At 45.8% G+C, this 288,358-nt stretch overlaps 3 protein-coding genes and 2 pseudogenes across 6 annotated transcripts; 2 read left to right on the forward strand and 3 right to left on the reverse strand.

Annotated features, from left to right (window-relative positions):
• Positions 1-16,241: 16,241 nt before the first annotated feature.
• On the reverse strand, positions 16,242-171,097 carry SMOC1 (SPARC related modular calcium binding 1). 2 transcript variants are annotated; one of them, XM_065871009.1, is made up of 12 exons: positions 170,746-171,097; positions 105,602-105,767; positions 104,359-104,471; positions 70,340-70,439; positions 68,181-68,228; positions 53,770-53,826; positions 51,653-51,733; positions 34,300-34,492; positions 33,662-33,744; positions 31,791-31,896; positions 21,860-22,104; positions 16,242-16,626 (listed from the first exon to the last, which is right to left on the reverse strand). In XM_065871009.1, exons 1-12 carry the CDS (start codon positions 170,842-170,844, stop codon positions 16,613-16,615), a joined length of 1,305 nt encoding a protein of 434 aa, XP_065727081.1. In that variant the 5' UTR covers positions 170,845-171,097; the 3' UTR covers positions 16,242-16,612. The 2 variants fall into 2 exon arrangements, with proteins under 2 accessions (XP_065727081.1, XP_065727079.1); XM_065871007.1 differs by having other exon boundaries at positions 16,242-16,629; positions 170,746-171,062.
• Positions 81,349-81,998, forward strand: LOC136143064 (coiled-coil domain-containing protein 115 pseudogene; annotated as a pseudogene).
• LOC136119502 (U6 spliceosomal RNA) lies at positions 102,071-102,170 on the reverse strand (annotated as a pseudogene).
• A 63,392-nt stretch (positions 171,098-234,489) lies between the features above and the next one.
• SLC10A1 (solute carrier family 10 member 1) lies at positions 234,490-257,065 on the forward strand. Its single transcript, XM_065872743.1, has 5 exons — positions 234,490-234,845; positions 245,278-245,488; positions 252,912-253,090; positions 254,642-254,838; positions 256,959-257,065. The coding sequence occupies exons 1-5, from the start codon at positions 234,490-234,492 to the stop codon at positions 257,063-257,065; spliced, it is 1,050 nt and encodes a 349-aa protein (XP_065728815.1).
• A 3,389-nt stretch (positions 257,066-260,454) lies between these two features.
• SRSF5 (serine and arginine rich splicing factor 5) lies at positions 260,455-265,726 on the reverse strand. Of its 3 annotated transcripts, none has more exons than XM_065871281.1 (8): positions 265,617-265,726; positions 264,578-264,719; positions 264,178-264,248; positions 263,942-264,040; positions 263,592-263,661; positions 262,294-262,367; positions 261,732-261,842; positions 260,455-261,276 (listed from the first exon to the last, which is right to left on the reverse strand). In XM_065871281.1, exons 2-8 carry the CDS (start codon positions 264,701-264,703, stop codon positions 261,012-261,014), a joined length of 816 nt encoding a protein of 271 aa, XP_065727353.1. In that variant the 5' UTR covers positions 264,704-264,719; positions 265,617-265,726; the 3' UTR covers positions 260,455-261,011. The 3 variants fall into 3 exon arrangements, with proteins under 3 accessions (XP_065727353.1, XP_065727352.1, XP_065727354.1); XM_065871280.1 differs by having other exon boundaries at positions 260,455-261,279; positions 265,613-265,714; XM_065871282.1 differs by lacking the exons at positions 260,455-261,276; positions 261,732-261,842; positions 262,294-262,367; positions 265,617-265,726 and adding an exon at positions 263,280-263,330 and having other exon boundaries at positions 264,578-264,703.
• Between the last annotated feature and the right edge of the window lie 22,632 nt (positions 265,727-288,358).

Consider the following 288,358-nt stretch of genomic DNA (forward strand, 5'->3'; position numbering starts at 1 on the left):
GCTGTGGCTGGAGCACAGCTTTCTATCGAGCTTCTGTCGAAATCCAGTTTAAAAAAAGAAGTCATTTTTCTCTTCCCTGCCCGAGCCTTTCAAATTCTGTCTCATTGTGTCAATGTCTATATGTTTACCCTTCTGCAGGAAGACCCACCAAACAGGAGATAGGGGACAAAAATAGGAATGGAATATGATGACATAGGGCAGCTAGGGGAACAGAAGGGCTATATGCCTTCTAGAACATCTTTGGCTTCATATCTGAGGCAGGAGAGATGCGACGTCCACCTAGTGAGATCTTTAAGGGAAAAGATTATATGTAAAATGTCAGTGCTTCTGAGAAATGTCAGCTTTACCACACCCTCACTTCCTAATGCACCAGACTAAGAGCTCTGACTGTGTCTCTTGATTTGATGCAAAAACTTAAAGTTTTATAAGAAAATGAGGGCCTCCTTCCACCTCTCCTGGACTCTCTGGTCACATTTGAAAGTATTTTCACAAGACAGGAACTGGAATTCCTCATCTCTCCCACATTCCTGCTTGTTTTTAAACCTCTTGAAGCTCTTTTTCCAGCCTGTGGGCTATTTCTTGCCCCAGTAAGAGGAATCTAAGCTGCCATAATCCCATGGAGCCTGGGTTTATAGAGAGATTGGCGTGCCCTACAGACCTTTTCCCAACAAATTTTGAAAGGACCTGGCTTTAAAACACGCATACACGTACACGCGTGCGCGTACACACACACACACAAATAACCACACATATGAAATCACCAAAAGACTGCCCACAGACCTTTAGGCTTTCTGCATTGACATAAATACATTTTTTAAGGGAAAAGAAGAAATTAAAAACCACCTGTTTAATTTTAAACACATTTTTTAAGAAAAAATAGCTGAAAAAGAAACAGTGTTCATGTCATAAGCTATGTTGACAGTTGCCAGTGGAAATGTTGGGTCGGTTTAAAAAAAAAAATAAAAGCTATACTTATATCTCTCTAAAGACAGCTTGCTTCTCCCCATGTTGCCTCAGGAAAAGGTCTAGGGGGTCACCTTGGGTTCCTTCTGGAGCTGAAGTGGTTGAGGTGAAAGTGTCATCTCCTATTTGTGTCTCCTATTTGTATCCGTCATGTCCTCAGATGCCAATGTGCCAGACCCAGGATATTTAAAGCAAAAAATGCTTCAGGACAATGCTACCTGTCAAAGTCTGGACTTTAAGATGCTGGAGGGCGTAAGAGGTGGAGCTGTGATGACTAAAGGGGAAAGAGCGTTTTGTATTAGAAAGGCCTGGTAGGGCAGGATTCCAGCTGGACAAACAGCGTCCTGTATTAATTACCAATAGGCACATTCATTCACTCATTTATTCATGACTCTTTCAACAAATGTATTTTGAGCACCCTGTGTGCCTTGAGCTACATTTTGGTGCTACCATGAAGCGTAAGATAGAGTTCCTGACCTCCAGAAACTCACAGTCCAGAGAGGCCGGTAGAACTTCTTTTAACCAAGGCTCTTTTGGTTACAAGAAGCAGAAACCCATTAAGCTAGTTCAAGAAATGAAGGGGGCGGGGGCGATACTGCGAAGGCCTGGTGGGGGGCTCTTGCGGAACCCAAGGCAGGAGCACGGCAGGCCGCGGGGGCCTGAAAGCCCTCAGGAAGCAAGGCCACGTTCCACCTCCCCGAAACCGCAAGGTGTCCCCCGTCTTTCCTCCTTCTGCCTGTCGGGCCTGTCCGCTTCCTCCGCCTCCCAACGTGTTCTTGCTTTGTTTGTCTTGTACGTGACCAGCACTGCCACCGGCCCTGACGCTCTGCCATGACCTCACAGCTCTGTTCCCCACAACGAACTAGAGCGTCCCTTTTTAAATCTGAGTGCGGGTTCAATGGAGAAAATGTGGCCAATTTTCCATCCCCAAAGGCAGAATCCTTGTAGAAGGCTGTGTCAAAGGGGTTGGGGTGCCGCGTCCTGATTACTTTGTGTCATGTGTTCACTCCTGGTCCGAACAACACAGGTAAGGAGAGGAGGGTGGCGACCACGTTGTATGTACTGTCACCCTTTCCGAAAGCTAAGTGACAGGAAGAAGCCTATGAAGCGCATGAGCCATCAAGGTGTGAAGAAAAATTACCGTTCTGTGCCATGAGTGGTCAAAGAATGGCATAGACAGGGCATCACAGGGACATGACAGAAAGAAACACTGACTCAGCCTGCAAGAATTGAAGAAGGCTTCACAGAGAATGGAACAGTTAGGTAGGATCTTGAAGGAAGAATAAGTAGTGATTTAACTTGGGGAGGGGGCTTGGTGGTGAAGAACATTCGAGAAGAAACAGCATGCTCGAAGGCACAGGGGTGAATCAGGGGCTGGTGGGGTCATGGGTTAACAAGAGTTGTCACGGCTAGAGGATAGCGTTCAAAAGGACACAAAACAACACCAAAAAAGCAGTCCGGGAGAAGGACTTGGCTGGAAGACTCAATTTTTTGCCAGCCACAAAGTTGATAATGAAAAATGCCCTTCAGCCGATGAAATAGTAGATGCAGAATCAAGAAATCAATTCCTCCCCATCTTTCCCCTTTTGTGAGTCATTTCTGGGTTATCCAGATGTTAGGCTTTGTCAAGAGAGAAGCTGGGATGAACCACAGAGAACGAGGAAGAGGAATCTGAGGACCTGGTACTAGTCGAGACGCCACCACTGACTCGTTCTGTGGACTTGAGCCAGGCCACCTCCTCTCAGCTTCCTGAACTACAAATAAGGTTTTAATAGATGGCCTCTGAAGCCCATTACTTCTACCTTTAACACTGAGATTCTAGAATATATATACAAGAGCAGTGTGTGTGTGTGTCAAACTGCCCGTCAACCTCATCAGACGGAGCACAGCAGATGTCCATTCGCAATCCACTGGCTCCACGTCCTGTCTATTAGTGTGAAAAAGACACGGCCAGCCGTGGTGCACACGTCATTTTCAGCATTTTTTCCTGGCATAGCTGCAGCATTCCCATCCCCTTGACTCATTTATTACTTAGAGCAATGTTAGCTGCTCTAATAAGGAAACCCCAGTACGTCAGGGCTGAGCAAAATGAAAAGTGCATTTCTCACTCACGTAATAATCCAGTGAGAATGGTCCCAGTCAGCAGGTGGCTTTCTTCTACACGAGGCAGCGGGCTTGTCAGTGTTTTAAAACAAACATTTTATGTAAAAATCTGGATTTGGGCTCCTCTGGCCACACTGTGTGGCAGTGGAGCTGATCAGTGGTCACCCCATGTAGACAGGCTTTATGTTCTCGATTCACCAGAGTCCCTACCCAGCCTGCCACTTTCATTCACAGGACCTCCTGGTCCCTGGAGCCATTATGCATGTGACACCTGCTATGGGGTCACGGTCTGGGTTTTGCATGTTGGCCTTCCACGTGTTGGTGCTAACCTCCAGTATTCTGTGAGGTTTGAATCCCAGTTATACCACTTTTACCTTTCGCGGGATTTTTAAACAAGTGACTTTAACCTCCCTTAGCCTCAGTTTCTCCAATCCAGACGTACAGTTGTTGCAAAGGTTAAATGAACGATTTTTCAAGGCAGTTACCATAGTGCCCTACACCTAGCACGTACCCTGGAAATATTCCTTTCATCTCACATTAATGGTTTGTGGTAAAATCCGTTACAGCTGGTGCCATCAGGGTCTGACATGTTCCAGGGGACTGTCAGTGTTTGGGGTGGGGTGGTGGTGATGGATGGCCTCAGGCCACTTCATCCAACATACCGTCCCTCTATATGTTGGTCCAGGCAGGTTCCATGGAAGTGGAGAGAAGCTCTCCATGGTCTTGCTTCTGTAGCAGGAGCAGGTCTCTAGCTCCTCAGACTGCATGGGGCACAGAGGTTAAGATTTAGAGGGATGGCCAAGGGGCACCAAGACCCCCAGGTCAGGCAAGCCCCTTGGCACATTGGAGAAGTGGGGCAGATATATTTGGCATCAAAGAAAGAGTGATAAAGAAAGGGACAACAGCCCATATAGGGTCTTTCATGCTAATAGTAAAGTGGGTCATGGTGGACAGAAATACCTGAGGGCTTGCAGAAGGAGGTGAAGCCTTGGGAGAAGCCACGTAGTCTGGCCAAGGTCGTCCTGCAAGTGAGTGGCGGGGCAGGACTTAACTACATAGGTCCACCAGATTTCAAAGTCACTGCTTATTAACTGAATATGCACCTGTTGGGTGTGTAAGACAAGCATTGTGTACTTTCATAGTGTTGAAGAAGAAAGTTAGGAGCATAAATAGGATGACTTGTCTTGGTTTCTCCAGGACTTTCCTGGGTTTAGCACTGAAATCACATACTTTAGGAAACCCCTCAGTCCTGGGAAATAGGGATGGTTGGTCACCAAAAAATATTACAACTGTCTTACAGAGTAAGACTTAGTACAGAATTGCTACTACTAGTAAATGGTAGTCACTGCACACACACCTTCTACTATGTCATGCTGTCATCTTTTCCCAAACATTCCACGTCCCATTACTCTCAGCTAGCACTTCAGCTGGATGAAGTGGTGTGAATACCTCGTGTGAATACTCAAACCTTCATCCCACAGAATTTGAATTCTCGGTGCATTGCTCCAGTTTTTCATTGATCAGTACCCTCAGGAAATGGAGTATGAAAAGGCACCCCCAATGAATCCCGGGGTTCCAAACATAGTCCTTCTTACTCTCATTGTGTAGCAGCCCAGTTCCCCCTAAGTAACTGGGATAAACACCCTGCCCAGCTCAGTGATCTCTTCTGCCTGTTAGCTTCTTGGCGTAAATAATCGGAAATGGCTAGAGAGTAGGTTCAGCTTCTAAATCATCAGAACCATAACTGTGTTCCCTGGTGGAGGCATTTCTCCGTTAGGCATTAGGACCTCCAGACCTACTGAGCCCAAGGTTGTAGGGGCAAAAAGTAAAATTCTTCAAGAGGATTATTGGGCATAATGATGAGAGGGGTCACCCCACCTCTACTCCTTGATCCTCAGACCTATGCATCCTGTCTAGAAGAAGTCATCACTGTATACTGGCCCCCAATTTAAAGCATACGCTGCATTCGGTGGGATAGCATCCCAACCTCACAAGGTATTGTCTCCTAGCTGGTGCTATAATTGAGCCTGCAACAGGTCATTCCAATATTATGTCAAGACAGCCAGCTTTGAGTGAGAAGAAATGTGCTAAGACCAGTGCCTCTGATGAAAGGCTGTGTTAAAAAGATATCATGGCAATAGATAAGGCACTCTGAGTCCGTGAAAGATGTTAGCAGAAACACTATGGCCAAATCCCTTAAGTTTGTTTTCTATGTCTATGAGTCTATTTCTGTTTTGTAAATAAGTTCATTTGTATCATTTTTAAAGATTCCACATGTAAGTGATAGCGTATGATATTCGTCTCTGTCTGACTTACTGCACTTAGTATGATAATCTCTAGGTCCATCCACATTGCTGCAAATGGCATTATTTCATTCTTTTTTATGGCTGAGTAATATTCCATTGTGTATACATACCGCATCATCTCTACCCATTCATCTGTCGATGGATACTTAGGTTGCTTCCATGTCTTGGCTATTGTAAATAGTGCTGCTATGAACGTAGGGGTTCGTGTGTCTTTTCAAATTATAGTTTTGTCTAGACAAATGCCCAGGAGTGGGATCGCTGGATCATACGATAACTCTATCTTCAGTTTTTTAAGGAATCGCCATACTGTTCTCCATAGTGGCTGCACAAATTTAATTCCCACTAACAGGGTAGGAGGGTTCCCTTTTCTCCACACCCTCTCCAGCATTTATTATTCATAGACTTTTTGATGATGGCCATTCTGATCAGTGTGAAGTAATACCTCACTGTAATTTTAAAATATCAAACAAGCAAAATCTTTTCACCAACTCAAGGATTTTCATTGACCACTCCCCAGTGACAAATTAAGAAAAGACGCTAAAATACTGACTGCAATTTTCACTGTATTCCTCCTGGAAGCTCAGGGCCATAGCTAGGGTATGATAAGGGCGGTTTAGGAGAATTCAGGAGGAAGCACCAAGTGTCAGACTGGGTGAGCCAAGTTTAGGAGGACAAGACATAATTAGCTATACAAGGAAGACAGGTGAGGACACACATCCCAGGCAGTTTGACAACACTGTATGGAGAAGTGATGGAGAGAAGACAGTGGCTTATTTGTGGAGACCTGGGTTCAAGTTCTGCTGTCATATCACCGGCAGAGTGACCCTGGCTATGTCACCTAAGGTGCTGAAGTCTCATATTTTTCAGTCCATTACATAATTAAGGTACTTTTACCTCCTCTAGAGTTTGGGGGATTAAAATATATAACTGATATAATGTATGCATCTCACTGCCTAGTAGATTTCTCATTATTTATGTTATTATTGATATTGTTGCCCCAGGAGAAGGCATGAGAAGTGAAGGCACTGAACAGCATGGGGCACGGAGTGGTGTCATGTACACGATTGACGAGTGGACTGAATGTGAAAGCAGCAGGGTTTAACTGGACGTACACCAGTGTGTCGTGCCAGCATCACAACAATGAGATGTGCACAATTTTCAGGAGAGTGTGTATGGGAGGAGTGGTTGAAGATCACAACCAGATCAAGAGATTTAACTTTGTGGGCTAAACTAAGGCAACTATATTCATCTCCAAATCTATTGTATTAGTCTGTTCAGGCTGCCATAACAAAATAACACAGACTGGGTGGCTTAAACAACAGAAGTTTATTTTCTCACAGTTCTGGAAGTTAGAAGTCCATGATCAAGGTGCTGACAGGGTTGGTTTCTGGGGAGGTGTCTCTTCCTGACTTGCAGATGGTCACCTTCTCACTGTGTCTTCAAATGACCTTTTCTCTGGGCACTGAGAGAGATCTCCGGTATCTCTTCCTCTTCTTATGAGGACACCAGTCCTATTGGATCAGGGCCTCACCCTTATGACCTCATCTAACCTTGATTACCTCCTTAAAGGGCCCATCTCCAAATATAGTCACATTGGAAGTTAGGGCTTCAACGTGTGAATTTGTGGACGAGACACAATTCAGTATCCCCCCACTGAGGGACTTTGAGCAGGAGGGTGACATGATCTGATTTGCCTTTTCATTAGCTCAGTCTGAGCTGTCTGTGTTGTGGAGGATGGTTGAGGTGGGGAGTGGATGAAGGGAAGACCAGAGACCATTTACAACTATCGACCACTGAAGGAAGCAGATGGAATGGTGGCAGTGGGGGGGTTGGAGAGGAGGTCCCAGGGGAGAGAGAATTAAGAGGGGGAGCTCACGGGACATGGCAACAGACTGGATGGACAAGGAAGGGAGGACATTGTAGGGAGGAAGCAAGCAGGGCTCTGGGGTCCCAGGCTTGGGGGAGTGGCTGGCTGGTGTGCCCGGCACTGAGGAGAGGTGGGTGGAGATGGCGTGTCCAGTTTTAGTTATATTGAGTTTTCGGGGCTTGTGGGACACCCAAGTGGAAGTGTCCAGGAGCCTGGATTCAGCAGAGACCTGAGCTGAGTCTGGAACAATCTCCCTAGCAGATTTCCAGAGCAGTTGCCATTCTCCTGAGAGTCTATTCTGAAATTACTTAAAATAGCCACACGCTGCCCTGCAGCCCTCCTTAGTCACCAGTGTGAAAACCTCAAACACCAGCAACCCAGCAGAGACACCTCAGCCAATTTCCAGTTTGTTTTTCCAGTTTGAGGTGTCTCATTCTTCCCAACCCGTCTTCCTCCACCCCTCCCCCAGGCCTTTCATTCCCCTCACACGTCCCCTCCCAGACCATAGATTTTTCCCCTGAACTCAGCCTATCTTGGCTCTTTTTTTTTTTTTTCATCTTTATTGGAGTATAATTGCTTTACAATGGTGTGTTAGTTTCTGCTTTATAACAAAGTGAATCAGTTATACATACACATATGTTCCCATCTCTCTTCCTCTTGCGTCTCCCTCCCTCCCATCCTCCCTATCCCACCCCTCCAGGAGGTCACAAAGCACCGAGGTGATCTCGCTGTGCTATGCGGCTGCTTCCCACTAGCTATCTATTTTACATTTGGTAATGTATATATGTCCATGCCATTCTCTCACTTCGTCCCAGCTTACCCTTCCCCCTCCCCATATCCTCAAGTCCATTCTCTAGTCAGTCTGTGTCTTTATTCCTGTCTTACTCATAGGTTCTTCCTGACATTTTTTTTCTTAAATTCCATATATATGTGTTAGCATACGGCAGTTGTCTTTCTCTTTCTGACTTACTTCACTCTGTATGACAGACTCTAGGTCCATCCACCTCATTACAAATAGCTCAATTTCATTTCTTTTTATGGCTGAGTAATATTCCATTGTATGTATGTGCCACATCTTCTTTATCCATTCATCCGATGATGGACACTTAGGTTGTTTCCATCTCCGGGCTATTGTAAATAGAGCTGCAATGAAGATTTTGGTACATGATTCTTTTTGAATTATGGTTTTCTCAGGGTATATGCCCAGTAGTGGGATTGCTGGGTCATATGGTCGTTCTATTTGTAGTTTTTTAAGGAACCTCCATACTGTTCTCCACAGTGGCTGTATCAATATACATTCCCACCAACAGTGCAGGAGTGTTCCCTTTTCTCCACACCCTCTCCAGCATTTATTGTTTCTAGATTTTTTGATGATGGCCATTCTGACTGGTGTGAGATGATATCTCACTGTAGTTTTGATTTGCATTTCTCTAATGATTAATGATGTTGAGCATTCTTTCATGTGTTTGTTGGCCATTTGTATGTCTTCTTTGGAGAAATGTCTATTTAGGTCTTCTGCCCAATTTTGGATTGGGTTGTTTGTTTTTTTGTTATTGAGCTGCATGAGCTGCTTATAAATTTTGGAGATTAATCCTTTGTCAGTTGCTTCATTTGCAAATATTTTCTCCCATTCTGAGGGCTGTCTTTTCATCTTGTTTATGGTTTCCTTTGTTGTGCAAAAGTTTTTAAGTTTCATTAGGTCCCATTTGTTTATTTTTGTTTTTATTTCCATTTCTCTAGGAGGTGGGTCAGAAAGGATCTTGCTGTGATTTATGTCATAGAGTGTTCTGCCTATGTTTTCCTCTAAGAGTTTGATAAGTGTCTGGCCTTACATTTAGGTCTTTCAACCATTTTGAGCTTATTTTTGTGTGTGGTGTTAGGGAGTGATCTAATCTCATACTCTTACATGTAGCTGTCCGGTGTGCCCAGCACCACTTATTGAAGAGGCTGTCCTTTCTCCGCATCTTGGCTGTTTATCAGCGTTGACCCCTCCCCACGGCTCTCTCAGCCGCTCCTGATTTCCCTCTTGCCTCTCTTTCCCCTCCCCCTGCACATCGCTTTACCTCTTGGTCTGTCTGCATTTTCTTTCCTCTCTAAAGCATACACATCTCATTTTTTTTCTTCCTTTGCTGCCAATCACAGCCCCATAATGTGGATCCCCTCCAAGGAGGCTTTCTAACTCCTGTCCCACTCCCTAAAGGTGCATTTGTTTCATCTCCCCATTTTGCACCCGCCCCGCTTCACGCTGTGGACCCTCAGCGTGTCTTCCCATTTGGTGTGCTTCCTCATCCCCTGAAACGCACAAACCTCCTGCAGTGCAGGACCTGTTTAACTGTGCACAGAAGAGCAAAGAGCCCAGACAGAAAGGATCTGTCTGTGAAAAGTGAAGGGAGTTACCTGAAACCAAAGGTAGCCCAGTGGCTGAACCAGGATGAAAAGCTGACCTTCTGACTCTAAGTCCAGGACCCTGGGAAATTTACAACACCAGGTGCACTAGGGTCTACACAAACCCTGACGTCTCACCTCAGCTGGGCTCCTGCTGCCTCCCAGGGGTCCTCCCCACCATCTCCCGCTGACTCCCCACTACCCTCCCCAAGGAGAATGCTGCAAAGCTTTCCCAAAGCTCCTGCCTCAAGTCAGTAGACCTCCTCTGGTCACTGAGCTCTGCTGGGTCCTGGTCTCCACCAGGCCATTCCACACCCAGTCAAGGATTTTAAAGGGACCTAGGTTTAATGGGGTCAAATTAAATACTCTGGAGTCAGCTCTGCCCCGCATGGCTCGACCTGGGTCTCAAGGGAGACCCCTCAGAAAGCAGAGTTCGCGTCTTTAACGGGGAGGAGGGATGCCTAGAGAAGAGAGTTGCTAAACACTGGGCGGTGGAAAGGATGGGGGACTGAAAAACCTGGGGTTTCTGTTTGCAGCTACATAGCACATGTCTAAAAGTACTCACCTTAAAAAGCTCCAACTCCTTCCTCTGGGCATCACAGGGGGTTAAAGAATAACAGAAACAGGCCACTCATGGGAATTTAGGAGATGTATTTATACAGCACAGAGGTCTGTGGGAGGAGTGGAGGTGAGTGGGTCACCTGGAGTCTTACCTGGTCCTGGGGTCGACGCCCCGAGGGCAAAGTTGTCTAGGACGGCAGGCCCATTAGGGCTCTGAGATGGTGGGAGCCTGAAGGTCCCTGGGCCTGAAGTTGGAGCTACTGGGAGATTCTCTCTGGGATCATCTTCCCTTGAATCTATCACTAAACCCACCATAATAGGACTTTGAGGGGGGATCATTTTCTGCTTTCCCAGAATTGGTGATAAGGGCCCAAAATGAAGAAAAAAGAGATGCAAAGTATCCCATATCATAAAGAACAACAGCTAGGGCCTGATACCCTCCCCAAAGAGGGCATGATACTTGAAATAGCTTTGTAACTAACCACCCTTCCCCACCCCATTCTATAAAAGAAGGTTGGGGGGAGAGAGCGGAAGGAGATAGACAAGAACCTCTGGGTGGCTTCCTCCCCTCATTGAAGCTGAAAAAAGCAGGGAGGCTCTGAGAGAACTGTCCGTGGGGATTTAAGCTGGCTGCTGGCCTGACACCTCCTGTCCCAACTGGGCATCTGTGACGCAGCCTACTTGCTGATCAGTCCCCTCTACCTAGTGAAGCAGGGAGGGGAGAAGAGGGAGAGATGCAGAGCCGAGAGAGGAGCCATTGAGGATCGACCTACACCCCATCAACTGGTACAGGAAGGATGTGTAAGTCTCCCACGGGTGAATGGACACCCCAGCAGGGAGCCTGGTGCGAGCCATAATTCAGGTACCAAACCCAAGGCAGGGTCCTCGGAGCAAAGTGGACACGGGGTATATTGCTGTAGGGAAGTGTGGAAAAGGTCAAGCCAAAGCTGGACTTCCCACATAAAGGCCCTGTGCAGTGGGGGGGCCCTACCCAGACCCGGCGTGGGGTCCATACGAGGACCAGTATTTGAGCATCTGCTACAGAGAGGGCGAGCAGCGCTAACCTGAGAAGCTGCTATAATGAATGGGGAGGACTACAACTGTTGTCTGTTAGGAGGCCTCCACGGTGTTCCTTTCCCTCTTCCCTACCCCGTCATCTCAGGAGAGCTGCATCAGGATAAAGTGGAGGACGAATTGTCTCAGAGCCTGACCGAAGCCCCACTGCTCTCTCCTCCAAGCCAGTTAACAGACTGTGCCAGGGCAAGGAGGGGAGGAGTATCTAAATCAAGCTGGAGATTGAAGCTTTGTCATTGGCTGGAACTGAGCATGTAAAATACCTGAAGTAACCAGGAAGTTATGGGAACTGCCCAAGTTGTCCTAAGGGATCCACTACACGGAGGAAGGAGGATATGCCGAGGAGCACAGTGAAAGCGATGACTGCAGAGGGAAAGTTTCACATCTGTACCCCAGGGTACTGCTATTCCCCAACTGCTTTCACCCAGCGTTACTTGATGCCCCACCAAGTTCTCAAGCACTGGGGGCATGGCTAGTTACTCCAGGGCCTCAGTTACCTGAGAATTAGCTCCCAGGTGGGGTGGGGGGAGCTCACAGGAGGGAAGGTGCATTCACCCTCTGCTTTACCAACGACAGGGAGAACGGTAATTACCGTAAATGTGATAGATCTGTCAGAAATAATAGACGTAAAATGCACCATGTAAACTGTGAAAAGCAAGTCTTTTTATTCTTGGACAACGTAAAAATTGCAGCTTTTTTCATCAATATGGAAAACACAAAGATAATCTACATTGTGATAGTCACCAGAGCTGTTCACCAAATATTTCTAATTCTCCTTCTGGGCACTCACCAACTGCCTTTGAGCTAGATGGGACCATGTGATTTGCTGTAGTCATTGAGATGTGAACAAAGTGACGTCACTTCCAGATGGAAGCTTTAAGAACAAGGGTACAATTTAGCATGTTCCCCCTGCATCCTCCCCGCCTTTTTTTTTTTGCGTTTTTTTTTTGAGCCTCCCTCAACCTGGGTCCCTGATGAAGAGCAGCGCCCCCTGCTGACGTATGATGGATATGTTCCAGGAGGGAGAAGAGTAGCTTTGTGATTTAAGGGTGCGGGGGAAGTATGTTATTGCATCTCATCCTGGTCTCTCCTGATTCTTATGGGTAATTCACCAATGTGCCCATCATCCAGTGAAGACACCACATCCAAGTATTCAATGCCCCTGCACCACCAAGCATGTGGATGATCAAGGTTGCCCTGGTTGGGTGTGTCACATACAGGATGGTGCACCATTAGCTGTAGTACAAAGCTTTGCTACGAAGACCCCAGGCAAAAGGACCTTCACAGAGCAGCTGAGGGAAGAAGGGAAGCAATGCAGACAGTGGGAGGGATGAGGCTACACCGATGAGGTGTTGGCTGGGGTGACACAGAAGAGTATAAGGGATGAGCCAGATTTGACAAGAAATGACGAGCGATACCTGTGTCACACACCTAGCACAGGCATTCATTGGCAGGCATATGACCAAGGTCATGACCCTTCCCTGTATTAATTCAGGAAAGTCACACAAAGGAGAGTAGTGATCCAGGCCATAGGAATGAGGGCTTGATTTGGTGGTACTGCATGAAAAAGGTCAAGTTTCACCTGTCACCCCTTGTACAATTAAAAAAAAAAAAAAAAAGTCAAATGCCACAGACCGGAAGATCACGTTGCCAGGAAGCTCTTCCACCTCCTTGGTGGGCACACCTGTGGCCCTGTGGGTCGTTCAGGAACTTGGGAGTAAATGGCCGGATGAGCAGGCTGGCTCTCTCTCTGGGTTTTTTCTACAAGGGCTCTGGTGCTGCCAGCTTCCCATCCCACCCAGATCCCCCGGGGAACCAGGGATGAGTACCAGCCTGGAAGCCCCTCCTCTGATGGCATCTGAGGGACCCTGGCAAGATGCCTGGCCCCAGCAGCAGTCACCTCTCTCTTTTTTTTTTTTTCTTTCTTTCTGGTCGTGCTGTGCGGCATCTGGGATCTTAGTTCCCTGACCAGGGGTCAAATCTGCGCCTCCTGCATTGGAACTGCAGAGTCTTAACCACTGGACCGCCAGGGAAGTCCCAAGTCATCTCTTGACAACGTCCCCAGCCTTCCCCTCCCCACAGAGGCCAAGCATGGCTCAGGAGACTTTTGGTGAAGGAAGAAACAGGATGGACCTACTGTTCACTTCTCCTTGACCGCTACTGGGAATGGCCCTCCTGTCTCTGGAGAGAGCAGAGGAAGGCTGAGCGGGGCTGCAGGCTGGCTCTGCCCCCTTCCCACATCAGCCTGGATCTCTCTGCTGGAGGCTAGGTCAACCCCAAGTCTCCCAATGAGGTCCTGCATGGGCAAATACCTCCCTTATTTCTCTTCCCCAAATCCCTGAAGCCCATGATAGACCTCTACAAATTAGTGGTTTTTAATAAGACTCTAAACTATGCAGAGAAAAAAGTGTACTCATAGCTGAATGCAGCCACCCGGGGTTAAGGAGGGAGAAGTCTGTTGTTCTAGCCCCTCCAGGAAGGCATCTGGGCAGTGGGCAGAGCTCCAGGCCTGGAGAGGAAGATCTGAAGGTGACACCCAGCTCTGCCTTTCCCAGCTGGGTGTAACCCAGCAAGTCACCGAGCTCCCAAGTCTGCGTCCACACCTGTGAAATGGGATTGATGACGCCAGTAGCACTGGGCTGGGGTGAGTATTAAGTATTTCAGGGCCCGTGGACAGAGCAGCTCAGTGTCAGCACTACAGAAGGGGGACCTATATGACCCCATTCAAAGGCTGACATCCTTTCCCGGGAAAAAGCTGAAGGAGGCTAGGGGAGAATTTCTCAGGGGCGTTATCTTCTGTTCACCTGCAAAGGACAAGGGAACAGAGATGACAAAAAGAGACTGGTGAGGAAGCCACATCCGGGGACAGCTGCGTGTGGGCAGGGGTGGGATACAAAGGGAAAAGACACCCCATAGCACCAGACACGATCTAGAGCCTCATCTCTGCTGCAATGTCCACGCTGAAGGCCTCCAGCAATGCCAAGCAGGCCAGCAGCCTCGACCTGAATATGTGACCTGAACGTGTGTCCCACAAAAGTGGGGCACGGATGGTGTGACCCTCACTGGGGGCCTGCTCCCTGTCTACGGCTGCTTTCCAGCCTGGGGGTCTTGTGATAAGGATCATGGCCACAACGCCCACTCCCACCAGCCTGAAGCCACAGAACGGGCTACCCCCAGCCCCGCCCCAAAAGCACCACCACCAACATCCCCTACCTTCCTTGTGAGGGCAAGAGGGAGAATTACAAAGAGGGCACCAACACTGCAGGTGAGGGCCCAGGGCATCGACGTCCTAACCGCAAAGTGTGGCGCCACCTATCGGCCACTTCTGGGTTCCTTTCCCATCTAGCACCTCAGACTTCCCAAGATCAGAGTGGAGGGCACCCGGGCCACAGAAAACAAGTAACCTTTTAAGGAAATGCAACCTTTCCATCAGAGGAAGCCACCCAAAGAAAGAGCCACCAAGATTGACTCATTTTTATTTTTTATAAAACAAGCTACAAATAGTCTCCCTCCCTCCTCACAAAGGAAAACCACAGAACACAGCCTCCACATATGTGTGAGAGAGAAGATGCCCAGGGGAGAGTCTGACTTTCTACAAGGAGGTGCTTCCTCCTGGCCAGAGTAGGGGACTGGGGTCTCCTGGAAAGTCCATCCGGTTCCAGCACGCTGAGCTTTCTGGTCCAAACTAATGGTCTAGGGCTCCCCTTCCACCTTACCGCGTTGGGATGGGGCCTCCAGTCACCCTAACACAACCTCTGGGACTTTCATCCAGACAGCAAGAACCTTCTCCAGTCAGAGGATGGGATACCGGGATGGGGTACGAGATGCACGAGACGTGGCCAGATTTCCAAAAGCAATCCATAGGGGCACCAGTCCTGGGCTACTACCCAGCCTCCCTCACTGCTGCCGCACCTGCTCACGGAAGGGGTGCTAAGTGCCAGGTGTTGCTCTTTGATGACTGTCAGATAGGCACGGTCACCCGGGCAGAAGAAGCTGGCATCTGACCCGAAGGCTGCCCAGCACATTGGATTCCACGCTGGAATCACAGTAAAACGTCTGCGGAAAGCTAGGCCTGGATTTCCCCACAGCCGGGTTATTATCTCTGCACTTCTAGGCGAGGCAGAAGTGGGAGGCCCAGGATGAGCTTTGCTCTGGAACTGGCCTCAAGCCTGGAAGCCTTTAAGAGCATTTAAGGGAACAGGGAGAACCTCAGTACTGAGTTTAAAAAGAAAAAAAGGCTGAGTCTCCCACAAGGTGGCCAACACAACCCTTCCCTCAGGCTTACGATGACCAGAGGCCGGCAAGGGGAGACAGAGGGGAGTGGAAGTAAAAGCCTAGTCTGACCTTGGCCCTGGGAGCTGTCTCGGGAAGCCTCATTCATGGGTTTGCAGGAGATGAGAAGCCTCCTGTGGGCACTGCACTCACCAGGGCAGGCCTTCTGTCCTCTTCCCTCCGCGGCTCAGATACTAAACAGCTACTAAATAAAAGGCCCCTCCGTGTGTCTTTTCCTTCTTTGGCTCCCTTCTCATGCTTTACGTGGAGGAGATGCTAAACACGGGTGGAAATGTTTCAACTGACCCTAACGCAAATCCTTGGGGGACAATTTGCTCAGTGGGCCACCAGGACACGGTGCACCCACGGGGTCAGGGCCACTTGGGGATCCGGACGGCAGGAGCACATGGGCACGGGAGCCGTCCCTTCAGGGGCCCCTCACATTGTCCCACACCCAGCCTCCCTTGAGAAGGTCAACCGCCAAGTGACTTGCCAGCTCTGACAGACACAGCAAGAGGCGGTGCCCTCCTCCCACTAGAAGAGAACTAATGGAGTCTGCGCTCTAACCACAGGGGTCGTTCTCCAAACAGAATCCAAGCGGGCTGGAGATGGAGTTCTGGGTTCCAGAAAGCTGGGCCGTGGGTCCAGAGCCCTCACAACCCCGAGCAGGAACAGGGAGGGGAATAAACAGACAGCAGTGCCAATGGCTGTACAAAAGAACTATACAATTTACATATATATTTATATACAGTATATAAATCTCTTTCTTCTCAGTCCCAACAAGACCCTCGCCCCCTCAGAACCCTAAAAGTTGTCAGTAGTAGATCCAAAACCTTAACAATAAAAGAGAACGAACGGTCTTTCTTCCCTTTCCTTTTCCCACCGTGGTATTAGATATTGGTGTTTAAAAATGAAACCAAAAAGAAAACACACAAGTAAGAGTTATTAAAAGTGCAAACACGGCGGGCACCACTCATGTTACATGGGACGTGGCTGGGCTGTGGGCAGCGTCCAAGGTCAGGTGTCCGGTGATCCATCCTGCCTCCCTGGTCTCTCCACCTGCCCTTTGGTTTTCTGCTCCTTAGACGAGGCGTCCTACTGAGAAGGGAGGCATAAGTGAGAAGTTAGGGTTGGGTTTACGAGCAATCCAGCTACACATGTCCATTTCCTCACCGGAGCAGGCTTTTCTACCTGCTGTTAAATACGGGGCTGGGTGGGACACAGGTAACCTGGATTTGCAGACAAGCCCATGTTTTACCAGCCCATCTTTGCCACCATGAGGCATCACAATGGCAGCAACATGAGGCTGCCATTCCAGAGAACTAGGTTTTGCCCAGTAAACACAGTTGGGGGGCGTGCACTCTGTACAAACCATCCTACTCCCAGATGCCGGCCTTTCAACCTGGGGCTGGGGCGGAAGTGGTAGGTGCTCGTTTATAGGTGGGAATGGTAGGATCCTTGTAGCACTGACTAACCTTTCTCTTGTGTCCTCAGCAAACAAATCGAACATGGGAGTCCAAGTAACTTGGCCAATCCCAACACTCGGCGGCACTACCGAAGCTGCATCAGGGGCCCACAGAAAGGACCCCAGAAAGAAGGCGACTTCCTGAGTGGGTTTTTGCCTGATCATTTTCCCTGGGGGAAGATGCCAAGACTACCACCTGCCAAAACAGGAACTTAGGACGCTTGAGGGGCCTTGACCCAGAGAACTGGTAGGGCTTCTTCTATACCTGGGCCCCTGGCCCCTCTAGCCCCAGAATGAAGAGGGCACTTGGGGAAGAGCCAGAGATTGTGTGGCCAGGCTTCCTGTTCTACCCGGGTAAACCCCTTGTTAGCCAACACCTTTAAACACAGTCCCTGTTCCCTAAGGCCAGGGCCCCCTCATTGGCTGAGAGGGGCTTTAGTGCTGATGGACATGGGTCCTGGCTCCACCAGTCGCAGAAGGTCAGGTGGAAGGAACCTTAGCCATCATCTGGTCCAGCCCCTTCACTTAACAAATCCAGAAACTGATGCTCAGAGCAGTTGAGGAGCTTAACGGAGGTCCAAGGCTTGTTCTGCGGACACCCACTCCACCCCACAGGGTGCTGATCGGTTTTGGAGGCTCTGCAGGGCCCAGGTCTCCTAAGGGAGGAGCAGGGAGCTGCAAGGCAGGCACACCAAGAGCTGGGCCAGCTCCACGTGGGCCCTGGAGGCTGTGTGATGTCGTGCACCGCCCTTAACCCCTCTGGGTCAGTCTGTGGAGCAGGAATTAGGACCACAGCTGTGCTGCTTCTACGGTGCCTCTCACAGGGTTGCCTTGAGGATGAACTGAATCCACGGAGAAAGGGCTTGGAGGAGCGTAAAGTGCTGTGGGGACACACGCCCACCCTCAGCTCACACTAACATTCCTTAAGACCGGAGAAAAAAGACAGAACACAGGGTGGGGTGGGGTGAGGGGTAGATACTGGTATATCCAATGTCACGGATGAGAAGACAAACTTGGAAAGATAGAGGGACAAGCCGAAGGCAGGTGGGTGGGAGGTGAGCCAGGTTGCCAGGCCCTGAATCCCATCTTTCATCTGCTCCGGCCAGCAGCTGCTTCTCTCAGGGGTGACAGGATCTGCACGTACAGAGGACCTCAAATAGTCCCGCCCACCAGGCTGAAACTCAGGAGAGAAAACGTACAGCCAGCGGTAACCAGCTCTCACCCTGAAGGCTTGCCGCACTAATCCCTTTACCAAAATATCGCTTCATCCTCAGAGCAACTGTATATGGTTCTAACAAAACAATCAAATTATCCCCATTTTATGAGGATGAAACTGAGGCTTGGAGATGGCGTAGCTTTTACGTGGTGAAGCAAACTCAGACCCGACTGTCTGCTTCCAGAATCATGCTCTTAACTACCAAGGAAGGCAGGGGAGAGAAAAGGTCCGAGCCCGGAGCAGGTGCCATCCTTGGGCAATTCATTGGGAGAGCCAGCAACATTTTTCAATGGAAGAACTGGGCTCCAGCCTACCTGCTTCACAGGGTGGTGACAGTAATCCTAACGATGGTGCTTTATATACTGGGAAGGGCCAGTTAAGAAAGACCAGCCCTCAGAACACTGCGCAGAGAATTCAGCTCCCCAGTGAGGAATCCGGTTGGTAAAAATGCCTGTGTTCATGGGGCATTTCCCGAAAATTCAGTCCCTCACACCCAAAGCTACATTCACCCCTAAACTCTGTGTCCGCCCCACACCCGACTTCTGCCCCCAACTTGGTGTGCAAGCCCCTTTCAGCCCACCAGAGGGCGCCGCACACCAGATGACCAACATCTGCTCCATTCCCTACATACCATCTACCCAAGTGGCTTTTCTGCTGCTCCGCAGAGGAGAGGGACCCTGCGAAGCTGCCGGCAGCCTGGGGGTGCGTTACTCTACTACTCCCAATTTCTTCTGTGCGTTCACCACTAACCACGTACTGGGCTAAGTTCTTCACGGGCACCAGCTTGTTAAACCTTCACACCGAATCTGTGAGGCAGACGCTATCATCTCCATTTTGCAGATGAGGAAACTGAGGCTCAGAGAGATTGGGTAGCTTGCTAAAGATTACAGAGCTAGTAAGTGTCAGGGCTGGATGCTTCCTTTGGGTTCTGTGCACCTGGTGCCCCACAAAGCTTCAGAGGACAGCCGGGAGGCCTCCTTGAGCTCGGTGGACCCGAGGTCACCACACTCAGCCTCCCCTTGGCCGCTGTGTGCTGCATGGACCTGAACTACCAGCACGGGAAGGGGGTTGAGGGCAGAGGGGCTACAGAGCTCTGTGATTCCAACCCCACTGAGCCCAGAAGTGCTCCTGGGTGGGCCTGGGGTCTATACTAACATACAGTCTCTTTCCAATACTGGCCCTCAGCCTGTGCTCTGAGAAATGGGCACAGATTCCAAATGCCAAAGCGTAATGTCACCATACAGGACAATCCCTCTCCTATCCCTTCATCATTTGACAAGGGTCTAATGCACTGTTACTGGGCGCCGTGCACCGTGCACTGTGCACTCTGCCTGAGGTTAGAAATTGAGAAGGCACACCCACAGCTACAGGGGAGCTGCAGGGGAGAATCAGGAACGTGAACTGCAAATGCAGTGTGATAAGGCTTCCGCCAGCGGCAATGATCTTATGAAGGAGAATAGTAATATTGAACTGCCACGGAGTTGCTTCAGTGTCTCAGGCACTATGACAACTGCTTTGACTCACTGTCCCAGTGAATCAGCAGAACAGCCCTATGAGGTGGATATTATGATTATTTCCATCTTACCGATGAAAACACTGAAACCCTGGATGGCTGAGTAGTTTGTACTCGGGTGAAAGAACTAGTCTGTGGCTGAGGCAGGGTCCTGGGGACTCAGAGTCGTGGGAACACAGAGAGGCACCCTCATCAGACAGGGGTGCCCAGAGTGATGAGGTCACTCACCCAGGGCCACACGCCCCAGAACAAAGGCCAGAACCCAGTGATGGAGCGGGCAGGTCCCGAGACTGGGTACCTCATGGTAACTCAGCCACTTCCCCAGCTACCTTTTGGGTTTACACTGTCAAACAAGGGTTAGAATGAGGAAAAGCCCTTATGTCTCCTCCAAGGCAATCTCAGCATTTCCCAAGCTTCCATTTCAAATAAGTCAGCACCACCCGAATTGGTATCTTCAGCCCAGACCTTCCACTGGCACTACAGACCCTCTAATTCTTTGGGTGCATCCAACTTGGCACGTCCAAGCCATCCTCGTCACCTTCCCTGTCCCCCTGCACCCGCTCGGCTCTTCCTCCCACGTTGCCCATCTCAGTGAACGGACCCACTGTCCAGTTGCCCAAACCAACCTTCATCCCTCTATGCACTCAGTCACCAAGGCCTGCAGGTCTACCTAGTCACCTCTACCCACTACTCTGCATCCCCTACTGGGGGATGGCCTCCATCACCTCCTGTCTGGACAGCCACAGCCTCCTACGGGGGACTCTGCCTCGCTTATCCCCAGTCCATTTCCCACACTGCACCAGAATAATTTTTAAGCAAAACTGACGCTCTTGTTTCTCTGACTGAATCCCTTCAACAGCTTCCCCACTGCCCTTGTACAGCTGAAACTCTCTCACCTTGCCTCCTACCCCTTCCCCTCCCCTTCCATCTTCAAACATGCATCTCAGTCACACCGACATCCTTCAGCTCCTCTAGAACTCTCCTCCCTCACCTCTGCAGCTTCACTCTTCATTTGCCTCAGCTCGGAACACTCTCCCCTCCCCTGATCTTTCTGCTTGGCCACCTCTTACTCATTGCTCAGGGATTGCTGTAGAGCAGGGGCAGAAAACTTATCTGTAAAGGACTAGCTGGTAAGTATTTTGCTTTGGTGGTCATGTACCATATACAATAGTCTCGGTTGTATATACTTCTTTTTTGAAAATTACATCCCATTAACAATAGAAAAACCACTCAGCTCACCGGCTGTACAGAAACAGGCCGTGGACTAGATTGGGCCCATGGGCCACGGTTGGCTGACCCCTGGTCTAGACATCACCTCCTTCCCAAGGTTTTCCAAGCCCGTCTGCCCCTGAGCTGATGGGGGTGCCCTACGTAGGTTCCTACAATACTCTGCACTTGTTCCACTGTGACAGAGATCATTAGGTGTCCACCAGAATTCACGCTCTCCTCCTCTTCCTGGGTTCCCAGCCTTCCTTACTGTGGGGTGTGGTCTAGTGACTGAGTTCAAGCCAGTGAAATAGGAGAGGTGATGTGTGTCACTTCCAGGACCGGCCCATCAACCCCCCACCACAGGCACTGCTCCAGGCTTTATGCCATCTGGCTGGCTGGGAAGGGAGAAGACCCCCAGGGTGACCCTGGATGCCACATAATAAAGATGGCAGCGTCATTCTCAGCCTGAATCTCAGTGACTGCACACGAAGCAATCCCCACTCCTATTCCTTCCCCTGCATACACACCCCCCCCCCACACACACACCCCTAGGACCTGGAATCGTGGTGAACTATTATATGGGCAAGATGAACTAATACCCACTTGTGGGGCTGAGCTGAGCTGAGCCATTACATGTGTGGTTCTACTTGTCACTGCAGCCTGGCCTATCCTAATACACCCTCATAACACTTGCCACAAGGTATGTAAATACTTTAGCATCTGTCTCCTCCATAGACTGTGGAAGGATAGGGACCTTATCCATCCATTCCTCCACTATATCAGGCGTCTAGCATGAAGCATAACACACTCCCAGTAAGTAGGTGAATAAACACGCACCTGGGACCTCATCTACTGGGGGAGCCCTTGGCCCCCGGGCCCGGGCGGGGCAAGTCCTAGCGGGCCAGGAGCATAGGCGAGCACTCACCTTCTGTGCTGACACCCAGGCAGCCCTTCAGCTCGGCAAGTGAGATGACCTTGTCCTTGTTCAGGTCACAGTAGTCAGTGAAACGCCGGGCGCATTTCTTGGGCTTGGCTTTCTTCTTCACGTAGCGCTTGAAGGGCTTCATTTCCCTCTTGTTAATGTCGTCGCTGCTGTTGCTGTCCAGCTGGCTGAAGTACCAGTGCACCACTCGCTCCTCCAGGGTGTGGCTGGGGTCTGGCTCTGAGAACCTGGGCCACGGGCAGACACCCCCATCCCCAAGCACACCGCTCAGGATCCTGCAGGAGCCACCAGCCCAGCCTCAGTTCCCTCCCACGTGCTCAGATGCCAGGGCTGCCGGCAGCCGGGCAGAAACGGCTTATCCGAGCCCAAGCCCTCCCAGCCCCAATGAGCCTGCAGCCGAATCAAGCCATCCTTTCCAACTTTGAGCCACAAGACTGGACACTTCGTTCTTCAGGGGTCCCCAAGTAGGTGAGCCCGCCACCCCCTCCGCCATAGCCAGCAATGTTCTCGTACAAGACGGATGCTCAAGACATATTGGCTGGATATAATTCACCTGAGAAACCACAGGGATCCAAACTGTCCTTCTCCCAGCCTAGTGTTGCTGCCACACGAGCTGCCCGTTACACATGAACTTGGCATCCAAATGAACGTGACTATGGGAAAGGGTGCTCAGAGCCTGCACCACCCACCCAGTGCCAGTCCAGGTCCTGGGAGGGCTTCCAAAGCAGGAGGCAGAGCCCCTGGCTTGAAACTGCTGTCTTGGCGAAACAGAGCCAAAAAAGTGAAACCGAGCGGCAACAGGTCAGTGTGAAGTTCCCATGGGCCGTCCCTGTCAGGTATCAAGTGTGGTAAGAATTGAGGAAAGAAGGCAATTGAGATGGACGCAAACAGAGGTTCTACAGCTGGCAAGTCCAGACCTACTAAGTGCGAGTCTGTCCACATAGAGGTTTCAAGACAGGAGGCCCAGGGTGGACCCAGGAAGCCACATGTTAACTAGAACCCCCAGGGGATTCTGCTAAGAAGCACTGGGCTAGAGTAACCAAGAAAGCTTCCCGGTGTCGAGATGCACAGCGGTGACCGCATCTAACACAGCCCATGTATGCATGGTGACCGTAACGTGACAAGAGCAATGCCTACACATGTAATGTACACAAGGCCTACCCATCAATTTCATTTACTCATGCCTCATCTTTTCCCAAAAAGGATTCAGGGTGTTAGCTGAAACTTTTGAAGCCAATGATGCGTCTCTTCTAGAGGGGGTGACTGGGGTCTCTGGCCAGGAGAGCAGAGTCACACGAGTCCCATGGTTCCTGCTGCTGGGGCTTGGCACGGAGTGAATATGGTCCAGGCCCTTTTGTTTAAAGCCCTGGGTAACTTTCCTTTGGTTGGGGGACTAAGGCTGAGGTTGGGAGGTCCATACATTCAAATACTTAGTCTGCAGGGCACTGGGACAGACTACATGACGACCATGGGTGAGAAGCCTGGGCAGAGGGGCTCGCTGTCACACAGGGATCCTACACCAGGGATTCAGCGCCTGCCAGCACACTCTGAAGGTGTACCTGGCAAGAAAAATATTCAAGGCACTTCCCAGTGCCTTGGGGTTCTTCTCTAGGCTTTGCCGAGTTTTCTGGGAGGGAGCGGACGATCCCTGACACCTCCGCCATGAATGAGCCAGCAAACTCCCTCCCCTACCCCAACCCCCAAGAGGCCTCACCATTTAGGGAAAAAGATGTTTCATTACCAAAAAAAAGCCAAGCATCCCTGTTGAATGCCCACTCCTAATTAAGTGGATTGCAGTCTTGGGCAGGTCCCCCTGGGCACCCTGGACCAATTCCAAGACAGCACAATTAGTGGATCTGCCAGCAGGACCTCATCTTGACAGGTCTGGTGCAGGGAGCACCTGGGGAAGGTGTGAGGGACCGTCTGCTTCTGGCCCTTGGGGAATCTGCTAGGTCTGTCATAGAAACCAGGCTTGGAAGGGCTTTCAAACAGGCATGGCTCAGACTGTTGTCTCTGCCAGTACATGGTTCTTTGGTGGTTTTAAGCTTCCTCTACTTTCACTGCAACATTCACTCTCGAGCCTGCAGGGTATACCAGGCGGGCCCCAGAAAATTCCCTATCAGGATGCTCGTGGAGCAGCAGGGAGGGTGGCCAGCTCACTCGCAGGGCACCCTGCCTGCCCTTGCCTTCTCCTACACGCGAGGGAGGACCCAGCTGCGGGAGGAGAGCCGGGAGGGACCCAGGGGAGACGCTCCAGCTATTCCCACCCAGGCTTTCTAAGGCGGCCAGGGGAGGGCCTTCCCCCTCGGCCCCTCCCGTGAGGGGGCCACGAGAACCAACCCCCCCCCCCCCCCCCCCCCGCCGAAGGCAGCTCTTCCTTTAACCTTTAGGCTCAGCATAGCGTAATGTCTACCTAGAGGCTGGAATAATAAAGCCTCACTTGCTGAGACGGAAAGGGATGAGGTCATCCCGCCTAGACGCCCAGCCAGGAGAGGCTCGCTGCCCCCAACACGTGTTCCTGGGCTCCCGCCTGCCTGCCCAGTTCTCAGCGACTCTGTTGTTAGAGCTCCCCGCACCTTCCTTTGTGCTAGGCTCCAGCAAGAAGCAGCTCTTCTCCCGCGCTACAGCCTCTAAGTGTTTCCTCTTACACCAGAGAGTGACTGTCATTTGGGGGCTGCTCCGTTTTCCCTCCCTTCCCTGCCTCCTTGTCTGGAGAACCGTGTTCCTGCCGTCCTCACTCCCAGCAGGAGCTCCCCAGCCCAGAGTGCCCATGCCTTCTGCCTGCTACCCCCCGTACGTCCCCCATACCCCGCAGCCGAGGACACGTCCCAGGAGACGTCCAGGAGACGTCCCCCGAGAGCCCTGCAAGCAGTGCCTCTGCCTCCCTATAGCACTTCCCCAACCGGCAGCCTGCTCTGTGGGCCTGAGGGGCCTGCCTCTCCCCGCCCCCGTCCCCAGCTGGCGTAAGACACTCTGCTTCTGAAATCCTTTGACTTCCAGAATCCCATGCTACCCCCTCCCCAAACATCAGAGCCAGGCTCCACACGTGTAGCTAGGCAGCACTAGGGTCCTACTTTGGAAGCCAAGGCTTTGTCTAGGCCAAGCGCCAAGTACATTTAAGGCAAGAATTTCTTAGCGAGGGTGCGGGGCAGTGGGGTGGGATCATGGACCCTCAGAAAACGTAAACAAAGCCATAGTCCCTCTCCCTAAAACGCACATGCACCCAGAACTCTGCAGATTTTAGGGGTTTAATGGACTCCCTAAACCTCATACAAGGTCACGGACTCAAGTTAAGAACCCTCGTCTAGAGGGAAGGAGACTCCAGCCATGACCCCAGAAGAATAAGTCTGAACCTTCTGGAAGAAGATTGGGTGAGACAAAAGACAGTAACTGGGAGGGGCTTGGGGGTAGTTTTCATGCTTCCAACAAAACACACTAGAAAAAAGAAAACTACTGAAGGCATCTGGCTCAAAACGCTGAAAATGAGGTTTCTGGCTTCACAGCGGCCTCAAGTCCCCAAACTACCGTGCTTCATGCAAGAACTAGTTAAGCCTGACATCTATCAGGAGTCCTGATTTAGCCAAACCAGCAGTGGGCACGTGTGAAAGAAGACACGAGAAGCCTCTGTTAACTAAGGAGAAGCTAAGGTTTTCCCAGGGGAGTGCTGGATGGGGTGGGGCAAGAGAGCCTCCCTGAGTCTCCAGAAACCTCTCAAGCAGTCTGTGCTGGAGTCCTTTCCATCACCGCTGGACTCCTCACAATTTACCCCTGACCTCAAAGCCACAGCCCACTGAGCCCTCCAGCTCTTACAGCTTTCTAGCAGTATCCTTTAAAAACACTGGCAACCTGCACTCCCAGTTCTAGGGTTACACTGGCATCAGACTCCCGGCCTCTCTCTCACACACGCGCACAGAATTGGGAACAGAACCGCTGGAATTCAAAGCTGCTCATCAGGCTAGGGCTGGGGACCCTACGCTAGAGAGTGTGATGGTTCTTTAGGATCACTTAACAGTGATGCCCAGGCCCTTGCTATGGGCCTCCCTACAGGTACAATTCCACTTCCATTAAAAGGGCTTATTGGGTGTGTAGAGGATCCAAGTTCCTCGGATATGGTGCGGAGAGACACGGTGCAATGTTGGCGTCAGCCCTGCCTCTGGGCTGTTTTGGTGGCCGTCCTGTTGCCTCCCGTCTCCAGGGATGAGGAAAACCACTAGAGCCAGGTCCCTCCCTGGACTGGCCGGGCCCCACCGAGTCTTCTCCCAAATTAAGAGGCGGCAGGTGCCACCCTTCCCCTGCAGCCCTCTCAGTGTCGCTTCTGCAGCCTCAGCCCGCCGGGCCTTGGCTGCAACGCACAGCTGGAGAGTCAGCCCCTTTTACCACAAGGAAACTGGCGCTGGCCAAGATCTTGGGCCCAATTCCGCTGTCCCAAGCAGTTTTAAACAAGGTGAGGTGGGATGGCCTGGAGGCACGGGCCAAGCCAAGCAGGCCAACTGAGCCCCATCTGGAGCCGGGTCCAGGCCCTGCCAGCTGTGCGGGTGGGTAGAGTTGGGAAATGCCAAGTCAGCCGCATTCCAGCCTCCTCCTTGCAAGAACATCAACAAGTCACCACACTGGGCAGGAAGGAGGAAGCCTCAAGACCCACAGTCTCTTCTTGCAGGACCACGGGAGGGGCAACGAGGCTCACGTGGCCCAGCCCAGCTCCTCTCAACGTTGACTTTTTCTAGGGTGGAGTGGAGAAAGGAGAGGGTTCCCCTGCTCTAGAAGGCTCTGCCAGCTAGGATCTCAGAACTCCCCCTGTGGGACTGATAAATGCCGATGGCGAGGCTGATGTAGCCGGTGGGGTGAGGAGCTGGGGGCGGAACTCTGCCTTCTGGAGCGGGAAGGACCAAGAGCATAATTCAGGGCTTCCCTGGTGGCGCAGTGGTTGAGAGTCGAGAGTCCGCCTGCCGATGCAGGGGACGCGGGTTCATGCCCCGGTCCGGGAAGATCCCACATGCCGCCGAGCGGCTGGGCCCGTGAGCCATGGCCACTGGGCCTGCGCGTCCGGAGCCTGTGCTCCGCAACGGGAGAGGCCACAGCAGTGAGAGGCCCGCGTACCGCAAAAAAAAAAGAAAAAAAGCATAATTCAATGATCTAGCAACCCTTCACTGAGAACAGCTCTCATCTAATGATACCTGCAGGCCACCCCCTCCCAGGCACTAGCCACAGATGTTTCCATGGATACCCCATTCTACTTTGCCTATTTTTAGATCTGGGCAGCACTGCTTTCCCCCTAAATCAGGCTAGAAGACCAGAAAAGGAAGTAGATATCTCCCTCTTCCACTCCCTACATCCAGCAAGTCTTCAAATCCTATTGATTTCATTACTAAAGCTTCAGTAAATCATCCCGTCCGCCACAGCTTTAGTCCACATTCTCACCACCTTTCCCTCTGGTGTGGGCTGTAACCTTCCTGCCCCATTTAGCTCCCCTCCCCCCATCTGGCTTCCATAGGAATGCCCATCTAGTCACATGCCTCCCTGTGGCCCTCTCTGGCGCGAATCACAAGACCCAGCATGATCTGGGCTCTGCCCAGCTCTACAGTCTCATCTCCTGCCTGTCCACAGCCTGCCTCCCAAGCTTAAACCTTACTCCTCACAATTCCTTCCACAGACCCTACCTCGTTCGTACCTTGCTACCCCTAGGGTCCCTCTGCTGGGATACCCTTATTCCTGGTCCATCTAGGTCGGGGCATTTTCTCACTTGTAAGTGAAGATGTGGCTGAAATGTCACCTCCTGTGGAAAGCCTTCTCTCACACGCCCTCCCTCCCCTGAGTCCCTGCAGGACTCCATCTGCCTCTGTTGTCACATTGGCTTTACAGCGCACTCACGTGATTACATAGCTCTTCTCCCAGGAGCTCCTCCAGCCCGGAACCATGCCCTCATCCCTGTATGTCCCCAGAACCCAGCACAGAGCTTATGCCAGGGGTGAGATATAAGAGTTTGTGCAAAGCTAAAATCTCCAAGCCTGACAGGTGGTGGTTTGGGGGGAAGACATCCGCTTTTCTGCTCAGCCCAAACTCCTCCCTGTCCCTTCTTCCCACTGTCCCCAAATGGGACTGTTTCCCGCTGGCCCCAGCTGGTGTCCAGCTTCAACTGCCAGACCCTGAGAGGACGCAGGAGGGATCAGCTGTGGCTTCTCTGACCTTGCGCTTGCAACCTCAATTCTACCTGAATTCACAGCCAAGGCCCAAACCCAGGGACCCTGGATTCCATAATTCTCTTCGCCAGCCCTGCTCCAGATGTGCTGCCCTGTGCCTTGGCCCTCCCACTGTAGAAGGGTGCCTGACCAGGGGCTGTCCACAGGGTGCCCAAGTCCCTTGGTCCCAGCCAGGGCGCAGTAAGGCCCTGGTGACAAAGAAGCATTACAGTGAACTTCAGGGCTAGATCTGGCCTCATAATTAGTCTTGAAGTCGTTGCTGGAGCCTCTGACGTGTGCCAAGAAAAAGAGGCCTTATTGAGACATCCCTCTCTGTATCTAACAGGGATCCATCCACCTATCCACCCATCCTTCTGGTTATTTATTCATTTAACAGATATTTACTGAGCACCTACTGTGTGCCAGGCACTATCGTGAGTTCTAGGAATACAGCAGGGAAGAAGGCAGAAAACGCTCCTTCTCTCGTTGAGTTCAATTTTCATTGGGTAGCGGAGACAGATACAAATAAACAAACCAGCAAAACATCAGATAGGGACAAGCACTAGGCTGAGAATTAAAAAGCGGTGCTGTGGGCTTCCCTGGTGGCGCAGTGGTTGGGAGTCCGCCTGCCGATGCAGGGGACGCGGGTTCGTGCCCCGGTCCGGGAAGATCCCACATGCCACGGAGCGGCTGGGCCCGTGAGCCATGGCCGCTGAGCCTGCGCGTCCGGAGCCTGTGCTCTGCAACGGGAGAGGCCACAGCAGTGAGAGGCCCGCGTACCGCCAAAAAAAAAAAAAAAAAAAAAGCGGTGTTGTGATAGAGGGTGACAGGGCTGCTCCTTTAGTTTGGATGGTCATTGAGAAGATGATATTTAAATGGAGCAGCAGGGCCAGTCACGGGAGGATGGGGGACTCACATTCCAGGTTGAAGGAGCACCTGGCTTGGAGGCCCTGGGGCAGGCCAGAGCTTGGCCTGTTTGAGGACCTGAGAAGGACCAGTGGCTGGGACATAATGACAGGAGGGAGCGGCATATGAGAGGAGGGTGAGCGCCAGCAAGACCATCCTGCACGGCCAGTTCGTGGTCAGAGTTCGGGCTTTTTGCTTTTTCAAAATATATTAGGGAGACCTGCGAGGGATTTAAACTCAGTAAAACCGGTAATCCTGGCCAGCCACCTCCCTGTATAACTGATTCTTTCTCCTTCTCTCCGCAGGCCCACTCCCACTTCCTTGATTTCTAAACTATTTCTTGATATATCTTGTCTGTCTTTTGATTACAAGTCTAGCCTCCAGGTAACACAATTACCAAACGCAGTTCAAACCTTTCATTCTCATCAAAACCAAACACGGTCGGGCTCACATGAGCTTGAAATGAAAACCATGTTTAGGAAAGAATTTTTTTTAAAAAATTTCTCCCAACATTATATTATACCTAAAAGAGGTTTTTTGGAAACCACAGCAACAAAAACTCCCTTCCCTAATGACACACTGGGATTAAAAGCATTTACGAACTTCTTAGTTTTTATTTTCTGTAAAAATGTCTTCAGCCTGCTATCTGAGGGTCAAGTGTCCATCCGAACTTGCCCTGGCAGCAGGCCCACCTGTGATTTTGGCCTCCCGGCCCAGGATCTAGCTGGGTTTGGTCCTTTCCCTGGCACTGAAGGCTGCCTGGATCCGAGGCCAGGCCGGGCTCAAGGGCTGTGCTCCCGCAGAAGCAAATGGGGTGGAGGGTGAAGTCCTGTCTCCTTAGAACCCAAGCAGAAGCACCAGGCAGGCTCCCTGAGCAGTGGGTCAGAGCCAGCAGCCCTGGGGATTTGTGGGTGGAAAGCACCCAGACCTGGAATTGTTAAGGCCATGCCCCTTTCTCGTTTCTTTTTTCCCTCTCTTCTAAAAACCATAAATAGCTCATACCCATTTCTGCATGAAACATCAGGTATGTTTTCACATTCCAAGCACTAATAACAAAAAAGCATATAATACTGAATATGCCTTTTCATAATTTCCTCTCCCTCCTCCTGGAGGTTCGGACAGAGCCCTCTCGATTTTAGACTTCCAGTGGCTGAGCACCGTGGGCTGCCTCTGGGCAGTTCTCATCTGCCGACCTGTCAGACCCTGTCTCCATCTTTTCAGACTTATTGCTGTGCTCCTCCCAGGGGAGGCCTGGACCCTTCCACAGGGTGAGCAAAACAGAGCAGGGCCAGAAACCAGCCTCAGAGCTCACAGGACCATGGGGCCTGCTGAGAGCAAGCTCCCTGAACAAGCAGTTTCCTAGAGTGGCAACCCACAAGGCAGCCACTGCACTCACTGTGATGTGACATAAAAGTGGGTTTTCAGGATTGCTGCCCTTGTCTGCCTCGGGACACAGAACCACTGACAGCTGTGTTGGGAGTCCTGGTGCCCACCCCAGATACACGCCCTGCGGTTGTGCTGATGCAGTCATGCTGGGGCCCTTCCACCAGCCTGGGGACCTGGGCCTGTCGTGGTGGCACTCCTTGCCCTCTGACAGCTCTGCCTCTGGGGAGATGCGGAGGGACTAGCGCTCCCTCCTTGGTGAGCCACGTAAGCTGAGAGTCAGGCTGCCCATCCCTGCCAAGCACATGGTACTTCCCGTTGCTAAGGAGCCAGAACTCTCCCTACTCCTGCCGTGCCTCCCGCTCTGGCTTCATAATGGGAAGCACATCTCACAGGCCCTTTGGGACCTGCATCCTGTGTGTCATCTACCACCACTGTCATCTCCTCCACCCCCTCCTCCATCCACCCCAGCTCAGCCATACTGAACTACGGACGTGCACTTTCCTGAGGTCACAATGTTCTTTCCTTTTTCCTGGAATGGCTTTCCTTCTTTTACTAGCTGAGTCCTACCTATCCTTCAAAACTCAGTATCACCTCCTCCAGGAAGCCTTCTCTGACTCCTCCAGACTAAATTAGCAAGCGCTTCTCTGTTCTTTCACCTCGGTTCTAGCATTTACCACACAGTTTGTATCTTTCTACAGCCTAGTATCCCCATTAGGCTGCATTCTTTGAAGGGAGGGACATGCCTCGCATCCTTGGATTCCCAATCCTTAGCCCAGTGCTTGGCGTGCCACGCACATTCAATAGTTCTGAGCAGAGGACAGATGAATGCATGCGTGCTCCGATCAACTGACCCAATGGGCCCAAATTAGTGAGCACCGGCGATGCTGGTCGCTGGGGAGCATGTACGTTTCGGCCTCGGGGCAGGACTGCCTCGGTCAGCATATCAGCTCCTGAACTAAGTTGGATTTGGCTATGGCAGTGTCCAATCCCACTGCCCAGAGTCCCTCGGGATTCTCAGGAAGCCAAAATGGCACGCGGCTCCTGCCTTCTCAGAAAAGAAGAAAACCACCAAATGCTCTGGACTCCCTCCCTGCCATCCCTGTTCCCATCGTATGCCCATCCCCCTTCCTGCCATTCTGGACTCACTCCAATGCATCCATTTCTGAGACTGAAGTGCTGGAAGTCTCCAGACACTCCCAGACTTGCCTATAATCAGGTAACTACAAGCTAGAGAAAAGCAACTCCCAAAGACTAGAAAGGGGAGAGGGGCGGCGAGATTTTGGGTGGAAGGTGAGACAAAGTCACAGCTACGCAGTTTCAGGAAGAGGATCAACTTCCAGCTCTTGTTCTACCCACCCCTCCCCACTCTCCCAGGGACCCGCAGCATCTGAAAAGTCAGGGGCCCCCGAGGTCCCACTGGGCTTGAGTCCCGCTCGCATTCTCACCTCCCACCTCCAGTGGGTGCTGCTGAGTTAATGGCCTGCACCATATCAGTGGTGAGAGCATCCAGTAGGCTGGTGATAAATTCCATTTTCTTCCCTTCTGGACAGCCTGAAAGACAAAGTGAGATTTGAAGGCAGATGCCAGGTAAATGATCAAGTAAACAGCTTCCTCAACTACCACTGTTTCCTCAACCTCTCCAAGTCCTTCTTGTCCAGCTAAATCCACTTTGGGAATTGTCCACAGCTCAGATGATTCTCATAAACCTCCATAGTTCCTCTACCCACAGCCCGCAAGGGACCAATAGACCCAATGGATAATAATACTCTCAATGTTCTTCCATTCCTCAAATTTTTTGCTGAGTATCAACTCAGGCACTATGCTAAATGTTAGGGATATTATACACATGGTTCTTCCCCTCGTAAAGTTCATAGTCTACTGGGGAACTCAAGCTAGTTCTGGTACAGGAGGACGGAGCGACTCTAGCAGCAAGGACCAGGTGCTGAAGGGGCACAAGGAATGCAGAGAACTCCAAGGTCAAAGTTGCCTCAAGTAGATCTACCTGTTTACCTATCCAAGAACCTCCTCCTTTTTTCACATCTCTCCTCAACCAGCTTAGATTATAATTATCAACCCTCCCTTATAAGTACTCTCAAACCCTTTGTTTCTCTATTCTGCACTGTGTGATTCCAGCAAAACCCCAGGCGTGGACGAACCTTCTCACCGATATGCCTTCTCCAAGTCTACACCCCCATAGCTGAATAGTGCTAGCGTAAACACCACCATGCAACTGGAGAGACGGTTTTCCTGCAAATTCATGACTACCAGCCCCAAATGGGCCCTCAACACTACCTACGATCCTCCTCTCTGCAGCAACTATTTCATTCTCTGCTCTCTGCAAACCCCCTAGGCCTCCGGTTAAACGCTACCTTCTCAGAGAAACCACAGATTCTTCCTGTCCTTCTCCCAGCACCTCACTCTTTCCCTTCAGAGTACCTGTCACCACCTTTTATCTGCGTTTGGATTCATTTATTTGGATACTGTCTCCCCCACTAGACAAGCTTCACTTCGGTTTTGACCATTAGACAAACCCAGCGCCTGGCACACAGGGGAATCTCAATGGACATTTGTTGAAGAGATGGCTAGAAGGAGGGACCCTGGTCTCTACGACTCCATTCTCATGACAGAGTGACCTACAAACCTCACTTGGGAACCCCTAGACTTTCAGGAGCCTCTGTTTTCAGTCCTCCTTCGGAGTCCTGATGGGGAATAGTAGGCCCAGCTCCCACCAGCGCTGACCTGCATCTGTGCTGATTAAGACTACAGTGTTCTGAGCCATCAATATTTAGCGCTCTTATTGTAACTCACTGGCAGAGAACACTATAAATAAGAGAAACCCAACCCAGCAGCCATTTAGAGGTCCTGGGTCCCTGCCTGTGAGTCTGTGTCATATCCCAGTGACAGTTCTGGGCCACCAGGAATCATTGCTCCTCAGGACAGCCTTTCCCTGTGAGCTATCTTCTCTTTGCAGCCCTGGGGAAAAGGGTCCACAGCCCCCGATCATTTTCCCAGTCACCCTTAGAGAAAGAACTGTAGAGCTTTTAAGGGTAGGATTGTAACCCAGTGACTACATTTTAAAGATAAAAAGGTAAAAGCAAGGAGGAGAAACAGTGCGCTCAAGAGCACAGGATTAATTAGGAACAAATCCCAGACTGGATGCAGAGCCCATGGCTCCTGCGACGCCCCTGCCCAGTGTCCCCGCTCCACCTTACAGATGGGGAAGCAGACGCAGAGGAGGACGCTGCTTCTGCATGATGAGGGGCTGGAGGAACAGGAAGAGGTGAAGGCACCAGCAAGGGGTAGTGTCGTCTCCCACCTGGCAGCTCCCTGTCCTTGAAGGGGTCGTCCACCTCCGCACTCTTGGCCCTGGCGTCGCTCTCACAACTGGGCATCACGTAGCTGAGAAGAGAGAGATGCAGGGGGTGAGGAGGGGCTGGAAACTGAGCTGACTTCAGCTCCTACTCCCAGCAATGATCCGTGTGGTCTCGAAGCCTAGATCTCCCAGAGCTGGTAGCAGAATATCTCCTGTACTGTCCAGCAGCTACAAGGCAATCCCAGCGTCGGTGTTCCCACAGAGACATGTTCAGGCATGTCATCCTAGTCAGTCTAGTAGAGCGCTGTTACCTTATGTCTGCACACAGGATCTTTTTGATCCATAGAACCTAGTGACTCAGGCAGGGCAATCACCTTCTCACTGGTGAACTGAGGTTCAGAGAGGTTACCTACTTTCCCGAGGTCGCCCAGCTAGGAAAGGCCAGACCTGTGACCAGAATCCAGGATACTGGGACCTCATCTGCCCACGAGCAGAGATGCTGCTCCCCTAGTGCCTCGACTGCCACCAGGCCAGGACAATAAAGCCAGGAGATGTGAGGTGACAGTGTAACAGGAAGCTGGCTCTCCTACCCCAGGCTTCACCTGAGGGCTGAGGGGCAGGACGGGCTCTGGGGGACTTACCGTGTGGAGGTCCCGGGCAGCGGACGCCCCGTGTCCACCAGCACACACCAGCAGTAGCCAGTGGACTGGTGGCACTGCACTGGCTTATAGAGCCCCCCTGGGGCACACTCGGGGATGACAATGCCCTCGCGGGGATTCTGCCGGGCCTCTTCCAGGGCGCTCTGTCTCTCCTGGTCACAAGAGTGAACTTTCTCTGCAAGAGAAGACACAGCCTGTGGTGATTCCCACTCCTGTGCCTTCCCTGCCAGGACCTGGCCTGGCCCTAGGGAACTGATGGCTGGCTGGTGAATCACCAAGGGGAGCTGTGTCTCCCACACCAGCCCTTAGTGAGGGGCTGGAGGCCCAGAACCTCCCTGCGGCCCCCTAGAGGCGGGGGCAGGAGCCTGGCTGCCCTGCGAGCTGACAGCTGATGCAGGAATGCCCGTGTGTGTGGACACTCTCCCAAGCCCAGACGCAGCAGGACAGGGCCAGGCCACTGTCCTCAGGGCAGGGAGGTGCTCTGGTGCTTGGCACCCAAGGGGAGCAGAAACAAGGCCCAAACCCACTCCCTTCCAGGCCTGAATGGAGCTGAGCTGATTACACGGCACTGCTTCCATCCGGTGCGAGAGAGAAACAGGCCCTCAGGAAGGTGTCTGTACTCAGCGGCCTCACGAACTATGTCAACGTCTCTGAACAGCCAAACCTGGTTTCTCCAGAGTCAGGCCCAGGCTGAGGCAGTGCATGGTGTCCTGTGCCAGGCCTGGGGGCCTCAGACCCACACGACCCCTGACCAGTCAACCTGCCTGACTTCCCTTTCTTGTTTTTTTGTTGATTCTGTGGGGATTTTTTTTTCTTTTTTCTTTTTAGTTATTAAAAATAAATAGCATTAAAATAAATAAATAAATAGCATTAGGTTCCTTTTCTTGTTATAAAGAAAAATTTGAAAAAACCCTAATCCCACCAAAGTTAAACACTACTTGCCCTGGACCTTTTCTTTTTCATGTACACACACATAAATACATATGCACACATCTACTGGGTTGTTTTGTTTTTTTTGTTTTTTTTTTTTGTGGTACGCGGGCCTCTCACTGTTGTGACCTCTCCCGTTGCGAAGCACAGGCTCCGGACGCGCAGGCTCAGCGGCCATGGCTCACGGGCCCAGCCGCTCCGCGGCATGTGGGATCTTCCCGGACCGGGGCACGAACCCGTGTCTCCTGCATCGGCAGGCGGACTCTCAACCACTGCACCACCAGGGAAGCCCACTGGGGGTTTTTTGACAATAAAAGGGACCACATCGTATACCTGTACTATCGTTTTTTTTGATCTACTTATTTATCCCTTTATTTACTTTATTATCACTTTATTTCTTTTATGAACAAAATTCTACAACTTTCCCCTTGAAGATGATGACAGGAATCGTCTTGGGTATCCCATGATATTTTCACAGTGTTTTACAAAAATACCATTCCGAGAGCCAGGAATTTGGTATCAGCAATGTGGAGATTCATTCTCTTCACTGAACAACAGCACAAATGATGAAAATACAGAAGCTCAACTCTGAAGGAGCCAAACCCTTTGAAATAATGACTCTGGTAATGATACACATATGAACCGGACAGATGTTGAAGCAGACTGTAGGTGCACACAGAGACGCAAAGCAGCTCCATGCTGTCTTAGAGGGAAGTCAGATGATGGGAAATGATTTTTGTCTCACTCTGAGGAAAAATGCTGAAAAAATTCTCATTGCAGGGTGAGGGAATATCCCCTTAAGCGCATAAAAACATCTGAGATTCAGGGGACAGGTATGAACAGTACATTTGCTATTAAAATATAATACTGATCTGGAAAATGAAAGAAAAAAGAACTATTGTTTTCATAACGCAAACACAGTGAAACTAAACAGAATCTCCTTAGCTAGAGGAACAGCAGTTTAAAACAGTTGACAGGCACTAGACTCGAGATTCTGAGCCCAATTATAACTACCACCAGAACTGTCCCTAAGAGGCAGCTTAGGAAAGAGACATAAACTGATTGGAAGAGAGGGGCCATGGGGAGACCTGGCCTGAAGACCCAGAATTTTGAGTTCGGCCCCTGGCTGGAATGGAGCCTGGCACCTTCCAGGGGATTACGCAAGAGTTTTTCAATAGCTCTCCCAACCCCAAGTTGGTAACTTTCTTTTCCTACCTCATGGTTCATGCCACAGAAAAAGTGACAGAGGAGAAAAACCAAAGGAAAACAGCTTTTTACCGGCACCGCGTTCGTGTAACAACGTCTGACAGAGGCTTTAAATTAAGATCTTCCAGGCCAACATTCTAAAGCCATAAATCAGATAGAAAGCGAGATGCGAACAGAGGTGGAGAAAGCTTCCCCAGGGACAGAGCAAATGATGGACCTGACTTCACAGCATTGGGGATCCTGAAACTGCGGGCATGTGGAGACCAGCCAGCCGAGGAGAGGTGGGAACCTGTGGTTTGGGGACTGTCGACAGATTTCTGGAAGTCCTTGAAGGCTGTTCTGAAAGGTTTGTAGCCCGCTTCCATAGAGGTTGCACGGAGTTCCACGGAGAATACTACAAACCATACAAACGGTGACGCTCGATAATTTGGAAAAACTGGGGGTTAGCGTGGAATTCGAGAGAAGGTGAAATGCAGGGTTTCTTGTCTTTATTCGTTTGCTTATTACTTTATGACGATCCCTGCAAGTTCAAGTGCTCCTCTAAGAAAGAGACAGGAAAGGTTTATAATCATAGCACCAACTGTTTGTGAAGAAAACACAGAGAGTTTGTCTTCCGACAGAGACAAAAATCTCCCCTAAGATCCTCTTTATACTACTAATAGTCAAAGCAAATATTCATGGAGGAGCGTGAGCCAGGCAGGCGACAGACTAGGGGCTTTACTTGCCAAATCTCTTTGTCCGTGTGAAGTAGGCACTGTTATTATGCCCATTTTGTAGACAAGGAAGCTGAGTCGTGGAGGGATTCATGAATTTTCCCAAGTTCACTCACCCCGGAGAGAGGAGGGCTGGGGCCCCAGTCAAGGGCTTCTGACGGTCAAGCCTGTCTTGCTGAACTCTAGACAGAGGTCACTGTCTCTAATTATTTGCTTTCGGGGAAAAATACATTTATTTTTATGGTGTGAAGATCCGCCAGGCCAGTCGCTTTGTAGACTGCCCCAGATCTGCTGCATTTGAAAGCAAATGTGTAAAAACATGTGCTTATCCATTTGAAACAGCACTGCTTCTTCTGAACCAACGATTTTCTCGGCCTAAGCACACTCCGAACCTTGTACCCTCATATTTTTCCCTCTTTGCCTTGGAACTGGAACACCTAAGGCCAGATTTGTAACTCACCCACCATTTACAGACAGTAACATGAATAATAATGGCTAACAGCTACCTGAGTATTTATGGTGTGCCCAGCTCTGTACTGGGCACTTCCACTAACTCACTTCAAACTCGTCACAAGCCTCTAAGAAAAGTGTTATTATTATCCTCACCGAGCAGACTGGCTGTGTGATTTCCTCAAGGTCAACAACTAGGAAGTGGCAGAGCCTGGATTCCAGCCCAGGCAGTCTGCTCCCAGGCCATGGTCTTTACCTCTCTTTAATATCAGCTCTCACTGCCATGTGCTAGCCTGAGTTTTAATCTAATCTATGTTTTTCTTTCACTTGGTGTGGTAGATCGTTACAGAATGGTACCAGTGAAATGCACCTCCCTGTATTCAGGGTAAACCCCTCCCTGCTGACTCTGATTTGCTTTGACCAGTGGAAAGGACGGGGGTGACGGCGTGTGGCTTCTAGACCTCGGCCTGAGGAGGCCTTGTAGCTTCCACTTTCCCTTTCTTGGAATCCACCCTGAGACCACCACATAAGAAAGCCAGTCCAGCCTCCGGGAGGATGAAAGGCCACATGGAAGAAAACCAGAGCGGCTCAGCCCACTGCCAGCACCAACTTCCAGGCGTGTGCGTGAAGTCATCTTGGACACCCCAGCCCAGCTGACCCTCCAGCTGGACAAGTCCAGGAGTCAGTGCAGGTAGAAACAGGCAAGGAACCACCCAGCCAATCCACAGACACATTAGAAAGAATAAATTACTCTTGTTGTAAGCCACTGTATTTCTGGGTGGTCTCTTACGCAGGAATAGATAACTGAGACACTTAGACTGGCTCAACTCTTTATCAATTTATCCCGTAAGTATTTCTGCAGCCCTCTCAGACCCTTCAGCCAATCAATCAATCAACCAATTATTCCTTCAGTGCTTCTCCAGACCTCATGCGAATACTAAACGGTACATACCAGGGGGCATAAGCTTGTTCTGTATCTGAGGACCCAGAAGCCAGCCCCATCCTTAGGGCCACTGTCACCCTCTGCCCTTCTCAGTCACCTCCCAAATGAATCTTAAAATTCACAACTATCAGATTTTCCAGATACCAAGAAGGCACCTTCCAGAATGCAAGCCAGGGGATCTATTTCAAGGGCCTCTTCATGACCACTGGTCCAGAGAGGAAGCTCCTCAGAAGTGGATACTCACTGTTCTAAAACATTCAGCCTCTGCTCAGGGAAGTTCAGGGAAAGATGACAAGATTAGAAGGTCTGGCCTGATAACTATGAGAATGGCCCGGGACCATCTGTAAATACTTGGAAGACATAAACAGCGGGGGACAGGGAAATATCAGGGCTGTCCAGGGCGACACGGGAATACCTAGCCACACGTTCTTACACACCCATGCACACCCAGCCCCTCTAATCCTATTCCGAGAACCAGTGAGAGCCGGTTCGCTCCTCACCTGGCAGTGGGTGGTTTAAATCTCACTCACAAAACTCTGACTGCCTGAGAGAAGAAACACAACAGAAAAGTAGCCTGTGGAAGGAATGAGAACATGGTCCAGCCCTTGCCACCGGAAAGCACACAGCCCTCTATCCCAACAATCACACAGCAGCCGAGCAAAGCGGGGCTAAGTCCGGGTGGGAGTGGGCAGGGAGGGGGACCGGGGAGAGGGAGACCGGGCTGAGCCAGACAACACAAACCCTGTGTGCAGGCCCAGGGCACGGGTTCTCAGGTGTCCAGCCAAGACGGGAGGAGCGTGGAGGACAGCCCCGTCTGCTACGGCCAGCCCCTGCCTCTGTGCCTCTCAGTGACCTGTGGTAATTAGGAGCAAAGGAGAGCGTGGACAACCTCAACCCTCGGCTAATCCCCAATTTTGATTTTAGCCCACAGTTTATCCTTTGTTTCTGGGAACTTTTTCTCCTTTATCATCTGTTTCTTTTTTCTTCTTCACTTAAGAAAAAAAAAAAAAATGTCCAACAAACATGAACATTAAAAGATTCGAGTTTCAGGTCGTTGGACTGGTCTTTCTTTCTGGCTGCTGCCTTCCAGAGGAGAAGCTGCTGCAGGAAGGAGCAGACAAAAAAGCTGGGATGCTGGGTAACCCAACACCTGAGTGAGCAGGTATTGGTGAGCCAGTCATATCTTGAACTCTTGGGAGAAAGAGCAGGGGAACCTTATGGTGATGGAGGCCAGGGGAGACGGGAGGAGAGAAAAGGCAGTAGTCAGAGAGGATCACCAGCAGTCAGGGCTCTCCAGAGAAACTGAACCAATAGAAAAAAATAGATAGATAGATAGATGATAGATAGATAGATTTTAAAAATATATATGTATGCATATGTATACGGAGAGAGAGAGAGGGCTTCCCTGGTGGCGCAGTGGTTGAGAGTCCGCCTGCCGATGCAGGGGATACGGGTTCATGCCCCTGTCTGAGAAGATCCAGCCGCAGAGCGGCTGGGCCCGTGAGCCGTGGCCACTGAGCCTGCGCGTCCGGAGCCTGTGCTCCGCAACGGGAGAGGCCACAACAGTGAGAGGCCCGCGTAGCGCAAAAAAGAAAAAAAAAAAAAGAGAGAGAGAGATTTATTTTAAGGAATTGGCTCCAGGCTGGCAAGCTGGAAATTCAGGTAAGAGTGATGGGGCAGTCTCAAGTCCAAAATCAACAGGTCAGGCCAGCAGGCTAGAAACTCAGGCAGGATTTCTATGTTACAGTCTGGAGGCAGAATTCCTTCTTCAAGAAATCTCAGGTTTTGCTCTTAAGGACTTCAGCTGATTGGATGTGGCCCACCCACATCACAGAGGGTCATCTGCTTTACTTCAAGTCAACTGATTATAAATGTTAATCACATCCAAAACAAATAATACCTTTGCAGCAACGTCTACACTAGTGTTTGACCAAACTGGCTACTGTGGCCCAGCCAAGTTGGCCCCTAAAATTAACCATCACTAGGTCCCTATGAAACATGAGACCAAGAAAAAAGCCAAATCTTACAGAAAACCATACACAGAGAAGCTGAGAAGAGTCATGGGTCATAGAGACACGAATTGGGAAGATGCCTTGATGAATGATGCCATCTTCCCAGAGAAAGAACCAGAGGCTCTCCTCTGAGTGGCGGCTCAGTTGCTAATTAAGGGCAGCTTCTCAGGCTGCCCTGACTAAGCATTGCCTCTACTACAGACAAGGGAAGTGGGATGCTGACAGGGCTGAGGGCAATGTCCTGAGAGAGGATGGTACTCCTGGCGTCTCAGATCTAACGTGGGATCCTGAGTAACAGAGATTAGGGCTCACAGAGAGGATGCAGAGGGGGTCAGGGGCCTTCCTGGCCCCAGGCCCTCACACAGGCTGGTACTGGGTGTATGCTGGTACCATGGCAGGCTCTGGAGAGGTCAGAAAAGTTTTGTAAGACGTAGCAAGAAGAAAGAACTAACCACAAGATCTTAACTTACCCTCACTCTGGGCCTCCTCCATCCCCAAAGCTTTCCCTGGCGGGGTCCCACCTAGAGCAAAGCCTCTCTCTGCTGAGTCTGAGTATCTGTTCCCCTCCTGGACCCCTCACCCTTAGCACCAGGACTTAACAAGACTGCAAGCTATCGCATACTTCCTGATCCTTCCCCACACCCATCCCTGACCTGCGGCGCCTCACTCATAGGAGAACCACAGAGTCTTGGGTATAAAGGATCCACAGAGTATTTAGCCCAAGAGCCCCTCTATTGCTGAATCTCTGCTGTTCCATCTCGAGCCGCAGAATTCTGTTCTAGCCTGACACTTCAGAGGTGGGACCACCCACCTCTGAGTCAAGGCCAAGTTATGGGGGATGAGACCACAGAGGGCGGAAAAAGAAAATGTGTCCCTTTGACTCATCCTGGGAAATGCCACATTCAATCCTCAGACCATCCGGCACTAGATTTTCTTAAGGGAAAAATCAATACACAGTTACCCGCCTGAAAAACAAGAGGAGCTTATCTATGTTTCGTTGCAAAAGGAACCATCCCACTGGGCCAAGAATATTAAGGGAAACACTAGCGTTGTGTCGGCTACAGTTACCCTGAAGCCCCTTCAAATACCTCACACCCACTTAGCCTCTTATCAAAAATGAATGAAATGCTGAAGGATAACCCAAAATAACAAGCCTTCTGTTAAAAACAACTTTTCCTGAATCACAACATGAAATTCCAGAGGCGTAAGAAATCACACGGCTCCTGCCTCGGCAGCCCCTGGGTCGGCATGAGTGGCGTGCGCTGTCGGGACAGTTGCAGAGAATCTGGCCGAAGAGGAGACTGCAGGAGCAAAAGGAGGGACCGGGGGGACCAAGCTTGAAGGCACTGACTCCCCTCTTTTTGAGGGCTTGGCCCAGGGACTGGACACGTGGTCTCCAAGGAGGAGATACTGCAGAGTTCACGATCTTGGGGAGTGATTCACAGGACATCACCGAACAGCCCTTTCTGTTCATTTGGCCACACGGGGTTCAGCACCCATCCCCCGGAGGACTGCTTTTCTGCCCTCCCATCATGTCTGGCACCAAGCTGCCACTTGGCCATCACCAATCCCCAAGTTTCAGAGTCATCCAGGGACTCGGAGAAAACCCTGAAGAGGAGGGGACCTCAAAGAACCATTCCTCAGGGCTCCCTTTGGAACAGACAATGGTCAAGAAAAGAGAGGTCCTGTCAGGGCAGGGAAGAGGCAGACTCCCTGATAAACAGAACAAAGTCAGTCCTTGAAATTGTGCTCAGGTGTGCATTAAGTAGGGGTGGAGGGAGTGAGAATAGAAACAGAATATGCACAAGTTTAAAATGTCACCTCTTCCATTGGAATGGGTTTCTCCGTTTAATTTCATCTAAAGGCCCTTTTCCCCATAGAGTAGGCAGGTAAATGACATGAAAAAGGTAACATCACCACCCAATCTTAACCTACAAAGGGACCTTGGACCACGTCTCTGGAGGAGGGCACCCCTTCTGGTGAACTCACTGGCCAAGTGAAGAGATGCTGTTCAGCTCTGGTCATGGGAGAAATGAGGATGGCGTAAAAGCTCAGTCAGACGGCTGTCCCCAAACACCAAGGGGAACTCCAGCAGTCAGAGGGAAGAGCTTCTAGGAACAGGAGTCAGGGTGAGATGGGGGTAAGAGTAAGCGCCTAGCACGCCAGCCCAGGCCTGGCACCTGGGAGTCACTGCTCACGGAAGTCAACAACGATCAGAATACAGGCAGAATAGCTCGGTGATCAAGAGCGCGGGCTTGGGGCCAGAGGGACCAGCCTCCACCATTTGTTAGCTCTGTTTACTTTAGCTCTCAAGTCCCGGGTCCTTACCTGTAAAAGTAGGGTAACCACAGCAGCACAGGCCTCACAGGGTCATTGTGAGGATGAAACACAATAGTATATGTAAAGCATTGAACCCAGTGCCACAGTTAGCTGATAAGTGGTAGGTTATTAGCTGGTCTAGGGTAGCAGTGTCCTCAGCCAATGTACAGCAAACCCGGCCTTCCTGACCCATCCCCGTGAATGACCAGTCTCTCAGGTGGACTGCAGGGATGACCAAGGGCGGGGTAGCGGGAGCAGTCTGCTCTAGGTACAGGCAATGAGGGGCACACTGTCTTTAGTTTACCTAAAAAAATAACAACATAACTAAGAACCAGTCTACTTTCAAAGATCACTATGTCAGCAACTCAAAACAATGTCTGTGAGAGAATATCCCTCCCCTCTGGGGTGGACCATGCCTCCGCCCCTGTCTTTGCCATACCACTGCCTGATGGTCAGCTCCTTCCTTAGATGCTCCTTATGTTTCTTTCCTTGGCCCCCTTAGCACCAAGTAGAGGCCTTGGCACACGAGAGCTAGTGATGGGCCTGTGGCCCTGGGCAAGGTCCTTGCTAGTCAGGGCTCCTTTTCCTCATTTAAAATGAAGTGGTGGCACATATGGTCACCTCGTCATTGACAAAGGACGCAAGAATATATGATGGAGAAAAGACAGCCTCTTCAATAAGTGGTGCTGGGAAAACTGGACAGCTACATGTAAAAGAATGAAATTAGAACACTCCCTAACACCAGACACAAAAATAAACTCAAAATGGATTAAAGACCTAAATGTAAGGCCAGACACTAAAAAACTCTTGTAGCAAAACATAGGCAGAACACTCTATGACACAAATCACAGCAAGATCCTCTTTGATTCACCTCCTAGAGTAATGGAAATAAAAACAAAAATAAACAAATGGGACCTAATGAAACTTAAAAGCTTCTGCACAGCAAAGGAAAGCATAAACTAGACGAAAAGATAACCCTAGGAATGGGAGAAAATATTTGCAACTGACAAAGGATGAATCTCCAAAATATACAAGCAGCTCATGCAGCTCAATATCAGAAAAACAGACAACCCAATCCCAAAATGGGTAGAAGACCTAAATAGACATTTCTCCAAAGAAGATATACAGATTGCCAACAAACATGGAAGGATGCTCAACATCATTAATCATTAGGGAAATGCCAATCAAAACTACAATGAGATATCATCTCACACCAGTCAGAATGGCCAGCATCAAAAAATCTACAAACAATAAATGCTGGAGAGGGTGTGGAGAAAAGGGAACCCGCTTGCACTGTTGGTGGGATTGTAAATTGATACAGCCACTATGGAGAACAGTACGGAGGTTCCTTAAAAAAACTAAAAACAGAACTACCATATAACCCAGCAATCCCACTATTGGGCATATACCCTGAGAAAACCATAATTCAAAAAGAGTCATGTACCACAATGTTCACTGCAGCACTATTTACAATAAGCAGGACGTGGAAGCAACCTAAGTGTCCATCGACAGATGAATGGATAAAGAAGATGGGGCACATATATACAATGGAATATTACTCAGCCATAAAAAGAAACGAAATTGAGTTATTTGTAGTGATGTGGATGGACCTAGAGTCAGTCATAGAGAGTGAAGTAAGTCAGAAAGAGAAAAACAAATACCGTATGCTAACACGTATGTATGGAATCTAAAAAAAAAGAAAAAATGGTTCTGATGAACCTAGGGGCAGGACAGGAATAAAGACGCAGACGTAGAGAATGGACTTGAGGACACAGGGAGGGGGAAGGGTAAGCTGGGACGAAGCGAGAGAGTGGCGTGGACATATAAAATAGATAGCTAGTGGGAAGCAGCCGCATAGCACAGGGAGATCAGCTCGGTGCTTTGTGACCACCTAGAGGGGTGGGATAGGGAGGGTAGGAGGGAGACGCAAGACGGAGGGGATATGGGGATATATGTATACGTATAGCTGATTCACTTTGTTATAAAGCAGAAACTAACACACCATTGTAAAGCAATTACACTCCAATAAAGATGTAAAAAATAAAATGTAAAAATAAGATGTAAAAAATAAAAAATAAAATGAAGCGGTGGTACTAGAGGCTACGGTTCCCATAGCCCACAGTCTTACTACTAGCCCAGAGCTTCCCCATGGCTCAGAGGGGGATCCAGCTCAGCCTCCCCCACCCCAGGGGAGCCCAAGCACCAGCAAGCGGCTGAGTGAGGCGCAAGGCTGCTGGGGGCCTTCAGATTCGCCCCCATGCCTGGCACCCCTCTCCACGGTCATACGGTGTCCAGCCGTCTGTGGCTCAGAGGCTCCCCCCGGAACAAAACTAACAACGCCTGCCCCACGTCCCCGAAGCACCCACTCACAGGAGCGTTTGCAGGGGGCTCTGTAAATAGGGCACAGCGTTGGGATGAAGTGTAGTGGGTGAGGGGGTGTAAGGGACAATTACAAACCAACCAGCCTGTCTAAATAATTTCTCCCTGGGGCACCTAAAATGGCCATGCACTGTTCACTGTTGTCTGAAGCAGTGACCTCGTCCTTCCCACACAGACATAAACTGAGAAGTGGAGGAAAACAAGATATTTCTTCTAGGATGGATTGTCCCAATATAGTATATAGGCATTTTTTTCAAACTTTTCCCCCAAAGCATCACTGACTCACATCCACTCAAATTTTAGAAAAGGCTCCACCTCTACTGACTCACGCCATTAAGTGAGCTCATATGACCCTTCCACCAAAAAGAATACGAAACGCTTCAGAGTGGCTTTGCAGGGACAAGTACTGAGAAGTGGCAAGCTGGCGTCTTTCTAGTTTTTCTCAGTAACTTTGTTGACCTTGACCTGATAAGCTCTGTCCTTTAAGGACAAGAGCTAGCAAATAAAAATTCAGGCGAGAAGGAAGGAGGGGTCACGGGCCAAGGTGGGGAGATGGAAGAGATATTTTTCAATTTGTCAAATAAAGTATCATAACTTCACACTTCATCCCCCAAACAATAATGTTGCACGTGTGAGTGTGTTAGTAAGATATATACCCTGTTTACTTCCAAAGCCCTTTTACAAATAAACACAGAATGAGGACCCTCGGACCAAAGCAGAGATAGTAGTTGCCTTCTAGCAAAGTGGCAGAAGCCAATTACAATACCTCGGCAGGGCCTTCAATTAGGTCTTTTTAGCAGCAGAGGCCAAAGGAGAACATTGGGATGTGGTGGGTTTGCCCTTAACGCCACAAAGCATACATACTCAATAAAATCTTTGCTGGTGGAGCAAGTTCCAGACCCCCCCCCAGCCACCACTGCACCTCTGTGTTCCAAGCAAACAACATGGGGTGCAGGAGCAAGGCCACTGGGAAAACTAATTTTAAAACCAGGTTAAGTTGGACTGTGGAGCCAGGCTCTCTGGGGCCTCCAGACGTGTTTCAGTTCCTCCTGGCAAAGGGAGAACTTGAGAAAGGCCTTTGTTGCCAGGGAGAAAGCCATAGGGATGGCCACCCATGCCTGTCCCCGACTCTATTCTACTGGCCCTGGTGGACCAAGACACCTGCATAAGATAGATGGGCAGACGTCCAGAAGGCCAGTGATAAACACCAAGGATCTGTTTTTATACAGGTATTTTAAACGCACACGAGCCCAGCCCCATCCGCGGCGGCTAACGTTCGTGGATGACTCGTTCTTCCTTCCAGCCACGTTGTGTGTGAGGTTCCAGGTGGCTGTGAGGTATTTGCTTACAACAGCTACCGCTGGTTTCCCTGCGAACTGTTTATTTTTCCAGGCCTAAGGTTATTACATCACCCCACGGTTTCTGGGCAGGCCAAGAGCACTGGTTTGGGGGGTGGGGGATCCAGCCAGGAGGTGCTGTCGCCTCTGTGACCCCAAATCCCAGTCCTAGCAGCAGCCAATCCAGCAGGAGCTTCCAGGTGAGGGAGGAGCATACAAAATGTGACCAATGGGCCCAAAAAGCAGGCCTAGAAGAGCACCGATCTGAGCCTGGCAGGTCAGGACAGGAGCCTGTAAACAGCTTCCTTGTGATGTAGATGGTGAGAGAGGCAAACACTCTCACTTACCAGGGGGACAGGGGTCACTGTCATGGCAGAACTTATAAGAAATGCATTTCCACCTTGTGCCCCCGCTGATGGCTTGTCTGTGGGGAGCAGAGTTACCACCAGCTCCTGCATTCACAGATCTACAGAAGGAGGGTCTGCCAGGCAAGGAGGTAAGGAAGGAAAGGCGTGGTCCTTTTGGATTTAACCCACAGGGCCAGGTTCTAGGGCTTCTTGGAGTCCCAGATCAGATCGTGAAGGAAGTGAACTAGAAAAGATGGAGAGAAAGGAAAGAAAGAAATGGGGGGGAGGAAGGGAAGTCCAGTGACCTCAGAGTGGCCACAGGAGGGAACCAGGCGGAGACAGAGGCAAGGGGCCTTCATACATGCCTTGAGAGCATGGTTTGCAATAAGAAAAGAGTGAAGGCTCACGCGACCACATTTCCTGGGAGATGGCCTTTTCCCAGAGGAGAAAGCACAGAGTTTTGTCATACAGAAAGAGAGAAAAAACAAGACTTCTATCAATCACAGCTGTGGGAAAGTCCCTGCATGTAGTAAAATCCAAAGCAGTAAGATATGGATGAAGGATGAGATGAAGCCTAATTTTTGTCATTTCCTTAATCTCTTTACTCTCTTCTCTAAGATGTATTATAGATGATCACAATGTTTTGAAATTCTAGTTATATTGAGAAATGCCTTCGTCACCAGCCCCTGATACCAAAAACTCAGCAAGAGTTCCTGTTTCCTTATAAAAGCAGAACAGAGTCTCTGGCCAGCTTGCATAGGAGAAGATGCTGTCTCCCAAATTCTAGGATGTTCGCCGCCAGGTGTGCTGTCTGCCTGGTTGCAAGAAGAACTCCTGGTACAATGGAGGTGAGAATCAAACAGAAGTCCAACAGGCAAACCTGCTGTCGCTGACCCTGCCACATACTCAGAAGGAGACACTGACCATGATGAACACATGACAAAGCCTTAAAAACGAGGGCCAAAACCTCCAGGAGGAGGGAAGGAGACAGGATAAGTCTGCAGGCATATGTGTCATGTTATTGCAAAACTTCAGCTGCCCAGTGGAACCTTTCCAACATCAACAGTCCCCAGGCCAGAAGACAAACCTGGCGTCAGAGGGTCTGAGTGTGAAAGAAGGATGTTTGGGGTGTAAAAGAAACTGGGATGCCTTTTTGCCTCTGAGAGAGAGAAAGCTGAGAAGAAGAGCTCTCACTCAGTCGGCTCTCAGAGTCCCACTCCAACCTCCCCAGAGGCAAGGGCAGAAGCTCTCCTGGACCCGGAATCTTTCATTAAACTCTAATGGGAAAGTGTCCCAGGGGCCTGACTCAGAGGCTCTAGTCCATACCAGAACCAGCCGTCCAGACCCAAGTTAACATACAAGTCTATCTGACTTCTCATCAGACCAAGTGAGATCATGTGAAAAGTGGCTAGCACAATACAGCAGGGTATTCCACTGAGTTTGTTTTCAGTAATTTACGTACACCTACTGTGTGCCAGGCATTTTAGATACATTGAATTCTCAGAAAAATCCTGCAAGGCATTAATGATTTTAACTACTAAGTAAGGAAATCAAAGCTCGGGGTAGTTAATTAACCTGCTCAAGGTAACCCAGCCTCTCAGTGGGAAGCAAGCATCAGAAGCCAGGTCTATAGGTTTGCCTGATACCAAAGCCCATGCTTCTACCATTACGTGGTTGATCTCGTCTACGCACAAAAGATTCCCTACCCCCCACCTATGAAGGCCAAGCCTCAGGGTGCTTCCCGGGCAACGCACTTGTGAGAGCACACACAGGACAGGATGTTAAAGCTCACGTGAGAGCAGAAAGTGCAACGTGAGCTGCCTAAAGAGTCTTGCGCTAATGCAGGCTTCCCCAGGCGTGTCAGGAAACGTCTCAGGAGGCACAGTCCCTACTTCTAGGAAAGGGGCCCCAAAACCTGAGAAAGACACACCCCCCTACACACGCTCCCATCCAAATGCTTCTACTTCAATCTTATATAACGGGGCCAGCAAACTTTTTTTCTGTAAAGGATCAGATCATATTTTAGGCTTTGCAGGGCAGACGGTCTCTGTCACAACTCTTCAACTCAATGGTGGTAGCACGGAAACAGCCATAGACAGTATGTAAAGAAATGGACATGGCTGTGTTCCGATACAACTTTGTTTGCAAAATCAGGCAAGCGGCCATTTGCCAACCTCTGTTACATGCCTATGTGACACAGTGTCCCTCACACCTAATTACATCAAAAAGGTTGACGGGCACTCAGTCAGTTTTACCACCTGATCATGATGGAGAATGTCCCTAGTTTATTAGAAAATGCCTATGGTATCAACCTCTGATAATGATTGCTGGTCTCAGTTACTCCCAGGGAACCTTTAGCCCTCCTCCAACTATCCTGTCCTATACGCTAAACATACAGACATAACTGGGGCAAACCAGGAAAAAATAAAGGTGGCTGGGTGCCTCTCACAAAAGGAAGGGGATTGTACCTGCCTGGAAACCATTTTTCAATATGATCCCATACTCATGCAATTGGAAACTACACAGGGGAAGAACGAGTGGGAAGGGGAAGGACTTGAGCGGAAGCAAACATCACCAAACTTGACACTGCCTCTTTACTACACACAGAGAATGCAGCCCAAGAAGACAGGCGCTCTATTCCCAAAGAGAAATCATTTTCTCCAGCCCCACCACTTACTAGCTGTGACTCAGGACAAGTTACTTCCTCTCTCTCATCCTTTGACTCTTCATCTGTAAAATGGGGATAATAACGATACTTATAGGGTATGGTGACACTCAAATGAGAAAACACATAGCTGATATGGACTAGCTATGATGACACTGATGATTCTGACTCTACTGACGATGATCTTTTCTCCTCATCCTTCTCCAAAGCAAACACGTTGAGCTAGATTCTCTAATAGATGTAACAGACAGGCAGTAAAGCCCTTGCCTTCACAGAGTATAACTTAGATAGAGAAATTAAGCACTGGTAGGCGGAAAAAAATCATGGAAGCAGTTGCTAAATGTCAAACGAATGCTTCAGGCAAAAGGTGCTGTGTAATTTCAGAGAGAGCTCTCCCTCTTATCTACCCCTTGGTCACCGTATGAGAATTGAGCCTCCTACTGGGGCTCTGCAGACCTGCTGGGGGCTCAGGGAATGCGGGGACCTTTTGCAGATATCACTTCCAGATACCACAGGCACCAAAACCACTTCTCTTTGACTTACCATATTTGCCTAACAGTGAAGGGGGAGTGGAGGAAGGATCTAAGAAGCTTCCTAATAGATGTTCTTGCTTAGGGTGACAATCACAAATTCTTTCTCGATTGAAGAATTATCACTAGAAGAAGTATCGTCAATAGTCCCATTTTCCCTACCAATGATGATGATAATAACAAATACAATTGTACCTACAATTTATCATGCACTTACTATTTATCACTTAGCCAGACATTGGTTAAGTACCATACAGACTAACTCAGTTAATCTTTACTCACCGTCCTTTAAGAGAGAGATTATGATCCTGGCTGAGAACTGAGGCTCAGTGGGCGTGGCCGGGGCAGGGGTGGGGCAGGCATTTGACTTGACTGGGTCACTTACTAAGTGTTGGAGCCAGAACGAGAACCCCTGTTTGCTGATTCCAAAGCCTGTGTTTTAACCATGGCACTCTTCTGCCAAAGACTCTGGCCCATGGGATGTCACATGGGCTCCTTCCCGCCCCAGCATCCCACACCTCCTCCGGCTTCTATCATACAGGGAACCAGACACATGCCGAGGTACTCAGCAGAAAAAATCAACCAGGGCTCTGTGACTTCACCTCATGGTCTAAACCATTCCGTGCACTCCAGTCCCCATGACCTTTAGGACAAAGCTGGCATACTGTACAGAAACCAAAAGGGGGGCAAGGACAGCACACTCATTCATTAATGGTCATGCAAAACCCTGCCTGCCAGGTGAAAGGGATGTATCTTTAGTTTACAGTCCTTGCTATCTGTCAGAAAACGATGATATGGCTAAATTCAACAACCAGGCATAAATATGCCAAGTAGCGTTTCTCACAACGAAGTCTGAGGCTGAAAGAAGGATGATTCCACCCCACCCCCCCGGAAAGAGATACAGATTGGATCTGTTAATACATTTTCCTGTCGATGGACATCTGGTCTTTTTTGATGGTAAATGAACTTTATCAACTTTGGTCTTCATTGATGGTAAATGAACTCTAATCTGACCACTCTTCAGAAATTACCACCTTTCTATAAGGGTTCAGCCAGTACCAAAACCTGTACACTCACAAGATCCTCAAAAGATCAAACCAGAAAAGATAAGATTGGAGGCAGCTATTTAGAGCCTTAAAAACACATAGATCCGAGGCTCTTAAGGTTTGAAGTCCAACTTCTCTATGCCCAGCCATTCCTCTTTCAAATTCTTCTGCATGGCATATAGAAAGTCAATTAAAATATTAAAACATACCATCAAACTTTTTTTAGCTAAAAGGATCAGCTACTCATGAAAGACGATCCCTAAACTATTAATTGAAGACAAAGTTGGAAGGGAATAATCCCATCTCATCTCCGCATTTTACAGCTGTGGAAGAAACTGAAGGCCAAACTTGTTAAATGACTTGCCCAAGCCCACACAGTGATGGTCATGAAACAACCATATGGCACCCACGGACAGATCAAGTACATATCAATACATAACCCAAGGCAGATTATTTACCTGAATTTCTTACATTGGTATTGTTCAGTTTGGAGTCCTTGATTACCAAGTGCTTAATCCAGAGAGTGGGAGCTGTGATTTCTGAAAAAAAAAAAAAAAACAAACAAAAAAAAAACAGAAGAAGAAGAAGAGAGAAAATAATGTCTGGGCAAAGAGAGTATGTAACTTGGAGTGTAACCCCCAGACTTTTTAACAGCTTTTTTAAAAGCCTGAGGCATCAAGGCTTGAGCCATCTCCCTCGTCCCATATCCACTTTGTCCCAACACCCTCTTGCTTCCTTTCTATGGAAGATCATCTCCCCATCAGCTCATAGGAGCCAACCAGGGCCTCCTGTGCTGGGAAGCCGAGTGGTCAGAGTCCAGAGGCACCGAGCCACTCCATCCAGGAATAAAAATATTATCCCAGGAGGTGAGGAACACGCGCCAAGCCAAGCCTTTCTCAGCTGCTTCCCTGGAAGAAGATTTAAAGGGGGTAAATCAACAAACGAATGCCGAAGAAACCACAGAGACCATTTTAGAGGAAACAGCTGAGCCGCAGCAGGTTTTAGCTTGCTGAGATTCTGCTTCACATGGGGAAGAAAGTAATGGGTCTAATGTGTGCTTCAATCCCCTTTCTAATAGTTTCTCATCGAACAGAGGCTGAATTCCTCCATCCAGAGAGTTCCAGGGTGCCTCCAGGCTCTCCAGGGGCAGGGTCACCCAGTGGACAGGTGCCATGGAAGTCTGAGGATGACCTGAACACACTGTAGAGTGACGAGATCTTCCATGAGTGTGTTGGGAAGGTCTTCCAAGCTGACATGGTCTCCATTCCACTCCCCCCTCCCCAGTCAATCCTCCAGGGTCCCAGACTTACCAATGATCTAGGACATTTGTGGATCACAGAAACATTTTAACTTCTAGGCATGAACACACACATATATTCCACTCCATGACCAGTTGCAAAGCATATTTCGCATTTCTATCTAAAGCTGAGCCTGGGCTAGAGACATCCTTAGCCACAGAACCAACCAGTGGCATCATTTCTTTTTATTCCTCTGTCTCACTGTCCAGTCTTAGGACCCAAGCCCGGATATACTCGGCTGACAGCTGCTGAAAGGTTGCCTTATATTTTACCGAGCTCCACATCTCATTGTCAGACTTTCTAGACACCACACTGCCGAGCTTCCTGCCCCTCCTCATGGGAGCCTGGAGACCTTAGCAAAGCACACTGAAGAATGTAGGCCCCGAGCAGCTCAAACTCAAATCAAAGCCAGTCTTCTGCACCCAAGCTCCTCCTGTCTGTTCCTCATACCTCCAGAGATATCCAAACTCTATTTTGCCACCAACCACCACTATTTCTCTTGACCTAGAATTTCTCCTCTCCCAAATGTCTCGACTCAACTCTCAAGGTCCCTACAACTCAGCCAAACCAGCTCCATACACCAGTCTCTTTCCTGCTACTTTCCTCACTATACCCCGTCTCCACCATATTCTCTCCTTTGCCCATGCCAGTGCCCCTGCCTGGAACACCCTGATTCCTCCCCCACGTTTTCAAGATCCAGCTCACGTTCCCTCTCTTCACAGAATCTTTTCCCATACCACTGTGATTTCTTTCTTCCATACGTGTCTTTTACAGAAAACAAACAAACAACATAGAGTTCCATACAGAAAGTTCTCCTATAGTTGCCGATCTCTTGAGAGCAAGGGTTTCCATCTCATCTACTTCTCCTTTGTCCCCCAGAGGCCTCCCACAATGCTGGGCACAGAGCACTACAGGAACTTGTTAAGTGCTGATTCATTTAGAAAAGGGATGCTGCTGGCCTGTCTTTCTCAGCCCTGGCTCCTTGGTCTTGGCAGCCCACGGGGTCCATCCAGGCTGTGTTATTATTGGACGTTAGAGCCAGGGAGGAAGGCTGGCAAGAAGAGTGGGCCTTTCCAGAAGTGGAGGGTGTCCCAGTTCCTGGGAGGGTTTGCATTTTTTAAAGGTTAAAACAACCTGGCTTAAACTGGGAAAAATTCAAATTAAAAAAGAAAAAAAAAACAATAATAGTAAAGCTTAAACAAACAACTGAAGGAAAGACCTCCCCAAATCTGAAAATGGGTGGGAGAATTCGAATCTGAAGTAATACAAGAGCTTACCATCTCCATCGAACACCGGCTGGGTCTCCATCGTGGGTGTCGGCTTAGACCCGTCATCTGAATTGAGGGTTAAAAAGAATCGAAAAGAGACTACCATTATTGAGGTAAATACTATCTACTCTCCAGCACTATTGAATGGTTGGGGTTTGCACATGGCCCGGCCAAGTCCCAGTGAACAGACCAAAGAGAAGGAAAAGAAAGAAGAAAAGAACAAGAAGGAAAAGAGAATCACAGAGAGACACAAACAGTAAGACAATCCAGGTGTGTGCTTGCCATTCCAGGGAAGGGACCCAAGTTGTCATGGCTCTGGAGGGCCCCTTCTCATAACTCTGTACCAACATGACTCCGTCAGCCCTTGTTCTTTCCTCAGGAAAGCTGGGAGGGCTATCTTCACCAGCAGCCCTGAGTTTTGGCCAGAAATGTTAGGAGATGCTGGCATACTTGTGGCATCAAATGCTGATGTCCCCAGCTCCTTCCTGCCCTCTTGTGAAAGGTACTAGCTGGTACCTTTTTAGTGGCCTTCACTGAAGAGCTTAAGGAAAGCAAGAAAACATGGTGCCATTTCCTCCCAAAGTCCTAGCTATTTCTCCACCCTCATCTAAAAACAAAGTGAAGGTAAGAAGGACACTTCTCTCTCCAGCATGCTGAACTAAAAAGAATGGGGAATCCTTAGAACACTTTGAACTCCCAAGGAGAGGTTGGGGCAAACAAAATGGGAGAAAACATGAGTAACTGCACCCTGGGTTTGCTTTGAAATTTCTAACATAGATGATAGGAGCAGGGAGTTCTCAGTAACAAAGTTCTAATACTTATGGTCCTAGCAGTGTTGGCAGCTCTCTCTGTAGACCAAAAACCTCTACGGATCAGAGTAAGTTCAGACTTTATTTACCTTTCAGGACTCTGAATTATGTTCATCAAGATCCCAAAAGCTTAATTTTTAACAGTGTTTCTCAACTTTTTTTTTTATTGCCCATCTATAGAGTATTTTTAGACTTTTTCTCCTAATTAATTTCCTAGTGAAATGTTAATAACAAAGATACATTGTATACCTGTTTGTGTACTGTATGTAAATCTGTGCTTTATATGTAAAAAGAGCAAGTGCTCTTTTGTGCCCTAAGAACCAATTTCCACCTCCTTGGTGAAAGCTGGGAGAAGGTATCTTTACCTGTTGAGAACGCATACTTCCGAAATTTTTCTGTTTTCTCCCTTGGGAGGGGGAGGGAAGAAGAGCACCGTGGTCTCAGACACCATGGTTACACAATCCCTTCTTCCCAAGACCCCCAGAGATCTTTTAGGACTGAATGCTATATTCTCCAAGCATTAACTATGGAGAAGGCAAGTTCTCATATAGCCTGCAACGCCAGTCAGATCATCAATAACGACAGCCGTCACCATTTGGAGCTCCCAGAACTCTTGGCAGAGTTCCCTGCATCTTATCAGGGGAGGGAGAGAGAACACAGAGTCCTGATCCCTTTCTTACACCAAACACCCCACCTCTGGAATCTTAAGATTCAATAGCTATGGAGACCCTAACCCTCGTTTGAGGCTGAGGCCAGCAACCTGGCAGTCGTGTGACACCTGACCCTGCTATAATTCTCATGTGCCAACGTAAGACCCGACTCCCGCAGCGGCCAGGGTGATCCTGACCTATCCGACAATCACCCGCAGACATGAGACGTGGCAGGAGGAGAGGAGTGATGAAGCTGAATATCTTATTTGCCTCAAACCGGGATCCAGAACAGCCATCTTTTGATGCCAAACTGTGTACGTTTGATCTGGAAGTCATTGAGGGAGAAGAAACACAGAGCAGAGCCACACGGTGTCATTTTAAAAAATGGCATCACTTCCCTGACTCTATTAACACCTCTTTCCATTGAATTCAGTGAACCACTGAATGAAGTTTTTTGGCAGCTGCAATGCACGTTTGGTTGCTGCTGCCGGATGCCGAGTTCACAGTCTAAATAGACCTGCACAGCGTGCTCAGCTCCTCCACGCAGGGTGGCTTCATTTCAGGAGTCTTAAAGGGAACCAAGGGAAAGTGAGAAATCAAACATTCTCAGAGGGACGGCAATGACCAGCCAAGTGAGAAATGGCTTATGAGATATTTTAATATTCAATTAAGATCCTCCCATACTCCAAGAGCTGTATCTCCCTCTGGAGCAGGACGACAGAAAATACTCTGTTTACTTCTCCCATCATCCACGTGAGAGTCTGGGACTGCCCATCTGGTCCAGCAATCAGTAAAGAAATCTGCTGCTCAAGGAGAGGAAGGAGGGTTTCCAGTCTCCCCGGGGAAGTCGAGGACCTCCACAATTGCCCAGATGCAGGGCCAGAAGCCCACATAGCATGAAGCCACGTGCAGGGAGTGAATCTTCCTGCAGGGTAGGGTCACCGAGGGTGAAGACATACAGCTGCACTGCCACCATGGAGGCCCTAGCTGGAAATCTTTATGAAGTGAGAAGAGATAAAGTGCCCTGCTGCCAGGAGAGCCACCTGTGAAATCCAGCATGCCCCAAGGATGGGCAGCCAAGCCAAAGCCAATAGGACCCTCTGACCATCATCTCCGGGCACCTGGGCACCTGGCATCCAACCCAGCAAACAAGCGCACCCTTCTACCAAACATAGGTCCAAGGCCTGGGTCCAAGGTCCACATCAGGCCTGCTTCCTGGCAAGCCCTGGGGCAACACCAGGACCTACACTGGGCCCGGGGGAGAGAGAAAAGCTTCCGCATGTGCCCCTGGCCTCCCGGTCTCCAGTGGGGTCACAGTGCAGATACCGGCTTTGCAACCAACTAAGTTGGGTAACCTGAACCCCTCACTTTTCTTCTCTGGGCAGTGATATCCTCTTCTAAAAGTGAAGGATGTCTGCACTCCTAGCCTCGGGACACTGGGTAGCTGTAAAAGACTCTAAAGGCCTCTTAAAGAAGGTATTAAATCATCGAGTGTTAAATCATCTTATCCAACTGCTTGCTTTTAAAACTGGATTTGTAGAATTAAAATTCTATAAAGTTTTAAAAATAAAAAGTAAAGTAAACCTTACAGCTCAATAATAAGACAAACAGCCTGATTTTAAAATGGGTAAAATATTTTAATAGTCATTTCAAAGCTGCACGGACAGCTAATAAATACATGAAAAGATGCTCAATATCATTAGTCGTTAGGAAACCACAAATTAAAACCACAGTGAGATACCACCACATACCTACTAGAATGGCTAAAATTTTTTAAATAGACACTATCAAGAGACAAGGATGTGGAGAAACTCAAACCCTCATTCCTTGCTGATGGGAATGTAAAACTGGGTAGCCATGATGGAAAAGAGTCTGGCAAATTCTTTAAAAAGTTAAACATAAACTTACCATTCAATCCAGAAATTCCACTCCTGGGAATCTATCTAAGAAAAACAAAGACATATCCACCCAAAGACATGTATACAAATACTGACAGCAGCATTATTCGTAATACCCTTGAACTGGAAATAATCCAAATGTTCGTCTACTGGTGAAGAGATAACCAAATTGTGATATACCCATACAATGGAATATTACTTAGCAATTAAAAGGAGTGAATTACTGATATGCGTAATAATATAGCTGAACTTCAAAAACATTATACTAAATGAAAGAAGCCATGTGCAAATACTACATATTGTTTGATTCCATTCATATGAAATGCCTAGTAAAGATAAATCTATAGAGACAGAAAGCAGATACATGGTTGCCTGGAGGAGGGAGTGGGGTATAACTATAAATGGGTACAAGGTTTCTTTGGGGGTGATGGAAATGTTCTCTGGTAAAGACCGCACGTCTCTATAACGGTACTAAATTCATTAAATTGTACATTTACATTGGGTAAATTTTATGGTATGTAATTATACCTTAATAAAGTTTTTAAAACGAAGCGGGGATGGAGTACCAAAGTCATCACAGGTAAATCGTCAGGTGGCAGTAGCTAGATTATCTGAGCAATCCTTAATTTGGGGGGAGACTCTCCTGTATATCTTAAAGAAAACTATATCTGAATCTCAGTTTACATGAATGCATATGATGATTTCATGTGCGTGTATGTTTAATCTTGGTGATTCTTTTAGACCTCAAATAGTAAGACTTTCTTTCTCTTTGATACCATAATACTCTTTCAGACCGAGAAGAACACAGAATACTGAAAAAACCCGATTCAAAGATGACCATTTCTTTTACAGGGAGAAAAAAGTAAATTAGGAAACATTAAAAAAAAAAAAAGGCAAATCTGAGAGAATTTCTCAAGGATGATGTCAAGATCAACTATAATAAGTGTTACCACATTTTGCAACACTCAGAGTTTCTGGCAGGTGGCTTTCTTCATCTATTCTCACCACCGGCCAGGGCAGAGGAAGTCACCAGGCAGATAAAAAGAGATTGAGTTTCAGCGCAAGAAAGTGATTTGCTCAAGGCTCCAGAGGCAGTGAGCAAACAGCGCTGGAAACCACCCAGGCCCAGAGCGGGGCGTCTGGCCGCAGGAGATCCCCCAGCCCCCAACCACGCCTCTCCTTGCAGGTGCAGCCCCAGAAAGCCGCAGCCCCCGCACGGGCTCTGCGAGCCTATCCAGACAGTGGGTTTGTGTGACAGCACAATTCTTTGCCCTGCGAGAAGGCCTGGCCCACGCACAGACAGCTGGAAGTCACTTCGACCCCTGATGACACCGTTTAAAGCCTCCTCTGTTTGGCTTTTTGATTCCTGATTGACATTCGCTGGCGAGTGGAGATAAATGCGGGGCTGAGGACAATGTTGACCGGCTCTGACTATTCTCAGGGAAAGACTTTTCAGAATAACAAACAAAACAAAACAAAACCCCCAAAACATTGGTGTGCTTATGGGACTGAATAGAGCCCAAGAGGTCCAAGGAAGCAGGGCCGGGCCTTTCAAGGGGCTGGCAAGTCCATTGAGGAGTTAATTGTTTGGGTGTACAATGAGTTTATTCTGACCACATACAAAGAGCTTTCTCTTCCAGGTCCTTCAAAAGCAAATGTGTCAAAGGGGCCAGAGGAGGAATCTGTATTAATGGCATCTCTTGGGGTCTCTGAGACTGAGGAACGTTGGAGAATGACAGAAAAAGAAACCACCACCCCCGTCCTGAGACTCGGAAGGTCTCTCAATGATCCCAAGTCCCCTTTAATTCTTGGGCTCTGCCCAAACCATGTCCATCACTGGACACCCTCCCTCTTGTATTCATTTAGGCTGCCATTGGCCGTCTTTAACCAAGACATGGAGATACACTTCAGCCTGGTAGAAGTGCTGGAAGGTTCTTGCTTTTGAAGGGACCACATTTATGCCAGAGCCATCATGCCCCTCAGCATGTGACTCAGGGACCCAGTGTGAAAGTCAAGGTGACTTATTCTGGGCCTCACAGGGAGACAGTGGTGCCTGTTTGCAAAAATGTCCCTTAAGAACCTGGCTTGAATCATACCAGGAGGAGGATGGAATGTTAGTTAACCTCCACCTTTCCTGAGATGCATGTCCCATGACCAACGGGAAATATACTGTGAGCTGTCTTGATTCTGACCTTTGAGAACACAAGTTATCTGGGTACTTCGGGTCCTTTCCAGAGCAAGAGATGACTCTTTTACATTCCATCTACTCCTTCCCCAAAAAAGCTTAAAGCTGTCTTTTTGCAAGCAGTTGCCCACACCGTCAAGCTCCACATTTTCTTGAGTAAGTACGGAAACAAGAGGCTGGTGAAAAAGGTAGACCAGAGATGGAAGAAGGGGGCGTGGTGACAAAGCGGAGGAGAAGTAGGGGAGAGGTGGCACTGGCAGCAGCAGAGTTGGTTCAGGGCTGGGTTCACCCAGACACGGGGCTAATTTTTTAAAAACTCTTTACTTTGAAATGATTATAGAAATGATTTTGCAACAGGTAGTTGCAAACAAAGAGGTCCCATGTACCCTTCACCCAGTGTCCCCCAGTGATAGCATTCTTATAGTTAACATAATTATACGGATAACATCATAATATTAGAATCAGGAAATTAATATTGGTATAATCCAGGGACCTTATTCACATTCCACCAGTTTTTGCATGTACTTATTTGTCTGTGGGTGGGTGGGTGGGTGGTGTGTCGTTCTATGCAATTCTATCCATGTGCAGATTCATGCAACCACCACCACCATCAAAATATAGAAGTAGGGCTTCCCTGGTGGCGCAGTGGTTGAGAGTCCGCCTGCCGATGCAGGGGACACGGGTTCGTGCCCCGGTCTGGGAGGATCCCACATGCCGCGGAGCGGCTGGGCCCGTGAGCCATGGCCGCTGAGCCTGCGCGTCCGGAGCCTGTCCTCCGCAACGGGAGAGGCCACAACAGTGAGAGGCCCGCGTAACGCATAAAAAAAAAAAAAAAAAATATAGAAGTAGCCCATCACTACAAAGATCTCCCAAGTGCTACCCTTTTATAATCACACTTCCTCTCCTCCACCCCGTCTTTCACCCCTGGCAACCACTAATCCTTTCTCCATCTCTACAATTTTGTCATTTCTGCAATGTTATATAAATGGAATCATGCAGTATACAACCTTTGGAGGTTGGACTTTTTCACTTTGCATAATGCCCTTGAAATCCACCCAGTTGTTGCTGCATGTGTCAATGGTGTGCTCCTTTTCATTACCGAGTAGTATTCCATGGTATGGATGCACCTCAGTTTGTTTCACCCATTGAAGGACATTTGGGTTGTTTCCACCCTTGGCCATGACAGATAAAGCTGCTGTGACTGTCTGTGTACAGGTTTTTGTGTGGACATAAGTTTTCATTTCTCTGGAATAAATGCTCAGGAGTGCAATTGCTAGAGTATATGGTAAGCATATGTTTTGTTGTTTAGTTTTTTAAGAAACTTCCGAAGTATTTTTCAGAGTGGCTGTATCATATTACATTCTTACCAACAATGTATGAAAGATCCAGTTCGTCTGCAGCCTCATTAACATTTGGTATTGTCATTACTTTTATTTTAGCTCTTCTAATAGGTGTGTAGTGATATCTTATCATGGTCTTAATTTGCACTTAAAAATTTTTTTATTGAAGTATAGTGATTTACAATATCATGTAAGTTTCAGGTGTACAGCACAATTCAGTTTTTTATATATGCTATATATATATATGTATATATATATTCTTTCTCAGATTCTTTTCTCTTATAGGTTATTACATCATATTGGGTATAGTTCCCTGTGCTCTACAGTAGGCCCTTGTTGGTTAATTTGCACTTTTTTTTATAGCTAATGATGTTGAACACCTTTTTGTGTATTTATTTGCCCTCTGCATATGTGCTTTGGTGAGATGCCTATTCATTTATTTTGCCCGTGTTTAAATTAAATTGTTTTTCAACTGTTAAGTTTTTTAGCGTTCTCTGTATCTTCTACACACGTCCTATGTCAGATAGGTGGTTTGTAAGTATTTTCTCCCAGTCTGTAGTTTTTTAATTCTCTTAACAAGATCTTTTCAAGAGCAAGTTTTTAATTTTGATTAAGGCCAATTTATCGATTTAAAAAATTTTTGGATCACGTGTTTGATGTCCTCAGACACCAAAGCTCAAGGTTCACCTAGCCGTAAGTTCTGAAGATTTTCTCCTATGTTTTCTTCTAAAAGTTTTAATAGCTTTAGATTTTACATTGAAGTCCAAGATCCACTTTGAGTTGGTTTTCGTATAAGGTGTGGGATTTAGGGAAGGTCTCGGGGAGTTGTTTTTGTTTTGGTCTGTGGATGCCCAGTTGCTACAGCACCATCTGTTGAAAGGACTATCTTTCCTCTGTTGAATTGCTTTTGCACCTTTGTCAAAAATCTGTTTGCCATGCTTGTGTAGGCCTACTTCTGGGCTCTCTTTCCTGTTCCATTGATCTCTAGGTCAATAGGACAGTGAAAATACTCTGTATGATACTATAATGGTGGATATCACTACACACGTGTCCATTCCCCCAGAGTGTACAACACCCAGAGTGCATCCTAATATAAACTGTGAACTTTGGGTTATAATGATGTGTCAATTTAGGTTGATCAGTTGTAACAAATGTACTCACTCTGCGGGGGGGATATTGATGGTTAGGGATGCTGCACATGTGTGGCGGCAGGGGGTATATGGAAACTTTCTGCACCTTCTTCTTAAATTTAAAACTAAGTCATTAAAAAACAAAAAGAAATAAAATAAACATTGAACAAGATGTGGAGTCACCACATTTGTTCAGATGATCGAACGGAAGCATGGATTGAAAATTCATAAAGGGTCATGAAGGGAATAAAACACTAAAGATCTCTTGGTTTAAAAAAAATCACATAGAGTGCCTCCTCCCACTTTGTTTTTCTTTTTGAAAATTGTTTTAGCTACTCTAGTTCCATTGCCTTTCCACATCAATTTTAGAATAAACAGCCCTTGAAACTCATGGCTTTCTTTCGACGGGTGCAACAGGACCGGAGAGTGACAATTCCTCGGCCTTGACCACAGGAGCTACGTGGCGCTTAGAGCTGGAGAAGTAGTTCGGATGTGGCCCTGAGGCCTGTCCACCCACAGGCTGCAATCGCTGGCTCCCTCCAGCTTGCTGGGCCACAGCTGGGACTGAACTCATTCATCCAAGGAACAGTGAGCAAATGGACATACTCTCAGCGGCCTGACAAGCTCTGGGCTGTCTCACCTGGACTTTGGGGGCACCACAAAGGTACCAGGCATAGGAATCAAGAACTTGCCGGTGGGCCATGCTCATCCCAGGCAGCCTCCTCCAAGGGTCTTTCCTTAGAGGCTCTGGCCGTGGGAGCTGCCGACCAGGGCGTTTGCAGGCGCCACCTGCCTTCCCTCCCCTGCTCCCAAGCATCCCAGCATCTAGAGGTCTGTGCCCCTCTGGGAGGCTTCACCTCCACCCGACGATACCCGCTACAAGAAGAGGCTGAGAACCATTAGAATGTGAGCTCCACGGGGCGAGGGCTCTTATCGTTTCACTTGTCACTGGATCCTCAGTAACTACCAAAGCTGGTACTTAGTAAAGTCTCAATGAAAATTTGTTGAACGAAAGAACAAAAGAGCCAAGTATAAAAACACTAATGGTTACTAACAACGCCAGGGACTCATTAGAATCCATGGCTAGAAGGCTTTTCCAGATCCCTAAACCCCATCTCCTCTCTAGTCCTTGGAAATCAGGATACGGCAAGGATTCACACTCTTCGTTTAGCATCCTCCATGCATAAACTTTCTTTTGGAGACCACAGAATAGGGGCTGAGATGGAGGGCGGGGGATGAGTAGACGGAGCCCTGCTGGGGCAGTAATTAAGCGTGGGTAGAGAGAGATACGGCACATGCATGAACACTCAAGCACCCTCGCACACACCCCTTTACAACCCATCTCTTCAAAGCCGATATAGTGATAAGCCAGGCTTGGTCCAGGGTGGCTCAGACACCGGAAAGCAGCAGTAACGTGCATGCAGAGAGGAAAAGAGCCACCTCTCATGGGCCTGGAGATGCTTAGGAACAGTTTGTAGTGGGCACGTATCAGAATGAATGCTTCTCCACAGGGAATTCCAGTGTGAGCCGAGGCCAACCCACAGAGGTCATTAGCTGCCCAGCTCCATTCAAATCCAGCCCAGAAGCAGCCGCATAGCACAGGGAAATCAGCTCGGTGCTTTGTGACCACCTAGAGGGGTGGGATAGGGAGGGTGGGAGGAAGGAAGACGCAAGAGGGAAGAGATACGGGGATCTATGTATATGTATAGCTGATTCACTTTGTTATACAGCAGAAACCAACACACCATTGTAAAGCAATTATATCCAATAAAGATGTAAAATATATATACATATATATATTAAAAAAAAAAAAAAAAGAAAAGAAATCCAGCCCAGCCTGGTAGGTAATCGGACTTGAGCTATCTGATGGCAAGGCTGAAAGATCAGTTATGGATCCAGCTTCCCCCTCTGTGCTGGGGGAAGAGAAAAAAGAGGTAGCTGGGAAGAGGTTAAAGTCACATGAACAGGGGTGACGGTCCATGTGTAGAATGCCCTGAGATAGCCAGCCTTGCACACCTCAGCCAGGCTTGAGGCAACGAAGTAAACCTCCTTCAGGTATGCTTAACCACCATGAGGGTGGAGGCTAGAGGCTGCTGGGTCCCCTTCATCTGGGAGACCTGCCATCCATCATCCCTGCCCTAAGCACCTCCCTCAGCCCTGAGTGAGAGTGAGGTTAGCTCCGTCACTTGAGTGACAGAGGTCTCCAAGTTGGCACCAACCTGTAGACCAGACGTCAGGAGAGATTCTAAAAACTGAGACCCAGAGAGGGACCTTGGAGAAATAACTGTGACTCACTCTTGACTTGGAACACAGACTACGGAGTAGCCAGTGGGGGAATAAAAGAAGTTTCAGCAAATTAAAGGTAGGTTGGAGTTTGGAAGTTTCGCTTCTCTCCAAGACTGGTTTCACAAACACAGAAGCCCATGCAGAAAGTGTAGGCAGTTTGCTATTGTTTTCATTCTTCTCTCATTTTCCTTACACTGCTCACTCCCAGACCTCTAAGAAGCAGGAAAAGAGAAAATTGCAGAAAACTCCCAATAACCCTAAATTTTCATTTGCCCCCTATCGAAGCATCACCCTGGGATCTATAAGGTCCTGGGCGCTCGGGAGAAAAAGTTCCCAGAGAACTGCCAGAAATCACTGCCCAAGTGCTCTCCCGCTATTCTCCCATTTAATCATTCTTCACCTGCCCCACCAACACCCCACTGGAGGCTGAGAACTTCCCTTCCACACCTCATAAGTAATGAAGCCCAGGACCAGTCCCTGACTTTGTGTTTGGTTATCCTGGAAACCCCCCAACTCACCCACATTTGTTAGCATCAAGACCCCTACTTAAAGAGGCACCTCAGGAAAATCCACAAGCCTTGGGGGGCCAGGAAAAGCTTCTCAGGGTAAAACCACCATCTCTAAACATATTTTGCTTCCCATCCACTTTCCTGTTTCAATGGAAACCCAAAATTCCTTTCTGTCTCTCAACTTCTGCAGCTTTCGACTGTTTTAGCAGCAGATCGTCAGAGCTCAAGGGGCTGCTGGGGGTCCTTTCCTCTCTTCTGATATTCCTCTGTAGCATCAATAAAACACATGTGGATGCACGTGTGCCCTCCACCCCCCAAAACACACACATACTCCTTCCATCTCTCTCCAAGGGCGAGGATCGACGGAGAAGGGAGGGGCAGCAGGATGGGAGTGCCCCAGATCAATGGATATTTGAAACTCAAACACATGGCCCGGGACCTACCCTGCATGTGTTAATTACCACACATGTGCCCATAAAGGAGTCTGTGAAACACAAGGGGCCCAAAGAACAGAGCGAGGCAAGGACATTCCAAGGGATTAAGTAAATAGTCTGAAGTTCTGACCCTCCTCCCCTCCCGGAGCACATGCATCTGGGTAAGATAACCGGACCTCCCTCCCTCCGTCCCCCACTTCTCCCCTCGGGCCCACACCTGTGGACCCAGGATCAGGAGCGACCCAGACCTCCTTGCGAGCCAGACGGCTGTGACCTGCTACCGCCTGGCCTCTCTCCCTCTCCCCTGCCTCCCGCTATCTCCCTGGGCCTCTTCCCCCAGCCTCCTCCCGCTCTGCCTTTCTCCTTTTTCTCCTCCTCTCCTTTGGAGGACTGATTGCTGGCTGGCAACCAGACCCTCCATCGCACAATACGCCTTTTCATTCCTCCCCGGTGGAGAGAACTGATCCCTCCAAGCCCCATCCGTGGAGCATGTTCAAAAAGGCAAGAGGGTGGGGAAAGAAGGAGCTGGGTCCGTTCCTCCCCCGCCCCACCAACCCCCCAACACACACACCCAGACCCCCGGCCTCGCCCCCTTTCTGGCCGTCCTCCGGGCCTAGCATCCTTCTGGGCAGGTCTTGGGCTGCAAGCTCCGGCTCCAGGGAGATGCCTTCTAGGAGACCCCACATGTGGGCATGAGCTCAGACAACGGCCCTTTGTGTCCTCCCACCTGCTGCCCTCCGGAGCACATTCCATTCTTAAGCGGCAGCTGAGAAAGGGACCTCGGCGGGGCTGACACAGGATATTATAAATGCCCTCTCGCACCCTGTTCCCATTCAAACCCCAGCTTCCTGGACAGGTGTGGCTTCAGGTGGCCCTTCCTACAGGTGGCCCGAACCTGCTTTTCACTGCACTGCCCGTGGCAGACAAACAGAAGAGATTCAACACCTCTGTGGACCCTCTGAAGTAGAAGGAAAGAGAGGCCACTGGGCGGAAGTCAAGTGTCCAGGGGCGAGTCAGCCCTAGCATCTCCCCCCACCCCTCTGCCAGCCCTTTGCACCAAAAAGGAAGCCTCCACACAACCATCTAGGAGGGAGGAACCCACCGGGGTAAGGGAGCAAAGAGCTAGAAACTGCTGGAAACTTATCCCCCTGACACGAGGCTTCAGACTCTACCCCCCTGTTCCCCGCATCATCCTTGGAGGAATTGGATTCCCCCGCCTTCCTCCAACTGGATCAGCAAGAGCCCGCCATGACCACAGGTCTGGTTCTTACTGTTATCCACAGGGTACAAAGCCACAACAAACTTGAAAGGACAAGCGGGGAAGTACTTCTCTGTGCAGTTGAAGATCCAGAATCCTCTGGTTGGCCTTTCTTGCTGCAGGTGCTTCATTCAGCATCGTGTACTGAGTTCCCTTTGGTGGGGAAAGTCTGGGTGGTCCGTTTTGAACGATCGCTCTTTTTTTCCCCTACCACCAGGACCTCACGCCCAGGAATAAACGCTATGCTCCTGAAGACTTCAGTTGCAACAAGCAAAACTGAAGGCAGCTCCCTTTTCCAACCCCAGTAAATTACAGGCAGACACGCCACTCACAGTGTTGATGATTTCAGATCTTTGCGTGAAGAAACGTTCATCCCCCCTCCTCCTTTCCCTCCTAGGAGGGAACTACCAACACTTGAGGCTGTCTCCCCCTGTGCTTGGAAGGACCTGGAAAGGTGCTTGCTCCCTTCTTTCACCCACTTACTCGCTCCTGCTCGCTGGAAGGGGAGCAGCCCATCGGGTCGCTTGGTCCATGGTTTCTATTGGGTGGTGGAATCACCAAGCTCCACTTCCACGTCTTCTTGGAGGGACAGCATGCAGTGACAGCATGTTCTCCAGACTCTCGGCTCCTGCATTCAGGCAGTGGGACTCTGCCTCCTGTTCTGGTCCCCAAGGAATAAGCACCTGGGGCAAGGTCCACAAGGTCTCCCTGTGACCACGGTGGAGGATAAGCCTGTACACCCCACACTGATCCTTGCGTGCCCAACTCTCCACATGGGTTCTTATGAGCCTGAAGTTCCCAAGGCCCAGATTCGGGTGGGAGGGCTCCAACTCAGTCGAGACCTCCGGTCTGAGTTTTACCCGAGGACACAAAATGGGGCTTCTGAAGTGCTTGCATGTACAATAAAACCGATACCTGTTTCCCATGCAACTACCAGTGTGTATGCTGTCCTAGAAGTAAGAAGCGGTGAAGCCTAGTGTCAGCACACTGGAAGGTGTGGTCAGCACATCCCAAGGACCTATTCCTCATGTCGGCTGGTCCACTAAACAGCGCCCAGACAGATGCCCTAGTCGGGCCAGCTGCACAATTTGTAGGCCCAGTGCCAAGTGAAAATGCAAAGCCTTTTGTTCGAAAAGCAGGGGAAAAGGTGCCACAAAAGACACTAAAATATCAAGGCTTATCCTCTCTTCCATAGTCTCTCTCCTGACTTGTCACGATGTTTCTTAATTTGTTATTTAGCGTTGTTCTAGGTAATGAAAAATGAAAATTCTAAGCGTACTATGGAAGCCCTGTAGCCTGCATCACAAGAGCCCTCTGCCAATGAGGCTGCGGCAGGTAGGCATAGTACACGTGTCTCTTCTGCTCACACACATACTTCTTTGTCCCACTGGACTATACTTACAAAACCCAAGTTCAAAGGAAAATAATTAAGAATTTCAAGATAACAGCTGCATAAGTCACCTGACCATGAAGCATCTAGTCTTAGTGAAAAGAATCTGGATGTGCTGGGACAATCATCAAGGAAAATCAAGGAGGAGGAAATGTTCAGATGGGTTTCCAAAATAAAAGGGTCAGGGCAGACTTGGGCATCCCTGCCTTCGTTGTGCTTTTTCTGTTTAATGCTGGCTACACTGGTAGCTTATTGACTGAACTTCCCAGGAACCAAGAGTCTCAGGGTCCCTGCCAGCTCTGTGCACTGCACCCGCTCACCTCTCTCTCAGAAATTCTGGGAGCTTGGTCCCCACTGCCGTACGAGCCTTACTTACCTCCGGGCTTCTGGGAGGAAACACAGAATAAGAATGGGAATTTTCTGCAGGGCACTTTTAGCTTTCACCCCAGGCTCCTTCCATCTTGTCTAAGAATGCCTGCTTGGACTGGCTTTAGAAGCAAACATTCAGATAAAGCGTGAAACTCCACTCACCTTTCCTTCCTGAGTTACCCTGGCTCACGGGCTTATCGGTGACTGAACCTTGGGTGAGAGGGGAAACAAAAACACAGACATTCAGAATGCGTCGCGGTTGGTTTCTTTCAAAGAGTTGGTAAAGCCTGATGTTATGAGCCTGTGGTTATGTATATATATATATTGTATACACATCTAGGAACATTATATACAAAGTGAGTACATACATACACGCGACTGGGGTTTGTTTAACATCAATGTCACTGATATCACAGCACTGTTGAGATGAACAATGATTTCCAGGCTCCCTGGCAATAGTCTTGACCAGATTTTTACAAAATTCCACAACCACATAACTCCTTTGTTGAACATTCCACGGACTGCCCCTCACCTCCACTTCCCACCAACTCCATGTTCTGAGCCCTATCCAGCCAGGGGGGCCAACTGCAAAGAAAACCCCTCTCACTGCAAATGCAATGACTGACATCCCTTGCTGGTTAGGGCAGGAAATCGGCGATTTTCCATCTGCATTAAGTAGAAAATTGTTGGCCCAATTGTAATGAATGGGCCAAAACAGTCTGAGGCATGGAAACAATTTTCTAGATGCAGCGTGTTCCCCAAGGAGGGGGCAGTCTGGGGGGTTGGCCAAACGCTTTGCCCTGCACGTGCTTGGATGCCCTGTGCCGCCATCCGACGGTCCTGACCCTGTTGCACCTGCCTTTCCCATGACACCCAACCCCGCACATGCAGGGCACAGCCAGCCGAGGCACACCAGGGCATCTGTGGAAGTCCCCGCGACAAAAGAGGAGAAACACATCGCAATCCGTATCCAACCCCTTCTCCGTATACTAGCTTTGTGCGAATTCAATTATATTTCCCTGCATGACTTGTTTCTAGCACATTTGTTTGCTTTATATGAAACTTTCCAGGTCATTTGCAAGGAGGCCTCATTCCTCCCCCTCCCCACACCGAGCCCAATTAAGGTTTCCAGTTTCCATGTAAACCACAAATAAAGTAAACTTTCCTTTTTGGCCTGCGCATTTTGGTTTCCTAATGTAGATACTTACTGCCCTTTCCACTCACTTTTCCCCTTATATAGCAGGGCTGGTTGAAAAATGAATAAATTTGGGGAAAAAAGGAAAACGTTAGGACAGCAGGACTGCCTTTGGAATTTCCCAGAGGTTTTAGAATAACGTTTTCTACTTTGCTTGCACTTAAAAATTAAAAACAAGTAAATAAATAGAATCTCGTATACACAGATTACAGAGAAATAGGAAGCAGCTGGTGGATGGGATAGGCTTTTTTTTGTTAACGTGGGCTGAGCTGCATGGTGAATTAAGGGAGTGTGTTGAAGTCCCTTCCCATCTGAATGGAAGTGGGAAGTGTGAAGCTTGCCTAAATCCGTAATGTGCGATCCCACAAAACTGGCCTAAGAACAAAATTTCTCTATGCCTATAAAGTTGGAAATAAAAAGGACTTAATTTTTCCTATGGACTCACCCAGAGAGTTGTTATAAAGCAGTGGTTCCCTAACTTGTGTCATCATGAGAACCACCTGAGAAGCTTCCTAAACATGTGGACTCCAAGTCTCCATGACCACTGGATCCGAACACGGAAGGAGAAGCCCCCACACCTGGGTTCTTTTCGAATTCCCTAGGCACTGCTGACGACAGCCAGATTTGAGGGCCGCGGTTATGAATGTTTTCCATCACCATACATCACATTGTTCAGGGGTTGCAAACGTATGGCAACGTAGACCACCACTCTCCTCTCCTGCACCCGTGAAAGACATCACTAATTGGTTGTCACAGCCTTTGATGTTGAACTCCAACGCAGTCTTGAAATTTATCTCAATAAAGTGTGCACCCAGGGCCACTACCAACCAAGAGCACACAAGGTACAAACTTATATGCCATGCTCTCTAGAGGTCATGGCCGATGCTTGAGAAAAGAGCACTGAACCAGAAACTTAAACTCAAAATAAATACATACACACAGACATACACTGGCCCTATCACCCAGCTGACAACAGAGCAAGCATGTTTGGGTAGACTCCTCCCTGACCTGGAAGAGGGCTCATAACCACCACCAATCTTTCAAAAGTGCACCCACAAGATTCAGGAGACCGGCCAAGGGGTCCCTCTCCCACCCTTTTCTTTCTTCCCGCCCTTCCCTACGGTACCTGAACATACAGGAGTTCTATTCTGCACAGAAGAGCCACTGATGGGCTTCCCATCTGGGGTGACACACCAGCAGTACCCCGTGTAAGTATGGCACTGCACCTGTTCGGGGAAGTGGGAAGGGGAAAAGAACCGTAAGTCTTGGGTCACAGTATCCACAATCACCTCCCACCTCCTTCAAAGCATCCCCAGCATAGCGGAGAACTCCTTCTACCTCTCACCCAGCATCCCTCCCCCAAGTGTCCCTTGAAGGCTGGCCAGACAACGTTGATTACATTTTCTGCGTGACCCCCGGGAGCAACCATAGCAATTTACTGTTTCCTTACGACATTTCATGCTTAATCTCTTATACCGCACTCGGATCTGTCCGCTGTGTATTCCATCCATTCGTAAAAAATGGACTGGTGAGCTAATTTGGCAAGTACAAGTTGGAATGTCACCACTGTAGGTTGATATGACCCTTCCTTAAGAAGCAGAGACAAGGGAAAAGCTTTTCTTCTTTTTCTAGCTTTTCCCAGCATCCGTTCCTATAGTCAGCCTGCCTATGGATCACATGGCTTTCTTGAGACAAGGGCACATGTGATGGGGTTAAGGTAAAAGCAAGGCCACTTGTTTTTAGGCCCGCAGATTCTAGCTCTAGATGCCCTGCGGCACCACTGTGTGATCTTCCTCAAGTCTCCGTGATCAGGTCCACGCTGCCTGGGAATAGTAAATGAGAATGAGGCTTTTGGCTTCATTTGGGGTAACTCTCCTTTCTCCTAAATAGCTGTCATTCTGTCCACGTCCTCCACCCCGCCCCACCATCCTTTTCCCACCCACTTTCTACACAGATCAGGGCGTCACCCCCCTGCGTGAAACCCCTCGACGACTGGCCACTGTACTCAGGATGGAGGTGATGGCGATTTGCACGAGCTCGAGGGCCCCCATGGTCTGCCCCCTGCCTATCCCCACAGCCTCATTCTACTCCCGGGTCTCCACACCCACCATTCCAGCCACACGCTGGAATGAGCCTCTGAGGCTCACAAACGCATCCTAGTGTCTCATGAGTCTGAACTTTTGTTTGCTCCAACTGGTCAATCTGCCCAGAATACCATTCCCCAACCCATCCCAGCACACTCCCAAACCCTCTGTCTTCCCACCCCATTCACGATACACCTTCTCCTTAAGGTGCCCCCAGCCTCCCCACCTCCTCTCCCTCCTTCCTCCGACCCTCCACACACCCTGGTTCCCCAAATTCAGAGCCCTTATTACAATGAGCTTAACTGCTGATCTGTCTAGTCTATCTCCCCCATTAGACTGTGACTTCCCTAAGGCAAGGGACTGAATATTGGCTATTTCTATATTCCAAGCATCTAGCACAATGCCTGACGTTTATTGTAGGCATTTGATGAGTTGAATAAATGCATGAATTACCATATTTCCTAAATTCTTGGTCTCCATCCATCCTAAAAATATAACAACAATTTAAACAGCCCTGCCACATTAAATGTAGACCTCAATTACAAGATGTGTGCCAATTGTACAGGCATTAAATTGTGCGGAAAAGGTGCCTCTTGGGATCAAGGACACATCAGAATTGAGAATAGACAATAACAGCATACAGACCAAGTGGTGAGGGATACAAGGGGTACAGGGGTAAAGGAGAGATTTGACAGCCTGGGTAAAATCCAGAAGTTATCAGCAAGACAGAAAAGCTACAGAAAAGGCTTCTGCTCTCGTGTGGGTACCAAACATCGCAGCTTTCCCCAAAACTAGTTGCTTCATTGAGACCTACCCATAGAAATCAGGATAAGAACAAGATGTAGGGCATCTTGTTCCTACCAGTACAAAATGAGCATTTTTATTTACCTCTACTGTCCATGCAGGGAAACTGCAGTCAATGCCTTTACCCCAGGACCATGTTTCACTCCTGCTTCCTCTCGTGGATACAATCCATAACCCCGTGGCCATGGTTCCTATCCCAGATTCTCACCCAAGATCAATGTCCTAAGGCAGGTTAGTGCTACCTTCTGAGGAAGCCTAAGGGTGGAATGGAAAGAAACCCAGACAGACCTGGGTTTGAATCCTGATCCAGCCAGTTACGAACTGGCATGTTACTTAGCTCTCTGAGCCCCATCTATAACATGGGGATAACAGCGCCAAACCTGAAGGGCTCTGACAATGAAAACGGTGTGAGTCCAGTACCTGGCACGGGCCGGTGGCCGGATGCAGGATGGCTGCGGCAATGATTGCTCTCGGCTGTGTCGGAAACACGCGGCAAGCCGGCCTCCTAGCAGGCCAGAGCTCCCCTGGGAACCCCCAGAGGTTCAGGTGGGAAGTACTGCTGGAAACTTGGAGTTCGCCCCTTCAGATTCTGTCCAGCCCACAGGGGATGCCTCCGAGGGATGACTCCTTGCCAGTGGCAGCATTTTACTGGGGCCTGGCTTGCTGCTTCTTCCTCCTTGGCCAATAATCACCTCTGGGGAAGCCTGGCTCTGGGGCCAGGTGGCCACGCCGACTCACCCCCGGGCCCCTTGGCTCCCACGGCCAAGGCCGGCCTCCCTTTCCGTGAGGAAGGTACCCCACCCAAGTCCAGCTCCGAGGCTGCACGGGGCGCCCCTCCTCCTGGGCCTGCAGAGTCCCAGCCAGGGCTGCTGGGGACAGAAGCACATGCCTGAGGAAGAGACTGAGACCAAATCTTTGTTTTGGCGGATTTAATCTGACCTCGCAGCTCAGAAGGTCCCAAGGGTCACACGCTCACTGAGAGCGCCCACTGCACCCGTATGGGCCTGGGGCCACTGCCTCCCAGCCCCCAGCCAGGCCCACAGGCCCAAACATGGGCCCTTTCTCCCCAGGGCCCTCGGCATTTTCCTCAGGCCAGGCTCCAAGGAACAGACTCCAGATGACAAAATCCTCAGGCTGAAAGCTGCTTCCAAGTCCTTTAGCATTTTATAACTGGAATTGAATGAGGAATTGTTGCCATGTTCCTCTGAGGCTTGGAATCCACCGTTATGGGCACACCTGCCCCAGGTGTGCTGCAGGAGAAGGAACAACAGTGAACAAAAGAAGACCCAGAGGATGCAGGCAGGGTCTCTGCCTGCAGGAAGTGCCGGGAGTGCCCAGCAAGGTCACTTCCCTTTGCTGAAGGAGCGCTGAGTGAATGCACCCATGGTTCTCAATTGAGAGGTTGTTTGTAAGTTGTCTTGGGGAGTTTCCAAGATGTCTTCTTGAAGAAAAAGAAGTTACAAGGAGACGGAAAGCAATGGTCACGGAGTCAGACTGCAGCCTACCTTCCTTAACTGACCAGCTCTGCCACTTCACTTTAACTGAACCACTGAACTTTCCAGCCCTCTGCAGCTTTGGAAAGGTTCGCAGTCAAACCAAGCTTCAGCCTGTCCATGACTATTTAAAAAGGGGGAGATAATAATACCTACCTCACTCACTTGCTGGGAGGATTAAACTACATAATGTAAATAAAGCACTCAGTTCACATGGTAAGTGCCCAGTTAAACTTAGCTATTTATTTTTATTATGTTATTTTTCAGCCAACTCTCTGTACACTCAAAAAAAGCACAGCTAGATTCTCTGGTAGAAACTAAAGAACATTCTATTCTGACCAGCCCCAAGGGAAGGGGTGATCTGAAATCAGCAAAAAGTGTGAACAAGTTTGAGTAAAGGAAGGGGAAGCTTGTTTTCATACAGAAATAGTTCTGTTACTGTCAGATGAGAGAAGTCAGGTTTCTTGCAGAAAAGCAATCAGGATGTAAATTCTATAGAATCGATGGTTTATATATACATGATCAAGAGGTAAATCCTACCTAGTTTCACCTTCTCCCTTGCAAATGTATTTATTCTTTTAAATTAGTAAGTAATCCCCTTTGCTCTATCTCTGCCCCACAGCCCACACACCAGCCTCAAATTAATCAACTCTCAGACTTAATCTATGGACCAAGAGGAACTGACAAGGCAACTGACTATTTCTAGTGTCTAGCATCTAGTGCAGCTTTCAAATCTCAGGGTTGTTCTAGCCACAAAGGTACAGATACAAACCACGGCACTTGTTCCTACCCCACTCTGGAATATTCTGGGAAGGCTAAAAGGTAAATTGATGGGTCTTCCTTAAGAGACAAAAAGTGTTTTTACATCAACCTAAGTGAGGTTACTCTCTGGTTATACTGTAACTATGCTGTGCATATATATCTGGTACTCCTAAAGATGCTTTAAAAACAGTGTGTTCTTAGGTAGGTAAATTTCATCTCTGACTCATATACTTAAATATTTTGGGCAAGAAGCCCTTTGCAAAAACAGCCCAGCGGTGTACTTCAGGTCAACCTTTCTGTCCAAATTAAGGCAAATCTGAAATTATTTTAAGCCTGTTACATTAGGTCAACGTGTAGACACCTGGAAGAACGTGGGAGGCCAGCACTCCCAGTGAGTGCATTTGAGTGACTGGTGAGCAGAGGAGAACAGAGCAAACACCAGCTCACAGGGCAAAGCCAATGGGGCTTTGGAGGAAAAAGGGAGACAATGGACCATGTAGAGAGACAAGGATCACTCAGGTGCCACGCTCCAAATGGAAAACAACACTTTCTACATTTACAATGACTTTTCAGTCACCACCACAACAGACACATTATCTCTTTTGGGTCTCAAGGTCACCCAGTGTGCAAATCTTTCCTAGGAGAGGTACAGGGAGCAGTGGTTACTTGTTCAAATGTTACAGCTAGTTCGTAACAGCACAGGAATTCAGATACCGATCTCCAAGCTCTCATAAAATTTCAGAACCGACAGAGCTGGAAAAAGCCTTAGGGATCACCAGTCTCATCCAAACGCTTTACAAATGATGAAACTGAGACCCAGAGACAAGAGAGGTAGCATCATGGCCAGGACCTAGTCCTTGCAGACAGAAGTACCCCCCAGACCTGGAAGGGAGATGAAGAAAGGCCTGGGTCCCAGTGCTGGTGTCTGAGGGAACTGTCTTTGTGCCCTGTAATTCTCTGGCAGATGGAACTCTCTTGGGGGAGAGGGAGAGGAGGTAAGATAAATATTCAAATCAAGAGTCTTTTGCTCCAGTTTGAGTGAGACGCCATATCTGGAGTAGTTTGGACAATAGCATGGGGGTCTCTGCTGTGCCCCCCCGCCAGCCTGCTTTCTTCTGGCTGTTCTTGGGGGGCTTCTCAGACAGGGGTCGGACCTTGCATCCTAAAGTAGCTTCTTTGTTGTTGGACTTTTGCTGGTTTTCCTACCAGCTTCCCTAGGAGAACAGTCTCCCTTGCGTGTGCCCACTTCCCTCCCTTCTCCTGGAATGTGAAGCTGCTCTTCCTCCACCTTTATGTCTGTTACTTTGATACAGTGATGAATACAATTGGTGTCCTATTGGGTGTGACTAGGAATTATTGGAGATGAAAGGGTTCTCTACCAAAATAACTTTGGAATATTGGGTCAAATAAAATTAAAAGATTTCTTGACTGCAGAACTTCTCAGAGCCTTAAATCAGTTCGTGATTCAGCTCTGAGAGGAAGATATCATTTGCAGCAATCCATAACTCAATGAACTGTGGGACCCTCCCTTAACTTTGTGTGGGTGAAACCGAATCCCCCCATCACTGAGTTTATTATTTTTAACCTCTCTACCTAAAGCGTTATTCCCTTTCTTGTCCCACCCTTGTTCCCCTCAGGATTGAGGAGTATCAAAGAAAAGGGGGAAACCAAGCAGGACCCTGCGGGGCCCTTCCAGGTACCAAAGCCCCATTTCTTATTTGTAGAAAACTACACTGAACTAAAGGCTTTAGTCTCCTAGGCCTTCCCTGAGTTCCAAAGAGCAGACTCAAGCAGTTACTAATTAGGAAAGTGAGAGAGTACAGAAATAAGGGAAAAGCAGTCAGGCAAGAAAAGTAATGATAGCTTAAACAATACTTCAATGATAGTAAAACAGAGTCCTAGTTCCTCCTCAAGGGATATACATAACAATCTGACACAAGTCTTTGAGTTGTTCTGCAGAAACTAAGACCCCTCCACCCAGGTGGAGGATGGTGACTACAAGCTGAATAGAAGCATGTGGACCCCAGACTGGTTGGAACCAGAAGGTTGCTGATTAAGATCCTGAAACATCACCCTGTTCCCTCACCACCAACCAATGAGAAGAAAGTCCATGAGCTGCAAGGCTCACCCCAAATGTTGCCTTTAAAAACCCTTCCTTGAAAGCTGCCAGGGAGTTCAGGTCTTTTGAGCATGAGCTGCCCATTCTCTTTGCTTGGCACCCTGCAATAAATGCTCTACTTTCCTTCACCATAACCTGGTGTCAGTGGATTGGCTTTGCTGCAGATGGGTGAGGGCAAATGGACCCAGGTTTGGTTTGGTAACACAGGGAGCATTCCATGGTAGTACTAGTGTTTTCTGAAACATGATTTTTTTCAAAAAAAAAAAAAGAAAGAAAAAGAAAACAAAAAGCAGTATAATGAAGTGCAGGGCCTTGCTATATTTCTCTGCTTTTCCCAGTCATACTTTCTCAGTATCCAGGTATCAGGCTTTCATTTAGTTTACTCTTTTTTGAAACAATTTTCCTCTGGCAAATCCCCACCTCCTTTTCTGTAATGCTTTCTCACGCCCTACCTATTTAGAAATCCATCCTGAATTGCCTTAGACCTTCATTGACAACTGGGATCCCCTCCAAGGCACCTCTACCCTGTGGCTACATCACCCCATTCCCACCCCTTTTCTTTGCACTTCTTTTGTAAAAATAGAAAAATGTGAACCATATGCAAAGGGACAGGCTTGATTCAGCATTCTTCTAGCAACTACCAAACTTGTAATGAAATGACTACTATCGTGTACCGGAACATCTCCTAGTGGGAAAAAGTTAAACTAAAAGCAGAAGGCATGTGGCTATTTCTCTAACTCTCCTTGGCAGTGGGAGTATGAAACCTTTTTTTTTTTGTAATCTTCCAGTTGCTCCAAATCGGTTAGTAGGTTTTCTGGATTAAGCTAATGCACAGTGATAGTTAAGCATCTTGCAGTAGATCCACCCAATAACTTTGTTTCAGGGCAGTATTTTTAGCAGGCACATTTTCCTTTTGTCTGCATACTCTATAGGACCTCTAAGAAATTGTTTTTCCATGGGTGCCATGTACCCTGGCTGGATGACTGAGTCCCTGGGCCATCTGAGGTTGCCACTCATCCCCCTAGAACCTGTCTCTCCATCAGAAGCTGCAGGAGAACATTGTTTATTGCATTCACAGTAAGATTTACCTGGAGGGCTTATGAAAACAGATTCCTGGGCCCCACCCACAGAATTTCTGGATTCATTAGTTCTGGGGTCATCTGGGTGACATGCATTTCTAGGAAGTCCCCAAGTGATGCTGCTGCTGGTTCGGGGACCACACTCCAAGAACCAGTGTTTTAAAAGACACTTCGTCACTCTATCCTTTCTGGCATTTATCATGAACTACTCAAGAAACAAATACTTTTCTAGGTGGGAATTTGGGAGCAAGGGGCCTTGGGACAATACTTCTCTCCAAAGTTTTTCTGTTGCCGTTGTTCTGATGACGTGTGGTCTTTTAATTCATGGGTCTAGTGATTCGTGGCATTAAATCTTCTGGATGATTTCACACATGGAAGAAAGTTTGATTGCAGAGAGACGAGCAGGGGAGACAGGAGGGATGGTGTAATCCTTTTGGTCTGGCTAGCATGAGCTGTTTCTCCCTCTGTTTAGAAGAGGTTATCCCACAAACTTCCCCCTCATCTTTAGTCAGGTCTGGCTGAGAAGCAACAGGATGCAGAAGAAAAAAAACATGGCTTTGGAGTCAAAATTAGCTGGGTTTAAATACCATCTCTGTGTAACTTTGGCAAAGTCACTTAACCTCTCTGAGCCTATTTATGAAATAAGGCTAATGGTGCCTACCTTGAAGGTTACTGAGAAGACAAAATGAGACAAGATATATAAAGCATCTAAAATAGTGTCATGTGTAGAGTATGTACTCAGCACAAGCAGATTTCATCCCTTTCCCCTTCCGTTTTACAGAGAGGATGTAGGTTGTAACTTAAAAGCACTGCTATTCTTGCTGGCTGTAGACACTGTCTCCTGCTCTATGCCAAGTCTAGGGAGGACTGTCTGCTGGGGAATGAGGGATTTTCCTTTTAGGGTATTTGCCTCATCCTCCAGATTTTAATGGAGAAGATGCAAGGAAGGAAGATAATCCCTCAACTTCAAATCCTCCTAAATGTGGGAGTCCTTGTTGACTATGTTTTTTATGAGTCGATGGTGTAATGTGGTTGCCAACGTGATATTAGTCAAGCAGTAGTGTGTTTAGAACAAGAGATAATCCCATTCTTCCCCAAGCTGTTTATGACCACATCTGAAATACTGTGTCCAGTTTGGGGAAGGACACTCTATAAGGGGCACCTTAGCAAACTGAATTAAGAGGAAAGAGGCCAGGAGGAAAGAGAGACATAAAACCCTGTGATATGGGAATGAGCGATAGAACTAAAGATCTTTGCCAGGGTGAAAAGAAATATTTGTTGGCTATAAGACAGGATTTCACAAGGACATAATGGTGCCTGTCTTCAGGTCTTTCTGTGGAAAGTGTGATTTCTATGGAATCTGTAAGTTCCTTAGCTAGAATGGGGGTCATCTGTTGGAAATTACAACTTTCAAGTCAATGTAGGGAAGGAATTTCCAACTAAATTGTCCCAAAATGCATTATGTTGTCATTGGTGGTAATAAGTTTCCTGTCTTTGGTGGCCATCAAGCAGAAGATAGATGACTGCTTGGTGAGAGATTGTCCCTGGATGTGGTGGGTCAGGGAGAGGAAGGAGATGAACCAGATACATCTGAGGTCCCCTGTGACCCAAAAGTTCTGTGATTTTACAACTGTGCCCTAAGTTGAACTTTCGCTGGTTAAGAGTAAGGTGGAAATTTAAGAACTGGTACCTAATTGTCAGTGTTAGGACCATTTTTCCAAATACATGATGAAAAACATTTTTTGTATTTTCCAAAAAGTGCGAACACCATCCCCTCCACCACACACATAAAGGTATTTTTTAAAATCTTAGTGTTAGGGCTTCAGGGACACAAAAAACTTTACTTTCTTGACTTCTGCCCTCCGATTTGGTGCCTAAAATGGCCCAGGTTTTGTAAACAGCAAATATGACACCTCTTGTTCATTCACTTCTATTTCCATTTCAGGGGAAAGATATCAAATACGTTTTTACTTTTTAAAAATATCCAATGGGGGTACCCTCAAGATGGCGGAGGAGTAAGATGTGAAGATCACCTTCCTCCTCACAAATACATCAGAAATACATCTACACGTAGAACAACTCCTACAGAACACCTACTGAACGCTGGCAGAAGACCTCAGACTTCCCAAAAGGCAAGAAACTCCCCACGTACCTGGGTAGGGCAAAAGAAAAAAGAATAAACAGAGACAGAAGAATAGGGACGGGACCTGCACCTCTGGGAGGGAGCTGTGAAGGAGGAAAGGTTTCCACACACTAGGAAGCCCCTTCGCGGGTGGAGACTGCAGGTGGCGGAGGCGGGGAGCCTCGGAGCCGCGGAGGAGAGCACAGCAACAGGGGTGCGGAGGGCAAAGCGGAGAGATTCCCGCACAGAGGATCGGTGCCGACCAGCACTCACCAGCCCGAGAGGCTTGTCTGCTCACCCGCCGGGACAGGTCGGGGCTGGGAGCTGAGGCTCAGGCTTCGGTCGGATCCCAGGGAGAGGACTGGGGTTGGCTGCGTGAACACAGCCTGAAGGGGGCTAGTGCACCACAGCTAGCTGGGAGGGAGTCCAGGAAAAAGTCTGGAACTGCCTAAGAGGCAAGAGACCCTTGTTTTGCGGTGCGCGAGGAGAGGTGATTCAGAGCACCGCCTAAGAAGCTCCAGAGACGAGCGCGAGCTGCGGCTATCAGCAAAGACCCCAGAGACAGGCATGAAATGCTAAGGCTGCTGCTGCAGCCACCAAGAAGCAGCAGCTTCCTTTTTTTTCAGTATAGTTTTTAGCGCTTGTTATTATTGGCAGATTGGTTTTTTGGTGTGATTGTTTTCTTCTTTCTTTTTTTTTGTATTAGTTTTTAATAATAATTTTTTATTTTAATAACTTTATTTTATTTATGTATTTATTTTTTCTTTCTTTCTTTCTTTTTCTTTTTCTCCCTTTTCTTCTGAGCCGTGTGGCTGACAGGGTCTTGGTGCTCCGGCTGGGTGTCAGGCCTGGGCCTCTGAGGTGGGAGAGCCGAGATCAGGACATTGGTCCACCAGAGACCTCCCAGCTCCACGTAATATCAAATGGCAAAAGCTTTCCCAGAGATCTCCATCTCAACGCTAAGACCCAGCTTGACTCAACAACCAGCAGGCTATAGTGCTGGACACCCTATGCCAAACAACTAGCAAGACAGGAACACAACCCCACCCATTAGCAGAGAGGCTGCCTAAAATCATAGTAAGGTCACAGACACCCCAAAACACACCACTGGACTCGGTCCTGCCCACCAGAAAGACAAAATCCAGCCTCATCCACCAGAACACAGGCAGCAGTCCCCTCCACCAGGAAGCCTACATAATCCACTGAACCAACCTTACCCACTGGGAGCAGACACCAAAAACAACGGGAACAATGAACCTGCAGTCTGTGAAAAGGAGACCCCAAACTCATTAAGTTAAGCAAAATACAAAGACAGAAACACACAGCAGATGAAGGAGCAAGGTAAAACCCATCAGACCAAACAAATGAGGGGGAAATATGCAGTTTACCTGAAAAAGAATTCAGAGTAATGGTAGTCAAGATGATCCAAAATCTCGGAAATAGAATGGAGAAAAAACAAGAAACGTTTAATAAGGACCTAGAAGAACTAAAGAGGAAACAAAAAATGATGAACAACACAATAAATGAAATTAAAAATTCTCTAGAAGGAATTAATAGCAGAATAACTGAGACAGAAGAACAGATAAGTGACCTGGAAGATAAAATAGTGGAAATAATTACCACAGAGCAGAATAAAGAAAAAATAATGAAAAGAGGAACGTGTGCGGAGCCCATGGTGGCGCGGTATCTGCGAGCCAAGCTGGACTCGCTTCTCCTGCAGCTGCTCAGGGACCTGGAGGAACTGGAGGCAAAGCGGGCGGCGCTGAATGCCCGGGTGGAGGGCTGGCTCTCACTCTCCAAAGCTCGCTGCGCCATGGGCGCCAAGTCCATAGGGCCTCTGCAGTATGCCTCCCACATGGAGCCCCAGGTCCACGTCTGCACCAGCGAGGCCCAGGACGGACTCCAGAGGTTCTGAATATGAGAGCCGGCACCCAGACTCCAGAGGACGTGGGACCCCACAAGGCAGTTCTGCACAGGCGCAAGGGCCTCACGAGGGCCCCAGAGCCAGACCGCTCCCCAGCTCCCCAGGACCCTCTGAACTGGTTTAGAATCTTGGCTCCTCACAGTCTACAGCAAGCTCAAGCCAGCTTCTGGGAGGGTCTGCAGCTGGCTGCAGACATGGCCAGCCTTCAGATCCGCGACTGGGGTCGAAGCCAGCTCCAGGGGCTGCAGGAGAAACTCAAGCAGTGGAGCCCGGGGCTCCCTGACCTGCCATCACAGAAGCAAGGCAGTGAGCACAGCTGTTCTTTGATGTGGCTGCATTATCTCAGGCCTTCTTCCTTCACAGATTGCCCCCCACCCAAGCTGTTCCTCCCTCCTTAATACTTCTCTGGTCTGCATGTTTCCAACTTTGTTAGGTGGGGAAGTTTGAAGAGGCAAAGTGAGTAATGTTGAAAGTCACTACTATGAAACCATTTCTAGAGTTGTGTTGTCTCAGGACGTATTCATGTCAGGCAGGCACAAACCTGTTAGGTTAGTTCATATCACTGAACAACTGTAACAACCTGATGCATAAATCAGCTGCGGTTTTTCATTAAAGGATGAAATATTGCACAGCTAGTGGCAGGGAAGGACAAGAGGTAGGTGCTTCAGTTTCACTATATCCTTACAAGTGATTTTGATGGAGGAAAAAACCATACACAGCTAACAGATCAGGACAGAATGATAACTCATCGATAAAACACACACACACACCTGAGTAGATGGGCAGCACTTGGCAGGTTTTAAGCCAGAAAGTAAAAAGGATCGGACCTAGATTTTCAAGGGGAATCTTTCAAGAGACCATTCAGGTTTATAAAACCTGCCATTATCTTTCCAAGAGTGAGTCTTTTAATTTGTTGAAGGGCCAGGAACTCTGTGGCAATTCATTTTCCTACTGGCTTCTTGATAATTTTAGCAGTTTCTAGGAGCTAATTGTTACATTTGGTGGATGTTAGTTTTCTGTTCATAATACGAGATGTAAATTGTTTTTCCCAGTTTGTCTTTTAACTTTGCTTATGGTGGTTTAAAAAAAAAACCAAACTTTTTATTATAAAATAAAATAAATAAAACACATTATATTAAATAAAACACATTATATTAAATGGCAAAAAACAACAACAAAAAAGAATGAAAAGAATTGAGGACAGTCTCAGAGACCTCTAGGACAGCATTAAACACACCAATATTTGAATTATAGGGGTACCAGAAGAAGAAGAGAAAGAGAAAGGGACTGAGAAAATATTTGAAGTGATTATAGTTGAAAACTTCCCTAATATGGGAAAGGAAATAGTCAATCAAGTCTAGGAAGCACAGAGAGTCCCATACAGTATAAATCCAAGGAGAAACAAACCAAGACACATATTAATCAAACTATCAAAAATTAAATACAAAGAAAACATATTAAAAGCAGCAAGGGAAAAACAACAAATAACACACAAGGGAATCCCCATAAGGTTAACAGCTGATCTTTCAGCAGAAACTCCACAAGCCAGAAGGCAGTGGCAGGACATATTTAAAGTGATGAAAGGGAAAAACCTACAACCAAGATTACTCTACCCAGCAAGAACCTCATTCAGATTCAACAGAGAAATTAAAACCTTTACAGACAAGCGAAAGCTAAGAGAATTCAGCACCACCAAACCAGCTTTACAACAAATGCTAAAGGAACTTCTCTAGGCAGGAAACACAACAGAAGGAAAAGACCTACAATAAAAATCCCAAAACAATTAACAAAATGGTAATAGGAATATACATATCGATAACTACCTTGAACGTAAATGGATTAAATGCTCCCACCAAAAGACATAGACTGGCTGAATGGATACAAAAACAAGACCCATATGTATGCTGTCTACAAGAGACCCACCTCACACCTCGGGACACATAAAAACTGAAAGTGAGGGGATGGAAAAAGATATTCCATGCAAATGGAAATCAAAATAATGCTGGAGTAGTCATTCTTGTATCAGACAAAATAGATTTTAAAACAAAGACTATTACAAGAGATAAAGAAGAACACTACATAATGATCAAGGGATCAATCCAAGAAGAAGATATAACAATTGTAAATATTAATGCACCCAACATAGGAGCACCTCAATACATAAGGCAAATACTAACAGCCATAAAAGGGGAAATCGACAGTAACACAATCATAGTAGGGGACTTTAACACCACACTTTCACCAATGGACAGATCATCCAAAATGAAAATAAATAAGGAAACACAAGCTTTAAATGATACATTAAACGAGATAGACTTAATTGATATTTATAGGACATTCCATCCAAAAGCAACAGAATACACTTTCTTCTCAAGTGCTCATTCTTGGAACGTTCTCCAGGAACATTCTCAAGTGCTCATTCATGGAACATTCTCCAGGATAGATCATATCCTGGGTCACAAATCAAGCCTTGGTAAATTTAAGAAAATTGAAATCGTATCAAGTATCTTTTCTGACCACAACGCTATGAGACTAGATATCGCTATGAGACTAGATATCAATTACAGGAAAAAATCTGTAAAACAAATACAAACACATGGAGACTAAACAATACACTACTAAATAACCAAGAGATCACTGAAGAAATCAAAAAGGAAATCAGAAAATACCTAGAAACAAATGACAATGAAAACACGATGATGCAAAACTTATGGGATGCAAAAAGAGCAGTTCTAAGAGGGAAGTTTATAGCAATACAATCATACCTTAAGAAACAAGAAACATCTCAAATAAACAACCTACCCTTACACCTAAAGCAATTAGAGAAAGAAGAACAAAGAAACCCCAAAGTTAGCAGAAGGAAAGAAATCATAAAGATCAGATCAGAAATAAATGAAAAACAAGTGAAGGAAACGATAGGAAAGATCACTAAAACTAAAAGCTGGTTCTTTGAAAAGATACACAAAATTGATAAACCATTAGCCAGACTCATCAAGAAAAAAAGGGAGAAGACTCAAATCAATAGAATTAGAAATGAAAAAGGAGAAGTAACAACTGACACTGCAGAAATACAAAGGATCGTGAGAGATTACTACAAGCAACAACATGCCAATAAAGTGGACAACCGGGAAGGAATGGACAAACCCTTAGAAATGCACAACCTTCCAAGATTGAACCAGGAAGCAATAGAAAATATGAACACTCCAATCACAAGCACTGAAATCGAAACTCTGATTAAAAATCCTCCAACAAACAAAAGCCCAGGACCAGATGGCTTCACAGGTGAATTCTATCAAACATCTAGAGAAGAGCTAACACCTATCCTTCTCAAACTCTTCCAAAATAGAGCAGAGGGAGGAACACCCCCAAACTCATTCTATGAGGCCACCATCACCCTGATGCCAAAACCAGACAAAGATGTCACAAAGAAAGAAAACTACAGGCCAATATCACTGATGAACATAGATGCAAAAATCCTCAACAAAATACTAGCAAACAGAATCCAACAGCACATTAAAAGGATCATACACCATAATCAAGTGGGGTTTATCCCAGGAATGCAGGGATTCTTCAATATATGCAAATCAATCAATGTGATACACCATATTAACAAACTGAAGGATAAAAACCATACGATCATCTCAACAGATGCAGAGAAAGCTTTCAACAAAATTCAACACCCATTTATGATAAACACCTTCCAGAAAGTAGGCATAGAGGGGACTTACCTCAACATAATAAAGGCCATATATGACAAACCCACAGCCAACATCATACTCAATGGTGAAAAACTGAAACCATTTCCACTAAGATCAGGAACAAGACAAGGTTGCCCACTCTCACTACTATTATTCAACATAGTGTTGGATGTTTAGCCACAGCAATCAGAGAAGAAAAAGAAATAAAATGAATCCAAATCAGAAAAGAAAAAGTAAAGCTGTCACTGTTTACAGATGACATGATACTATACACAGAGAATCCTAAAGATGTTACCAGACAACTAGTACAGCTAATGAATGAATTTGGTAAAGTAGCAGGATACAAAATTAATGCACAGAAATTTCTTGCATTCCTATACACTAATTATGAAAAATCTGAAAGTGAAATTAAGGAAACACTCCCATTTACCACTGCAACAAAAAGAATAAAATACCTAGGAATAAACCTACCTAAGGAGACAAAAGACCTGTATGCAGAAAATTATAAGACACTGATGAAAGAAATTAAAGATGATAAAAATAGATGGAGAGATATACCATGTTCTTGGGTTGAAAGAATGAACATTGTGAAAATGACTATACTACCCAAAGCAATCTACAGATTCAATGCAATCCCTATCAAACTACCAATGGCATATTTCACAGAACTAGAATAAAAAATTTCACAATTTGTATGGAAACACAAAAGACCCCAAATAGCCAAAGCAATACTGAGAAAGAAAAATGGAGCTGGAGGAATCATGCTCCCTGACTTCAGATTATACTACAAAGCTACAGTAATCAAGACAGTATAGTACTGGCACAAAAACAGAAATATATATACATGGAAGAGGACAGAAAGCCCAGATATAAACCCACGCACATATGGTCACCTTACCTTTGATAAAGGGGGCAAGAATATACAATGGAGAAAAGACAGCCTCTTCAATAAGTGGTGCTAGGAAAGCTGGACAGCTACATGTAAAAGAATGAAATTAGAACACTCCCTAACACCATACACAAAAATAAACTCAAAATGGATTAAAGACCTAAATGTAAGGCCAGACACCATAAAACTCTTAGAGGAAAACATAGGAAGAACACTCTATAACATAAATCACAGCAAGATCCTTTTTGACCCACCTCGTAGAGAAATGGAAATAAAAACAAAAATAAACAAATGGGACCTAATGAAACTTAAAAGCTTTTGCACAGCAAAGGAAACCATAAACAAGACGAAAAGACAGCCTTCAGAATGGGAGAAAATATTTGCAAACAAAGCAACTGACAAAGGATTAATCTCCAAAATTTAGAAGCAGCTCAGGCAGCTCAATATCAACAAAACAAACAACCGAATCCAAAAATGGGCAGAAGACCTAAATAGACATTTCTCCAAAGAAGATATACAGACTGCCAACAAACACATGAAAGAATGCTCAACATCATTAATCATTAGAGAAATGAAAACAAACCTACAGTGAAATATCATTTCACACTAGTCAGAATGGCCAACATCAAAATATCTACAAATAATAAATGCTGGAGAGGGTGTGGAGAAAATGGAACCCTCTTCCACTGTTGGTGGGATTGTAAATTGATACAGCCACTATGGAGAACAGTATGGAGCTTCCTTAAAAAACTAGAAAGAGAATTACCATACAACCCAGGAATCCCACTACTGGGCATACACCCTGAGAAAACCATAATTCAAAAAGAGTCATGTACCACAATGCTCACTGCAGCTCTATTTACAATAGCCAGGACATGGAAGCAACCTAAGTGTCCATCGACAGATGAATGGATAAAGAACATGTGGCACATATATACAATGGAATATTACTCGGCCATAAAAAGAAATGAAATTGAGTTATTTGTAGTGAGGTGGATAGACCTAGAGTCTGTCATACAGAGTGAAGTAAGTCAGAAAGGGAAAAACAAATACCATACGCTAACACGTATATATGGAATCCTAAAAAAAAAAAAAAAAGGTCATGAAGAACCTAGGAGCAAGATGGGAATAATGACACAGAGCTACTAGAGAATGGACTTGAGGATGCGGGGAATGGGAAGAGTAAGCTGGGAAAAAGTCAGAGAGTGGCGTAGATATATATACACTACCAAATATAAAATAGATAGCTAGTGGGAAGCAACCACATAGCACAGGGAGATCAGCTCTGTGCTTTGTGACCACCTAGAGGTGTGGGATGGGTAGGATTGGAGTGAGGGAGATGCAAGAGGGAAGAGATATGGGGATATGTGTATATGTAAAACTGATTCACTTTGTTATAAAGCAGAAACTAACACACCATTATAAAGCAATTATACTCCAATAAAGATGTTAAAAAAAAAAAAAAAAGAGGGCTTCCCTGGTGGCGCAGTGGTTGAGAGTCCGCCTACCGATGCAGGGGACACGGGTTCGTGCCCCGGACCAGGAAGATCCCACATGCCGCAGAGCGGCTGGGCCCGTGAGCCATGGCCGCTGGGCCTGCGCATCCGGAGCCTGTGCTCCGCAACGGGAGAGGCCACAGCAGTGAGAGGCCCGCGTACCGCAAAAAAAAAAAAAAAAAAAAAAAAGGAAAAGAAAAGAAAGTATTAATGGGAACATACATATCAATAACTACCTTAAATGTAAATGGATTAAATGCCCCAGCCAAAAGACATAGACTGGCTGAAGGGATACAAAAACAAGACCCATATATATGCTCTCTACAAGAGATCCACTTCAGACCTAGGGACACATACAGACTGAAAGTGAAGGGATGGAAAAAGATATTCCATGCAAATGGAAATCAAAATAATGCTGGTGTAGCAATTCTCATATCAGACAAAACAGACTTTAAAACAAAGACTATTACAAGAGACAGAGAAGGACACTACATAATTATCAAGGGATCAATCCAAGAAGAAGACATAGCAATTGTAAATAATTATGCCCCCAACAAAGGAGCATTGCAATACATAAGGCAAATACTAACAGCCATAAAAGGGGAAATCGACAGTAATACAATCATAGTAGGGGACTTTAACACCCCACTTTCACCAATGGGCAGATCCTCCAAAATGAAAATAAATAAGGAAACACAAGCTTTAGGTGATACATTGAACAAGATGGACTTAACTGATATTTATAGGACATTCCATCCAAAAACAACAGGATACACTTTCTTCTTAAGTGCTCATGGAACATTCTTCAGGATATACCATATCCTGGGTCACAAATCAAGCCTTGATAGATTTAAGAAAATTGAAATCGTATCAAGTATCTTTTCCTACTACAACGCTATGAGACTAGATATCAATTAAAGGAATAAAACTGTAAAAAATACAAACACGTGGAGGCTAAACAATACATTACTAAATAACCAAGAGATCACTGAAGAAATCAAAAAGGAAATCAAAAAATACCTAGAAACAAATGACAATGAAAACACGATGACCCAAAACCTATGGGATGCAACACAAGTAGTTCTAAGAGGTAAGTTTATAGCAATACAATCCTTCCTTATGAAACAAGAAACATCTCAAATAAACAACCTAACCTTACACCTAAAGCAATTAGAGAAAGAAGAACAAAAAAAACCCAAAGGTAGCAGAAGGAAAGACACCATAAAGATCAGATCAGAAATAAATGGAGGGCGTCCCTGGTAGCGCAGTGGTTGAGAGTCCGCCTGACGATGTGGGGGAAGTGAGTTCGTGCCCCGGTCCGGGGGGATTCCACCTGCCGTGGAGCGGCTGGGCCAGTGGGCCATGGCTGCTGAGCCTGCGCGTCCGGAGCCTGTGCTCGACAATGGGAGGGGCCACGGCAGTGAGAGGCCCGCGTACCATAAAAAAAAAAACACCAGAAATAAATGGAAAAGAAATGCAGGAAATGATAGCAAAGATCAATAAAACTAAAAGTTGGTTCTTTGAGAAGATAAACAAAATTGATAAACCATTAGCCAGACTCATCAAGAAAAAAAGGGAGAAGACTCAAATCAATAGAATTAGAAATGAAAAAGGAGAAGTAACAACTGACACTGTAGAAATACAAAGAATCATGAGAGATTATACTATAAGCAACTATATGCCAATAAAATGGACAACCTGGAGATGGACAAATTCTTAAAAAAGCACAACCTTCTGAGACTGAACCAGGAAGAAATAGAAAATATAAACAGACCAATCACAAGCACTGAAATTGAAACTATGATTAAAAATCTTCCAACAAACAAAAGCCCAGGACCAGATGGCTTCACAAGCGACTTCTATCAAACATTTAGAGAAGAGCTAACACCTATCCTTGTCAAACTCTTCCAAAATATAGCAGAGGGGTTAACATTCCCAAATTCATTCTATGAGGCCACAATCACCCTGATACCAAAAGAAGACAAAGATGTCAGAAAAAAAGAAAACTACAGGCCATTATCACTGATGAACATCAATGCAAAATCCTCAAGAAAATACTAGCAAACAGAATCCAACAGCACATTAAAAGGATCATACTCCATGATCAAGTGGGGTTTATCCCAGGAATGCAGGGATTCGGCAATATATGCAAATCAATCAGTGTGATAAACCATATTAACAAATTGAACGATAAAAACCATATGATCATCTCAATAGATGCAGAAAAAGCTTCTGACAAAATTCAACACCCATTTATGATAAAAACCCTCCAGAAAGTAGGTATAGAGGGAACTTTCCTCAACATAATAAAGGCCATATATGACAAACCCACAGCCAACATCATTCTCAATGGTGAAAAACTGAAACCATTTCCACTAAGATCAGGAACAAGACAAGGTTGCCCACTCTCACCAATCTTATTCAACATAGTTTTGGAAGTTTTAGCCACAGCAATTACAGATGAAAAAGAAATAAAATGAATCCAAACCAGAAGAAGAGGTAAACTGTCACTGTTTGCAGATGACATGATACTATACATAAAGAATCCTAAAGATGCCACCAGAAAACTACTAGAGCTAATGAATGTATTTGGTAAAGTAGTAGCAGGATACAAAATTAATGCACAGAAATCTCTTGCATTCCTATACACGAATGATGAAAAATATGAAAGTGGAATTAAGGAAACACTCCCATTTACCACTGCAACAAAGGGAATGAAATACCTAGGAATAAACCTACCTAAGAAGACAAAAGACCTGTATGCAGAAAATTATAAGACACTGATGAAAGAAATTAAAGATGATACAAACGGATGGAGAGATATACCATGTTCTTGGGTTGAAAGAATGAACATTGTGAAAATGACTATACTACCCAAAGCAAACTACAGATTCAACGCAATCCCTATCAAACTACCAATGGCATTTTTCACAGAACCGCAACAAAAAAATTCACAATTTGTATGGAAACACAAAAGACCCCGAATAGCCAAAGCAATCCTGAAAAAGAAAAACGGAGCTGGAGGAATCATGCTCCCTGACTTCAGATTGTATTACAAAGCTACAGTAATCAAGACAGTATGGTACTGGCACAAAAACAGAAATATATATAAATGGAAGAGGATAGAAAGCCCAGATATAAACCCACGCACATATGGTCACCTTACCTTTGATAAAGGGGGCAAGAATATACAATGGAGAAAAGACAGCCTCTTCAATAAGTGGTACTAGGAAAGCTGGACAGCTACATGTAAAAGAATGAAGTTAGAACACTCCCTAACACCATACACAAAAATAAACTCAAAATGGATTAAAGACCTAAATGTAAGGTCAGACACCATAAAACTCTTAGAGGAAAACATAGGAAGAACACTCTATAACATAAATCACAGCAAGATCCTTTTTGACCCACCTCGTAGAGAAATGGAAATAAAAACAAAAATAAACAAATGGGACCTAATGTCACTTAAAAGCTTTTGCACAGCAAAGGAAACCATAAACAAGACGAAAGGACAACCCTCAGAATGGGAGAAAATATTTGCAAACGAAGCAACTGACAAAGGATAAATCTCCAAAATTTACAAGCAGCTCAGGCAGCTCAATATCAAAAAAACAAACAACCGAATCCAAAAATGGGCAGAAGACCTAAATAGACATTTCTCCAAAGAAGATATACAGATTGCCAACAAACACATGAAAGAATGCTCAACATCATTAATCATTAGAGAAATGCAAACAAACCTACAATGAGATATCATTTCACACTAGTCAGAATGGCCATCATCAAAAAAATCTACAAATAATAAATGCTGGAGAGGGTGTAGAGAAAATGGAACACTCTTGCACTGCTGGTGGGAATGTAAATTGATACAGCCACTATGCAGAACAGTATGGAGCTTCCTTAGAAAACTACAAATAGAAATACCATACGACCCAGCAATCCCACTACTGGGCATATACACTGAGAAAACCATAATTCAAAAAGAGTCATGTACCAAAATGTTCATTGCAGCTCTATTTACAATAGCCAGGACATGGAAACAACCTAAGTGTCCATCGACAGATGAATGGATAAAGAACATGTGGCACATATATACAATGGAATATTACTCGGCCATAAAAAGAAATGAAATTGAGTTATTTGTAGTGAGGTGGATAGACCTAGAGTCTGTCATACAGAATGAAGTAAGTCAGAAGGAGAAAAACAAATACCATATGCTAATACATATATATGGAATCTAAGGAAAAAAAATGTCATGAAGAACCTAGGGCTAAGACAGGAATAAAGACACAGACCTACTAGACAATGGACTTGAGGACACGGGGAGGGGGAAGGGTAAGCTGTGACAACGTGAGAGAGTGGCATGGACATATATACACTACCAAACGTAAAACAGATAGGTAGTGGGAAGCAGCCGCATAGCCCAGGGAGATCAGCTCGGTGCTTTGTGACCACCTAGAGGGGTGGGATAGGGAGGGTGGGAGGGAGACGCAAGAGGGAGGAAATATGGGGATATGTGTATATGTATAGCTGATTCACTTTGTTATACAGCAGAAACTAACATGCCATTGCAAAGCAATTATACTCCAATAAAGATGTTTAAAAATATATCCAATTAAAAAGTCCCTCTTGTGTAGGAGCTTTGTTCACATCAGAACTGTGACAATCTGGCCAGTGGTGGGACAAAACTGGCCTACAGGAGTGGGGGCTCTTTCTTGTTTCCCATATCTGACTTCACTTTTAGTTAAAATTTTCTGCCTTCATACCTCCCTTCCATATTCCTTTTACTTTTCCCTACTTTGACAGGGAAAAAAAAAAATTCTGATCCTGTTCATTTTTGAGAAGAGTTTAGTTGACTGACCTGCAGGGTCACCTCCTAGCGTGTCATATGCATCCACAGCGGAGTGGCAATAGCCCTGAATGTGTGTGTGTTCATGGCTCTGCCTGAAAAGGTTCCCGAATAAGTGTTTGCTGTGGGCCTACTATGTGCCTAACCACCGGGTTGAACATTAGTCTCATAACATAAACTCTAAAAAGTGTGGAGGTTATTCCCAGAGGTCATCAGTTTAACTCCCTTGTCCCACAGCAGCCCTGCTGGATGCCCATTCAGTCTTGCCTGCCCTCTTCCTGGGATGGAAAGTTAAGTTCTGTTTGAGTAAAATAGTCCATCTATGGTTTCCTCCTCTTGAAAATAGTTCCGTAGTTTGAGTCAGAATCATCAAATATTTTACTCAGTGATCCTGGGTTGGCTCTGTGGGACTGTTCAAGAAAAAGCTATTGTCATCCACAGACAAAGTTTGAAACAACTCTCATGCAGCCCTGTGGTCACCTCTTTCCCATTCACCCTTTGGTTCTTCTTATCTTGAAACCAACCCCTGGCTCCTTTGAATATTCCTCATGTGACATAATTTCCTAACCTTCTCACCTTAGTTATCCTCCTGGATATGCTCCAGTTTGGCAATATCATTATGAAAGTTGGCAATCTCCTTTATGGCAATCTCCTTTAAGAGGCAGTATAGAGTAGTGGTTAGGACCAAGAACCCTGGTGCCAGGCTGCTTGGGTTTGAATCCTGACTCTGCCACTTGCAAGCTGCATGACCCCGGGCAAGCTACTCAACTTCTCTGTGGCTCAGATTCCTTAGCTATAAAATAAGAATATAATAGTGTCTACTCATAAGTCATAGTGAGGATTGAATAAGTTAATGTGTGTCAGCCACTTATAAAACACCTTTGCACATAGTAAGTGCTATACAGGTGGTGGTGTTATTATCTGAAAAAGAAAAGAACAGCAGGGAGGGTGATTGAAACCTCCTTCACTGAGTCTCCCCTTTTCCATAAGCAGCAGGAAGGCCAGAGAAGCAGGCCTCCATCCTTCCCTCCCTCCCTCCCAAGTACAACCCTCTGCAGAAGAGCAGCTGCAGATACCACCCAGAGCTTGCTCCTTTCATTTCCACAATAGACTGTAGGGACAGACTCACCAGAGGCTATGCAGAGGTCCGATGCTCAGCTGGGAGCACCCAGACCCTGCAACTTGCTCCAAAGCAAATGATGCCAGCCAATCTGGGAGAAGATGCTCAGTGGCCATAGGCCATTGGAGCAGTGGTTGGGGTAGGCAAGTCACTACAGAACACAATGGATATAGTGTTGGAGCTCCATCCACCCTCATCTTGCCCTCCTCTGCACCTGTGGGTGACCCAGGGGGTGCCAGTTCTCTCACTGAAAAGTTGACAGTGGTGGCTCTCACCATGTGTGAGAGATCATATGAGTCACTTACTAGACAAGTCCTTCCTGCACGTGGAGGCATCAGGCCCTGTCCCTGCCCTCATTTACAAAATTAAACATTTACTTTCATATGACTCCCAGTGGTACAAGGATTTGTTCTTGGGTGATGAAAATATTCTGTCATTAGACAGTGGTGATGGTTACACAACTCTGTAAATACACTAAAAACCACTGAATCATACATTTAAAGGGATAAATTTTATGGCATGTGAATTCTATCTTAATAGAGTTGCTATTTTAAATAACAAAACCAGGTGGCCGGCCCACAGGTCACCGTTTGCCGACCTCTGGAAGAGCCCAACTAGCTCTCCCATTTTACGGTTGAGCAAAATGAGACCAAAGAGGAAGAAAACTAACACTTGCTGAACAGCAAGTATGTGCTGTGTTATGGGCATTTTCATGTAAATTATCATACGCAACATCTGGTTGTTTGGAACAAAAGCAATGCAATGAAAAACACATGTAAAACAAGTAGTAAGATGCCCTGGGCACAGTAGATGTTCAAATCGTCCTTTAACAGAAAAGGACAAAGAAAAGCAACAGCTGACCCAACAGTGGGTCTCTTGGCCATTATGCCATCTGTACATAAAGGATGGACTTAAATATTTAACAGTGTGACTCCTTTGAAAAAAAGAAAAAAAAAAGTTGGCACAGTCCACTAAGACATACAGAACTGGCTGTGTTTGGAGACATCCAAAGGAACTGGTTATGGCTGGAGAAGCTCAGAACATTCCAGCTACGGATGCAGGCAGGCTCTTAGTACTTTACCTAGAGAGCTCTCTGCACTGTCTGAAGAGACATCCACACTATTGCTCTAGGTAAGATAGTTCCACATGACAAAAAGACGTAGCCCTTGGACTCATCAAAGATGGGACAAATCCTTTCCCCTAAGACGATGCTCAGCGCTCCAGCCTACCAGCGTTTCATCAGCTGAGGTCAGCAAAGGTTCACTATTGATGAAAAACATCCCTACCTTCAGTACTTGCTGAGAACCTGGAAGAGGGAGACCCAGATGGTAAACCCAGGTGTTTCCAAGGCAAGCTAGTCACACAACTCAGCCCACGGGGGTGATTTCAGGACGTGCAATTCTGTACTATGGGGGTGGGGAGAAGAGGCACTAAAAAGGAACCTCAAGACCTGCTTCACAGCTCAGGCACCAGCACTTAGGAAACAAGCTGCAGTTCCCCAGGTTTTAGAAAATGCAACAGTAAGAGCTATAAAAATGCTGACGAGGGGGACCCACTGTCTTTGCCAAAAAACCACAGAACTTTCTCTTTGCACTTCCAACTTCTGAACAAAGCATCATCAAGAAGAAAATACAGCTCCCCAGATCCCTATGGCAAAAAAAAAAGAGACCTCGGGAAATGAAAAAGCCTATATACATGTGTGTTGGTGTGGGGAAGAGTGATTAGAATGAGGAAAACTGTGTTTCCATACAAATTGTGAAATTTTTGTTCTAGTTCTGTGAAAAATGCCAGTGGTAGTTTGATAGGGATTGCATTGAATCTGTAGATTGATTTGGGTAGTATAGTCATTTTCACAATGTTGATTCTTCCAACCCAAGAACATGGCATATCTCTCCATCTATTTGTATCATCTTTAATTTCTTTCATCAGTGTCTTATAATTTTCTGCATACAGGTCTTTTGTCTCCTTAGGTAGGTTTATTCCTAGATATTTTATTCCTTTTGTTGCAATGGTAAATGGGAGTGTTTTCTTGATTTCACTTTCAGATTTTTCATCATTAGTGTATAGAAATGCCAGAGATTTCTGTGCATTAATTTTGTATCCTGCTACTTTACCAAATTCATTGATTAGCTCTAGTAGTTTTCTAGTAGCATCTTTAGGATTCTCTATGTATGGTATCATGTCATCTGCAAACAGTGACAGCTTTACTTCTTCTTTTCTGATTTAGATTCCTTTTATTTCCTTTTCTTCTCTGATTGCTGTGGCTAAAACTTCCAAAACTATGTTGAATAAGATTGGTGAGAGTGGGCAACCTTGTCTTGTTCCTGATCTTAGTGGAAATGGTTTCAGTTTTTCACCATTGAGAACAATGTTTGCTGTGGGTTTGTCATATATGGCCTTTATTATGTTGAGGAAAGTTCCCTCTATACCTACTTTCTGCAAGGTTTTTATCATAAATGGGTGTTGAATTTTGTCGAAAGCTTTCTCTGCATCTATTGAGATGATCAGACCCCGAATAGACAAAGCAATCTTGAGAATGAAAAACGGAGCTGGAGGAATCATGCTCCCTGACTTTAGACTATACTACAAAGCTACAGTAATCAAGACAGTATGGTACTGGCACAAAAACAGAAAGGTAGATCAATGGAACAGGATAGAAAGCCCAGAGATAAACCCACGCACATATGGTCACCTTATCTTTGATAAAGGAGGCAGGAATGTACAGTGGAGAAAGGACAGCCTCTTCAATAAGTGGTTATGGGAACACTGGACAGTTACATGTAAAAGTGTGAGACTAGATCATTCCCTAAGCTCAAAATTGATTAATGACCTAAATGTAAGGCCAGAAACTATCAAACTCTTAGAGGAAAACATAGGCAGAACACTCTATGACATAAATCACAGCAAAATCCTTTTTGACCCACCTCCTAGAGAAATGGAAATAAAAACAAAAATAAACAAATGGGACCTAATGAAACTTCAAAGCTTTTGCACAGCAAAGGAAACCATAAACAAGACCAAAAGACAACCCTCAGAATGGGAGAAAATATTTGCAAATGAAGCAACTGACAAAGGATTAATCTCCAAAATTTATAAGCAGCTCATGCAGCTCAATATCAAAAAAACAAACAACCTAATCCAAAAATGGGCAGAAGACCTAAATAGACATTTCTCCAAAGAAGATATACAGACTTCCAACAAACACATGAAAGAATGCTCAACGTCATTGATCATTAGAGAAATGCAAATCAAACCTACAATGAGATATCATCTCACACCAGTCAGAATGGCCATCGTCAAAAAATCTAGAAACAATAAATGCTGGAGAGGCTGTTGAGAAAACGGAACACTCTTGCACTGCTGGTGGGAATGTGAATTGGTACAGCCACTATGGAGAACAGTACGGAGGTTCCTTAAAAAACTACAAATAGAACTAGCATATGACCCAGCAATCCCACTACTGGGCATATACCCTGAGAAAACCAAAATTCAAAAAGAGTCATGTACCAAAATGTTCATTGCAGCTCTATTTACAATAGCCCGGAGATGGAAACAACCTAAGTGTCCATCAACAGATGAATGGATAAAGAAGATGTGGCACATATATACAATGGAATATTACTCAGCCATAAAAAGATACGAAATTGAGCTATTTGTAATGAGGTGGATAGACCTAGAGTCTGTCATACAGAGTGAAGTAAGTCAGAAAGAGAAAGACAAACACTGTATGCTAACACATATATATGGAAAGAAAAAAAAAAATGTCATGAAGAACCTAGGGGTAAGACAGGAAAAAAGACACAGACCTACTAGAGAATGGACTTGAGGATATGGGGAGAAGGAAGGGTAAGCTGTGACAAAGCGAGAGAGAGGCATGGACATATATACACTACCAAATGTAAGGTAGATAGCTAGTGGGAAGCAGCCGCATAGCACAGGGAGATCACCTCGGTGCTTTGTGACTGCCTGGAGGAGTGGAATAGGGAGGGTGGGAGGGAGGAAGACGCAAGAGGGAAAAGATATGGAAACATATGTATATGTATAAATGATTCACTTTGTTATAAAGCAGAAACTAACACACCAGTGTAAAGCAATTATACTCCAGTAAAGATGTTTAAAAAAAAAAAAAGAATGAGGAAAAATGGGGAAAGCGTGGGTGCCAAACAGAGCTATATCAAGAAAGGCTGTTCCTGGAACATGGGGCTCAAAGTGGGAAACATAGTACATTTTTTCATGTAGCAGTAACATTATGAATGGTGTTTTATATTGTACAGTATTATTAGAACTACAATCCATCTACACAAAAAAATTAAAATGGATTGGGAATGTATTTGGTAACAACCGCTAATCGATCACATTATTGCTCAACACTAGAAGGCAATTTGGGAGTTTGTATCAAATGCCTTAAAAAGTGCATGTCCTTTTGACCCCGTATTCAACTTCCATAAATTTAATTCTCAAATTTCCAGAATTCATGGTACATTCATACAATGGAATATAAAGCAGCCATTTAAAAAAATGAGGTAGAGTTATGTATAATTAACCTGGAAATAAGTCCACAATATAATTAGTATAAGAAAGCATTAGAAAACGATATATGACATTTTATCATTTTTATCCTAAATAATGATAAGTACATAAAGAAAAAAAAAAAACTAGTGGGTTATAGACTTAATTGTTATTACTTCAAAGAGATGAAATCACTGACCTTACCTTTCTACCTACGTACTTCTGTATTGTCAGAATTTTTTTTACAAAGTGTATACAGCTTTTCTATTTAGAAAAAAATGAAAGTATTTCTCTTTTGATTATTTGATTAAGTATCTAATATACATATATACACACACGCTATGTAAAATAAGCAACTACAACACGTCATTCTACTAGCTGCAAAGAATGGCTATGCCATGATTTGTTTAAGCGCTTCTCTATTGTGGATACTTAGATTGTTTCCAAATTTTTGCAACTATAAGCAGAACTTAGATGGAAATCCTTGTGGCTAAATATTTGCACGTATCTTTAATTATTTCTTTAGAATATATTCCTAGAAGTGAAATTTCAGGCTCAAGATGTGGGCACAATTAAGGACTTTTGACCCATATTGCAAAATTATCTCATAAAATGTCAGTGCCAATTTACCTTTTCAAGTACAGTGTGGAGGTAGCCTTTTCCCTTCACCCAGGCCTGAATATTACTATCTCTTTTCCAAGTGTGAACAATTTGGTAAGCAAAATGACACATCGTTATTTTTATTTGTATTTCTTTAATTACTAAGGAAAATATCATTCATAGTCACTTATTGTCTATTTGTTATTATTGTGTGACCTGCTTATTGATATCTCTTGCCCACTTTTCTACTAGGATCTCTTTCTTCCTGGTTTGTAAGAGTTTTTTGTCTAATATTAGCCTTTTGTCATTAAGGCTAATATACGTCACTTGCCTTTTTGCTTTGTTTAAGGCATTTTTTATATTCAGAAATTTTTAATTTGTATATATTTTCTCAACAATAAAATCACTCAGAATTCCAAATTACTGACCTGTAAGTGGGCATTTGAAATATACCCCGTTGTACATATAGGGTCTTGTATACGAGCTAGCTACTTCAATATATGTTCTCATATCTTTTCTGCATGTAAGCTCCTTGAAGGCACAGACCGTGACATTTCTTGACTCCACCATAGCCAACCAGCTCACACCCAGAACGTAGCAGAGCTCCAAAATGTCTGAGATGAAAAAATATTGTGTCTGGGACCTGCTTTGAAGCAATTCAGTTTGGGGTGGGAGATGAAAATAGGGTAAAGATGAGACAGAATCAGCCACATGTTAATCATTGTTGAATCTGGGTGACAGGTAGGTACACGGAGTTCATTATACTATTATTTCTACTTTTTTGTATGTTTGAACATTTCCATAAGCAAAAGGAGTTTTTTTTTTTATGTTTGCTTGATTGATTGGTCAACAGCATCAGAGAGGGGACTTCTGGGATAATAATGGTAATGAAAATGAATTACATATGCATCAAGGACACTTCTGTAGCATAAAAAAGTCAAGAGCACAGGCCTTGAAATTAGGCACAAATCCTTAGTGACCTTGAACATGTTATTCAACCCCTCTGAAACTCAGTTTTCCAGTATAAATAAGGGTAGTAATAACTACCTCAAAAGGTCCTAGTAAAGATTAATGGGTGTAAAACTCAGTGCCTGGTACCAAATAGCACTCAATAAAAAGTTGCCATCATTATTATTCAGTGCTGCGTAAGCTTGACAAGCTCTAGCCAACATCCTGGTGGTGGTGATCCCATACCCTTCACTACTGAAATCGCTACTACGGCTCTGACTTCAGTTATATTGGGCAGCAGAAAACAGCTTGGCAGAGGACTCGGTAGACCAGATGTCAGGAGTTACATTCCTGATACCCAGAAGGGAAAACAGATAGGACCACGCCAAAGGACAAAACCAGTAGCTCCCAACCTTACTCAACAGGTCAGCAAAAAGCCTTAACTCCACATTCCAGTGACACAACCAAGAACAGGAGTGATGAAGCCCTTACAACAGCAGGTCATTCACAACTTGGACCGAACCCTGGCATCACCTGGGAGCTTGAAATAATAATAATGTCTGGGTGCCTCTCCCAGAATTTGATTTAATGATCTGAGATGTGGACTAGATATCAAGGTTTTTAAAAACCTAATGTTGTAATGTTTACCACTCTGCTGTGTGAGTTGGGCTGGGGGGTATCGAGGGAAGCGGTCAAGGGGAAACAAATTAGAGAACAGAGACCATTGCATCCCACATGAACCCCATTAAAGGCAACCCAGTCACGTGGGCCCAAGCTGTGTCCCATGCCAGACAAACCCAGTCCCATTAGGGTCCTCTCACTCCCTCCATAAACTTCAAGAGCATGTTACTGAGTAATAATTCACAGGACTAAAACATGTTATTAACACCAGGATGCATGCATGTCAATATTCTAAACAATATTAAAACAATGTATCTGCTCTCTGGGTTTTGGTCTTAAAAAAGAAACAAAAACAAAGAAGTCCAGCTAAGAGACAGTGGAGGCTGGAGGAGGGAGAAAAGCATTTTTTTCTCCTAGCCTTTTGGCAGCCTGTCAGTACAATTGAAGCACACTCAAAGAGGCAGACTCATTTTGTGAAGTTATTGCAGTGTCTTTGATCAAGGGAAAAGGCACATCCATTTCAGTCCCTGTAACGGGGACTGACCAGCTGTCTGGCTTCCTGGCTGCCCACTGGGGTGATCCAGCCTCGAGCCTGCAGACACATGGCAGTGCTTAGTGTGTCAAACAAATGAGGGGGCTCTTGACTGTCTATCCACCCCTTGCTGCACTTCAGGGGCCCCCTCACTTAGCAATTCTGCCTGGACTAATCTGGAAGTTCCCCTCCCCGGCAAACACCACCTGGTCCAGCCTGGCCTCACCGAAACAAAAGCTGGCCAGCGGCTGTCTGTCACGAGGCAGCAAACGCTTCAGAACCAAGGGGGCAGGGGTCAACCGTTCTCATAAGTAACACACTCAGAATTACAGAGGTCTAGAGAAAGGGGGAAAAAAGGATTCCGCCTCCTCCTTATTAGCCTCGTCTCAGCCCCAAACTCAGCTGTGAGGGGTTTGATTTTCTCCTGCATACATGAATTCTCAGCACAAAGATCACCTGCACTCTTTTCACTAGAAAAAATGATAAAGAATTGATGGGGGGGAAGCTTCGACAAAACACTTTCTTTTCCTTAGGTGACATCATCTGTAACATCTTGGGAAGATTTGAGCAGTAGAACCAGAGTAGAGATGGGGATAACGATGATGATAATGACAGATATCCATATAGCATTTCTGTGTTCCAAAGATTTTATGTGTTAACTCATTTAATCCTCATCACAACCCTACGAGGTAAGCTACAGCAATACTCAATAATAGTAATAATAATAGTAACATGTAACACATATAATATAATAATAATTATTACCACATAGAACGACAATGGAGATCACAGTCTCCATTTTTCACATAAGGGTACTGTGACCCAGGGAAGTTCAGCAACGCGCCTGAGGTGGTGCGTGCGTTCATGCCCAGGCCATCTAGCTCCAGGAGCGGTGTGCTAACTACCGCACTAGACTGCCTTCCTCCAGTCTCCACCTCAGAGCCTCCTTTGTTTTTTTTTTAATAGGCATTTTTATTTCTATAGAAAAGAAACAAAACAGTATAATATTCAAGTTAAAGGAGAGAGCTTGATTAAACCTCTCAGAATGGAATTTTAGTACATATTTGTTTTTTATATGGATATGAATTTTAATATTTTTATACATTTCATCTAAAATTTTGCACCATACGTTTATTTTATTTATTATGATAGCTACACATTAAAGAGTCACATTTCTGGGAGAATTTTGAGACGGGGTGAAGTCACGATAAAACATGGGACGCTTCACGAATTTGCATGTCACCCCTGGCCATGCTCATCTTCTCTGTATCGTTCCAATTTTAGTACACGTGCTGCCGAAGCGAGCACTCAGAGCCTCCTTTAAAGCTGCCAGTTCAGAGAACAGCAAGAGTATTGAGGGCTTTGGAGCTGGAGGGATCTGAGTTGGACTCCCAGCTCCCTGGCCACTCTGCGACCCGCTGTGGTTGCATCTTCTGTAAATGAGGACACTAACACCTACCTGGCAGGCTTGTGGTGAGACTTAAGCAAGAAAATGAATAAAAGCACCTCTCACAGGGTGGGCAGCCAAGGTCAGCTTAACCCTGTGGTTCTTGATCCTGGCTGAACACTTTTTTTTTTCTTCTTTTTTAAAACTCTACTTTATTGGTTGTCTTTTAATTTTATTTATGGATTATTATTATATTTAAACATCTTTATTGGAGCATAATTGTTTTACAAAGGTGTGTTAGTTTCTGCTTTATAACAAAGTGAATCAGTTATACATATACATATGTTTTCATATCCCCTCCCTCTTGCGTCTCCCTCCCTCCCACCCTCCCTATCCCACCCCTCCAGGTGGTCACAAAGCACTCAGCTGATCTCCCTGTGCTATGCAGCTGCTTCCCACTAGCTATCTATTTTACGTTTGGTAGTATATATATGTCCATGCCACTCTCTCACTTTGTCACAGCTTACCCTTCCCCCTCCCCATATCCTCAAGTCCATTCTCCAGTAGGTCTGCGTCTTTATTCCCATCCGGCCCCTAGGTTCTTCATGACTTCTTTTTTAGATTCCATATATATGTGTTAGCATACGGTATTTGTGTTTCTCTTTCTGACTTACTTCACTCTGTATGACAGACTCTAGGTCCATCCACCTCACTACAAATAACTCAGTTTCGTTTCTTTTTATGGCTAACTGGCTGAACACTTGAATCAGCGGGGAAACTTTAAAAAATACGGAGTCCCGACCTCACCACCCCTCCCGTTTCCACTTCCACCTGCCCTTGGTCTGAAATCAGCAATCCCCTGGGCCCAGCCCCGAAATGAAACCTGAAACCCAGTGGACCAGAGGCCAGCCTACAGCCTTTGCCCCAAGACTCAGGATTACTGGGAAGCTGTGTAAGTCCTGAGGCCTCTGCTTCCAGCCCTCAGGTAGTAGTCCCCGGACACTACTCCACTCCACAGAGGGAGTCTGGGCACCAGGCCCGTCCCAAGCAAGTGCTGACCCACCCTTGTCCAGTGGTCCTCCCCACTTTCTTAGAGCCACCTCCGCCCCTAGACTGTGCCCCCACCTGCAGCCTGAAAGCTTTACCACCCCGTTGTCCCATGCTGCCCGTGTTTCAGTCTGTGCCAACTTCAACATAGCCAGCGTTACTTTTACACAAGCTCTAGCCAGCAGATCATACAGGATCAGAGGTAGGACTGCCTGAAAGGAAATTTTAGAATCCGAGTGTATGCACACACGAGTGTACATGCACGCACATGCAGACACCACACACGCACACAGATACCACATACCACACATCACACGCATATACCACACACACATACACAGGCACCCACATACACAGACAACCCCGCCCACACACGGAAACCACACAACACAGACACACATGCACAGATACCACACAACACACACATACACCGCACACAGACACACACACACAGACAACCCTCACACACACACAAACCACACAACACATGCACACAATATCACACACCACACAACATACACCATACGCACACACAGATACCCACACACACAGACAACCCCCCCCACACACACACACAGACACACAGATACCACACACCCACACATGCACTCACACTCCACAACCCCCAGACACTTTACACTCAAAGGGAGCAGAGCTTTGTTAGAGGTTTGGGGGCGGGAAGGAGGGGCATATAAAATGGGTAGTAATAAACAGTGAAGGGAATATGGGGGTTGCCCATGGAAACTGGCGAGGATAAGAAAAAATAATCAGCCTACATTTGACAGAAGAGAAAAATGAAGACGGCCAGCAGGGAGGATGGGGACCAAGCAATGCCAGTTTCCTGGCTCGTACCTGCATGAGCCTTTCAGGACCCACTGCCAGCTGGCAAGGGGTGGCATGGGGCCCAGGACGGGGAGGCCGGCCCCAGAAAGCAACATGGAGGGTGTCAGAGAGTCCTCAGCTGTTTCCAGAAAGCGAGGCTCTCAGGGCCCTCCTGCTCCCAGGCCCTTCCCCCCAGCCTCAGCCCAGGACCCAGGGCTGAGAGACGTGGCCAAGGCCTACCTGGGTAAAGGAGCCATCCTCGCTGCACTCCGGGACAAACACCGCCTCCTGGGGCTTCTTGGCTTGCTCGAGGGCCTGAGCCCGCTCCAGGCGACACTTGCTCTGGCCAGCGTCTAAAAGAGGGAGGAGTGCATTTGAGATTCACTTGGATCCCACACAGGAGCCATGGACAAAGCAGCTGCTGGTTATAGAAATGCTGGGGAAAAAGCACTCTGCCGTGCAGGGGGCCCACACACAGCCAGCTGGCTGTTCCAAGGGCACAAGGGCAGGGGCTGGTGAGTGCCACGTGGCCTCACCTTCCTCTTAGTGGTACTCAGAAAAGTTGGGTGGGGGGTGGTCATATTTATACGAAGGTCTGTTTATTCTTTTTCTCCCAAGTATCCCCAGGCCCTCCTAGGGAAAAAAATGTTCTACTTCTATTATTTTTCACTGGGTTTATTCAAAAACACGCAAGCCCAAGGAGTCTCAAAGATGTTTTGTAGTTCAAGAACTGCAAGCACTTTCTTTGGGAAATCAGAATTCGAGAGCAGCTGGCTTAGCCTCCCACAATTCCTATAACAGCTCTGATCAGTCCAGGGGTCACAAACTCAAATACCTACAGGGCATAGGAAAGTGATATAAATTAGAGAAGGGGCTGGCCGTGTGAAGAATGGCATTCAGCTTGGCAACACCATAGGGAGTGCTGAGGACTGTGGCAAACTGGAAAACGGGAGGACGTAGCTACTACTCAGCTCCAGCCACATGTTTGCCTTGAAGGAGGGAACTCAGACGTAACATCACCAGAGCTTCCAATTTTTTATGGGAAGTACAAAAATCCAGACTTTTAGGTTGAATTTCCCAACTTTTAAATGCTGTCTCAAATGTTTTAAATATTTTTAAACATGCGAGCAGACCAAACAAAATACATCTGTTGGCCAACAATGTGGAATTCCTATTTAGGAGCCAGCCACAATGTCTTGCCATTTTAAGCACCTCTACAAAAAAAAATAATAATAATAAAAAATAAAAGCACTAGCCTAATAGCATATCTCTCTAAGCCCTGGTGGCAGTGTTTAAAAGCCAGAAAAGTACTCATCCTTCACTGGGCCAGTCCTCCTTCCCACACTGCCCGGTGGAAAGGACATGGGGAGAGGTTGGCAAGTGAAATGAACAGACTCATTCTGAGCTCTCCCTATGGGGAGTGCCCCACGCAGGGAGCGTGGTGCTCAGGTATCTCTCCTCTGCTGGGCACGTGCACACTCACCTCTGCATCTACCTCGATGTACCACACCCAGGGTTGGGTCTCGGCACTTGGCTCGCTGGTACTCACACATGGACTCGTAGGACCTGCCGTCAGAGGCACAGATAGGTTTGGGTTGAGTCCTGGAGCAGTGGAGGTTGCACTGAGGGTCACGGTCACTTATGAGAAACTAGGTTGGAAAAAAAGTGAAAGGGTACAGAGGTTACTTTTGCAAGAAAAGTAAGGATGAGTCCATGACTTACAATACTAGTTTGCCCTTGGGAAGCAAGTCCAGAATAAACCCAAAGTTATTAAACCCTAGAAGTGGTAGGAAACTAAGCAGCCACAAACTCTAACCAAGGAAGGCATCCTGTTCTCAGTAATTCACACACAGGATCTCATTAATCCTCACAACCCTATGGAATAGGAACTACCTATTCTGTAGATAAGGAAACTGAAGGCTAGAGAGAGGTAACTTGCCCGGTTGTACACAGCTCTAAGTGGTGAATTTGAACCTAGATTGGTCAGAGGTCAAATCCAAGCTTTCACCATTGGGACAGTTGGTCTCCTGGTCCACGCTGATGGTCTCTGCACTTGGCTCTATTTGGGTACCTCCCCAAACCAAGAACTCACTAGCAATCTCTACTTTCCATCTTTGGAAAGTTTTATTGATTAGAAAGTAGTACTGAGCCCCCAAATCTATCACCGTTCCATTCTGCCCACTGCTCTCTAGCAGAATACAAGTCAAGCAATTTCCTATGAGAAAGGAATTTCCTGATTCAATATATCATCATCATCAGATTGTGAGATGCTGAGTTAAACAGTTTTCTTTACTGCAGGACTTCCCAGACACCTTTGGTGCATTCGTACGCATTATGAATCTCCAAGAGGTATAGCAGATTAAAGATACGTAGCTGCAAAGTATTTGCCACTCTTCCTGTTGAGCTGTGGAGTCTAATTCCCCTCCTTTGAATCTGGGCCAGCCTCAGTAACTTGCTTGACCAATAAAATGCTGTGGCAGTGATGTGCTGGGACTTTTGAGCAAGGTTACGTGAAGCCCTGCAGTTTCTTCCCGGGCCTCTTGCAACACTCACTCTGGGGGAAACCAGCCACCACGTAAGAAGCCCAACAACACTGAGACTGCCATGCTAGGAGGAAGCCCAAGCTAACATGAGGCGAAACCAAGTGGAGAGAGAAATGCCCAACCAACACGGGCACGGAGACATGTGAGTGAGGAAGCCTTCAGATGAGTCTAACCTCAGCAATCATCTGACTGCAACCAACAGAGATGAAAAGGAGTCACTGCTTGAGAGACCCTGAGCAAGACCCGCCCAGCTGAGCCCAGTCAACTCGCCAGAACCGTGAACGTTAATAAGTTGTTTTAAGCCAATAAGTTAAAAAATTTTTTTCCTATTGAAGTACAGTTGATTTATAATGTTTCAGGCGTACAGCAAGCCATTAAGTTTCGAGTGGTTTGTTACACAGCAATAGATAACCAGATCAAGAGCATATACGATTATGTATCTCCCAAATTTATTTGACCATGAACCCCTTTCCCAGTGAACCCCTGTTAACAACTGCAGAATACAGCTGGAAAACAATAACTGGACAATACAATCCACAACTCACCCCTGCACAGGATCAACTTCCCTCAGGCTGCCCCTGCTTAAAACCCTTGAGCGGTGCCCCTCTGTCCCTGGGGACCTTCCCATGGTCTCCTGGTCTGGCAGATCTGACGCTGGGGCCCCTTCTCTGGCCTCAGCTCTTCCTGTTCTGTCCCCATCTTGCTCACTGCTGGTCGGGTACACTGGCCTACTTTCCAGTTCCCAAATGGGCTACATTTGCTCCTACCCCTGGGCCTTTAGACACACTGCTCCTTCTCCCTTTCCTCCCACCCCTACTCAGATTTGGGTTCATCTGGGAGGTTCTCCCTGACTCTCACAGGTGAGGACGGGTCCCCCTCTAATAACCTCTCACCCCACACTTTTCCTTCAGGGCTCTTAACACAGTTTGATGATGAATTGATTTGTGTGATTTGATTAGCAATGGAATCCCCCACTCTGAGCTCCAAGAAGACAAAGATTCTGTCTCTTCTGTCTGTGAATACATCTCCAGCATCCAGCACAATGCTGGGGTACTTGATTATTTGTGGGATGAACGCATCCCTGAAGCAGCCTTTCCCACACAGCATTTACCTCCAAACCAGCTGGTGTGACGTGACAGGCCTGGTCTCCCAGGCTCCTGCCACCCCCGGGGATCACTGGGCCACTCCCCTACCCCACCCCCCATCTCCCTTTCTAAGCTTTCCCCCTCCCTCCCACATTACATGGTGGGCAGAGGTGGGCCACAGCTTCTTGCCCTAGCTCCACTTCAGAACATAAGTTATCTCCGAGGCTGAGAGGTGGGTCTCTTCTCTCTCCATCCCCAACCCAGGCCCCTCTGCCACTACAGCCCTCTAAGCCTCCGACCCACTGGGCACCAGGGAAAACTTGGGACCCAAAGGTCCAGCTGAATGACGCAGGCTTGGAAGCCCTGGCTCTGGGCACCTGGATGTGCACAGGACCCAGGTGGCTGCAACCAGCAAAGCTGGACTAGAAGTCTCTCTTTTTCCCTTAGACTCATTCCTCATGTGTCTGCAGCCCAGAAATGCAGCCAGACTTGGCTCTGTAGTTCTGCCTGGTGAGCAGCAGGCGCTGGCCAGAGGCTGGGATCAGTGTTCTCACACTCTGGCTTGCAGGCCAACCAGTAGCCTCAAAGCTGTCCAAGAACAGATCAAGACACTGCTGTCACGCTACTCTCTCCTGGTCCGTGGAAGTCAGGGCTACTTACATGAAGTCAGACCCTGCTTTTAAGACCTATTTGTTAGTTATTTTGCCATGTCAATCCCCAGGAGCCAGGGAACAGCATGCCCTTTGTTCTCACGATCACACAAGGAAAGAAATATCCGTATCTTCTAACACCTGAGAAAATCAAGGAACTCATCCTTGGTCACAGAAGGATCTGGTTGCCAGACCTTAAGTCTGAAGAGTGATAATAATAAGTGCTGATAATTATACATCACTTACGATACGTTAACTAATTTAACCTTCCCAATAGCCCTACGAGGCAGGGTACGCTAAGTGTGCGTCAGTGCTGAACCTGACACCCAGGGCCTGGCTCCAGAGCCACGCTTCTAACCACTACACCGAACTGCCTTGAATTATTACAGAGTAGCACTGCAAACAGAGACTCTGACCCAATTGCAAAATTGGATTCAGTTTGGGATTAGCAGATACAAACTACTATATAAAAAGTAAAAAAACAAGGTCCTACTGTATAGCACAGGGAACTATATTCAATATCTTGTAATAAACTATAATGGAAAAACAACAAACAAACAAACAACTGGATTCCCAAGTCAAAAACTGTTTACCAAGAGCCTACTCCATGTGAGACACCAACTGCTGAAGATCCAGATAAGACAGCCCTGCCCTCCAGGCACTTTAAACCTACTGTGAGAAGCTCCTCATACAGCTTTGTTCACCTTCAAAAAAGAGGAATTGTGGAAGACACAGTTTCTTTTCAAACTCAAAGAGGTTGCGCTGTTGTCTCTTCACAGCTCATGGGAGAGGGGGGCTGCAGGCATCCCTGTGGTGTTGAAGAACAGGCCATAAATTTGGTTTGGAAATGGTTTGCCCTGGGCCAACAGAGATGCCATGGCAGCTCTGCCAGAGACCAGCTTCATAACTAGGGAAACACTGCCTGGAGAAAGACAGGTTAAAGGCAGCTTCAGAATAAGCCCCACCTTTCTCCACACACGGAGATCCTTCCGGGCTTTGGGACCATTCCCAAAACGGTCCGTCTAGAAATGACTGCCCCCAAGGCCAAGGGAAAAAGTTCTGAAACAGTCCAGGACCATTGCTAAAGACCATCTCCAATCATCTGTGGTGACTAATTTTTATCTATTTCAGGAACCAAAAAAGACAATGAGTTCTATAAAATGGAGGGTTTTTTTTTTAATTGAGGTATAGTTGATTTACCATTTTGAATAAGCTTCTGGTGTACAATGAGTGATACACAATTTTTAAAGATTATACTCCATTTACAGTTATTATAAAATATTGTCTATATTCCCTGTGCTGTACAATATAGCCTTATTTATAAGGCTATATTGTACAGCTTATTTATTTTATACATAGCTGTCTTTACCTCTTAATCCTTTACCCCTATCTTACCCCTCTCCCCACTGGTAACCACTAGTTTGTTCTCTATATCTGTGAGTCTGTTTCTTTTTTGTTATATTCACTAGTCTGTTGTATTTTTTAGATTCCACATATAAGTGATGTCATACAGTATTTGTCTTTCTCTGCCTGACTTATTTCACTAAGTGTAATACCCTCCAAGTCCATCCATGCTGTTGCAAGTGGCAACATCTCATTCTTTTCTATGGCTGAGTAGTATTCCATTTTATATATATATATATATATATATATATATATATATATATATATATACCCCACATCTTCTTTGTCCATTAATGACTATGCCCTAATAGGTTCACCCAAACCTCCAAGGACCCTAGGGCATTACTTGGGTCCACAAACACTGCTTGTTCAGCCATCCACTGATCCACTTTTATACTTAACAAGCAAGCACTATGATGCCCCCTGCATGCGAGGCATGGGAAGCAGAACACAGCCAGCATAGTCCTGCCCTCAACGAGCTTGCACTCTAGGGTGGAGAGAACAAGCAACCTGACACTGATCGTGCAGCAAGGGAACAGGATACCACAGGACCAAGAGAAGATTTCATTCTTGGGACTCGGCAATGCTACAAAGCCACAGACTCCAAAAGAACTTTCTGCAGTGATGGACATGTTCTATATCTGTGCCATCCAGTGTGGAAGCCACAAGCCACGTGTGGCTATGAAGCACTAAATCGTAGCTGATGCAACTGAAGAACTAAATCTTTAGTTGCATTTAGTTAACTTAACTTTGCATAGCCATATGTGGCTAGTGGCTGCCAGATTGAAGAGCACAGCTATTGTGGGGAGGGGCGGGGGGGGTGGGGAGAGAATGGCTCACGCTCACTGGAGTTTCTCCTAGTTGAGCCGAGCTACGACAGACTGGACCAAGAAGCAGATCCTGCGATAATATCTGCATTTGGAAACTGGACATGAAATCATGAATTCATTATTATGGGTTTCAACAGCAGAACATCCCAGGAGTTCAACACAGTCCACCTGCAGTCACAAAGACAGATTTTTCTTCTCTTCTGGAGACAAGAGGGACAGGCTGCAAGTCCCCAGGACCTCCCATGACTGGGTCATTTCTCTCCGCCCACAGACAAAGCTTGAAGAGTCTGAGTCACCCTGCTGGAACTGAACCCCCGGGCCACAGAAGTCTGTTGTGGGCTCAAGAGCAATCAGAGTTGGTGGAAATTTTTGGTGCTGGGCAGAGGCAAGCTGTCTCGCCGACGAGGCAGACGCTAAACCATTTCCCTCTGGGGAGGAAATAGTATTTTCATAAAAATCCTCACATCCATTCCCTTCCTTCTTCCTCACCAAAAGACAACAAAAACAAAATAATTATGTTAAGTATGATTGTGTAATACAGAAACCAAACAAAAGGGGCCGGGACAATTGTGCGTTTGCAAACGGTTCTTATTCCCTCCCTCTCTCCTTGGGGAGTGAGTGATTCCAAAGCAAACACACAGCATTTTGTGTTCTGCTCACATTTGTAAAGTAGGACAAGCACTTGAAATACATAAAAACATTCCATCCTTCCTATTGGAAAAGTAAGCTGCCGATGGGGGCTGTGTTCACCAGAGAAGAGATGGGGGTAAATGAAATCAATGTTAGACCTACAGTCCCTTCTGTCTGAAATGCGCACATGTTGATCCTTGCCCTCAGGTTCCAGAAGAGTAGAATGTAAACCCTGCCACAGCTTTTGCTCAGGGAGACCACTCCAGTACCACAAGCTGTGTTAGGTTTGACAGACTGCCAAGTTTCCATGACAATAGAGGGAACAACAGAGGCAGCCTAAGGTTCCATCTGGGAGGAGATGTTCAATTCTTTATAATAGGGAGTTGGTTTCACAGCCTTAACTTCCACCTGTACCATGCTGATTTCACCAGCATCTAAAATTCTAAAAAGGCATCTTGCTGGAAACATGCCTATACCTATATTTTTCCCAGGTATAGAAGAGGGGGCAGGAACTGTACTCTACAACCAGGGCAATGGTTTGGAAGTGTGAGGTCCACAAGTTGGAGGAGCAAGTGGCATTCCCTTTATGATATCAGACTAAAAATCACAGGCCAAACTCAAATAATTTGAGGTTTTTTTTTAAAATAAATTCATTCGTAACACAGCTTCGGCTACTCACTTTTAACTTTTTTGTTTCACTCATCAATTGCTGGAAAACAAACCACCCCCATACTTAGTGGCTTCAAACTATTCATCGTTTCTCCCAATTCTACGCGTTGGCTGGGCTCAGCTGGGAGGTTCTTCTGATCCACATGGTTTCAGCTGAGATAACAGCCAGGCTGCATTCATCTGGGAGCATGGCTGGGGCCTGGAGCATACACTGTGACTTCAGGCACTGCTGGTGCCTAGTTGGAGTGCCTGAAGTGGCAGGGAGCCTGGCTGGGCTTCTCTCTCCAGCAGGTTTTCTTCTTTTATCCATGATGACTTCTTTCAATCCTAAATCTCACGTATAGATGTTTGACATTTTGCCACCAAACTTTCTCCCAAGTTCCAATTCCATACCGCCACTGAAGTCACCATCCTAAGAAGCAAATGCTTTCATGTTTTAAACGCTACTGTTAACTTCCTTGGAGCTCCTGCTGCCTTGTGTTCATATGTCTATCAAAACCCTTGATATACTTCATTATCATTTATGTAGGTACATGTCTAGAAAAGACTGTGTCTTATTCTTCTTTATATACACAGGGCCTAACCCAGTGCCTGATCCAATGCAGTTGTTCAATACATGTTTGAAGAATGAATGGGTGAATATCAAACCTTACCTAAAAGATACCCTCTTTCTATCACTTACTATAAAAAGAGATATTCTTTGTCCAGCCACCACCAAAAGCTTAACACTCTCAAATGCATAGAATAATGGAAGCTGTTGGGTCCCTTTTTTTTTTCTTTTAAGAAAAATCTATCAGATAAAGGAAGCCATACATTAACCATTGGATTTTCCCCTTGAATTTAAGGAAAGGAAAAAAACATCCCTGAGTCACTGAAGAGAATGTAGCTGAGCGGCTGAGACAGTATCCATATACCCACAGTATCATCATCAGATATCATCAGTAATTGTCCCTAGAATTCATTCCCAGTGAAACTGGCCTTAGCCTGAGAATTTTCCTCACAAAGCCTTGGAAGGCTTTCCGCCACTCTGCAGATAAGTCATGTCACCCATAAGTCTGGCAGTCATCTGAGATGCCCAAGGTTGCTAAGCCTGAAGTGAGTTATGTTAAGGCAGTTATGTTAAGTGAGTTATGTTAAGGCAGTTATGTTAAGTGTGATTAGCACTCTGGTTTTTCTGAGCTACCATATGCACGTACTTGAGTAAGAACAACAGCCAGATTCATTTATTAATCATATTTTTGACACCCTGAATTTATTTTTTCCATAGAATCAATGTTATAAATAATGGTGAGTGTCCCAACCCAATCTGCTAATGTCTACTTGGAAGGAAGAGAAGGAGGAGCCCTACCCCGTGTGCCTGCTGAGTAGGTAACGGGCACGGTCAAGGCCCCCAGTGCCAGCCCCCCGAACTGGGTGGAAATCCTTGGTCCCCTTGTGCTGTTCCTTCCTGCCTCGGGATTTGGCACGTGTGGGCCCTTTTCCCTGGACTGTGCTTCCACCTCATAAACTCCTATTCATCCTTCAATCTCAGTGCAGAGGCTGCTTCCTCAGGGCATTTGACTTCTCTGCTAAGTCAGGACCCTGTGATAAGCCTCCACACACCCTGCACTTTCCACTGTGGCCTGGGTCACGATTGTAATTAAATAACCAACTATTTAATTATATGTTCCTTGCCCCTCCTCCCCACTAAGCTGAAAGCTTCCTGCAGGCAGGAACCGCAATCTGCTGGGTGTCACCCTGCTGGATCCCCAGTGCCCAGCAGGGGCCTCGCCCAATAGATGCAATAAATATCTATTGAGTGAATGAATGAAGAGTAAACTGAGGCTCGGCCAGGTTGAGCTAGTAAGTGGTAGACCACGCCTCTCAGTCTGACTCAGTGGCCCAGATTCTTTCTGCTACACCTCACTGCCTCCTTCAAGGCAGGATGGCAAGCGCTGAGCCCCGGAGGGTGGAGCTGGGGGCGGTCTGTTGTTAGTTCTGGCATCAGTGGCTGGGGTCTTGGCGGCGGCCCCTCTGGTGGACAGCAGAGGAGGAGGACTCGGCAAGCAAAGGGAGCTTTCCGCAAGGAGGGGTTTTTTTTTTTCCCTGTTATGTTTGTAAGTCCAAGTCCAGCTCAAGTTTTTAGACCTCAGGCACTAAAGAGCATTCCTGGGAGGTACGTCTGCTCTTGAAAGGGGGAATAGCAGTGCCTGGAACAAAAAGTCGAGAACCAGGGGCTTCCCTGGTGGTGCAGTGGTTGAGAGTCCGCCTGTCGATGCAGGGGACACGGGTTCGTGCCCCGGTCCAGGAAGATCCCACATGCCGCGGAGCGGCTGGGCCCGTCAGCCATGGCCGCTGAGCCTGCGCGTCCGGAGCCTGTGCTCCGCAACGGGAGAGGCCACAACAGTGAGAGGCCCGCGTACCGCAAAAAAAAAAAAGAGTCGAGAACCGCGTTCCAGACGTCTAGCTGCATGCAGCTCGGCCGCTCACTCTCCAGTCAGGCACGCTGTCCGCCTCCCGTCACCGGATTCACCATCCTCACAACCAGACTTCAGCCTTTTTCTCCGAGGACCGCGTCTTTGGGAACAAGGAGCCGTTTCACATGAGAACATCACTCACCCACCCTCTATCTAATCCATCATCTGCCCTGAAAATCCACATCCCCATTTCTGCTAGCTCGCTCTCACCCTTCCCTGACCCCAGAGCCACGGCATTTACACAGGTGCAAAGGAGGGCCTCGATCAGGGCCGGCCTCAGAGTGGGGCTCCCGGAGATGGAGGAGGGGAGATAAGGGAGGTCAAAGGGAAGGGGAGGTCTGCAGTGTCAGCGGTGTCTGCTCTTCTTCTCCACACCTCCACGAGCGAGGCCTGACAACAGCACGCCCAATTAAAGGGCTTTTCACGCTGGTGAGGGAAAGCAGACGTCCCCCTCCAGCTGTTTGGCAGCTGGAACCACTTCTGTTGCTTTAGCCAGGAGAGGCCTGACCCCTGTCACCCCAGCCCCACCCCCTCCCCAAGGGAGGAATTTCGTGGTCACCGCAGCCTGTCCACCCAGTTTCCCTCCTCCACTGCGCCCCCCACAGTACAGGGATGATGGAGCAGGACCCAGGGGATAAGGCTGTCTTACACCAGGTGCCGTTGTGGGGGAGGGGTGGGGGAGGGTCAGTGGGTTTGACATAGCAGCTGGGTCCCTGGATGGAAAGAGGCACTAACAAGGCTGCAAAGGTAAAGCTTCTAACTCACACAGACCCTGTCCACACCCCCAAACCATGCCCCATGCCAGTCTATTAGAAAGGCGGGCATAGATCAAGTGTGGGTTAGGGCCCAGGTCATCAGATTTCCAAAATATGGAGCATTCTTCCAAATGAAAGGAGCCAGACTCAAAAAGCTACATACTGTCTGGGTCCATTTATGTGACATTCTGGAAAAGGCAAAACTATACGGATAGAAATCAGATCTGTGATTGCCGGGGATTGGAGGTAGGGGGAGAAGTATGAGAGAATGGGAGAGGTGGAAGTAGTCTCTATCTTGATTATGGTGGTGGTGATGGAACTACATAAATTTGTTAAAAACCATCAAAGTGTACACCTTAAAAAGGTGAAGTGGGGCTTCCCTGGTGGCGCAGTGGTTGAGAGTCCGCCTGCCGACGCAGGGGACACGGGTCCGTGCCCCGGTCCGCGAAGATCCCACATGCCGCGGAGCGGCTGAGCCCGTGAGCCATGGCCGCTGAGCCTGCGTGTCCAGAGCCTGTGCTCTGCAACGAGAGAGGCCACAACAGTGAGAGGCCCACGTACCGCAAAAAAAAAAAAAAAAGGTGAAGTGTACTCTGTATAAATCCTATCTCAATAAACAAAAAAGAGAAAAGCACAAAACTAAAGAAAAACATCAGACCTCCCATAGGTACACAAAGAGGTTGCTGGAGATCTCTCCTCCCACCCCCTTCAATGATCAGGAGTCAGGCTAGGTGCATTGGGGGTTATGAAAATAAACAAGAACAAAGGCCCTGCCCCCAAAAGTGGATCCGGTTGCCAAGACGGACGTGTGTACAGCTAACTCCATCAGGACATCATTTTCAAAACCAGCAACAAGGAATCAAAGCCTAAGTCACAAACAGACAAAAGGACAGACTATTTGAAAATGGGACGCCAGGAAGTCCAAGATGTGAGATGGCTAACTCTTTAAGAGAGAGAGGAGAGGAGAGGAGAGGAAGGAAAAAGAGGCATCCATTCAGCAAAGAATAACTGAGCACCTATGCTGAGTGTTGGGGACAGAGCAGCTGGCCCCATGTTCTGAGGGGTCAGAGCGAGAGGTTAATGCAGACTGCAAGGATGCGGGAGGATTTCTCAGAAAAGGGGCCGTGACTGGGTGGTAAAGGATTTCGACAAGCAGGAAGGGTTGTTAAGGGCATTCTAAGCAACAGCAACAGGTACACAAAAGTAAAGAAGCAAATTCGAAAGATAGTTTTGAAATGACCATTTATGGAAGACATAAGGCTTTACGGCCAGGTTTGGGGTGAGATCATGGAGGGTCTTAAAACTCCCATTTGCCTTTTGTTTCCTTAAAGAATTGGAAGCCAGTGAAAAAAGTAAAAGACAAGATCAGACGTGAGCTTTAGAAACCTCTGGCAGGGATGTGAAAGACAACAGAGAGACTGCTTAGGGGGTTACTATAGCTGAACATAAAGGCAGGAGGAATTTCGAGAAGAGGGGGCATACATGAGCCAAGGAAGTGGCTGAGTGAGACAACTGGGTGAGATAAAAGCACCAAGAACCAAATTGCTGTCTGTGGGGAGTGGGATTGCGGCCCGGTGGAGATGCTCTGTGTTCTCCATCACAGCCCGGAGGGACTTCCGCGAGGCTAGGAAGGGAAAGGCCGGGGGCGCGGGGCAGGGGGATGCCACAAGCACGCGTGTCGGCAAGGAAGAAGGAGACACGGAGAACAGGTAGAGATGAAAATATTTCTTTGAACGAGCGGAATCCCTTAGCTTAAAAACCGTTTAGGTTTTAGCCCTCCTCGATCACCGACAGGGCGACAAGCCTTCTGATCAGAGGCACAAAGCATTTATTTTTGTTTCCCGCTTGCAAGACCCCAGTCACTAAATTCTAGCCGATGGAACTCAGGAAGCGAGGGCATAGAGAAAGTCACTCGCCCATCCCCCCACCCCGCATCCCTCAAACTCTGCCACCAGTGTAAATAAAAACACCTTGCTCTCCAAATCAAATAAACAGAGTGCTCTCCAGGACCCAGATTTTTTTTTCTCAGTTCTCTCAGCCCATTAGCCCCGGAAAAAAATAAAGGTTACGTTGATGATATTAACAAGGAACAACAAAGTGGTCTTGTACTCAGGGTGCATCCAAGAGATGATGGATTACAAGAGAACTCAGACTTGGGATGCAAAGCAAAGAAGACAGCGAAGGTGTTCTTAAGTACCTGTTTTGCTCTAAGTGCCAATTCATCTCAATGACACACACGTCTGGCAGTCAGCGTTTGCTAAATTAGCACTATCTCTCTACCTGGCAAGAGCAATTTATTCCACCAAGGCTAGTGGTTCCTTACAAGGTTATCCTTGGACACTCCCACAGGCTCTGCCCAGGGACATGCTTCAAGTTTCCAGTGGGTATTACTAAGAACGGAACTATCTCACACATCACTGAGCATCCTGGCTAGTGGCGATGGGGTCCAGACACGACTCCTGCACATCCTGGTCCTGCCCCACCATACTCAGTCCCACCCTCACTAGTAGCATTTTATGCCTTGTGATGTGTGACATTTGGTTTATAACCAGGGGAATGAGTAAGGAGACTGGTCAGGATTGGGGGTAATGACTACAGTGAGAGATGACTGGGCTTGGTCCTGATCCAGCTGGGTGCTGGGCAGTGACTGAGACCCTCTGGCTGGAAGGACAAGGTCCCCAAACAGAACTGTTTTCACAGGAGGCTTGGTGAGATTCTGGGAAAAGTAGGAGATGCAGAATCTGAAAAGGGTGTGTTCGAGAGGTTCCAGATCACTTTGAGAGATTCTAGGCATACACAGAGCTATTTCAGGGCCTAGGTGACAAAGAGACACAGAAATGAGGCAGGACCTTTCCCCATCTCTGCCTGAAACCCAGCCCTGCTCTGGCAACTGAATCAACAGCTTTGGCAGCAGCTGGAGATAGCTGCACTGGCACAGACTCGGGTGTTCTCATTATGGGCACTGCCAGCAATGAGGTGCCTCTGGGCAAAGGGTAAAATTATGACTAGTTTGTGGAAATATGTAAAGCACCCCAAAGAAGGGACTGAGAGGAATTGCCGTTTGAGTAGATGAGGGTCTTGTAGTCATTGCAATTTGGGAGTAAAGCTCAACGTGTCACCATTTTGTCCTCAACAGACAGAAGAGACCTGGAAATACCAGTTCTAAGAAAGACGCTAGAAGGAGTGCAGCCCCACTTAGCAGGCTGCAGAAGTCAAAAGAAGCAGCCTGAACTTAAGGAGAATTTGCAAAGGCCAACTGAGCATCCAGAAATCCATTTTCCAAAATGGCAACGCTGGATATGGTTGTCAGGCTCCCAGGCTGGTCAACAAAATGCCTCAGTACCTCATTATGTGGCTAAAATAAAGCAACTAACACGCAGCCAGAACAGAGGGGTGGGAGTCAGGTAGTCCCCCAAATGAAAGGGCTGGGCAGCTGAACCTGTTCGTGAGCTAAGACCTGAGTGTGTCCACTGTACGGACACACGCACATGTGCGTGCACACATTCGCACACTTACTAAGAGCCCTTAGCAAGTAATCTTTTGCGGGGCGCAATTATCACCTCTGGTTCGAGAGTGCAGAGTGAAAAACATCAGGGGAGAAAGCTGCTAGCCGAGTTACGTGCAAAAACAATGACTCTGGAAGTCTTTGTTTCCCTCTCCTTGTGGATTTGCTCTGTGCTGTCAGCTGTAAGTCCTTCAACACCACCAAATGTTCCCCATAGGAGGGGAATGGACACTGTTTGGTGAACCCCACAGCACCTAGAGAGGTCACGATCAGACACTCCTGCACCCAGAGAGGTCACGATCAGAGACTCCTGGTCCCCTCCCCCTGACAGTGGGTGAGTTGTGCAGGTGAGATCGCCAACCAGCTTCCTGTCCACACCCCTCACACCGAGAGCCCGCAGCATCCTGTGTGATGGAGAGGCCCCAAAGCCCCCTTTGGGACTGAACCCCTTAACCTGAAAAACAGACCCTCGTCTTGGCCACGTCCCCTTCCTCATCTTGCTAAAGGGCCACCTTTAGCCCTCACCATCCGCCACTTGGGATTCTTGATGCTGCTGCTGTTAGTTTTCTGCCCTTAGAAGATATCTGTCCACTTGCCTATTCTGCAGTGAGTCCTCCAGCCTTTTCCACTTACTGCTCCCCTTATCACCACAAAAGGGCCCCAAAGAGCCTCACCACAGCCCACCCAAGATAAAAGGCTTCCACACAAAGTATAAACATAACGGGAAGGAGAGGCAGGAGTATTACTCCCAGCCCCTGGGAATTATTCCATGGCTCCACGATAACTAAATGGAGAAACTGGTATACTTTCAATGTCACGGGATTATCGCGGAGGAAAATGTCATTTTAATGCCCGTTTCGCTTGGGCCAGATACTATGGCATATACACACAGGCGCATCTTCGTCTCTACTTACACAGTGGAGCAATTTATATTGACAAGGGAGATAACAGAGGAAGAAACGTTTTATCCACAGCACTTGAGGAAATCCACTCCCTTACAGCACTAAGCCCTGGGGATGAGAGCTGAGCAAGTACAGACTAAAACAAACAGAAGAGGAAATCCCAGTCTTGCTATGTCATCGAATTATGTCGGGGCTATGTGTGCTTAAACTGTGTGTTTCCTTTTATTGCTCTTTCCACTGTCATCTTGAGATCCTGCTGCAGTATACTGGGCTCCAGATCACCAAACACCAAACACACAAGCATAGACACACACACCCAATGCCTTTAAAGTCACTTACAGACAAAAGAGAAGAAAGAGGTGGGCCCATGTGGGACTGCCATGTGCCACGTGAAACCCGATGCTGTCACATTGTCTCGGGCTGAAAATCCCCACTGCGTAGCTCAGACAAGGATTAATTACTGCTGTCCAGAGCCCGGGCTCACATCTTACTTCACACAAGTCTGAGGCTGTTCTGGGCAGGAGAGAAATCCTGCCCAAACTGGGCCAAGGAAAAGTCAATAAAACCATGTCAAATTCTACAGGCAGGGGCGGTCTTGAGTGGAAACCCAGAACAAGCCCATTCCTGAGAGAGACCAAAAGAACGGTTCTCCCGTTTTCCAACCCTTTTAGGTCCCGGGCACAGAGAAGGTCTTTCTTTTAAGGATAAAAACTTGTATTTGACTTGTGAGGACCTTTTTCTTTTAGTCCAGACATTTATAACCCTGAAGTTCAGATCTCCCTGAAATGTTGGATGAGGTGACCTGTGAGAGGACATCTACCTTTGCACTTAGCAGATCCCATCAGGTAAGCAATCCTGTGGAGACGAGGCAGCAAGGGGCAGGCTAGATTTACTCAGCAGAGCCTGCAGGGCCCACAGAGCAAGCCCGCCCACTCCCAGGGAATGGGACTCCTCCTTTGTGCTGTGAGGTGCAGTGCCCACAAAGACTGCGCACTAAAGACTGTTAATCCAGGCCTCAAGGGCGGTCTCAAGGCCAAGGAAATGCTCACAATATAAAGTGAAATAAAACCAAAGTAGAATATCAAACATATATATGTGTGTGCAGATAGATAGATAATACTAGAGAGATAGATAAATGTGCACGTATATATACACACACATACATACATGCATATACATACATGTACACATGTTTACTTAGGTATATCTTCCTTCCACTCCAGAGAGAGAGAGAGAAAGAGAGAGGACGAAAGATAGAAGGAAATACACCAAAATGTTAACAGTGGCTATCTCCGAATGCTGGGAATATAGATGTGTTTGATTGGTATTTTCCTTTTCAGTTTTCTTTATTTTCCAAGGTTCCTACAATATGCTTGCTTCAAGGGAGTTTGAAAGGGAAGCACACACAAAACTCCACTGACCCAGGCCTGCCTCTTAAGCAAAGTTGCCTTCAAAACTCTAGCCCAAGCTCTGATGTCACCTCAGGATCATCAAAGCCTGAGAGCCAGAGGTCCACCCAGGCCAGGCACTGGGAGAAACTTGCCCTAGCTGGGAGTGGGAGGGCAGGGTGCCTTCCTCTGGGCTTCTTTACCTCCTGGCGTCTGATCAGATTTCCTGTTCTGCACCACACACACAGCTCTCGTAAAGAAGACACAGAACAACTCAGCATCCTTTCCACGGGGTGTCATGCTGGGCCGGATGATCCCAGAGCAGCATCCATCCAGGCAACAGCCTTGTCACCATGTCATCTCCTGCTTCAGCTCAGGTGGCCCAGCCAGTCTCCAACCTTCCCGACTGAAGGAACTCTGAATCTCACCCATCGGAATGAACTCTAATCTTCCAGTCCAAAGCGATGCAGTGACAGGGTTTTCCAGCAGCCTTCAGCAGCCTTCCAAAGGCACACATGTAGCTGGCATCAACCATCACACTGCAGGGTGATGACGGGTGGTGAGTATGCTGTCATCTGTGGGGATGGGGGAGGAGTGAAAATCCATGGCTAAAAATGAGGCCTTGGGGGGACAAGCAGCTGTGGCTTCAGGTATGGGAGGGAAAGAGAGGGCCATGTGCTCTCCCATCATTCCTGCAAGATGCCTTTTAGAACAAAAATGTCCTTGCATTTCCTTCCTTGCAAAATGAATCAAAACTTGCAAAGTAGTTCTGTATCCTGGCTCCACAAATTGCCGCATTCATTCATGGGATAAATATTTACTAACCTTCCTATGGACCAGGCTTGGTGCTGGGCACTGGGCGCAGTGAGGGCCACAGTGACATGGTCCCTGCCCTCGAGGGCTGTGCTGAGTCTCTACAACCCTCCTGCTCATATTTCACAGATAATGTTCTTCTAGATCCTAGGTACCCCCAAGCCCTACAGAGTCGAGACCCAGGCACAGATCTCAGAGTCGGAATAAGTCAAAGTAGGACATGCCACCCATACGTAACAGACTCCTCAGGGAAGGTTCTTCTTGGTCTGAACCCTAACACGGCTGATCCCACACACAGAAGACAGTGCCATTCCTGAGCTTATCCAGAGAAACAGATCGGGCCTAAAGAGAGCCCAGAAAACTGGCTATTCGAGGGACTCATGAGGCCCCCAGACCAAGTCCTGACGTTGCTCAGTGTCAAGATCAGACAGTGTCAAGATCCAGGGAGACTGCCTCCCAGCCTGGCCTCCAAAAAGACAGGGCTAAGGTAACGTGCTGGAGCGCTTGAGGAAACTGTTCTTCGTAGGGAAAGCAGAAAAAGACAATTTCCCAACTGCCCCTTTTTACCTGAATAGAGGGTGTCCTCCCAAGTCTTAACGCATTTAAAAAACATTTCTGAAGAAGAAGCATCTTTACTTTAAATAGATTCTCTATGCCAGATCTAAATCTGTTGGGGTCTCAGTATCCACCAGAAAACTGCCTAAAAACCCTATATTTCAGTGTGGAAGTTCCAAGAAAGAAGACTATATTTATCTAACCTAGGCTATAAAACACCTAATTGCACAGCTAAAATTTCAAAGCACTCTAAGGGAAAGTTGGAGGGGATGGGGCCATAACAGAAATAAATTGCAGGGAAAAAGAAAGAGGGGGTTCTCATTTGTTGTATTGACTTCTATGTGCGAGGTACAGTGCCAGGCATCTTGCATAAATTATTTTCAGTGACCCTGACAACCCAAGGGGTAATACTTCGCATCCTGCTTGGCCGGTGAGGAAGCTGAGGCTCGGAGAAGTTAAGCAACTGCTCAAGGTTACACAGTCAGAATCCAAGCCCAGAGCTGTGACTGCATAATATCACAGCCAGCAAGGACCAGAGAACCGTTTGAGGACCCACAAGAGTTACCTGATCTAGCCTTGGCCTACATAAATGCTCAGCAATCCGAAAAATGCAATCTGACGTGGCTATGTCCTCACACGTAACTGAGTAAGAAGATGTAGACTTCTAATACCCTGTCTCCACAGTCTCACTGCGTCCCACCCACCCCCTTATAAAAGGATGGGACAGGAGGGCAGTGAGGAAGAGTAGGACTAAACAAAGACTCTGGATCCTTCACAGACCGCAACAGCTGGTCCCCAGAGGCACTTTTCCCAGTACCCCACACTTCCCACCCCTGTGGTCTAGCTCAGTCCCATCTTCCCTGCTCCTCCAGCTGGATTGGGGGCTGCTCTGTCTCTCTCGGGGAGCTGCTCTCTGACACAGTCAGGCGAAAATAACGGGGGTAAAGTTCAGAGTCAATGCCATTCTATTTCTGATGTGGGGAAAGGGGGTTGTCCTTCTTTATGAGTCCGGGGGAAGATGGATGACAAACTAACTCAATACCCCGACTGTCAGGCAGCTGTGACATTTGTAATAGGAACCAGATCTGAGCCTTTCACAGGACACAGCAAAGAAGGTTCTATCTGGAAAGTGCTCTGTACCCGGCAGAAAATGCAGGTGTTAAAGGCAGAGACTTCGAGTCCCGGGATCCAGTCCCTGGACTGTGGACTTCGGTCAAGATACTCTATGAGTCTCAGTTTCCTCATCTGTTAAGACTGGAAATGTAGCAGTTCTACTATCAAAAGTAGAACTGAGAATAAAAGAGTAGGTCGGTATCTTAAAAGTTCTTGATAAATCTTAGCTACTACTATATTATTACTTCTATTATCAACTAAATCAGGGTTGTTCAAACTGCATTCTGAGTTTCACATGTTCTCACTAAAGACCCTTGGGTAAAAAAAGGTAAACTTTGGATATTTTGTGAAATTGCCCATTTTCTTTGTATTTTCCATTTGTGTGAGTGCATTTCTTTCTAATTCTATAGTACAGTGATTTTCAACTCACAGCAGTATCATCCAGAACCATGGCAAAAAGAAGTGGAAAATATTTAAGTTCCAAAAAGTTTCAAATTAAAGAACAGTGCCACAATTACTAACTATAATCAAAACGTCTTTATGGAGAGGGCAACAATAAATATTTTTCAATGGGAGAATAATATTACTACAAACCCACAATTGCCATCTGACTCCCACAGTAAGTAAATACTACTCCTCCAAACACTCTATTTAGACCTCATTCTTTCCAGTAAGGGTCACTGGCTTGAAGAGTACGATAAAAACTTAAACATTCATGTTGCAACAAAACTATACCCTTTTTTGCTTGCGCAGAGGGTACAGCTTTGTTGCAACATGAATGTCAGAGAAGCATATCACTTTTAAAGTTTCGCTTTGTACATCATAATGTGTGTGTCCCCCTACACACACTAAAATATGGTTTGACTTAATGTAAGAGTGCCATGTATTCAAGAAGTCTCAGAACTGCTGCCCTAGGCTGGTCTGGTCTTATGTGGCTCATCTCACAATCGCTCAGAACTCCTTGTGGGGTGAACAGAAGGTGACAGTAGGAGAACCAATATCCCCATCTCCCCAAATCTTTCAGCCCCACCTCACAGAGCACCTTTGCCCCCTCCCTTCATCCTCCCCATCCCAGCTCCTGCGGTCACCGGGAGACAACCGACACGGCCCTGCCAGCCAGCATCTCTCATCTTCAGGCCCAGGGGTTCCCAAAGCAGAAGGATCAGTCCCCAGACCTACAGAACGGCCCCTGAATGAACAGAGCAGCAGAGGCCCACTGGATGCACCTAATCTGGCCATTGCGAGCAGGGAAAAAGGGCTGCACCCATGTGAACAACGCTACATCTATAACCCAAATGGGTACCGAAAGGCTCCTCTGGCTCCCACTACCCCTTTCCTCCTGACTCCTTTGTTTTTCCCGTCTCCCACTCCCTTCCCTCAGTGCCCCCCAGCCCACCTGTGGGGAGACAGGGGAGTACGGGGTTGGGGACAGGGGGAGCAGGCAGTAGTCTGAAAGTGTGCTCCGAAAGCAGCCCGAACAGCAGAGGAAGGTCACCCCTGGGGCACAGCCTATTCTAGCTTGGCAGGCATGCATTCTACTGCAAAATACGTCCCACCTACTCCTCAAATAGGCCCTTTGAGAGGCTTTGACTGTTGAGGAGCTAAACCCGTGGTTCCACACATCTCTGGCAAACCAAAGCCCTCCCGCTTCCCTGGTGGCCAACTTGAGTTTGGGGAAATGCGGGGATAGTGGTGAAGAGTGGTGTTTCCATTCCTTTGAGCATGCCAGCACCTTCCAGCACCTTCCAACGGCCGCACACCTGGCTGCTGGCTGATGAACAGCTCACGTTTCAGGGGACAGGATGGCAAAGCCACTGTTTGGTTGGGGACGCCCAGAACATGCAAATGGCTCTGAGGCTTTGGCCCTGGCCAGGTTTTGCCCCCCACCGGCCTCCTCTCCCCTTCTCTCCCCACCCCTTGAATCCAATTCACTTACGGCCACAGCAAGGCTGGGTAACAAGAGGGAAAAGCCAAGAAAGCCCTGAGCCAATGACAAGAAGCGGCAGTGAAGAGGCAGAAAGCCTCTGTAAACAGGAGGCTACGACCAGACATGGCCGTTTTCTTCTTCATCCCCTTTTGCTGCTGCCACTGCTGCCACCACATACCCTGACGACATGTCGCAGGAGAATTTCCTCTTATTTTTCGTAAACGTTATAAGACCTAGTACTGCTACAGCCTTCCCCAGTCATCGTTTCGAAACATCTGAAACATCTAACTGCCGTCTAGAAAGCCTTCCTTAAGTCTAATCTAAATCCCTCACAGGACTCCCCTGGTTGCACAGTGGTTAAGACTCTGCGCTCCTGACGCAGGGGACCTGGGTTCGATCCCTGGTCAGGGAAGTAGATTCCGCATGCATGCCGCAACTATGAAGCCCGCGGTCGCACCTAAGACCTGGCGCCACCAAATAGATAAATAAATTTAAAAAAACAAATATTAAAAATAAATAAATAAATCCCTCACACTGCAGTTTAAGCTTTTTAAACTGCAATATTTCTTATTGGTTAATATTTCTTATTGATTAATCCAACAATTATTTCTCAAGTACCCCCTTAGAGGCCTGACCCAGGGCCACCCCAGGCTACAAGAGAACCTGATCTGGCTCCTTCCTTCCAGAAGCCAATGCTCTGGTTGAGGAGAAAAGATGGACAAACAGGAAGGCACCAGACCCTGCCTGCCTCATCCCCTAACAACTGCCAAGACCAGTGATGGCAAGCGGGCTACAGGGTGAGGAGAAGTACAAGCTGGGGCAGCTGAGGGGACTGCACACAGAGCAGAGGACATGGGCACCTCCTTGGAGGGCAGATGTGATTTGTGCTCACGGCTGAGAGAAGGAAGGCAGAGCGCCTTGAGCAAAATGACCAGGAATGTGCAGGGGACGGAGAAGAGACCAAAGCGGTTGCAGCAGAATGTCTGTGTGAGGACGGGGTGGGGTCCCTCGGGCCTACGGGCCAGAAGGAACCCTGGGAGGCTTGGGCAGGAAAGTCACTTCATAAAAATGGTATTTTCAGCTAGTCATTCTGGCCATTGTGGGTAGCAGAGACTTAAGGGGAAAGAGAATAAATGCAAAATGGACCGTTAAGAGGCACTGGCAGAAAACCAGACCCGAGGTGCTGACAGGGATCTGGGCTACCCAGTAGCAAGGGGGATGGAAAGAAAGAATCAGTTCGGGAGATTGTGTAGAGCAAGATTCTGGAAATGGCCATCACCATCTGCTGCTTCCAGCCCACTTCAGTAAATGCGATGCAACTGGGTCACCTCCTGCCTTCCCCGCTCCAGGCCAAGAGCTGCTTCAGGCGCTGGAGGATGTGTAAGCTTGTCAGGAGCAAGCTTCACAAGTGCCCTCTCTCCAGCCAGGCTCCTGTTGGAACGGTCCCTCCAGGGCCTCCCAGGCAAAAAGGAAAAAAGCATTCATTGGAAAAGAAGATTCTCTCGAAATAAAAAAATCAAACCATTATTATAAAGGAATTTACCAAGAACTGCTATATTTCCCCCACCCCATTTGCTGGAACTCAACAAGAGCATCTAGTACTTTTGTGTTCATATCAAAAAAGTCAGATCAGGGCTTCCCTGGTGGCGCAGTGGTTGAGAGTCCGCCTGCCGATGCGGACACGGGTTCCTGCCCCGGTCCGGGAAGATCCCGCATACCACGGAGCGGCTGGGCCTGTGAGCCATGGCCGCTGAGCCTGCGCATCCAGAGCCTGTGCTCCGCAACGGGAGAGGCCACAACAGTGAGAGGCCCGCATATTGCAAAAAAAAAAACAAAAAACAAAAACAAAAAAAAAGTCAGATCAGAGCATCCTAACACAAAGCAAAGAAAAAAAAGAAAAGAAACAAACAAAAAAAAAAACCCTAACCCCCTCCCCCAAACCGCAGAACGGTTAACTCCAGAGTTACCGTTCCAAAGCCCAACCCCGGAGGCCAGCAACTCCGGCCCTTGACTCATTCTCTAGTGTCCTGGGGGACCCTCGTCAGACCTCAGGCCCTCCAAACACTAGCCCGGGGACCCAGCTGCTGGCTCCCACCCCAAAGTCTTTGGAAGTGGCGGGGTGGTGTTACTCTGCACCCTGTCGGCCACCAAAGGGAAAAAGACACCTTCCCCAAAGCCACAGTTTGGTTCAGGCAATTTAATGTCCCACAAAAGACGACTGGGTATCCCCTGACCCTCGCCCCAAGGACACATCCGTCTGCCCTCAGAAATGTCCTCGGTACAAGGCCAGTGCGACACGCGCTTCTTGAGTGAGGCGGCCCAGCAGCTGCCTCTCGGGACCCACTGGAGACTTGCAGAGGTGGGAAGGGTTCCGTCAGGGGTGTCGGTCGCCAGGGGCCAAGGGGAGGTGGGAGGGAGAAGATAGAACAGAGCCAGGAACGATCCAGAAGCAAGGGCAGCAGAAGCACGTGTGGATGTTGCAGCCCAGTCTCAGGTGGACTTGGGAGTCGGGCTCCTCTCTCAGGGCCTGTGACATCCCCTGGCCACCCACCCCACGCCCGCTGACCTCCTTAGAGGAGGATCACTGTGGGTGCAGAGCTGAGTGGGCCCTTGTCAAGTTCTGCACCAGACCCTGGTCGAACCTCCAAAAGACAGACTGTGTCCAGCTCGGTCCAGATACCACAAAGAGGTTTCCTTGTAAAAAGACTTTTCTCCTCCTTCACCCGCCCAGCACCCCTGGGCCTGTCGCCTTCCATGTCCACACTGAGAAACAAGCCCCACAGAGTCTAGCCAAATTCCCAATTAGTACTACTAAGAAGTCCCACCTGTGTTTAATCCAGACCCAAGAAGCTCTTGATTGGCTTGTAGTTTCCCCTGGAGACCACTTCTCTCAGCCCTCCCTCTCTGGGAGCTCAGGTTCCTAAAGAAGCCTCCAAGATTCAGTACCCTGTGTCCCAGACTTAACTCTCAAATGGCTTCCAGAACATCTCTCTAAAACACTCACCCCAGCATCCCAGAAGGCTCTCAGTTTCTCAGGCATTTCTGTGGCCAGTGCGGCACAATATTTAAGAGCATGGCCTTTAGAATCAGGCAGAGCAGAATTTCAAAACCCAGCTCCACCACTCCCTCGCTGTGTGACCTTGGGACAGTCACTTAACCTCTCTGAGCCTCAGCTGCTTCATCTGTAAAACAAGAATAACACCCTTCCATGGATTTGTCACAAGGACCAGTGAAATGATGCGTATAAAGCACTCAGCACATGCCTGGCACACTGTAGACACTTGATAAACAGTAGCTATGTCTATTAGGACCGCTCCACTGCCCTCAGACCAAAACAGGACCGGGGAGGCATAGGGAGTAGGGAATGGAAAAGAAAGACTTCAGCACATGGGTGGCTCCAGCTGGCTCCTTCCTCTTCCTCTGCTAAGGGTCAGCATAGAGCCTCCAGGAACCTCAGATGTGGCAGATGCTGGCCCCAAAAAGGTCTCTTCCTGTGATCATTGAGAACCTGTCTCTCCTGAAGAGACTCCTGTCCCTGAAAGAGGTCTTCCTGAGAGATCCAGACCCTCCAGAGAGTTGTTGCTCCAGCGTAGAGGGACTTCCAGAGGATGGTTCCCTGTCCAGAAACGCTTCTGTCCTCATCAAGTATCCCAGCACTCACACCATCTACCACTTGCTGGTTCAAGAGCTATGTTTCCTGACTCGCTCTTGGAGAGTTTATGATAAAGGTGGAAAACAAGGATAAATGCAAGCGTAGGATGCATGTGTATGCGTGGTTTAACTATTTGGGCTCTGAATATATGTAATGTAAATCAGTCTACCCAGATGCACACATGAAATGGGCAAAATGAATTAATCCAGATTTTCCTCCCAAGGTGTTACGTGAGGCAGGTTCTTATTTCACTTGCACTCTGAAATAAAGGTCCCAGGAAGCAGAAAAAGGGCCCACCAAGGAGCACCACAAAGTAGGGCACATAGAAAACCCAAGACCCAGCCAGACTACGTGCACCAAGGATCAGAAGGATCCAGAGCTGGAGCCGCCCTGGAGTTTGTAAATCCAGCTACAAAGCTGTCTGGCCTGGGCTGGACCCTCACCCCTGGCTGGCTCTGGCTCTGGCCTCAAACACACTGAGCCTGCAGAAACAAACAGGGGATTACCCTGACCCAGGCTATGAGGAGACTGCAGTCTTGCTTTCTGAAGAAGTTGCAGCTTGCCAAGAAAAATCATCTCTTGATGATACAGACGAGGAAAATCTCGAAAATAATCAGCACTGCACACAGGCACGACAAAGCCTACTTCCCGGAGAGGAGGCCTATTCGAGGTCAACCTGACCTCCTGCTTCCCAACCTGGGTGCCAGCCACAGACATTCCTCCAGGCCTGGCCCTGGGTAAGTCTCTTCTCCCATCTGGGTCTCAGGTCTGAAGCCTCCTGCATTTACTCAAGGCATCTCTCCTCTTTGGCAGGAATCCCACTGCACCAAGCCCAGCAGCCCTCCTTGACTTCATTGCCCAGTTCCCGGTCACCTTCTCTTCCCCACACTCACCCCTGCCTCTGTTTAATCCCCTTCTCGTTTCATCAAGGGCTCTCTCTTAACCTCATGTTACAGGACAGAAAGGAACTCCGCTCCACTCCCCCTGGCCGAGGTGGCTTGGAGGTCCTGCTGGCTGAGCAGTCCTGCCAACTGCTTGGTTCGGCTGTGAGCAGGGAAGAAGGACCAGGCCCTTCCAGCCTCCGTCCAGAAAACCAGAGCAATGGCTGGAGAAGCAGCCTGGCCCCGAGCAACCCTGTACCTCCCCTGAGGTTCCCTGGCACGGGGAAGAGGTCTCCTCTTACCACCTTACTGAGTCCAGCTCCTTATCCTGCCGGCCCTCTCTCACTCTCAAGTGATTGCAGAGCCCCTCCTGCCTGGCTTTTATCAGGCCCAGCACACCCACAGCACATGCTCAGCTGCCAATGACCTCCAAGACCAAACCCAAGGCCTGGACCCTGCGAGGCCTCCTTGGATATGTAATACCAAAGCAACCGGAAGTTGGCCAGCACCTGCCAAAGCACATCCTACACGTACTACCTCAACTGGTCGTGTGAAATACAGGCGTGGGTTCAATCCCTAGCTCTGGTCTGTGGCCTTGGACATGGTGTTTAAGGTACCTGTGCCGTCGTCCACATCTGTAAAATGCACGTGATAATAGAACCCCCACATCAGGATACTTCTTAAGCAAAATAAAATGCGAGTGAGGACATGTAAAATCACGCCTGGGGTCAGACAGCTCTCAGTAAATGTTCGCCATCGTTCTTGTCACCACCATAACCACCTTTAGGCTCTCACAGCAACCTGGCAGAGATTAACGGAGGTTCAGAGAGGTCAAGCAACTTCCTCAAGGTCACCACGGAAAGAAGGGCTAGAACAGAGCTTTCAGTGAGGTCTTCTTCCTCCAACATATTGCCCACCATTCAACATCCAGGAATGCTTGACGCCTATGCGCCATTCTGCTCAAGGAGCTACAATAGTTAGCAAGGCAAACGTGGTCCCCGACTACGCCCCCTGGAGGAGCAGAACGTGTGAAGAGAGCAAGCTGGTTTGGGGGCAGTTGGACAGGCTTGGTCAGAGGTGCTGGCTGTGGGACAGAGCAGGGCTCAGCTGCCTCAAAAGAAAGCCATTTGTCCTCGGCAGAGCTTTTAGGATTGGAGGTCACGAGAGAGAGATACAGCAAGAGAAGGACTCCAAATCTCTCCTGCGTCCGCTGCCTGGCCACTGGAGCCCTATTTTTTCCACTTCCCCTTCCCCATGCTCTCAGAGGAAAAAGGACCTTTCCTGCCCCATGGCCTGACCCGCTGCTTGAAGCAGGGAGGCTGGCTCAGTCCTCCCTGACCCCCTGGCACAAAATCCAATACTGAAATCCAACCTAGTCTGCAGGGGCTTGACTGGTCCTAGGACCGAGGCCTCTCCTTCTGGAACTTCTCCTCAGGATACAATTCAGAGGCCTGGCCGGCTTAGCTTCATTACTACCCTAAGGCTCTCCCATCAGAAAAGTCCTGTTTCTTGCTCTTCAAACAAAGCTGGCATTTGGAGAACGTAGTTCACTTGTGTTTGTTCTCTGGACGTGCGACTTCCAGACTTTGTCGGGGTTTTGGTAATACCAAGTCGGGAGATGGAAAAAAAATTCAAAAAGGCTGTGATGTTAACCACCTCCTAGGCCTCGGTGCCAGAGGGTCCCTGAGACAAGCCCCTTTGAGCCAGCCCTGGGGAGGTGTGTCTTCACTTGGGAGGAGCCAGGACACCCTTTCTGTGTGTGCTCAGATTCTTTCCAGATCCATCTGTCTTTCCTGGTGGTCTGAGGTATAAGCAGGAAACTGGGTTGCCTTCCCTTCTCTGCTTATTTTGATAAGAAGAAAGCTGGAAAAAGAACAACTTCTAACCTACAATGAACTTTCTGGATAGAGCTCCCTGACCTTAAATGGGCCCCTGGAGATAGATTCCCAGAGAGCTCGCAGCCCTCAGGTCTCTTTGTTCACTCCTCCCAGTGTTCAGTCATTCAGTCAACACATACTTGAACCTAGTGTGTGCCCAGCACCATTGTTAGTGCTGAGGATACGGTGGTGGGCAAAACACACACCAGGCCCCTGCTCTCATGGGCTTCACATCTTAGGGGGCTGAGACAGACAGACACATACACTAAGCAACGGACATACTCTTTCAGCCAGGAATTTGTTCTCTGAAGAAAATAAAACAGTTGATGGCACAGCAAGTGACTGGGTCATGTGGTCAAGGCAAGACTGGAGGGCGGATGACATTTGAGCATCAAGAATGTGCTGCCCACACAAAATCCGGGGAAGATCATGGCTCCTCCCCTCAAGAGCCTCCCAGTCTAGTAGAGGAGAAAAGATGCACAAACACAAGAGACACATCCCACCTTACCCACCTTACCATATCCTAGCTGATGCAGGAGGTGGGAGATGGTGGGGGAGGGGAGAGGGGGGCAACAGTCAGATTATGTAGGACTCAACACAGCCCAGGTTGAGGAGTTTGAATTTCATCCCAAGTGCCGTAGAAAGGCATTGAAAGGTTTTACACAAGGAGATGATGTGATTTGATAAACTTTTTTTTTAAAAGATTCACCCCTAATAAGAAAACAAAGCAATCCAATTAAAAAGTAGACCAGGGTTTCCCTGGTGGCGCAGGGGTTGAGAGTCCGCCTGCCGATGCAGGGGACGTGGGTTCGTGCCCCGGTCCGGGAAGATCCCACGTGCCGCGGAGCGGCTGGGCCCGTGAGCCATGGCCACTGAGCCTACACGTCCGGAGTCTGTGCTCCGCAACGGGAGAGGCCACAACAGTGAGAGGCCCGTGTACCACACACACACACACAAAATAGTGAGGTTCTTGAGGGTGTCCAGGCCCAAGAGATGGGGACATCAGTTCAGAGCAGGATGGTGTCAGTGGAGAGAGCAAGTAGTCACTGCAGATGGGATGTAGTGCAACAGGATTTACTGATGAACCAGATGTGGGTGGTTAAGAAAAAAAAAAAAAAAGGACCAAGAGTGATCTCTAGACTTCTAGCTTGAGCAAATGGGTGAGTGGTGGTGCCATTTACTGAGACCGGACAGTCTGGAAAGGATTAAGTTTGCAAGCGAAGAGCAATTTGGGACTTATGAACTTATAGATGCTTATTGGACATCAGTGTTAGATCCCCTTTCAGGCCGGTGCGTCCATCCCTCAATTGCTCAAAGTACTGCAGAACTTCTCTACAGAACCTTCTCAATGAAGGCAGCCACTCCCCCCGGGGACACCAGGGAAGTTACGTGCCTGTCCCCACACCCCCATCCAGTAGTTCAGGCCAAAGCCAGATATCTCCTGGCACCATATCATTTTTTCCCAGCTTTATTGAAGTATTATTGACAAAAATTGTATATATTTAAGGTATACTACATGATGTTTTTTTTTTTTTTTTTTTTTTGCGGTACGCCGGCCTCTCACTGTTGTGGCCTCTCCCGTTGCGGCTCCGGACGCGCAGGCTCAGCGGCCATGGCTCACGGGCCTAGCCGCTCCGCGGCATGTGGGATCTTCCCGGACCGGGGCACGAACCCATGTCCCCTGCATCGGCAGGCGGACTCCCAACCACTGCGCCACCAGGGAAGCCCCTACATGATGTTTTGAAAAAGATATATATTGTGGAATGATTACTGCAATCAAGGTAATTAACACATCCATCACCTCACATAGTTACCTTTTTTGTGTGGTGAGAACACTTAAGATCTGCTCTCCCAACAGCTTTCGAGTATGCAGTACATTATTATTAACTATAGTCACCATGCTGTACACTAGATCCCTAGAATTTATTCCTCCTATAGCTGGAAGTCTGTACCCTTTGATCAACATCTCCCCATCTCCCCCCCCCCCAACCCCACCACCATTCTTCTCTCTGTTCCTATGAGTTTGACTTTCTCAGATTCCACATGTAAGGGAGTGGCACCACATCCTTGCTTAGCCTCTTCCCCGCCCTATCCTGCTTCCCTCACTCCCTTTCCTCGGAGAGCATGTTCTCAATAAATCCTGCACCAGAATCCCTGTCTCAGGCTCTGTCTGAAACCAGGGAACACAACTAAGACAAGGCCTAAACAAAGATGTCCCATAGGAGTCTGGGGGTGAGGGCTAGAGATGTAAACTTGAGAGTCATCAGGGAACAGATGTAAAGCCATGGGCTTCGATGAGATCATCGGGGGAAAGAATATAGCTGGAGACAGAGGGTCCAGGACCAAGGCCTGGGGCAACCCCACACCCAGAAGGGGCAGAGTGGGAGGAGGCAGCCACGGAGACTGACAAGGAAAACCCAGCGAGATCACAAGAGGGCCAGCAAGTCTCTCGCTCCTTCTAGTACACACTAAGTCCCCATACGCTTCCACCACACCCACCATCTGCACCCAGGTTTCAGAACCAAGGAGAGGAAACTACATTTCCGTGGAAATAGAATTGCTGTGTTCACTCAAACATTATTGGATCCCACAGTGAGCCAGGCAGTGAGTCAGTGTGGCGGGTGTAAAGACTACAGACCCTGGGCTTCCCTGGTGGCACAGTGGTGGAGAGTCCGCCTGCCGATGCATGGGACGCGGGTTCGTACCCCGGTCCGCGAGGATCCCACGTGCCGCGGAGTGGCTGGGCCCGTGAGCCATGGCCGCTGAGCCTGCGCGTCCAGAGCCTGTGCTCCGCAACGGGAGAGGCCACAACAGTGAGAGGCCCACGTACTGCAAAAAAAAAAAAAAAGACTACACACCCTGCCCCGGGAGCTCACCTAGGGGAGGAGAGAGTCAGCAAGTAAGTGAGGTTCAGTGTGACAACTGACGGGATGCAGAAAGTCATGGGTCAAGTTCTGTTGGCTTTCAATGATCTCATCTGCTCATTCCACTCCCCTCCTCTTCTCAGAGGAACCCTCTCCTCCACACACCAAAAACAGAGTGAGGAGGCCTCTATGCCCATGAGCTGAAACAATGTCGAGCAGTGCTTCTCAACCTTTAAGGTATATGCATCACCCGGGAGCTAATAAACATGCAGATTCTCATTGAGTGGGTCTGGAGGGGACCCAGAATGCTGCATTTCTAATAGGCCTCTAGGAGATGTCAGTGATGCTGGCCGGGGACCACACTTTGCGCATCAAGGGTGTAGAGAACACATTACACCCAACAGCAAGGATCCAAGGCAACAGCAGGAGGTCAACCTGAGCCATGATTTCCCCCAGAAAAGCCTGTTCCTGCAGCAGGCAGGGCTCAGCTAACCCCGGGCCCTACTCCAGCATCTCCAGCAACAGCACGTACAGTGCCTGAGCACATAGCGATGTGCAGAACCTTGACAGCCTGAAGCATGATGGGAAGAGTAGAAGAAGCAGGTAGCCACATCCACCTCTGTTAATCGAGTTCGCTGACTTTATGCCAGGCCCGTGCGAAGGACACGAAGTGCCTTTTTCAGTCTATTTGTACAGCTTGTCGTATTTGCCCTTATATCTTACGAACGAGAAAGCTGCAGAGGTTAAACTACTCATCCAAGACAGCACAGCCGGTACAAAGGGAGTCCCACCCGGAAGCCTGCACTCTGCGTCGTGACATCTGATGAGCTAATGGAGTTGCTCTGCACTGGGCACTGCCTGATTCTCCAACAGAGCACTGGGTCCCGGGAGGGAGAGGGTGGGGCAGATAGGAGCAGTATGCCTGGTGGGGCATCCCATGACCACGACCAGCCAAATTCACCAGGGGCACTTCAGGGATCCTGAGGTAGAGAGGAGGCCTTCTTCCCTCGGCCCCCATTTTTCCCCATTCTGATGCCTAGCCTGATGTTTCTGGTTTTCACCACCAAGTACTGGAGGCTTCAAGACTGACGGAGCGTTTTATAAAAGGAAAGAAACACATGAGAAGCATTGGTTCATTTTCTAGCTAGACGACGCAGTGAGACCACCCAAGTTAGGGCCCCAGCCCAGCCCCTGGGAACGCTCTTTCGTTGGAAACAGAAAACTAATAAGATTCTCCTGGGATTTATGTCAGCCGTCTCCCTTCCCAGAATACAAAGCCCTGGACAGACATGGGATTTCATTCACCCACCTCGCAGACAAGTCCAGAGAGGGGGAGGTTGCACTGTCACCAGGATGGGAGCCCCAGAGGACAGAGGGTGGAGCCTGTTCACCTCTGAGGCCCCGGGACCCAGAGCCCAGAGACCCGGAACATGACGCATCAGGGGTGTGCAATAAATGTTTGTTGAATGAATTGATGTCTCCTTCTGCTCTACTGGGAAACTTGGCCCAGAACAGAGAAGAACACATCACTCTAAATTTTGCGGTGAGTAAGTGGAAATGGAAAACAGGGCTGGCTGTGAGCCTCGTGACCTGGGAAAGTCCAGGCACACTGTGTGAGATGCGAGGGGCTGTTCAGGCCACTCCTTCTCCCCCCAAGCCTGCAAGATCTCACCCACGATGGAGTGACCAAGGCAGAAGGCTGTGGTGCTACGGGCCGCAGAGTCAAGCTCACTCCCCTCCCTGCCCCCGGCCTCCCCAAGCTGTGACTCAGGCTGGAAGCAGAGCTCAGGAGGCATCTGGCCAGCCCTGCGGCAGGAAGCTGGTGTGAAAGGGGGTAGCTCAGGGCCCATTCCCGGCAGCCAAGTGTGGGCTCTCAGCCCCTAGGAATTGTCTCAAAGGACCCAGGGTGTGTCGAACACCCTAAGGAACCCAGTGTTAAAAAGCACAGAGCAGGGCTCCCCATCTGCACGGTGACTGTGAACTGGCTTAAAGGGTGGGTGGAATTGCAACAGGCCACCTCCAGACTCCAAGCCTTCCCCCATGCCTGCCCTTGACCTAGAGCGCTCGCCTCCCCTCCCCTCACTGAGCAAGTCCACCTCCCCCTCCAGACCTCACCTGGAGCAGCGCATCCTCAGGGAAACCCTCCTGCCCCTCTGACCCTCCAGATAGGACCAAAGCTCTGGGGCCAAGCAGCCCTCCTCTGTAGCTCTCACCACGCGCAAGTTGTATTTTGTTTCTGTGATTTTTTTATTGCATCCCTGACTTAGATACCAACTCCACGACTGAGGGCCATGTCTGTTTCGCCATCATCATTGCATCCCCACCTGGGGCTGAGTCTGGCACAGAGCAGAAGCGAATGTGCTGGATGAACGTTAGAATAAGGTTGGAAGGACAGAGTCATGGCGTTTGGGGTGGAGCAAATAGTTTGATACGGCAGGAAGAGGCCGTAATGCATGAGCATCTGAGTTATGACTCTAAGTCCCCGTTGTGGCAACAGCTGTCAATCAATAATAACACGGGGGCTGCAGGCTCCCAGGGAAGGACCCCCCTTCTCATCTGCACCTGCCCAATTTGCATATTGGTAAAACCTACAGCCAGGTGGGTGGCAAGGACAGAGCCGGCCTGGGCACTAATCTTATCAGCACGTTAGGGTTCATTCATTCACAAAGAGTCAATCACAGCAAAGCCCTGGAGAAACCAGTCATGAACGGAGTTTCCCACAACAGAATATCAGGGCTCTGGGCCTCGCTCTGATGAGATCCTTCAAAATGAATCCATTCTACAGCCACAGCCTCGGCAGCCACTACGGGGAGAGGAAGCCCACCCACACCGCCCAGGACACGGTGTGTATGGCAGGCGCCCACGCTGGTCTTAAAGTATGATGTTTGCTTCTTACCTCCACTCCAGGAGTGTGTGTGTGTGTGTGTGTGTCTGTGTGTGTGTGTCTGTGTGTTGTCTTAATAGGACAGTTGAGTCCAGATGGTTGTGTTAATTCTATATTGGCTAATCCTCCAAATTTATGTTGAATAATTATATAACAAAAACACACTTTTTGACAAATCTACTTCTGGCAGGTTTCCACTAAATTCCTCAAAGCCAGGAGAGGGAATGAAGTAGAACTCCCTGTGGGTCTTAGGTCCATCCGAGCCCAACTTCAGTCTGACAATGGTGGGTTAAGAGCATGAAATCTGAAGTTGCCATAAGAGCTTGAAGGCCAGCTTCACATTCACAAGCCAAGTGCTCTTGGGTTTAGGTCAAGTTTAAGACCCCAGTTTCCTCTGTATGTCCATCACAGGTCTGTGAGGATACTGCATGTGCCCGGCACCTTCTAGGTCTCCGTAAGTATTAGCAGTAATAACTGCTGTGGTTGAAATAATCATCATTATCATTCTTGAAAGTACATAACGCAAAGCTTTCAGGGTATGTGTGGGGAACAGTGACTCCCCCCGTTGGCTGGAACACAAGCTGGACAAGGGACATGAAATGCTGGGAGGCAGAGTCCAAAATGGGAGGAAGGGGCTGGGAGGGCCACACCAGGGGGCTGGGTGTCACTCTTCAGCCCATAGGAACACATGGGTTTCTGAGCGTCCACTCTGCCCCAGGATGGGGGAGGGTTGCTCAGTCCAGTTCTTCCCATGGGCCTGACCTGGCTGTACCAGGCAGCAACAGGGTTTCCCAATGGGAAGCCCGCTCCATGAGAAAAAAGATTCTACCCCCTTCTATAAAAATAGCCCTAAGTCAGCACTGCTCCACCTCAAGGGTGTGGGCCCCCAGAGGCAGCAGCAAAGAAAACATACAGCTTAAACTCTAGAGAAGCAGGAATCAAAGGCACCACAATCACCACCCCCTTGATATCCACGTTAATGGAAAGAGGACGTGTCCTCATCCCTGTATCATTTGCCTGGGTGTGTTTGGTGCCCTGAGAATTACCCAAAGCACCACAAAATGCTACATGTCAGAAGGGACAGAGAAACTTTGTTCTCAATAACCCATGGTCTTTGCCAGCTGGGCAGCTATGAAAAGTGTTACCTCTCAGAATAATAATAGTAATAATAAGAAAAACAAACATTTTTTATTGCCAGGCATCGTTCTAGGTATTTAATGTGTTAATTCATTTAACCTTCAAAACAGTCCTGTGGGACAGGTATTTTTTTTACAGAATTTAAAGTTGAAGAAACTGAGGCACAGAGAAGTTCTGTTCCCTGGCCAAGGTCATCAGCTGGTAAGTGATGGAGCCAGGAACGGAATCCAACCAGTCTGACGCAAGGGTTCATGGTCAAAACCACACCCTACAGGCATGAAGGAAGGTGAGGTAAGGTTTTATCTTTTAAAGAGGACACTTCATGTTGTCTCTCCTTCTGACTTCCATTGTGTTCATTCAACATCTAACGTTCATTAACTGAGCGTCTACTGTGTGTTTAGACTTTGGAATCGTCCCTAAGAGCCCTTTGGAAAAGACATCCAAGTTCACTGGCCTACTGCACTTTGCTCAGAGGATTTTGTTCATGTAGAAACCAGGAAAACAGTGTTTGCCGTTTTAAAAAAGAGGGTTAAGAAAGAGAATAAGTCAGAAGAGTACAGCTGTGTTAAGCCATTCTTTAAACGGGCTGATGTGTTGCAGTCCAAATGTTAACACACAGAAGACTGCAAACGTGCTGTCTCACGCTGTACACGAGGCTTTCGCAGAACACTCAGTCACAGAACTTCTCCCGGGTTACTGCTGGGCAATATTTAGATGCTTCCTAAATGTGTCATTCATTGATTAAGAAACTATGGGTCTGTGTTTCGTTTTCATTCAGGCTGCACATGTCTGTTCACGTGAAATTCTAGAAACAAGTAAAGGTCACTCCATCAGCACATGTGCACTAGGTCAAAGGCGCAGGCACATATACTCAGCAAGTATTCTCCTCAAAGAGTCTGGGTCAATTGCTTGAGAACCCATGAATGTGTAACTTAACACGTCATAATAACAGCCCGCTGTTGACAGTTTGAGACTCTATTATAAACCTGGATACTTCTTCCCTGGCTGACGTATGGGGGGAGGCGGGGAGAATGAACAGCTGTTAAATGCTACTAGTAATTTGAAATCAAAAGTATCTTACTATCCTTCCTTCATACTTCTGGGTCAGTTTAACTCAAAAGTATTCTGCTACTGCAATGTAAATCCAGACTTTCTCAACACTTTACAAAAAGACAACAAAAACAAGATCAAAATCAGATAACTTCGAACCAATCAAATATCACTGATATCTGTCCTGCAGACCGAAGTTTCTTCCAAAATTTTTGGAAGAAGAATTATCTTGCTTTTTAAAAGTTTGAAGGTCACTGCCCTATGATAATGCAGTTTAAGTCTGAGAAGTGAAACCATTCGTTCCACACGCCGCCAGCATGTTCTAGATCTCAGGCACTGTTCTAGGCACTGGGTCCCTGCCCTCATTGGGCTTTCATTCTAGTGGAAGGACATAGCTAATAAACAAGTAAATCTCTAATCTAACAGGTATGGAGGTTGCTAGGGAGAAAAACAAAGCCAGACACAGGATGTCAGTTCTTAGCCACAGGTTGGTCAGGGAAGAATCTCTGAGAAGGTGACACATGAGCAGAGGCCTGAAGAAACTGAATGAGCGAGCCCTGTGGTTTTCTGGGAGGAGACCATTTCACACAGAGGGCATGGCAAGTGCAAAGGCCCTGAGGAGGGAGTGTACCCGGAGTACTCAGGGAGCAGCAAGGAGGCCGTAGCAGCTGGAGCAAAGGGGCAGCCCCAGGAGGTCAGATCAGAGAGGCAGCAGAGAGCAAATCCCACGGGGCTCTGGAAGCCGCTGTAAGATGGGAAGATGGGAAGCAGAGCAGTGACTGAGCCGATTCTGGTCACAGAAGGCTCACTCTGCTGCTGTGTTGACAGTGAAGAGGGGCAAAGGCTGAAGAAAGGAGACCACGTGGCAGCTATCGCAGTCATCCTGTTAAGAGTAATAGGCGTGCACCAGGGTAAAGTGGCAGAGGAGGTAAGAAGTGGGTGGATTCTGGACACACTTTAGAGTCAATAAAATCTGCTGACGGATATTATTTGGGGGGGTGAGAGAAAGAGAAAGATCAAGGATGACTCCAATGGTTTTGTCACAAGTGTGAAGATGGCTTTGTCACTGATTGAGTTTGGAAGAGGACAGGGTAAATGGGTTTGTTTGGTGGGGTGGTGGGAAAAATCTGGAATTTGGTTTTGGTCACTATTAGTTTCAGATACCTGTTAGACATCCACGTGGAGATTCGTTGAGTAGGACGTGGGTGTATGGCTATATCCAGACTAGAGACATAGGTTTGAGATCGCTCTGCATACGGATGCTGTTTAAACTATCCAATTAGATGAGATCGGCAAAGGAACGAGTATAGGTACAGAGGTGTTCCAAGGACCGAGCCCTGAGGAGCTCCAGTACTCAGAGGCGGAACCAGGGGATGAGGAAGAACTGGAAATGAGACGGATGGGGAACATCCGGGAAGGTAAGATGAGAACTGAGTGTATCACGAAGGAGGCAGAGAACAGGTGTGTCAAGTGCTGCTGAAAGCCCAGTAAGATGGGGACTGAGCTGACCATGGAATTAGCCAGCCTGGAGGTCAATGTGACATTGACAAGTCTCAAAGAAGAGGTGAAGAGGGAAGCTTGATAGGTGTGAGTTCAAAATGAAGACAGAGGCAAGGACTTAGGGAAAGTGTGTATAGACAACCCTTCCAGCAGAGAAACAGGGTAGTAGCAAGAAGGACACATGGGAGAAATTATAGCAGGGTGGACATGGAGGAAATGGTCCGGTAGAGAGGGGGAGAAATAGTGATACAGAACACAGGGAGGCAAACGCTAAAATAATGTCCTCATAAGTGCAGGGAGATGAGATCTAGTGCCAGAGCGGAGGGCCTGCCTGGGAGAGATGCAAGGGCAGTTCATCCGCCGTGATGGGAGGACAGAGGGAGCCTCTGGGGATGGGCATGGCCTCTAGGTCTGAAGATGTAGGAATGGCAGACTGCAGAGGTTCTTTTGCCTTGCCTATATTTTCTCAGTGAAAGAAGAAGCAAGGCCACGACCTGAGGATGAGGAGGGAGGTGGATGTGCTGGAGGTTGAGGGGAGAATGTGTGTCCTTACGGAGAATGTGTGGACTAGTCTTCTAGAACAAAGGGAGATTGAATGGGCTAGAGACACAGAACAGGACTGCCAGGTAGCCCTTGGGATAAACAGGAACAAATTTCACTGAGAACAGTCAGAAGGGTCTCATCAGTGAGCATTCCAGTTGGAAACAGGGTAAGACTTACAGATGGACCAAGACATTCTAGTCACTGGGCCCCTCAAGAGGGAGCCTTGTCTTATGACAGCAGCTACTTCACCAGACCCAGGCAGCCCTGTTTTGTTTTTTCTTCCTTCTTCCTTCTGGTGTCTCCCACTTCTGACTGGCTGTTTAGGAGCATTTCACATCTGTCAATGCATAGAAGAGGCAAGGAACAGCAAGGCTGACTACCCTGAAGGCGTTGTAGTTTTTGCAGAGGTCAGCAAACTACTCCGGGGGACACATCTGGTCCAGCTCCCTGTTTTTGTGAATGCAAAGCTATACTGACTTTATAACACAGCCACATCCACTCTTTGACTTATTGTCTGTAGCTGCTCTCACACTACAATTAGCAGAGTTGAGTAGCAGAGACCCTGTGGCCCGCAAGCCTAAAATAGTTACTATCTGGTCCTTTACCCAAAAGTTTGCCTACCTCTGATTTAGAGCAATGGTTTGCAAACTTTACCACGCATCAGAACCTCTTCTGGGACTTGTTAAAAACAGATTACTGGGGGAGTTCCCTGGTGGCGCAGTGGTTAAGAATTCACCTGCCAGGGCAGGGGACACAGGTTCGAGCCCTGGTCCGGAAGATCCCACATGCCGCAGAGCAACTAAGCCCGTGAGCCACAACTACTGAAGCTGTGTGCCTAGAGCCCGTGCTCCGCAACAAGAGAAGCCACTGCGATGAGAAGCCCACACACCGCAATGAAGAGAAGCCCCTGCTCGCCACGACTAGAGAAAGCCTGTGTGCAGCAACGAAGACCCAACACAGCCAAAAATAAATAAAAAATTAAATCTTTAAAAAAAAAAAACAGATTACTGGGCCCAGCACTGAGAGCATCTGATTCAATAGGTCTGGGGTGGGGCCCAAGTTTACATTTCTCACAAGGTCCCAGGTGATACTGGTGCTGCTGGTTCAGGGACCACACTTTGGGAACCACTGGTTTAGATAAAACCCAGAATATGTCCACATTGGTCTACTGTGCTCATCTCATGAAGATCTTATTCATGACTCTGTAGTAAACTTGAGCTTTTCTGTTCTAACTTTAGGTTCAAATGTAAAAACAGTTATTCGAGAAAAAGACACACAACTCTTTTTTTTTTTTAATTCTCTTAACAGGGAAGGGAGATAAGCCAAGGAGAAAAAGCTGAAAGAGCCTTTTCCCATTCCTACTCTTCTGCCTAGAAGGTAAGGCTATAGCCAGAACTCTAGAAACCATCTTGTGACCTTGCGAAAGAAAGCCACAGTGTAAGGATGATGGTACAGAAAGATAGAAGAACCTGGGTCCCTAATGATGTAGAACCACGTAGAGCCACCAAACATCTGGAGTTCCTTTATGTGAGTGAATAAATCCAGATATAAAGAAGCCTTGACAATAGTTGAGTCTCTGTTAATTGCAGCCAGACACCACTCCTAAACACTAGAGGCTCAGGGTATATCAAAATATAAAGATATACTAAAACAAGGTTACCAAAATTGTATTACATTTTAAATATATACACTTGACAAATGAATGGGCTTTTTCCACACATAAAATGCAATTTACTAGAATTGTGCTATTTACCTCTTTCAATCCTGAAAATTGTAACCTCATTTGGAAGCAATATCCAAAACATTTAAATAGAAACGCAAGTTAAAACCACAATGAGATGCCACATACCTACTAGAATGCTGAAAACAAATATAAATAAATAAAAAGTCATGACAATACCAAGTGCTGACGGGGACACAGAGCAATTAGAACCCTCATACACTGATGATGGGAATACGAAATGGTGCAGCCACTCTGGAAAAATGTTTGACAGCTTCTCATAAAGTAAGACATACACTTACCCTATGACCCAGCAATCCCACTCTTAGAAGTGAAAACTCACGTGCATACAAAAACCTGTACGTGGATGTTTCTAGCAGCTTTGTTCAGAGCTTTGTTCAAAATGGCCCCAAACTGGAAACAACCCAAATATCCTTCAAGTAGTGAGCGGATAGACAAACCGTGATATATACTCAGCAGTAAAAAGGAACAAACTGTTGATACATGCAATAACATGGATGAATCTCAAACGCACTCTAATGATACATGAAAGAAGCCAGGCTCAAAAGACCACATCATTCCATTTATAGGATATTCTGAAAAAGGCAAAACTACAGGGACAGAAAACAGATCAGCGGTTGTCAAAGGTTAGAGGAGGATGGGTCGATTAAAAGGAGCAACGTGAGAGAATTTTGGGGGGTGGTAGCACTGCTCTGTATCTTTAGTGGCACACAACTCGTGCATGTGCATTTGCCAAAAAGTCATAGAACTGTACACCAAAAAGTCATAGAACTGTACACCAAAAAGTCATAAAACTGTACACCAAAAAGTCATAGAACTGTACACCAAAAAGTCATAGAACTGTACACCAAAAAGCGTTTCATTTACTCTATGTAAATTTTAAAATAAATTTTAAAAAAATTTAAATGAATGCCCGTCAGGAAAATAGGTCTGGGCATGGCTTTCCTGGGATGTTCTCCTTAGCTCCAGCCTCAACGTCTGCCCCAATCCATTCTATCCCCAGACACCGTCTGGACATCCCCTCCCCCGCATCTAATACAGTGGTAGGCAGACAGGATTCTCTGCTAAATCCTGGACACATTTTAACACCAGCCACTAACTGGCACCCCTGAAACTCAGAACAATAGCCATATTGTATGCGGGCCCCATACAAGCCACTGCATAAACATTAGCAACAAGTTCCATGGTGACTCCCCGCTACTGGCCTTTGCAGCTGCCCAACTGCCAGGACTTGAGGATCTGCCCAGGGCAACGTGGAGTCTGGATACAGTTCAATATGTCAGTTAAATCTATAGCTCATAACAGTCTCAATCCTTGGAAACCCCCTGGTAATAATATAGACAACAGACCCACTCCCACTGGAGTCCCCCAGCTTCAGGCTTCCTAACAGTTTTCCTTGATGACCTCCCAGAGGACACTGTACCCTAAAACTTTGAATGTCCAGGGTTAATCCGTGAGAGTCAAGCCATGGAAAATCCATCAGCTAAGGAGGGATTCCGACCAGGGGCACACTTGACTAGACACCTCCTCTGTATAAACACAGTGTGTCTCTCTTAACCTTATGCAGCTACTAAGCCTGGTTTACTAAAACTTGAGTATCCGAGACTTATTGCAATAGGGGTACTTTTGTCAACCAAAAAACAAATCCTTCGAACATAAATCATTTATGGCACCCTCCACATTAGCTGGCACGAAATAAACAGAGCCTGTCTTGCGGGCACAAGGTGCCAGAGTAGCTCGCCAGCTTCAGGCCTCCTGCCTGGCCATCATAAACTCCACCCTACGTGCTTGAAATACAGTCAAAACCTTCACAGAAAGATTTCTTCCCAACTGTTTCTTTCCACCCACCTATGCTTGGTAACCTGAAGCCCGCTCTGATGTGCTATGAAGGCAGAGTCGTGTGTTGGAAAACACAAGGACTTAGTAATAGACAGACTTGGATTCAAGTCCAGTCTCTTCCTAGGGCCGGAGCACTTTTCTCAAACCTTAGCTTGTGCACTTATCAGCAGGGATAACTGGTCCCCTCTGCAGGACTGTTGACAGAAATAAATGAGAGTCTATGTAAAACATCTAACATGTTTATGACTTGACTCATAAAACATGCTCATCACATTTAAGAATCCTTTCCCCCAGGTAATTGCCTCTATCTGGAATTAACCCACGTCAACCTGAAAACATCGCTAACACAGAAAGCAGAGGCAAATGATCAGAGGCCAGGAGGAAACCATCCGCTCCAAGTCAGGGAACCTAGTTCAAAGGGGTAACTGATATGTGAGGGAATAAAAAGAAACTTGGTCTCCAGTTGTGTCCCCTTTTTTTTTAAATTGAAGTATAGTTGACTTACAATGTTGTGTTAATTACTACTGTACAGCAAAGTGACTCAGTTATACATATATATACATTCTTTTCCATATTCTTTTCCATTATGGTTTATCACAGGATATTGAATATAGTTCCCTGTGCTATACAGTAGGACCCTGTTGTTTATCCATTCTGTATATACCAGTTTGCATCTGCTAAGCCCAGACTCCCAATCCATCCCTCTCCCACCCCCATCCCCTTTGGTAACCACAAGTCTATTCTCTACATCCGTGATTATGTGTCTGTTTCATAGATAGGTTCGTTTTAGATTCCACATATAAGTGATATAATATGGTATTTGCCTTTCTCTTTCTGACTTACTTAACTTAGTATGATAATCTCTATTTGCATCCATGTTGCTGCAAATGGCATTATTTCGTTCTTTTTTATGGTTGAGTAGTATTCCATTGTACATATGTGCCACATCTTCTTTAACCATTCATCTGTCGATGGACACTTAGGTTGTCTCCATGTCCTGGCTATTGTAACTCATGCTGCTATGAACATAGGGGTGCATGTATCTCTTTGAGTTATAGTTTTGTCTGGATATACGCCCAGGAGTGGGATTTCTAGATCATATGGTAATTCTATTTTTAGTTTTCTGAAGAGCCTCCATACTGTTTTCCACAGTGGTTGCACCAACTTACATTCCCACCAACAGTGTTGGAGGGTTCCCTTTTCTCCACACCCTCGCCAGCATTTGTTTTTAATGATGTCCATCCTTACCAGCGTGAGGTGGTACCTCATTGTAGTTTTGATTTGCATTTCTGTAATAATTAGTGATGTGTCACCTTGACTAATAATCACGTGGGTCCCTTCCTAGGGAGTGTTAGACCAATAAACCTCTGGTCTCTCGATCCCCCCATCCTCATTCACACCCAGGTGGAATTCTTTTTGGCCCAAGAATCAATGAAAAACAAATTAAATGGCCAAGGTCCATGAGAACACAGAGTTTTAAATATATTTTAACTGCTCCTACCTCCTAGGGTACTCTTGGAAAATGCCCTGACATTTTCTGGAAACGTTTTACACAGCATAACTTAAAACCCAAAATTGTTTTCCAATGGAAAATAGCTCTTCACAAAAATAAGAGAATGAACATTCATGAAAGATACAGTCACAATTCTGAAAAACTTACACAAACCCTCACCAGAAATCATGTTACCCCAATGCTACACTCTGAAATGAAAGCTGTCTTTCTCCCCAGGCACACTTTCCACCACCTAGACACAGTAAGGGGAATTTCCTAAGTTGGAATTCAATGTATCAGTCTATAAAATCAATGTGAAGTCCAACAGAGACATGCATTTGCTTAGAGAAGTTTCCAACAAATAGAGAAGGGCATGACCCAATCCCTGCTATCAGATGGAGTTTATTACCTGTTCAGATCATAAGGTAATGTTTCACACACTAGTTAAATTACGCAGCATACAGAGTAAACATGCACTATGATTCAGACTTACAAGAAACTCACACACTTAGGATGAAATGCTGGTTGGTACCGTTACCAATAGGTGGGTATTCAGCACCCGATACAATGTTGAGCCTGTAAATATAGAAACTGAAGACAGGTCTCTTGTCTTCTGAGTTCTTTTGATGTAGTTGGGAATGGGGTTCCTGCCCTCAAGAAGCCCACAGTCTAGTGAGGCAAAAAGACAAATTACAGCAAACAAACTGATCCATCACCATCGAGGGCTTCAGCAGAGGTGAGGGTATAAAGTGCTGGGGGACAGAGAGGTAGAAGAGAGGGGCACTTCAAAGAAACAGTCTGGAGAGTTGAATTCTCCCAAATAAAATTCTCCCACAAAATCCACACACACACACACACACACACACACACACACACACACACACACACCAATACCTCAGATGAACAGGAGAAAAGGGGGAAGGAAAGAGAAAGAAAACCGAAAAACCACTCCCCTGCACCATTTCAAGCCCAGCCCGCCCCAAGTCCTAACTGTACCTGAGGAGGTTACTGCAATAGACCAAAATGGTCCCCTCTTCCAGCCCCCAACTCTAACAGGAAGAATGTCAGAGGGCACTGGAAGGCCAGCGTGCCACCCGCAGAACCCAAGGCACCGTCAGAGTTAGAGAAGCAGCCAAGATACACATATTTTTCAAAGAACCGGGAGAAAGGCCAGATGAGACAGAGGGCAGAAAGGATGCTGAGGCCCAGGCCCTCCCAGTCTGGCTAGCAAACTCTCAGGGGTCTAGCTGTGTTCTTTCCTTCTCTGCATTTAAACACAGCCTGTCCTGTGGCCAGTCTGTCCTGGTTCCCACCATCCTCTGAGCAGCAGCCAGCAAGAAGGTGTAACGTGGCTTCATGCAAGGGGACAAAACGTCAGGAAAGGCGACAGCCAGCCCTTACTTTCTTGCCTGTAGATAACTGTGCAATCCTATCGGTCAACATTCACATTTGCAATGAACAGACATGCAGCTTCAGTGGTGGCTCCATTTTTATTCATTGTTTTTATATACACAAGAGCTGCAACTTCCTTTTAAACAAGGAAAAGGAAAACCTCCATAACCCCACCACTCAGAGGAAACTATCAACATTTTAATGTGTATTCTTTTTCTGTGCGTATCTATCATTTACAAAATGGGACTCTACAATACTATATACAATGTATGGACCTCCATTTTTTTCCACACTAAATCCATTGTGAACTTATCCATGTCAAAAACAAAGCACAATTTTTATTTTTATTTTGTGCCACAGGTCTATGCCACAACTTACCTACTTTCTATTTAGGTTCATTCTTAACTCTTCTCTTCTGTTTCTGTCTTATCCACCCTCATTTTTACTGACTGTCACTGAATTAGTGGCACATTGTCCTTACCAGCAGATTCTGTGTCTGGTGAGGACCCAACTCCTGCTTCCTAGATGGCATCTTCTCACTATGTTCCCACATAGCAGGAGGGGCAAGAGAGTTCACTGGGGTCTCTTTTATCAGGGCACTAATCCCATTCATGAGGGCTCCACCCTCATGACCTAATCACTTCCCAAAGGCCACCCCGCCTCCTAATACCATCACATTGAGGGGTTAGGATTTCAACATATGAATGTGGGGGGGGGGGTGGACACAAACATTCAACCCATAAAACTCAGTAACTTAAAGCAACAATTTTGCCATGCTCACAGGTTCTGTGGGTCAGGAATCCAGAAACGGCACAGTGGGGATAATTCTTCTCTGTTCCATGAAGGACTCAAAGAGTTGTTGAGTGGTCTCCCCTCAGGTGCATGTGCTGGAGAAATCTGTCCTTTTGGAGACAGTGGCACTTATCATTCACATAAGTTTCCTAACACGAGCAAGAAATGCATTCCACCAACAAGTAAGCTCATGCACACACCCAACAAGTGAAGATCTAGACGGAGACAGCTGATTTCACTGCCTCGACGGCAGAGGTGGGAAGAAGCTCCACAAAGGTTCATTTCTTGTAAAGCTTAGTTTATGACATAACTACATCAGTCAGAACTGTTGCAAATCAGTCTCTGTTGAAAATGACAGCAACTAACATCAAACTGACTTAAGCCAAAAAAGGAGTATATGAGCTATTTATTGATGTATAACAAACCACTCCAAGATTTAGTGGCTTGAAATAATTTATGATTCTGTGGGCTGACTGGGATCTTCCTCTGCTAGTTTCACTCATGCAGCTGTATTCAGCTGGCATGCCCATTAGTCTGGAAGGTCCAAGCTGGCCTTCCTGACATGGTGGGCAATTGGTACCAGCAGTTGGCTGGAGCACTCCTGTTCTCCTGCACATGGCCGCTCATGTAAGAAGGACTGACTTTCTTACGTGGCGGCCTCAGGGCAAAAGTCCAGGAGGGTGAAGGCAGAAGCTGCAAGGCCCCTTGAGGCCCAGTCTCCAGAACTCACACAGGGTTGCTCTCAACACATTCTATGAGTCAAGGCAAGACACAGGCCAGCCCAGATTCAAGAGGTGGGGTCATAGGCTCCACCTCTTAATGGAAGGAGCCACAAAAAAACTGTGGCCATGCTTTAGCCACCACAGAAAGTTACTGGCACATATAAATGGGAAAAACAGGGGAGCTTTAAGCCTAGCTGCATCCAGATGCTCACAACATATTATCAGAAATCGGTCTCTTTCCTCTCTCAGCTTTGTTTTGCTCTGTGCTGGCTTTATTCTCCGGCAAGCTGTTCATTCGTCAGGACCAAGTGACCACCAACCACTCTAGGCCTACATCCTCACAGTGTCCCAGCCCAACCAAGAGTTTCTCTTCCCCAACAGTTGCAACAAAAAGTCCCAGAATTGAATTCATGGGCCCAGCTTGGGTCTCGTGACCATCCCTGACCCGAGAGAGAGCACACACTCATTGACCAAGCCCAGGTCACACCCGCACCCAGCAACTGGGAGGTGGGATCAGTGCACTTCGGTGATGGGGACTGAGAGTAAGGGAGGGGTTTCTCCCAGAAGAAGGTAGAGATTCTATTACCAGGAAAGAGCGAGTAGATATTAAGCAGACCAAAACCACAGATGTTTACTACAATAGGCTTCTCAGTAGGTCACAGGGCAGAGTCCCCACAGAATGCAGTGAACGGCTCTCTCCCAATGCATCATGCAACTAGGCCAGCTGAAAAGTCCCAGTTTCCCAGTGGGGCAGTATGTGGAGCATTGAATGACTTGTTGCACATCTGAAAAACAAAGACGTCGGACAAAGCCTTTGGCACCATGCACTTGCACAATTCTTCCATCTGGCAAAAGATGTCCTTTCTTGGGCATTTGTCACATTGCTCCCAAAGATGCCCCTCCCTAGTAGGAAGCAGAATGCTTTGTCTTTTAACTCAGTGGTTTTTCTGGATCAGATGCAAACACAATTTCCCCTTTGCCTCCCACGGTCCCATCAAGGGCCAACTCATAAATGAATAAATGAATGAGAGAATGAATCAAAATACCCCTCCCTAACTAGAGCTGTGGTCAGATCCAAAGCCCTCAGGTACAGGGAGCAAAGATGGTCATGGAGAAATCCAACCAGTCTGTCTCTTTGGAAGCTCTTGGACTCTGCTGTACTAATCTACACCGGAGCTTTCATCTTTTCATCTTCATGGACTTCTCCTGAGTATGGGACAAGGAACTGGAAGAAGCAATTTTCGTTTTAAATTTTATCACGTGGTAAAGCAGTTGCATGTGGCCCTTAAGACTTGTCTTCCACGGAATTGGACACTAACCTTTTAGAACTGCTGCCCAGATAAGATTCTCAAGTTCATGCCAGTACAGGAATGGCTCCAACCCCAAAACAAGATGCTCCTCTACCCTCAAACATGAACTTAACACTTGGAAGTGCAGAGGCCAGAGACTTCAAGAAGCTCCCTTCCTTCCAGGGAGCTTGTCTTGATATATGTAAGTAACTACTGGCAAGAGCAAATGGAATTTACATTTGTTTATGCCCTTTTAAGTCACAGGTTGCATAGGCCATGGATTCCAGTCCATTTATTCCTTTCTAAAATTTTAGCCTAAAGAAGCCTCAAACTAGAGTATGCATGAGAATCACCTGTGGTACTTTTAGAAATGCAGATTCCTGGGCCCTGCAGCATCTCAGGTGAGCTACAGACTATACTTTAGGAAATATACTCTTTAAGAAATGCACATCTACAGGATGTAACAAGATTCTTATCTGTTGGGTCTCACCTCCTCAGAGCTGGCAAAATTAAACGCTCCATGAGTTGGACCAAGCTATTGGGGTCATATGGTCATAAGCCCAACCAGCCTTGGTTAGGACAGGTATGGGCAAGCAATCTACACTGTGATGCACAACCGACTTGCTTTAGCTCTGGGGAATACCTGGTTATCAGGTTTTTCACAGGTAATACAAGGGGAGAGCCTTTGGGTGTTGGGGACAGGCAAGAAGGGTCCCAGGGTCTCACAACAAACATCAGAGAAAAATCCCTTCATGCTTCCAGCAGGAGGAGAAGCAGCCTTTTTGAAACAGCCAGAGCATTCTGTTCATGCTGTGAACGAGGCCGGCCCTCCAGAGAAACTACTTTACCAGGGCCTAACTCATTGGGGTTTTATCAGAGCCTAACCAACCTGGGGGAAGAGAAATACCCAATTCCAGCCCCTTGTAGCCATCCTACCCACCTAAGGAGAGGAACACACTGAGAAGCACTTGTGAAGTTCACAGTCCAGAGGCCCAGGCTCACTAAAAGACTGAGCCCTGATCATAGGACTGTAGAACACTTCTCTGGCCCCTGCACCTCACCACCATACCACTAAAGGTCTATTTATTTACAGTCACTTCTACCCAGTACATCAGGTCTGACTTTCAATTAAAAATTTCAAGGCTTACTGAAACGGAAAAAGCATAATTTGAAGAGACAGAGCAACCACTGGAACCAGACTCAGATATGGCAGAGATGTTCGAATTATCAGATCAGGAACTTTTTAAAAACTATGATTAGTATGCTAAGGGCTCAAATGGAAGAAGCAGACAATATGCAAGAATAGATGGGTAATGTAAGAAGAGAAATGGAACTTCTAAGAAAGAATCCCAAAGAAATGCTGGAGATAAACACTGTAACAGAAATTAAGAACACCTTTGATGGGATTATTAATGGACTGGACACGACTAAGGAACGAATCTCTGAGCTTGAGGATATAGCAATAGAAACTTCAAACAGAAAACTGAAAAGCAAAGAAAAAAAGACTAAAAAAAAAAAGAACATAATATCCAAGAATTATTGGACAACTACAAAAGGCATAACATGCATGTAACGGGAATATCAGAAGGAGAAAAAAGACAGAACAGAAGAAATATTTGAAGAAACAAAAATTGAGAATTTTCCCCAAATAAACATCAGACACCAAAGCACAGGTCTAGGAAGCTCAGAGAACACCAAGCAAGATAAATTCCAAAAAACTACACCTAAGCATTTCATATTCAAAGTGCAGAAAATCAAAGATAAAGAAAAAAATCTTTTAAAAAGCCAGAAGAAATAAACACCTCACCTATAAAAAAGCGAAGATAACAATTACATTGGGGTTCTCCTCAGAAACCATCCAAGTGAGAAGACAGTGAAATGAAATATTTAAAGTGTTGAGAGGAAAAAAAAAAAATCAACCTAGAATTCTGTATCCTACAAAATTATCCTTCAAAAATGAAGAAGTAGACTTTCTCAGACAAAAACTGAGGGAATTTGTTGCCTTATAAGAAATGGTAAAAGAAGGTCTTCAGAGAGAAAGAAGATTACTTAAGTCAGAAACTTGGATCTACATAAAGAAAGGAGTAGCATTAAAGAAGCAATAAAAATTTTTATTTTTCTTATTCTTATTTAATCTAACAGATAACAATTTGTTCAAAATAATAATAGCAACAATGTATTCAATGATGATAGCTTAGGTATAAGTGAAATGAATGACAGCAATGATACAAGGGACAGGAGGGAGGAATTAGGAATACTTTGTTATTATATAAGGTACTTGCACCACCCATGAAGCAGTATGGTGTTATTCGAAAGTGGACTTGAATTAGTTGTGAACGTATATTGCAAATTCTAGCGCACCTACAAAAAAAGTTTAAAAAAAAAAAATATATATATGTATATATACAGACAGAGAGAGAGTTGATGTTCTAAGAAAGGAGAGAAAATGAAATCATGTAAAATGCTCAATTAAAAACACAAGAGCAGAAAAAAAAGTGGAAGACAAAAATAGGAACAAAGAACATGAACAACAAATAGAAAACAGTAGCAAATGTGGAAGATATTAATTCAAAGATATCAATAAACACTTTAAATGTCAATGGTCTAAATACAGCAATTAAAAGTATTTAGATGGGGGCTTCCCTGGTGGCGCAGTGGTTGAGAGTCTGCCTGCCGATGCGGGGGACATGGGTTTGTGCCCCGGTCCGGGAGGATCCCACGTGCCGCGGAGCGGCTGGGCCCGTGAGCCATGGCCGCTGGGCCTGTGCGTCCGGAGCCTGTGCTCTGCAATGGGAGGGGCTACAACAGAGAGAGGCCCGCGTACCGCAAAAAAAAAAAAAAAGTATTTAGATGGAAAAGAGTGCCTGTGGTTGGCACAAGCCGCCTTATCTGGAAATAGCCCTCCAGGAAGTCATGCTAACAGCAAGGATTTTTGTTTCTGAAATGCTCTAAAAGCAGCCTGGAGATCAGTTGCAGGCCCACCCACAGGCTCTGATGGGACTGACTTTCCAACTCCAGGTAAGGGAAAGCTAGGCATCCAGTGAGCAGAGGAGGAGGCCTAGAAAAACCAGGCGCTGCTCCTCTAGTTCCATGGAATTGGCCTGGGGACTGGATCTGGGCACGTACTGGGCAGTCACTGGGCAGCCTGACCCTTATGACCCTGAGCTCAGAAATAATGAGGAGGGCCTTCTGGTCACCTCTTACCAGCAACCTACCGTGCCGGGAAAGAAAGAAAATGAAAGAAGACTTCAGGAAGGAGACAGTGTACAGTTGTCTGGAGAAGACATGGCCACATGGCATATGGAGGAAGACCTCGCCAAAGAGCATCTTTCCTCCACACGTTTCCATGAGGGGGTCCTCCTGACCTCATGGAAAAGGCATAAGAGGAGGGAGATGTTTGATTTATTGCACAAAAAAAACTAGCTTTGTTTTAAACAAAAGGAAACCGAACCACAAATTAGACATCTTCCACATACTGATGAGCTTTTTAGCTTTAATTCCAAGGGGGAAAACTATAGGGAAAAAACGTTTGGTTCTCATAGGAGTCATCTTTCTTGTTACCTCTGTTCTTTTTATGAATAGTTAACATTTACTGAGCCTCCTGCCATTACTTCATTTAAGCTCCACAATGACCCAATGAGGTACATAATATCTTCAAATTACAGATAAGGAAGCTGAAGCTTAGAGGTTAGTTAATTTGCCCAAGGACACAACAGCTAGAAAGCAGCAGAGCCAGCAGAAAGTAGCTTAATCTTAGGTCTCTTTGGCCCCCAAACCACTGCTCTGCACTGACTCTGGATGGGGAAGAAAGCCTCAAATGGTAACAGGTCAGACTTCTCCCATCACCCAACAGTGAGACGAGAGGTGCATTTCATTCTCCAGGTAAATGCAGCTTTAATGAAAGAAAAGATACAAACTGCGAATCAGCAACAGATGTGGGCCCAGTCTTTTTCTAAGCCTCTCTCTTGACGGGAGAAGAAAGTACAATAACACACCACTAGGAGAGGGCACGTGATCCTCAAAGCAAAAGAAAAGATGAGATGGATGGGCATGATGCATCTTGTCCTCTGTGCAGCTCCTGACTTCAGGCTGCCTGGGCCAGTGCAGATGTGAATCTACCCCAAGAGGCAGGGAAAAACCATCCACAGAAGGAGAGCCCTGGACATTTTCAGACGCTCTTCAACAAACATAAAGGGTTTCCACTTCAACCCTCAAATTGAGTATTGATTTGAAAAGGTCTCCCAGGAAAATGTTGTGCCAACCAAACACCACATTCCCTGTGCTCTAGACCACTTGCCATTTAATTCGGGCACGTCTGCACTGATTGCACTGCTATTGACAAGCATGGAGAGTCTTACGCCAAGATCTACGTTCACTTCAAACTGTATCTATTGCGGGTTACTTGTTCTATTTGCTCAGCTGTACATTTCTTAACTGAAACCTTCAGAATTTGCAGAAACCGGAATCCATGTCTTTTAGGGACTGAAAAAACAGAACCCAATGTAATGGAAGGTATAATAACATGGATGGTGACGATTCTGCATGTCCTGAGTTTTTTGGCCACATGTTCTAACCACTGTACATTGGTGAATCGGCCAAAGGCAACTCAGAAATATAATCCTCTCCTAAAATTCAGGCTTTTTCCCTGAATTTCCTGCCCTCAGTCAGACTTTTGCCACTTCAAGTTCTCCAGGACACCTTTGAATGGAAAAGTCAGGGACAGAGCAATGAAGAGTGGAGATCTGGGTTCTGGCTCCGGCTCTGCCACCAGTTAGCTGTGTGGACTCAGGACAGTCCTTACCTAATGTAAAATGAAGGACCCCTGAGATTCCTTCCAATTATGGGACTATGTGGTCATGTTCTCTTCATGTTGGGGGCCCTCTGGAATCATCTTCATTCGGCCGATTCTACTCTGAAAGTATCCAAACTTTTCCTACGTTTGCTTTTTCTTATCAGCTCCTAACCTTGGGATGTCTGCATTGGTGGTCACCTTGGAGGTCACTTATTCTTCCTGTAATGACGAGGGAACTGGTCACACAGTAACAGGAGATATCCCTCTCTGGGCTCTGACCATGAATGTCGGCACACTTCTCACCACACGTCCCACCCACCACTCTGCTGGGCTACGAATGTGACAAATCCCCAGATGGATACTGTGCTTGTTGCCCCAGCATCCTTTCCACCCTTCCACCTTAAACAGCCATGTGGTCAGGAGGAGGTAGGAAAAATAACCTGACTGCCAGCTCCAGAAATGGGTATCTTCTTTCCTACCCTGCACAGAGATCAGTCTAAGGAATCTAGGCCTACGTCACTCACAGCATGGCACTCTCCTGGCCAAAAATGGGCATTTGATTCAACTTAGATCAATAAGCTAAGAGCCAAAGTTTTCTGAGAGTATCTAGGAAAGGGTGACTGGAAGCCAATTCTCTCTTCCCTCCCCTAGAAAGTGTGATGTTTAGATATGAAGCGTGGAACCACTGCAGCAATTCTGCCACCAGGAAAAGCTAGGCTTCAGATTAAACAGACACCACAAAAAGGCGGAGGGAAGAGACATAAATGCACTGAGTGTTTGATAACACCGTTAAGTCACCAAATCAAACCAATCTTGAAACCTACTTTGTATCTGTACCTTCTATTACTTGAGCCAATGAATCCCCTTCATGAATAAGCCAGTTCAAAACATGGTATCTGTTTCTTACAAGATAAATTCCCAACTAATGTGTACGTACCAAAGATCACACACAAAGCTGATCTACAGTTACACTTCAAAGACCTCCCGATTAGCACCAGAGAGTAAAACCAGCTCCCTCATGCTCTTACTATTTCCACCAGAAACCAAGGAGACTCCCTTCCTAGGCCACCAACCAAGAATTCAGGCAGAGTTTCTCTCACAGTGCTGGGGTCACGTGCAGCCTCCCCACTGGGAGGTCAATGCTGAGAAGGGAACCTCCTTCCTCTGTACCCCTCCATGCCAACACAGAGACCAAAAGACGGCAATGCCACACAAAAGGTAGAAGTGCTTTTCAGTATCACCTATTACTTGTTTAAAAATCAGTGACAGGGCTTCTCTGGTGGCACAATGCTTGAGAGTCCGCCTGCCGATGCAGGGGACACAGGTTCGTGCCCCGGTCAGGGAAGATCCCACATGCCGCGGAGCGGCTGGGCCCGTGAGCCATGGCCACTGAGCCTGCGCGTCCGGAGCCTGTGCTCCGCAACGGGAGAGACCACAACAGTGAGAGGCCCGCGTACCGCAAAAAAAAAAAAAAAAAAAAATCAGTGACAACAGCTAACAAATTAATGGGTCCCAAAATGACCATCGCTGGGTGCTAATATCACAGATGTTATGTGCCTCCTGATGGAAGTACACACCAACTGCCGTGAAACATACTTGCCCGAAAAAATATCAAATCTACATCTGATCAAGCCCCTGGATCTCACTATCATTTTCCAGGAAATATAAAGGATACAGGAACATGTTACACAACTCTATGGAAATGTAATCAGCAAAAGCTAGTGTGGAAAACCCTAGAACACCTGTTTATTCAACAAATAAATTACAAAGTTAAAAGGAGGTGGAGAGGAAACTCGTGGATTAAAAGAGGATTAAGATACAGAGAAGCCAATATGTGGACCTTAATTGGATCTTGATCTGAGACATAATCAGGGAGATTTGACTGTTGATTGAATTCTACATTGCAATCCCTATATTAAGGGATGGTTGTTAATATTCTTTGGTTGTGATGTGGTTTTGTCGTTAGGTGTTTTTTAATGTCTTTTTCTTTTAGAGATATATATATGAAAATATTTATGGATGATAAGATATAATGTCTGAACTTGCTTCAAAATAATATGGTCAGAGGACTAGAGGATGGGTGGAAGAATCGAGCTGTTGTTGGAGCTGTGTGAGGGTTCCTTAAGAATTCACTAATGCTAGTCTCTGCTTTTTTGTATATATTTGGAAGTTTTCATAACAAAGAAATTTTTTTTTAATGAAGGGAAAGGACCCAAAGATGAAGGAGAGTCTAAGCTCTTTGCCAAAGTCCTAGTGTCATTTCCAAGAAAGCCTGTTTACTCAAAGTAACACTTTCTATATAAATTTCCCCAAGTAATTACCTTGACAGAATACTTCTGGTTGACACATCTTCTTTCCAAATGTTATTGAGAATTTCTGAAACACAGGACAAGCACTCCTCCCACAGGGTTACATTAAGAAGTTTAATTCACAGAAAATACTATATAAATTCATATCAAACATTAAATCAGTGTTTGACCTGTGTATTGTATTTGTTGCTGCTTGTGCAATCTGAGCCTTCATAAACTTATTCACCTTAATTTCCATAGTCTTAGCAGGGAGAGACCTTTCTCATCCTGACACCAAGGACAGAAACCATAATGACAGATTAGTTACACAAAGATGTAAAATTTAGAAGATTGAAACCAGTGTCTTTTCATAATGAAAGGCATTTGCCAGACATGACAGCAAAACAGATTAATATCTTAGTATTTAAAAAAACAAAAAACCTCTTTCCAAGTCAGTCTGTGAGGTAAAAAAAAAAAAAACTACCACTCCTGTTTGAAAAAATCAGCAAAAATTCGGGACAGATGATTCCCGGAAGAAAAGGAACTAATGTAGGACTGCCAGATACAATATAGGATACCCAGTTAAATTTGAATTTCTGATAAATAACAAATAATTTGGGCCATACTTATTCTAAAACACTACTTGTTGTTTATCTAAATTCCAATTTACGCAATTTACAATTTAGGCAATCCTACTTTTCATTTGCCAACTCTGGCAACCCTAACTAATGGCCAATAAATTTGAGAAAATGATCAACCTCAGCTCTAATTATCAAGGGAGAGCAAATACAGCAAAAAGAGCAGAGGTCCCACCAGGCAGGGGCGGAAGAAGGACACTGCACCTGCACCCACCTGGCCCACCTGGAGCTCAGGGGAGGAGGCATGACCTTAGGGCCTCACGAGGGCAGGAGGGAGGTAGCCAGCACTTGAGGCAATGGGGTCACAAGTTTGGTTGAATGGCCCTGAGCATTGTCTTCAGGGGAAAGGAAAAATAGGATCAGCGGCTTGGAGCAGAGGACCCCGTGCAGAAGCAACACTTTTATTATTTGCTCTTAAAACTTTGCTGTGATCTATCCAAATGCATTTTTATCTTTTATGGAAAATTTTATGATGTATTATGTAATACATACAAAAAGGAATTTAAATATCTGTGTACTCACCTTCCATTTTAAAAACATAAAACATTACCAACCAATGTTTCTCTCCCTCCTGCCCTCGCACCCTAGGTAACCACTATAACCTGAGCTTAAGAGTTATCATCGCCCTCAATTCTCATACTTTTTTTTTTTTTTTTTTTGTGCGGTACGCGGGCCTCTCACTGCTTGTGGCCTCTCCCGTTGCGGAGCACAGGCTCCGGACGCGCAGGCTCAGCGGCCATGGCTCATGGGCCCAGCCGCTCCGCGGCACGTGGGATCTTCCCGGACCGGGGCACGAACCCGTGTCCCCTGCATCGGCAGGCGGACTCTCAAGCACTGTGCCACCAGGGAAGCCCCTTCATACATTTTTTACATATGTTTGCACCCCTAAATAAAATACGTATAGTTGTCACATGCTTTCATCCTTCATATAAATAGCAGCATAACATATGTATTCTACAATTTGCCTTTTTTCACCCCGCATTTTGATTATGAAATTGATCCATAATAATGAGTGGTGCTTTATATTAGTCAGTTTCAGCACTGTGTAATATTCCATTATTTGAATATACCAAAATTTCTATTTCTCATCTCCTGCTGACGGACAGTTAGCTGGTTTACAAGGTTTGCTACTACCAAACATTGCTGCTGTGAACATACTTAAACATGTCTCTTAGTATACATGTCAGCGCGTTACTCTAGGGTATATGCTGGAGTGGAATTACAAGCTCAAAGAGTGTGTGCAACTTCAACTGTAATTCTACAAAGTGATTGGACTAATTTATATTCCCACCAGCATCAATAAATGCATTTTTACAGTTACATCCTGCTGAGGTTCATTGAAAACTCTCCTTTAAAGTAGACTGAATTCAAAGCAAGCAGAAATTGAGTCGGAGGCCTGGTACTAACAGTTACGAACCCTAAAAATCAACCCAACACGAACATGAGCTGGCTGTGTCTGATGTAGATGGGGATTGGGCTGGATTGAGACAGCTTTGGGGATTTCTTTAAATCATGCATGTTTTAATCTTCATTATTTTCCTCTAAGATTAAAATAAGCTCATTGTAAACAAAATTATTTTAGTTACTAAGACACATCGCATAGAAATGGAATATCCCCCAATGAACACCATTAACAGCATGACATATAATCCACACAATTTTTCTATACATAAGCCAACTTTTTAAATTTAATTTTATTTATTTTTTTATACAGCAGGTTCTTATTAGTCATCAATTTTTTTTTATTCAAACAGAAAGTCACAAAAATCATAATCATCCTCATCAGTTCGCTCAGTCCCATGTAATTAAGTTTTTTTATCTTGATCTTTTGTTCGCACTTTTATAAATTCATCAGTTTTCCATTAGAGTTCTGAAAATGCTTATTCATTCAGTTCAGCAGTATAGCCAGTTCCCAGAAACCTGTACTTGTCAGAGTCTTTTCCATGAATTCCTTGAAGATGAAACCCTTTTATAGGAACATTTTTGCAAAAGCATCAGAGTACACCCAGAACTGTCTGTAAATGACAAAAGACTTAAAAATGACCACGGTTAAAGATTTGATGAAAGTTCATAATAATGCAATTGACAAGAAATTTAGTTATTTCTGAGATATACATTTTAAAATAATAACTAGAATTATGACTTATAACATTACACCAGAACATATAAGATTTTTAGGAATTTCATGTAATGTCTGAAACATTTATATTAACATATTTCCATACAAATAACCCAAAGAAAGTTTAGTAGTAGTTTTTTAAAATTTTTTAATTTTATTTTATTTATTTTTTTATACAGCAGGTTCTTATTAGTCATCAATTTTATACACATCGGTGTATACATGTCAATCCCAATCGCCCAACTCATCACACCACCACCTCCAACCCCGCACCACTTCCCCACCTTGGTGTCCATACGTTTGTTCTCTACATCTGTGTCTCAATTTCTGCACTGCAAACCAGTTCATCTGTATCATTTTTCTAGGTTCCACATATATGCGTTAATATACAATATTTGTTTTCCTCTTTCTGACTTACTTCACTCTGTATGACAGTCTCTAGATCCATCCACATCTCAACAAATGACCCAATTTCGTTCCTTTTTATGGCTAATATCCCATTGTATATATGTGCCACATCTTCTTTATCCATTCATCTGGTGATGGGCATTTAGGTTGCTTCCATGACCTGGCTATTGTAAATAGTGCTGCAATGAGCATTGGGGTGCATGTGTCTTTTTGAATTATGGTTTTCTCTGAATATATGCCCTGTAGTGGGATTGCTGGATCATATGGTAATTCTACTTTTATTTTTTTAAGGAACCTCCATACAGTTCTCCATAGTGGCTGTATCAATTTACATTCCCACCAACAGTGCAAGCGGGTTCCCTTTTCTCCACACCCTCTCCAGCATTTGTTATTTGTAGATTTTCTCATGATGCCCATTCTAACTGGTGTGAGGTGATACCTCATTGTAGTTTTGATTTGCATTTCTCTAATAATTAGTGATGTTGAGCAGCTTTTCATGTGTTTCTTGGCCATCTGTATGTCTTCTTTGGAGAAATGTCTATTTAGGTCTTCTGCCCATTTTTCGATTGGGTTGGGTTTGTTTATATATTTTGGAGATTAATCCTTTGTCCATTGATTCATTTGCAAATATTTTCTCCCATTCTGAGGGTTGTCTTTTTGTCTTGTTTATGGTTTCCTTTGCTGTGCAAAAACTTTTAAGTTTCATTAGGTCCCATTTGTTTATTTTTGTGTTTATTACCATTACTCTAGGAAGTGGATCAAAAAAGATCTTGCTGTGATTTATGTCAAAGAGTGTTCTTCCTATGTTTTCCTCTAAGAGTTTTATACTGTCTGGTCTTACATTTATGTCTCTAATCCATTTTGAGTTTATTTTTGTGTGTGGTGTTAGGGAGTGTTCTAATTTCATTCTTTTACATGTAGCTGTCCAGTTTTCCCAGCACCACTTATTGAAGAGAGTGTCTTTTCTCCATTGTATACCCTTGCCTCCTTTGTCATAGATTTGTTGACCATAGGTGCATGGGTTTATGTCTGGGCTTTCTATCTTGTACCATTGATTTATGTTTCTGGTTTTGTGCCAGTACCATATTGTCTTGATTACTGTAGCTTTGTAGTATAGTCTGAAGTCAGGGAGTCTGATTCCTCCAGCTCTGTTTTTTTCCCTCAAGACTGCTTTGGCTATTCGGGGTCTTTTGTGTCTTCATACAAATTTTAAGATTTTTTGTTCTAGTTCTGTAAAAAATCATAAGCCAACTTTTTTTTTTTTTTTTTTTTGCACAAAGGGGATTATGTACTTTGGGTTGCATTTGACCCTTTTTATTGTGTAATATTTCTTTACAAGGAAAGAAATAATCTACATTTACCAAAAATTCTGTTATTCAATAAATATTTACTAAGCATCTGTTCTTGAACAGGATGGAGTCTATAAAGAAAATTAAGCAACACCACCATTGCAAGACCCCCAGGCTAAAACGAAAGAAACTCATAGATGAAGGTCATAATGATGGCCCCCAATTATCAAGCACCCTGTATGAGCCAGGCACTGTATCAGACCCTTAATGAATGTGGTAGGCAAAATAATGGCCCCCCGAAAGATGTCATGTCCTAATCCTAACAGTGCTACAGTATATTGCAAGGAGGAATTAAGGTTGCTAATCAGCTGACCTTAAAATAAGGAGAACAGTCTGGGCTCTTCTGGTGGCCCAAGGGTCAGAAATCACAAGGTCCTTAAGTGGAGAAGAGAGAAGCAGAAGAGTCAGAACCAGAGAGATGGAAGCATGAAAAAGACTTGACCAGCTATTGCTGGCTTTGAAGGTGAACAGAGGCTACAAGCCAAGGCATGCAGGCAGTTTCTAGAAGCTGCAAAAGGCACGAAAATGGATTCTCCCCTGAAGCCTCCAGAAGGGAACTCAGCTCTGCTGATTATTTAACCCAGTGAGATCTGTCTTAGACTTCAGACCTCCAAAAATTTGTGTTGCTTAAGCCACTAGGTTTGTGCTATGTGTTACAACAGGAATAGGAATAGGAAGCTAAGACTTCCCACTTCATCCTCCCTCCACCCTGGAACAGAGATGCTATGCCTTCCATTGGAGAAACCAGGGAACCGAGGACCCAACAGGTTAAGTTACTAGCCCAGGCTCACAGTGGCAGAGACAGACTCAAACTCGGGTCTGTCTACCTCCAAAGCCTGTGCCGAGGCTGCCCCACTACCCTCCCTCTATGGTCAGCTAGAACACAGGGCAGATGGGGACACGCACTATCCTAGGGGTAAGCAAAGCACAGTGGGTGAGAGAACCCTTCCTGGGGCGAGGCTGGGAGGACTGTGTGGAGGCTTTTGAATGATGAGCGGGATTCGGACAGACAGAGATGAGGAGGGAAGGAGAGGTCAGGAAATGCAATGCGGTTAAGTGCAACCAAAGTCTGGGGCACATGAGGGTGGGGATATACAGTGAGAGGTAAGGCTGGGCACCTCGGTGAGAGACCGACACTGTCCAGTATGACAGCCACTAGCTACACGTGGCTATTAACATTTACTCTTAATTGAAATCAAATTAAGTTTAAAAGTCAGTTCCTCAGTTTTACTTACCACATTTAAAATTCAATAGCAAAAAACCCCACAAAAACAAACAAACAAACCCACAAAAAACCCTTCAATAGCCACATGTGTCTAATATTGGACAGCGCAGATGCAGAACATTTCCATCCTAGCAAAAAGGTCTATCGGACAGCACCACTGACGAAGCGGAGTCGTTGGAGTCATTGTTTTTGAGCCAGTCAGGGGCACTGCGCTCCTGAAAGCAGGCTCAGTGTCCTTTTATAACACTGCCCACCTCACCCTCTTACTTGTTACTGCTTTTGTGTCCTCTCCCCTGGGGCTTTGCAGAATTTTTCAAGAAGCAATGCATGATAAACATACCCCCAAAATATTTTTAACTCCCAGCGCTGTCTTACAGATGCTATCTAGTCCTAAAAACGAACCATTCCGGGAAGTGGGTCCGGTTTTTCTCCACTGCCAATACTTGAAAACAAACAAACAAACAAAAAATAACATTTGGCCCTTATCTAACGGAATCAGATCAATGCTGCAGTGAGAAATGGTTTTTAAGGGGAAGGGACACAGTTGCTCACATTTGCAGAGTATTTGTCAGGTTTAAAAGCACCTGACACATTATCTCCCAGAACCTGGCTCCACCCCGGTCCTCCGTGATGGCGGCAGGGGCTCTTCTGAGGCTCCAGCTCTTCTGAGTGGCCTTTCCTGCTTTGTAGAGGCTGCCCTGCTTTGGCTCCAGAAGAAGGAGGCCAAAATCAATCAAGGCAACGGCTGGGAAGTACATAGAGCTCCACACCCAACGTGATTAGATGTCTGCCAAAGGTAAGATTAATTTGTGATCTAGCGATTGAGTTTAGAATGACGTCAGGTGCAGAAGGAAATCCAATTAATTGCTATACTGACCTATGTCGCTTTGGCGTCTCTGTGAGGCCGTTGGGAGTGTTGGTGGAGATCCAGTTCTCCTATCCCCTCAGTGACTCAGGGCTCCTGCACAGCACATATGTACAATGCTAACCCTGTTTGGCATGCCTCACAAGCAGCTCCGATCGATTTCCCATCCGCAGCTTAACCCTTGTCCTCTCCCAAACTGCTCCGCGGTGACAAGCTCAGGAGGAAGGGGCCCTCCACATGGACATACCCACCCCCCAGCAATGCCAGGAACTTGGCTGCTTAAACAATAGATCTCTATGTGGTCGGGAGAGAAAGGGTGCCCTGTACCTGCTAAGCGGGGCCATGCTCCCCTCCCCAGCCTCTGCCAAGGCAGGCGAGGGAGGAGGTTGGAATGAAGGCGGCGATCAGCCCGAAACACGCCTCCCCCACCCCCGCTGGCAAATAAGGCTTCTGGCCCAAGCGTCAGTTGGTGAACTTTTCTACTCTGCAGGGCTGGGGACTCAGATGTACAGGGTTGATCCCCCCTGAGCAAGGGAGAGAGAAGACCGCCTACCGCGGGCTCAGCTTTACAAATGAGCTCATTGGCCAGCTGATGTAGATATTTACGCCGGAGCCTGGGCCGGCTCTGGGTATAACCCAGCGGTCCCCAAGCTTTTTGGGACCAGGGGCCGGTTTCGTGGAAGACAATTTTTCCACGGACGGATGGGGGGCGGCGATGGGTCAGGCGGTAAGGCGAGCGACGGGGAGCAATGGGGAGTGGCAGATAAGCGTCACTCGCTCACTCGCCGCTCACCTCCTGCTGTGCGGCCAGGTTCCTAACAGGCCACGGACCCCTACCAGTCCTCCTCCTCCCGGGGTTGGGGCCCCTGGTCTAACCAGCCAAGAATTCAAAGAAAAACCAATCGTCACTCCCCAACGTGGTATTTTCTAAGATGCACATCTGGAAAGGGGGAGGAGGGAGCAGAGGAGGCAAGAAAGGAGTCTCTACAAAGGGAATTTGTGTTTGCCTGACCTCAGGTGCAAAGAATGGAATTAAACATAATCTTTGGCTCGTGACACACTCAACATTGGTCTAAGCAGGAGCCACTCTTATTTTTTATTAAATAAGCTATTGATCTTTACCAATGGACAAATACTTTCAAACTCACGCCGCCCCCCCCACAAAAAAAGAAGGTAAAGTATTGATACTAACTTACACTAACCATATGATTTTCCTGGCCAATCCAACCCTCTGCTTCACCCTAACCTCCCCCGATCCTGTGTACCTTGTTTTTCTTTTCATATAGTTTTCTTGCAGCTATATGTATTCCTAAAAGTGTTTTTATTTAATTTTAACTATTTATAAATTTATAAAAGATGTCACGCTGCATCTTTCAGTGCATTTCTTTTACTTAATATCATATTACCCAGATGCGTCCATATTTTTGCATGTCACTGTTGTTCATTTGTTTTGACTGACTATAATTCTCCATTGTGTGAGTACATCACAATTTATTCATCTACCCTCCTACTGATGGGTACTTGAGCTCTTTCCAGGCTTGTGATAGTGTGAACACGGTTGCATATGTCTCCTTCTGGACATGAGTTTCTCTTGGGCATATACACCTAGGAGTGGAATCCCTGGGCTGTAAAAAATGTGAATGTTCGGGGAATTTCCTGACGGTCCAGTGGTTAAGACTCCGTGCTTTCTCTGCCAAGAGCTCAGGTTCGACCCCTGGTCGGGGAACTAAGATCCCACAAGCCAAGAGGGGCGGCCAAAAAAAAAAAAAAAGTGAATGTTCAACTTTAGGAGATAATATCAAAGTGTTTTCCATTTGATTGAATTTCCTAGAGTTTCTAAGATGATTGTCTCCTCTTCCTGTCTTCCTCAGTTTTATTTCTTTAAATTTCACATGTCAGCTCTATCAAAATATTTAAATGAAATTCTTGGTCTAACACCTTGAGTAGCCCCTCAGCTAAAACCCCCATGAGGAAAAAAAAGGTTTCTGTCCTGAACACAGACAATAAGAACGGCATCTCTGCAGACACAAGGACACACCCTGGTCCAGACACTGAGACAGGTTAGTCAAATAGAAGGGAACTGTCTACAAGCTGCTTCACATTTGGCAAATGCAAGATTTTTTAAAGAGGGTTTAGGTGGAGTCAAAGCCTGTTCCCCCATCCAAGTCCGCTTGCTCAGTCTCTCCTCCCCCACCCCTCCTACAACCACCTCACATGCTTATTTTTAAACAAGGAACAAAAGCCTAAAATGGAAATAAAATAATAGTTTGTTAAGTAACCAATTTCACATTTAAATGAGAGCAGGGAGTCCAGCATGGACACCACAGTACAGTCGAATTCATTTCAATAAATATTTACAGAACACTTTGCAGTATGACCAGCACACTGACAAATAACATCTCTATTCTGCCCTCAAGAGGTTGTGAGCTTGTTCACTTAACAAGACAGAATTATGCGTGGAGTGCCGAAGGGGAAAGTTAGAGCTGAGAAGATGAAGATGCTGGTCTGATCTCAAGATGCTCACTGTAGAAGAATTAGCAAAAGCTGGAAGACAAGTGAAAGAGATACCGAAGTTGTACAAAGGTGAGAGTGATCGATTCTAACCAAAATGCTTTTGTGCAGGAAAGTTCCCAGAGAGTGATGCTAGAACTAGGTTTTAAAGGATGACTCAAGTATGTGAGAGGAGAGAGGACAGTTAAATAATATAGCTAAAACAATTAAGAAATAAAATTTCTTAGACTTCTTGACCTTTTCTCCTATTTCTCAAACTTTTTTTTTTTTTTTTCTTTTATGGTACGCAGGCCTCTCACTGTTGTGGCCTCTCCCGTTGCGGAGCACAGGCTCCGGACACGCAGGCTCAGCGGCCACGGCTCACGGGCCCAGCCACTCCGCGGCATGTGGGATCTTCCCGGACCGGGGCACGAACCCGCGTCCCCTGCATCGGCAGGCGGACTCTCAACCACTGCGCCACCAGGGAAGCCCAAACTTCTTAAATCTATTTCCTTGCTCCAGTCCTGCACCAAGAAGGTGGAACCTGTGAATCACTGTTAAACATGCATTATCTGCATTTATTTGTTCATTTCACAAGTGCCAGGCCCTGTGCTGAGCTCCGGGAATACACCGATGGACAAGACGGGCACGATTCCTGCCCTCACCCAGCTCCCAGTCTGCCGGGCAGACAGAGGTTTAGACAAAGACAGGCATTAGTCAGACTCCATCAGCCTGGCAGGGCCCCTCCCCCATTCAATCCTCCCCAGAAAGATTTTCAGTAAAGTGTGCAGGGTTAAAGAAATGGCTGTCTCCTCCATAATTAAAAGGCTCCTGGCCAGCATCCCAGGTAGCCACGCGGCTGCTCAGAGCTGAGAGGCCAAGAAATCAGGTGCTTCCTACATAATAGCCTCCAATCTGATACTTGATAGCTGCTGGTTTCCAGAGTCAAACAAATGTCAGGCATTTTATGAAGGCAGGAAACAAATAAAGGGGCAAGGATTGGGGTCTAGGCCTCGGGGGAGCTCAATTAGTGAGCCAGATAAAGTTAAACCGAAAGGGCATGCTCTCGGTTTCCTAGAAAGCCAGCTGGAAAAGATGCCAATCCTTAAGCCTCTGTCACTCAAAGGATTAGCAGAAGAGACCCAGGGATGCCCAAGGGAATACTGCAACAGCCAGATGTTTCAGCTCCTCCTGTGACACTGCCATTCACAACCAGGGCCACATTTCTGAGGCCACCAAGAAGACAGAGAAGAGAACTGCAGTCTTCTGGAATAGGCTGAAACTCAAAGACATCACCCTTTAGTGATACAGACACCCAAAAGTATCAGCAATGCTTTCTTACAGACTCGCCTGATGCCCATTTAACAGGAATGGCATGACTAGTTGGATGAACACTCCCCGCAGCTTCTGGGTGGTATGGAAAGCACACGACCTGCACATCCGTATAAACTGGGATTTGGCTCCCACTGCTGTGGATGCACCATGAGTGTTTCAAGCAAGGCTTTTAGCCTCCCTAAGTCTCACTTGCAAAATGACACTAAAAAGACCCATCTTCTTGTCCTTATAAACATAAGTGATCATGGAAAGTGCCCAGCTCAAGAACTCATAAGTGGTGGCTGTCAATGGGGCCTATGAATGCATCCAGGTAACCACACGCTCAAGACGGTAGCTTCCTCTTGGTACTTTCTAAGTGTGTGTGTGTGTGTGTGTGTGTGTGTGTGAAGAGAGAGGAAAGGAGAGAGAGAGAGAAAATGCATCTGGGACACATAAGCCTATTTACAGTTCCTGTTTGTGTTCCACCATTTCTGTCAAATTAATGAACTGAAGAAGCTGGAGGGAAAACGAACCAATGTCTCTATTTTCCCCTGAAGTCCCTAGCTTTCCCCTAAGAGCTGCTTCCCCCAGATTCAGGAGGCAAGGAAGGAGAGCCATATGGCTTGAGACGCTAGACCCGCCCGGCAGCAAATGAGCCCCCCGCCATTTGTCTCCGGGCCTCTCATGTGGGCGGGCATCCAGATTTCAGTTGGGGTGCTCTGGTCTGCGTCTCTTGTCTTGACTGTTCCTAATTATTGAAGGGAACGCCGTGGCTCTCCTGACCTCAGAGTTGAAGAGCTGTGAGTCCTAGTATCAAACCAAGCAGCTTCATTGAAAAGGCATACGCTCATCTGCATCCATAAAAGTCACTCCTGGAGCCCTGACTTGCCCCAGCTTTGGGAACGCCTGCTCTCGAGGATTTATGACACGCCCTGGATCTAATCGGCCGCACTTTAACTGCTGCTGTTGCACATCTGGTCATAAAAGCAAGGGCCGGCCCAACACGGGGACAAACGCTTTTCTTTCCTAAGTGGCTGCAAATCTGATCTCACAGTGATAGCCGGGCTCGGATGTAATCAGCCAGCACCTGGGCGGTCATGAGGGCTCATCAAGCTTTGCAAGGCTTTTCCCACACACACGACAGCTATAAAGATGACTCTCGTGGTAGCAAGAGCTATGAATAAAGAACCTGCATTCGGAACAGGTGACAACAGGCTAGGCCGAACAATACCCAGGAAAGAGTGAGTTGGTTAAGGAGCCCACCTGTTCACAAAGATCCCAGCTACTTCCACATGGACTCTCCCACTGCGTGGCGGAGGCAAGCAGCTATCTCCATAGACAACTGCCCTGACATACGTTAATCCTCGGCCAGAGATTGTCTGGATAAATCTGATCAAATGAACACCTAAGTGGTTTAAGAGGACACTTGTTAAGCCAGTGGAATCCTTCACTAGACCGAGTGGGCGCATGGGAGCAATAACCTAGCCCAGCAACGCACACAATGCCGTCGGTTCCGGGAGGTTTTAGAATGCCCTGAACAGCCTGGCCTGTGCACAGAATTGGCACGTTTCACATCGTTCAGGAACTCCAATCAGACCAAGGTTCAACAAGTAGTTCAACCTCCCGCGCCCGAACGCAGGGGAAGAGACCCTTGAACACTGCCAGCTCCTCTCCACCAGCTCTCCCCAGCCTCCACCTCTACCCCTCCTCCGCCGCTGTGCCTAGCGGGAGGGAGCATTAAAATTATCTGCTGCGGGTTTTACGAGCAGCGATCGCTTTTTAAAGCAGCAACAACACAAGGTCCTTGTGTGGCTCTCGGGTAACCTAAAACCCTGGAGGCAGAGCTGCCCCCCACCGCCGCCTGCCAAGAGCACCAGCGCTCCGGGACCGCGAGCAGCATGAGGCACCTCGGAGGCGGAAGGCACCTCTAAGGGTCTTGGAGCAAAAGGCCCTGGGAGAAGAAACTGGGAGACAGAACGCACCAGTGACAGCGGGGGAGGAGGGCAGGAGGGAGCGGGCAGAATCGGTGCTGCAAGAAAGAATGGGTGGGTGGGGGGCGGGGGGAACAATGGGAGAAATTTTTATTTCAGCAACTTCGCCGAGAAGCCCACGGGGGACTGGGTAGTAGGTGAGGAGGGGGACGAGGTCTGACGCCTCCCTTCCCCCTCTCCGCCACCTCCCCCCCACACACCACCAGGAGGAGGGTCAGCGACCTGGGTCTCCTTCCGCAGGTGGGCGCGCGGCTGGGGGCGCACTTACCCTGGGGCCCGTGGTGCGGTGGCCGCGAGTCGGGGACAGCTGCACCAGCACGAGCAGCAAGTGGGGCGCGAGCAGGCGGGCGCAGCGCGCGGGCAGCATGGTGCCAGGCGGGCCGGGCAGCCGGCTGCGGACAGGGGTGGCGGGCTCCACGGGGCGCACGGCCGCGCCGGCCTTCCTGCCTTCCTTCCCCCGGGGGCCCCTGGCGACGGCGGGCCGCGGCGGTGCGGCGCGAGCTCGCGGAGGCTGCGGTCGGAGCGCGCGCTCATGAACCGCCCCGGAGGGGAGCTGAGCGCGAGCGTGTGCTCTGCGTGTGGTGCTCTCCGCTCGGCCGGGCCGCGGCGGCAGCAGGTTGGACGCCAGAGCTGGGCCATGGGAATTCCCGTTATAAACCCCAGGGAGGGGTGGGGCGGAGCCCGACGGCCCTGACTGACGGGCCGAGAGGCCCGTGGCAGCCGCCCCTCTGGCAGGTGAAAGCCAATGGGAGAGAGGAAAGAGGGGCGGCTCGCGGTCGTCCCCACTGAGGAACGACTGTCGGTGGCTTGGCAGAAGTGGGCTCCAGGAGAGAGCGGGATAAAGAGGAACTTCCTCTTGGCCCTTGGGTCTGGTGAAGCCTCCGAGAGCTCCAGCAGCCTGAACCTACCAGAATGCCCGCCCGGCTAATGATAGCACCTTAAGCATGTACAGTTTTCTGCACGAGTACGTGACTTGTCACAACAGCCGGATGAAATAGGCAGGGAAAACACTCCTCGCCTCGTTTTTTCAGATGAGGGTACTAGGGCGCAGAGGGGTTCAGAAATCTGTCTCCTGGCTGCATCAACACCAAGAACAACTGGGAAGTCGCCAGGTCATCTGCACAGAGCGCTGGCTGTGACCGGGGCTGGGCGTGGGGATTAGGCGCATTCGCTGCTTGCAAACAAGATTCCAGCGGGTGACACACTTAAGTCCTACAGCGGCTGCCCCGGGAGCAGAGTCGAGAAGAGAGAGAAAGCACGTGCTGGGCATCTCCTTGCTGGGGAGGGCCCCTTTGGGTATGGGATGATGCCGACCCGTGGCCCTGTGGTGGATCTGGGATTAGAACCCAAGCGTCCTGGCTCCCTGCCTGGAACTGGAGGGCCAACAGGCAGCCTCTCTGAGGCCTAGGAGCCCTGGGAGGAGAGGTTAGAGGGGAGCTGGTTTCCTGGTGGGGGGAGAGAGAGGAAAAAGCATTGGTAGGAGGGGTAGTCTGTGGGTGCAAAGACCCCAGAGATGGGTCAGAGGAGGGAGGGAGACCTCTCCTGAGTGCCCGTAGGATGTTGGAGGGCTCTGCCCAGGGCGGTCCCCAGGGGTTCATCTTGGGAATGGTCACAGACACATCACACCAGCTTCTCAACGGAACCAGGTGGTCCACTGCATTCAACCCAAGAGAACCATGGTTTACCTTCTTATGTGGAATACAGCCCTTAGTGTTTATTTTCATTGGTATGGACCACTCACTTCAAGGGGAGGGATACTTTTCTCCAGCCAGGCTGGAAGCAGTGCCAGAATTTAACTCCTCTCCCTGTGGGCTTGAGAGGTCCAGACAAAGGTTAACTCCTTTCCCTTACTGCTTCTCTCCTGGATTGTATAAACAAGCTTCTCACCCAACTCCTGCACTCAGTTTTGCCCACTCCCCTTGTCTGCCATCCAGCCTCCACCAGGCAGCTAGTCATCCTTCTAAAAAGCAGACCTGAATCACCACACTCTGCTTAAAAGGCTTCAACTTTCCCCAGCGCCCTCAGATCAGAAAGCCCTGACTGGATGCTGAAACAATAACAAAGTACTGGTTGTTCTCCAAACAAAAATGAAGAACTGCTCTAAGAGAATCGCCTGTCTTCCTCTGCTGGGAAAGAGTGTAACAGTCTGACATGCTCTCTGGAGCCAGTCAGGATGGGTTCAAATCCTGGGTCTGCCACCTAGTGGTGTCACCTTGCATCAGTCACTTTACTTAATCTGGGGTCCAGTTTTCCTGTCTGTAAAATGGGGATAAAAATAGTGTCCACCTTATGAGGTGTTCTCAGGATTGAAGGAGATGGAGTATATAAAGCCCTTAGAATGACTAAGTTATAAATATCACCATCTGGCATATGAAGAGGGCAAGACAAATGCCTCATCTCATTTTATCCTCAGAACGATCTTGTGAAGTAGACAGAGAGATCCAACTTTACAGGTAAGTAAACGGATACTCCATGCAATTGGGACTTGCCTGGCCTCATTTGGCTGGTAAATGACAGGGAAGATTCAAGCCCAGATTTTCAGAGTCTGATTCTTCCTCCATCATCTGATAATTGCAATCGCAAATGCTGTAGGGTTCAACAGTTCCTGTGTGCTTACTGGGAATTTTTTCAGTGGGCTGCAAGGGAGCTGAGATTCTTAGTGGCACTGAGCTTCAGGGAAAAGCAAGGGTCAGCCCTTCCAGCAAGGGTCAGCCCTTCCTGGAAACAGCCCTTATGATCTGGCATCCTGGGAATTTGCCCAGCTGGACTTGTCCGTTTCTCCTGTGCCTTGTGAAGCACTTACATCAATTTCCCTGTGCCTGCCTAAGTGCTCCTCCATCAGGGGCTTGGAGGGATGAAAATGTCACTATCAGGGTCAGCGGTCTGACTCTACCACAAGGCCACAAGCACCCCCATCAAAGTGGTCAACTCCTTTCTGTTGCTGGAATTATTGAGACATCTATTGGAGTAAGTAAATGCTTGAGATGCCGACCCCCCCAGCATCTGGCAGCACAAAAGCACCGAGGGAAAAGACACTGCAATAGTCCTTTCCATCCACAACACCAGAGGCTGCTCTCCAGCCAGAAAGCTTATTTCCAAGTAGTCGCTGGTCCAAAAGTCTACATTATTCTGGATTTCAACCATGTAGCTTAGTTTAAAATATGAGTAACTGCTTTCCAGTTACTTTGCTCAGCAAGTATTTTCTTTCCCTCTGGTTGGCATGCAAGGCCTGCCGTAACCATGGCCATCATTCAAATGATGCATTTTCTTCTCCCAACTCCTCCCAAGCCCAGAGAAGGTTAGAAATTCCAGAGAACTACTAGTCCCAAAGAGTGTCTCTCTGCCAGGCTCAATTGTCTGATCCAAGCAAAAAAGTGAAATTGACAAGTTCCTTCTTTCCCTGGAGGCCAAGCTTATGGTCCAAAAATAAATCTAGCTCTCCTGGCATCTGGTCTGTCCAGTTTCAGCCATGCTCCTTGTCCTGTGGGACTTCTGTTTGCAAGGGGATATTTCAGTGAAGAAAAATAATACTTTATATCCCATACTGAGGTCTGAGGGCCTCAAATATTTAGTACTAGCTAGGAACGCCCATTTCAATATATGTTTTTGTATAGTCCAGGAGTCTTTTTTTTTTTTTTTTTTTCTTGCGGTACGCGGGCCTCTCACTGCTGCGGAGCACTGGCTCCGGACGCGCAGGCTCAGCGGCCATGGCTCACGGGCCCAGCCGCTCCGCGGCATGTGGGATCTTTCTGGACTGGGGCACGAACCCGTGTCCCCTGCATCTGCAGGCAGACTCTCAACCACTGCGCCACCAGGGAAGCCCCAGTCCAGGAGTCTTGTCTCATATTCAGAGTCGAATCTTTCTATTCATTTTAACAAGCATTTTGATGAATCTCCTTCTGTGCCCAGCACAATGCTCATTATTATGAGATCTCTGGATGTACACCCTGCCCTCTGAGAGGTTATAATCTAATTTAAGACACAGCAAACAGATACCTGGAGGCTGTATTTAAGAACAAAGACTGCGGGGCTTCCCTGGTGGCGCAGTTGTTGGGAGTCCGCCTGCCGATGCGGGGGACGCGGGTTCGTGCCCCGGTCCGGGAGGATCCCGCGTGCCGTGGAGCGGCTGGGCCCATGAGCCATGGACGCTGAGCCTGCGCGTCTGGAGCCTGTGCTCTGCAGCGGGAGAGGCCACGGCAGTGAGAGGCCCACGTACCACAAAAAAAAAAAAAAAAAAAAAAAAGAACAAAGACTGCAGTGTGTTTTGGGGACTCAGAGAGCAGGGACCCACTATAAACCTAATGGGCAGGGAAGGTTTCAGGAAGGTGAGTCTTTAATAGTGCTTTGGAAAAAAAGTGCTTCTATAATATAAACATACCTTGATTCATACTTGCTCCACTTGTGACACCACTGTGGACAGAGAAAGGTGAGTGATGTCTAAGGTTCAGGACTCTTTTCAAGTATACTACTAAGCTCAGAAGCCTGGGACATCAAGAATCCTGGGGTCTGTTTCTGAATTTATGACAACTTGCTGTAACGCCAACATTGGGCTGAGATAGCTATTATTAGTCCCATTATGCAGGTGAGATTGACCCACAGAAGTTAATCTTAGCAAGGTCAGCCCTTACACTTTAAATATACATGACAACTGATACACAAACAAAAGTAAATATGTGAGGTGATGGATGTGTTCATTAACTCGTTGGGGGGAATCCTTTCATAATGTATACATATTATATTGTACACTTTAAATATCTTACAATTTTGTCAGTTATACCTCAATAAAGCTGAAAATATATATATACATGACAAAAATAATTAGAATGACAAACAATTTAGAAGATTATTTATCTCTTTTGCACACAAACTCCCTTCAAAGTCTAGGATAGCACTCTCTAACTTAGGCTCCTTCTAGTATCAGTCTGTCATTCTTAATAAGCAGCTTCTCCCTCATAGTCCAAGATGGCTGCTCAAGCTCTATCCATCACATCTGTTTTCCAGCCCTCAGGGAGGAAAACGGGGAAAAGAATAGCATGCTCCTCTCTTTAAGGATAACTCCCAGCAGTCACATTTCACTATATCTCATTGGTTAGAACTTAGTGACATGACCACATCTAGCTACAAATAAGGCTAAAAAAGTTGTATTCTTGGGCTGGTGGCACAGTGGTTGAGGGTCCGCCCGCCAATGCAGGTGACACAGGTTCGTGCCCCGGTCCAGGAGGATCTGACATGCTGCGGAGCGGCTGGGCCCGTGAGCCATGGCCGCTGAGCCTGCACGTCCGGAGCCTGTGCTCCGCAACGGGAGAGGCCACAGCGGTGAGAGGCCCGTGTACTGCAAAAAAAAAAAAAAATTGTATTCGTAATTCAAGGTGGCCACATGTATCCAGCTGAAAATCCGGGTTTATGTTACCAAGGAAGGAGAAAATCCTGGGGCCATCTGGCAGTAGGGGCCATCCTGGTTAACATAACATCAACATCATCATCATCATTAACATATCTTGAGCTGCCAAGCGAAGGAACCATGGACAATGCAATGCAGCCCAGAGTGTTTAGTTGTGGCTTTCCTCTAGCTCTGCACATCTAGCTCCCTCATGCTCAAAACATTAATAACCTTAGGGCCAGACATGCAGACTCTTGATGCCACAAAAATTTACTTCTGGTATTTCCCTCTCTTAGGCACCTTCAAGTGGGAGGATCTGAGAACATACTTGGATGAAGCTCAAGCCACGTAGTGCCAGGGTGGCAAAAAAGAAGCCCCCTGAAGAGACCAGCAGTCAATTAGGACCATCGGGAATAATGCTATCTTTGTGAAAATATTCTTGGCTGTGGTCTGTATTCTTCTGTTTCTTTCCCTCCCTCATCCACCTATAGGGAAATCTCTCTTTTCACCTGGTTACTTTTCTGTGACCTGGTTTCAAAATTACTAATACAGCAGTAACACAAGGACTTTAATACACACTCTGGCATTTACTCTACAAGGTAGGTACCATCATTTCCCCCGTTTTATTAATGAAGAAACGGAAACTTGGGGAGGTTACATAACTCAGCCAGAAACAAATAGCAGAATCGGAACTTGAGCCCAATCCACCTTATTCCATCAAGAGCTGAATTTTTTGCTAAGCACTTTCCCTACATGGTCTCATCCCTCAGGCTCAGCATATGAAGTCAGTATTATTAGTCCCATTGTGCAGATGAAGAACTGGAGGCTTAACCAAGTAGATTACTTTACAAAGGGTAGTCTTGAAATTTGGCTTGCACATCAAAAGTTTTGGCATCCTAGGGCTTCCCTGGTGGCGCAGTGGTTGGGAGTCCGCCTGCCGATGCAGGGGACGTGGGTTCGTGCCCCGGTCCGGGAAGATCCCACATGCCGCGGAGCGGCTGGGCCCGTGAGCCATGGCCGCTGAGCCTGCGCGTCCGGAGCCTGTGCTCCGCAACGGGAGAGGCCACAACAGTGAGAGGCCCGCGTACCACAAAAAAATAATAATAAAATAAGGCACCTAACTCAGTCTGGAGAGTCAACTTTCCTGAGGTTGTGATGTTTAAGTTTAGATTTAAAGGATGTCTGGTTTAAGCTGTACAAAGATTGGGGGAGGGGAGCATTCTGGGCATAGCAGACAGCATGCGCAAAGGCACGGAGGCAGGAGAAAACATAGCAGTAAATTTTCAACTAACTTGGTCACTCTTATCCCTTTAACTCTCAGTATCCCAGGAAAGATAGTTACCACCACTCACCATCTGAGTCTGATGGACTCATTTTATGTTTTATATTTTTAAGTCATTTTACAAATAATTTACAGAGGTAGGAATAAAAGGATAGTGTATTAGCTATCTATTGCTATGTAACAACTTACCCCCAAAACTTAGTGTAAAACAACAAACATTATCTCATAGTTTCTATGGGTCAGGAGTCTGGGAGGGACTCAGCTGGGTAGTTCTGGCTCAGGGTCTCTGAGGTCACAGCCAGGGCCAGCGTCATAAGCATGCAAGCTGTGCAGTCATAAAAAATTCCAGGGGCTTCCCTGGTGGCGCAGTGGTTGGGAGTCCGCCTGCCGATGCAGGGGACGGGGGTTCGTGCCCCGGTCCGGGAGGATCGCACATGCTGCGGAGCGGCTGGGCCCGTGAGCCATGGCCGCTGGGCCTGCGCGTCCAGAGCCTGTGCTCCGCAGTGGGAGGGGCCACGGCGGTGAGAGGCCCGCGTGCCGCAAAAAAAAAAAAAAAAAAAAAAAAAAAAAATTCCACATTTAGGGCTTCCCTGGTGGCTCAGTGGTTGAGAGTCCGCCTGCCGATGGGGACACGGGTTCATGCCCCGGTCCGGGAAGATCCCGCATGCTGCAGAGCGGCTGCGCCCGTGAGCCATGGCCGCTGAGCCTGCGCGTCCGGAGCCCGTGCTCCGCAACGGGAGAGGCCACAACAGTGAGAGGCCCGCGTACCGCAAAAAAAAAAACACGTTCCACATTTAGCTTAATATTCTGTGGTTGCTGAATTTAAATTTATAATAATTTTTTAACAAGGAACTCCCATTTTCATTTTACACTGGACCCCATCAATTATGTAGCTGGTTCTTGTTTCAGTCAACCTAGCAGCCAGGGTTACAGTCATCTAAGGCTGGAAGACCCACTTCCAAGTTCACTCCCACAGTTGTTAGCAGGCCTCAGTTCCTCACTGGCTATTGGCATGATACCTCCATTTTTCTCCACATGGGTCCTCACAAGATAACTGGCTTCTCTCCCCAGAGCAAGAGAGAGAGCCCAAGATGGAAGCCACAGTCTTTGATAACCTAATCTCCAGAGTGCCATACCATCACTTCTGCCATATTCTACTGGTCACCCAGACCAACCTGGTACAATGCGGAAGGGACTTTAGGGGTGTAAATACCAGGAGGCGGGGATCAGTGGGAGCCGTCTTGGAGACCGATGACCACAGATAGTGAAAAACAACTCTGTCAGAACTGTTAACAAGAATTTAAATATAATACACCCAAAATTGCATTCCATATTTTCCTAGTTTTGAAGGTAACACACCTGAAATAGGCAACAAATTTTGACTGAAACCATCAAATGTCATGAACCTGGAACATATTCATCTTGTAAATACTGATTCCAGATTTCAAATGTATCTCTAATTGGTCGAGCTTATCATTCCTTATGGTTCTTCTGTCTGCATTTGCATCATCAAAACAGTACTTTTGAAAGTTTTGGTGGCTCATAATTTGGTTGAAGAGAGTATGGCCATCTTCTTTGCTCCACAATTGCAAAACATTTTCATTTCCAGGTTCATAAACATAATTTAAAATCTTCAATCCAATTAATATTTTCATTCCTACATCACCTATTTATTCTTTGCATAGACACCTGCCTTCAACATTTGTCCATTTAAAAAAACACTACAGGGCTTCCCTGGTGGCGCAGTGGTTGAGAGTCCGCCTGCCGATGCAGGGGACGCGGGTTCGTGCCCCGGCTCGGGAAGATCCCACATGCCGCAGAGCGGCTGGGCCCGTGAGCCATGGCCGCTGAGCCTGCGCGTCCGGAGCCCGTGCTCTGCAACGGGAGAGGCCGCAATAGTGAGAGGCCCGCGTACCGCAAAAAAAAAAACACTACAAGTAAATTTTGATGCACAAAAATCTAGAAGATTAATGAATATCATCATAGGTCTTTTTTGCAAAATAGGAAGGTTCAGGCTCTTGTCATAAAATATTGTGTAATTAAGTCTATCTTGTTGAGTGAATAAATGGATGAAAGTACCATATTTCCTTTTTGTCCTTAAAATATATTCTTAATTCACTGATAATTGAGTTTGAGAAAAATCATCTAGGATATTATCATCTAAAGATTCATAGGCTAAGATTTCTCTTACATAATCAATTTCACTATCATTTGCTTATATTCTAGAATGCTACTGTCTCTTTGCATTCATCTTTTGATTTATGTAATAATTTTGAAACATCTTCCTCTATCAATTTTTTTCTTGTTGCCTGTATAAGTAGAAAATGAAAAGTCAGAATTTTCAGTTGTATCCAATGAAAGGTAAGTGCAGACCACAAAGATGGTGTCTCCAGTCTTTTATATCTTCTTGGAAGATGATGTAATACTTTAGGCAGTGAATTAAGAAACCTGAAGGATGATAAAATACTGATGATTTATGACACTATTGCACTATTCTTCTAGGTAATTCCATCATTCTTCAGTTTTCGTATTATTTTTAGTCTTTTTCAGCATAGTTGGGAATAACTGATGAGTAATGGTAAGATAAGTCCTAGTATGATAAAATAGCAAAATGTTTCACGACATAAGAAAAAATAAGATCACTAAGCTCTCATAATGTATCTTACATTTATAAAAGAGTTCCCATGTACCCATATCATAATTGCAAGATAGAATGAGTTTTATTCTATCTTTTAAAAATAAGTTAATTTTATCTTTGTGCTTTGGAAGATATCTTAAAAAGAATAAAAGTCAAGAAAAGATACTTAAAAGAAATGCTTTATAAAAGATACAAGCGCTTTAAGAAAATCAACAAAATTGGATCCAGTGGAACCTGGATGGTATTAATATAACTAACCCAGTAGATTTGGGAGAAGTGGCACCAGTGACAGGACCTGAAGCAGATACTATTCATGTCCGACCCACATCCCCTTGACTTCTGCCTGAGGGTTTCCTTTGGCTATAGGTACCAGCTCATCCTTTGTAGAGAGCAGCTAGAAGTGTCTGGAAGATAATAGCCACCCACCCAACCCCCAGGTGCAACCCTCAACCAATGCGGAACCAGAATTAGTGGGTAAATTCCCCAACTTCCTCACCACCCCCCTAGCAAGGTGTGTCCTTCTGAGGTGTGTCCCACAGTCTCTCAGTGGGCCCCCAACAGGATTAAGCCCTAGTTGCCCACAGCAGCAGCCCTCTCATTAATGAACCATTAATTGTCCTTTTTCCTTCCCCTGTTGTACTTCCCCACTGCCTTACTGTGCTCCTTTGGATCACCTCCACATAAACTACTTGCACTGAAATTCCTTGTTTTAGAATCTGCCATTGGGGGGAAGCAAAAAAGAATATGCCATTTGGAGAATCTAAACCAAAACACAAGTTGAAACCGCCATCATGATAAAGCAGCTGCAGCTCCAAAAATCAATCGTAGGGCTCTCTTGCTCTACCTGGAAGCCTCACGCAGAACAGAGCAGAGTGGGCTGACGCCAGCAAGCCAGAGAGGAGACTAGTTAATGATGGTAGACTGCAGTTTAGGAGAAAGAATGCTTTTAGAGGTCTTTAGAATAAGGAGCTGTCTAAAACCATCAGAAATGCTTTCTCCGTTTAACAGAAAGTTGGAATGGGCTCCCGGGGTGGCAGACGGACAGTCTGATCTCATTTGAGAAACTGCCTAGGGCAGTGGGATAGTCCTGAGGGTGGAGACGGAGGACTTGGATTCCAATCCAGGCCCCTCAGAGTTCAATTTCCATCTCTACCAAAGAGGGATCGTAAAGTCTTCACAGAGTTGCCGGGAGTAATATAATCATGCACTGTAGTAGAATGCTCTGTGGTTTTCATCCTCTTTAGCAAGGTAATTTGCCAGCTAGCTTGGGGTGCAGGCACCCACCTCAAAATAGATAGCCTTGTTTCCGAAGAGTCACTCCAGTCCCCTTTAGTCATGTAAATGAAGGGTCAGTAGGCATCAGTGTCCTGGGAAAAAGAGAATAGCAAGCCCTTTTTCGTGCTATAAGCAGCTTTGCTCCTTTAGAGGAATTTGGCCACTGGAGAGGTAGAGGGACCCTGGTTCTGTGTCTGGGCAGTGACAGGGCTGGGGCCTTTCTGACTCACAAATCTCCTGGAGCTGTTCCCACCCTGGAGTGGCTGTGTGAGAGAACCAGGACAGGCAGAGAGCTGGGCCCCGGGGCTCAGGTCTTAGGGGAGGCCCAGTGGCTTGTGTGTGGCTAGGGGCGGGGAGAAGGCAGCAGCCCATCTCAGCTACACCAGCGGCAAGATCAGAAGAGAAGTCAGCCTCCATCCTCCCCTAGACCATCTCCTCTTCCACAAGTCAGCTGGCCTCTTCCTCCCACTGAGGTTGGCCGTGATGATGTAGCTAAAGGACAAAACTGTCCAACAACAGGGAGAAATAAATATAAATCTAGTGGGTTTTTCCCACTTTACATGTATATGCATTTTAATGACTTCTGTTTATTGAGCATTTACGATATAGCTTGGTATATATCGTAATTTACAAACATCTCATTTCATCTTCATGACAACATTACTATCCCTGATATAATTCCCATGTTTCAGAGGAGGGAACTGAAACTCAGAGAGGCTGAGACATTTTCCTGTGGTTACACAGCTACAGTGGCAGAGTTGTTTTCAACCTGAACATGTCTGACCCCAAAACCCATGTTCATCACCACTAGCCTGTGTTGGAAGAACTGGAAAACCAGATGGAGCTTTTCCTATGAGGCAGTCGAACAGCCCGACTGGCACCAGAGACAGGAGCCATGTAGTCTCCATGGGACCTAGGTTCAAAGCTAATTGGTGCAATCTGGGAGTGATGGCCTCTGTACACTCAGGAAGGGTCTAGAAAAGTAGGGCAACACCAACCATAGCCACCTTCTATAGTGTGAACTGTCTGGAGTCACCCCAGGCTTTGCACCCAGCCAAGGAGGCAGCCTGCCCTCGGCCAGAAGCACTCCCTGACTGTCCACAAGGTCACTGCAATCAGCCCCAGCCCTCCCGAACTTCATCCTCCCAGCAGCCCACCACTTCCTGTGGCCCTGTGTCTGTGCTGCTGGATAATGCCTCTCAGGTGGCCGCATCTCTCTGGCCAGTAGGATCACAAACATCTTGAGGTTGGAGTCCGTATCTTCTATTTTCTGGCTTCTCCACCCTACCCCCTCCAAAGTCAAAATCCATGCTCAATCACACCTGTTAGTTAGGCCATTTAAATGGCCAGATGACATTGAGGTAAAGGGCTATGGGGTGGCCAAATTGAATAAATTATTTGAAAATTAACTAGGATGAAATGCAGTTTAAGGAGAAATTATTTGCTATTACTGTTTTCCCAAGTGAGAGGTGTATTTTCAATAAGAACATGTAAAAACTCCTTGGACGTATTTCAGTCCTACGTTTGTGCTTTTACCAGATGTCTTGCACAATTAGACATCTGCACAAAGACAGAAAAACTTGCATTTGGAAGCATGTATTAGAGGCAGGAAATATAACAGTTAAGAGTCCCGATTTGGGAGTTAGACAAACCTTGGTTCAAATTCCATCTCTGTGACTTGCTGGTTGACCACAGACAAGTCATTCTACCTCTCTGAGCCTCAGTTTCCTCATTTGTGATATTGTAATTAAAAGTGCCTTCCTTGTTGACACCCATCAGGATGGCCATTATTTTTTAAAAAAAGACAGAAAATAAGCATTGGGAACGACGTGGAGAAACTGGTACCCTGTGCATTGAAAAAATTAAACATAGAATTACCACATGACTCAGGAATTCCACTTCTGAGCATATACCCCAAAGAAGCAAAAGCAAGGATTTGAACAGATATTTGTACACCCGTGTTCAGAGAAGCCTGATTTACAATAGCCAAAAGGTGTAATAGCCTAAGGTCCATCGACAGATGAATGGATAAACAAAGTGTGGTACGTGTACATACAGTGGAAGATTATTCTACTTCAAAAAGGTAAGAGATTCTGACACAAGCTACAATATGGGTATATCTTAAGGACATTGTGCTAAGTGAAATAAGTTGGACACAAAAGGACACATATTGGATGATTCCACTTATACGAGGTACCTAGAATAGTCAAATTCATGGACAGAAAATAGGGGCTGGAGGAAGGGGAAATGGGAAGTACTGTGTAGTGGGTACACAGTTTCAGTTTGAGAAGATGAAAAAGTTTGGGAGATAAATGATGGTAATGGGTACACAACAAGGTGAATATACTTAATGCCACTGAACTATATACCTAAAAATGGTCAAAATGGTAAATACTATGCAGCCATAAAAAAGAATGAAATCTTGACATATGGGGACAACATGGATGGACCTTGAGGGCATTATGCTAAGTGAAATAAGTCAGATGTAAAAACTGACTTACCATATGATCTCACTTATATGTGGAACCTAAAACAATAACAAGAACAAAGTCAAGCTTATAGATACAGAGAACAGATGGGTGGTTGCCAGGGATGGGTGATTGGGAGTGGGTAAATGGGTAAAAGGAGTCAAAAGATAAAAACCTCCATTTATAAAATAAATAAGTCATGAGGATGTAAGGTACAGCAAGGCAACTGTAGTTAATAATACTGTACTGTATATTTGAAAGTTGCTAAGAGAGTAGATCTTAAAAGTTCTCATCCCAAGAAGAAAATACTCCATAGCTACGTATGGTGACAGACGTTAACTAGACTTGCTGTAGTGATGATTTCACAACACACACAAATATCAAAGCATTATGTTATACACCTGAAACTAATACAATGCTGTGTGCCCATTATACCTCAATTTCTTTAAAAAGGTAAATTTTATGTTATATATATTTTTTTACCACACACACATGCACACACACACGAATGCCTTCCTTGTGGTTTTGTTGTGAGGGCTAAATGGATTAACCGTGGTAAAGCAGCTGACAGTGCCGGCACATAGTACGGGCTTACTAAATTGGCATTACTGGCTTTAGTCCTCAAGACCAGTGACTGAATCTTGACCAACCCAACGCCTACAAGGAGGAGATGAGTAGAGAAACCCCAGACTAAGATGTGAGGGGATTACAACCATACCAAAAGGTAGAGGGACAATAAGGCCCCAGGGAGGCCGAAGTCCCAGAAGAACCACAGGATATAAAGAAGAGGCCCTAGAAGACATCAGGAGAGAAAAAGCTCTGCAGGGCTTCATGTGAAAGAGGACCAGAGCAGAGTTGCCAGAAAAATACAAGCTGCCCTGTTAAATGTGAATGTCAGATAAACAACGAATAATTTTTTGTAATAAGTATGTCCCAAATACTGTATAACCCTGTTTTATTGCAAGGGACATACTAATACTAAAAATTTACTCCTTGTTTATCAGACATTCAAATTCAAGTGAGCTTCCTGTATTTTTATTTGCTAAATGTAGCAACCCTAGGCCAGGGGTACCACTCATTCTTCACTACTTTACACTAAGTCAGTTTACCACGATTACAGATCCTAGACCATCCTGGTATCTAAAAATCTGGACAGGGCCGCGGGTGGGAGAGCAGAGAATGGAACAGGATTCTTTGTTTTACAAATATATTCTTTCACAGCTGAGTTCTGATAAATAGCAAGCTCTTCTAACAGTCTTAACATAGAAATTCATTTTTAAAACTTAAATGTGCAGGGGCTTCCCTGGTGGCGCAGTGGTTGAGAGTCCACCTGCCTATGCGGCGGACACGGGATCGTGCCCCGGTCCGGGAAGATCCCACATGCCGCGGAGCGGCTGGTCCCGTGAGCCATGGCCGCTGAGCCTGCGCGTCCAGAGCCTGTGCTTTGCAACGGGAGAGGCCACATCAGTGGGAGGCCCGCGTACCACACACACACACAAAAACTTAAATGTACAGCCCCACTTTTGAAGGCGCCCACCTGTCAAAGTTGAAGGCAGTGCCAGCCACGGTCCCAAAAACTGTGCTTCTCCTGGCTTCAGAGATCAGGAGGGGCGGTCACGCATACCAGAGGGCACTGCAGACAGAGGGGCCCCATTGATAAAGGCCAAATCACCACCCTGGGCCCCAGGGTCTGGCCTCCTCCCCACAGGGCCGGCTTAAACCAGCCCCAGCATCTCCTGCCCAGGCTGCTGTGGCCACTTGCAGAAAAGGCAGTTGAAGATTCCTCTGAAATTTCAGCAGAGACCTAAAAAAGGGCTTTGTCAATGTGAAAGCAAATGCAATTCCCCGGCCTCAGCCCTAAACTGATTAAAAGCTGGAGTCATTCGTTTTGTTTTGAGAAGTGCCAGGGTTTTAAGCTCGCGATCCCCCCTCCCTCCTCACTAGTTCCAGCTGCAGGGGCACATCAGTGTGGAAGACCACACAGCAGCAGGCCCAGCGGTTCGGAGGCCTGGCAGAGATTAAACCCCATGCGGCGGGGAGGGTGCCCCACCCTCACACAGAAGGGGAAGGGAGCCTGGAGCGTGGAGTTCAAGGGGGAAGAGCCCACCCGGTGACCAGGGTTTCGTTCACCTCACCACGGCCCTGCTCCATCCCTCCATCAGACCTGGGAGGGCGCAGAGGCCAGTACCCTGGAAAGATCAGTGCACCACATTGAACGTGGCCAGATGTGACTTCCCTCTCGACTTTTTTTTAATTTACCAGATTTATTTACCACACAACAAACTTAATTTGGAGGGAAATCCGGGGTCCGAGGAGGAACCTAAAGGAGGCATAGTTTGGGTTCTCATCCGGGCTCCACCAGCTCACTGGGCGACCTGGGGCAGTGGCCCTCTACCTGCTCTCCAACTAGGGAGGCCATGAAGCAAGACCGGAAACCAGTAAGATGTGTGATTGGGTTATTTCCTTCATCCCACGCAGGACAATCCGAAGAAACGTGTCTGCTCACTTGGTCATGGTCTGTCTCACCCAACAGGACACTGCAAGCTCAGGGCTGGAGCCCTGGCAGCTAACACAGTGCCAGGTGTCAAGTCTGGCCTGTACATGTTTTTTAGTCGCCTGCATAAAGTATGGAAGGGGAGCCGCCGAGGGAAAGGAGAGCTGCCCTTCCCACCTGAGTGAACCTTTTCTCTTTCCTGTGATGTTTTCCCAGGATCAGAAGGGACATTTCTGCATGCTTGGGGTTCCTGAGCTATTTTTCTCACACCAAGTCCTGAAGCAGGTGGGGGTTCAATGTATGGTAGCAGGCATTGGTATCTTACTCCTTTCTCCTTTGCCTTTGGGACCCAGTGTCCTTATCAGCAATACCAATACCCTTTCTGCCAAGCGCCCTACCCACAGAATGGGGCGGTCAGAGGTTAAAGGAAATAAAGAGAGGGCAGAGGTACCTGAGGGAGGAGACCAGAGGCCCAGCGTCACACAGGCTTGAGTGTCCTCGAGAGGATAGGGGCCCTTCCCATCCCCATGTGACGATTTTTGGTGCTTCCTACTTCCCTCCTCCACACACCCCCTCCCATGACATAATGACATGTTAAAAGCTTCACATATGATCTGATTTTCAACACTTTAATTGGATTAATAGAAGCCGGGAGTGTAGTGAGCCCACTACAGTGGTCCTCCCTCCCCAGGGTCCCCTTCCCACACTTCCCCGCCCCTCTCCACCTTGCTCCTCCACCATGCTTAGCTCTCTCTTCCTAGACTCACTCTTCTCTCTCCCTCCATGCGGTGCTGCCACCCACACCTCCCTTTCATACCTTCTGTCCAGCTCACTCGCAGCAGCCTCTTCCTCTCAGTGCCCAGCACTTTTCTGAGCTCCAGTAAAATTTTCTCTTTCTTCCCCAAAGGAGGAACAGCAGTCCCAACACTCAAAACCCTGATGAATGGAATATTTCCAAATACTTGGTGAATGGAAAGTGTCTAAAGAAATCCGATTTTATTGCATTCTAGAATATACACTACCTGGGCTTCCCTGGTGGCTCAGTGGTTAAGAATCCGCCTGCCAGTGCAGGGGACATGGGTTCGAACGCTGGTCTGGGAAGATCCCACATGCCTCAGAGCAACTAAGCCCATGCACCACAACTACTGAGCCCGCGTGCCACAACTATGGAAGCCCGCATGCCTAGAGCCCATGCAGAAGCCACCGCAATGAGAAGCCCGCGCACCACAATGAAGAGCAGCCCCCGCTCGCCTCAACTAGAGAAAGCCCGCACGCAGCAATGAAGACCCAACGCAGCCAAAAATAAATAAATAAATAGAATATACACTACCTACCAAGAGTTACAGGACAACAGCACTCAAAGTCTTTAATAGATATGAATTAAATATAACTTGTATATTAGTTATTAGCATGCACGTGTTACCATTAAAAGTTCTTATTCTTGAGGTGACATTTTCTGGACACAATCTGGTCAGTGGCACCATCTCATTTTTTATAGATATAGCTGAACTGCAGAGAAAACAAAACACCCTATACTCTTTCCACGATTGCATAGTAAGTAGCTGTGAGGTGCTATATCCTTAAGAACAACAACAAAATCCCATACAGCTAAAAAGCTCTAGACAGGCCCTCACCAGAGACCGAGTGCCTACGTGGCACCCAGGACTAGCTTACAGTGAGAGCCTGAACACATGGCTTGATTTCTTTCCCCTCAATTACTTCATCTCTACAACCAGAAGGGCAGTCTGGATGGGTGGGCTCCAAACATTTTTTATTGTATGCCTCTCTCAGTAAAAACATTTTGAGCATTCATTCCCACTATACGTATTTCTAGTTGTACTGTACTGTTTGTACTGATATATTCCAGACACAACATACAGAGAATTTTAAACAATAAAGTAAATGTGAAATCAATGGTATTCTTATGTTTTATTAACCATAATGGCTTCAATTTATCACTCACTAATATTTCAAGGCAAAATATTTTCTTAGGACAAGACTCTTCACTGTTGCTGTAAATTCATTTTTCAAGTAGACTTAAGATAATTTCCATTTGTTTTTTGTCACTGATTTCTTGCCAGATCATTGTTTTTACCTCGTAATGTGGCTGAAAAGAGGAATTTATAAGAAAAGCTAGAGAAGTCTCAGCTCAGCCATTGTCGTTGTTTGTTTTTGCTTGCAAAACCATATTAGATTATTAATATTATCTTGAAAATAGTTTTCTTTTGCCGGAATCTTTTAAGGCTGCCTGTCTACTTTGTGAGGGTAGCTATTAGTTCAAGCTAAATATTATACTTCGTAAATGATTATTAACAGGCTCAAGCATACTATAATATATCACAGCATGTTGGAAGCATGGAAAAGGATGAGGGCACTCCCTCCCGATACATAGCTTTCCACTCACACAGCCGGCATGGCGCAAAGCATCTGATGTATGGACTGATGGAGGGAATAAGAGCCACTCTGTGATTGAACATTAATAAGGACTTGGGTTTATTGTCTCTAGGAAGACTACAAATAGAAGTTGTACTCTTCTCTTCCGACTGTCCAGAAGACTGTCTTGGGGCCACCTTTGAGCAACAACTGCAATCTCCTTATCAGTAAAGTTCTCTGATGCTCCAGTGTCTCCATAATAGGAATCTTTCTCTGCTCCTCAATCCACTTGCCGCTGCTCAGCACGCCCTGCTTGAGAGCTGAGCCAAGGTCATGTCTTGCACTGGGGTCTGCACACCATGAAGGGCCATGCTGTCTGGGGTGAGCAGCACTTAGTGCCCTTGGGCACAGCTGGGCCGCCGACCCCAGCCTCACAGGGTGAGCCGGAGTGGGGGCGGAGTCTTGCTCTGGGGAATGATTCTCCCCTGCTCTTTCATCCCCACTCTCCACACCCAGTAGGTCTCTCCCTTCTCCACAGTACTTGTCCCCTTCCCCTCCCCTCTTCCCCTACCCAGGAACCCAGTTTTTGCTTAGATTTTGCAGCCCCACCTCTCCTGCCAGGAGACATAAGGAGAGCTCCTTTTAATGTATAAAGTGTTCACACAGGTGGAACTGCATTGGATTTTCCATCTAGGACCTTTCAACCAGTTCCGCTTCTAGGGAGAGTAAGTGACTTGACCTGGGTCACAAATCTACTATGTGGCAAAGCTAGGATTTGAAGTTGAGGTCTAGATAATTCCAAAACCCACACTGTTTCCAGCTCTCCAAAAGCAGGGAGTGACTAGGGTTTGCATGTATAACATGTGTTTCCTTATGTGCACGTAAACATACATATCTATTCGTGCAGTATAGATGAATACAGAGTGAATGGGTACATAAGGAACTGAGTAGGGAAATGCTGACATGTCCCAGAAAAGCCATAGGTCCAAACACGGACTGACAGGTTGACAGTCCCTGGAGCAGACCCTCTCCTGGGCCCACACCTGAGACCAGCTCTTGGTGGCTGGTAAGGAATGAGGGTATGCCCACTCACAACCTCCCAGGGACACTGAAAAATAACAGATTTGTCTGCTTCTGACTCATCTGTTTGGCCTCTTTGAAGGGATGGGCATTTACTCCAGCCTTGGACAGAAAACTGTTCTTGTTTGAAGAGGAATCAAATTTCTTGTCAAGGTGATAATGGCCCAAATACCATTTGGGACCTTCTGCACCAGCTGTCCAAGCTGGAGGGAACAAACTCAGTGAGGAATTTATGGTCCCTCTGCATCTACGTGACTGAGTGACTGGCAACCAAGTGCAAGTTTTAAAAATAAGAGAACAGAGGAATAGAGGCAACAAAACATGGCTTGGTGCATCCTACTAAGTGTGACTCGTGGCGGAGAGGATTTTGAAATAGCAGTCTACACTGCCTTTCGTCACTCCCCGCATGGTATTGCCAGGCCTTAGACCAGCCCCACTCTCAGTTATGAAGCGTCTCAGCGTCAAGATAATGAAGATGACCATGACCATGACGACAACGGTGCCCCATTTGTTGTACACATACTTTGTGCCAAGAATTGTCATAAACACTTTCGAACCTTATCTCAATTCACCCCACGGCCCTATGGGACTATTATTACTATCTTCAGAGGAGGAAACTGAGACTCAGAGGTGCTGGGTGATTATCCCAGGTTTGAATTACTGTTGAGGGTTGGAGCCAAGATTTGAATCCAGAGCTATCTGACTCCAAAGGCCGTGATCTTACCACTGCTCTAGGAACCCCAGATTGGAAACCAAAGAGAGAAGCACCACCTTCTTACAATGCATTTCTCATGAAATAACTTGACCCAGCAAATATTTAGGGCCAAGTATTTTCTTCCCGGTAGGTGATCAGAGACTGTCACCAGCCCCTCATCCGTTCATTCAATAAATACTAACTGAGCACCTACTATGTGCCAGGCACTGTTCTAAGTACCATGGATACAGCAATGAACAAAACAAGTTCTTATTCTCATAAAACTAAGAATGTAATGAGAAGATTGAAAGCAAACAAAACAACTAATATGTAGTATGACAGGGCTGATAAGCACCACAAGGAAAAATAAAGCAGGTAAGGGAGGTAGAGAGTGACGGGCAAGAGGGGTGCTATTTTGGGTAGGGTGCTAGAGGGAGACCACTCTGAGTGGGTGACATTTGAGCAGAGGCCTGAAGGAGTGAGGGGCAGAGCCCTGCAGAGATCTGGGGGAAGAGCATTCCAGGGGGAGAGAACGGCAGATACAAAGACCTAATGGTGAGAGTGTGCCTTCAGACCAGGTTGGCCTGCCTTTCAGGTTCTCAAGCCTGATTTCCCTTTTGCTAATTTTCAGGACCACTTTATCCTTATTTTACAGTGAGGAAATCAGAGACCTCGATTCAGAAAGTTCTTCTGCTCGCTGGTTTCACAGAGAGAGGAAAAGGAAGTAATTTTTGTTGTGTTTACTTACCTGACCTTATTTATCCTTACAATGTCTCTGAAAAGTGGGGATTTTAAAGTTACGGTCTGCTAGCTCGAAAGCCTATGCACTTTCCATCATGCTGTGTAAAAGTAAACCATATGACTTCAGACTGATGTAATTCCCTCCTTCTTAAGAGCACAGAGCACCAGGAAACCAGACTTCAGGTCTTCATCCATCCACCCAGTGTTAGCTGAGAGCCTCCTGTGTGCTGGGCTCATGCTGGCCACTGTAGGGATACAGTGATGAATGAGACAGACACAGTCCCTCCTTCCAAGGATGGCTCCAATCACTCAGCAGGGCCACTTCCAAGACACACATCCTCAGGGTGTCACATGTACTCTCACCCACCCTCCAGCCCCAGGCCAGGACCCCAGAGGAATTCCTCCCATTCTGGTTCTGGCAGAAGGAGAATGAGTCCCGAGTTTCTGGTCCGCAGCCAACTTTGAACTGCTAGTTGGGGCTCAGTACCTTGCTCTCCACCGCACTCTGTGAAATCCTCCCTGATAACAGAGAGCTGGTTTTCAAATCAAACTCTCCTACTCTTGCCCACCGTCTGAGGTAGAGTGAATGAGGTAACTAAGATTCTGTTGCTTCCCAAGGAATATTCAAGAGACTCCATAGGGTGGGCCAAGCCGTTGGAAGCATCCAAGATGGGTTTGGGGATTCAGACAAAGGTCTAGCCAGTTCTCATTTGATCCAAACAATAAGCCCACCACACCCCCTGCCCCCAAAGGGAATTAAACCCTGTCGAGTGTTGCCAGGAACCCATCTCTCAGTTCTCCCACAGTGGGATGTAACTTCTAAACCCAGTGGATTGACAAACAGGTCCAGGGACAGCCAGCAGGTAAGTGTGACTGGGGGCTGTCAAAGCTCATTCAGAAATGGGCCTGGCAGCCACTGCTTCCCTCCATCCAGAAAAACCCAACGGGGTGGCTGGAGATCAGACCTGGAGGGAGGGCAGAGGCGGAGAGTGTTAAATGGCAGCCAGAACCCACCTCCCCCAACCTCAAGGGCTGCTCCTTCAGTGTCAACAAATATGCAACCAATTAATGTAATTACAGAGTTATTTATGGTACCCAGCATAGTGCAGCTGGGTCCTAACAGACAAGGGTGGAAGCAGAGAAAAAAGCTCTTTCTGGGGTTTGGGTGTGTGATTTTGTTGGCTGGGTTTTTGGTTTTTTGTTTTTTTCCTTTTCTTTCATATGTTTCAGTCAACTTGTGGTATCCATGTGTCTGGTGGTCATGGCCCCTTCCAGTCAGTGCGCAGGTGTTCCTGCCCCGGGGGGAGAAAAAGGAGGGGGAAGCCAGCGGGAAAAGCTAAAGGTCTTTGGATTTCAAACTGTGACCTGACAGAGAAGACTTTTTCAAGGTCCCCAGACCCACTGCACCCCTGTCTTAATCCTCTTCCACTGACCCTTTGCATAACAACCACCACCCAAAATTTGCATCTAGAGCCTTTTTTTTTTCATAGCTCTGTCATGGGATTGTCTGAAATAACAGCTGTGTAGCCATTCAGTGCCCCACACAAGACAGGTTTTAATTAGAGTTCTTGAGGGGGTTGAATTGGCACAATTAGGGCCCACATTAATGGGGTCTCCATGTGTTCTTCTGAACAGTTTGGCCCTATTTTTTGTCCCAGGCAGGATGGGGTTTGCAACTAATGAAGGTGGAGAGTGCAAATTATCTCAGCAAAAGGGCGGCGGTGTGAGCCACCCAGGGGAGGGGGAACGAGCAGAGAAAAGCAGTTACATATGGTGGAGGCACACATACACTCATTTTCGTGTCTTCCTTCTTCAACACGGTCCTTTTAGAAGGACATTGTGGCCACCGAATCTGTATTATTGGCTAAGAGGGGAAAGCCCCCTCTGTATCCACAGATTCCAACAACTGCAGATCAAAAAAATATTTTTTTTTAATTCCAGAAAAGTCCAAAAAGCAAAACTTGAATTTGCTGTACTGGCAACTATGTGCGTAGCGTTTACACTGTATTAGGTATTATAAACAATCTAGAGGTGGTTTAAAGTATAACGTGTATGGGAAGATGTGAATAGTTTACGTGCAAATAGTACACCACTTTCTATAGGGGACTTGAGCATCTGTGGATTTTAGTATGGTGGGGGGTGTCCTGGAACCAATCCTGAGGGACAGCTTACACGTTTTTTATGCTTGCCCCAAAGGCATATGGGCATGTTAGAGGAAGAGCAAGATACAAACTTCAATTATTGAAAGTACTAACCCTTCATTATCTGAAATGCTGATTGCTCCTTACTATCCCAATCTCCCACTTCCTTTCTATCCAGATGTCTGTTCTTTTTTAACTCTTCTGAGTCCTTATCCTCTATGCTTTCTTGACAGGGCTCCATCAAAAAAGATAAGACCCCATCCCCGAGTCTCTGAGCCACCCGACCCCCCCATGAACCGCAGCCTGGGAGGGTACTGGGGACAAGGGTAAAGCCTGGTAGGCCCTGATGTCTCTGACTTCCCTGCGGACCTGACACTCCTCCCAGAGGGTCTTTTGTAAATGGCATTTCCAGTAAAAAGTCAACACAGCCATTTGGGTGGTAGGAAGGTCAGAACTGGAAAAACAAATACGATGGAGCTCAGTTATCAATCAGCTTTAAGTGAGAAGGAGGCAGTTGGACTGAAACAGGCCTCAGTTCAGTATGGCCCTAGAGCCTGGGGTTGGCTTTTCAGTGACCCAAGCAGCTCTGGGGACTGGGGAGTGGAACCACTGAGTAAGCTAAAGGAGCAGCGGGCCACAGCAGGACGAGGAGGTGGAGGAAGGGTCACACGTAAGTTGCAGCTAGAAATGTTGTGAGCACTTACTTACGAAAGTCAGATTCAAGCCCCTTCCCGTCATCGTGAGCCAGCAGAGCAGCTGGCTGCCCGCAACAAGGTCCTCTTATTTCACAGTAAAGCTCAGGCTCTGTTTTGCACGGGTAATGTCACCTTCCTCCATGCTGCCTTCACAGACTGCGTTCCCTAAAATTTTAGCCCTTCTAGTGGACAAGGCTACGTTTGCTCTTTGACAGAGTGACCGGAGGCGGGAGGTTGGCTCACCTTCTGTGGAACTGTCTTGGCAGAGAGAAATGGAGAGAACAGTTGAAGGGTCTGAGGGCCACTCCAGACAGACAGACACCCAATTCAAATACTGAGCCCAATGTACTGAGCCCAAAATACTGAGCCCAATGTAAACCAGCATGCCAGGATGTGCAGCATGCAGGGGTTGCTTTAAGACATTGCCTCTCAACAGGGGGTGAATTTGCCCCCTAGGTGATATTTGGCAATGTCTGGAGACATTTTGGTTGCCATGACCAGGAAGGGGTGCTACTGACATCTAGAAGGTGGAGGCCAGGGGTGCTGCCATACATCCTGCAGTGCACTGGACAGTCCCCCAACAAATAGCTATCGAGGCCGAAACGTCAATAGTGCCAGGGTTGAGAAACGCTGCCTTAAAGTCAACAGACCTGGGTTCAAACTCCAGCTCGGCCATTTCCTAATTGCAATTTTAGCAAGTCAATAACCTCTTGGTTTCCACATCTGTAAAACAGGGATGGTAAATACCTCACTCCTAGATAAAGCATTGTACTCATTCTTTCCTTTTTTAAAAAAAAAAAACTTATAAAGAATGTTCTGGGCTATCTTTATTAGAATCACTAAAAGAATGTGGCATTTGGTAAACTCTAATGAAGTCTTCCAGCCTCGAAACTGTCTTTTACACTCGCAGCTGTCACCAGCCCCCTTCTCCAGATGTATTTCTCCCACAGAAACTAGAAGGCGGGGCGCCCAAGCCCTTGGGGAGACACCTTCTGGACACCTGATCTTCCGATCAAAGCAACACTGGGGAAAGGATTCTGCAGGGTGCGCGTCTCCCACGCCGCCTGTGGCCAGCTGCACTGTGGCCCCCAGCTGCGCCCCCAGAGACTGACCCAAGGGGGGGCGGGGAGGGCGGCCTCATTTCCGGTGGAAGTGGACTTGAGTTCGGCCTTTTCTTTTGAACCCACAGAGACCGAACGTCAATTAGCAGAGCCCTGAAAAATGAGAGCTCTCTGGGCTCTCCGCGGGGAGGGCAGGGCACCCCGGGCCCGGCCTGGGGTTGCTGCCTCGTTCCCCCTATTGTGCCGCCAACAAGAGCGTTTTATTGAAAAGAGCTGAGTGCATCTAATGCAGTTATCCGTGTCCGCCCCATCGGGCCGTGGGCCGGGGGTGAGGCGCGCAGCTGCCACCGCCTCACACGCTCTCAACAAAGGAGCGCGCCGTGGAGAATGTGCTCCCCTTTGAACGGCTCATCTGGTTTCCATTTTTTGAAAGGTCCCCCATCTTCGCTTCCAGCCGGCCCCCACCCACCTTCTCCCCTCCCTCCTCCCCTCCCCTGTGCTCCATCCCTCCCCCTTGCAGGGGGCGCCCCACGCAGTCGCCCCCATCCGGCGAGTTGGAGGTGCAGGCTGATCCCCTCCGGGCAGGGCCTCAGGGCAAGGAGCCTGGCTTCCCCGCCAGCCTGAACCACCTTCCCAGGCTCGGGCCTCAGTTTCCCCACCTTTAAAATGCCGTGGTTGGATGCCACCTGGATGCCTTTCAACTCCAGTGGTCTCTGTGTTGTAAAATATGTGGCAAGTACATAAGAGTATAATTTAAAGTTTTTTAATTGCTGCTAATTTCACAGCGGGGAGAGAACCACTATCGATATTACAGAGTCTTTTCTCCTGGCCTTTTTCTATGTGTAATAAGCCACATGTAAGAGGCATGGACATATTTACACGACCAAACGTAAAATAGATAGCTAGTGGGAAGCAGCCGCATAGCACAGGGAGATCAGCTCGCATAGCACAGGGAGATCAGCTCGGTGCTTTGTGACCGCCTGGAGGGGTGGGATAGGGAGGGTGGGAGGGAGGGAGACGCAAGAGGGAAGAGATATGGGAACATATGTATATGTATAACTGATTCACTTTGTTATAAAGCAGAAACTAACACACCATTGTAAAGCAATTATACTCTAATGAAGATGTAAAAAAATAAAATGTAAGAAAAAAGATTAGAAGTAAATGTATCAGAAAAAAAATAAGTCACATATAACTTTATCATCGTTTACTCAGGTATGTGGTAGTAAGTTTGTATCTCCTGCTTTTACTTTATCTGGAGCATTTTCCTATGTTAATAGTCTTTGAAAATATTTTTAACTGGCTGCAAAATACACCATCAAGGGCTTGTACCATGATTGAGCGAAGGGGTTCCCCCATTGTTGATCATTTAAATTGTTTTCCTCTTTGCTTGGGGTTTGTCTTTTGGTTTCTTTTCCCCCCCCCCCCACTATTATAAATTACAAGGCAATTTTCTTTTAATAGAATCTTCAAGTGGCTTCCTAAGTTGACAGCGGAACGAAACCCCCATACCCCACTCTAAATCAAAGGCATAAGGAACATTCTTCCACCTCTTCTGAGGGCTGGTGCAAAGGGGAAAGGTCATCACTGGCCTCCTCCCCTCCCTGACACCTCCAAGTTGGAAATTCACGTGTGAAATCATGGCCCCAAGAAAGTTGTATAAACCACAGAGTCCTCAGTTACACAAGAAAGATACAATCCTACTGACCTCAGAGGGCAGTTGTGAGAACTAAGTGAAACAAAATATGCAACCGGCTTCCAGGATGGCTAGCACCTAGACATCCCTCCTTGTTAACTGAGGCCCAGCTCCCACCAAGCTAGTGGGGCTGGCAGGGGAATGTAGGGCAAGCTTCACCCTGCGGCTCACAGGGCACAGAGTGTGGCTAGGACACAGCTGCCAGGCCATCCCATTTACTAAGTGTGTAACCTTGGACAAGTTTCCTAATTCTTTTGTGCCTCAGTTTCTCCACCAATAAAATAGGAAGTTGTGAGGATTAAATGAAGTCATACATAAAAAGTACATGACACCTCACATCTGTTAGAATAGCTATTATCAAAAAGACAACCGATAACACATTCTAGTGAGGGTGTGGAGAAAAGGAAACCCTTGCACACCATTGTGGGAATGTAAATTGGTGCAGCCACTATGGAAAACAATATGGCGGTTCCTTAAAAAAACTAAAACTACCCTGTGATCCAAGAATCCCACTTTTGGGTATATACCTAAAGGAAGATAAGAACAGGATAATGAGGATAATGTTATATGCCCTCCCATGTTTATTGCAGCATTATTTACAATAGCCAAGACATGAAAACAACCTTTACTATGGAATGTTATTCAGCCGTAAAAAAGAATGAAATCTTGTCATTTTCAACAACATGGATGGACCTTGAGGGCATTATGTTAACTGAAATAAATCAGACAGAGAAAGACAAATACTGTGTGATTTCACTTATTTGTGGAATCTAAAAACAAACAAACAAAGAAACTCATAGATAAGAGGAGAAATTGGTGGTTACCAGAGGTAGGGGGTGGGTAAAATGGGTGAAACAAATCAAAAGGTATAAACTCCAGTTATAAGATGAATAAGTTCTGGGGACATAATGGACAGCATGGTGACTCTAGTTAACAACACTGTGTTGTAGATTTGAAAGTTGCTAAGAGAATAAATATCAAAAGTTCTCATCACAAGAAAAAAAAATAGTAACTGGGAGGTGATGGATGTTAACTGAACTTACTGTGGTGCTCATTTTGAAATAGATACAATTATTAAATCATTATGTAGTACAGCTTGGATGAGTACAATATTATGTCAATTATATCTCAGTAAAACAGGGAAATCGGGATTGGTTCAAGATGGCGGAGTAGAAGGACATGCTGTCACTCCCTCTTGTGAGAACAGCAAAATCACAACTAACTGCTGAACAATCATCAACAGGAAGACACTGGAACTCACCAAAAGATACCCCACATCCAAAGACAAAGGGGAAGCCACAATGAGACGGTAGGAGGGGTGCAATCACAGTAAAATCAAATCCCGTAACCGCTGGGTGGGTGACTCACAAACTGGAGAACACTTATACCCCAGAAGTCCACCCACTGGAGTGAAGGTTCTGGGCCCCACATCAGGCTTCCCAACCTGGGGGTCCAGCAACGGGAGGGGGAAATCCCAGAGAATCAGACTTTGAAGGCTAGAGGGATTTCATTGCAGGACTTCGACAGGACTGGAGGAAACAAAGCCTCCACTCTTGGAGGGCACAAACAAAGTAGTGTGCACATCAGGACCCAGAAGAAGGAGCAGTCACCCCATAGTAGACTGGACCAGACCTACCTGCTAGTGTTGGAGGGTCTCCTGCAGAGGCGGGGGATGGCTGTGGCTCACCACAGGGACAAGGACACTGGCAGCAGAAGTTCTGGGAAGTACTCCTTAGCATGAGCCCTCCCAGAGTACACCATTAGCCCCACCAAAGAGCCTGTAGCCTCCAGTGCTTGGTCACCTCAGGCCAAACAACCAACAGGGAGGGAACTCAACCCCACCCAACAGTAGACAAGCAGATTGAAGTTTTACTGAGCTCTACCCACCAGAGCAACACTTAGCTCTACCCACCACCAGTCCCTCCCATCAGGAAGCTTGCCTCTTAGATAAACAAGCCTCTTAGATAGCCTCATCCACCAGAGGGCAGACAGCAAGAAGAACGACAATCCTGCAGTCTGTGGAACGAAAATCATATTCACAGAAAGACAGACAAAATGAAAAGGCAGAGGACTATGTACTAGATGAAGGAACAAGGTAAAACCCCAGAAAAACAGCTAAATGAAGTGGAGATAGGACATCTTCCAGAAAAACAATTCAGAATAATAATAGTGAAGATGATCCAGGACCTCAGAAAAAGAATGGAGGCAAAGGTCGAGAAGATGCAAGAAATGTTTAACAAAGACCTAGAAGAATTGAAGAGCAAACACCTAGAAGAATTAAAGAACAAACAAATAGAGATGAACAATAAAATAACTGAAATGAAAAATACACTAGAAGGAATCAATATCGGAATAAATGAGGCAGATAAGTGACCTGGAAGACAGACTGGTGGAATTCACTGCCATGGAAGAGAATAAAGAAAAAAGAATGAAAAGAAATGAAGACAGCCTAAGAGACCTCTGGGACAACATTAAACACAACACCGTTTACATTATAGAGGTTCCAGAAGGAGAAGAGAGAGAAAAAGGACCTGAGAAAATATTTGAAGAGGTTATAGTCAAAAACTTCCCTAACATGGGAAAGGAAATAGCCACCCAAGTCCAGGAAGCATAGAAAGTCCCAGGCAGGATAAAACCAAGGAGAAACACGCTGAGACACATAGTAATCAAACTGACAAAAATTAAAGACAAAGAAAAATTATTAAAAGCAACAAGGGAAAAACGACAACATAAAAGGGAACTCCCATAAGGTTAACAGCTGATTTCTCAGCAGAAACTCTACAAGCCAGAAGGGAGTGGCATGACATATTAAAGGGATGAAAGGGAAGAACGTACAGCCAAGATTACTCTACCCGGTAAGGATCTCATTCAGATTCAATGGAGAAATCAAAAGCTTTACAGACAAGCAAAGGCTAAGAGAATTCAGCACCACCAAACCAGCTCTACAACAAATGCTAAAGGAACTTCTCTAAGTGGGAAACACAAGAGAAGAAAAGGACCTACAAAAACAAACCCATAAAAATTAAGAAAATGGTAATAGGAACATACATATCGATAATTACCTTAAATGTGAATGGATTAAATGCTCCAACCAAAAGACACAGGCTTGCTGGATGGATACAAAAACAAGACCCATATATATGCTGTCTACAAGAGATCCACTTCAGACCTAGGGACACATACAGACTGAAAGTCAGGGGAAGGAAAAAGATTTTCCATGCAAATGGAAATCAAAGGAAAGCTGGAGTAGCAATACCCATGTCAGATAAAATAGACTTTAAAATAAAGAATGTTACAAGAGACAAGGAAGGACACTACTTAATGATCAAGGGATCAATCCACGAAGAAGATATAACAATTATAAATATATATGTACCCAACATAGGAGCCCCTCAATACATAAGGCAAATGCTAACAGCTATAAAAAAGGAAATCAACAGTAACAGAGTAATAGTGGAGGACTTTAACTCCTCACTTACACCAATGGACAGATCATCCAGACAGAAAATTAATAAGGAAACACAAACTTTAAATGACACAATAGACCAGATAGATTTAATTGATATTTATAGGAATTCTATCCAAAAACAGCAGATTACAACTTCTTCTCAAGTGCACATGGAACATTCTCCAGGATAGATCACATCTTGAGTCACAAATCAAACTTGGTAAATGTAAGAAAACTGAAATCATATCAAGCATCTTTTCCAACCACAACACTATGAGATTAGAAGTCAATTACAGGGAAAAAAACATAAAAAACACAAACACATGGAGGCTAAATAATACATTACTAAATAACCAAGAGATCACTGAAGAAATCAAAGAGGAAATCAAAAACTAATTAGAGACAAATGACAATAAAAACACGACCATGCAAAACCTATGGGATGCAGCAAAAGCAGGTCTAAGAGGGAAGTTTATAGCAACACAATCCTACCTCAAGAAACAAGAAAAATCTCAAATAAACAATCTAACCTTACACCTAAAGGAACTAGAGAAAGAAGAACAAACAAAACCCACAGTTAGTAGAAGGAAAGAAATCATAAAGATCAGAGCACAAATAAATGAAATAGAAACAAAGAAAACAATAGCAAAGATGAAGAAAACTAAAAACTGGTTCTTTGAGAAGATAAATAAAATTGGTAAAACTTTAGCCAGACTCATCAAGAAAAAGAGGGAGAGGACTCAATAAAATTAGAAATGAAAAAGGAGAAGTTACAGCGGACACCACAGAAGTATAAAGCATCCTAAGAGTTGACTACAAGCAACTCTATGCCAATAAAATGGATAACCTGGAAGAAATGGACAAATTCTTAGAAAGGTATAAACTTCCAAGACTAAACCAGGAAGAAATTGAAAATATGAGTAGACTAATCACAAGTAATGAAATTGAAACTGTGATTAAAAATCTCCCAATAAAGAAAAGTCCAGGACCAGATGGCTTCACAGGTGAATTCTATGAAACATTTAGAGAAGAGCTAACACCCATCCTTCTCAAACTTTTCCAAAAAATTGCAGAGGAAGGAACACTCCCAAACTCATTCTCTGAAGCCACCATCACCCTGATACCAAAACCAGATAAAGTTACTGCAAAAAAAGAAAATTACAGACCAGTATCACTGATGAATATAGACACAAAAATCCTCAACAAAACACTAGCAAAAAGAATCCAACAGCACATCAAAAGGATCATACACCATGATCAAGTGGGATTTATCCCAGGGATGCAAGGATTCTTCAGTATATGCAAATCAATCAATGTGATACACCATATTAACAAATTGAAGAATAAAAACCATATGATCATCTCAATAGGTGCAGAAAAAGCTTTTGACAAAATTCAACACCCAATCATTTATGATAAAAACTCTCTAGAAAGTGGGCATAGAGGGAACCTACCTCAACATAATAAAGGTCATATATGACAAACCCACAGCAAACATCATTCTTAATAGTGAAAAACTGAAAGCATTTCCTCGAAGATCAGGAACAAGACAAGGATGTCCACTCTCACCATTATTATTCAACATGGTTTTGGAAGTTTTAGCCATGGCAATCAGAGAAGAAAAAGAAATAAAAGGAATACAAATTGGTAAAGAAGAAGTAAAACTGTCACTGTTTGCAGATGGCATGATACTATACATAGAGAATCCTAAAGATGCTACCAGAAGAATACTAGAGCTAAACAATGAATTTGGCAAAGTAGCAGGATACAAAATTAATGCACAGAAATCTCTTGCATTCCTATACACTAACAATGAAAGATCAGAAAGAGAAATTAAGGAAACAATCCCATTCACCATTGCAACACAAAGAATAAAATATCTAGGAATAAACCTACCTAGGGAGACAAAAACCTGTATGCAGAAAACTATAAGATACTGATGAAAGAAATCAAAGATGACAAAAACAGATGGAGAGATATACCATGTTCCTGGATTGGAAGAATCAATATTGTGAAAATGACTATACTACCCAAAGCAATCTACAGATTCAATGCAATCCCTATCAAATTACCAATGGCATTTTTTGCAGAACTAGAACAAAAAATCTTAAAATTTGTATGGAGACACAAAAGACCACAAATAGCCAAGGGAAATAAACAGAACTGGAGGAATCAGATTTCCTGACTTCAGACTACACTACAAAGCTACAGTAATCAAGACAATATGGTACTGGCACAAAAACAGAAATATAGATCATTGGAACAGCATAGAAAGCCCAGAGATAAACCCATGCACCTACGGTCAACTAATCTATGACAAAGGAGACAAGGATATACAATAGAGAAAAGACAGTCTCTTCATTAAGTGGTACTGGGGAAACTGGACAGCTACATGTAAAAGAATGAAATTAGAGCACTCCCTAACACCATACACAAAAATAAACTCAAAATGGATTAAAGACCTAAATGTAAGACCAGGCACTATAAAACTCTTAGAGGAAAATGTAGGAAGAGCACTCTTTGTCATAAATCACAGCAAGATCTTTTTTGACCCAGCTCCTCGAGTAATGGAAATAAAAACAAAAATAAACAAATGGGACCTAATGAAACTTCAAAGCTTTTGACAGCCAGGGAAACTATAAACAAAGCAAAAAGACAACCCTCAGAATGGGAGAAAATATTTGCAAACGAATCAATGGACAAAGGATTAATCTCCAAAATATATAAACAGCTCATGCAGCTCAATATTAAAAAAAAAAAAAAACCCAATTGAAAAATGGGCAGAAGATCTAAATAGACCAAAGAAGACATACAGGTGGCCAAGAAACACATGAAAAGCTGCTCAACATCACTAATTATTAGAGAAATGCAAATCAAAACTACAATGAAGTATCACCTCACACCAGTGAGAATGGCCATCATCAGAAAATCTACAAACAACAAATGCTGGAGAGGGTGTGGAGAAAAGGAAACCCTCTTGCACTGTTGGTGGGAATGTAAATTGATACAGCCACTATGGAGAACCGTATGGAGATTCCTTAAAACACTAAAAATAGAATTACCATATGATCCAGCAATCCCACTACTGAACATATACCCTGAGAGAACCATAATTCAAAAAGACACATGCACCCCAATGTTCACTGCAGCTCTATTTACAATAGCCAGGTCATGGAAGCAACCTAAATGCCCATCGACAGACAAATGGATAAAGAAGATGTGGTACATATATACAATGAAATATTACTCAGCCATAAAAGGGAACGAAACTGGGTCATTTTTAGAGATGTGGATGGACCTAGAGACTGTCATACAGAGTGAAGTTAGTCAGAAAGAGAAGAAAAAATATCCTATATTAACACATATATGTGGAATCTAGAAAAACGGTACAGATGAACCGGTTTGCATGTCAGAAATAGAGACACAGATGTAGAGAACAAACGTATGGACACCAAGGGGGCAAGTGGGGTGAGGGTGATGAATTGGGAGATTCTGATGGACATATATACACTAATATGTATAAAATAGATAGCTAAGGGCTTCCCTGGTGGTGCAGTGGTTGAGAATCTGCCTGCTAATGCAGGGGACACGGGTTCGAGCCCTGGTCTGGGAAAGTCCCACATGCCACAGAGCAACTAGGCCCGTGAGCCACAACTACTGAGAGTCTGGAGCCTGTGCTCCGAAACAAGAGAGGCCGCGATAGTGAGAGGCCCGCGCACCGCGATGAAGAGTGGCCCCCGCTTGCCACAACTAGAGAAAGCCCTCGCACAGAAATGAAGACCCAACACAGCAAAAATAAATTAATTAACTAATAAACTCCTACCCCCAACATATTCTTTAAAAAAAAAAAAAAAAAGATAGCTAATAAGAACTTGGTATATTAAAAAAATAAAATAAAATTCAGAAAAATTGGAAATAATCATAATACAGCATACTGCAAAACACCTTTAAAAATAAATTTCAAAGCTGATAACAAAAAAAAAAGAACTGGAAATAAAAGTGCCTAAAACAGTACCTGGCACATACTAAGTGCTCAGTAAATTTAGCTATCCTCATTATTGTGTACCTGCCCTGCTTATGAAAAGAAAGTTCAGCTTTCCCTAGGAAGCAGTTTCCTCTTTTGTCCCCCAGGACTAGCCCCTTGCAAACCCTGTCAACACAGGCTCCTGCCTTCAGCCTCAAGCCCAGCACCACCTGGAGGATCCCAATGTCTTGGAAAGCTGGACCCCGATGGGATGCAGAGCTCCAGCACAGAGCCCAGGCCCCAGAGAAGTTCTCACAGAGCAGCCTCACCGCATCTGCACCCCTAGCCTCTGCCTCTGGGATTTGGCATGCCCTCTGGCTCAGAGAAGGGGACAGGTTAGGAGTGAGGAGGCTGACTTGCCATGACCTTGAATCTCCTCTCTTGCCTTCTCAGGACTTTCTGTTCGCTTGTCCAGATGAGAGTAACATCAACAGCAGCCACCATTGACTGAGTGCCCACTAAATGTCAGACCATTTAATCCACACAGAAATCCTTTAAAGGGACTTCCCCGGTGGTGCAGCGGTTAAGAATGCACCTGCCAACGCAGAGGACACAGGTTCAATCCCTGGTCCGGGAAGATCTCACATGCCGTGGAGCCACTAAGCCCGTGTGCTGCAACTACTGAGCCTGTGCTCTAGAGCCCGCAAGCCACAACTACTGAGCCCGCATGCCACAATTACTGAAGCCCGCATGCCTGCAGCCTGTGCTCCACAACAAGAGAAGGCACTGCAATGAGAAGCCCGTGCACCGCAACGAAGAGTAGCCCCTGCTCGCCGCAACAAGAGAAAGCCCATGTGCAACAACGAAGACCCAACGCACCAAAAATTAATTAATTATATATTAAGAAAAAAAGAAACCCTATAAAGTGTTATAACGGCATCCATGAATTACCAGCCCATTGCACGATGGAGTATGGAAACTGAGCTCAGAATTGTAAAGCAGCTTGCTCAAAGCAGGGGGGAGTGAGATTTGAACTCATAAGAGTCTGACAAAGTCTTACACTTCCCAGGACACCACATAGCTTGAGCCATGCGGTCAAGTTGAAGTTGCAGAGTTACCTTCCTGGAGTACACGCCCTGAGGAGTCTAAACATGGGAGGGCATTTGGGGCAGGGGCCCAGGACGCGCAATTAACTTTGAATTTCAGGTAAACAGTGAATACATTTTTTAGCATAACTATTTTGTGCTTATACACAATATACTTGCGCAATATTTGGGACACACTTGTACTAAAACTTCTTCATTACTTCTCTGAAATTCACAGTTGGCAGGGTGTCCTGTATTTCATCGGGCAGCCTAGTTTGGGGGAGTCTCATTCATACTCCCCAGCAGCCAGTTCAGCAGATGAGGGGTACAGTCTTGGCCTCCAGATGACACCACAACGGTGTGATGTCACTTAATCCCCTCTCATCTCTGTGCCCCTTTTCTAACTCAGAGGTTACGTGACTTGTCTATGAGCACGAGGCTGAAACTTGAACCACACACGGCCCCGGGCTCCCAAGCCTCCCGCTCTTATCACAGTGCTCAGCGAAGTGGTCGCCACAGCCCAAGGGAGAATTGGTTCTTTCCAGGGTAAAATGGTCATTCAGCTGCATTGACATAAGAGAAAGACTGGCAACATGAGGAATGTTCAACAAGTAATACAACCTAAGCAGTCTCTCTTAAGATTTGTGAAGAATCTGGTGGTTATAGATGATCTTATTTGCAAAGCAGAAATAGAGACGCTAGACGTAGAGAACAAACGTATGGATACCAAGGGGAAGGGGATGATGAACTGTGAGATTGGGATTGACATATATACACTATTGATACTATGTATAAAATAGATAACTAATGAGAACCTACTGTGTAGCACAGGGAACTCTACTCAGTGCTCTGTGGTGACCTAAATGGGAAGGAAATCCAAAAGAGAGGGCATATATGTATACGTATGGCTGATTCACTTTGCTGTACAGCAGAAACTGACACAGCATGTAAAGCAACTATACCCCAATAAATAAATTAATTAATTAAATAAACATATCAAGGTTCTGAGTGGGGAAAAAAAAAAGAATCTTGTGGTTATAAGCGACAGAAACCTTCACTTAAACTGACTTAAAAAGTATAAAAAGACTAAAAAGACTTAGACTAAATAGAAATTGGTAGCTCGTGTCACTGAAAAGCCCAGGTGACCACAATGATGGAAGCCAACTGAGAGACCCTCCCAGTGCTCAAAGCTGGAATAGTCTGAGCAACAAAACAAATAAAGTAGCACTGGATTCTATCCCAAAGTATAATATGAATATGCAAGAGTCCATACGTGTGCATAAATAAAGGATGAATACATAAGTGGGGGAGAAGAGAAATCTCCCATACAGAAGAATTCCAAATAATTTATGTAGATACTCCATCCTCAAAAAAAAGCAACACAAATCCCCACTCCTTAAGCATGGGTTGCACATACTGACTTCCTTCCAAAAGGAACAGTATGGAAAGGGCGATAAAAGAATAATTTGACAGTGTCCAGCCATTGTAAAGTGAGGCATCCTTAAGGTTTTCTGAAAGAGTGTTTAAAGAATAAATATAACCATTCCTTAAGTAAGGCCCCTGAAACAGAAAACGGCATTAGGGGAAGACTAGGAAAACGTGAATAAAGTATGGACTTCATTCAATAATAATGTACCAGTATCAGTTCATTAATTGAGGTAAATGTGCTACACTAATGTAAGATGTTAATAATAGGACAAAGTGGGTATGGCATCTATGGGAATTCTCTGTACTGCTTTCACAATGCTTCTGTAAATCTAAAACTATTTGAAAATAAATAAGGTTATATTAAAACAAAAATCCAGAAGCTTCAGGCGTGGCTGGACTTGGAGCTCCAATAACATGCTCACCTTTTGACTCTGCCTTCCTGCCTGTTGGCCTCAGGCTCCCAAGCTAGCAATATGGCGGCACCACCTCCACGCTGTGTACTCTCAGGTCAGAGCTCAGCAGAAAGGAGCAGCTGCTTCTTCCCCAGAATCCTGGTCAGTCTCTGTGCCTCACTGCATCTGGTTGAGCCGCACTGCTGGGGCCCGAGGTGAGAGAAGCCCTGATGGGCTTACACCTGTCCCAGGCTTCAGCTCTGAGTCAGGGGCTGATTGTTGGGGAGAGATGGACATACCAAAATAGGGGCTGTTACCTAAAGCAGGTAAATGGATGCTTGGTGGTCAAAACTCATCAATGTCCAATGTTCCCTTTCAACATTTTCGGTGTTAAAATGTCCCTGTATGGAATGATGATTATTCTTTCTTTAATATTCCCACTTCCCCAAATAGTTAATACTCTATATCCGTCTATCAGTTTTTATTTTTAAATCTGATTTAATAAATCTCAACATGGAGGAACCACTGTTCAAGTCTGGCCCACGAGCTAACCCATCTCAGATGAGAGTCGGAATGATGAATTACTAGACCGCCCTGACCTCCTTTTAGGACTTCATCTTGAAGGCCCCAGAAGCTGATGCATCTGTACAGGGACTGATGGAGCAGAAAAGCCAGAAGGGTCCCCGAGAAGAGCCCCTCTTGGGCCGAAGCAGGAAAAGCTGAGAAACCCCCCGTTGTCATAATAATATTTAGTGATACTTAGGATGAGCCAGACACACTTCTCAGCAAGTATGTGCATGAACTCCCGTGGTCCTCACGGTAGGGCCATGCAGTAGGTATCACTATCCCTATTTTATAGGTGGGGAAACTAAGGCAGAGAGTGCTTAAGTCTTGCCCCAAATCACACAGCTGGCAAGTGATAGAGCTGGGATCTGATCCCAGGCTCTGACTCCAGAACCACTATACCAGAAACCATTATTTCAAAACTAAACTAGGAAAATGACCCCAAAATACAGATAGGACTCAGTATCCAGCTTCTCACACCCAGTATTTTAGGCCTAGATTACCAGTGACCTTCCTTTGGCTGGAAAGTGACTTCACTTCAGGTGCCTTGCAGGGGAAAAAAATAATTCATCTCTCTCTCTCTAAAAAAGGAAATAAAAACAAACAGGTGGGGAGAGAGGGCACAGTCTACCTGAAAAAAGCGCAGGTTCAAGGTCCTGAACTCAATTCACATCTGTGTGTGTTTTCCCTTCGGTTATACATGAGATATTTTAGAGCCAGCTTGATTTTCTTTTCCTCTTCTGGCCTGTCGTCAGTTTGTATAATCAATTCACCCTGCTCCGGCTCCCCAGTTACTGGCTGCCACCCAGCAGGTGTTCAGAATGAGGTTGGCACTCCCAGGCAGGAAACCTTCCTGCTGGGGACTCAGCCTGGTCCAGGGCTCTCGACTGAAAGGAGATGTGGGGACCCAGCATGCTGACTGTCCTCCAGAAAATGCCCATGGGACTCTTTTTTGGCTTTCAGTTCATGCTCACCCACCTTGAGTCCACAGTAATCATCAGAAAGGAAGTCATTCTACACGCAACTCATTATCTTGCACTATGAACCCACACTTCAGTCTGTATGCCCTGCCGGTCACTCAAACCAGCGCCCTGGGCTGTCACACCCCATAGCCAACCAGCCCTGGAGTCCTGGGAATTCATCTCCTCCATGTCCGTCAATGCTGCCTGCTCCTCCACAATGCCACTGCCTCACCTGTCCTCACCCCTCACCTGGTTTGTGGCAACTCCTTTGTTTTTATTGAAGTGTAGTTGATTTACAATGTCGCGTAAATGTAAATGTTAGCTTCAGGTGTACAGCAAAGTGATTCACATCTATCTATATATCTATTCTTTTTCAGATTCTTTCCCCTTATAGGTTATTACAAAATACTGAGTAGAGATTCCTGTGCTATACAGTAGGTCCTTGTTGGTTATCTATTTTATATATAGTAGTGTGTATATCTTAATCCCAAACTCCTAATTTATCCACCCCCCTTTCCCCTTTGATAACTGTAAGTTTGTTTCTATGTCTGTGGGTCTATTTCTGTTTTATAAATAAGTTCATTTACATCATGTGTGGAGTGAGGGTGTTCCACATATAAGTGACGTCATATGATACTTGTCTCTGTCTGGCTCACTTCACTTAGTACGATAATCTCCGGGTCTTCCATGTTGTTGCAAATGGCATTACTTCATTCTTTTTTATATACATTGTATATATGTACCACATCTTTTTTTGTTCTTTTAAATTCAGATTTATTGAGGTACAATAATTTATTCACAGTAAAATTTGCTCTTTTTAGGGACACAGTTTGATGAATTTTGAGAAATGCACACAGTCATGTAACCACCATCCTCATCAAACTATAGAATATTTTAATCACTCCAAAAAGTTCCCTTGTGCTGCTCTGTAGTCAAGCCCCTTCTCCCACCCCCATCTCCTGACAGCTACTGATCTGATTTCGGCCCTTACAGTCTTCTTTTTTCTAGAATGTCATATAATGTATTGTAATTATGCCGTACGTAGCCTTTTGAGCTTGCCTTATTTCTCTTAGCATCATGCTTTTGAGATTCATACATGTTGTTGCATGTATCAAGAGTTCATTCCTTTAGATTGCTAAGGAACATTCCATTGTATGGATGGATGTACTGTAATTTGTTTATCCACTTACCGGTGGATGGACATTTGGGTGTCCAGTTTTTGGCTATTACGAATAAAGCTGCTTTGAACGTTCACTTTCAGATTTTTGTTTGGACATATATTTTAATTCTCGTGGGTAAATACTTTAACTTCTCTTGGGAGAAGGATTGTTGGGCTGAACGATAACTATATCTTTAACTTTTTAAGAAATTGCTGACGTGTTTTTCAAGATGACTTGTGCCATTGTGCTATCCCATCAGCAATGTATGAGAGTTACCGTTACTCCACTGTCTCACCACTACTTGTATCATCTTTTTTTAAAAAAATTTGGCCATTCTAGTAGGTATGTAGTCGTATCTCACTGTGTTGGGGGTTTTTTTCCACATCTTTATTGGAGTATAATTGCTTTACAATGTTGTGTTAGTTTCTGCTGTACAACAAAGTGAACCAGCTATATGTATACATATATCCCCATATCTCCTCCCTCTTGTGTCTCCCTCCCACCCTCCCTATCCCACCCCTCTAGGCGGTCACAAAGCACCGAGCTGATCTCCCTGTGCTACGCGGCTGCTTCCCACTAGCTATCTATTTTACATTTGGTAGTGTATATGTGTCAATGCTACTCTCTCACTTCGTCACAGCTTACCCTTCCCTTCCTGTGTCCTCAAGTCCGTTCTCTATGTCTGCGTCTTTATTCCTGCCCTGCCACTAGGTTCATCAGTACTGTTTTTTTAGATTCCATGTATATGCATTAGCATACAGTATTTGTTTTTCTCTTTCTGACTTACTTCACTCTGTATAACAGACTCTAGGTCCATCCATCTCATTCAAATAACTCAACTTCGTTCCTTTTTATGGCTGAGTAATATTCCATTGTATATATACACCACATCTTCTTTATCCATTCAACTGTCAATGGGCATTTAGGTTGCTTCCATGTCTTGGCTGTTGTAAATAGTGCTGCGATGAACATTGGGGTGCGTGTATCTTTTTGAATTATAGTTTTCTCTGGATAGACACCCTTGTGGAGGCTGCAGAAGCTCCTGGTGGAACTGGGCCCACAGTTTCTTCACAAAATAATTGTTGCATCCTGTCTACCTCCAAGTCATTCCTCCATCCTCTCAGTCATCATGGTGGTCAGGGTCATCCGAAACCCAATGAAAATTACCCGAAACAGGCCATGGACCTCCAGTGCCTACCGGGTAAAGGCTGAAGAACTCCTGGGATTCCTGAGGGCCCAGCTGAGTTCTAGAAATTGTGGGAGAGACGAGAGAAATGGGGGGCATTGCTTTTGTCCCCAGAAAGTCACAACAGAACTGGGAAGACCAGAGACACATCGGAAGCTGTCCATGAAGCAGACCCAGAGGTTTATAGAAGTAGTGTTTAGCAGAAGGCCTGGCACATAGCACACTAAGCAGAATCCGTAATAGTAACAAACAGCGCTATTATTGTTATAGGATATTATGAGTCAAAATCTTGAGGTGCTTGCTCTACATGGAGCAGGCAGATTCCAGGAGCCAGTTGTGGCCAGACAGAGAACCCACCCCCATCCTGCACACTCTGGGAATTTACGTTTTTTTACCTTTGTCAAGTGGAGACAGCTTTGGAAAGGAGCTCTGGGATCCTGAGATGAAAGATGTTTGAATATCAAGGCTTTTCTGGACTTGTTTCTCAGCAACTCTCCAATTCCACACAGCACCCCTGCTTTCCCACCCAGATGTTCTGGGCGTCTTCGTGCTGGTTCAGGAGGGTCCAGCTGCTCTGGGGCCCCAGCACTGCCTGGTCTTCCCCAAGACACCTCCGGGCCCTCAGACCCTCAGGCTTCAAGACCTCAGGGGCCTCTCTCCAGCTTCCCAGGCCCGGTGGACAGGCCCTGACACCTTCAGCTGTTATTTAAAGGTCAGCCTTGCTTTGCAGAGAGCCGGTGGCTTGGCTGGGGGGTAGGTCAGACGCACGTGCGCACACACACACACACACACACACACACACACCCTCCACCGCCTTTGGTCTCCCAGGCCTCTGCCCTCCCAGACCCTCCCCCGCGTCCCCTCTGCTCTCAGCCACTTGCTCTGTGCCAAACTCCAGCACTCTCAACGGTCCCCAACTGCTGCCACTAATCCTGTTCTGGGGAGCAGGTCAGCAGTGGAGGGGCTGCAGCTCGTGTGAAAACAACCCCGCTGGCCCCAGCCGCTCACACCTGCACGCTCCATTCATCCCCACTGTTTACACATTGTCATCCGCAATTAATGCTTTCCCAGGAACCGCAGCGGGCTGATTGCCCCTCCGTCACACAGGGACCCCATTCTGAGCCCTTGTGTCTGTTAAATTGAGCATGGGCCCTGTGATTAAATTAGAGTTTGTGGCTCTGCCACTCTGGCCCCCCCTCCATCCCACTCTGCCTGCTCCACCCCCCCTCCTCCCCCTCTCCTCCTCTCCCCAACCCCCTCCATCCATGGCCTTGCCTTCCCCTTCCTATGCCTTTGGCTTGATGAAGGACGGCCACTCTTTCTTCCTACCAGGGGGGGCCAGGCCTTTTTCTGGCCCCTGGGTAGGGAAGAAGAGTGGACGTCCTTCATAAAGCAAGGATAGGAGGGGAGGCATGGCCCCTGGATGCGAGGGGCTCTGGGGAGAGGGCACAGTGCAGGAACTAGAAAGAAGACAGTGGTGTGAGGCCTTTGCTAAATTAATGACTTAATTCCTAGAACCAGCATGGCAGAGTGGTTAAGAGTACAGGCTCCAAGGTAAAGCAGACTGAGTTTGGGTTGGATTCCTGGATTCTGCCACTTTCTACCTCTGAGATATTATTCAAGTTTAATAAATCTTTTATTCTCTAAGCTGGGCCGAGAAATCAGAACAAGCAAGGAAACTGAGGCAGCCTGTACCCTTGCTACAATGGGAAGAGAATGGCATGTTACCTCTGGGGTCTTCCTCCCCAAACCCGTAAACTCAGTCTAATCGTGAGAAAAAACATCAGACAAATCCACTTGAGGGACATTCTACAAAATACCTGACCAATACTCCTCGAAAACAAGGAAAGTCTGAGCAACCACCACAGCCAAGGGAAACGTGAAGAGGCGTGACGACTAAAGGTAATGTGGTGTCCTAGATGGGGTCCCGGGACTGGAGACGACGTTAGTAAAAAGTGAGGAAATCCGAATAAAATGTGGACTTCAATGAATAATAATGCATCAATATTGGTTCATTAATTATAATGAATGTACTGTACTAAGGTAGGATGTTAATAAGAGGAAAAACCCAGAGGCAGAATATATGGGAACTCTCTGTACTATCTGTACAATATTTTTGTAGATCTAAAACTGTCTTCGAAGATACAGTTTATTATTAAAAAGTGGGGGTAAGAATGGATTTGGAGAAAACAGTGGCAGGGGCACAGTTTTTTAATCTCCCATATACAGATGGAGTTTTCAGGAGAGCAGAGTCAGAGGCCCCAGACAACATCTACAACAGTATTAGGTGACAAGATACCCCCAAACCACTAAGTACCCCCAAATCCTAAAGATTCACTGGAAAATGAAGCAAGTCGATCTAAGATGAGGAGCTGAAACCTAGAGGGTCTTCTGCAGGACCCATCCACAGGTCAGGACAAGGGCACCACAATGCAGTGTTGGCCGGTGGTGCTAGAGGAGGCTGGGCCCTGTGAACTCTCAAAACTAACAAGCCAAAACTCCTTTCCAGAGGAAGCCCCACACTGAAGAGGAGGTGCTGGAGATAGTATACAAACAGAACAGGACTGGACAATAGGAGCAAAGGATAAAGTCAGATAAAAGTAGGAGAGTGAAGTAGAGGAAGCGTCAGAAAATGCCAGACCGTATTTTTTATCACTTTGCAAGAACAACAGAAGAAGGAGCTCTAGAACCAAGAAGCTACAAAGCTCTTTTGACTCAACACTTTCTCCAAAAATACTCAATTCACTTAAAAAAAAAAAATAGTAGTAACAGAAAAGGATTGTTCGGGAATTCCTTGGTGGTCCAGTGGTTAGGACTCAGTGCTTTCACTGCCAAGGGCACAAGTTCAATCCCTGGTTGGGGAACTAAGATCCCGCAAGTCACATGACAAGCCCCCCCCCCAAAAAAAAAGAGGATTGTTTGAACATCCAGGCGAAAAGACCAAATCACTTACAAGGGAAAGAAAATGAGGTTGTCATCAGACCTTCGGACAGTGATGCTTTTTACCAAAATACAATGGAATAGCATATTTAAGACACTCAAGAAAAGAAAATGTGAGCTGTGGATTTTATATCCAGCCAAACTGACCTTCAAGTATAAAGGCCACAGGTAAAGCTTTTGATGACATGCAAGAACTCAGGAATATTTTCCCATGATCCTTTCCTAAGGAATCTACTAGAAAATTAGTTTTAGAAAACAAACGAACAAACAAAGACTGAAAAGATACCCACATGAGCACTGGTGGTAGGCACTAAATGTATATTTACCTGTAAAATTAAGACCAAATGATGGTTATAAGTGAGACAGGATAGCATGTGATGCTTACACGCTCTGACAATGTAAATAAAATGCAACTATGATAAACTGGATAAGAATGGAGAGTGGGTATGAAAAGTAGAATAAGCATGCTGGTTACCTTATGAGTACTATTTGGGGGCTTCCCTGGTGGCGCAGTGGTTGAGAGTCCGCCTGCCGATGCAGGGGACACGGGTTCGTGCCCCGGTCCGGGAAGATCCCACATGCCATGGAGCGGCTGGGCCCGTGAGCCATGGCCACTGAGCCTGCGCGTCCGGAGCCTGTGCTCCGCAGCGGGAGAGGCCACGGCAGTGAGAGGCCCGCGTACCGCAAAAAAAAAAAAGAGAGAGAAAGAATGTAAAAGTCCGCATAGTGAAAGTTATATGACAAAACATATGAAAGATAAAAGAGATATATGACATATGTCATAATAATATGACAGAAATGAGCCAAACATATTGATCATATCATTTTCCTTTTAACTCACATGTGAGAAGGAAAAGATTTTTAGATTGGCCAACAAAGCAAAATGAAAACCTACTGACGCTATGTGCAAAGGACACACCTAAAACAAAGAAATTCAGATAGGTTAACAATTTTTAAATGGACAAAGGTATGCAGGGAATACATAAATGTAAAAAACAAGAGGAGTGACATTAAAAGGGACAAAGAGGAACATTGTATGATGATAAAGCCTATAATTCACTATGAAGATATAAAGTTATTAATATACAACAACCACGTTCATAAGGAAGAAACTATAACATTTGCAAGAAAAATATAAAGAAACACACCAATAAAAGTTCATGGCATTTTCAAGAACCAGCCTCAGATGTCACATAGCATCTTTTCCACCATACTCTACTGGCCATGGTAGTTACAAAGGCTGGCACAAAATTTTTCTGTTGACTTACATATAGGTAGAACTCTAGACATAACATATGAGGTAACAGGTGTAACTGAGATCTCATGACCTGAGTCCTGGGTTCCAGTGCTCACCTTTGTGGATCATTTTGCCTCCGTGGCAGCTCTCTGTTGCTTGATTCCACTTTAAACCTTGTTTCACTCTATTTTCTATGAAAATTTTACCATTGATATTTATTTCCTCAATACAGTAAGATCATTGGCAAATTATTGAATGCTTAATTTACTCAACACATTAAATATCTCAGAAAATTTAAGTTATCCATGAAGAAAATACACAACTGAAAAAGAGAGCAAGTGAGGGGATGGGAGAGGTAAGGTAGGAATTGTGAGACCAGCAGGTAGAGGGGCCATCAGCATAGACTCTGAGGTTGCTCCAGGAAGGGGATGGAAAGGAAAACTGAACCAGCCAGTCCAGGCGTAATCTAGAAGATCTTCTAGGATCAGTCTCCTGCCCCACCCAGAAGGGGTCCTCACCCACTGCTGCCTAGATGCAAGCCCATGGTACTGCTGGAATACCAGCATTAGATACCGTCCTAGTCCATTTGAGCTATGAACCCAGAAATACTATAGACTGAGCGGCTTATAAACAGCAGAAATGTATTTCTCACAGTTCTGGAGGCTGGAAGTCTGAGATCACAGCTGAGTTTTGGTGAAAGTCCTCCCCTGGCTTACAGACTGCCAGCTTCTCTTTGTATCCTCACACAGTGGAAAGCAGGGACAGGAAACCATCTCTCTAATGACTCTTAAAGGGCACTAATCCCATTCATGAGGCTCCATCCTCATGACTGCATCTAATTCTAATCACCTCCCAAAGGCCCCTCTTCCTAATTTGGGGGTAGGTAGGGTTTCAGCATATGAATCTGGGGGTGACACAGACACTCAGTCTGTAACAGACACCAAACCCCAAGGCAGGGGCTGAGAGAGCTCAGGGTCTCCACACACTCACTAAGAGTCACAAGTTTCCCGGCACTACTGGGATCCACTGGGAGCTGATTCTTCATTTGTGAGCCTACTTCACCTCATACCTCATCTCTGCTCGATGTAATTAATCCAGTCCCACAACCCCAGCTGTGGCTGCATGTGAAGAAAGAGAGAGAAGTCACATGGGATGGAGGTGGAAGCCAAGGGAGTTGGGAATCTAGTCCTCCCAAAAGAAGCTCATTAAAAACATTGTCTTAATATCTTCAGCCTAGCACAGGGTATGGCACCCAGATCAACACACACACACACACACACACACACACACACACACACACAGAGCAACCTGGACCCAGTGATGGATGAAAAGTCGAATAGGAAACAGACTTACAATAACAATAAAAACATTGGAAGGTTTTCATGTATTATTTGTGTCATTAAACATAAATTTTTTTAAGAATGTGGGAGATTTAACTAAATAAATTTCAGTTTATACAAATAATATGAGATATCATGCGAATATTCCCTGAGTGTTGACAATCGCAAACCGAACAGCCTTTCCAGGCATTTGCCCTCACTCCCAAACCTCCACCTTCACCAAGCCCCCAGGGCTTCTTGGCCAGCCTGGCAGCACGTAGCTCAGCTCCAGCCGTGCGGAAGCACTGATTATCCTTGGCAGCAAGACCCAGGCTTGTGACTGGCCAAAGGAGGTCTGAGGGTCATTTCAGTGTGAATCTCTTGAACAATTTATTTTCAAGCAGACTTAGAATGGACCTAGAGCTGAGTCTAAGACTTGGAGAAACGTCAGGCCCGTTTCATTTCCCAACCTGGCTCATCCCAAACCACATGTCCAGGGCTTTCCATGGAGTTTGAGGAGTTAGTCCTAACAGGAGAGGCAGTGCAGAGCCCAGGAAGCAGGTCAGCAGGGCCTCAGCTTTATCCTGGAACTGGGGAGGGCCAGCTGCAAGGAGGGAAGGTTGGAATCCAAGTGAGATTCTGTAATGGAAAAAATTCCACATCTGTGGGGTTTTGCACACTTTAGGAGACAAGGAGATCCACAGCCTCTCTCGTCACAGCACCATCACTACCACCTCCATCAGGTGGCAATGACACGTAGCCTATGACATCCATGGGTTTCACAGCCCAGTTCCTAATAACCAATTCAAAAAAATAATATGGTTCATGGGGAATAATAGCTTAATGGGCATGGGGCTTGATTTCAGGGTGATTAAATGCTTTGGAACTAGACAGAAGTGGGCGTTGCACAGCCCTGTAAATGTGCTAAATGTCACTGAATTGTTCACTTAAAAACGGTTAATTTTCTATGAATTTCACATCAATTTAAAAAATAAGATGGTTCGATACAGTGGCTGAATGGAAAATTAACACCTAAGAATCAGTTACCTTGACACAGAACAGAAATACCCAGTTAGAAAAGGAAACTGGAGGGAAAGTCCATTTTAAAGCAGCAACAGAAACCATGAATTACCCAGGATTAAACTTAACAGGAAAGATGTGAGGTCCAGGCATTTTAAATGATCACACCTAATTTAAGTGTAGGGCAGAAATAACTTGAATATACATGGGAAAGTTCGCCATAATCCTAGATAGGAATTCTGACTGTTATATACGGTAATTCTATCCACAGTATTCTATAAATTAAATGCAATCTTAATCAAAATCCCAAATTTCTTTCTGGAACTTGACAGATTTATTATATAATTCATTTAAACATAGAAAAGAGGAAGTGTAATCTCCGATTTGCCCATGATCCTAAACAGCACAGACTACTTCTTTCGACGGTCTTACTGGATCATCTTACGTGTGTACACATTTCTGAGAAAGCTGTAAAGCACAGTGGCAGAGATCTCAGGCTCTTTAGTCAGAACTGATCCCAGCTCTACAGCTTAAGGTTGTATGGAGGACCTTAGCCATGCTACTTAACCTTCTAAAGCCTCAGCTATCTCTTTTGTAAAATAGATAGGATAATACAGTCCTCATACATACGAGGATTAAATGTAATTATCATGTCGGAGTTCTTAGCCTAGTATTTCAGGCATGATGGATCTCAGCATTCAGTAAATGGTTACTATTATGGTTATACAAATACATGATAGCATATATGTGATTTCATTATACACTGTGAGCTGGAGTTTTTAATTTACTATTCTATTATGGACATCTTTGCAAGTTAAAACATGTATTTCTTTATTATTTAGTGCTTAAGCCGGCACCAACACATACTATGTGCTCAGAATATATCTGTTACATGGGTAAATGAAGAGATGAACCTTAGCTGGTCTTTTAAAGCTTGCCACTGGTTGTAATGGTTGCCTTGGTTTCCAGCCTGTGGATATACTATAAATGAATAACCAGTCCTCCACTGACAGACATGTATTATTTATAATGTTCAAAACACTGAAAACAGATACAGAGAACAGACTGGTGGTTGCCAGAGTTGGGGGGTGGGAAGTGGGAAAAATGGGTGAAAGGGGTCAAAATGTACAAACTTCTAGTTATAAAATAACTAAAATCCCCATTACATCGTGGGGATGTAATGTACAGCATGGTGACCATAGTTAATAACACTGTATTGCATATTTGAAACTTGTTAAGAAAATAAATCTTAAAAGTTCTCATCACAAGAAAAAGAAATTCTGTAACTATGTGTGGTGACAGATGTTAACGAGACGTGCTGATCATCTCACAATATACACACATATCGTGTTGTACGCCTAAAACTAATATAATGCATGTCAATTAACTCTCAATAAAAAAAATTTAACTGAAAACCTTATAAATATCCATTAATGGGGATTATAGGTAGGCTTTGTACTTTAAGTAAGTCCAAATGAGTTAAAACTTTCCCACCCCTGTATTAATTGTGACCAAGTATACCTGGAGGTCACCTCAGTGTGAATTCCTCAAGATAGATCCATTTTGGGGGAACTGGGGCAGGGCCATCATCCCAAGCCATCATCTCTCCTCTGCAGAGCTGGCTGTACCCCTTAGGAGCCTGCTGTGGGTGAGACAGCCCAGCTGAGCCCCACCTCTCTGTGTGTCTTTGTTGGTTTGACTCCTTTCTGCTTTTACAGGAGAAAAACGCTGTTTCTTGGTAAGAAGTGACCATCAAGTGAGGAAGAAATATAGTGAAAATTTCTCTGCAGAAAATGTAATTCAGGAGAAAGCCTGGAGCCTAAGAGCCCTTTTCTGTTGGCAAATATGGTGATTCTGAGGTCTTCAAGCTGATGGGTCAAAAATGTGTGACCTACAACCACACTGCCCGCCAGCTACACCAGCAGCTGGGCTCTGGAGAGGCCACCCGAACATCTGCAGGGTGATTCCACAAGATTCCAGTGGAGGCCCCTGCCCATAGCCCACCACCCTTCTCTTCCCACCTTCACCACCATCCTTCATCGGAGGAGCCTTATGTGCATGTTTGCGTCTAAAACACATAGTTTGCACGTCTAGGATGCCTTGCTCCCCGCTCAGCCGACATGCTGGGCCACCTCTCGGGGGTAGGCTTGCACACTCCATCTGCCGGGAGAACTAGCAGTAAGTCCTCATGGGCCCTGGAGAACAGAACATGGTCCAGGAGGGTGGGGTTGCTCCAGGGGGGCATGTCTCCTTGGCTCCGTGGACTCCTTACCCTGTGGGGAGGGCAGCAGCTGGAAGGCGGCCAGAGCAGGACTCTCGAACAGCCAGCACCTGGCAGAGCCCTGTCTCCCTGCTCTAAGGCAGCACCCAGAAGCCCAGCCAAAGCCTCCAATTCATCAGTGGTTCTCAACTGGTGACGGCTTTGCCTCCCAGAGGCCATTTGACAATGTTGCAGACATTGTTGGTTGGCACAAGTCGGGAGAGGGACGTTGCTGGCATCTAGTGGGTAGAGGCCAGCAGTGCTGTTAAACATCCTGCCATAACCAGGATAAAGACCACACTGCCCCCACCCCTAGCCCTGCCAACAAAGAATCATCCAGCCCAAAGTGTTAGCAGTGCTGATGTGGAAAAACATTATGAGACAGGCATGAGTGTGGAGGCCGACAGGTTTGGGGTTCAACCCCCCAGCCCTTCCACTGACTGGTTATGGGACCCATCTTTAAATCTCCCTGTGCCTCAGTTTTCTCATTTGTATAATGGGGTTAATGGTAAATATTTCACAGTGCTGTTGTGAGAAATAAAAGGAACTTGATATGTAAAATGCCTCACACAAAGTAGGTCTCCCACAAAGGTTACAGGTGCTTCTTAAATGGGAAAGGAAGCCAATTTTGAATTCTTCACGGTCTTTTTACAAATCAATTAAAAGTGTTGGAATTTGGAAGAGAATATTTAAACCATGAAAGCAAGAAAGCTTATGATATTTCAGAACTACTGTGCATAAAAGATGAAGAGGAAATATGGATGTGTAGAAAAATAGTCTTAAATTAGGCTAATCAACAAAAAAGTTGTTTATACATAGTGCTGTAAGACGCTGCGAATTGTGTAAGGCTGAGTTATACTTCTAACAGGTTTTTGCCTTTTCTACAAAGAATTTTCTATATCAGAACACCATCCTGGGAATTCCCTGGCGGTCCAGTGGTTAGGACTCAGCACTCTCACTGCCTGGGGCCCGGGTTCGACCCCTGGTCGGGGAACTAAGATCCCGCAAGCATCACCTGTTTGCTTCTAAGATCCTCAAGACGCGATAAGCCCAGAAGCATAAAGCAGGAGATAACCTCCTATAATCAGAAATTTTCTTTTTTTTTTGTTTTTTTTTTTTTTTTTTTGCGGTACGCAGGCCTCTCACTGCCGTGGCCTCTCCCGTTGCGAAGCACAGGCTCCGGACGCGCAGGCTCAGCGGCCATGGCTCACGGGCCCAGCCGCTCCGCGGCACGTGGGATCTTCCCGGACCGGGGCCCGAACCAGCGTCCCCTGCATCAGCAGGCGGACTCTCAACCACTGCGCCACCAGCGAAGCCCAGAAATTTTCTCGATCTAAAGGAAATCAAGGTCTTTCCTCAAATGCAGCTTTCCCCTGGCAGAGATTAGGGGCCACCTGGAGACATGGCTCAGAGCCAGTGGCACCTGGCTGGGCAAGCTCCATCAGGGCTTGGGGAGTTTCCACTGGGTCTCAAGAAACTGGTAGCCAATAACTATAGATATGTCACAGATTAAACTTATGCATTTAAAAATGCCTCTTGAGATTATCATACTAAGTAAAGTAAGTCAGAAAGAGAAAGACAAATACCATATGATATCACTTGTATGTGGAATCTAAAATATGACACAAATGAACACATCTACAAAACAGAAACAGACTCACAGACATAGAGAATAGATTTGTGGTTGCCAAGGGGGAGAGGGGGTGGGGGAGGGATAGATTGGAAGTTTGGGGTTGGTTAGCAGATGCAAACTAGATTGGATAAACAACAAAGTCCTCCTGTACAGCACAGGGAACTATATTCAATATCCTGTGATAAACCATAATAAAAAGAATATTAAAAAGAACATATATATATACACACACACACATATATATATATATGTATAACTGAATCACTTAGCTGTACAGCAGGAACTAACACAACATTGTAAATCAACTCTACGTCAATAAAAAGTAAAAATTAAAAAATAAAAAAATTTCAAAAGATCCCGCAAGCCACGTGGCATGGCCCAAAACTAAAACAAAACAAAACAAACAAACAAACAAAATGCCATCCGTACCCCTTTCGTGGCCTCTACACACACCCCTGTTTACTCCCTGGTCCCCAAGCCCCAGCAGTCCTGGGTGTAGGGCAATCCCATCAGAGGTGACTCGCTGCCATCTGGTGGCAGCATTGGTAAGGGCAGCTAAAATTTTGTATTCGTTCGATTTTTCTGGTAAAAATGACAGAACGAGATCTAGCACGCACAAAGCATCTTTTAAAAAATTGAGACATGATTGACATGGAACATTCTGTAAGTTTAAGGTGTAAACCATTTTGAGCTGATACATTTATACATTGCAATACGATTGCAGTTGCAGCAAACATGTATCTAACAGCGCTCTAGGGGTTACAGGGAGTGTAAGGGTGGACCAACACACCCGCACTCCTTCCCATAATCAGATGGAGACATCTGGGTTCCTGGAAGTTGATGATAACTTGGCGACCCCTCAACCTGTTTTAACATATGTTTAGTTGGAGTAGGGATTCTCTATTTAATAAAAACAGAAATTGTATCATTCCTTACGCTCAAGTAAGAAATCTCCTCCAAGTACTCATAAAGCTCTCATCATTCACACGTAACCAAGGAAAGAGATATTTACAAGCACACAGATATAAAACAATGTCCAAAACTGCTTAAACATTTTCTTTCTGACTTTGTAAACAAAATGTTTCCAACTTTCCTATATTTCTTCCCTCTTCTGTTTTCTTTTACAATATTCCTAATTGGGCAACTTTCTGAGAGGCAAATTTAAGGATTTAAAATGTAGATAATACATCACCCCTATGGTAAGGCTACGCCATGATTGTTTGAGTTCAGCTGATTTCAAACGGCTGTCAGGGCTGGTAGTGTGACCTAGCACTGCACCGAACAGACTGCATGTATATAATGAACAATAAAATATCTACTTCAGTATGCATCCCCCAGATCAAGAAAGAGAACCCTGACAATGACCTGTAAGGCCCTGTGTGCTGTATCTCTCCCCCCACCATCCCCTAACCCCAACAAGGGAAATCCAATATAACAATGTTTTTGCATCTTGTGCGGTCCAGAGTGCCTGACTGAAAACCACAGGAAAAAAAAACCCAAAAAACTCTGATGGTCTTAAACAAAAAGGGGGGCGGGGTAGAAGAAAAGAGGGGTTTTCACAGAATTCACAGGAGGTTGGAGGGTCAGATCACACTAGAAATAGACGAGAACCAGCAGGGTTTGGGGTTGGCCTGCCACCCCGGTGAGGATACAGGGTCCCTTGGCACGCTTCATTCAGAATTACTTTTCTAAACCTGGGTTCTGTACCCACAGCAGGCAGGGGGCTGCCTAGATCACAGTGGATTCCCCCAGACCCCGCCCAGGAAAGATCACAGGTCCTCTCTGCCCCCAGAGCCCCCAGATTTATTCAGATGACCATCCCCAACCTGGGGTCGTGACCCTGAGTGGGTTGGGGGGACAGGATGCAACCCCTTTCCAAGGGGCTTCATTTCTCTCTGGCTTCCTCTCTGATTCTCTTTCCTCCCACTCCCAGATCCTCTGAGACTGTTGTTCAGACCTTGGTCTTGAAAGCGATCGAGACTCCTCTCTAAGTTTCAAATAAAAAGCTGAGTGTTCCCTTGCTTCTTTCTCTCTGCATTTCTGAAATCCTCCTCTAAAGGCCAGGCAGGGGAGGGACCTCGGGATGCAGGACTGTGTGGGTTTAGGGATGGGGAAGGTTAATATTCAGCATTATCATCCCGCCACTTATAAAAGGTTATTTCTGTTCAAAGATATTTACCATGTCTCAATAATAAACATAAAAGAGCGATGCTAAAATGATCCATCGTATCATTTTACAACAACAACAGCAACATCAGGATGTGTTACAAATTCACCTTTCGCTGCAAAGCCGTGACTTCCCTGAAAGGTGAACATCCACGTGCGAAAGGGAAGGGCCTGAGCCCGGAGACCTTTAATCCGGACCTGCACCGTGAGCTGCCTGTGCTCCTGTGGGATTTCCCACGGTGCACCTTCCCACCAGGCTCCAGCCTGCCGACAGGGGCACGTCTATGACAAAGTGTGAGTGAATGCCCAGAGCCAGCAGAGAGATGCACATGTTCCTATGTTGGTGGTCCCCACGAGGTTATTGCTGTATGTCTGCTTACTGCAACTTTTATGTGGTTATTTTTCTCAGTCTTTGATTAAATTCTAACTAGCATTTATGGAGTCTTAAAAGCACCTCCACAGAATCCTGGGTCCTCCAGGAACCCAGCTGGAAGCCACCAGACTGAAATATTAACCATGCTCATTGCAGGTGGTGAGATTTTTATTTTCTTCTCCGTGCTTATCGTCCCTTTCTGCCTACTCTAAAATCCACCTGTGTGCCTTGTGTAATTTTGTGTAAGCTGAACAGAAATCAATGTTATAAAGAACTGCTGACCCTCTGGGTCCATGTCTCTCTGCCCCCAGGGACTTTAGTCTCCCATGCACTTTGCTCTCTCCTGGCCACGGAATATTTGCTTACATTTACAGGTAGGTAAGAGTGCTTCAGGAGGTGAAGCTAAACTCCACTCAACCAACCTCACCATTTTCCGGGCTGAGTGGTGTAGGATCCATAGTGAGCATGGCAGTAATCACAGCCTGGGCAATTCTGGGAGGATCATGGAAGAACTTCTTCAGTAAAAGTTGTAAGACACTGGGAGCTAGCTGTCTTCCTCATCCCCCAGTTCTAGCTCATAATCATCAAGTCAGCCAGTCACGGTCCATCAAAGGCCTAATGCCCTCCACCCACCACTGCCTCCTCTCAAGGGAATCCACGTGACCTCTGAGCTCACAGAGGTGGGCCACATCCTTGATTATCAGTGTCACTTGACTACCTGAAACTTTGCTGTGGCCCCAGCTATGAAGCCCCCAGTTCAGACAGTTACAGATGTGTTTTCTTGACTAGAAAGTGTCCAGAAATACTCCAGGAGTGGTATCACTCTCTCCGGTGGTATCTCTACTCCAGGAAACATGAGGACCAGATAGCTGTTCTTTCAGCAACCCACATGTACCTTTCAGCACATTTCATATTTACTTTGTAATGAGATCAGCCCTCTGAGAGTGTTTGAAAGACAGTGCTTGCCTTATTGTATACACATTTCCCAACCACACGGTTACAACACTGAGCAGGTACCATTTTGCTTTAACCACAACAGACTTATAACTAACAGGCGATGCTTACAATGGTATGAACCCCTTCTGTTCATCCCCCTTCTCTAACATATTCCCCTCCCCCAACCAGTCTAACCCTAGAATCTCTGTTTGGATTGATACTTGATACTTAAGTCTCAGGAAAATGGTCATCTCTGCCTGAACCTCACCTACCCACTTGCCCCCAGCCCCGTGACAGGCACTTCAAGATACTTCATTCCTTTTTTAGACAGCTACAGGTTAAAAGTTCTCCCTATATGGAATTGAAACTGAGCCCCACAGAACCGGATTACCTTATTGAGTTTATGATTACTCTCTCTATCCAAAACTTTATTTCCTTGCTTGTCTCCTCTGGCCTCAATCCCTTTCTTGTCCTCTCTGACCTCAATCCTGTGCTAACTAAACACTAATCAACCAGTCAGATGACTGAGATTGCAGTGGTTGATAACATCGTTAATGTACTAAAATTGCTATGATAGATATCACCATTAATGTACAAACTCAGGTTGTTTCTCCAGGGCAAGATGAGCTCACAGACACCTCAAGCCATGGACCAGCTGCCCAGAGAATTGTAAACCAAAGACATCCTGACTGCCGAAACCACAATTAAGAAATATCACAGAAATGTCACAAGACAATGATTAATTCCAGTTTCTTTGTTCTTCCCCTTTAAAACATCCCTAACTCAAAGACCAAGATGGAGTGGGTCTGATACTTGTCTCCCACTCCTTGCTTAGTGCCCTGCAAAAAAAAAAAAAAAAAATTCCTTACTTTGTTGCAAACACCTGCTGTCAGAGTTTGGCTTTCTGAGCCTCAAGCACACAAGCCCTCGCTCAGTTAGAGAATCAAATACAGATTCACTTTCCCAATCTCATTTCCTAAATCAAAATGTTCTGCAATCTGAAAGTTTTTTTCTCATTCTTTTGACAGCAAACCCTATAATGAACTGGTATGAGGCGATTTATAGTTTTTATTTAACTCATCATATGATTTACTGCAGAAATATCAATGTGTTTGATTATGGTACTGCCCCAAACCCCAACTGGGATGTTATATAATGTATGATATATGTACTATATCACCTTTCCAAACTTTGAAAAATTACAGAGGGTTTTGGATAAGAAATTGTGAACCTGTATGTGTTTCTTTAGATATGATATTTTGGCCTTCTACATCCCAATTTGTTTTTTCTAGGTAATCTAGATCACTGATGGAGAGAGGTGAATTAAAGTCTCCCACTCTTTGTTTGCTTGTCTGTTTCTTCCGTATCTCCTGTCATTTTAGCTTTATGAATATTGTGCTTTGTTACTTGGTACACGGGCATTCATAACTGTTATAACCTCATTGTGAACTGCATCTTCGAATGTTAGAAAGTGCCTCTCTTCATCTTCACCTGATGCGATATTGAGGTTAGGACTTGTGTTTTCTTTTCTTTGCATTTGCCTCATGCAGCGCTATACGTACTTTTATTTTCAGGCTTTTGGAAAACACTTTGTCCTAGATGGGTCATTTGCTTGATAACAGCATAAGGTCGGTTTTGCCTAGGAATACAGTCTGAATTATTTTTTCTTTCAATAGGTGAGTTAAGCCTATTTAAACATTTATTGATAAGTCACATATGTTAGCTTTAGTTCTATCATGTGAATATTATACTATACTTTGTATTTTGACAGTTTTTAAAAATCTTTTACGATGTAGTCTGTGAGTAATTCTCAAATTTTGGACGTTTTCAGAAGTTACTTTTACAATGAAAACTTTAATACCTCTAGTTTTCTATTATTTAACAAATGTCTATTAGTTCCTTACTATGAACAATTTAAAAACAAAGTAAGCACATTTCCTCTTCTTTCCTTCCTCTCCTCTCCTGGTGGGTTTTAGTCAATAATATCTTTCTCAGAGTTTATCTTTGTATTTAAAAGTGCTATTTTATTACTTGGTTTGTCAGCTTTAAGGAATGTTTTTTGGCTCCCAGTTATTAAAGGTGTAGCAATCAGTAAACTTATTCTACTTTTCACCTACTCTCTCACTTCCTCTGCAAGTATTTGCTAATTACAGTGTTTGTATATTCTCAGGACACATCATTTTTACATCCTTTTCAATCACCCTAATGTGTAGAATTATTTTAGCATTAGTCCACAGTAAATGTATTCAAAACTTGCTTTTTCCATAATTTCCTCAATTATCTCTTAGTTGGCTGACATTCATCCTCTGGTTATTTCCTTAAGAAACGTTCATAAAATTGATATTCGCTGAATTCTTTCTCGTTCAAGACTATCTGTAGTCTTTACAGTTGAAGGGTAATTTGGCTGGATGTGAAGTCCTTGGGTAACACTTTTTCCTTGAAGGTCTTTTAAGTATTGCACCACCGTCTTCTGGCAGTGAATGTTGCTGTAGAGAGCTCTGAGGCAAGCTCGATTTTTCTCCCCTATAAGAGACTTGATCATTTTGCTTGACTGATCATCTTTGAAGTCTAACAACTTTACGAGGACATTATCTCTAAGTTAACTCTTCTGGGTTAATTTGCCCTGATACAGGATATAAATTAAAGTCTTCTATATTTTCAAAAATCATGTTCCTATTTGATATGTTCCATTGTTTTCGTTCTCTTCTAGAGAAACTCCAATTATATAAATAATACTAAATCTTCTTTTCCTGTATTCTATATCTATCATTTTCTCTATACTCTTTTTTTAAATCTTCATTTCCGTTCCATTTTGGTTGCCGCTCTCATTTCTCTCCTCCATGTCCCTTATTATGGTTTTCTTAATTGCCTATTTTTTGTATTTCTTCCATTTCATCTTTATCTCTCTGATACTTAGTTTTTCCTGAGCTCTGCCAGCCCATGCTTCATCTCCTCCGGTTATCTCACCATCTCTTTTCCTGTGTTCTTTTCCTCTTCAACTTTTTATTTTGAAAAATTGCAAGCTGACAAACACATTGGAAGAATAATACAATAAGCATCCATATATCCCTCACACAGACTCCCCAGTTGTTATCGTTTTTGCCATGTCTGCTTTTGCTCTCTCCATACACACAATACACAAACACTTTTTAGAAACCATTTTAAAATGAATTGCATACATCATGACACTTCATCCATAAAAACATCATCCTACATCCCCTAAAACAAGAACATTCTCCTATATAACCACAATACTAATTTAATAGTTATTCCATAATATCATCTATTATATAGCCCATATTCAGATTTCTCTACTACCCCCAAAATGTTTTTAGATATTCTTTAAATCCGGTATTCAATCATATACTGCATTGGTTGCTATGTCTCTTTATCCTCTTTTAATGTAGAACAGACCCCCAACTTCTGTTACAACAATTACTCATTTAGGAGTACATGCCTTTCTGAATTGGGTGATTGGGATTGACATGTATACACTGATGTGTATAAAATTGATGACTAATAATAACCTGCAGTATATAAAAAAAAAAACTAATATTAAAAAAAAAAAGAGTACATGCCTTTCAATAAAAACAATGGAAGTTTGGAAGCTGAACTTACGTGTGGAAGCAGTGCAGAACTGTCACATAAGAAGCACTGCCTTGGACTTCCCTGACGGTCCAGTGGTTAAGACTCCATGCTTCAGGCTTCGCTGGTGGCGCAGTGCTTGAGAGTCCGCCTGCCGATGCGGGGGACACGGGTTCGTGCCCCGGTCCAGGAAGATCCCACGTGCCACGGAGCGGCTGGGCCCGTGAGCCATGGCCGCTGAACCTGCGCGTCCGGAGCCTGTGCTCCGCAACCAGAGAGTCCACAACAGTGAGAGGCCCACGTACCACAAAAAAAAAAAAAAAAAAAAAAAAGACTCCATGCTTCCAATGCAGGGGGCACAGGTTCAATCCCTGGTCAGGGAACTAAGGTCCCACAGGCCTCTCAGCAAGGCCACAAAAAAAAAAAAAAAAAAAGCACTGCCTACTTCCCACCCCAGGCTCACCTCTTCCACCCTTTTTTATTTTGGCCTATTTATTTTCGCTGTGTTGGGTCTTTGTTTCTGTGCGAGGGCTTTCTCTAGTTGTGGCAAGCGGGGGCCACTCTTCATCACGGTGCGTGGGCCTCTCGCTATTGCGGCCTCTCTTGTTGCGGAGCACAGGCTCCAGACGCGCAGGCTCAGTAGTTGTGGCTCACGGGCCTAGTTGCCCCGCGGCATGTGGGATCCTCCCAGACCAGGGCTCCAACCCGTGTCCCCTGAATTAGCAGGCAGATTCTCAACCACTGCGCCACCACGGAAGCCACGTCTTCCATCCTTTAAAAAAAAAAGAGAGAGCAAATACATGCCAGTTATTTTGTAAAATGCCCCACATTCTAGATTTGTCTGATTAGTTCTTTATAGTTCATTTGTGTTTCTAACACTTGGATTTCCAATAAAGTGCTAGCTAGGTCTAAAGACATTAGATTCAGATTAAACAATTTTGGCTGTAATTATATTGTGCATTTGATATTGCATTCCATCAGGAAGCACATAATGTCTGGGTTTCTCACTATTAGTAATTCCAAGTTTGATCACTGGGTGAAGGTGGCTAGCTGCCAGGTTTCACCAAAGTAAAGTAGGTATCTTCCCTCTATAATTCCTAATTAAACTATAAGGTGATACTTTATCACTGCATGAATATTCTGTTCCCCAATTACATTTTACCTAAAGGTTTTAGGATCTATTGATGGTCCTTACCTGAATTAACTATTACATTAGAGGTTCCAAAATGATGAGTTTTTAAAAATTAATTGTGTTCTTGTACTTCTGTTTTGTAGTCCTCCTTCATAGAAGCAATTACTGCATTCACTTTTTAAAATTCACTGGCATAGGGACTTTCCTGGTGGTCCAGTGGGTAAGACTCCGCGCTCCCAATGCAGGGGGCCCGGATTTGATCCCTGGTCGGGGAACTAGATCCCACATGCATGCCACAACTAAGAAGTCCGCATGCTGCTGCTAAGAGATTCCGCATGACGCAAAGAAGATCTCTCGTACCCAAACTAAGACCCGGTGTAGCCAAAATTAATTAATTAATTAAAATAAAATAAAAAAATTCAATGGCATAATGTTTGGACAGTTTTCATCTGCTCTATGGCAACATTTCCTGGTGAGTATTCTTTAGCTGCTGGAAACTCTTGGTAGTCTTTTCCTCTTTGACTTTAGTTTGATGCTGTATATTACTCATTGAATGGGCCAGATATTTGCCTGAGGCTCCTGCAGAAGGGCCCAGGGTAGCCTTCCAGGCTAGCTGGTTTTCCCCACCTCCATCAGCCACAGACACAGGCCTGCTTCTTATGACTACTGCCCATCCATGTGATTCTTCGTGCAGCCCCACATGTAGGATTAAAGATGGCCACAATTCTTTGCTGATCCATTCAGGGGTGGAATCTATTCCTCCCATCCTTCGAATCTGTCTTAGTAATCTGCTTGACAAATAGCATGTGGTGAAAGTGACATTGTGTAGCTTCCAAACTAGCTCATAATATGCCTTTCAGCTTTGGCCCAGGCCACGCGGAGGTATTGCTCTGGGAGAAGTCGGCTACCACAGAAGAAGTCTGAGTATCCTGAGACCACTATGCTCCGAGGAAACCCAAGCTGGCTGCGTAGTGAGACCGCGTGGAGGGAGAGGCCTGACAAACCGAGGCCCCAGACACGTGAGTGAAGGAGACTTCAGATGACTCACCTTTAGGCACCATCTGACGGCAACCGTATGAGGAGCCCCCAGCAAAAGCCACCAGCTGAGCCTGTCACATCCCAGAACTGCGAAAGATAATAATAACTTGTTGTTCTAACTAAGTCACTAAGTTCGGGGGCTTCTCTGGCAGTCCAGTGGTTAAGACTATGTGCTTCCGATGCAGGGGGCACGGGTTCGATCCCTGGTTGGGGAACTAAGATCCCACATGCCGTGCGGCTGAAGAAAAGAAAAAAAAAAATAAGTCATATGTATAACTGATTCACTTTGTTATAAAGCAGAAACTAACACACCATTGTAAAGCAATTATACCCCAATAAAGATGTTAAAAAAAAAAAAAAAGTCACTAAGTTCATTACACAGCAATGGATAACCGAAACACCCACCTCCACTGGTGGTGTGAACCTAGACATTCGGTTTCTGCTTTCAGCTTTGCTCACCCAGTTCCCATAACTGCTTGAGGCTGCATCCTCCACCTTTAGGAGGTGTAGATACTTCTGGAGCTGTCTCACCTCTGTGCCCTCTGAGCCCTCCTGCATATCACATTTCATCCCTCTTCCTTCACTTTCTTTTCTAGGATTTCTGCCTCATATCAGGCAATTTGGCAGCCTTTTTACATATTTTACAGTCTGCAAATTATATTTGTCCCTGAGTTTCACCAAAAAATATTGTCTGTGGGTTTTCCCCTCCACTTTTCTTATTGTTTTTGAATGATTTCCAAGAAAAGAGAGGAGAATGCTGATTTCTACAGCCACTTTCATAGCACGTCACCACCATATTTTTTAAATGGCTACATTCTTTTAAATGCACCATAACCAATCACCTATTAATAGACATTAAGGTTGCTCCCAACATTTCACTGCTACAAGCAGTGCTGCAGTGAAAATCCTTCTACATCTAACCTTCTCACACTCAAACACATATTTCTGTAGGATAATTTTCTACAAGTAGAATTTTAGGGTCAAGGGCAATGGCTGATTGAAGGATTTTTATGCCACTTCAGAATGTGGCAAAATAGCTCATTTTGCTAGAGCTGAAGCTACAGTGCCCCTTAAGTAAATTCCCTCACCCCTTATTGTTGGGCTGTTGTGTTGCTTGGCGTATCCAGTCTGTGAAAAAGCCAGTCCAGTCCAATTTGGATAGAAATATGTAATTACCAGGACTTTTCCAGTTGAAGCTTCCTGGTCTCAAAAAGTGGGGTAAGTAGAGAGGTAGGATGAGGCAGAACAAGGAACCCAACAAAGCAGCACAGCACCACAGTTAGGGGCATAGAACCAGGCTGGGTGTCAATACCCAGACTCTCAGACCTGCGTGTGAATACCAATTCCACCAATCAACAGCTGTGCAAACTGGGCAGATCGCTTAACCTCTCTGAGCCTTACTTTCCTAATCTGTAAAATAAGGATAGTAATAGTACCTATCTCATGAGGCTATTGTGAAGACTAAGTAAGAAATGTAATTGTCACATAACATGAGCTCAATAATGGTCAGCTATTGTTAATATAACACAAAAGATCTTCCTGCCTTCCAAATTTTATGGCATTAGAGTAGGGGCAGAGGAGACATGGAGAAAAGGATGAAGTTTAGCAGCTTCCAGGAAGAGATTTTCCTATTATCTGTAAAAGCATATTGCTGAGAACAAACAGAATGGATAAGGGAAGAGAGGGGAGGGAAGCGAGGCCAGGGCAAGAAGATTTCCTGAAGGAAACATCCACAGTAGGAGGTAAAGCTTTGGGTTTCTGAGAAGGGGCAAGGGGGGAGAGTTGGTGGAGATTAAATGGCTTAGTATCCAGGTTACAGGTGTGTTAATGGGCACTCTCCTCTTTCTATGGGCATGATACGATCAATAGTCACGTCACAAACCCCTGATCTTTTAACAGATACTGATTGATTACTCCTCACCCCCTTGGGCATAAGACAGATGTATAAAAACTGGTTGCACAGGATGTCTGAATGGGTGGTGTCCCTAGCGTTGTTCAGTGCACAGCTGGCACAACTGTACGTGGCAGTCCTGCCTGGACTCCACCCTCAAATATTTTTTGCTTTGCATTGTGAACCACCATATGGACCACAAGGTTCCCGAGGGCAGGAACATGGATTACATAATTTTTTATACTCCCACAAGTGCTTGGCACTCAGTTGATGATCAGTAACTCTCCCTGGGACTTCCCTGGTGGCACAGTGATTAAGAATCTGCCTGCCAATGCAGGGGACACGGGTGCAATCCCCGGTCCAGGAAGATCCCACCTGCCGCCTAGCCACTAAGCCCGTGCGCCACAACTACTGAGTCTGCGCTCTAGAGCCCGCGAGCCACAACTACTGAGCCCGTGTGCCACAACTACTGAAGCCCGTGCGCCTAGAGCCCGTGCTCCGCAACAAGAGAAGCCACTGCAATGAGAAGCCCGCGCACCGCAACGAAGAGTAGCCCCCTCTCACCGCAACTAGAGAAAGCCTGCGCGCAGCAACGGAGACCCAACGCAGCCAAAAATAAATAAATAAATTTTTAAAAACATAATTATTCTCTCTTAGCAACTCTGTTAGGGGGCCTCTTCTGACCAGCATTTTTGGGCCTGCCCCTGACCCTCCAGGCATACTCAGTCCAAGCTCCACACGCCCTCAACGGCATCTAGTAAACCCCACTCGGCCCGCCCTCCCCTTGAGACCAGATCAATTCAAGCACCGGGAAATCATTAATATTAGAACTCTCAGAGGGAAAGGAGCTTCAAGTTCTTGTCATTGAGGCCACAGGATGTAGCCCTGTGACCTGCAGGACCCCAGAGAGCAGCCTTCTTGAGCCACGCTGCCCAATGCGTGGATCCTATCCCAGCCCTTATCTATGCAGGATTCTAAAGGCCCTGGGGCCATTGTTGGAGAGCTCTTATTTTTGGGTGCTTCCTCATACCAAGCCACTCCCCACCCCCACAGAGTGGTTCGCACCCTGGTCCGCATCCTGTCCTCTGTAGTCCCACACAAAAAGCCTAATCTCATGTTCCAGCAAATACGAAACTATGAGACCCCACTCAGGCCTCTTGGGTTCCAGCCCCACCTAGACGCAATTCTTCTGAAGGCTGTTCCCTGTCCTTCCTCTGAAGGTGCTTGTCCCTAGGCTGGGGTGGGAGGAGGGAGGCCCGGGACGCCACACACACCAGGTGTGTCTGCCTCTGTCCACTGTCACCCGCTCAGCCAGAGCCTGGCTCCCAGACAGGCGCAGAGCCAAGGTAGAGCAGTCAGGACATTGGAAAGAAAAGGCTGTGCATTCCTGCTTCCTTCTCGGCAAGTTTCCCAAGCAATGGGCCTCCTCGGGCTGCTGGCCAAAGAGCCTGGGCAGAAATAAATCTCCCCAGCCAGGGCTCCTTCAGAGCTGCCCTTTGGGGAACGTGCCCCCAGTCTTCCCGAGAGCCCCTCAGCCAGCGCAGCAGGCTCTTCCCTGGAGTTAGGTGTGTGTGGGAGCATGATCCGTGCCGTCAGGTCTGGGGATAGGACCAAGTTTTCCCAGCACAATGAGAAGGACACAGGCACCTCTCCTTTTCCAGGACAAGGGTCATGGACACAACTTCTCCTGGAAGCCAGCAACTCACCTGCCCCTACCCTGTCCCACACCCCCCTTTCCAGGAAGGAAAGGTAAAACTCAACTCTTGTCACTCCCTGGGGTTTGGGGGAAGATGCGCGTGACCGCCTGGGCATGGGGAGACACCTTCCCCTGAATGAGAAACTGAGGCCTCAGGGGCTGAGCAGAGGACGAGAGGGGCTGGACCTGGATTGGTTCCAAGAAACAGAATGCCTGTGGGCGTGCTCAGCAGGGGGTGGGGGGATACAAGCCCTCTTGTCCCAGAAGCAGCCAAGAGGTGAGGGAGGGGTGTGAGTGACACCCAGGAAGACAGCAGAGGCTGAGGAGCTCAGGAGAGGCCGGAACAGCCCTGCAGATAAGGCTCTGGGCTTTCTCTCCTTTGGGGCCAAAGCCAGAGAAAGCACAGCCAGTTGCATAATCCTTCTGTTTGCTCAGATCTACGTTTTGTCCTGAAGCTCCCTGCCCTGGGAGGTGATTGAGGAAGGCACTCAGCAAGGACTGGGCAGGGCAGGGAGTCAGCAGGCGAGCAAGGGGCGTGCTGGGTCTTCAGCCTTTTCTCCACCGCTGCTGTCCAGGAGGATGGAGGCCCTCAATGAATCTGCCCAGTTCAACTTCTCCCTGCCGCACAACTTTGGCAAGCGGCCCACCGACTGGGCGCTGAGCGTCATCCTGGTGATCATACTGTTAACCATCATGCTCTCGCTGGGCTGTACCATGGAGTTCAGCAAGATCAAGGTGCACTTCTGGAAGCCTAAGGGGCTGGCCATCGCCCTGGTGGCGCAGTACGGCATCATGCCCCTCACTGCCTTTGCACTGGGCAAGGTCTTCCAGCTGAACAACGTCGAGGCACTGGCCATCCTGATCTGCGGCTGCTCGCCGGGGGGGAGCCTCTCCAACGTCTTCACTCTGGCCATGAAAGGGGACATGAACCTCAGGTAGGACGGGGGGCTGAAGAAGGAGCAATGTGGGGACAGCGGCGGCATGGGAGATCACAATCAAGGCGAAGAGGGGGGCTAAAGCCAGAAGCGTGAGTGAGTGGGGGCTGGGTGGGTGCTAGGGCAGGGGGCGGCAGGCATTGATGGTCAAGAGCTCATGCTGGGCTGGGGACAGGACCTGGGGTACATCTTGGTTTAAGCACCAAGCCAAAGGGGCCCGGCTGGTCCAGGGGCACCCTGGAGAGCCCCCTTACTCCCAGAGTTGTCTCGAGTGGGGCACAAGGATTGTCTTGAAGGAGTACTGCACTGACTTAAAGCAAAGGAACCTCTGGAGAACTTTTACCTGTCTGTCAGGTGGGGCAAGTTGTCTGCTTTGAGGCCAGAGATATGAAAGGGAGTGCAGGTTAGTTTCAAAGATCTCCAGGGAGATCAAGGTGGCTCGGAATCAAAGAGCACCTCCAATTCCTGCAGAGCAAGAAGGAACTTCCAAAGATTCCCCCCAGCTGTCTGGGCTGTCTTCTCTGAACTTCCCCCATCCGCCCATCAGACGCAGGAACACTTCGATGCAAAGACACAGCCAGGTAGATCCTAGAGTTTCCCAGGACCAGGTCGGGGTCCCAAGTCATGATGGGCCTCGCCTCGGCCAAAGTGGTAGGAGGGAAATAGCAGCAACCCCACCCAGCTCATCACAGCAGAAATCAGCGAGGGCTCCCTCCTGCAGGGGCTGGTTGAACACCCGTCCTTCCAAACAGGTGGGACTCTGGTCTGGAATGCCTCCCAGGGTGAGGCCGAGTCAGGCCTGCTCCAGCTGCAACAGCAGCCCCTGCTGGCTAAAGAAAACTCACCAGCATAAAAGCTCTTGCTTTTATCTAAGCCTCCGTCTCAAGCCGGTCTCTTCTGGTTCGATCCACTCTTCCATGCTTCCATCTGCTTGTGCCTGTCAGTATCCTGTCCCTGGCTGAAATTTACTAAGGAAACTAGCCAGGTACGGAAGCCTCCTTCTGGAGATGCCAAGCGACGCTGGGGTTGATTATTAGATGAAAAAATGATAGTGATCATTGGGGGTTCCCTGGACCTGCCATCTGAGAAGCTCTGGACTCTCTACCCATATGATTTGACCCTTACTGAGGTGGTCGATGGAGAGAGAGCTTGGCTTGTACAGTCTCCCATGGGAACATATCCATGTTCGACCACCTCACTGTGAGGAAATTCTTCCCTCTATCTAATCCAAGTCCTTCCTGCTGCAAAACAAGCTCCTGGTCTTGATTTAGCCTGTGAACAAGGCCCGTTGCAGCCTCTGTGTCTTGGACAGAGAAACCTGGACTACACCTTAATTCTGTTGTAGAAGGGCTGCAGGTGAGGAAAGGGGTACTCAGGGCTTCGTGGCTCTGTAGAAGCGGCAGCGCTGGGTGGGACAGCGTAAAATATCATGGGGGAGCCTCTAAGTGTGAGTGACCAGATGTCCCAGCCTTTTGAGCCAGTGGGTGCCAATGAGGTCTCTTCTGAAACACCTGCGTTTCTGAGGCTCTAGGCCTCCTCCGGCAGAGCCTCCAGTGACTCATGCTCTCCTGCTAGGCCTCCTGGTCTGGGCACCTGGGAACTGTCACTTCCACCTAGACCCTCAAGAGACAATGCTCTGCCGGGACGGCCACCTTCTAGCATAACACCCCTACCCGCAGACAAACCTCCCCCGCACGTTAAACCAGGCTTCTGACCCCACTGGAGGAGCGTGAATCATATCCTCCACCATCACGTGCCGCCAGACCTCAAATTCCAAATTGAGTTCTTCATCTGGGACAACTTGTTACATGTATTATAATAATGAGAATGGTGCTGATAATAAAAGACAGCCAGGCACCGGGCCAAGCACTTTACATGGGATCCTCTCACAGCTTCCCATGAGGAGGTGCCGTAAAGAGCCCCATTCTAGAGATGAGGAAACTGAGACTTAGAGAGGTTAATACATTTGTCCAAGGTCTGAAGGCTCCAAAGCCTGTGCTGTCTTCAGGGTCGGGTGTGTACATAAATGAACTGAGGGCCTGGAGGGTGACCGCCAGCCTCGGAGACACGGGCCGCCCTACACGGGGCAGATGCCATGCATCTCTGCCATGGGTGTTGTGGGAACGGGGATTCAGTGCCTGCACAGCTCCCTGCTTTTCAGGAGGAGATGGAGTCCCCCTTTTTATGTGAAATCTCCAAATTTTTAATTATTGGTAACTCGCTCCAAGTTTTTAAAACACTGTGCAAGCCAAACAGGACATGACAGAGGCCCAGATGTTACACAGAAGCTATGGGTTTGAGATCTGTGTACAACACCACGCGATTTCCCATCTAGAGCAGAAAGGAATGTTAAGACACCTATTCCACTTTACACATGAGGAAGCGGAAGTCCAGAGACTTTCCAGAGGCTTCCCGAGAATCTGTGGGCCAGTTGTGTCTGGAGCCATTCCTGGGCTCTCTCTTCCCAGTCATTCTGCCTCACAGCTGGAGTGAGGCTGGGGAAGCGGCCATCACAGGGCGTCGGGCACATTCAAGGAGGATGGGCTGCAAGGTGGACCTCTCAAGGCAGCCAGGCCCAGCAGCTCCTTCCTCAAGGATGCTGCTAGACATGCTCCAAAAAAGGCAGGTGTCCCACAAGAGAAAGAGAAAGTGCCCTCATCAGGGACAGAGGAGAGAGTGCCAGAAGGAACTGGGCCCCTTTGATGGCCACCTCTGCCTCCAGTTCACCTGCTCCCCCTCTCCCCTCCAGCCAGCTCACAGCTGAGACCAGAGCCAATGGCTGAGGGGAAAACCCAAGGATTCCCACAGCTCTCCCCACCATGACAGAGGGAGACTAAGCAGGAAGAGACAGAAGCTACTCTGGTTCCCAGAAGTTTCCCACTTCACCACAGAGTCTCTAATGGGTCCCCTCACAACTCTCTCAGCTTCCGCCTCCAGTGCCTCTATTGACAGGAGTTCAAAAACTGTTCCTCAAGCAGGGTGTACCGATGCCCCAAAGCAGGCTGTATGCAGAGCTCCAGGAACTTAAGCAGGAAGGGTAAAGAAAAAACCAAATGTGCTCCTTTCTCCCTGGTCCCTGGACCCCTGAGAAGCATCCAGGTCCACAATGTTACTATGGAACAGATTCCAATCTCAGAGCTAGAGTCAGGAAGTTGCCTCCCATCCCTATCCTTCAGGGTAACAGGATCATGACAGTCACAGATACCAGAAAGTTAGGACCAGTGCCCAGCACTCACACATGCGGAGGAGGTTCGGGGGTCTGGGAGCATGGCTCCCACACACCTCAGTGCATGAGGCTCACCAAGTCTCAGAGCAAATTCCAAAGCTCCCGACATGCCAAGCCAAAGTAAGCATGACTCCTCCGTTCAAGGACATCAGAACAAGCACACAAGTTTTGTGCGGCTCTTCTCCTAAGAAGAAATCAATAGCTAGCACTGTAGCCCCCTGTATGCCCTTCCCAATCTCATTCCCCTCTACCCACCCTGAAGGGAGCACCTCCCAGGATTTGCCTTTCAGCACTTCCACAGACCCTTTTACACTATTACTACATAGGTATATATCCATCAACAAGATACACTGTTGCATTTACATGGTTTTAAATTTTATATCAGTGGTATCATACTGCCCATATCATTTGACAGCTTGCTTTTCTGAGATAATAGGTATATAAATAAAAGAGCTACTTCATGCATTTGAACTGCAGTATAGTTTGCTTGCATTTATCCGTTCTCCTGTTGTCAGACATTTACATGGATTTCATGTTTTGTTGCATGAGCAAGTCCTATGCATGCTCCCCCTGTGCTCACATGTGAGAGAACACATAATGTACGCAGGAGTGCCGGGTCTTGAGGTTCACACATCTGCAGCTAACAAGTCTCCAAAGTAGTTATTCCATTCACACTTCCCAGGGCAGTGTATGAAGACTGTTGTTCCATGTCTTCATCTGTATTCGGAATTGTCAGACTTCTAAATTTTGTCACCTGGTGAGAGTGAAATGAGTCACGGTGGTTTTAAATTTAATTTCGCGGGAGGTCTAGCAACTTTTCAAATACTGTTGGCCATTTGGGTGTCCTCTTCTGAAAATAATGCCCTTTGCCTATTTTTCCATGGGACCATGCTGTTTTCTTCTCATTAATTTACAGTTATTTGTTGTTTTTACATGTTGCAACAGTCTACTCACAGTTTTGGGGTTATCCTTACATTTTGATAATGATGTCTTATAAAACAGAATGCTTATTTTAACTTAACCAACTATACGAATATTTTTCCTTGGCACTTTATGTTTTGGGGGTTTCTTTAAGGAATCCTTTACTGCCTTGAAGGTCATAAAGATATTCACCTATGTTTGAAAAGTTTTACAGTTTTGCTTTTCACATGGAGATCTTTGATCAACCTAGAATTTATTATTACGTATGCTGTGATCTAATTTTATCTTTTCCATATGAATAGAGAAAATTCCCAGGACCACTGAGTGAATTTTTCTCCATCAACTTTTAATTCCATCTCTCTCGTTGACCAAATTCACAAATAAGCATAAGTTTGTGTCTGGGATCTCCCTTCTGTTCTATTGTTCTATGTCTCTATCCTTGAGCCAATATCACACTTTCTTAATTACAGCCTTTTAATAAATCTTGATATCTGAAAGCTGCCCTACCTTGTTGTTCTTGAAAATTACATTAGCTATTCTTGGCCCTTTACTCTTTCACTTGAATTTTGGGATTAAGTCTCACATCTACAAAAACTATTTCTGGAATTTCGGTTAAATTTGCTTTAAATTTATGGATAAATTTAGAGGCTATCTTTATAATACTGAATCTTCCCATCCATGAAAATGAAAATGGTACAGATTTTCTTTTATTAATCATTATTTTATACCTATGAAGTTTTATAACTTCTTTCATAAAGATCTTGCATATCTCTTTTAGATTTATTTCTAAATATTTTATCATTTTTATGAATATTATAAATGGTATCTTTTTAAAAAATTCATTTGCTAATTATTTTTCTGGTATATCAGAACTTGATTTTTTTATTGCTAATGTAATCAAAATTTCATGGATTCTCTTATTTACTAGTTGTAATGGAAATTCACTTGGATTTCCTCTGTGGACAGTCCTATCATTGGCATATAATGCAAGTTTAGTTTCTTCCTTTCCCATCCATGTTTTTTCTACTTCTTGTTTTGCTGTGCTAGCAAAGACCTATATAGTATAATTTACAGTAGGTGATGTGATGGGAACAGGTATCCTTGCTTTATTCCTCTAATTTTTCGCCATTAGGTTTACTATTTCCTGTAGATTTTTGACAGATTAACCCTTTTCAGGTTAAGGAATTTCCATTCTGTTGCTAGTGTACTAATTTTTATCATGCATGAACATTGAATTTTGTTGAATGGCACTTTTCTGCATCTATGATACCATTTTTTCTTTAATCTGATAATACAGTGATATATATCAGTAGATTGTCTAATGTTAAACCATTTTTATATTGCTGGGATAAACCTATTTTGTTCATTGCATTATTTTTTAAAGGCATGGCTAGATTCATTTGGTAACATTTTATTTATGACTTTTGCTTCTGTGTTCATAAATGAGACTGGACCCTAATTTTCCTTTCTCATAATGTGATTTTCTACCTTTGGTTGTAAAATTTCATTATTCATATATAATAATTTGGGACATGTTTCCACTTTTTTTGCTCTCTATATAATACTGAGGCTATCTGTACTTTGAATGTTTAGTAGAACTCTACTGTAAAACCATATGTACATCGTGTGGGGGTTGGATGACAGGTTTCAAACTACTGATTAAATGTCTTTAGTGATTCTAAGTTGATTCAGGTTTTCAGCTTCATTTTGAGTTAGTTTTTGTAGATTATATTTCCCAGGAAATTGTCCATTCAATCTGAATAGAAAAATGAAAGTATAAGACTGTCCTTGATTTCTTCTATGACTCTCTAAAATCTTTATTGTATCTGAAATTATGTTTCCTTTTGCATTCATAACATCAATTTGTGCCCTCTTTCCTTTTGCTTGGTTAGTCTCACCAGCAGTGTCTATTTTATTAGACTTTGCAAAGAACTTGCTCTTGGTTTAATTGATTCTCAGTTAATTTATAGAATTTTTAAAGTTTACTCTCTCGTCTTTAATATTTTCTTTGTCCTGCTTTCATTAGGTTTACTTTGTTTTTCTTTTCAATTCTTGAGTGAAATGCTTAGCTCATTAATTTTTAATCTTTCTTTTCCTATATAAACATTTCAGGCTATAAATTTTCCTCTAAGAATTAATTTAGCTGCTCCCTAGATTTTTAAAATTAATTTTTGAGATATAATTTACATACCATAAAATTCACCTTTTTAAAGTATATGTCAGTAGTTTATAGTATATTCACAAGGTTGTACAACTACCACCAGTATCTAATTCCAGAACATTTTAATCATCCCCAAATGAAACCCTATACCAATTAGCAGTCAGTCACTCCCATTCCTCTCTCACTCCAGCCCCTGGCAACCACTAATCTACTTTCTGTCTCTATAGATTTCAGGTAAATGGAATCATATAATATCTAGCCTTTTATGTTTCTGATTCTTTCACTTACCATAATGTTTTCAAGGTTCATCTTTGTGATAGTATATAGCAGTACTTCATTGCTTTTTATGGCTGAAGAATATTGAATTACATGAATACACCATATTTTGCTTATCCGTTGATATTTTGTTTTCCATTTTTTAGCTATTATAAATAATGCTATGAACGTTTGTATACAAGTATTTGTGTAAACATATGCTGTCAATTCTCGTGGGTATATACCTAGGAGTAGAGTCACTGGGACATATGATAACTCTGTGTTCTTGATGGCTATACTCCGGACCCTTTGGACTAGGATGTAGTTGATATTCATTTAAGCCATATTTGACCTCTACGGAAACAATGAAGAGGTGTAGATAGTGAATAGGGCTATAGGGAGGAGGGACACACACTTAGTGTGGTTTTCCTGCGGTCTTGTCAAGCCCTCGTCCCCAACCTTCCCACTAGAATGGAAGCCAGAGCATATATTGTAAGGTGAATGTCTACAAACCCAGGAAGGTTCCCTAGCAGCTTCTTCTCTTGGTTGGTCTTTCTGGAAGGCCTCTTCCTACACAGGGTCCTGGGATTAACATGTATGAAATTCCAAATGGAGATGGTAATAGGACATTTAGGACAGTTAGGATACAGATGAGAGCTGGGAAGGTACGCTATTTTTCAGGATCTGAGACTCACACTCAATTTCTCTTAAATAATGTTAAGGATAAACCAGAAAGTAAAGAACATGAGAATATCGGTGTTGGGGACCAGAATATTATTCAAGATAAAAAACAGGTCTGATGACCAGATTATCTTGTCACTTACTCAACAATGGGTAACTATTGCTGCCTCCTCTACAGCTCCACCATTGTGGTCCTTCCATTATTCTGTTCTTACTGCTTTGCTGCTATTGTTTACAGTCCTCCTAATCATGGCCTCTGTTTACTGCTTTTTCTTTGCATGTTTTTTGGGTTTTGCCTGAACATGCCTCCCATGCCTCTCCAAAACCAAGTGCTCTATTACTGTGTACACATTCAAATTCCCCAAGTGAGAAAATGCTCTTGATGTACTTAATCCTTGTTATCTTAGTTAGACAGAATCACTATGTCCAGCCATCCCCTAGGCTCTAAGGCAGGCACTTAGCAACTTAGTAGGTCAGGTGTTATTCTATGTTCCAATGGGCTATAGCCAGAGTGATGGGCTCACACAGCTTTCTTCAAAATGGGCTGTGCTATGTCAAGTATAGAGAGTTCTACTACAGAGGAGATCAGAATGGCTCTTTCCACAGTGAAGCACACAGGGACTGAAGCAGTTGGACAGACCTGGGTTCAAATCCTGCCTCAGCCTTCCTATCTGTGTGATCCTGGGCAAGTCACAACTCTTCAAGTCCCCAGCTTCCTCAATAGCAAAAAGGAGATAGTATACTTACCTCCTAAGCTACTGGGAAAAGGAAATAAAGCAATGTATGTAAGGTTCTTAGCACAATGCCTGGCACAAAGCAGGCACTCCACAAAGTAGTCTGTACAGGCATACCTTGGAGATACTGCAGGTTCAATTCCAGACCACTGCAATGAAGCAGAATATCACAATAAAGTGAGTCACGTGGATTTTTTGGTTTCCCAGGGCATATAAAAGTTATGTTTAAACTATACTGTGGTCTACTGAGTGTGCAATAGCATTGTGTCTAAAAAAATTTACATACCTTAATTTAAAAATACTCTATTGCTAGAAGATGCTAACCATCATCTGAGCCTTCAGCAAGTTGTAATTTTTGCTGGTAGAGGGTTTTGCCTCCATGCTGATGGCTGCTGACTGATCAGGGTCGTGGATGCTGAAGGCTGGGGTGGCCGTGGCCATTTCTGAAAATAAGACAAGACTGAATCTTCCTTTCATGAATGATTTTGCCATTTGATAGCATTTTACCCAGAATAGGACTTCTTTCAAAATTGAAGTCAATCCTTTCAAACCCTGCCACCACTTTATCAACTAAGTTTATGTAATATTCTAAATGCTTTGTTGTCATTTCCACAATCTTCACAGCATCTTCACCAGGAGTAGATTCCTTCTCAAGAAACCACTTTCTTTGCTCATCTGTAAGAAGCACTCCTCATCCATTCAAGTTTTAGCAGGAGATGGCAGCAATTCAGTCCCATCTTCAGGCGCCACTTCTAGCTCTCTCGCTATTTTTGCCACATCTTCAGTTACTTCCTCCACTGAACTGCTCAAAGTCATCCCTGAGAGTTGAAATCAACTTCTTTTAAACTCCTGTTAATGTTGATATTCTGACTTCTTTCCACGAATCACAAATGTTCTTAATTGCATCTAGAATAGTGAATCCTTTCCAGAAGGTTTTCAACTAACTTTGCACGGATCCACCTATGGCAGCTATAGCCTTACAAAATGTATTTCTTAAATGGAAAGACTTGAAAGCCAAAATTACTCCTTGATCCATGGGCTGCAGAATGGATTTTGTATTAGTAGGCATGAAACAACATGAATCTCTTTGTACATCTTGAGTGACCAGGTGCATTTTCAATAAGCAGTAACATTTTGAAAGGAATCTTTTTTCTGAGCAGTAGGTCTCAACAGTGAACTTGAAGTATTCAGTAAACCAAGTTGTAAACGATGTGCTGTCATCCAGGATTTGTTGCTCCATTTATAGAGCACAGAGTAGATTTAGCATAATTCTTAAGGGCCCTAGGATTTTTGGAATAAGCACTGGCTTCAACTTAAAGTCACCAGCTGCATTAGCCCCTAACAAGACAATCAGCCTGTCCTTTGAAGCTTTGAAGCCAGGCATTGACTTCTCCTCTCTTGCTATGAAAGTCCTAGATGGCATCTTCTTCCAGTAGAACACTGTTTCGTCTACACTGAAAATCTGTTGTTTAGTGGAGCCACCTTCACTGATGATCTTAGCTAGATCTTCTGGATAACTTGCAGCTTCTACATCAGCACTTGATGCTTCACCTTGCACTTTCATGTTGTGGAGATGATGTCTTTCCTTAAACCTCATGAACCAACCTCTGCTAGCTTCAAACTTTTATTCTGCAGGCTCCTCACCTCTCTCAGCCTTCCTAGAATTGAAGAGAGCTCGAGCCTTGCTCTGGATTAGTCTTTGGCTTAAGTGTATGTTGTGGCTGGTTTGATCTTCTCTCCAGACCACTCAAACTTTCTCTGTATCAGGACTAAGGCTTTTTTGCTTTCTTATCATTCGAGTGTTCACTAGGGTAGCACTTTTAATTTCCTCCAAGAACTTTTCCTTTGCATTTACAACTTGGCTAAATGTTTGGGGAAAGAGGCCTAGCTTTCAGTCTATCTGGGCTTTCCACAGGCCTTCCTCACTAAGTGTAATCATTTCTAGCTTTTGATTTAAAAACATGAGAGACATGTGACTCTCCCTTTCACTTGAACACTTAGAGACCATTGTAGGGTTAGTAACTGGTCTAATTTCAATGTTGTTGTGTCTCAGGGAATAGGGAGGCCCCAGGGGAGACAGAGAAGGGGGAACAGCCAGTTGGTGGAGCAGTCAGAACACATACAACATTTATATCCTTTACGTTTACCGTCCTACATGGGCGGGATTCGCAGTGCCCCAAAACAATTACAATAGTAACATCAAAAATCACCATAATATAACGAAAAAGTTTGAAATATTGCGAGACTTACTAAAATGTGACAGAGACATGAAGTGAGCAAATACTGTTGGAAAAATAGCACCGATAGACTTGCTTGATGCAGGGTTGCCACAAACCCTTACTTTGTAAAAAAAAAAAAAAAAAAAAACACAGCTGCAAAACACAATAAAATGAGGTTGTGCCTGTATTAACGGGCTCTCTCTCTCTCTGCACTCTTCCTATGTCTCCCACCCAGCATCGTGATGACCACCTGCTCTACCTTCTTTGCCCTGGGCATGATGCCCCTCCTCCTGTACATTTACTCCAGGGGCATCTATGATGGGACCCTGAAGGACAAGGTGCCCTATGGCAACATCATGATATCACTGATCCTGATTCTCATTCCTTGCACCATGGGCATCATCCTCAAATCCAAATGGCCACAATACGTACGTTATGTCACCAAGGTAAGAACCTGGGCGCCTGGACAGGCAGCGAGAACACCACCACCATCGCAGTGAATGGCTTGAGGCAAGTCATCTGGGCTTTTTCTGTGTCAGTTTCCTTCCTTGTTTAAAAAAGACAAAAGAAGTCTGCTGCTATTGGTACAACCTACTTCATGGGATTGTAATGTACATGAGAATATTTTTGAAGTTAGGAGAAAAACAGTAAAATACCACACACAACTATAAGGTATAATCATTATTTTAATAATAAAATTAAACTTTTATCATGTACCTAGTAGCTGCTAAGTTTTATGCTACACTCTCTGAGGAGCCACTGTCCTCGAAGTTTGTTTGCAGAAAGTCAGTAATAGATGAGAAACAAGATCCAACACAATGTACAATCAGGTATTGGCAGAATGTAAGGAGGTGAGGTTAGTGAGGGCCAGGCGGTCAAGAAAGGCGTCCCTAGAGGATGGAAGGAGGGGGCATGGTTTCAGCCAGACCATGAAGAAAGGGTTGGATTTGGGTAAGCCTAGGGAGATGCCTGAATAGAGGAGTTCCAAGGGAGACCACGGGCAAACATGGCTAACTGGATGAGAAGCCAGAGGGGAGGAGGCCAGGGGGAGAGGTGGTAGGCACACTTGTATCACTTTAGGAGTGGGATGGGAGAAAAGTGGAGTGAGATGGCCCCAGCAGGTGTAGGAGTGTGCTATGAGGGCATCACACCACTGCCCTGCCTTTGGAAAAATCAGACTTGTAGAGTGAGTGGTTCCTCTACCAACTCTTGTGACCTTGGAGCTCAGTTCCCATCAGTCTCTCCTCTGGCTCCCTGCTCAGCCCAGGATCCCAGGCTCCATCCCCGTCCTCAGGAAAAACTCGCCTCCAGAAGGCGTGTTGTTGTCCCCACCCCTGGATCTATGCCTTTAGGCCGGGCTACAGGGCATACTACTTGGAGGCCCAAGGCTTCCAGCAGCTTTGGGCCTGGAACAAAGAGGTTTGGTCAGGTTTCCAGGGTCTTTTGGTTTTCACACTACCATTGTTCAAGGGTAGTTTTTGCCCTTGTCCCGGTGTAGTCCTAATACCATGGCCACAGTCCCCACCTGTTGAAGATGTGAAGTCATTCCTCCTCCTGCCAAATGGCTCATCACCCCACTCTGCTCTGGATGGCATCTTCCATTCTCTCCACCCTTACTTCTCAGAAATCTCCTTTTATTGATCATGTCCTCTACCTCCATAGCCTCCTCCCCGTCGCTCTCATTTCTAGAACGTCTCCATATTAGTTCTTCACAACCAACGTTGATACTGGTTCACATCTCTCTTTTTTTTTTTTTTTTACTAAGTAGAGTCACGGAACTCTACTTCCCGCTCCAGCCAACACCTCTCTTTCCTCCCCTTCCGAGCCGTGCTCCTGGGAGTCACCTGTTGCCCCCACCCACCTTCCACTCTCACCACACTGGCCCGCAGGACAGTTCTCCAGTGGCCAGGCCTCAACAGTCTCTACTCCTTGGCCTCCGATTCACTCAGCATCTTGATGACCACCTGCTCCACTTTCTTCACCAAATCCAATGGACATGTCTCAACTCTTCTTTTAGCAGCTGTTGGTATGGCTGACCACTGCCTCCTTCTCAAAAATCGTCTTCCTCAGCTTCAGTGGCAGGGCACCTGCTTTCCTACCACGTCTTTGGCACTGCTTTTCAGACTCCCTTGTGAGTTCTTCTGGTAAAAGTTACTTCTCTGCATTCAGCCCAAGCTTTCTGCTTTTCTTGTTTTTCTTCCCTAAGCCCAGGACCTCCCCACCACGAGATCTGGTCCATCTCAACAGCCATCTACAAGCTGATGACTGTCAGAACAGTATCTTCAGCTCTCATCTCTCTCCTGACTCCTGAATCCATTTATTAACTGCCAAATCTTTCTACCTGAATATGCCTCAGGCATTTAAAATTCAGTATGTCTTAAATTTAAACCACCTCCTTAAGCCTGCTCTTCCCCTCCTCCCACTGTGTGATTATCTCAATGAATGGCATTCAACGTGCCCCACTGCCTGAGCCGGAAACCAGACAGTCATTCTCCACATCCTCTCCCTCCCCACTCACACGAATCAGGGATCGTCAATTCTGCCTTCTTTTGCTTGAACCCATGTCTCTCCATCCCTGTGCCTACTGTCTTCTTTCAGGCACTCTCCTCTCTCACTAGACAACTCAGCCTTCTAACCTGGCTCCCTGACCCAGTTTTCACCTGAGTCTGGAAAGAAACTATCATGTCACTCCACTGCTTAAAGGCCTTCACTGGTTCTTTAAACTCCCCCAGGAGTCATGTGGCTCCTCAGCCCTTTCTTGATTTGGTCTCAGCCAACCTCTCCAGTGTCAGCTCTCTTCTTTGCACATGCCCCACTGGACTCACTCCTACTCACCCTTCAAATCTCAACACAATTAGCACCTCCTCTACGAAGTTTTCCTTAAGCCACAAGCCTGGGCAGGATGCTTGTGCTACTTGCTCCCATATCACCCAACACCATTGCAACAACATGTATCATACTGTATTATAAATACCCACTCCGTTTTTATTCCCCACCCACCTGCAAGAAGCAACATGTTATGGCTGTGCCTCAACACTGAATTCTCAACACGCACAGCTAATACCTGAGAATAAACAGAGGAATAAAGGGCAAGTCCTGGCTCTCCCACACATTAGCAAAAAAAACAAACAAAAAACCAGAAACATGTGTCTATCATTTCAGTTACTCAAGATAGTTTGTGGGATACAGGAATAAAGAAAAATAAATCACAGAACATAAAAATGTGAAGTGACTCCTGAGATCACTTAAAGCAGCTCTGCCCCCCTCCACTTTATAGGTGAAACCAAAGACTAGAAACCCAAGTGCAACTGATATAAGAACATGTCTGCTTACCTCAGAATAAAGTGTTCTTCTGAGAAAGACAAATACAAATATGTGGTACATATATACGATGGAATACTACTCAGCCTTAAAAAAGAATGAAATGACATCTGCACAACGTGGATGGACCTAGCGATTATCCTACTAAGTGAAGTAAGTCAGAGAGAGAAAGACAAATACCATATGACATCACTCATATGTGATATCTAAAATAAGACATAAATGAACTTATCTATGAAACAGACTCAAGATGTAAAGAAAAGACTTGTGGTTGCTGGGGGCAGGGGGTAGGGAAGGGATGGAGTGGAAGTTAGGGGTTAGCAGATGCAAACTATTATATATAGAATGGATGGACAACAAGGTCCTACTGTATAGCACACGGAACTATATTCAATATCCCGTGATAAACCATAATGGAAAAGAATATGAAATATATACATGTATAACTGAGTCACTTTGCTGTATGGCAGAAATTAACACAACATTGTAAATCAACTACACTTCAATTAAAAAAAAAAGTGTTCTTCTGAGGATGCAAAAAGAATCTCAGATCTTAAAGTGATAAAGCCCTTCAAGATGAAGTTCAGTCTCCTGCCTTATTCTCTTTCTCCTCCTGTTCCTCTTGTGTTACACATCCATGACTCAATTCCACAGCAAAAAATGGAGTCAAAATGACCCCAGAGGGGCTTCCCTGGTGGCGCAGTGCTTGAGAGTCCGCCTGCCAATGCAGGGGACATGGGTTCGTGCCCCAGTCCGGGAGGATCCCACATGCCACGAAGCGGCTGGGCCCATGAGCCATGGCCGCTGAGCCCGCGCGTCCGGAGCCTGTGCTCCGCAACGGGAGAGGCCACAGCGGTGAGAGGCCCGCGTACCGCAGAAAAAAAAAAAGGCCCCGGAGAACATTCAAAGGGCTGAGATATACTTGGGCTGGAAAGACAGAGGTCAGTAACAAAGAATCACATAAAGTGCAGGTGTATCTTGGGACACTTTGCTGCCAAACCTCCAAGGTTAGACAAGCAGAAGGGCAACAGCTCCGTTTATCAATTACTCCCAAACAGGAATCACTCCTGTGAGGATGCAGAGAAAAACAAGTGGTCAAGATGCAAACGCTGAAGTTTCCTCGTGTTACATTTCTTTGAGGACTGTGCTCATCCTCAATCTCCCCGTTTCATAATGTAGTGAGTTACAAGCTGGAAAATGAGCAAACAATTGTCCCAGCCTCTTTGCACACCTAACACTCCTAGAGACTTTCAAATCAAAATTATCCAACTTCTGGTAACTGGCTCTGGCAGAAGGTTAGGGTTATCTGCTCAAACTCTGCTCAACCAGTTACATTCCCTAGAAGGAGGTCACATTTAAACACGCCAAGATACAATTTCAGGGATGCCCCATTTGGAAAGGCAATTCAAGTAATACTTTAACTTACCCATGCAAGGGTTTATTCAAGCTTACGTGGTTAGAAAGTTGGTGAACCTGAGCATGACATATGGTCTAAGAGCCACTCTTACCATAAGCCATCCATCACTCTTCAATAAGGATCCCGCCCTGTCACTGACTCAACCACTCTACCTATGCTTTTCCCATACCTGCTGCTACGGATGAACTGACCGGACTCTCCTGAATCTCACAGCTTGTGCCAACTCGTGGCTTCTGCTGCTCCCAGGCCTTCGTGTCAAAATTTTAACACTTGCCTCTGCTCTTGCTTCCCTCTCTGTAACTCTTCAAACTCCCTAAACAAGAGGAAGGATCTCACTAGTTAGGTCATTCTTCAACCTGCCTAGGTCACCGATGCAAGAAGAGCTGGGCCAGGTTATCTCCTGGATCACTGGCAAGCTGAGTCGGCTACCCATGAATGGACACTCATCACAGCTTCAATCAGTGCAGGTAGTAGAAAACACGGTGACCTATGAAGAAGCACCCACCTATGGCCTCTTTTCTCAACAGGTCATGGACATGAGATCACCACAAATAGCAGGACTGAGAGTGACAAAAAACTTTGGGATGTCAAATTCCTCTCCTTTCCCTATGAGTAGTAATAGGAGCTACAATTTAGTCAGTGGTTCTAATATGCCAGGTCCTGTGTTGTCAACCTCACTCAAGAGAGGTTGTAGGCTCACCAGTTTACACATCTTGAGGATGGCTTTCACACCTGGGTCACACTATTGTCTGTGCTCACCACTCTAAAGGCCCCAAGACTGGGAGAACGAAAGTGAGGGGATGAGAGTGATACACAGAGAAAGATACACACAGAGAAAGAGGGCTTCCGGATTCATTCACAATCCCTGTAGCCCAGTACACCCTATGTTATCCATTACACTCTTTTGATAGGGGCAAAAACTGGACATTAGGTAGACGACAAACCCAAAAGGCAGAAATTAACTCAAAATGCAAGGGCAAACCAAGCAGCTCATCAGTCTTTCAATAAAACCTGAAGCATGCTGTTACTGGTGAGATGCCTTCCTTTCCTGGGACAGGACCACCATCAGTACAGGTGATGTTTCATATGATCATTATCAGTTGCAACATGGCTTAAAAACACAGAAATGCAGAACTGTACAGCTGAAATGAGAGCAATATAAATAAATGTTAAAATGTCGCTAGGACAACACTGCAGTGTAATTAATGCCACTGAATTATACACTCAAAAATGGTTAAAATGGCAACTTTTGTGTTATATGTATTTCACCACAATTTTAAGAAATGGTAGTAGGAAATATAAAAGCCCACATGTGCAAATGAGCTGGAAACGGAACCAAAACATATAACCATTACAAAACAACACGGTAAGTTCAAGAAAAGTTTGCTATATATCCTTTTACTCAGAAGATAAGAGGGACAGAGGCTTAGGTGTATTTGTATATTTCATCAGTTTAGTGCGTCATCCTCTAAAATGTACAGACATGTAAGCACACTTTGAAAGCTTGCATCCTTGTTACATGCTGAAAAATCTTAACATTCTAATTTCATAAATCTGCCTATTAAAAATTTTAAATGGTAAGATGTTAACTATAAAATAATGTATTTTAAAACATATAAAAACATACCATTGTTCCCAATGACAGTTGCTTTCACAGCACTTACCTGAGGCAGGGTGGACCTGCACTTTTTTTTTTTTTAATTGGAGTATAATTGCTTTGCAATGTTGTGTTAGTTTCTGCTGTACAATGAAATGAGTCAGCTATACATGTATACCTGTATCCCCTCCCTCTTGGACCTCCCTCCCACCCCCCCATCCCACCCATCTAGGTCATCACAGAGCACCGAGCTGAGCTTCCTGTGCTTTATAGCCTGTTCCTGCTAGCTATCTGCCTTACGCATGGTAGTGTATATATGTCAATCCTAATCTCCCAATCCGTCCCACCCTCCCCTTCCCCCCAAGTCCACATGTCCGTCTCTAGTCTACGTCTCTATTCCTGCCCTGCAAATAGGTTCATCTGTACCATTTTTCTAGATTCCACATACGTGCGTTACTATACGGTATTTTCCTCTTTCCGGCTTACTTTACTCTGTATGACAGACTCCAGGTCCATCTACGTTGCTACAGATGACCCAATTTCGCTCCTTTTTATGGCTGAGTAATATTCCATTGTATATATGTGCCACATGTTCTTTATCCATTCATCTGTCGTTGGACATTTAGGTTGTTTCCATGTCCTGGCTATTGTAAATAGTGCTGCAATGAACACTGGGGTACATGTGTCCTTTTGAATTATGGTTTTCTCAGGGTATATGCCCAGTAGTGAGATTGCTGGGTCGTATAGTAGTTCTATTTTTCGTTTTTTAAGGAACCTCCATACCGTTCTCCACAGCAGCTGTATCAATTCACATTCCCACCAACGGGGACCCGAACTACTTCTAATGATGCCATTATTGCCTGAGCCATTCTGAAACTCCTTTTGGGAACTCCCTTATCATCCAATCTGCAGGTCACTCAAGAAAGTAGGCTCATCCCTTTACAGTTATACATCATTTAGGATCTAAAACCACATTACCTGACTTCATTACCTGCTTTAACCAGCTTTGGTTCAAGTGACTTTGGCAATTTCCAGAAGTTAAATTCATCGTAAAATGGATGGATGAAGTCCCTACCCGTAATGGAGGTATTCAAGACAAGTATGACAGGTTCTAAGAATAACTTCTACTGAGCTCCAAAATGACCACAGCAATGGCAGTATTGTAGGGGTATGTAGACGGGCTTCAGAGACTTTGAAGGAGAACTTTCATTTACAATATTCACTTTGCCAGAGGACTGAATAGTCTCATCCTTCAGAGCCATAGCACTTCACTGAAAACCTGCCATACATAGATGTCAATCAGCTGTGCTTGGCTGAGTCTTCCTAACGTGTTAATCAGATCTATGACCTCCAGGAAGCTTTAAGAAATCCAAAAAGATGAAAGATAAAGGTCTTTCACATTCCGTCCCACTTCGAATACATTTATTAAAGTGTTTTCCACCTCCAATACCCACCAGTGTTTCCCCAGCCCTCTCTGCTCTTCCACATGCCCAGTATCCTTCTAATTGCATTTCCTCCTTGTCCTTATTCACAGGGAGGGATGATCCTCCTGCTTTTGTGCAGTGTGGCTGTCGTAGTGCTCTCTGTCCTCAACGTGGGCAAGAGCATTTTGTTTGTCATGACACCACACTTGCTGGCCACCTCCTCCCTGATGCCTTTCATCGGCTTCCTGCTAGGCTACGTTCTCTCTGCTCTGTTCCGCCTCAACAGACGGTAGGTATTATTTTAGGTCCCACTGTCCCACGGGTCTCATGCTCATCCTTGTCTCTCAGAAAAAGGTAAGATCCATGATCTCGGGAAGGCATTTTTCAAGCAATATATTCAAATGTCTCAACTGAACAATGAACTCTGGACTGAGAAATACTGGGGAGGGAAGGTACTCAATGAATAACACAGATCCAGAAACAAAACACAAAGACCAAAGGCATCGAATCATCCAAAGGGCAGTAGTTCATGGCAAAGTGCTCCCTCCAGAGCCTAGGTTCCACCTCCCGCCCAACTCCCTGGTGGCAAATGGCAGTGGAGTAGCTCCATGCCATGACAAGCGCTGACAATCCCTTTCCCACTTCTCCTCCCTTTCTGTCTAGGTTTTAGTCTTGACACAACACCTTGGGTGGCAACTCTGCTAAATGCCACTCAGAGCTGAAGTAGTTGCGGACCTCTGCTAGAGCCTAATCCAATTCACAAACACACCTGCTACTTTAGGGGAACAGTCAGCTTGAGCGCCAGGTGTGGACACATCAGGCACCCTAGGCACCCTGTCTATACAGAGTGGTACCCCACTTCAAGATTTCCTATTTTCAGCCACATGGCAGACAGATGTTTACGCAGGGGTCTAAACAGTTGCACTCCGGCCTCGCACCACAACGCCCCGAAGAGCTGTTTTTAAAATACAATTTTAAAATAATTATCCATTTCAAAAACCAGGCTAATAAAGAACAAATTACTGTAGGATGCAACACATGGTGATATAGTAGTCAAGAGGCTGCCAATGACCACTCATGAATTTTCACGAAGACAGAATGATACAGGTCGTGATAAATGGCCACAGCACCAAGCGCCCACGGTAGTCTCCCTCATAGTAAATGTGCTGAGACACGGCTGGCGATTTTTTTTAGCAAAGAACTATTTTAATATACTAACTGCACTTCAGTGAATAAAATGTATTAAATGTTAACAAACATTCCATTCTTTAATCCATAAAATGGAAAGCAAAACCGAGAATGTGTTCCAAAGACAGATAATGGAACCAAACTTTTATTTAATCATTGTGTTTTGGAGTTAAAGATGTCCAAGCCAGAAACTGGACCACAGGGCAAGGTTCCCAGACATTTAGACAATCTTCTACTTTACATTTAAATTCTAACTGTCCCATTATGTGTAAGCCCAACATATGCCAATGAATGATTCTGGCTCCCATCTTCCTTTTATCCCTCCAGCCAGACATTTCTCCAAAATTCACTTTGATAATCCCACAAGTGACAAATTGTAGATTTCCAAGCGACTCAAAAATTCCCTCATAAAAACTCCCCAACAGGAACCTAACAGTCCCCATCTCCCACAAGGCTGGATTGGTGATTTAAGAGATGGGCCAACTCGACTTTTCTCAAAACCGGGCACTCCACACGTGGCTCATTTTCATCTTCCTGTGTTGGACTGTCAGTTTCTCTTAGAGTATTTGGGAGAAAGGAGATGAGCAAGTGAAGCTGCACCCTCACGTCCCTTCTCTGAGGGCACACGGGGTGGTTTTTTTAACCTACACAGGTGCAGACGCACTGTCAGCATGGAGACTGGATGCCAAAATATTCAACTCTGCTCCACCATCCTCAACGTGACCTTCCCCCCTGAAGTCATTGGACCACTTTTCTTCTTTCCTCTCCTCTATATGATTTTCCAGCTTGGAGAAGGGCTTCTCCTCATTGCCATCTTTCGGTGCTATGAGAAAATCAAGCCTTCCAAGCGTAAGTACTGAATTGTTCCCCTTTGAGCTCTGCTCCCATTTTGGACATGATTCTGCCAGCAACCATCACTAGCAAGGACCTTTTGGATAGGGCTGTAACCCATAAAGTCATTAGGAACCGGGCAGCACCAATAAGCAGGAAGGGATTTCAAAGAGCCATGACTAACTATAATAACGGCACTTCATTTTTGCTGGGAGAATCAGCTGTGGAGCTTGCCTCATAGAACAGAGGCGATTTTTGCTACTTTAACTGGGGAGACCATTCAGGACTCAGGAGACCATGTAGGACTCAGGGTATAGAAATAGGACAGAACTGTCTTGGACATTACATAGTTGTGAGATGTTGTGTGAAAAGTCCTATTCACAAGAAGTCACTAAGTTTCCATGTTAAGAGTAGGTTCTCAAGCCATGGAGCCAGGTCAGAGCCCCAGCACCACTGGCACTCCTATATGAGAAAACATGAAAGCAATGCAGCCCGATAATCCAGAATCGAAAAGTGAGGATTCCAACTCTGGCTACATAGTAAACAAAACTTAGGTATAAGCTTATTAAATTAATAACAACTATCAAAAGTCTAGATTTAGGGCTTCCCTGGTGGCGCAGTGGTTGAGAGTCCGCCTGCCGATGCAGGGGACACGGGTTTGTGCCCCGGTCCTGGAGGATCCCACATGCCGCGGAGCGGCTGGGCCCGTGAGCCATGGCCGCTGGGCCTGTGTGTCCGGAGCCTGTGCTCCGCGGCGGGAGAGGCCACAACGGTGAGAGGCCCGCGTACCGCAAAAAAAAAAAAAAAAAAAAAAAAAAAAAAAGTCTAGATTTAATATAACAATGTAATTACCACTGGATTAAATAACTTCCTAGCCAACAGCACCTAAGAGGCTTAGGGTATTTCATTCTCTTCAAGATATAATGAAACCTCCAGAAAGCCCACCGAGTCCCTTAGTGGGCTTTAAACCCCCCCCCCCGTTTTTTTTCAAACCAGAAAACTCAAATCTCAGTTGGTAACATATTTCAGTATTTTATAACTCTAAACATTAGTATATTCATCTCAACCACTCAAATCCTTCAACTGACTCATTTCCCACAAACTTGAAGATGCCTTCGAGACCTCTAGACCCTGGAGACTGATTTACACCCTATGAGAAAGATACAACTTACCCTGGTAGAATTTATCATCTTATAGTAGCAAATGAAGACTTACAATTAACTTAAAAGATGTAGTATTGGTTATCAAGCAGCCAAAAAGAAACCAATAAATAAGTAACCATACTTCAGAACCATTTTTACTAAGCTTTGGTTCAATACTACAGTGGAGTTATGGAAAAGAATCTAATCTGATACTCCTCTTGAGAGCAACTCAAGGTATTTGTTACCCATTGAACACTCCACCTTCTTTAACAAAAGAAGCAGATTTCCAGATTTGCAGTTTTAGTCCCAGAAAGGCCTGAAATGTGCTCAAGAGGCCATATTCTGAGTCTATGACTCTCAAAACCAATGTACCTAGCAAGACCCCTGTGGCAAAACTAAGTGCAAATAACTCACCTCTTTGGAGCTCTTGTACTGTCTGGGCCCAAGCAGCAATGCTCAAGTTAAAGAATCTGTCACAAGTTTCTGTGCTTTTGACCCCTGTACCCTTCTAGAGAGATGGGAGAACAGGAAAGGGGGACCATAATCATAGCTCCTCGCCACCACCATGCAGGCAGAAAAAGGGGTAGACCCGACACCACAATGATAGGGGTATGGAAACACCCCTTGGAAGACTTCCCACTTAATGCATTTTCCTCCCTGCCCCCACTGGCTCCCAGAAGGCAACAGTCAACCTTTGCGTACATAAACTCAACTCCCCATCTGTACTGTGTGTACTAAGAAGTCAGAGATGGAGTAATGAAGAGTCAGTGCTCTTTATTAGACCTTTTGTTGCTAGTATTACCATTAGGGATGTTGAGGGGAAAGCAAATCTTTCCTCAGTTTGTCACGGGAGAAGAGGTGGTAAAGAGACGGGGGAAAAAACAAAAACACAGGACACCCTAGGAGTAAGTTGGTATTCTTTTATCTCCCAGATAGAACAAGTTTTTTAACTATTCTTTTGTTCTTCCTAACCTATGACCCTCTTCAACTTTACAGATAAAACAAAAATGATCTACAAAGCTGACACAACTGAAGAAACCATTCCAACAGCTCTGGGAAATGGCACCCACAGAGGGGAGGCGTGCCCCCCTTGCACAGCCTAGCCTTCCCCAGTGACCTGGATTCTGGTCAGAAGGCAATTCAGAAAGCCAACGTGGCAAACTATACAGAGAGCAGAAAGATGAACCACCACCAGTGGGGTCTCTTTCTCTAGCATTTCCACCATAAACTATCAGAATCATCAAGCCTTGCGTGGAGGACAAAGTGGGAGTCTCCCCCAAAAAGCCTCACCTATTCCCAGCTTACAACTTGATACTTGTTTAAAAAATAAAAGACTTATTCAATGACAGCCCTACAAAGGCAGGAACCAAAACTGCCTTTTGCCCTTGCATCTCTAGACCAGTGCCTGATAGGCATAAAAAAGCAATTTCTGAACTAGTCAATAAATGGGTTCTTACCCTAAAATCAAATACCCAAATTCTGTTCCAAGTTTTGTGACCCAAAAGGGAAATACAAGCTCAGAGTACTGTAGGATTAACAAACTTCAGAAGTCCTTTCTAACCTTAAATATTCAGATCCCATTCCTTCCCTTTTGACATCACTGGAATTAAAGCTCCTGAGAACATGACACCAAGTACGCAAAAGCAGACGTGATAAAATGCAAAAACACTTGGATAAGACAAACTCAAAACCTCAGCCATAATCAAATGAAAGAACATTTTGAAGAACACAATTCCAGAAGAGAATGAAAACTTTAAAAAAGAAAAGCCAAAAAAGTACAAATACCAACAGAATAGTTTCACTAATCATCTGTCCCATCCCTTCATTAGGTATCAGTAGTTTTCACATTTTGCTCCCTCCAAATTCAGAGTACTGTAAGCTATTGCCGAAATTAGCGGTTGCTAAGTCAAAGTAAAGTAACTAAAATCCTTAAGTTTCAAATTTTCCCCAATGAAATTCAGACATTTTCCATCTGGCTTATAGGCATAAAAGAACAGGTGAAAGGGCTTCCCTGGTGGCGCAGCGGTTAAGAATCCACCTGCCAATGCAGGGTACACGGGTTCAAGCCCTGGTCCAGGAAGACCGACAAGCCGTAGAGCAACTAAACCCGTGCGCCACAACTACTGAGCCTGCGCTCCACAGCCCGCAAGCCACAACTGCCGAAGCCCGTGTGCCTAGAGCCCATGCTCTGCAACAAGAGAAGCCACTGCAATGAGAAGCCTGTGCACCGCAATGAAGAGTAGCCCGTGCTCGCCGCAACTAAAGAAAGCCCGCACACAGCAACGAAGACCCAACACAGCCATAAATAAATAAATAAAATAAATCTAGGGAAAAAAAAAAAAAGTGAAAGATTAACAAACTAATAAGAACACTTGCAAACAGCTGACCATGCCTAGAGTTTCTTCTAATTTTCATACCACTTAATGTGATTAGGTTCGATTGAAACCAAGACAAGTAAATTTTAGGTCTGGCCAATGTCCAGACCAGTACTCCCAGCACCAGAACACCAATAATTTGGGTCACTAACAACATCTTAAAAATGCAAATTTGTTTTAAAAAAAAAACTGTGAGAAGATCTACCACCTATCAGCCTTACATATTTTACCCACATTTACATACCTGTTCAAACTGTTTTCTCTCTCTAGCTGACATCATCTACTAGCAGACTGGGTGAGGCAAAACAAATGTTAAGTTCAGCTTTTTGAGGAAGGAATGGCTGAACTTGAGATATATTACACTCAAACTTTCCTTAGAGGACTAAGTTGACCCCTGAACAGCCAACCTCCATGTTGCTGAAAATTCGAGTATACTTTAGTCAGCCCTCTGTACCTAAGATTCCACGTCAACTGATTCAACCAAACATGGATCATGTAATACAGCAACGCGTATTTGTTGAAAAAAGTCTATATATAAGTGGACCCATGAAGATCAAACCTGTGCTGTTCAAGGGCCAACTGTATATAAAAAGCGAGCTACAAGAACTTCCCTAGCGGTCCAGTGCTCAAGACTCCGTGCTTCCACTGCAGGGGGCACAGGTTCGATCCCTGGTCCAGGAACTAAAATCCCACACTCCCGGCAGCACAGCCCAACACAAAACGAGTTACATTACGCCCTGCAAAACCTGGTCCTAAAACTTTGCTTAGGATTATATACCCACACTCATTACTTCTCATGTCCTGTATCTGGGAATTCAGGCCAACTTATCAGTTCAAAATAACTTAGTCATCTCTGCCACTTGTTCAAAGAAAGGGCTTTATCTTGTTTATTAAAGTGGTAAGCCACTGATGTTACCTATTTAATGATAGAGAGGTGAAAAGTCACTGGTAAAACGTCAAACTACACCACATCACCCTGAGTTACCATATCTAAAAAGCCCAAGGGGGAAAATAATTGTGCCTTTCCATTTCAGATACACTGTAAAGAAAAAAAACCTAGGTTCCCATTTAGTAAGCAGTACCCCACATCTAAGTGAATAAACAAGTATACCACACAAACTCTCCCCAGAAGAGTTTGCGTTAAAAAGATCAGCTTCACAATTTTATGGCCTGAGTCCTGCAGTTTTGAACACGGGGCAGCTTTCATGCCAAGAACTTTTAACCCTAGCCTCCACATATGGAGATTCCCACTACCCAATCCCCACCTTTGCGGAAGCCCAATCTTCCCCGGGTTTCTAATTCTGCATTCCTCAAAATCCCTGAAAGGTTAGGTCAGATGAGTGTGGAGTGGTTTGGGGGTTCTGGAACTAGACTTCCTGGGTTCTAATACCAGGAATTATATATATACTACATATAATAGTTAAGGATTCAGTGACTATACAGACAAGGGACTTCATAGTGGCTACTATTTGTTATTCACTGTTATGCTTACAAGTATTTATCTAGACTAGCACTCAAATGAGTCTATGAAATTCCTAGAAGAAACAATAAAACTAATTTCCTATAGGTATAGGGCTCTAACACTTAACAGAGATGGATGTAGAACCTTAGGCAGTTTTCACTACCCAACTGTTTTCCCTACAGACTGTTACATCCATGTCTCAGGACAAGAAAAATCATGTGAAAGCCCCTTAAAGCATTCATATGCAGTGATTTTAAAAGTTTTATGTGATGATCTCCGACCATCAAAATTATATTACAACCTTTAAGTTAGGCATGAAACATTAAATTTTACAATCTTCCTTCCCAATTGTCCTTCTCTTGGCTATGGAAGGCCTAAATAATGTGACACCAAATAAAATTGGGTGGTTAAAGAACAGGAGGATCACGCACAAGGGAAACCGTCGTAACAACTGTTGGTTATCACTGTTTTGAACAGTTCACACTTCTTTGCCCATCTTCTGACTAGCCAAGAAATGTCAACAGTACTAATTTTTAAAAAAAGGCTCACCATACCGCACTATTACAGCCTTCTCTACCAGGGATTTTAAATGTGTCAAATGTGCATGGGGAAGGAGGAGGATGTAGCCATACTTCCTTCAAACAAACAGACAAAAGCAGTTTTATAATCTTTTATTATCAATAACAAACAGCTGCTTTAACGTCTTTGCCAGGCAGCTGTTAAAGGGTGGGGGGACGGACACCCTTGACCCTAACAAGGAAAACTCAAATTAAGCCTTTACGTACAAGCAAATTTAGAGCTCTTTTAAGTGTCCAAAGCTATTAATTAGTTTAAGTGAGGCATTAAACTAATTCTGTATTAACATATTTGAATAACCAGGAACTAAAACGTTCAAATTTTTTCTAGTACAAAAAAATTAATTTGCTTTAGTTATAAAAGAGCTCTGTCAATATACACAAACTATATACTTCAGACATTCACAAAAATGTGAGCAGAAGGCTTATCAAAAACATTTAATACAATTAGTTTTCAACAACCCCTGGTGGTCCACATCTACAAAGATACCCAGCCCAACCCAACCCAACCCAACCCAACCCCCCTCCAAATCCCACCCCCACAGAAAAGCACATACTTACCAGAATTTTTAGCAAGTATGGTTTGGGAATTTTTTTTTTTTTTTTAAAAAGGCCCCCAGGGCAAGTTATTTACAGTTTAATTGCCACTGTCAACTGATCTGGACCTTGACCGGGACCGGGACCTGGACCTCTGGCGATCCACAGATGCTGGAGACTTAGATCTACTTGAAGAACCACGTTTCTGGCTCTTCTCAGGCACAGGAGACCTACTAACAGAACGGGACTTGCTCCGGCTCCGGCTCCGGCTCCTGGACCGGCTGTAAGACTTGCGACTCCGGGAACGAGATCGGCTACGAGACCTGGAGGAACTCCTGGTCCGGGAACGAGACCTGCTTCGCGACCTACTAGGAAAGAAAGAAAACAGAAAACAAAAAACACTAAGTAGCAGGCCCTACAATCCATTAAATAAAACTCTGTCCTAAAAATTTAAACAGGACGTCCCTGGTGGCGCAGTGATTAAGAATCCTCCTGTCAATGCAGGGGAAACGGGTTTGATCCCTGGTCCAGGAAGAACCCACACGCCGCGGAGCAACGAAGCCCCTGTGCCACAACTACTGAGCCTGCGCTCCAGAGCCCGCAAGCCACAACTAGTGAGCCCAGGTGCTGCAACTACTGATGCCCAAGCACCTAGAGCCCGTGCACCGCAATAAGAGAAGCCACCGCAATGCGAGGCTCGCGCACCGCAATGAAGAGTAGCCCCTGCTCGCCGCAACTATGAAAGCCCAAGCGCTGCAATGAAGACCCAACACAGCCAAAATAAAATAAATTTATATTAAAAAACAATTTAAAGAGATACCTGTGCCTTTTGCTGCCTTCGATTAATTTGATTTTTCTCCCATTTATTTCTTTTCCAGAAAGTTTTTCAATAGCATTCTTTAAGTCACCATAAGAGGCAAACTCAACTACCCTACAAAGAAAAAAATGCCATTTGTAAAGTTATATACTTCTTGTAGTCTCACAAACTATGTTACCAGTCTAGTTTAAGTACCTTTTTAATGTTCATTTTGCTATTGCTATATTGAGTAATCTCTTTACGGATAAAACAGCATGAGAGCAAGACTCTGCAACCTCCAAACCGCTGACATTTTAAGCTGGATGATTCTTTGGGGGTGAGAAGCTTTCCTGTGCATTATAGGATGATTACTAACATCCCAGACCTCTTCTCACAAGACGCCAGCAGCACCCTCAACCATGACAACCAAAAGGTCTCCAGAACTGCCACATGCACCCTGAGGAGCAAACTCAACCCTGACTGAGAACTGCTACATTCCAGCATGTCCAAATTTTGAGAGCTCAAACATTCAGAGTAAAACTTTCAGAGTATTTTAAAATGCTCTCATACTCCAGTACATACTCACCCTTCATTTAATTTAGGTCGATGTGCATCCGCAAAGGTTACTTCCCCAGCTTGTCTCATGAAATCTTTGAGATCCTTAACACAAGACGATCGTGTTAAGCAGAGAAAAGGAAACATGACACACAAACAACCACATTGTATAAGAACAAGACTACTGAAAGAGAAGATGTTAGATAAAGTACAAACATGGTATTTACCACACTTGTATTCTATCAGAATTTAAAAATAATATATGTCAGGGCACGAAATAAGCAAATAGCATATTGCTTTTAAGCAAAATGCCAGGAAATTCAGATTTTAACATTAAAGTAGTATTAGTCTATACTGAGCTCAATACAAAAGGAAAAAAACAGAACAAAACAAAAAAACAAAAACAAAACAAAAAGAAACAATACATATTTTTAAAGTAAAGACTAAACTAGAAATTTTATATTTAAAAACAAAACATTTACAAGACACCAGTTATCTTGTGCCCCATATGTCATTAAAAAAGTTTACTTTACCTTTATTATTATTTCCCTAGGCTAGTCAAGCAGCAAACCATTAATCGGTCGGAGAAACCTTCATGACATATGCCCGACTGGCTCTTCGCCACCCACTTGAAGGACACTACCCAATCGATGGAAGCCTTTAATCGCACAGCCCTCCCTATTAGCAGACTACTGGCGGATGCAGACATGTTCTACTCTTGTGTAGTTACCAAGGACCACTTTACTGCGATCAGGATTCCAACGACCACCTAATTTCGTATCTTTCAACTCTTTTCGACCAGGACCTCTTATTCGGAAGCGTTACAGGAAGACAGCTCTCAACTTAGGGATCAGATCACGTTATCAACGCTCTGGGATCGCTGCAACCTGGCACTTCAAGGAAGTGCACCGATTACGTCTAGACCGGCAAACACAGATCTAGAGGTGGCCAATTGATCACTGTAGGAGCTGACTGGCAAAGTCAACCAGGCCCAACCAAGAGTGACCAAGACAACGATTAGGATAACCCACAGGCACTCCTCGTCATAAGGCCAACGACACAGATAGGCTGGCAAATAAAGGGTTTAATATTTGGTTAAAATTGATTTTAAAAAACAAGAAAATATATCCTCAAAACATTTACATTTGATCACTAATATTAAAGTTTGAAATATCCCCCAATTACATTTAATTAAAATTTTAAAATTACGATTAAGTCCATTAATTTAAAATTAAAATTACTTTTAATAAAACATTAATAAAAACATTAGCTACCCACTAATATTTAAAAAGCCACATTACAGTATCTCAAAACTGTATTTCAACGAACCTGCCAGCTGACTCTTGAAGATAAATTCTCAACTATAAGCCGATTTTCTGTTCTTACAGGTGGAGCATTTCTGAGGAAGAAAATGAGCGCTCACAATGGAAGAAATGAAGCAACGTGCACTTATTGTGTTCAGTTGTGGGCAAGTTCAAGCAATCAGATATGACAAGTCATTCAAATGACTTCCGCCAACAGTTTCTGCATTATTTTATGACACACACAGGATCAGTGGACGTAACAGAACTGATTATACATAAACAGCAGAATCGCTTATCGCTAATGGTTTTTAAACGTTAAAGACTCCTCCTGCAGTAACGCTTGTTCAAAGCAGCCATCCACCATCCATCACATACCGTCTATCATTTCGAGGTCTGCGACTACTAAAACGGTCTGAGTAGCGTCCTCTACCTCTTCCGCCTCGAGATCGAGCCCTAGCATGTTCAATTGTAACCCTACAGAAAGGGAAGAAACATCTTCATTATCCACTTAAGCTATGTCAGAAACTATTTAGAAATAAACAGCCAGCTGACCTAGTCTGCTCTATTTCTGCGGTGCTAACTAGTGATAAAACTAAAAACAAGATCCTCACCTTTCACTGCAGAGTTCTTTTCCATCAAGTTCATATACGGCATCATCTGCATCCCTGGGATCCTCAAATTCCTAAAATACAAACATGAAAAAACCCAAATGCTTCATACACCTTTAAAAGTGTATTCTACAACCCATTAAAACCAGTAAATACCTGTGAAAGCCTAGGAAGAGTATCTTAATGACAACAGCATATAGCTCAGCCACATCAAAAAGCGACCAGCAGTGATTTCTCTCAGCCAGTAGTGAGGCTCTTTTATCCCTTAAGAAAATTCACTGCCTCGATGATGCAAAGCATTTCCTAAAGATACTCTAGCTGGACTCAGTAAAATCAAAGGCACTGCTTACCACCATCTTTACGCACTTAACAACAGAGAAGTCAACCAGTTCTAAATACTCACCACAAAACCAAAGCCTCTTTTCAAATCAATATCTCGTATTCGTCCATACCCCTTGAAGAATCTTTCCACGTCTTTCTCCCGGGCCGCTGGATTTAGCCTCCCGATGAATACGCGACAGCCACTCATGTCCCGCTAGTACTTCCTGTCAGGAAATAATTCAATTGAGATAACACCGGTGAAATGTCAGAAGAATGTCTGGTCAAGGGATCAAAAACATAAACGGCATAAAATAAAATGTTTACCCGGTGATGTTATAAACAAGACTGCCAAGAGTGCCTCTTAACTAGGCCAGGTCCCTTGCAGACAAAATTAAAACTCGGCTCCCAACACGATCCTTCCCTGGGCCCAGACCGCAGCAACCGCAACGCCCACTGCCGCCTCTGGAACTGCGCAGCCGCACTCTCTCCCCGGCTCTTCTGGCCCCCTCCCGTCTGCCGCAGTCAGGAAAGGCCGAGAAGTGCGGGCGGAGCCGACCCCCCCTCCGCAAGGCCAGCCCAATGGCGACGGGCTGCGCGCGCGTCGCCGCCTCCCAGGAGAGTCACAGCGGGTGGAAGCCGGAATCTCGCGACGCCACCGCCTCGCCTGCGCAGACGGCGGCGGGCGGCCGCGGAGCAGTCACAAAATGGCGGCCTCGGAGCCGGCGGTGGGGACAGCCGCCCGTGCCAAACTCCCTGTCCCCTCCCCCCCACCCCCGACCCCACCGCTCCGGGTCACTGTACCCGCCCTGGGACAGCCCCGACCACACCCCGAGCAAAGGTCTCGGCCCACTACTCTCCGGGTTCGGAGAGTGAAGTAAGGAGGCAGGGAGGGGCACACGACCCCTCTGTAAAAACGACCGTGACCAGGACCGCCCTTCCCCCGTCAGGTCCCCTCAAACAATACCCAAAGGGAGACGTGCCCCAGCGCCCACCTCGAATAAACTGCGCTCATTGGACGCCGTCCTCCGCACAGAGAGCAGCCCTGACCACTCGCGATCTGAGCGGCCATGAAGAAGCCTCGATCCGAGAAGCCTTTCCCTCAAAGTGAGCCACTCACCTACCGGACAGGATCTTTGGCAGCTGAGACCCAGAGAGGTCCGTAGTCTGCAACGGAGCCGGCAGCCTCCCCGCAGACCAGGACTCAACTCTTCTACGTCTCTCCACAACTGACGCACTTAGCTGTTCTGGCGTCCTACAAAATGGAGGGCGCGTCCTTGCGTCACTTCCGGGACCGCCCCTGGCACCGCCCCATTGGGTCGGGGACAGAGGTGTCGGGGGGCCGGACCTCATTATGGTGACGGCCTAAGTGACCCGCCCCCGAGGTGGGCGGGGCCGAGGGGAGGGACCTGGCATGGGCGTGGCCGTCAGGTTCTCGGCGCCGGAGGGACCACGGTGGAAGACTGTCTGGTTCCCGTTAGGCCGTGAAGTTCAGTTCATAATTATCTCCCCCATAAAAACACCCTAAGGCAAATGACACCTTTTGTTTGTTTGTTTTCGCCGTGCTGCGGCATGAAGGATCTTAGTTCCCCGACCAGGGATCATACCTGTGCCCCCTGCAGTGGAAACCCTGATTCTTAACCACTGGAGGGACCACCGGGGAAATCCCCACACCTCTTCTTTATCTTAAGTTTTTTTTTTAATACCCTGAAGCATACTGGGTGAAAGAAACTCAGGCTTTGCAAAAATATCTGGCCATCTCTGACCCCTTGCTGCTTGCAATTTACGGTTGCGCTTTGGAGGGCGCTCCCTGATGCTCAAGTGAATATTTTAACCATATCACGGACTTACGGGTTAGTTATAGTAAGAAGTCTAAGGAGCTGCGGTATTGTTTAAATGGAAGGTTTGGGGGTCATGAAATACTGAAATTGGGACTGTGGCTAGAAGGCCATCTGAAATTGAGGCCAGAATGCAGACCTCTGCTTTTCCACACTCTAGGACTGTGCTGGCTAAGAAGGTGTTTCAAGCTACTTTTAAATCCAAACGGTATTTGGTTAACTCCTGTTCCGGTTTCTGTAATGTAACACATAAAAGTCTACCATTCTTCAGAAACAGAAAGTGTGTTTTCAGAGTAAGTGTGAAACGGTAGCCCTTCACATTCTTAACTTTGCATTTTCCCAGTAAGTTTGGCAGGCTTAGAAACTTAGGCAATAAAGAGAATGATGGTGGAAAAGTTTTCTTTAATTTAACCCCATTTTTGAGAGATGCCCAGAATCTAGGGTTGCTGCTTGCAACTAGAGTTACACAGAAATAAAGTCGTTCAAGAAAGAGCAGAGCTACCAGCCCTTACTCTGACCTCCAGGGCCCTTGGGAACTCCGGATTAGAACTTGGATAGTTTGTATGGCATGAACTCATCCATTCATACGTTTGTATGTTTATTTTATTTTATTTATTTATTTATTTTTTGCGGTACGCGGGCCTCTCACTGTTGTGGGCTCTCCCGTTGCAGAGCACAGGCTCCGGACGCGCAGGCTCAGCGGCCATGGCTCACGGGCCTAGCTCTCCGCGGCATGTGGGATCTTCCCAGGCCGGGGCACGAACCCGTGTCCCCTGCATCGGCAGGTGGACTTTCAACCACTGCGCCACCAGGGAAGCCCTGTATGTTTATTTTTAAAAAGCGCGTCTGCGAGTACAGACCAAAATTGTGAAGTTAGTTATGGTGTGGCCAATTAAGGATGGATTTAAAAGAAAATATGTATTTGTTAAATTAAAACACTTACTTTTAGCTGCTAGCCTGATAAACATAGGCATTTTATCACACACAAATTGTTCCAAACCTGTACTTACTTAATTGCATTTGTTTGCTTTCTGCATAATTAAAAGAAAATCAGCCTCCCAATTATTTTCTACATTCTGTGTTGAATATGGAAGCAACATCTTGTGATTTCACTCACTAAACATTAGTTTCGCTGCAATAAGAGAAAGTAATCTGGAAAATATTTTCTGCGGTGAAAAAGAAGAACGATGGTTCTGTACACCAAAAAAAAAGTAGCTGCTTTCAGCCCGAGGTGTTCTGATTTTCTTCAGGATTAATTTTTTAATAAAGTCTCTTGATTTATTTACTGTTAAAAAGTTTGTGACTTCCACAAATTGTTAATTAGTAGTTCCTAGTGACTTAATCTACTCTATTTTAAACAACTTGTCTTCTGCAGTGTTCATTTTTTCAGTGAAAACTGCCTGTCTCCCTACCAGATTTTCTTACCAACTTCTCCAATAAACACAAGGTCATCTTCCATGAGCAGAATTACTCTCCCTTCTATGTGATCCTACGATATTCTGTGTACACCCCTATAATTCCTTCATCACTGACTTATAATAAAGATATGTGTTATTCATGTTTTTGTCTCCAGGAATGCCTAGCACAGAAAAGACAGTATTTGTAGACCTGGGTTTGCATTAGCATTTCTTTCAGGTGTTCCTGTTCCTATATTAATGTTTCAACAAAATGACTTGGCATCTTTTTCCTAAGACATCCAAGTGAGTAGCAAATCTTTAGTAAAGGAAAAAAGATGCAAAGAAATTACAGATTAAAATAAACAGAGTTTATCAAAGCCATCTCTTTGGGAGACTTTTAGCGTAACTGTGGGAAGTTTCCTTCATCACATCCCTGATTTTTATACAGCAAAGTATGACCTTTGGGCCTAATCCAGCCTCTCAACTGTTTTTGTATGGCCTGAGGATGATTTTACATTTTTAAGAATGAGGGGGTGGGGAATCCAAAGAAGAAGAATATTTCATGACACATGAAAATTATATAAAATTCAAAGGTCAGTATCCATCAATAAAGTGTTTTTGGAACACAGCCACTCCTGTTCATTTGCTTGGTGTCTATATCTGTTGTCCTGCCACAAAAGCAGGGCTGAATACTTTCGACAGAGACCATATAGACCAAAAAACCTAGAATAATTACTACCTGGCTCTTTTCGGAAAACGTTTGCATACCCCTGAGCTAAGTGATTCCTAAACTTCAAACAGCTCTGTCAATGCTTCACGCAACTCCCTTTGTCAGAAAGTAAACTCATAAACAAGGAGACAGGATTTGATCTTTATTTTTCAATAGAGTTTCTTTTGTTCCAATTATAAAAAAAATAGATACTCATTGTCACAAAAATGTTCAACAGGAAGAATAATCGAAAGAAGGAAATGCTCACAATCTCATCTCATCAGATCAACCTCTGCTTATATTTTGCTGTATTTCTTTCGTGTGTGTGTGATTTTTTTTTCTGACTGTTGAATTTTTTTTCCAATTCAAAAGTAATACCTCATCATTTTTTAAAATACAGATATGAGAATTTAAAAGGTCATTCTTATTTCCAACCCTAAGGGATAACTACTTAGGTTTTTTTATAATTTCCCTTTAGTGTTTTTCTACAAGCACAACTGTATTTTCAAAATACGAATCATCCTTATATATAGAAATGGTATCATGAGGGGTTTTATTCATAAAACTTAATCATGGGCATTTTCCCATGTTTCTTTAATATATTTATGATCAAAAGTGTATATTCAAATTTTTATCTGTTTTCCACTTAATATGACACAACTACATGCCTAAGGAAAAAACATTCATTCTGACCAACAATTCCGTTTTTCCGAAAATGTCCTAAATATCACCAGATGCTTAAAAATTCCTATCCAAAACTCCCAACACTAAAAGTGTCGACTTCCTTGCTTCTAGATAATAATACTAACAATTTTTTTTAAAGAATATCCTTAAATAATTTCTCTTGGAAATTTATGTTTTTTTCAAATGTTCGATGTTTGACTCAGATTCACCCCTACATACTCATCTGACTTCTTTCTATTGCTACATCCTGCTTTGGTTGTTGTTCAATATAGTGCACAGGAATTAAGATACCTGTGAACCCATTACTTTAATTTGAGTCCCTAGATGAGTCTTTCTTAGCACCAGCTGTGTATTAAAATCACCTGGGACGTGTTTGAAGCTTTCTGCTGCCTGAGTCCACCTGGCAGAAAATTCTGCTTTAATTGGCCTGGGGAGGAGTCCCAGTTTGTTAGTAAGGACTGCAGGTGATTCTAATACTCAGCCAGGAGTATTCTCTAATACTGACCTAGGTTCAGGAACTCACTTTTTTGTTCTCTATAAAAACCATCTTCCCTGCTCCAAATACTCATATGTCACTCAGGTTGTGGCTGGAGCCCTGACTGGGACACAAACCATTCTAACATCAAGATTAAGTTCAGGGCACCTAAGCATATTCTCCTTACCATCCCTTTTAATATTGACAGCTGCCATTTCCTGAGCCACTATTATGTTCCAGGCATGGTGATAAGGACATTACTCCCATTATCTCAGTCAATCCTCAGGCCAGCCCTTCCATGTAGGTGTTATAACATTGTTTAAATGAGGAAACTGGGGCTTAGAGAATCTAATGCTCTGTTCTGCCCAGAACATCCCACTTACAGATTTTCCTGCCACAGCCCTGATCACAAAAGCTGCAGCATGACCTTCATGGGATACCTTTCTGTGCAGTAGGGTGGCCCCAGAAACAGGAAACACTTCTGAATTTGCAGAGTTCTCACCACCAAGGCCAGAGAAGTTTAGAGTGAGGTAGAAATTAGAATAGGCAGAGCATCTCTGCATAGGGATTGAACTGAAGGAGAAATAGGGCAGTATCTTTAGAGAGCAAAGATTAGCATAAGAGCTCCTGAGAAGGACTTCCCTGGTGGTGCGGTGGTTAAGAATCCGACTGCCAATTCAGGGGACGTGGGTTCGATCCCTGGTCTGGGAAGATCCCACACGCTACTGAGGAACTAAGCCCACACGCCACAACTACTGAAGCCCACGCACTCTAGGGCCTGCGTGCCGCAGCTACTGAGCCCGGGTGCTGCAACTGCTGAAGCCCTCGCGCCTAGAGCCCGTGCTCCACAACAAGAGAAGCCACCGCAATGAGAAGCCCATGCACCCCAACGAAGAGCGGCCCCTGCTCACTGCAACTAGAGAAAGCCCACGCTCAGCAACGAAGACCCAGCACAGCCAAAAAAATAAAAATTAAAAAAAATTTTTTGAAAACCTCCTGAGAATATTTTTTAAGGCAGAGATAGTAATTCCCACTAATTCAGAATTTATTGACAAAAATTAGAAATTCTTTATAGGTCCATAGCAGTGTGGTTATTCGATATCAGTTTGTGCTATGAATTAACACCCAATTTAAATTCTAGCTTTAGTTGCTGTTTCTGGCCCACTTTTACCTCTACTCTCAATTATCCTCTAACTCAGTGGTTCTTGAAAAGAATCATTTAGGCACTATTGTATTTCCAATGCAGATTCCCCGTGCCATTTTCCCAGAGAGGCTGATTCAGGAATTGGAGGCTTAGGAATCTGAATATTTAACTGGCACCTTAATTGGGTGGTTTCCAATTATAGTTGCAACCACTAACCAGACCCGCATTTTTTGGTTTACTCCTGCCTTTCCTGTTATCTCAGCAGCCATCCCATGTTTTCTCTCCTTTTCTCAAGTGATCATCTTTCCTTCGTTGTTAGCAGGGGTATCTACTATTGTGTAGCAAACTACCCCAAATTTAGCAGCTTAAGACAGTGAATATTTACTACCTCACAGTCATTGTGAGTCAGGAATTCAGGGCTGGTTTGACTGTGTGGCTCTGGCTTAGAGTCTCAAATGAACCCACAGTAAGCTGTTGATGTTGATTGGGGCTGCAGTCTTACCTGAACTAGAGGGATCTCCTTCCAAGCTCACTCGCCTGACTATGGATGGACCTCAGTTCCTTGCTGGTTGTTGGCTGGAAACCTCAGTTCTTCTCCATGTGGGCCTGTCCATAAGCTGCCTGAATGTCCTCACAACCTGCAGCTAGCTATCTTAAGAAGGAATGACCTGAGAGAGAGAGAGTATATCCAAGATGGAAACAACAATCTTTTCATAACCTGATCTTAGAAATGACATACCATAGTGTTTTCGTTTGCTAGGTGCCATAACAACGTACCAAAACCTGGGTGGGTTAAAACAATAGAAACGTATTGTGTCACTGTTCTGGAGGCTGGAAGTCCTACATCAAGGTGTCGGCAAGGCCATGCTCCCTCTGACGGCTCTAGAGGAGGATCCTTCCTTGCTACTTCCCAGTTTCTGGTGTTTACCAGCAATTCTTGGTGTTCCTGGCTTGGAGATGCATCACTTCAGTCACATGGCCATCTTTTCCTGTGTGTCTTCACAACATCTACCTTCTGTACCTGTCTGTCTTTCTTTAAATTTGTGTCCAAATTTCTGCCTTTTTTTGTTCTTATTGTTTTTTGTATGTTTGTTTGTTTTGGCCGTGCCGTACAGCATGCGGGATCTTAGTTTCCCCCTACCAGGGATCGAACCCCTGTCCCCTGCAGGAAACTCGGAGTTCTAATCACTGGACTGCCAGGGAATTCCCCAAATTTCCCCTTTTTATAAGGACACCGATCACATTGGATTAGGGCCCACCCTAATGACCTCATTTTAACTTAATGACATTTGTAAAGACCTACTTCCTGATAAAGTCACATCTGAGGTACTGGGGATTAGAACTTCAACATACCTTTTTGGGGGGGCACACAATTCAACCTATAACTCATAGCTTCTGCCATATGCTATTGGTCACACAGCCAAACTTGGTACAATGTGGAAGAGAAGTACACAGGCTGTGAGGACCAGGACGGGGGATGGTTGGGGGTCATCTCAGAGGCTAACTACCACAATACTTCCTGCTTCACCTGGAAAGTAGAGAGAGCCTCTCTCTCCCCTCTATCTTCAAATTACATATATCTTCACCCATCTTCCCCTTTTCTGTCTCAAAGAAAGAAGGAGCTAAATTTCAAACTTTGGTCCTTTATGCACCAGATTCCAGACCTTGCTCCATCAATTATTTGTTTTCAATCTTAAGTCCTGACCTCTCCACTATCTCTTTAATCTTTAATTGTCAAACCTTCTTAGTTTCCCTCTTTAAAACTTAAAAAAACAAAAAACCCCACCTATGTCACTTGTCAAAGCTGCCCCATCTCACCTTTCCTAAGCCAACACATTTAGCTAGAGAGCAGGTAGTTTTTACACTCGGAGGTGCCACTCTCTCGAGCTCTCATTTACCTACAGCTGGACCTCCACCCCGCCTCTCCACTGAACTGCCCTCAACGTTCACCTTAACCTAATTGCAGAATCCAGTGGCCTCTTTACAATCTTCATCCTCCTTAATGAAAGCTGCCACCCATCTTTCCCTTACTGTATGCCAGGCATAGTGCTTGAGGCTTTGGATTTATTAGCCAATCCAACCTTTATACAACTCTCCAATGTCAGTTCACATCCTCTTTTCTTTTTTTAATATGTTAAAACCAAAGCACAAAGTCACACAGCTGGAAATGGTGGGACCTTGATTCAACCCCATGTGCCTTTTCTAACTCTGTGGATCTAAAGGATTTTCTTTCCAAAGTTAAATGACTTACTCAAAGGGGAAGTCAAAACCTTATATCATTTTTTAAGTCAGGAGAGCAAATTTTGCATCATGGGCAAGTAACTTTAGCTATGTTTTTGTCTCTGTGTTACAAAGTTGTGGGTTAGAAGGTGTAAAAGGATTCAGCATCAACCCTTACTAGCAAGGACCGAAGCATCTAGGCTGCGTTACAGGTGACATCCACAGGGGAAGTAGCTGAGCCCATCAGCTAGACATGCAGAGCTGGAATAAGACGTGTGTTGGAATTTCAGGCTCAACACTTAGTATGGGAAGCTCCAGAGACTAAAATAGGGCCTGGCATATCACAGGCACTCCAATCATATTTGTGAAGGAGAGAATCCATGACTTTCAGTATGGTGCTGGACCTTTCTAAGCCTCAGTTTCCACATGTGAGAAATAGGTCAATAATCATAGTTAATTCATAGGGTTATCATGAGAATTAGCTGAGATAATGCATGTAAAGTATTTGATCCCATGCCTGGCACACTCCACACATTTCCACTCTAATGAGTGATCCAGGCAGCCCTATCTCTCGAGTCAGAAGGGACAAAAATCACAGGGAAGGTTAAACTGCTATAACAAAGGGAACCAAGACTGGGACTTAAAGTACACGGAAGTTTCTTTTTCATGACCTCAAATACTTTGCAGGTAAATATAAAAGACAAACATTCCAAAGCGAAACCATTCAGAGGTACCCCTCAGTGCTGGTTGTCCTGTACATCTACTCCACCCCACAAGCTGTTAGCAACTGGGGACTGACCAACTACCAGGCTTTTTCCATCTCTGATATCCAGAGGGAAGCCTCATCATAAGGTCAGAGCTGTGATCCAATAGGCCTGGTACATTTATAAGAGAGGAATGGACACCAGAGCTCTCTCTCCACCACGTGAGGACACAGCAAGAAATCCCCATTAGCAAGCCAAGAGGAGTGCTCTCACCAGAACCTGACCACGCTGGCACCAGCCTCTAGAACTGTGAAAAAAATAAATATTTGTTGTTTAATCCCTCAGAAAAAGAAAAGAAGTAGAAGAAGAAGAAAAAGGAAGCCTCAGAATACCAATTCTCCATATACCGATTCCTAACAGAGCCATTGTGGTGGGGTACACATGTTACCAACTAGGGTTCTTGGCCTCCTTAATCAATAGAAATTGATATGAGGCCAGATAAGAAGTTCAGGCAAGGCTTTATTGGGGCCCCAGCTGCAGCAGGAGGGAGTGAGAACAAGTAAAAGTTTCCCTTGCTCACTTGTTCCCTGATGGGGGGGCGAGCTGGTTCCTTATATGGGGTGAGGGTAGGGGCGGGTCCAGGGGTTGGGCCAGAAGCGCGGCTTAGGTGGTCTGCCCCTCCCTCTGGTGGTGGTATGTGCAGGGGGCATGCGCAGTACCCTGCTTTTGCTCCCGGCTCTTCAGAAGTGGCAGTTGGGCTTTTTGGTCTTTTTGTATCTTGTTGTCCGTAATTTGCCCCAGCTGCCCATGCATACAGTTCTTTTTAGTCCCTTATAATTTCTCTGTATTTTGTTGCTTGAGGAGACGTCTGTCCAGGTGCAAGGACTGCAGCCAAGTGTCCCAGGTCCCAGGTCCCAGGGCCCAGCCTGTCTCACACATACCTCCAGAAAGAGACCCCCTCCCCCTGATCAGCCCCAGTCCTGGCAATGATTCCTTCCCTAGTACAATAATTAGAGTCAAGGCACACAGGACCAATCTGGTGAAGAATACCTGACATTTATCTGTTTGATAAATCAGAGTACCCAGAAGTGGGCCAAGTTTAGTCCAGAAGAAATGGCTTACTCTCAGATAAAGGGTTGTGGAAGGGAATGGGAAGCTTCTTCGTGATCACTGTATCTCAAATAAGCAGTCTTCTGATTTAAGAGCTTGGATATTGAGTATTCAAATGGCCTTGGCCTAAGGAGAATTGGGGTCAGATATCCTGCTAGTGAAGCAATTAGTCCATCCTGTTGATCCCTGTGGAGATCTTGTTGCATCCACAGTGAGATATTATTAGGAACCAGAGCAGCAGAAACTTGGATCCTGGTGGAAAGCCAGTGACCAGGAAAGGCACAGCACCTCCAGCATTAGCACATACGAACTAGTGCAGCTTCTGGGTTGAGGTTTGGGGCTTCCAGGTGATCTTGATGAGGCTGACTCTGATCTTCTCTGATGGTTTCCACCACCCTAAATCCTGATTAAGGCTCATGTGCTCCCAGACCCTGTTCAGAACAGCAGGGCACATGGTATAAATAGTTGAGTATTGTATAAAATGGAAGCAAGGAAAGGGGCTGGAGGTGGAGACAGAGAGGATAGTGGTGGGTCTCATCTACCATGTTAATGAGCTGGGACTTTATCCAGAGGACACTGAGTAGGTGTTGCAAGTTTTTATGCAAGAAGAAAATATGATTAGATTTATGTTTTAGAAGGGGAGGACTGGGAGGGGGACAGTTGCCAAAATCAAGACTTTTTATATGACAAGGAACGGAATCCCTGGTACAACCATCTAAAAAAATGAGTTTATTTATTGGTGAGTATAACGGAGCAATTTACAGACAGGCCCAGCTGTAGGCTTGGTTTTATCCAGAGCTCAAGCAGAGCTCTGGCATCCATCTCTTTGCTCGACTTCCTCTGAATATCAGTTTCATTCCCAGGCAGGTTCGTTTTGTGTTAGCAAGATGCCAGCAGCCCTAGCCTCACAACCTCACACCTCCAAAGTCAGAGGAAGAGAGAGCATCTCTTCCAGGATCTCCCAGTGAAGCAACTCAGATCCTCCCAGAAGCTCTAGCAAACATTTCCTAATGTCTCACTGCCTTTCAGTTGGGTCATCTGCTCATCCCCGACCCTATCACTAAGGCCAGAGTGACTGGGTCTCAGTCTGTTCAGGCTGCTATAAGAGAAGACCACAGATTGGGTGGCTTAAACAACAAGTATTCATTTCTCACAGTTCTGGAGGCTGGCAGTCAAAGAACAGGGTGCCAGCATGGTCAAGTTCTCAGTGAGAGCCCTCTTCCTGCTATGTCCTCATAGGGCCTTCCTTGGTGTGAGCACAGAGAAAGAGAGACCCTGTGTCTCCTCTTGTTTTTATTAGGGCACTAATCCCATCATGAGGGCCCCACCCTCATGACCTAATCTAACCCTAATTACAACTCCAAGTCTTCACCTCCAAATACCATCACATTGGAGGATAGGGTTTCAACATATGAATCTTAGAGGGATACAAACATTCAATCCATAGCAAAATATGCTGATATGGACTTTAGCTAAGCAGGATCCATACTGCAAATGGGGACCCTCACCAGAAATGGTGGTGGGGCAGCTCCACTCAAACTATAGCTTACCAGTGAGGGAGGGGTGGTTCCCCAAAGGAAAAGCAAGAGATTGTTTTACCCAACAAAAAGGATAAAAGGATGTTGTGGTAGCCAACTCCCAAGATAACCCCCAAGGATCCTCACATCTTGGCATCCACACATAGCCTCCCACATGTATCAGGTTTGGTGTATGTGACAAATAGAATATAGCAGAAGTGAAAATGTTGGAGATTCAGTTTTAAAAGATGACGGCTTTAAAATAAATAACTAAAGACTATGGCTTTTTATAGATTTCTTTAATTTTGTATCTACATGAGATGGTGGATATTCACTAAACTTACTATGGTAATCGTTTCATGATGTACGTAAGTCAAATCACTATTCTGCACACCTTAAGCTTACTGGGTGCTATATGTCAACTATACCTCAAAAACCTGGAAAAAAAGAGAAAATCATTAGTTAGAAATTAAAAACACCACAAGGATTTACTGTATAACACAGGGAACAATATTCAATATCTTGTAATAACATATACATAACAGAAAATAATCTGAAAAATATATATACATTACTGAATCACTTTGCTGTATACCTGAAACTAACACAATATTGTAAATCAACTATACTTCAATTAAAAAAGAAATGAAAACTTAATTATGTTTTTAAAAAGACTATGGCTTCCATCTAGAACTCCTCCCTCCCTCCCTCTCTCTCTCTCTCTCTCTCTCTCTCTCTCTCACACACACACACACACACACACACACACACACACACACACACACAGACCCTTGTGGGGAAGGCAGCTGCCACATTGTGACCCTCAGGCAACCTATGGAGAGTCTGACTGAAGCCCCCAGCCAATAGCCATGTAAGTGATCCTGGAAGCAGCTCCTCCAGCCTGACGAGCCTTGAGATGACTGCAGCCCTAGCTGACAGTTTGACTGCAGCCCCCAGCCAATAGCCATGTAAGTGATCCTGGAAGCAGCTCCTCCAGCCTGACGAGCCTTGAGATGACTGCAGCCCTAGCTGACAGCTTGACTGCAGCCTCAGAAATGACCCTCAGAACCACTCAGCTAAGCCTCTCCCAAATTCCTAATCCTCAGAAACTATGGGAGATAATATATATTTGTGGTTTCAAACTATTAAGTTTTGGGGTAGCTGGTCACATAGCAGTAGATAACACAGATGGTGAGGCAAAACCAAGAGTTGCGCATTAAGTCAATCATGGGATTGATGGGGCACTGGTAAAGGAAGGGGACAAATGGGAGTGATATTGAGGAGGCAAATTATAACAACTTGGTGATTGATTTGCCATGGAGAGTAAGGGCGATAAGAATCAAATTTCACTTCCAGGCTGTAGAGTAGGTGCTGTAGAAGATACAGGAAGAAGGGGTAATGCCCGCGCGCTCACTCATGTTAGTTGAGTTGCAACGTCCAGGGAGGAGATTCCATCAGGCAGCAGGACCCATAGGTCTGAAGCATGGGAGACAGATATGGGTCAGAGCAGTTTCTAAGATCAAGTTGAAAGGAATCCCCATATATATGATTAGGAAAATTTAAAAAACCACTCAGGTTTTTGTTGAGGCAAAGACATGGAGGGAGTATTTCGTGAGCAGATTAAGAATGTGTTTGTCTTGGAAGGAGTTTTCCAGTGGCCACTGGAGAAAAGGCCATCAGCCTATAAGATCCCAAGCATGAACACTATGGGGACGAGGGTTTGGGGAGACTAACGGACTAGAAACTTACAATCTGGGCTGGGGCCAAAAGTATAGGAATAGGACTAATTTGCCTTCAAATTCAGACAAGACCCTGGCCCAGCTGGTGTGTGTCTACTTTTCACCTTATACATTTGCATATGTCAACCTGGCTCACATACTCTGCCATCAAAAACACATTCTTGTTTTATTGCATTTAACATTTATTTGTAAATACATGTTCCTGGCTGTTACCATAAGGCACATTAAGTGTATTTTTAGTGTTTCATTCAGTAAGTCATTTGCCAACCTTGACATGGCCTGGAGTCTGGGCTGTAGTCCCCACAGCTCAAAGGTATCTCGCCTGTCTCGAAACTCCTGTGGCACTTCATCTTTGTACATCTCCTCTAGCAGCTATCACAGGCTGCCTTGGAGTATTATTATTTGTGGGCAGATTATAAATTCTTTGATGTCAGAGACACTGTTTTATAAACCTTCGCAGCCCACTCAGTGAGAAGAACGATTCCCCATGAGCCGTAAATTGTAGGAACCAGCTTTCACAGGATGTCACTTGCACTGGCTGGTGAGTGCCCACTCCTTGTTCTTGGGGAGCAGCACGTCCTGTCCTCACAGTAAATTCTCTCAGCAGTTATATTGCTGCTGCCTGGAGCTACTCCACAGGCATCACTAACATGCACATCACAGATCAATGAGGTTCTCTCCACCCCTGGAATTTGGAGTTTTGAGCTGAAACACCCCACACTGAGGCATCTTAATGGCAGCGTGCCGGAAAGAAGTCCGCTTCCCAGTCTGTGGCTGACATACCCAGAGCTGCCCTGATGCTGGCACCTTCTGAAACTGATTTAAACCTCCTGAATTTCATGAGATGTCCCAGCACCTTGCGCTAATTTCCTCTTTTTGTTTCAGCTAGCTCAAGTTGACTTCTGTAACTTGAGCATGAAATAGCTTAACATGCAACATTATCCAGTGCAAGCAGCAAAAGATAGGTTCATCACTGAGGATTCAGAAAGTATCTCATGAAATCCGAGGGCAAGAATGTGCCCAGGTCAGAGAAGTAGTCTGGAAACAGGAAGTGGGAACTGTCAAGAACTCAGGAATATAGTCCCTTTTCTCCTGTCTGTTTTCTGTTTTTGTTTTTACTTCAGTTCCTCTCTCCCTGCAGCCTGGCTTTCCCTATCTCTCAATGCATATGGCAGAAGATGGCCACATCATATCACCCGGTTTTATATTTCCTCCATCCACGAGCAGATCCCAGCATGAGAGTGGAAGCTCTTTGTCCCAATTCCAAGTTCCCTGGAGAGGAAAATCTGATTAGCCCAGTTTGGGCGACATGGGTATCCCGGTCCAATCAGAGGAAATGATGTCCCATGGTACAAGCATGGCCATCAGAGAGCCCACATCATAGATGAGGATGAAGTTTAAGAGGGGTGCTGTAAACCAGGCTGACACCTCCAATGCTGAACAAACAAGCAGCTCAACTTCAAAATGGCCCAGTGTGCCCTGGATCTAACTCACCACCACCCACCACCCTTCCACCAGAGCAAGCCAAAGTGGCTTATCTGTCTTCCTGCACCAGGCTCTGCTCGGGTGAGGGTGTGTGAAACCACCTTGTCTGCCTGAGTCATGCCTGTTTTCCTCACTATGTCTAACTAGGAAGATACCGTAATAATTACCTACTGTGCCTGGTCGCATTCAGGAATAATTGGGGGCCTACTTTGTGCCCAGCACTGTGCCGGGGTTTTCATTGACTTATCTCCTTTGACTTTCACGTTAACCCTAAGATGCGTATTGCTGAGCCTGTTTTATGGGAGAGGAGCTATGTCCCAAGAGGTCTATTTCCCAAGTTCAATAACTATTAGCGACAGCCGGGGATTCAAACCCAAGTCGGTCTAAACTCTTTCTACGGCCAAGGTCACCTTCATCATGGATTAGAGGGTGGATAGAGTGCAGCGATGTACCTCTGCAAGCAGAGGATGGAGGTGAAACTGAGTTCAGGCTGAGGGTCTCAGACACTGCGGACGCCCCCTTCCTTTCTGAGGCTCCGACACTGACTTCCCAGAGGAATAACTCAACACACTACCTCTCTGCCTCTCTGACCCAACCTTCCCCAGGAAAACAGGGCCAGGGAGGAGCAGAGTTAACGGGATGGAACAACAGAGCCTGAGATCTGCTCAGTGGTTTCTCTTCCGAGTCTCAAAGCATTTTGTGCTCAGAACCTCGTGTACGTTAAATCACTTAAACCTCAAAACAAAACAAGCTTTTGTAAGAGAAGAACGAGGCTTATTGAAAGTAACTTCCAAAGGTTGCACAACAAGTAAATTTATTTATTTATTTATTTATTTTTTGCAGTACGCGGGCCTCTCACTGTTGTGGCCTCTCCCGTTGCGGAGCACAGGCTCCGGACGCGCAGTCTCAGCGGCCATGGCTCACGGGCCCAGCCGCTCCGCGGCATGTGGGATCTTCCCGGATCGGGGCACGAACCCGTGTCCCCTTCATCGGCAGGTGGACTCTCAACCACTGCGCCACCAGGGAAGCCCAACAAGTAAATATTTTAACTCAAGCTGTTTATCTCAGAGGTCTCAAACTTTTACTACCATGACAAAGCAATAAATATTGGATATGTGCTGAAGAAAAATTTAAGGACTTACCCAGAGAAGTTTAAGGAAGGAATATGACACATAAAGGAGAGGATGAGGCTAAGAAGCCATTTTCCCATGGAGGGGAAACCAGCTGAACTGAAAGGCAGCTCTGGGTGTGATGGGCCACAAAACATACCAGGGAGCAGCTGTCACCTCCTTGCCGGTGGGTCGAGGTTATGTTTACGTTGAGTTCTCAGCTGCAGCAGCTATGGCACCTAATGCCTGGGCTACGTGAACCCCTGGGGGACACACCGAGACTTCCCAAGGGATATCTGGGCACTAAATTCCATTTTAAGAGGTCCACCTGCCATTCAAGGTCCTTGTCATAGTCAGTGTGGGCTGCTATAACAGAGTACTATAGTCTGAGTGGCTTGTAAACAACAAATATTTATTTTTCACAGTTCTGGAGGCTGGGAAGTCCAAGATCAAGGTGCCAGCAGATTAGGTGTCTGATGGGGGCCCACATCCTGGTTCGTAGATGGCCGTCTTCCCACTGTGTCTTCACGTGGATGAAGGCATGAGGAAGCTCACTGGGGTCTCCTTTACAATGTCACTGATCCCGTTACCTAATTATCTCCCCAAAGCCCCACCTCCAAATACCACCTCTTTGAGGGTTAGGATCGCAACATATGAACTTTGGGGGACACAAACATAAAGTCTGTGACAATCCTCCAATTTGATGTGAACTCTTTCCCAAGTTGATCTGATTGTGAACTTTCCCGTTGTTTCAGGCATCTCCTTTCCACTAGCCCCTTTCCCACTAGACAAAGATTCCGGATGAGTGGGAGGTTAACTTTCTTTTGTCCAGTGAGAGAGGAGCACCTCCGAGGCATCAAACGAAGGGATCATTAGAAATACTATTGGGTAGGTATCGAAAAAACGATGTGTCTAATAACAGGATTACAAATCCCTCGTGAGTCAAATGGTTTCCAATCCTTTGCTTTCAGAATAATTGGAGGGGGACATAACCAGGTTGCCAGCTAACACCTCATTAAGCATCATTTTTGATCATTCATAAAAAGGTTTTTTATGTATGACTCGGAATTTCACAAACTGAGTGGGATTACGGCAACAAAACTCCACCCATTCCCATCGACTTGTCTGTATAGAGAATGTTCTTCAGCACTTAAATGTATAGATGTCTCTTTCTTGCAATTAATATTATTCATCCAAGGTTATATGGAAAAAATAGCCCTATCCACCCCATTAAGAGATGTATTTCCAGTAAAATTACTTTTGAAATGGAATAACTATCAAAACTTGTAATGTGTTTGTAATATTTTATGTTGTTTTGATCACAGGTAATTAAATTTTTAAAAATTTCTATTTATACACTCAATTTTGATGCATAGAAATATGAAGCGCTGCTTAAAAATACTTTCAGATATAAAAACACATTACATTGGGGTAAAATTCTATGGGGGCAGTGGAATAGAAGTGAGCTCAAGAAGAGAAGGAATGATATAAATTTTTGTCTCATTAGAAGAGCTGGTTCCTTTGTATTAAAATGGACCATGATGAGTATCAAATTGCAATGATATGCAGCTCCCAATGGATTTATTAAAAAGTGATCTAATGGTTTCTTTGTGAAATGTCAATACTGAAATTACACCTGAAATTACATCCTTTGCAACTATTCAACTAGATGATGAAAGATTTTAGATGTCTACTTAAAAATGTGGGGAAGGGCTTCCCTGGTGGCGCAGTGGTTGAGAGTCCGCCTGCCGATGCAGGGGACACGGGTTCGTGCCCCGATCCGGGAAGGTCCCACATGCCGCGGAGCGGCTGGGCCCGTGAGCCATGGCCGCTGAGCCTGCGCGTCCGGAGCCTGTGCTCCGCAACGGGAGAGGCCACAGCAGTGAGAGGCCCGCGTACCGCAAAAAAAGAAAAAAAAAATGTGGGGAAAAGTACATAGCTTTCCAAAGTTTGTTTAAAGCCTAGATGAACAGTAAGATCGGAAGAGCACGGGCCTGAGCCACCGAACTCAACCCATGAGCACAGGGGGCTAGATTTAAAAGGGTGAGTGTTGGGAGTTACCCCACCCCCAGAGAGACTGAGACCTGGCCTCACCCTGAAGCCTCTCTCCCACTTCCCTTCAGGTGACACTCTACGAAGCCCAGGGCTTTTCTCAAAGGCCCATTTCAGGGCCCTCTCGTGGCACCTTTAGCCCTTCCAGTGGGGTCACCAAGTCTATACAACCACCTTCTAAGTCAACAGCTCTCAAACTCAGAGAAACACCAATCACCCCATTGGTGGGTCTGCTTAACAATGCAATTTCTGGGCCCTCCTTAGACCCATGGAATCATATTCTCTGGGGGTTGAGGAAGAAACTGTCCCAAATCTAAGCAGGAATGGAACTCTCTGGTCTGGTATAAATAGCTATTCTTTCTCAGAAGAATTTTGCATTCTTGATAAAACACTTGAGCAATCTTCTGATAGACATTAACAGGCTGTAGTACATTTTCTGGAACCTCACCACCCTACCACGGTCTTGGGAGGAGCCTACAGACTTTTACAGACCTAGGAGGTTTCTGATAATCCTTCTCCCCTCCCCCTCCTTCTCTCTTCCTTTCTCCCTCTCCCTCTCCCCCACCCCCTCCTCCCTTTCCCCTTCCCTTCCTCTCTTCTTTTCTCTTCTTTTTTGCCTCCAGTATGACAATGATTATCTAAACCAACACTGTTCAATAGAAATATAATGAAAGCCACAAAAGCAAACCACACATATTATTTTAAATTTTCCAGTGGCCACATTTTTTAAAAGGTAAAAAGCACAGAGAGTCCCATACAGGATAAACCCAAGGAGAAACACGTCGAGACACACAGTAATCAAATTGGCAAAAATTAAAGGAAAAGAAAAATTATTGAAAGGAGCAAAGGAAAAACGACAAATAACATACAAGGGAACTCCCATAAGGTAAACAGTCGATTTCTCAGCAGAAACTCCACAAGCCAGAAGGGAGTGGCATGACATATTTAAAGTGATGAAAGGGAAGCACCTACAACCAAGATTACTCTACCTGGCAAGGATCTCATTTAGATTCGATGGAGAAATCAAAAGCTATACAGACAAGCAAAAGCTAAAAGAATTCAGCACCACCAAACCAGCTCTACAACAAATGTTAAAGGAACTTCCCAAAGTGGGAAACACAAGAGAAGAAAAGGACCTACAAAAACAAACCCAAAACAATTAAGAAAATGGTAATAGGAACATACAAATCGACAAGTTACCTTAAACGTGAATGGATTAAATGCTCCAAGCAAAAGACTCAGGCTCACTGAATGGATACACAACCAAGACCCATATATATGCTGTCTACAAGAGACCCACTTCAGACCTAGGGACACATACAGACTAAAAGTGAGAAGATGGAAAAAGATATTCCATGCTAAATGGAAATCAAAAGAAAGCTGGAGTAGCAATACTCATATCAAATAAAATAGACTTTAAAATAAAGAATGTTACAAGAGACAAGGAAGGACACTACATAATGATCAAGGGATCAATCCAAGAAGAAGATATAACAATTATAAATATATATGTACCCAACATAGGAGCACCTCAATACATAAGGCAACTGCTAACAGCTATAAAAGAGGAAATCGACAGTAACATAATAATAGTGGGGGATTTTAACATCTCACTTACAGCAATGGACAGATCATCCAAACAGAAAATTAATAAGGAAACACAAGCTTTAAATGACACAATAGAACAGATAGATTTAATAGATATTTATAGGACATTCCATCCAAAGACAGCAGATTGCAATTTCTCCTCAAGTGCTCATGGAACACTCTCCAGGATAGATCACATCTTGGGTAACAAATGAAGCCTCAGTAAATTTAAGAAAACTGAAATCATATCAAGCATCTTTTCTGACCACAATGCTATGAGATTAGAAATCAATTACAGGGAAAAAAACGTAAAAAACACAAACACATGGAGGCTAAACAATACGTTACTAAATAACCAAGAGATCACTGAAGAAATCAAAAAATACTTAAAGACAAATGACAATGAAAACACAACGATCCAAAACCTATGGGATGCAGCAAAAGCAGTTCTAAGAGGGAAGTTTATAGCAATACAATCCTACCTCAAGAAACAACAAACATCTCAAATAAACAATCTAACCTTATTACACCTAAAGGAACTAGAGAGAGAAGAACAAACAAAACACAAAGTTAACAGAAGGAAAGAAATCATAAATATCAGAGCACAAATAAATGAAATAGAAACAAAGAAAACAATAGCAAAGATCAATAAAACTAAAAGCTGGTTCTTTGAGAAGATAAACAAAATTAACAAAACTTTAACCAGACTCATCAAGAAAAAGAGGGAGAGGACTCAAATCAAAATTAGAAATGAAAAAGGAGAAGTTACAACAGACTCCGCAGAAATACAAAGCATCCTAAGAGACTACTACAAGCAACTCTATGCCAATAAAACGGACAACCTGGAAGAAATGGACAAATTCTTAGAAAGGTATAAACTTCCACGACTGAACCAGGAAGAAATAGAAAATATGAACAGACGAATCACAAGTAATGAAATAGAAACTGTGATTAAAATTCTTCCAGCAAACAAAAGCCCAGGACCCGACGGCTTCACAGGTGAATTCTATCAAACATTTAGAGAAGAGCTAACACCCATCCTTCTCAAACTTTTCCAAACACTGCAGGGGAAAGAACACTCCCAAACTCATTCTCGGAGGCCACCATCACCCTGATACCAAAACCAGACAAAGATACTACAAAAGAAGAAAATTACAGACCAATATCACTCATGAATATAGATGCAAAAATCCTCAACAAAATACTAGCAAACAGAATCCAACAACACATTAAAAGGATCATACACCATGATCAAGTGAGATTTATCCCAGGGATGCAAGGATTCTTCAATATATGCCAATCAATCAATGTGATACACCATATTAACAAATTGAAGAAGAAAAACCATATGATCATCTCAATAGATGCAGAAAAAGCTTTTGACAAATTTCAACACCCACTTATGATAAAAACTCTCCAGAAAGTGGGCATAGAGGGAACCTACCTCAACATAATAAAGGCCATATACAACAAACCCACAGCAAACATCATTCTCAATGGTGAAAAACTGAAAGCATTTCCTCTAATATCAGGAACAAGACAAGGATGTCCACCCTCACCACTATTATTCAACATGGTTTTGGAAGTCCTAGCCATGGCAATCAGAGAAGAAAAAGAAATAAAAGAAATACAAATTGGAAAAGAAGAAGTAAAACTGTCACTGTTTGCAGATGACATGATACTATACATAGAGAATCCTAAAGATGCCACCAGAAAACTGCTATAGCTAATCAATGAATTTGGTAAAGTTGCAGGATACAAAATTAATGCACAGAAATCTCTTGCATTCCTATACACTAATGAAGAAAAACCTGAAAGAGAAACTAAGGAAACACTCCCATTTACCATTGCAACAAAAAGAATAAAATACCTAGGAATAAACCTACCTAGGGAGACAAAAGACCTGTATGCAGAAAACTATAAGACACTGATGAAAGAAATTAAAGACGATATCAACAGATGGAGAGATATACAATGTTCCTGGATTGGAAGAATCAATATTGTGAAAATGACTATACTACCCAAAGCAATCTACAGATTCAATGCAATCCCTAGCAAATTACCAATGGCATTTTTTATGGAACTAGAACAAAAAATCCTAAAATTTGCATGGAGACACAAAAGACCCCGGATAGCAAAAGTGGTCTTGAGGGAAAAAACTGGAGCTGGAGGAATCAGACTCCCTGACTTGAGACTACACTACAAAGCTACAGTAATCAAGACAATATGGTACTGGCACAAAAACAGAAATATAGATCAATGGAACAGGATAGAAAGCCCAGAGGTAAACCCACACACCTATGGTCAGCTAATATATGACAAAGGAGGCAAGGATATACAATGGAGAAAAGACACTCTCTTCAATAAGTGGTGCTGGGAAAACTGGACAGCTACATGTAAAAGAATGAAATGAGAACACTCCCTAACACCATACACAAAAATAAACTCAAAATGGATTAGAGACCTAAATGTAAGACCAGACACTATAAAACTTTTAGAGGAAAACATAGGAAGAACACTCTTTGACATAAATCACAGCAAGATCTTTTTTGATCCACCTCCTAGAGTAATGGTAAGAAAACCAAAAATAAACAAATGGGACCTAATGAAACTTAAAAGTTTTTGCACAGCAAAGGAAACTACAAACAAGACAAAAAGACAACCCTCAGAATGGGAGGAAATATTTGCAAATGAATCAATGGACAAAGGATTAATCTCCAAAATATATAAACAGCTCATGCAGCTCAATATTAAAAAAACAAACAACCCAATCCAAAAATGGGTAGAAGACCTAAACAGACATCTCTCCAAAGAAGACATACAGATGGCCAAGAAGCACATGATAAGCTGCTCAACATCACTAATTATTAGAGAAATGCAAATCAAAACTACAATGAGGGGGCTTCCCTGGTGGCGCAGTGGTTGAGAGTCCGTCTGCCGATGCAGGGGACGCGGGTTCGTGCCCCCATCTGGGAGGATCCCACATGCCGCGGAGCGGCTGGGCCCGTGAGCCATGGTCGCTGAGCCTGTGTGTCCGGAGCCTGTGCTCCGAAACGGGAGAGGCCACAATAGTGAGAGGCCCGCATACCGCAAGGAAAGAAGAAAAAAAAAAAAAAAAAAAAACTACAATGAGGTATCACCTCACACCAGTGAGAATGGGCATCATCAGAAAATCTACCAACAACAAATGCTGGAGAGGGTGTGGAGAAAAGGGAACCCTCTTGCACTGTTGGTGGGAATGTAAATTGATACAGCCACTATGGGGAACAGTATGGAGGTTCCTTAAGAAACTAAAAATAGAATTACCATATGACCCAGCAATCCCATTAGTGGGCATATACCCTGAGAAAAGCATAATTCAGAAAGACACATGCACCCCAATGCTCATTGCAGCACTGTTTACAATAGCCACGTCATGGAAGCAACCTAAATGCCCATCGACAGACGAATGGATAAAGAAGATGTGGTACATATATAGAATGGAATATTACTCAGCCATGAAAAGGAATGAAATTGAGTCATTTGTAGAGACGTGGATGGATCTAGAGACTGTCATACAGAGTGAAGTTAGTCAGAAAGAGAAAAACAAATATCTTATATTAACGCATATATGTGGAACCTAGAAAAATGGTACAGATGAACCGGTTTGCAGGGCAGAAATAGAGACACAGATGTAGAGAACAAACGTATGGACACCAAGTGGGGGAAAGTGGCGGGGTGGGGGGGGGCGGTGATGGTTTGATGAACTGGGAGATTGGGATTGACATGTATACACTAATATGTATAAAATGGATAAGTAATAAGAACCTGCTGTATAAAAAAATAAATAAAATTCAAAAAAATAAAAATAAAGTAGGTAAGTAAAAAATGTCAGTATGAGTGATCTATTTAGAGGGGTGGGAGAGAGGGAGAGGTGTAAACACCAGGAGTACAAAAGCAGGAATGGTTACATACCGAGCCTCTGGGGAGCAGAAGTGGGTGTGGGGAGGGGGAGGCAAGGCAGACGGCTTTTCCCATTATTACTTGTCTTCTTTGTGTTTTAAACAATATGCTTGTAGTAATTTAATAAACAGAAAAATAAATAAAGGGTACATGA

Source organism: Phocoena phocoena, chromosome 2 (genome assembly GCF_963924675.1).
Source record: "Phocoena phocoena chromosome 2, mPhoPho1.1, whole genome shotgun sequence".
NCBI lineage: Eukaryota > Metazoa > Chordata > Mammalia > Artiodactyla > Phocoenidae > Phocoena > Phocoena phocoena.

Excerpts from the sequence above, each read along its gene's own strand:
- SMOC1 (XM_065871007.1), bottom strand. The coding sequence starts at position 170,844 with ATGCTGCCCGCGCGCTGCGCCCGCCTGCTCGCGCCCCACTTGCTGCTC. Across the intron at positions 104,472-105,601 it reads ACATCGAGGTAGATGCAGAG|ACGCTGGCCAGAGCAAGTGT; the intron begins GTGAGTGTGCAC and ends TCCCTCTTTTAG. Across the intron at positions 68,229-70,339 it reads TAGAACTCCTGTATGTTCAG|GTTCAGTCACCGATAAGCCC; the intron begins GTACCGTAGGGA and ends CTCTCACCCAAG.
- SLC10A1 (XM_065872743.1), top strand. The coding sequence starts at position 234,490 with ATGGAGGCCCTCAATGAATCTGCCCAGTTCAACTTCTCCCTGCCGCAC. Across the intron at positions 234,846-245,277 it reads AAAGGGGACATGAACCTCAG|CATCGTGATGACCACCTGCT; the intron begins GTAGGACGGGGG and ends TCTCCCACCCAG. Across the intron at positions 245,489-252,911 it reads ACGTACGTTATGTCACCAAG|GGAGGGATGATCCTCCTGCT; the intron begins GTAAGAACCTGG and ends CCTTATTCACAG.
- SRSF5 (XM_065871280.1), bottom strand. The coding sequence starts at position 264,703 with ATGAGTGGCTGTCGCGTATTCATCGGGAGGCTAAATCCAGCGGCCCGG. Across the intron at positions 263,662-263,941 it reads AGACCTCGAAATGATAGACG|AAATGCTCCACCTGTAAGAA; the intron begins GTATGTGATGGA and ends TTTCTTCCTCAG. Across the intron at positions 261,843-262,293 it reads CGACCTAAATTAAATGAAGG|GGTAGTTGAGTTTGCCTCTT; the intron begins GTGAGTATGTAC and ends TTTTCTTTGTAG.